The sequence below is a fragment of the Gouania willdenowi genome, chromosome 2 (assembly GCF_900634775.1).
Source record: "Gouania willdenowi chromosome 2, fGouWil2.1, whole genome shotgun sequence".
NCBI lineage: Eukaryota > Metazoa > Chordata > Actinopteri > Blenniiformes > Gobiesocidae > Gouania > Gouania willdenowi.
In genome coordinates, this window is record NC_041045.1 from 2,120,564 (window position 1) to 2,343,063 (window position 222,500).

General features: G+C 37.8%; 10 protein-coding genes and 1 pseudogene across 20 annotated transcripts in view; 4 read left to right on the forward strand and 7 right to left on the reverse strand.

The window, feature by feature from the left end:
- LOC114475013 (midkine-B-like) overlaps positions 1-8,298 on the reverse strand; it is a 9,325-nt gene extending 1,027 nt beyond the window's left edge. The window contains exons 1-4 of one of the 2 annotated variants that reach the window (XM_028465692.1): positions 8,221-8,298; positions 1,725-1,804; positions 716-898; positions 309-470 (exon numbers count right to left, since the gene is read on the reverse strand). In XM_028465692.1, coding sequence (XP_028321493.1) covers positions 309-470; positions 716-898; positions 1,725-1,803 — 424 coding nt within the window. In that variant the 5' untranslated portion in view covers position 1,804; positions 8,221-8,298. Of the gene's footprint in view, positions 1-308; positions 471-715; positions 899-1,724; positions 1,805-3,513; positions 3,570-8,220 lie in introns of those variants that run through there. The other variant, XM_028465683.1, reaches the window with a different exon arrangement.
- Positions 8,299-14,459: 6,161 nt separating this feature from the next.
- dgkza (diacylglycerol kinase, zeta a) lies at positions 14,460-109,132 on the reverse strand. 6 transcript variants are annotated; one of them, XM_028464874.1, is made up of 38 exons: positions 106,951-106,967; positions 85,686-85,781; positions 76,753-77,960; positions 75,576-75,684; positions 75,404-75,499; positions 74,456-74,533; positions 74,203-74,265; positions 73,058-73,114; positions 72,898-72,966; positions 71,868-71,939; positions 71,661-71,777; positions 70,420-70,491; positions 70,260-70,358; positions 70,106-70,188; positions 69,969-70,029; positions 69,770-69,883; positions 68,796-68,933; positions 68,642-68,720; positions 68,510-68,565; positions 67,071-67,133; positions 66,921-66,994; positions 66,041-66,152; positions 65,003-65,089; positions 64,812-64,924; positions 64,623-64,723; positions 58,359-58,438; positions 57,876-57,920; positions 47,266-47,335; positions 44,602-44,642; positions 43,492-43,637; positions 35,698-35,790; positions 33,989-34,039; positions 27,668-27,717; positions 21,218-21,258; positions 20,792-20,912; positions 20,660-20,696; positions 19,721-19,820; positions 14,460-16,404 (listed from the first exon to the last, which is right to left on the reverse strand). In XM_028464874.1, exons 3-38 carry the CDS (start codon positions 77,697-77,699, stop codon positions 16,288-16,290), a joined length of 3,852 nt encoding a protein of 1,283 aa, XP_028320675.1. In that variant the 5' UTR covers positions 77,700-77,960; positions 85,686-85,781; positions 106,951-106,967; the 3' UTR covers positions 14,460-16,287. The 6 variants fall into 6 exon arrangements, with proteins under 6 accessions (XP_028320675.1, XP_028320715.1, XP_028320700.1 ...); XM_028464914.1 differs by lacking the exons at positions 76,753-77,960; positions 85,686-85,781 and adding an exon at positions 108,732-109,132 and having other exon boundaries at positions 16,288-16,404; positions 106,951-107,072; XM_028464899.1 differs by lacking the exon at positions 74,203-74,265 and having other exon boundaries at positions 16,288-16,404.
- Positions 95,780-95,882, reverse strand: LOC114479170 (uncharacterized; annotated as a pseudogene).
- Positions 109,133-112,013: 2,881 nt separating the features above from the next.
- cryaa (crystallin, alpha A) lies at positions 112,014-113,623 on the forward strand. Its single transcript, XM_028465670.1, has 3 exons — positions 112,014-112,264; positions 112,336-112,458; positions 113,414-113,623. The coding sequence occupies exons 1-3, from the start codon at positions 112,067-112,069 to the stop codon at positions 113,621-113,623; spliced, it is 531 nt and encodes a 176-aa protein (XP_028321471.1). The 5' UTR covers positions 112,014-112,066.
- Positions 113,624-114,812: 1,189 nt separating this feature from the next.
- On the reverse strand, positions 114,813-120,788 carry hsf2bp (heat shock transcription factor 2 binding protein). The gene is made up of 9 exons (XM_028465502.1): positions 120,743-120,788; positions 120,555-120,615; positions 118,649-118,784; positions 118,384-118,487; positions 117,254-117,403; positions 117,032-117,176; positions 115,937-116,054; positions 115,746-115,849; positions 114,813-115,669 (listed from the first exon to the last, which is right to left on the reverse strand). Exons 1-9 carry the CDS (start codon positions 120,784-120,786, stop codon positions 115,434-115,436), a joined length of 1,098 nt encoding a protein of 365 aa, XP_028321303.1. The 5' UTR covers positions 120,787-120,788; the 3' UTR covers positions 114,813-115,433.
- A 1,707-nt stretch (positions 120,789-122,495) lies between these two features.
- ankrd10a (ankyrin repeat domain 10a) lies at positions 122,496-127,320 on the forward strand. The gene is made up of 6 exons (XM_028465514.1): positions 122,496-122,784; positions 123,961-124,113; positions 125,524-125,615; positions 125,684-125,898; positions 125,966-126,022; positions 126,650-127,320. Exons 1-6 carry the CDS (start codon positions 122,590-122,592, stop codon positions 127,000-127,002), a joined length of 1,065 nt encoding a protein of 354 aa, XP_028321315.1. The 5' UTR covers positions 122,496-122,589; the 3' UTR covers positions 127,003-127,320.
- Positions 127,321-127,373: 53 nt separating this feature from the next.
- Positions 127,374-133,305, reverse strand: ccdc14 (coiled-coil domain containing 14). Its single transcript, XM_028465371.1, has 10 exons — positions 133,193-133,305; positions 132,511-132,554; positions 132,171-132,246; positions 131,040-131,112; positions 130,866-130,967; positions 129,822-130,158; positions 129,635-129,720; positions 128,611-128,733; positions 128,441-128,543; positions 127,374-127,765 (listed from the first exon to the last, which is right to left on the reverse strand). The coding sequence occupies exons 1-10, from the start codon at positions 133,220-133,222 to the stop codon at positions 127,468-127,470; spliced, it is 1,272 nt and encodes a 423-aa protein (XP_028321172.1). The 5' UTR covers positions 133,223-133,305; the 3' UTR covers positions 127,374-127,467.
- Positions 133,306-135,323: 2,018 nt separating this feature from the next.
- ddx4 (DEAD (Asp-Glu-Ala-Asp) box polypeptide 4) lies at positions 135,324-148,696 on the reverse strand. 3 transcript variants are annotated; one of them, XM_028465101.1, is made up of 22 exons: positions 148,604-148,696; positions 146,033-146,093; positions 145,900-145,948; positions 143,738-143,782; positions 143,607-143,630; positions 143,479-143,541; positions 143,358-143,402; positions 143,262-143,285; positions 142,350-142,397; positions 142,245-142,280; positions 141,685-141,720; positions 141,556-141,606; positions 141,346-141,488; positions 140,492-140,644; positions 140,255-140,409; positions 140,060-140,189; positions 138,499-138,665; positions 138,283-138,428; positions 138,076-138,175; positions 135,834-136,104; positions 135,649-135,759; positions 135,324-135,576 (listed from the first exon to the last, which is right to left on the reverse strand). In XM_028465101.1, the coding sequence occupies exons 2-22, from the start codon at positions 146,051-146,053 to the stop codon at positions 135,496-135,498; spliced, it is 1,899 nt and encodes a 632-aa protein (XP_028320902.1). In that variant the 5' UTR covers positions 146,054-146,093; positions 148,604-148,696; the 3' UTR covers positions 135,324-135,495. The 3 variants fall into 3 exon arrangements, with proteins under 3 accessions (XP_028320902.1, XP_028320908.1, XP_028320916.1); XM_028465107.1 differs by having other exon boundaries at positions 143,370-143,402; positions 148,604-148,695; XM_028465115.1 differs by lacking the exon at positions 143,738-143,782.
- A 2,245-nt stretch (positions 148,697-150,941) lies between these two features.
- On the forward strand, positions 150,942-161,756 carry LOC114474648 (ubiquitin-protein ligase E3A-like). The gene is made up of 11 exons (XM_028465080.1): positions 150,942-151,254; positions 152,056-152,100; positions 153,150-153,439; positions 154,504-155,756; positions 155,844-155,988; positions 157,551-157,756; positions 157,834-157,998; positions 158,728-158,883; positions 158,975-159,048; positions 159,179-159,322; positions 160,990-161,756. The coding sequence occupies exons 1-11, from the start codon at positions 151,178-151,180 to the stop codon at positions 161,108-161,110; spliced, it is 2,676 nt and encodes an 891-aa protein (XP_028320881.1). The 5' UTR covers positions 150,942-151,177; the 3' UTR covers positions 161,111-161,756.
- Positions 161,757-165,658: 3,902 nt separating this feature from the next.
- LOC114474727 (histone-arginine methyltransferase CARM1-like) lies at positions 165,659-174,986 on the reverse strand. 3 transcript variants are annotated; one of them, XM_028465228.1, is made up of 15 exons: positions 174,766-174,986; positions 174,604-174,688; positions 172,037-172,162; positions 171,844-171,962; positions 171,667-171,771; positions 170,691-170,801; positions 169,155-169,332; positions 168,993-169,083; positions 167,753-167,834; positions 167,489-167,574; positions 166,862-166,951; positions 166,643-166,780; positions 166,457-166,546; positions 166,082-166,179; positions 165,659-165,756 (listed from the first exon to the last, which is right to left on the reverse strand). In XM_028465228.1, the coding sequence occupies exons 1-14, from the start codon at positions 174,841-174,843 to the stop codon at positions 166,155-166,157; spliced, it is 1,404 nt and encodes a 467-aa protein (XP_028321029.1). In that variant the 5' UTR covers positions 174,844-174,986; the 3' UTR covers positions 165,659-165,756; positions 166,082-166,154. The 3 variants fall into 3 exon arrangements, with proteins under 3 accessions (XP_028321029.1, XP_028321012.1, XP_028321021.1); XM_028465211.1 differs by having other exon boundaries at positions 166,643-166,951; XM_028465220.1 differs by lacking the exon at positions 165,659-165,756 and having other exon boundaries at positions 166,045-166,179; positions 166,643-166,951.
- An 18,623-nt stretch (positions 174,987-193,609) lies between these two features.
- Positions 193,610-210,958, forward strand: anos1a (anosmin 1a). The gene is made up of 14 exons (XM_028472416.1): positions 193,610-193,795; positions 197,212-197,259; positions 203,551-203,616; positions 204,173-204,395; positions 204,477-204,661; positions 204,760-204,889; positions 205,198-205,403; positions 206,070-206,196; positions 206,395-206,502; positions 208,285-208,373; positions 208,456-208,627; positions 208,898-209,127; positions 210,337-210,478; positions 210,576-210,958. Exons 1-14 carry the CDS (start codon positions 193,610-193,612, stop codon positions 210,626-210,628), a joined length of 1,965 nt encoding a protein of 654 aa, XP_028328217.1. The 3' UTR covers positions 210,629-210,958.
- The last annotated feature ends 11,542 nt before the right edge of the window (positions 210,959-222,500 follow it).

Below are 222,500 nucleotides of genomic sequence, written 5' to 3' on the forward strand. Positions count from 1 at the left end.
TGAGGAAGACTGGCAGTTGACAATCAAAACATGTCGGGAGATAAAAAATGATTTCTGGAAAACCTTGTCTGAATAAACAAAACCTCAACATACTGTTCAAAATATGCAGCTATATGAATACAAGTTAGTAAAATTGTATTTGATCTTAAGTAATTGAGAATGTCATTGTAATTGAGTTTCAGAGGAAAAATAATAGTTGTGTTTTATTTGCAATTGGAAAAAAATACCATAATCATAATTGAATTGTAATTGAACATGGATAATTGTAATTGATATGTGTAATTGACCCTCGTTGTTCTTCTACCCACCTTTGGGTTTCGTCTTAGTTTTTCCAGGGCAGGGCTTGGAAACAGAAATGGTCTGCTGACATTCTGCATCGTACAGGGCTCGCTTCAACGTCCCAGTTCTGATCCGCGATCCAGAGCTTGTGTCGCATTCTCCCCAGCTGCTAAAACGATACTTACAATCCGCTAAAAGGGACAGAAGAATGGAGTCAGGGTTTAAAGCAGCACCAACAAGGACACGTCTCACATTTACAACACACACTCTTACAATCACAAGGTTGACCTGCTTTGTGTACATTCTGTGGTGTTAGATGTTTGGCCACCATTTCACATTCGAGGAGGTCATTTTTGACAAAGTCAAACATGACTCATCATAAAATGTACCATCACGGGCCAGGGTGAGTTCTGAAAGACTTCATTGTGACCCATACCTCCAAACTCTTTTTTCCAGTTGCACGGCACTTTGCATTTCATCTTCTTGGTTTGCTGGTCACATGACCCCTCCCTAAATCCGGCTCCACAGTCCCCATTGCTGGGGACGCAGTTGCCATAGCGCCATTCAGAGCAATCTGAGCCCAGCTCTTCTGAGCCCTGGGCCAATGGTGGACTTTTCTCTGAGAAGGAAAATATGAAACGTTAACTTAAGTCTTTAGATGAAAACATTTGCTTCCAATAGACTTTGTGCTTCAACGCAATAAAAGACCGTAACTCTGCTAATACCTGCGCTATCTAAGAAACTCCACCAGTTTATGAAAGCTACGGCGTTGTTCTTTAAAGCCATTATGGTAATTTTACTCACATGTGACGAAATCATTAAAGATGCCGCTTTGTTTTGACCAAATTGTCACACACAGGAAAAAGAGAACGAGTAGCAAAGTACAAGAGATTAAAAGAGTGCAAATAATGGTGCATATAATTGAAAAGGTTATTTATTGAAGTGTATATTTGATGAATATTTACTGCTTTGTAAGCCTTGAGTTTTTTGTAATAATTTTAATTTCCAGGAGGCAATGTTTGTCATATTGTTTAAATGATGGAGAGATTTTATGAAGGCATATATGAGATTTTTGAAGGACAGATGTTGAAGTGCATAATAAAAGTCCTCACTGATTTCAGGTAGTTTTTAAGTCTTTGTTATGGAAAGAAATGCATTTTTAAACCTTATTGGCAATAACAACCTATTTATTTATGATATTGTATTTTACTGTACATGGTAGATTCTACTTTAAGTATGCCGAGGTCAGCCCAAGCGTCCTCTTTTTTGGAGATCAAAATATGGTCACACTGTGAGCGAACACCAACCGCACGCAATGTGTTTGCGCATGCTAGCCAGATGTAACTACAGCGTTAGCATGCAGCTAACATTCAAATGACAAGAGCGTCTCATAGAAAGAAACTTTTCCCTTTTTCGAACCTCACATCTTTGTCCAAATTTCTCACCTTTTTTGTTTTTTCCTCCAGCCACACTTTCAATGGCGACAAGGGTGACGACCACCAGCAGTAGCAGCACAGCCCTCATCCTATAATAACACAGAGATATACATTAGCCATGTCCATATACAGTATGGAAATATCACATATGGTGAACCATTAAGAATTGAATTGTAGCCCTCAGGGTTAATTCATGTCATTCACTTCTCAGTGTGACCCGCTCATAACAACCCAACCCTTGAGAAACAAACCATCCTAAAGTGTGTGGTTGTGTTGTTTTTTTTAAATCTATAGAAGTGAGGAAGTGCACGCACTGTAAAAATGACAGTTAAACAACTGATTACACTTTCAAATGTTGTTACATAACATGATCAAAGCCCTACCCCGTCACAATAAAATGAACTTGAGACGATAAAAATGACAGTAGTAAAGTTTACTCTCTCGATCAGACAGAAAATTGATTAAATGTCGCAATTAGTCAATTTTCTAACAATAATTTGTGTGTAGTTTCTTATGTTTTGTTTGGTAGCATGCCCCGACACTTCAAAAGGATAATCTTGTCACAGTTATTACAAAAAACCCGTCATTCACGACAGAGAGTAGAAATTTTAGCTACGCATATGGTAACCGTTAAACTACAGAGCTAAATGCTAATTGCTAATGATTAACAGTTTTTTTTTGGAGGGTGTTGTTTTTGTAGGAATATCTTGCAACACTTCAAAGTGGATACACTTGTTAAATAATAATAATAACTAATCAATAAATCAGTAGAAGACCCGCCCCTTACCAGAATACATCTGATTCTTCTAGCCACATGCTAACCGCTAAACAAGTGGATTTAATGCTAATTGCTGATGATAAATTGCTTTTTTGTACGGGAACACCGTTCAACACTGCTCAGAGGTTCATCTTGTCACAATTATTAAAATAATTATTGAATTAATTTTGACAGGAAGCTGACCACTGAAGTGATAATGCTAAATGTTAATAATGAACTGTGTTTTGGCAGGTTTTTTTTTTTTTTTAACGTCATGCCACACTTCAAATGGGGAACTTTTGTGCAAATTATCACATTAATGAATAATTTGATAGAATACCCGCCATTCTTAGAGTTTTGCTGGACCAGCTAGCCAAGTGCTAACCGTTAAACTTTTGGATTAAACGTTAATAGCTAACAATTCATTGTTTTTTGCTTTTTTTTTTTTTTATTTGTGTGAACATCCGTCAACACTTCTGAAGGGATAATATTCTCACAATATCACAATAATTATTCAACGATTTGCTAAGAAGACCCGTCATTCACGTCAGAGTTTAGCTAGTTTAGCCAAATGCTAATTGCTAAACTTGAGTATTAAATGCTGATTAGTAATGATGAATTGTTTCTTGTTTTTGTTTTTTTGTGGCATCAAACATCCTCCCATACTCAAAGAGAGATATTCAAGAGTCACAATAGTTAGGTTTATATAATTAGAGTTTACCCACATTAGCTTAGCCACATGCTAAGAGCAAATGGTTTTCCATCAAAACAGGAACAGGAATTGTGCTTCTCTTCAATATGCTGAAATAAATATATATTTGTGTGAATATACACATGCAAAAGATCAAGATAATATTGTTACAGTATGATGTCATCCCATTTGGATATGTATAAACAAACACGCTCTCAGATTTCACAGGCTGTTTCACAGTTTTTCCTTCTCTGTTCCGTGACAGTGATACACAGCGAGAGTGAAGCCAGTGAAGCGGAGGTTTCACACGCACCAAACACACAGCGATTATGCACGGCTGCTCTAATAACCTGTCCAGGGACTCCACAGCTGAGAAGCCCAGTAGTAGCATCCCACAAGGAAATCCTTCCAGCTTTGCCAGGATCAACAGACGTAGCAGGAGAGGGAATAGAGTTATTTTCACTTTAATAAACCTCGAATCCACATCAACTTTGTGATGATGTAATTCCTCATAGGGAAGTTTTGATTTAACTGGGTTTAATCCAAGACTACTCTTTTTTGTGTCAATCAGTCAAAATAAGGACTTCGTATTCCCATCAACCCTAAACTGGATTTGGATTGTTTCAACTTGTTTTTTTATTATTACTTATGAAATATCTAACATTTCCACTTTAAAAATTGTATTTAATCCTCTGAATTTTTAACATGTTTACATAATTCTTATGCTTCGGATATGTTCGCCACCAGTCCAGCAGGTGGCAGTATATAAAATGTTAGCTTTTTTTCCCTTCTTCTTCTTTTTACACAAAGCGGCGTTGTCTTTTTTTCGTCATCAAATCTACAAAAACATCACATTTTGCGCAACAAGTTTTGCCTCAGACTTTAAATTATTGCTTTCATAAGAAATTGTTGCTTTTGCACATTCCGATTTTTAAAATTTGTTTACAATTAATCCAGTTGAGCCTAAACCGCGTGATGCTTATTACATGTTTTAGGACAATATCATGCAGTTCCACCATATTTTCCCTGGTAAATGTCTAGCAAGTGTCACAAACGGACAAATGTGTCAAATCTCGCGACACAAAATCTTGCGTGATTTAGCACAACATCCCATTCATATATCTGAAACATAGCAAAAGTTTGATAGCCAGTACTGAAGTCGAATTAGAAAAAGATGTGAAAAGTAAACTAAGTGGAAATAATAAACTATTAAATGGAAATGGGTAGTACATTTAGTACATTTTATAAATGGCCAAATGAGCAGAAAATATATTTTAATAATATTTTTCACTCAGGCAAATTTAAGGTCAACACAAATAGTGGCTAAGTATGACTAAAGTGTAGTAAAAAAAGTATTAAAGTAATCAATGGGATGATGCAATTCAACTTTGTACCACAAGAGGGCTTTTACGTCCCTTTAACTCGTGATAAGAGCAACACATTCAACAGGTTCTCTTTAAAACATGTCCGTTTGAAAGGTTTTAGATTCTGAAAGCTAAAATGTTGCATTTCACGAGAAAAATCCCAACATTTTGGTCCTTTCCCTTCCTCTAAATGAGAACTTTGAGCATTTTCGTCAGCTCTTCAAAACTATGATTTACAGCTAACCTTTACATTTGTCTTCACCCGAGCTGGCATTTGGTGGAAAGTTTTCTTATCTGTGCGAAGCAGCAGTCACGGTTACTCAGTGAACTGACGCCCACACAGACACACAAATATATGCACAAACTCTTAGACAAATGATCCAAAGTGAGCCGGCTCAGCGATAAGGAGAATAAAACTGCTCAATTTGAATTCTGTGTCCATGTTTGAAGCAATTAAAAGATCCTGAAAGGCAACCGAGTGGAAAGGACTTTGTGCGGTTTCACTGTGACCTATAGTGACGAGACAGACAGGGCAGAGAGACCGAGGTGGGAGGTCATCTTTGTGCCATCTGGGGGTGTCACACTGTGTACACAATGTTTCAGATTTTCATGCTTCAATTACAAAGTAATTACAAAGAAGAAAGTACTTGAGTTTGGCTTTTCAATTATGTATGAAAATGTGTATAAAGAATGTTTTTTTTGGCAAAGATTATCAGAACACATGATATATACTGCTAATATTCCTCTTTAAGGTGAAATACAATGTGAATATCAGTGAGAACAGGAGCAAAACACAGAGCGCTGCGTTGCCAGGTTGGGTTTAGAGGGTCTAAAGATGGAAGTTTCTACAATATTTTGGTATTTTTTTGAATTTGAATTATCTTGTAAAATTCAAACACCAATATTAGCGCTTGTTTGTTTAAAATGTTGCTATGCTAAAAGATAGCTTTGTTTTTATAGCTGTATTAGCACAGGCTACATCACGAAGCTTCATTAAAACTATAATATTAATTAATGCTGACGAGCCAATGTGTGAAGATGACATGGTGGTATGTTATTATTCACGCTATCAAAACAATGTGCGCCGTTTCGCATTTCTAGCGTTAGCTTAAGAGGTTAGCATTGGCCCTAATCCTAACCACAGCACTGCTAGCCAACCTGTGCCACAAAGACATCGACCACTAATTATCGACGACGCTTTATCTTTTATTTCTCGTAGAATTGAAGTATGTAAGGAGTAAATATTAAAGTGATAAATGCAGAATAAACCTGCTTGCAAACATAAGCCACATTTCCAACTTGTACAGTGGCTAATTTAACCTTAAAAGTGATTTATTTTGTTAATATTTTCCAATTTTTTAAAGTTAAATATCCTTTAACGACAGCGTGATAAAAGCAGCACTTGTACTGTATTTGCTGAGAGACATCATAAACATACAGGAGAAGATCAACCTCGTGTAGAAAACATTTCTGAAAAAGAAAAGCAGCTTCTTTACCGGAACCGGAAGACCTCATTAGCATGTCGCTAACGTGCTACTTGGGAGCAGATGGTTCCAGACGACCAGGAGTCGCTCATATTTCCTCTGAAGTCGTGAACCTCAGATTGGTTCCAACACCCAAAGAACCGGGTGAGATATATTTGATCTTTTTCAATTCTCACGTGAAAACGTAACATTCCAACTATCAAACCCATGTTTTTAAATAAATGCTAGTGACAAATGACTTTTCAGGTGATACATTTTAAACAAATACAATCATTTCATTGAATGAATTTGTCTATAAATAGAAAAGGGAGTTCAATATTATGCCCTCCTAATGTACCTGAAACATCACATTCTATTTTAAATCTCACAAACACTATTAAAGAACTGTTACTGAACACTCGTACTGGTTCTGTTGACACTGACAGACTAACTTTTAGAAGCAGAGAAAAGCCTGAAAAATGAGCCATTACATAAAAACTGAGGAAAGCCTGGAGGACGATGATAAGCTCCGACTGAAGACGTAGCAATCAGTGGAGTTTCAAACACGGAGCACATGGTGGCTTTAAAATCACTTTTTATCGTTTACAGCAACTTTTCATTTGACTGTAAATCACTGTTGAACTCAAATGTAGATTCTATTCTATTTCCTGCTCCTTGCTAAGAAGCGTTTAGCTAGTTAGCAGTAGCATTTAATTTTTTTTTACATTACACAACTTTGCACGTAACTAAGCATAGAACTATTCCGATTTTTTTTTTTTTTTTTTTTAATGTGCGTCTCTTCAGGGCTTTGTAGAATTTTGACATGTTTATAATTTTCTTCTACATTTAGTTTAAAATATCATCTACAAAAATGTCGAAATTCTGACTTAAGACTTTGTTCAAAATATTCTTACATTATAAAGTTTCCATTCATTGTAAGCTGGGGTAGAACTTTTATTCATGTCCCTTCAGGGGCTCCGTAGATTGTTAGGATGCTTCAACATGATGAACTGGAAACTATGAACGCATTTACCAAAAAAATAAACTTGAGTTATTTGTTTGAGGCCCTTAGAAAACTACGTTAATCCCCACGAAACTCAAATTTATTAAAAAAAATAAACTATCATATTAGAATTGGGGAAAAAATGGCAAACTCTACATTCCAACCTCAAACTAATAAAATAATTATCTTACAAATATTGTTATTGATCATCTTCTAGGACAGGGATGCAAAAGTTAAGCCCACGTGCCAAAACTTTAGGAACGTTACGTACTTACATGGAAATTAAGACAAAAATTGTTTCAATTCAACACTTTTTTTCTTTGAAATGACTTCAATTGTTGTGGTCCGGCCCATATCTGTACCCTGAACTAGAATGAGTCCGACACCACCGATCGGGCTAACGACAAGAGCGTAGACACTAGGGGGCGCCAAACAATGAACACGCTTTTAAAAAAAATTAATATTAAAGTCGTTTTTGGTGAACAAGTGACGCAAACTAAACTAAACTAGACGCAGTACCAGTTATTCCATTTAAATTGTGTTTTCCAAACCCTTTCCAACGTGTTAACGTGATGTCATGACTTTTTTGTTCTTTTTGAATCGAGTTTAAAACACTTACAACGTAACAACGCTTGTTAAAAGTCCAATTTCAAAGATGTTTACGTCAAACTAGCGTCTATTCATTGGTGGTTTTGATGGAACAGATTAAGTTTGAGACTAGGATTAAATGGAGACCCTAATCTCTCCACGAGCACAAAGAGGAGCTGATGTGTGTGTGTGTGTGTACTTTGTTGAGCCATTTGCTCACAAACCGCATGGATCAGAAAAAGTTCAACAGAAAATCAGTGAACTGTGAAATATCATCCGGCGACATAGCAACGCCGGGTAAAAAAAGAGAATCTGGGAGTTTATTAAGGTTTAAAAAAATAAATAAATAAAAACTAAGTAGCCTGTGTGTTGTCTAGATAAATCCAAGAGCAGCTAAAATCTATTTTTGAACAGTTAACTGTTGGAAAATGTCTACTTTGTTGTACGCTCCAACAACTCTACTAAGGAAGTGTCTCTTTACAGCTCCATTATTTGTAGTCAGCTAAACTGATTCAACAGTTAAACCCATGAATCTATACTGAACATGAATCATCTGTGTTACAGGTTTTACAGTATACGTAGAACACATCGTATCAAAGTTACACACAAGGCAGGAGGTGAAGAGTAGAGAGCACTTACTTGTTTACTGCTCAGTTGTTGGGTGAGTACAAAAGTTGTGCGTCCCTTGTTCCTTGTGTGTCCCCTCACACAACTCCCCTAAACACCCCCACCCTCCCCAACCAAAGCTTTTGTCTCCCAAACCAGTTCATTCTGGTTGCATTAGTCCCACTCTCACCATCGACCCGGGCAACACAATAAGGCCGACATTTGCTCCACAAAAACACACACACGTTATAAAAAAAACAAACAAACAAACAAACAAACTTGGTGAAAAGTCAGAACGTTGTGTTTGGATCATATCTAACAACTTCAAAGGACTTCTCTGACGACACATTAAAGCTCTATTTGTTAACGAAAGGCATAAGAAACTATTACGTATTTTTCATTCATTTATGGCAGAAGTTTTGTAAGGATGGCGGAGAATTTGCGTAACGCGCAGAAAGGCACGTGGGTCAAACTTTGTAAAGACATTTCCAAAAGTCTCTGTATTTTCTGTGATCGTTAAAGATACAAAGTTCTCTTCCTGAAATGGAAATGACATAGAATATACCAATGAAACGGAAAAACTAATTTAATCCTGTAAAACGGAAATAGATGGACTAAGGTATAACAGGAGTGTCTCGCTACTATACAATATAAAAACTGACATACGTTAAATCTCCGAAATGTCGCCTTATTTCAGCCATTTTCCACTTGGCTGAAGCAGAAAAATATTGATTAATAACAATAGTTAAAAGTGCTTCACACCATCAGCCACATTCACACCATTCATCTACCATTGTCAGAAGACGACTCCCTCTACCACCTGAGCCGCGCTCACCACGTCCCATTCAGTTCAACACAGTCATAACCAAGGACTTGTTACGACAAAGCGTATTTGTAATGGAAATGTATAAAATATAAAATGTGTAACGTATTGGTAATAAACAAAATAACTCCACATTTGAAGTATTTATTTTTCTAGGAGGAGAATCCAGTGGAGTGTTTACATTAGGTTTATTCTTCTTTAATATGGTTTTATTTAATGCAGCCACAAGACGTGACGGAGATCACACTGCAACAGCCCGACGTCACTACAAGTGGCTGTTTTTTCCTTCTCTTGGCCACTTGAACATGTAAACGACGTAATCTGACTAAACCTTTACTATTATATATTATCTTTTGATAAGAGCCTGCAATCAAAATTCCCCACAGGTAACCTTTAAAGAAAAACACCCAAAATGTTGGTGGTAAATAATTTTGCGTTATTGTTTCGGCAATATTTCACAGTGCGATTATCGTATCAATCGATTTTAATCATGTGTTTTTTTATAAAGAAAAAAATATTTAATTGCGTTAACATATGCATAGCACGTAAACGCCTCGTCACTAGGTGTCAGTGAAGCACAGTAGACCTTGTTAAACATACTGGGCACTTGTATAGATGTGTGTGGTTTATGTAAATTTAAGAACTTAATATAATCAGAATCTGTTGATGAAGCAAAAGTTTAACTTTTTTGAAAAGTGTAATTTGACAGATTGATAAACATACCACTTGTTTTTGATACTTTGTACTTGAGTTACAGTTGTTACCATTCACAAGTTTAAAAAAATAAAAATAAAATAAATTGTATTTCATACTATTTTGTACTTGTAAAGGTGATATTTGTAATTATTGATCTATATCGTATTGTATCGTGACATGCAAATCGTGTATCGTCAGATTCATGACAATGCACAGCCCTAATTTTGCGAATGCGAAGGTAAACTCAACCAATTTTCTGTTCCATTGACGTCCGATGCGTCTTTTTTCCTTTCAGCTGATTCTTTGCATTAACGTTCCATGGATGAACCGGAGCGTGAAACTCGCCCACTTTCATTCCTCTTCAAGTATTTTGCAGGTGGGAGGTTCGGCTCGTCGTTTAGTTTAACAAGACAAACTAATCAATTTATTGATGAATGGAGCAGCTTTTATTTAGCTTCAGCTGCGTTGATGCAGAGAATAAAAGCGCCTTCGGAGGAGAACGTCTTTATTTTTTGCTTTTGTTACATCTCCTTGATCCTTCAGAATCCCGCCCTATCAGAAACAGACTGAATCGATGTGTGTGTTGGCTTTCATCTTACACTCATAATTCACTGATGTACTTCAAGGCGGGGTGGGAGTAGACGCAGCAAGACGGCAAGAAAAAAGGACATTTTCAGAAAGATCAGACGAGCTTCACACCAACAAAAACATCTGTAGTAATCTTATGCCTCCTAATCATTACACGCCATCTAAAAAACAAAGCAAAATCAGTGAAGAATACACATTTAATCACGTTAACCTCTGAACCAGCATTTGTTGTTTGTCAGAAATCACATTAGTTGTTATTCCTGCTCCTCAATGCAGCACAAGAGATAATACAGTTTGATTAAGCTTTGTAAACGAGCATGAGATCAGTTGGCAGAGTGTCACGCTCCTGATCAAAGCTACTAAAATAACCCCGGAACTAATGCTTCAATTATTCATGAGAAATTAGCCTGAACTTGTCAATGAGCGAAAAGACTTCACAGCAATGAATGGAGCCGCAGCGTATCTCGCTCGCTGCTTTAAAAGTACGCCGCGTTCCTTCTCGCAACCCACGGAGAACACTGAGCAGCTGCTGCTGGTTTAAGAAAGTTCAGAGGTCGGATGAAAAGTGTTCAATCAAAGGCTCAACATCACGAGTCAGGCCAAATCTGGGCCTTTAGACCAGTGGTTCTCAACCTTTTAAGCTCACGACCTCCAAAATAAAGGTGCCAGAGAAAGAGGACCCCCCACTGTACCTGAAGGTGGTTGAACACAAACAATGAAGAACATCTATATGGGTCTTGAAAGTGGAAAAAATGTGCAGAAAAGGCATTGAAATTTGATGGATAAGTGGCAGAAATGGGAGTAATATAGCAAAAGTGCATTAAAAGGAGCAAAAATGTGGCTAGAAAAGAAGTGATAAATAGTTTAAAATATGGCAAGTTTGGTGTAGTTGCAGAAAAAGGGTAAAAAAATAACCAAAAATGGGCTAAAATGTCAGAAAATGAGCTGACCAGGAATCAAACTCACAACCTTGGACATGCAAACTAAACATAGTAAAATAGATGGTTATGTCCGCCCTTGTTTCTGTTGTATGGCCCCAACTGGTTTTTTGGGTTTGAGTCCCTTAATATCTTTAGTAATCCTAATGCCTTACAATATACTATCCTGAAGACCCATAGCTTAATTTGACCTTATTGTAAAGGGCTTTAATAAGGAATTAGCATTTTATAATATAGAACACAGAAAGGAGCCGCTGAGGTGGCTCAGGCATCTGTTTCAGACGCCTCCTGGAAGGACCAGGACACGATGGAGGGACTATGTCTCTGAGCCGGCCCGGTGGAGGTGTGCGTGGATCGGGAGGTCTGGGCATCTCTGCTAAGACTGCTGCCTCCGCGACCCGGCCCCGGATAAAAGCAGAAGAAGATGGATGGATGGAATATAGTCAAAGTGGAAAAAGGTTGTAAATGTCAATTATATTTTTGGTGTTTTCTTCTTTGACACAGGCTAAAATATGAATATAAAACAAAGTATTTTATGGATGCCATTGTCAATTGAAAGCAAAAGTTCTTCAGATTACGGAGTATACAGCATCTCTGTGGGAGTATGTGGAGGTCGGACCTCTCTGATGTTTTATCGTTCTGTCGATATGGGAAACTGTGTCCGAGTCTATGTGGTGGAGACAAATGGGTGAAGGTTTCTAGAACATAGTGAGTAAAAGTGTCAGACATGTTGGTCTCAATCCTACATTTTAGTCTGAGTTTAAGCCTGGAGACAAATATATGTTATTTGTTTGATGGAAGCAGCTTTTAACTCCACTCCTATGTTGAAAGAGAAGGAAACATCTGTCCACAGAAAGGTCCAACACAACATCTGCATTGATAGACGTGAGCTAATTTTCTGTTTTTTTTTTTTTTTCAGTCACACCTGAGTGGCTCCGCCTGTCCTGGGGAGGAGAGGGGCGGAGCTACAGACACACCACACAGGAAGGAGGAGGGTGAGAGACACATTTTAAACATTCTGATTTTAATAAATACTACTAGCAGTCTCATATAAAGTCTAAAACTAATATAGTAGTATTTTTGTTTTTACAGATAATTTAGTCATATTTAGCCACTTGGGAGCCGTAATCTGCCAAAGAAAGCTGTGATGATGATGATTACATACTGTAGAATAACAAACTGTTCAGTGCTTTAGTAGCTGTCATTATATCTGGTTTTTGTCATTTTAGTTTTCAGTAATTTCATCTTAAAACGTCACATTCTGTGAGGCAACCCGAAAACTTTTATTTTGAAACATTTGCAGACAAACGAGTTGAGAATAAAATAGAATCGAATGCTTTTATTGTCTTTGCACAAGGTACAAAAAAAATGAGACAACGTTCAAGTACAATTCAAAGATTGAAACCAAACAGACAGTTCTCATAAAAACAACATAAGGTACTTCAGGTAATTGCTTTAAAAGTTCCTCCTTTATGACGTTGAGATCAAAAATACAATTTGCAAAAGCGTGAACAAGCATTTTAACGCTCACTGTTTTTCGTGATCTCGCGAACCAGGAATGCCCTGCTATATAAAAATACATTATTGGTAAAATGGCGGCCGAAGTGGAGCCGTTCTGGCGAGGGTCATGACCGTTATCTTGTTTATTTCTACGAGAAGGTCCCCCGACTATTTGGAACCAACCGGATCTAAATCAATGCACTTTGTTAATAGTTTTACAAAAGTCATAATTTCCAGTTTTTTAACCCCAATTTAGGAAATGACAGCCGTGAATCTCACATCAAACCATCAGGAAGACTTGACCTCCATTATTTACGCATCAATGCATTTGCAACCTCCCTCACGGTCGGTGCAGTCAACAGCACGTTGTTCCTGTCTTTGATATTATTAACAAATCTATCATCCATGCTTCCAAGACGTGTTAATATTTTACTGGTAAACACACTCAAGACTAGTTTGGAACGTCTTCTAGAAAACCAGGAGCCAAAACCAAAGCCGTACTCACCCGCTGCGATCCAGAGGGAACAGGGACACCTTTGAATGGCAGCCAGGATTTCTCCTGTGCTGCTGGACAAATCGGTTCTCACAAAAGAAACTTTATGCTAAGATCAAACTCCAGACTGGGTTTCAGGTCTTTATTGAAAAAAAATGAAGGTGCAGTGAGATAAAAAAAACCAGCAGGTGTTTAGAAAAAGTTAAAACAAGTATTGAAACGGAAAAGGAGGAGAAATAAATGGTAAATGGACTTGATTTATATAGAGCTTTATCACCACTGAAACAGTCTCAAAGCGCTTTACATATTAGCTCATTCACCCAATCACTCTCACATTCACACACCAGTGGGACAGGACTGACATGCAAGGCGCTAGTCGACCACTGGGAGCAACTTAGGGTTCAGTGTCTTGCCCAAGGACACTTCGACACATAGTCAGGTACTGGGATCGAACCCCCAACCTCTCGATCAGAAGACGACCCACTACCACCTGAGCACGGTCGCCCGTAAGAGCAATGATGATGATGATGAACATGTTGCCAGAACACAGAGGTCAGACAAGGTGAAGACGAAATAACAGAAAGTTACAAAGTGAACGCCCAAAAATTTCTGGTGTTTTCACAAAGTGAAAGTTGAGGCAAAACAATGGTGGACGTTTATTTTGAGGCTTTTACGGAAAGAAGCTACTGGAATTGTAATTTTCCTGACAACGTCTTCCCAAGGGATCAATAAAGTCAATCACGAGGAATACCTGGAACAAACTAGAACAAAAATGGAGTCACGTGAATCACTTCATCCATTTACGGGACTCCACATCCCACGATGCATCTGTGCAGCTTTAACTAAACTTTAAAAATTATTTTACTTTTTGATTCTTCAGAAGTTGAAATAGTTCACTTTAATGTCACGGGATCGTGTGATTGAGCGCGAGATTTTGTATTGAAGTTAGTTCTTTTTAATGTTCTGTTACATTTAACCTCCTGTTTGATTCTGGGTGAGAAAACAATTTCCTTTCATGTTTTCCATAATTACAGAAAATGGCAGGCCCTACTTACAGTATATAACAACTCCACAATATGTATTATATTTTACGTTAAAATGTATTCAAACAAAACGTGGAGGTTGCTTGTACTAGCCATAAACAATCACACAAGCTAGTAACTGTGGTGTTATTAAGGTAGCGTAACGCTTCCACTGTGAATGTAGTAGGAAATAAAAATCCCATGAGCCACAATCAAACTGCCTCCTTTTATTATCTTCATGTTGATTTCAAAAACAAATTATACAAAGAGCTTTGACGAAATTAACAAATATCAAGAAACGGACAGAAAAAATAGAAAATATCTATTTCACGCCACCAAGAAAAAAAAAAAAATAATAAACACAAATAGAGACTATAACAGCCAAACATGTATGCAAAACTACGACATCACTGTGATGCAGCACGTGCAAGAATTAACTGTCGACGCAAAGCTTAACCTGAAGACATACAAAAAACGTCCAATGCTGAAATTCACAAGCGAAACTAAACAAAACATAGTCTCCGATGTAAGCGTTGGACTTCTGTTTACTCACGTTCCAAAGTCTTTGAATATAACAATAAATTACAACGTCAGGACCAAAGTAAGTGTGAGATTAAAGGAGGTTGGCGTGGAAACAGTGTGAAGATCATCCTCCGTTGGCATCGTACGCACTGGTGTATGAAAGAACGCTAACAAGTGGCTATACGTTAGCATTCGGATCCATTGCGTTCAAAGTACTTTGGTTTGATCTCGTGAGTTTGACTCCGCCTCTTTACTTCCTTTAACAACAACGACACAACAAAACCTGTTTTTTGTTCAAATAAATATTCATACACAGAATATAAAGCCAGGCTTTGGATTTCTGATATGACTCATGATTGTCTCCACACATGCTAACTTGTTTAGCCTAAAGACTTCATCTGTGTTGGTTTGGACCAGGGTTTGATTTCAGTGCGAGAACAAAAGCTGTGATTTTTGTATCTATTGGTGGTGAATGCGTAAACGCACGGGTTGGAAAAGTCAAGAACTTTTTGTCAGTTGTTGATCATTTTGGTGGAGACGATGTAGAAAGTGCTCGGACAGAGCGGGTCTAGCTTAAGAGCAGTCAAGCCACAGTTTATACCATTAAATGTCTATGTTAGAATGGAAAATATGCCCTTATTTACATAAAAGAATTGAAAACCAAAGGAAATGAAGATGAAAATAAGAAATACATCCATTGGTGAAGATCTGGTGAACACAAGGGTTGGAAAAGTAACGAACCTTTCATCAGCTGTAGATTGTTTTGGTGAAAACAGTCAAGCCACTGTTTCTACCATTTAAATGTCTATTTTAGAGTAGAAAATGCGACCATATGCACATGAAATAAACTGTTGCAGTGGGAAAACACGAGAAATTATTCAATGTGTTGATAAACGCTTCAGAAAATGTAAAAAAATAATAAAAAGGAAAAGAAGGAAAAAGTGGGTGCAAGAGCTGACATTTTTATTTTATGGCTATAATAATCTGAAGTTTCGGAAAATATTTATTGTCCAAAAAAATTTGGGGAAAAATGTGCAATTTTTTGGCGAAAACTTGGGTAAATGGAATCATTTCATTTTTTTCTAAAATGGAATGAACTAAGTCTACATGTGTTGTGCTGTTGGTGTAATAGTAAGAGTAGGACTAAAAGTAGTTTTAGATGTAAAGGCACTAGAGACACTGTGGGTGAAACCAACCCTGATCCAACCTCACCTGATACATGATTATAAACAAGCTGCTTGCACTACTACGTTATTAACTTATTGAAAATGAAAAGATGAAAAGGAATGACTCATAAATGAACACCTCACCCTCCTCCTCCTCCTCCTCCTCCTCATCATCATCAGTCCTGGTTTTTCAAATGCAGTTCAGACTTTGGCACGACGTGGCTTTCTTCCAGCCGGCAGCTCTTCCTCCGCTTCCTCACAGGCATCAGTAAGCTAGGTCAGAGGTGGGCGACATCACTGCGCCTTCATCATCCGCCCCCCGTTCTAGAGGCCCGGGTAGACTGACTCAGACTCAGACCGCCGTTTCCTGGTCTTCTCTCTGGATCATCTGATAATGCTGTCGGTTGCCCAGGTAAGCGGCCAGCTCTGCGTCATTGGCCTTCTCAGCCCTGTTCTTTGGAGTATCGCCCTGTTTGGGTCGGGAACGACAAAGACCGCGTCACTTCAACGTCTCTGTCCAACGACAGACATCTACAGTTTGAAAGCTTTGAAGGAATAAATATTGTAAAAGTCGCCCTTTGGGACAAAGAGAGGGAGGAGCAGAGGTAGTAGAAGAAGAAGTGATGAACAACAGCTTGTTTTGATGGGAAGGAAATATATACAGTATTTCCTCCTGAGGATGAAATAAATAACACCCCAAAAATCTACATGTACATCCAGAGCTGAGAACAGATGGTAAAAGTACTTCATTATTGTACTTTCTACTATTTAAAAAAAAAAATATATATATATATAAGAAAGATGTTATGAGTTTGTCTTATGCAAAGTGGCTTTGACTTCCCCAAAAAGCCCTATATAAAATTAATCATCATTATTTTTAAAAGTAAGTTATGTTGCCAGGTTTGGTTAATTGCGCTCCCCAAAAAAGCAACTGGCTACAAATCTGGCAACTTCAAAAAAAAAAAAATCTACAGCTATCACTTTCTCTAAGTATCTATGACTGAAGATAGTTACAAAAATATACTGTATGTATTGGAAGTAAAGGAATAAATGAATGTAAATACAGCAGAATCACGTTCTAATAAAATAATAATAAATATATATCACTAATGTGAAACTCAAGGTCCGTTACAGCAGAAACAGACCCTTTTTGTAAATGTAAGTTGCAGATAAAATATGAAGGGGGTTGCATTATTATTATGCATTATTTACAGTGATATTAAATCACAAATATTTTTAAAAAACTGGAAAATTCTAGCAAATTATCCCACAGAATTCTGGCAAATGACATTGGAAAATTAAAGAAAACTAGTTGCTTTTTTTTTGTGGTTTTTTCCTTCACAAAAACATGGATTTTTCTGGTCCGGCCCCCTTCAGGTCAAACTGGGTCGTATGTGGCCTTTGAACTAAAATGAGTTTGACACGCCTTTTATATATGATTATAATATTTATAATAAAATATTAAACAGTTCGCTCCTTTAAAATATTGCATTGTGGAAATTCTGTTTCCCACTTTCCTTTTACACATTAAGCGTGTACACGACACACCCAACCCCCCACTATCACTATCCTTTGTCCAAAACAAGCCCCCATTTTCAGTCCCACCCCCTCTTCAGTTGTCATTCTTCGCTCTATAAATTAGCTGCAAACAAGCCAACACGTAGTTCCTGTAATTTGACACCAGTGTTAATGTCTTACGGTTTAAATCTAAACTTTGACATTGATTTTAAACCATTTGGTTTCATTCCACCATCTCCACTCGTCTCGCTCTCTTGTTGCCGTTCAATGCTTGTCTCTGTATGTAGGTCAGCGCTAAGTCCAGCCTGTTTTTTCCCCCCTACACAGTTGAAACCTTCATGGGAAACTAAAGATGCATATTTGAAACTGGCATCCACAAACGTATACGCAAACGTGCCAAGAGACGGCCACAATGGCAGCGTTATTATCCCGGTAGTGACGCTGCCAAGCAGCAATCAGCCTGGACAGGCTGAGTTTACATTGGACACCACAATGGAGTGATGGGACCACAGAAGACACAAAGGCTTCAGTTTAGTGCACAACCATTCATAATTCAGTACATTTAAACGTTCTGTAAGATGTGGGCCATGTTTTGAATTCATAAACACTCGTGATTGGTTGTTTTTCATTCGTACAAAAGTTGTGCATTTGTTGTTTTCATTGATATTTTTCTATTTGTATGAAGTATTTGAAGACTTGTTTCTATAGGTTTAGGATTTCATTTTGGCATCTTTTTAAACACAGGTTGGTAACACTGGCATATGATGTCATCATATTAGTCAAGTTATTACACAGTGGCTAACGTAGCAGTTAGCAATTGGCTAATCAATGACAGCAGGAGTTCGTTTAACTAAAAATATTATTAAAAGCAATTTCCTATATTGTTAATGCAAAAGAAACTATAATGCTACTTGTATTATTGATGTTAAGATCAAGAAAAACCATATAGTTGCTATGGTAGTAGTTAGCAAGTGTTTATTCTTAATGAAAGTCATTTTATATTAGTTAAGCTACTGGTTGTATTAAGAGCTATTTACAGTTAATTAAGTTATCTAAGGTAGCAACAGCACGTGACTAAAACAGTTAGCAAAGGGGTGAAGTTTTCTCGTAATATCTAAGGTAGCAGTTAGCAAGTGGCTAATCAATGAGAGCAGGGTTTCATTTAACAGCAATTTAGCTATTTACGATAATTTCCTTTAGTGAAAGTAGCATTAACAATGTTATAAAACCAAGGAAATCCATGTAGCTGCAAAGGTAGTAGATAGCAGGAGGCTAAAAAGTTAGCATGTGCTTAATGGAAGACACCACAGGTTCTTTTCACAATAGTTAGGCCATTGATTGTATTAAGAGCTATTTAAATAACTGTAATTAACATCTTGTTGCCCTTACTGGTAATGGTTAGAAAAACTCAGCGGAAATGCATTTACGTAGTTGCTAAAGTAGTAGTTAGCGAGATGCAAAAAAACAGCTGGCAAACAGCTAATTGATGACGTCGGAGCTTCTTTTTACAATAGTTAAGCTATTGACTGTATTAAGAATTATTTATCTAAATAACTGAATTATTTTTGCTGTTAAGGGCAGGAGAGACTCCAGCTGTTACTGATGACCCCGGTTAGAGAAACGTGTCCGTTGGTGCCACATTTTCCATGAAATGAGCGCTTTTTTTGCATCGCGATCGTGTGTGTGCGCAGATCTGACTCTTCCTGGGAGAGATGCACATATTCGGACTCGGGCGGAGCAGACCTTTCCGAGCACTTTTGGAAAACAAATAGGAGAAGCACTATCCCTATCCTTCCCGGCGCCCTTGCCGCGCATGCTTCCAGTGCCTCTAACTGACACGCCCCCAGTGTTTGAGAGCAGAGTGAAGTACTTGTTTTTCCATGATTTTATATACTTAGTGATTTTTTTCATGTTTCTGTGGGGTGACAAACTATTAATGATGGTACCAGAGGTGGTAGTTATCAAGTAGCTAATCAATGACGACGGAGGTTCTTTTGTGCTATAATTTAGCTTTTTAACTGCAATAGGCAAACAGTCTTGTTATTAAAAAAAGGGAAAGAACTGGCACTACTCGTGTTAAAGATGTCTAGATAATGGTGTGTAATTAACTTTTCTCCATTAAGGGCTCCAACTACCAGTCTTGCTCTGTGGGGTGTTAAATATTTAACAATGAAACATTTGTATTAAAATTTGACTTTATACCAGAGCTTTCTAACAGTGTTTAAGGGTGGATAGATGAGACCCGTGTTGGGGGACAGCAGACCCACCTGTAGGTCGGTTTTCATGAGCGAGGCTCCTGCTTCCACCAGAAAAGAACAGATTGTCCTCTGACACAGAGATGCAGCTCGATGGAGAACCGTTTCCCCGCTGGTGATCGACAGCACAAGAGAAGGAGAAGAAGAGAGCAATAATCAGCCGGAGAGGTTTCCCATGTCTTCAGGGAGTCAAGCATAATTTATGATCAGACACCCCTGCTATCGCTGTGATTTCTAATGTTCTACTCAGAATATCTAGCACATATAGGCAGCCGGGGCTCATTGGAACAAGATCAAAGCTGCTATACTGTCCCACAGCCAATGTCGCATACTTTCCCAGCCACACTTTATATACAGTACCACATTAGGACCACAGAATGAATCCTACCCAGGGTTTAAAAACTGGAGTCCAAATAGAACAAGGAATAAAGTCAGTATTCATTTAGAATGAACTAAGTGAAAACATGGTACTTATGATGAAAATTTAAACACATTTCTGACGGCATTATTCGAAATGTGAGAGTTTTGGAGAATAGACACGGAAAAAAAAGTCAAATCTAATGACGCGATTGTAGAAACTGCTTTGGTGCCGACTGTGCAGCGATAAAAGTCATCACTGATTAAGGAAAAGGCTGCAGAAACATCTTAAAAGCTACACCAAATATTTAATGTGAAAGTAACAGGAAATGTTAACTTTTACAGCAGGGGCGGGCAACTCCAGTCCTCGAGGGCACATCCTTTAGACGTGTCCCTGCTCCAACACACCTGAATCAAATGACTCGTTATCATGCTTCTGCAGCGCTTGATGACAACACATTGGTTTCAACCAGGTGTGTTGTAGCAGGGAGACATCTAAAAGTCTCAGGAATCCAGCCCTCGAGGACTGGAGTTCGCCACCCCTGTTCTACAGGAAAATATCAGGAAGAAATAACGGTAACCATGACAACCTACTGTAGTTTCTCTGTGACATCAAGCAGTTCACTTGGAGCTGGAGGACAACAAAAGAGACAGGGATACGTTGTGCTACGTCATTAGATTGCAGTCGCAACGTGTACACAAACCACAAATTAAACAAGCTCTTACCATTGTCAAGAATGTATCGCACCATCTCTTTACTTCCTGTACTGACGGCGTGGTGTAACAAACTGCATCCTGATTGGTCTAGCAGTGCAAGGTCCGCCCCCTTCTCATGAAGTTCCTGCAGCTAAATGTGAAAAAAACCCAAAACTGTCTTGAAAAAAAAAAAAAAAAAAAAGGACAAATCGTAACAAAAAATACTAATTTATTAATACCGAGCCACTGAAGGGACATTATTTTAATCAATTCACTTTTACATGTTCCCTGCATGTAGGAATCTGAGGAGAACAAAGGCCCTGGAATGGAATCCCCCCCCAATGCTGGTGGTTTATTAAAAGACCAGCAATTGGTGAAGAATCGGCGGGGGAAAGCACTAGTAGCAGATAAACTTGATTGAGTTTGTGGCTTCAACGCTGTTACAATGTCACTTACCTTTTTGAGGTCTTTGTTCTTCACACAGTTGATCAACAATTCTGGCAAGAAAAACATAATGTACGACTGAAATCAAAAGAAAACCTTTCAGCCACTTAAAAGAAATGTTTTCTGAACAATGAAGAAATCTCTGTATCACAAGTACCGGTAGCTTGTTGTTCTCTAAGCAATGGAAGTTATAAAGACACTTTAAAAGGCTGGTTTAGATTACTTGGCCTTTTTGAAGAATGAGCAGATCTGTTTGTTTCAAAGCTGAAGTTGTGTTGGATGTTGTCACATGGTGTGGGAATCTCATCGTTAGTGTCAGTAGCATTTGTTGTTGCGGGCTAAGAATAAATATGCCTGACCTGCAGCCAGAGGTTGACGGTGTTATTGAAACACAAACAGGATGTGTCAGAAGTGGCAAAGAACTTTTTGATGGATTCAATGGATGACATTTATCTGTTGGCAATGTTTGCTTGGTTGACGTTAGTTTTTGTTTAATAAGAAAATTTGGTTTAGATTTGCTTGTTGTTCTACTAAGCTAACAGTAGCATCTATTTATATCTATGCAAGCTGTGATTGAAGTCCTTATTGATGTTGATCTATTAATATTTATTACACATTTTAAAGTAGACATCATGTCCACTGTTGCATTAAAAAAATAGTCACCACGTGTTCATGAGTGCCTTAAAATATATACCGTTATCCTTTTTTAGATGGTTTGCTGGCCCGAGTGTCATGCTTACTTGTGTATTTATATTTTCTATACCTTTGGGAATCATGAGTTACAGTATGTGATAGACCCTTAGGCTTTGAACTCATTTGGAATCCATTAATGTTTATTTGCACTGTTTTAACATTTTAATGGGTTTTAAATGTCAAAGAAGAATAGTTTTTTTTTTTTTTCAGAATATTTACCATTTGCAACTGAAAGACCCAGGATTGGCTCTTATAGCGGCTTGTTTCTAAAGAGCAAATCATTGCACAGAGCACTGGGGAGTGCACAGGTGGGGGCAAAACAGAGCCTCTGCGATGGATTTTGTAGGTGAAACTTTCCAAGTTTTCTTGCACTTTAGATTTATTTTAGCAACTTGCATTGATGTAAAACAGTGGTTCTCAAACCACCTTTTACTGTTGCACCCCCCGAAGGATTAAACATTTCAACCACCATCACAACAAAATGGAAACAAAATGGATAAAAGAAAGTGTCCTTTATTGAAAAAGGAAAAACATGCAACTACTTTTCTTCAACTTTCTCGACAAAGAAAAGGCGAGGTCGACGTTGTGCCCCACTCCCTGGTGGCACAACCCACAGTTTAAAAACACTATTGTAAATTCATCCATTTTGTGATCAATTATTGCTAATTGTAAATGTATTGTTGTTGACTAAACAAAGCATGGCCACTACCACCAACAACACAGACCTGATGCTGGTGAGATGAATGTTTATGAGGTTGACCTCAATACTCGCGCTTACTTTCTCTCTATATCTAATAGCAGAGTACTAATCTAGTTACGTTAGGTTCAGTAGTGTGTGTGTGTGTGTGTGTGTGCGTGTGTGTGTGCGCGTGTGTGTGTGCGTGTGTGTGTGTGTGAGGAGGAACAGGAAAAGCCATGAGAGTAGACTTCAGGAACCTTTAGGAGCTTTTAGGGCTCCGAGACAAACCAAAAACAAAGCGCTCACCACTGAGTCCTACACACATCTCCACATGTAGAAATCAAACACATTCAGCCCCAAGAAGGAATTAAGTAAACAAGAAAAAAAAAGAAACATGAGAGGGAGGATGAAGAAGTACACACTAGAACACACACACACACACACCCGTCACCTGCTCCACTGAACCTTTGAGTTTGATGCAGTCAACCTGTCTAACCCTTATGGGAACGTCCAAGACTACAGATGTTTGTGCGCTGGACGCCAAGTAAAGCTCGCTGTTGCTATTTTACATATTTTATGAGTGAAAAGTCTGGGCCAATTCTCTTCTATCACCCGTCAAACAGCATTCACAAGCCTCTCTCAGCTGAAGTCTTAAAGTCGATTACACACAAAAGGACAGTAGACTCGTCTGCCCATTTAGCATAATTACTCACTCCAGTGCCAGAGAGGAGATGATTGTAACTACCCAGTCTGCTTCAGCCTCACAACTGCGTAATAATACACAAGAAGAAAGAAAGCCGTTCCTCAAACCCGGGGCACAACATCACCATAAACAATTGATACGTTGTAAACATCAAGGAGGAGGATAAACCACAATTTGTTAGCACTTTAGCTTCTTTTTCAATGGAGCAGTCATCATGTTCCCTATCATTCGGGGATAATGGTGTGTAATTTTGTTCCATGAAATCCCTTATCACACCAGAGAAGAACACAGGATTGGCTCTTAAAGCTGCTCTTAAATCTGGGTGCTTTCAATGGTTGAACAGATCAATGACTGATACCCAACAACTAAAATACAAATTCTATGGATCTATATGTACGTGTACATTACATCAGTTGTACTCAAAGGCACATATTTTGTTAATTTTTAATACATTAAACATATTTTATGTTATACACAAGACTAGAGGAGGTAGTTTATAATTTCATTTCCACCACAAATATCTTAATTAATCAAGTTTAACCATTCAAAGAATAAATCATTCCTGTGGCATTTAAGGCTACACATGGCAGCAAATTGTGTGTAATTGACGGAAAGACTATAAATTTAATATTCTGTAAGCATAAGTGTTCACTGGATCCAAACACTTACCTTTTAAGAAAAAATCTATAGCCAAGGTTGACAAAGCTAACATCTCTAGCCTAGCCTAGCCCACACCAAAGCTAACATCTCTAGCCTAGCCTAGTCCACACCAAAGCTAACATCTCTAGCCTAGCCCACACCAAAGCTAACATCTCTAGCCTAGCCTAGCCCACACCAAAGCTAACATCTCTAGCCTAGCCCACACCAAAGCTAACAAACAATTATCACAATAAAACTGATACAACTTTAGACTGATAATATGAGTCAAAGTGAAAAAAGTGCTTCACTGATTACTAGTAAACAGCATTTTAGAAAAGATCGCATTTAATACTGTAAACATAGTTTTCACCAAACATGCTAGTATAATCAAATAGCTTTTAATAAGGTTAACGTCTAGCCCAGCAGGAGCAGAAGAGGCTAATGTTAAGTGAAGTGTTACAACTTCTTTAGATGTGTGAATACTGAAATATTTCTGTCACAGCAGAGCAAGAAGTAATAAAGATCCAGAACCTTGGTTCAGCCAACGCTAAACAAATGACAACGTTAGCAAACATGAACTACAGTATTGTCAACCTCAAAGTAAAGTCTTAATAACACCCTGTGGTCCAGTTTTACCATCAAATATAGCAAAGGGAAGAAAAGTCCATCTTCCATCTGCGACTAACAAGTGTGCGGATCTTCCAAAAGCTTTTAACAGCTTTATTCAACAGTCAATGCAGCTCGAAAATGAGATGGAATAATGACAACAAACAAAATGTGAACATCAGTGTGCTCAATAGGAAAAATAAATGGTATAAAGAAATCACTGCAGTGGTTGAAATTGGAGTTTTGTAGCATAAGGACAACGTGCTTTATTCCTGGTGTTTATTACTTTCTTTTTTTCATGAACTTCTGAAAGTGTGATGTTTTTAATATTGACGCTTTCTACCAACGGAATGAGTTTGACACTGATTTTAAGTCAATAGAAGTAAGAAACCGTTAACCATGTCCCATATTGGACTTGAATCTGTTTTGATGGTGAGAAAAGCAGCTCATTTCGCCCCTCTTTAAATAGAAACTATGATTAGTCCTCGGTGATGCTATCCAGTAATAACTCAACTGTACACCCATTGCTGACGATTACATCATTTTTAAAAACCGTACGGAAAAACATTTGCCTTGAGAGCCAAATCTGTGACACTCATTAGGACGAGAAAGGTAACGTACGCCAAGTGGTTCTCTCGATACATTTCAATTTACAATCAATAGTTAAACTTCAAAATGGAGCAATACGTAATATACATAACGCCAGATATTTAGATCATACAAACCCATTGCTCCACACGTCAAAGTTACTGAAATATGCAGATTTAGTTTTTTCAAACTAATCAAGTTGTATTTAAGGCCAAGAATACATTATGACCTGAAAACATTCAAAAGCTCTTTTTTGAGAGGCTTACAAACTGTAAAGTAAAATAAATTTTAGGTCTGTGAGTGTGCGGACAATAAGGAAAAGCGTGGAATAAGATTCTGGAACAGTTTGTCAATGGAAACTAAAGAGTCTACAGCAAGTGTGCAATATGCTTTTTTGTGTATTTAATCAAAATCAAATAAAGATATGACAATTTATTAACAGCAGCAATGGCTGGAAAAGAGGACGCTGAAAACTAATTATTTGTTACTGCAATGTAGGAGAAGGGGCGGGAATAATACGTTTATACTTTCACCCACTAACTTTTGAACACCAAGTACTGTATGTGTATGGGGTAATATAGGTAATTATTGTTTTGGGGTTTTTTTCTGAAGGGAAGCCATCTGCATCAAATCTTTTGTTTATTGTAATATTGTTTTTTGCATTATTGCATTTGTTTGAAATAAAACAGTATATCATCATAGACAGCAGATCAGCTGTCATATTTAGTAGGAATGTAATGATTAATCGTAAGGCAGTTAAAAATCGATTCATAGGTATCACGATTCACATTGACACTTTGAAAATTGAATCGCACTACTTTTATTAAACATATATATATATATATTTATCCCTTCCCTTGTCTAGCAGTGTACGTGGCAGGCGGAATCTGCTACTACTTTCTTTCTGGCCGTCTTCTACTCTTAAACATGTTAATAAATTGTTCCTTACCCCTTTAGCACCAAAAGAATATCTGTAATATTACGTGAATATCTGTAAAAGTCACGTTTTTCTATTAGCTCTGTCTGCTAGCATAGCATCTCTTCTTCACTGCAAGATATTTGCATGCCAACCGACCACTGGGTTACCAGCGCCCTCTGCTGGTCCAAACAAATATCTGACGTAAATACAGTGAAATGTCCAATTGTTAAGGCACAAAATACATTTTCAATTGCACTTTTAAAAAGAAAAAGAACTATTATGCAGTTTTGCATTGTTTACTATAGAACCAGAATTGAAATCTTCATTTGTATTATTCCTTTATTTATTTCATTCAAGATCTATTTTTAGTTAAATTGCATTGTTTTGAATAGTTTATCAAGGGATTCTTTTGACAATGAAAAATAAAAGGAAAATAATACAGTATTTTCTAGTTTTTTTCCCAAAAAAATAAAGGGATATTGTTCAGTCATTTGTCTACAGTCCCATTTTGTAAAATAAATCGTGAGCGAATCGTATCGTGAATCTAATCGTATCGGGAGTTGAGTGAATCGTTACATCCCTAATATTTAGTATTTATTATTGCTCACATCTGTTGTTGTAACGTTTCCATGTCAAACACAATGGATAAAACTAGAAGGGCAAAGAAGAAGGCTGCTGACAGAAGGACTTCCTCTGAAGCTGCTGACTATCAGCCATTACTTCAGTTTCTGTTGTTGCAGGATGCGATTAATTTCCAAAAGTGAGGTTAATCACTGACGGCGAAAACTGGGTGGCATTCAGCTCAGAACGAAACGCAGCGGAAAAACAACAACACTCAAATCAAACTACCTAGCAGAGTCATCACTAATGGAGAAAGACGCCACAGTAGAACTCATTGCACAGCATGCACTTTCCCAAAGAAACCACAGGAAGACTGACTTAAGGGCCACACACACACACGCACGCACGCACGCAGACGATGCAGTGTGCAGAGGTTGAGATGACACGTGTCGGAGAAGAAATGAATGTCTAGAGACAAAGAAGCTGTCTCATGTCTCGCTAAGGTGCACACACACGTGCACATGCCAGCTACAAGTTCTCCTCTGTGTGTAAAGAGGAATCAAAGGAATAAATCAAATGTCAACATGAAGCGTGTAACGCCTCCCTCAGCTTTTATCCAATGTTTAAGTTTTGGGTGTAAAAACAAGTCGGGATATACAGTACACTCTATTCTGATGATTTACATTTTTCCATGAACGTTTTACCATTCATTACTATTGAGGATTGATGCAGATTCCACATCAAAGCCAACCTGCTCATATCAAAGGACACTTAATTTTCCCTTATATATTCTCGGAAAATCCAATACGTCTCATTTTAATCACACTAAATTTTAGATGTTATTTTTTTCTACTTTTAGTTGAACTTTCCATTTGAACCTTTGGATGTTTTTTTATTTATGTTTCATTTATCTCTATTTATTAGATTTACACTTTTTATTTTCTATCGCTGACTTTTACAGACGCTGATATGTTTCTTGGACCATTTTCTGATTTGATTAAAGAAGTACAACTGTCGTCAATTTCATCTGATTAGGACACACTTAAATGTGATAATGTGTGTAGTTTTTGTTACCTTTTTCTTTCTCTTTTTCTGCTTCACTTGTCTTTTGGTTCTTGTCCTGCCTGTACAGAGTAAAAAAATCGAACATTGTTAAATCAGATAACAACAGCACAAACAGTACAACATTATAGTCCTTAATAATTAGAAATAAAAATGTATTTGAAGTTTGGATTAAAGTGGATTTACCTTGTGCAACAACAAGAGCCAGAATGTTTTCTGAAGTTCGTCAGCTTCTACTTTCCTCAGCATTTAACAAGAATTACAAGCATTGTTTTAATATTGTCGTACCTCTATATCTCTAACTTTGTCTCACTTTGGATCATGTTTCTGAGACAACTGTAAACTAATGAAAGCCGTTTTAGCATTAATTTAATATTAGTGAAAGCATAGTTAAGCTTTACTAGTAGGAATGTAACGATTAATCGTAAGGCAGTTAAAAATCGATTCATAGGTATCACGGTTGATATCGATTTTCTGAAAATTGAATTGCAGTACTTTTTTTAACCAGCAGAGGGCAAGTGTACAAGTGTAGGCGGCGGGCGGAATCTGCTAATACTTTCTTTCTGGCCTCCTTCTACTCTTAAATTTGTTAATAAATGATTCATTACCCCTTTAGCACCGAAAGAATATCTGCAATATTACTTGAATATCTGTAAAAGTCACATTTTTCTATTAGCTCTGTCTGCTAGCATAGCTTCTCTTCTTCACTGCAAGAATTTCTGCATGCCAACCGACCACTGGGTTACCAGCGCCCTCTGCTGGTCCAAACAAATATGACGTAAATCAATGTAATCACGGTTTTTTTTTTTTTAAAGTCCAATTGTTAAGGCACAAAATACATTTTCAGTTGCACTTTTAAAAAGAAAAATAACTATTATGCAGTTTTGCATTGTTTATTATAGAACCAGAATTTAAATTAATAGGCTTCATTTTTATTTCTATTATTCCTTTATTTATTTCATTCAAGATTTATTTTTAGTTAAATTGCATTGTTTTGAATAGTTTATCAAGGAATTCTTTTGACAATGAAATATAAAAGGAAAATAATACAGTATTTTCTAGTTTTTTTCCCAAAAAAAAAAAATTTGTCTACAGTCCCATTTTGTAAAATAAATCGTGAGAGAATCGTATCGTGAACCCAGTATCGTGAATCGAATCGTATCGGGAGTTGAATGAATCGTTACATCCCTATTTACTAGTAAAGCAAAAAGTGTCACTCGTAAATCCTTTGGCCTTACTAGTACTACTTGTGTGACTAAGTGTACTAGTAGTACAAGTAAACAAACATTTATTCTTACTCGTAAAGTTTTTTGGTTTATAAGTAGACCTTAATCGTATATCATCTACTAGTTGACAATTTTGTGTTACTAGTTACATTTTAGTCACGCACTAGTAGTACTCGTAGACCTAATGCAAATGAAGTAAGAGGGATTATAAGCAAATCCAGCACCCTGATTGGTTGTAATATTTTTGATGGTGAGCAGGAATTTGCTTTCCCCCGCCCCCTTGTTAGCATATAAGGCTTACTCATAGTACTAGTGTACTCGTGCACTAGTGAACCTAAATTGAGTACATGTCCAACACATTTGAGCATGAACTAACTAACTAGGGCTCTTGCATTGGGGGCGGTCTCCCGTCCCCTTGTGTTGAGCCAACCAGTTTCTTCCAAAGCTGGCGGTCCTGTGCCAGTAGATCTGCGTCCTACACGGCAACTCCGTGTTGTCTGAGGTCGCCCGCAATAACGTCGGGTTTGCTAGCAGAGCTTAACTATGGTTGAACAGCATCCCATAGTGTGGCTAATTTGAAGTCTTTTTTGTTAAAATGCCACACCAATGACCCTATTTGAGCCGTGCGCGTGAATCACGTATGCTACATCAGTATCGATCAAGCTGGATGTTTTATGGATCGTGATTGATTAAGATCGATTCTTGACAGATTGGAGCATGCTCTGAAAACACAAGTCTAATACTTTATGAATATTTTCTGATGATATTCTCATTCTTGCCCCTTCTACCCACAAATCTCCAATTGTTGCTTAATAATACCAGTTAAAGAAAAGACATTTTTACTTTGTTGGCTTAGCAGGTTGGGGCGGCTATACAGCAGATGAGGAGTCTCTTCGTACAGGCTGCTGTAGTCTGTGTCCAACTCTCAGAGGAACTGCCCACTTCTGTGTTTTCTCAGTTTCTAATTTGCAGTCCCCAGCCTCATGTCTCACCCCAAGTTTCTTTTCCTAACTTTTTCCTGCACTTTTCTCTCCGAAAACATTTTCTCCTCCCAGCTGCCACCAAACAGGTTTCTCACATGGGAGATGTACGATTATTGGTTTCCGTCTTTGCTCTGCTGTTAGAACACTTGAAGTTACATGCCCCGCTACCAAAGCCTGTACTGTTATTCGCAACCTGCACTGTTCAACTGGAATGGCAGTTCGTAAGAAGAATTGGTTACTTTTACACATTTGATAAAAGTTGGGAGAAGTTAGAGAAAGTCCTTCCTGTAGCTTGGAAAGTAAGGCCATAAATAACTGGATACTAGACTCGACCTAGACCACTTAGTCTTTTCAATCCTACAGTAAAGACAGTAAAAACTCAAAAAAGCCTCTATTTATACTTCAATTTATACGTTTGGTTCTGAAGATGCCATTACAACTTCTTTTAAGCGCAGGAAAAAAATGGAGGCTGTGTGCACATCTGCAGTAGACAGAAGTACCAACATTTCCAGAGTATATTGTCTTTTTTAATGCAAATTTGAGGGTGCAACTTGTACAAGTTTTTGGACAGCAGAACCATCTTGGTAGTAAAATGTGAATACGTTTTTTAGGTGATATGTAAGACGTCATTTGTAAGAAACATCCACAAGACGTAGCCAGACCGTGTAGTTGAGTATAGCAGCTATATTCATGATAATGTGTATTTACTATGTCCATAACATTGCATATTGACATATTTACATTCATGAAAACAAATGGAGAAGAAATATTGGAAAATAAGAGGGAGCCTCTTACGCATCTAAATAGAAACCAAATAAGTTTAAATTTTAAAATGTCGGAGTGTCGTAATATTGACCTAAATCCTGAAACGGAACTAGAGAATACTTGAATTGAGTTCCAACAAGAGCGCACAAAAACGGATCAGTGTGGGAATACTAGTAGTGGCTAGTGAGGCTCTCAAAGAGTGAGTTTATTGTACTGGAGGAATAAAAGCTGCTATTTTGGTGCTTCCAACACTGAGGGAGTTGACCCAGAGAAGCACCAGCTTCAGTTAAAGCTCTCTCCGTGTCTCCGACTACGGTCCAGAGGCTGACACATGCAGGAAGAGCCAATACTTTTCAGATCAGAAAACATGAAATTAATGACTGGCATTAAGTATACAAATAACCACATTCACAAACTGACATGTGACTTATAACCGGGTGCGACTTTGATGTTTCTTCTGCCAAAAAAACCCCAAAAACATACACTTTGTGGAAAGTGACTTCTACTCTAGCAGCTTTGAAGTTCTGTATGAGATGCTCTAATCCACTATTGGTTATTTAGATGGATTGTGTACCCAGTTTGTTAATAATAAATGCACTGATGTTATTGAATGACCTACACTTTCTCCAGAACCAAATCTATACCAGCTCCTCTGAGACGTTTATATATCATGATGTCGACCCACTCTCTAACCCTCCACTACAGTATGTGGCCTCTTTATTTCTCCTTTGATCTTAAATGGGTATCCATACACAACCATTCAATCATCACCATGGAAACAAAACATATAATCATGTAACTGATGATTAAAAGCAAGTGTGTCATTCTTTGAGAACAAATAAGCTTTGATTTCTTAAATATCAATAACTGGAAATACTCATTCGTATTGACCAATAAAGTTAGAATTATTGCCACTTTGTGGTTTCACCCTAAAGCCTAAGAATGTATTCATTTGAAATGAAAAACACAAAAAGAACACTACTTTATATTCATTTTCCAAACAGAAATGATGTGTTTGTAAAAAGGGAACAAACCCCTTGTGCGACTGCTGAAATTTATGTGATAAAATTTATGTAAAATATAAAATGTACATTTTTTTTTTTTTTATTACCCAGGCCAGATCGCGGTTCACCTTTCTCGTTCACCTTGAGGTGAAACCTCACAACCTTCCCCTCGGGTCAAAGCTGGTGCTGCTTTGGGTCGACCCCCTCTGTGATTGAGTCATAGGAGCAGAGACCAGTGTTTTTATTCCTTATATCCAACAGTAAACTCACTAAGGCCTCCCATTCTTCATGATAATGGAGAAACAGACAGAAATCATACCTCCCACATGTGTTTTGGGACAATGTCATATATTTACATGCTTTTTCTCCTCATAAACAGGTGGCTGAATGCATGGCAAAGTGAAGGAAATGTCAAATCTTGGGCCATAACTGTTGCTACGAATTCTCGCAATATTTTGCAGAATGATGGACATAATTATAGATGGCTATACGACACGGACTAAACCTTGACACACATCACACGTTTTTATTAAACGGGTGTAGCGAACACATGGACATGTTAAATCTTGTGCAAAGTCTTGCGGTATGCAATCTTGCGTGATTTTAGCGCCATGTTCCCCTCTACGCATCTGATGCATAGAAAAATTCAATGAATAGCAATAGTTAACTCAATCATCAAATGTTTTTATGAAGTTTTTTTTAGCCATTATCGGATGATGTGGAAACTAAACAGCAATGGGGAAGATATAAAACAAAATTGGTGGCTCTATTTACTGCTATTCGGTTTTTAAAATCCCAGTGTCTTTTTCAGTCATTTAAGACAATTTAATCAATTCATTGAATGAGTATTGAATCCCCATTTGCAAAACTCCCACTCAAATTTCACACTGAAAAGAAAGCAGCTTTACTAGCCCCAAAAAAAAAAAAAAAACCCCTCCCGCTGATCAGTGGACAGAAAAGTTCCAGAGCGCCACTGATCGACATTTAAAAAGCGTATTGTGACTCCCCAAAAGCTGTTGAGCTCCGTGTCTGGCCTGTTAATGGGAAGGAAAGAAAACCGCATGTCGTCGTTTGTCAGCGTCAAAGCGTTTTAATGAGCAAAGGAGAGTTCTGCTTTAATGACACTGCTATATTTTAATGAGCAGACAGATGAGAAAAGGACTAAAACTGACAATATTAGTTTGTTACAAAGAGGATGTGACTAATGGAGGGGAATGCCAGCACAGTGAACCAATGATTAAGATAGATTGATGGATGAAAGAATTGTACTGTACATGTAATATTGCAATTTTAACAAAGAAAACAAAGAATAAAACTGAAAAGGTAAAGTCTTTAAAAGCTATTTCTAGCTGCTTAGTTAAGGCAACTGGACTTAGCCTTGAGTAGTCTGCAGTGTGGCTAATAATAATTAGCATAAGAAATGGTAGATTGGTATTAAGAGTGAACGGTGGAATCTAAGACAGGCTGTGTTCAAAATCACATACCAACATACTACTTATACTCAGTCTGACGTCAAAATAAGTATGTACTGCGTTCACATTACATACCCGGATGTATACTATATCTGGACATTTTTTTAAGTATGCACACTTGTTATACTCAACAGCACCATGAAGCATTGCGAGCAGAATGTAAAATCACCTTGGGACCAGCTTCAAGCTAAAAATCAAACATCCCCTTTTCAAAACAAAAGCATCTCTTCTTGTCTTTCATTAGTTTTTAACGCTTTTTTTAAATAGGGCTCTTGTTTTGAAGTTAACCAGAGGTTTTGTCATGAGCACAATGGCGGGTCTCCAAAAATCTCTGAAATGTGTATATGCGAATTTTATGGATCAAATGAGCACATGTTGATATTCTACTTGGTCACTTTCTCGCTTAAAGTTTTTTCAGAACTTTCAAAGGTGGAAAATCTATAGATATTTAGCCTCAGTGCGCGTCAGGTTTGAAATGCATCTTGGGAAACTTGGAAGTATATTTCAGGGGCAACAGTCATCATTCTAATCCTCCTAACCATACTTGTACTACATAATAGACAGTATAATTATGGGGAGATTTATGATCTGAACTGAATCAGTCTCTTGGATGAGAGTTGAACCATTTTCAAGCAGAACTTTAAGTCTAGTGGCTTCCACTAAGAAATCCTCTAGTGGCAAAATGCTACTTTACAAGATTTAGGTCAATGGGATCCTGAACTCTATTTATAAAGGTGGCCAACCAACCAATGATCTAAGAATTACAATCTCCTCAGGAGCGATTACGATCTGATTCGACCACAAGCAGTGAATCTTTTCATCCATAAATCTAACACGTGATCATATCCTAAAACTAATGCTGGTGGTTTTAAATGGTACTTACTTCTGTTTCTGGTCCGCAGCCGTGTGGTTGTAACGATGGATGCATCCGGCCCTGTGGGACAGAGCCCAGAAACCACACTGTGATACAAACACAAGCAGACTAGACCAGACGTAGAAGAAGGCTGGAGGATGTTTCATTACGATGCTTTTCATCTTTAACCCTCTTATTATCCTCAAATATTACTAAAACATTTTACCCTTGGGGTCAATCTGACCCTAGGGATATTTGCCTCCAGTGAGTGATTTTCAGAAAATTGTTGACCAAGTTTGTATTTAATAAAGAAACCTTGACCTGTTCTCTAGCGCCACCATCAGGCTTAAAATTAATTTATCTTGAATAGTTTTCATCCAAATCTTCTCTAATTTGAGGTGCACATTCATGACTCTCACAGAATGAACCATATTGATTGATGTTGGTGACGACCTCCCCCCCAATAAACATATATATTGACTTATTTTTAACACAATATCAGTTCTACTTGGTCATGTATCAACTCAAAAGTATAAACTCTGCACCTGCAGGTGTAGGGATGTAAGAAACACGTTTTACACAGCTAAAATAACTAAAGAAAGAGGAACACCAATGCGTGAAATAAAATCTTCATAATAATATGCTTTACCAATTGTTCCTTTCAAATCAGGAAGTCATGGAAAAAAAGCCAATATAATTTTTTGAATGGGGTCAAATTGACGCCAAGAATAACAGGAGGGTTAACTGCGTTTCTGATTGATTAATGGCTTTTGTGTGGCAATTTGGCAACTTTTCATCAGGTTTGTAACTCATACATGGCACCATTCTAGAATGGATTCTATCTTTATTCATCAACGTAGCATTTCCTGCTCTTGTACCATTAATATATTGGGAATTGTTGATGATAGGGATGTAACGATTAATCGTAAGGCAGTTAAAAATCGATTCATAGGTACCACGGTTCACATCGACGCTCTGAAAATTGAATCGCAGTACTTTTTTTAAACAGCAGAGGGCGCTATTTATTAATCCTTCCAGAAGCGGACGTGACGGGCGAAATCTGCTACTATTTTCTTTCTGGCCGCCATTTACTGTTAAACATGCTCATAAATGATTCTTTACCCCTATAGCACCGAAAGAATATCTGTAATATTACGTAAATATCTGTAAAAGTCACGTTTTTCTATTAGCTCTGTCTGCTAGCATAGCTTCTCTTCTTCACTGGTGGAATAACTGCATGCCAACCGACCACTGGGTTACCAGCGCCCTCTGCTGGTCTAAACAAATATCTGACATAAATACAGTAAAATTACTGTTTTTTTTTTGTTTTGTTTTTTTAAAGTCCAATTGTTAAGGCACAAAACGCATTTTCAGTTGCACTTTTAAAAAGAAAAAGAACTATTATGCAGTTTTGAATTGTTTACTATAGAACCAGAATTTAAATTAATAGGCTTCTTCATTTGTATTATTTCTTTATTTATTTCATTCAAGATTTATTTTGAGTTAAATTGCATCATTTTGAATAGTTTATCAAGGGATTCTTTTGACAATGAAAAATAAAAGGAAAATAGTATAGTATTTTCCCCCAAAAAATAAAGGAATATTTTTCAGTCATTTGTCAACATTCCCATTTTGTAAAATAAATCGTGAGAAAATCGTATCGTGAACCCAGTATCGTGAATCGTTACATCCCTAGTTGATGATATTCTGCTTTCGTGTCTGTGTGTCAGTCTACTAACCGGGTGAGCTTGCTGGTCACCACAGGCGGCGTCTCCTGTGTCATGGCCTCGTCCGCGGAGCTGTCGCTGTTACCTTGTTGCCTCTGTGAGACACTGCAGCAGGACACAAGAGAACAATGGGTACACTGAGCTATTCCTGTCCAATTATTCCGATCATGCTTTTGTTTTATAGCCTTTATTCCTTAGTGAACCTTCACCGCCCACTGAAACACTGCACTCAGTTCTATAACCATATCTGTGAGAGACTAAATAAGGCAATTGTAGCTTTACTCGTTAATCAAGTCATTGTCTCCTAATGTCAAAACTGAGAACTCCAGGTATTTTTCCGCACTGATTTTTTTTATTTTGGGTTTCTGTTGGATTTGAGCGCTGCAGTAATGAGCATGAAGAAGATAAAGGGACTTGTGGAAGGAAGGAGGAGGAGAAGTAAAGCAAAGCAGTTTGAAGGGTGATAAAGTAGGACAGGCTGTGGGCAAAAGCAAGAACAGAAGGTACGTGAAATTCTTTGAAATGTCTAAACACGAGACGGCAGCAGCCGCCTCGGGACGCTCGCACCGATTCCTAAAATCTGTGGCACACTGAAGGCTTCTGTGGGACCCCAAGTCTCACAGGAGGATTAGGTAAAAGCCTCCCGTCATTGATGCTCTTGCAACACCTTCTATTACATTTTCTGGAAAACACCACAAAGTTTCCAAACACGTTCCAGGGATACTTTACTGTCACTTTCATGAAAAAAGTCAGTTTTGGCTTGACAATCTGTACCTGTTCATAGTGGCTTATCATGCAATTTAGGTGGTTTACCTCATTTCAAAGTTTGCTGGGACCTTTATAAAACCAACATTTCTTGCTTGCAAAGGTCCTTCGAGACTCGCCTCCCCCCCCAGTCAGCTAAGTCCACTCTCTTTCCTTTTCTCTTGTGTTGCACATTTTGATCTCTGTTGCGTCTCATATGTAAATAGTGCAGATAACGCCAAAGTTCTTTCTAAAAATTGGACCGCCACTAATTTCTTCCACCAGCAACTGAAGATACAATACACTACGATACGAAAAGTGTGTTTAACTGCAGCTGCAGCCCAGACTGTAATGTCCGTCCAGGCCCTTGCCCAGAAACGAGCCAAGCCGCAGAACTCACTCACACGTGCTGTCCCTCAGAGAAACACATACTAAACTCGCTCACTTGTTAATTTTGTGCAGCTTGTGTGGATTTTTTCAACAGCTTGACCTGGATATTCAATATGCTTTGAGAAAATGTTTGAAGTTATGACTGGAAAAAGGTAGAATTACCGCTTCAAGGCGTCACAAAGACGCTGTATTTTAATCAAAGGTGAAAGTAACTAATTACAGATACTCATGTTACTGTAATTGAGTTGCCTCTATGGGTACTTGTACTTTTTTGAGTATATTTCTACTTTTACTTAAGCACATTTTAAATAAAAAAGTAATTTGTTACATTTTTACACCCAACTATTACTGAGTAAATTATTATTTTTTGTTCAACGGACAATGTGAAAGTACCAACAATGAAATGCATCACATCATAATCGACCAATCAGATTAAACGTAATTCATGGCACCAAGACAGCATTGAATGGAGGTTATTTTCTAAGTTTTAGAGTTTATAAGTGTATCTATACTTAGAGCCTGAGAATTTTGTGTCATTTTATTTTAAAAAGAATTGTACATTTTGCCAAACTTGTATTTTATAATACAATATATTGTGCAAAATTTAGTCTCTTCCTTTTTAAGTTCATACACGAGATGTTTCCTGTATAAAATAAACAAACATTGAGGGGAGTACTATGTAATTGAGCTACTTTTTACTTGTACACGAGTATTTTATGTATGACTTCAATGTACTTGAGTACAATTTCAATCAAGTAACAGTACTTCTACTTGAGTAGGATATATCAGTACTCTTTATACCTCTGATTTTATTGATCCAACTGTGCAGTGGCGTCCTGGATCATTCTCACTGAAATCGACTGGCTAAACAGGAAACTGATGGTGAGCAAAGGGATCGGGTCAAATTTTATCTAAAAAAAATACATTTAAAAACAAAATATTTGGTGAGTGGGCGGCGTTCGTTGTGTTTGTCAGAGACACAGAGAGAAAGTGAAGAGAGACGAGTAATTATGGTGGGAGGAATAACGCTCACCTTTAGCCTCGACGTGGGCAAACTGCTCCACTGTGTGTGTGTGTGTGTGTGCTACAGTCGAGTGCTCCGGCATGCATTACGCTGCTCTCTCCATCCTCTGTTTTCTGACTATCTACCCCCCCCCCCCCCCCGCCTCTTGCTCTCCTCCTCATCCGCCCACTCAGTGCTCTCAGCATCGCAAATCAGCCCGCCAACATACACACTCACACACACATGCACACTAAGCGCACAGCCAAAGGGAAGTGTTGTTAGGATCAGCAGGTTGTGCTGGTTTTTCTGTTACTTTCTTTATTCTTCTTTCTCTGCTCTATATGGTAATCCTCACACATTCACATCGTGTTTTACAGCCTCGAGGAAAACGTCTTTCTTTAAGATATTTTTCCAACCAAGTTTTGAAAACACAAAAATTATAAACATTGGTAAAGCATAAAATCAATGGGACAAGAAGGTTGGAATTTAGTATTTAGACATGGGTAATATTTTTAGTGTTGTGGTGGTCAAGACCGGTCTTGGTCTCGAGACCAAATTTTAAAGGTCTTGGTCTTGTCTCGGACTCGGGATTTTCCGTCAAGACCGTTCGAGACCAGCACTAATTCCTGCTATTTTTAAACTTTTTTATAATGTGATAATAACACGGAGAAGAACGGGATGAAACAGTCCTTTATTCATTATTTAATCCACCCCGTATAATGACCACAACCTTCCTTAATGTGACTGAGTGACGTGTGTGACACATTCATACGTGTGTGGCTACGGTGTCAGTTTGGACAATGGAGCGCAAAGGAGAAATGAACTAATCACCGGTAAAAATCCCAGTAAAACTCCAGAAAACAATCACCATGAATAAATATCATCTCCCTGGTAAAGACAGTAGCTCTAATAACAGGTAAAATAATAAACTGATGATATTACAGCCTGTGAAGGCTGGATAGGGGACGCACTTACTCTGCTTCTGGGTCCTAGTGCCAGCCGACCGGTGACGCCTGTTCCGTTTACCGTGTTTACAGAGGTCCGTGTGTGTTTAATAAGTCCGTGTGTGTTTAATAAGTCCGTGTGTGTCCGTTTGAAAGTCTGCATATTTATACATCTGTCCATCCACTCTTTTCATTATATCTATGTCTTTTAAGGCTTTATTACATAATGTCGGCTGTAGTCCGGGCCGCCGCCATCTTGGATTATGTCGTCACCAGCGCGTCATCGCCGCAGAGTTGCAAGAGCATAGAATGAGTCAAATAAGTGTAAAGAGGTCTTATATTAGTCTATTTTCTTTTTAAAGTGGTGTTTTTTGTGTCTTTAGACTCCAATTACATTTATGTATATAATATGTTCCCCACAATATAAACAGGTTCACAATATAATTATTTTTTATAGTTTCTGTTTCTACTGTATCCAGAATAATAATAATAATTCTCAACAAGAACAATTGGTTGATTTGTCACATGACTTTTCCAGGGTTTGAGTTTGTTTTATTTAGTTTCACATCTACCTGTAGATCTATGTTTTTTACACTGATGACAACTAGTTTGTAGTTTTATTTCAGAAAGTTTCACTTTTACAGTTACAGTTGGAAACCTTTGTTAACTGAATATCCTAGTTACATTACAGCAACCAAATTAAACTATATCAACTAAGTGAATTAATAAAATAACCTGTGTAAAGGCTTTTTCAAACTAAAAAAATATCTTGTGAATTCTGTGACCTGTTGACCTGAACAACTCAAAGAAACACTTGCTGTACATTCAGCTGACATAAAAATCTTGTTTTCAAATATGTAGAATAATTGTGAATTTATCAGTAGCAGTAGTAGTTTTAATATTTTAGTTAATTTTTTTCCAGGCACCTTTTTTGTCCGTCAAATGTATTTAAAATAAACTAAAATTAAAGAGAGATGTTATTTAACTGTTGAACCTTGCCATAATTTTTTTTTTTTATAGATTTTTTTAAATTGAAAAAAATAATGTTTATGGTCTTGGTCTTGGTCTCGGCTTGTCTCGGTCTTGGTCTTGACTCGGTCTTGGCTCCCGAAAGTCTTGGTCTTGTCTTGGTCTCGGTGCATTCTGGTCTCGGGCAAGTCTTGGTCTCGGATAGTGCGGTCTTGAACACAACACTAAATATTTTCTTTCAAGTCAACAAATTATATTTAAAAGAAAGTCATTTATATCATATATATATATATATATATATTATAAAAAAATATGAGATCAAGTAAAGGTTCTACGCGAATGCATCATCAAACAAAAAGACAAAATTTCTTTTATCAGATCAAAACATACCGTCGGCCTCATTGATCAATAAATTGTAGATCAGTTTCATTTGTTTGCCCTCAAAAACTCTACCAAAGTTACTTCCCAACACATCTTTTTTACTGATTAAAAGTTGGGGAATGCAGGGTTCAAACTAGAACAAAAACACCTCTTTGCATCTGTCTATGGGACTCCACATCCCACAATGCAATGTGCAATACGTCAATAAACAGAGCGTTTACGGTGGAGGTAATAATTTCAACCATTTGCATCGTTCTTCAGGAAATAATTTTCTATTTATTGATCGATGAGGCCTATGTCTATGGATTTATTGGATAAAAACATTTTGTGATAGTTTTTTTTAAGTCCATTACAAACTTTCCAAAATGTTCCATAGCCATCAAAAGCACCAATGACAATGGCTTTAACAAAGCTTGCCTAAGGAAAAAGAACAGTTCATTACAGTTACAACCCTCAAAAATCACCACTTAGATCCAGCGTGTGTGCCTCCTAGACATCCGCTCAATAATACCCTCCCCATAGATGAACACAGCAGGAGGAACCATTAAGAAGACAAGACACCAGCACAAGAAAAAACCGAGACATCGAACCTTGAAGCAACAGAGTCTGGTTCCTGCTTTAACACAACTAGTCTAATAAACCGTCTCACTAATTGGTTCTCACAATCCAATTCTAATGAAAAGCCAATTAGCTTTTACCCCTTGAACAACTCAAACAATCCTTTACCTACTTCCCTCTCTTTTTTTACCACCAGAGTACTTTGTCAAGGCATTTGGATCCCAACTTGTTAAAGCTACTTTAATTAATAGAAGTGAAATGTCTCAAAGTCTCATTTGGCCAAAACTCAACCTGCAAGTGGTGAAACTCTTTCAAAATACCGTCAAAAGTTTAGTGCATTAAAGTTTCAAAAGGTAAAGAAGATTGCACTCCAACTCGTACATTTGATATGAATAAATGGGATCAAGCATTTAGTGCTCGTCTATCTATTCACCTTTGCTATAAGTGTTTTAAATAATAAAAAAAACCAAATACTATTGATACTGCAATGCCTGGTCGGACTAGATTTGGCTGGATAGCTATGGTACATTATTGAAAACAAAAATCATGCTGCGTTTCTTGATGTTTCTCCATGCAGTCCTATTCATCGCTGTTTGTTGCCAACTCTATGGCCAAGTCTATTCCTTGTGATTTCATATTTGTTTTTACCACATCCTTGCACTTAAGATTGGTCTCCCTTGGTTGCATTTTTCTTCACAACGTGAAAAATACAAAAGTTGTTCTGGAAGTCTTTAATTTTTCATTCTGTGTACATGGCCTAGCTACAGTAGCCATCTGAGGCCATTCTCAATCAAGACGTCTTCCATAGATGGTAGTCCAGCACCATGCAGGATTGCTAGATTTGTAACCTCAACTGTCTCATCATGTAGGCATGGAGCTTCTTGATCGGATAGCAGTAGATAGTCCAGGTTTATACATCATATTAGGGCTGATAGTACAACAGCTCTATAAACACATTAAAAGGAAGCCACGTATTCATTTACCATAACAAGAAAACACAATGAGGTTTGAAGGATAAGATCAAAATACCTGACCATAATAACTGTCATGAAGTGTCCAAATGACAACATTCAGTTTGTTCAGGTCTGATTGTGCAACTAAAAAGCCAAGATTGTGGTTTCTCTCCAGTAAAGTAGAACTGGCGGATAGTCTATATGGCCACATGTAAACAATTATTACATGTATTAAAAGGTTATAAGTTGATTTCTTTCACAAATCGCACCAAAAACTCCTAGAAAACTAGTTTAGAAAAGTAGCGTCTGCATGCTCCACAACACATAAAGCTGTAGTAATATAATTTAAATCTTTAACTTTTCCGACAAGCCCAGAACCCCATCGACTTGTTCCCAAGTTTTAAAAAAAGTAATTCTCCATCTTCTTCTTCTTCCGAGGAGCTTGTTTTCTCTCATTCAGAGATTTACTGAGCCTCATCAGAGAGCAGCTCTAACAGGTTCCTGTTGGTGAGAATTTAATCTGTGCGAGTGTGTCTGTGTAAATATGGTTAAAGGGATTTCATGTGGCAGGAGGGCAGGCAGAAAATCTGTTATACACAGACACACAAACAGTAGAAACACACCCACAGCCGTAAATGTTGTTATAGTAGGGCTGCTACAAAGCATATCCCCTGCAAATTACACACCTACACACGGACAGGCTGATGACAATCTCCAGCATGGCTTCACACAAGCATTGGTCCTGTCAAGTTGGAAAAGGTGCCACAACTAAAAAGGAAGGAAAAGGTGGATCCAATAGAAGGTGGCAATAATTGCCATTTGAACATTGGCTGGAATTACATATATCACTGCTCCCCAACCTCCGGGTCATAGACTCATACCGGTCCCCAAAGAAAGGCGTGTAAAGGCATACCAGGAGTCTCCAGCTAAGCTAACATAGGAGAAGCAAGCTGCATGTTTTGTGTTGGGCAATAAAAGCAAGAAAAGTACAACCTGTATTTGTGCCTATGTCTAGAACCTTTACTGGTCAGCAGTCAACTAGTAACAATAACTTTTTTTCCGCACAACAGTCCCCCAATTTGTCTGTGAACACGAGCCGTAGACGAGAACTATCTCTCTGCTGAAGATCGCGGTCTATGTCCAATACAACAGCTCAATCTGAGACGTCTCAGGTTACTATCCTTCAAATTATTGTGTTTTACAGGAACTTGCACAATGTGATAGTAATGGAGTTCCTAACTCTCCTCTAGTCAATGATGTATAGGTAATTTCTAGGTATGATTAAATATATGATTATGATTATGCCATGACGTTTTAAAATGGAAAGACTGTGGTTGCTGTGCTGGAATTGGTGAGACCATAAGTTAAGAAAAATGCTGGTGACATGGAACGTTTCTGCCTTTTTCAAGAAAATTAAAAACTAATAATTCTATTTAAGGCTGCAACTTCCCACCAATTCCAGTCCCAGAAACGTCAAGCAGAAAAGCCCAATGAATTCCTGAACGGTGGCTTTTTCAGTGCTATGACTTATATTTGTTTGCAGGGTTTGTTTTTATCCTACTCAACTAAAAGTCAGTTTTGTCGCCCAAACTTTCTGTATTGACCTCATTTTTGTTATAATTTAGATATCTGTCAAAGCCTTTACTGACTGTGGAAGACAGTGATTTCCTATCTGTTCGGAAGATTATGCTTTCTTGTAGAAAAGTATTGGATCAAGTCTGGAAAACTGGATTGTCTCTGTAAAGTTATAGCCATACTTGATGTCAGTCAGAAAAATGGCTATTGCTTTGGCAGCCGAGGGTTCACAAGGACAGCGCAGACTAATCGTTGACCGTGACAGAATTAAGGTGTTAACTGATCTCACCTGCTGTTCTCCACCTCCGACGATGAAAGGTCGACCAGGTCAGGCATTGCTGATGGCGACGTTCCGACCGTCATCATAACTACCAGTTCAGGGTCTAGAATGAAGATCTCCTCCAGGGAAATTTCCGATACATAGTGAAGGTGCTCCTGAAAGGTGAACAAAAGTAGGAGAAATAACCTACTGACATCAACAGTAAATGGCCTACAAATAGCTACTGTATATGGCATTTTTCTATCGTTATTAGCCTCACTTCTACTAGCTGTAACCAAGAGACTGTGTGCAACTTCTTGTTTTTATAGCATGTCATTTTAATCAAATGTACCAGCTTTTGGTACACACATGAAATTTGTGCACTGTATATGGCGGCTTGTCCAGGACATGTGGATGTTGAAAGTGATTGCCAGAAAAAGACTGTTAATGTTAGCCGTTACCATGGTAACAGGATGAAATGGAGTGAATAAAGTGGATGGTATTAATACAATCAGTAACTGATGGAAGTCAGAAGTAAACGAGTAGAAAACATAAAATAGGGTCTTCTGAGGAGAATCACTCATCCATAGTTGTTCAATTCCAACAAGCATAAGCATGGTCTATGGTTAAATGAAGTTCAGGTGAGGAAAAGCAAAGGAATCCATTGTTTGAGACAAAAGAAGAAGGAAGAACTCAGGAAGAAAGTTCATCATAAAAGAAAACCAGTGTTTCTTTCTATAAGATGACAAATTTGCTGGCACTTTTCTGGTGAGTTGTTTCGTTCTCAGTATCTGCTCAAGTTTCTCTTTTTCCCTAAATTTTTCATACATACAATTGAAGCAGTGAAATAGCTATTGGATTAGCCACTATGACTTATCTGCAATATACTGTTTGTTATTTGGTCAACTCTTAAAGACGATACCTGGAAATATTTTGGTTCATTTTGTCCAGTTTCCCCACCGTTTCCTCAAGAAAATCTAACCATTACCCTCACATACATGTCCACGTTTCTCTTTGCACGTTAATTATTAATAGACTGAATACATTTACACTGGCAAAGATCAATTCCCGACTGCCCAGGTGTACTAATGTGTTATTTCAAGGTTGCTGTGAAGATGAAATGAACTGATAGAGGCTCACCTGTGCTCTGTCAATGCGGTAGAATCGGTCTGCTGTTGTCGCTGAGGAAGCAAATACAACGGCATCATTTTCTGCTGTGGTTAAAAACAAGTATTACAGCATCAGACCAAGAAAATTCCCTGCATATTAAATTCCTGATGTGCTCCAGCGGTCGTCATTTTCAGCTTGAAGACAGTGGGTTCAATTCTTTAGCTTGTTGAAGATGGCTAGCATATCATACCAAAGAAAATGTTCTTTTAAATGTCGAACTGTGCATACTAATGAGATTATTGTGGGACGTGCAGCCGTTTGGAACGAACCTCGATATCATCTCCATAACAAGCACGATGTCAGGCAGTTTCCAAAGAAACTTTCATTCATGTGGAACCACTCCCAACTTCATGACTTTATACAATTACTACATGCCAAACATGCCTGGTATAGGGAAAGCAAGGCCCATTCAAGGTTATAATAGTACATTATAGTACACAAAGCAACGCAATGACTATAACATTTAGACAGAGATTGTAAAATCGAGAAGTGCAAGATTGAAATAAACTAAAGCTCAGCTGTAACGGTCCAAAACTATAGTTTAATTTAGCCTTTGTTATTTATATGTTTATAACGCCCTCTAGTGTTTTAAATAAAGGTGGAACTTATGTTCTAAATATAGTTCCGCCCGACCTCGGTGCGTACAAAGCCCAAACAGCGCCAACGGCAGCCACGATTTTCCTGACTTCAGGTAAAATAATAAGTGTTTAATAAAATGTGAAATAATAATAAAGCCCAGATATTTATTTCTATTCTTTGTTTAAACAGCCACTGAGAAAAAGCAGTGCAATTTTCGAGTCTTAGATGAGCATTTTAGCCCCTCGTTGGACGACAGCTCACGAGGTTTGTTTCTTTTTATTGTGTCTGTAATTTTTTTTTCTTGTAAATGAAACATGTTAATATATTTTTGTATCTGTTTTTGTGAGCAGTTCTCACGGGTTGTCAAGAGCTAATAAACCCCGTTTTCTCTACCTCGTGCCTATGCCATTCCTTGATGGTGCTACATCAGCCATTACATTTTGTTTAAAATCGAGGTTTATTCTCTTTATTCATTTTCTTTTTCAGTTTTTGACTGCGGATGCTTAGCCCGAGGTCATTGACATGTGAGAGTCTCTGTATGGGATCTTGTACAGAGTCTTTATTGATTAATTTGATCCATTTTCTTAATTCCCTACATTTTGTTATTTCTATTTTTACATGAACTTTATGTAACTCATTTAAAGTGAAAGCATGCTAACGCTGGGTTGGAGTATTAGGTCATCTCCTGTGGGATTACCAATATAAAGGCATGTATAGCTACGGTGGGGAGATTAGGATTTATTTACCCATAGCACCCTCATTGCTGTTCTACCCGCACGCTTTCAGCTCAACGGTTTCTGTTTCTACTGTGCCTCGTTACTAAATTCCACCAGGACTCTGTGATATTTTTGGTTCGCTGCAGTGTGAGATTAATATTCATGACAGCCAACAATAAACACAAATTTGACACCTGTCCCTGAAACCTGGGATTCATTATTAGAGACGCACGATAATTATTGTTCGGATAACTTTTTGGTCGATAATAGCAATTCCTATTAACCCGATATATTGACCCAATTACAAAATTATGCAAACGCTACTACGTGCCAAGGTTGGGGTCAATTATAATTGTAATAGCATAATCGATAGTTAATTAAAATTACGACATAATTATAATTGGAAAAAAAGATTCTCGCTGTTGTAATTATAGTTGTAATTGAATTCAGATAAGTGACTTTAATTGCAATTGGCATAGAATTTCTATAAAAACTGGGTAAGATGCTTTCACTGAAAATAATAATACCAATATTTTAATGGATAAGGTAACAAGGTAACCAAAAGAAATGAGAAAATACTGTTTTTTAGTGTATTTTACAGCTAATTTAAGTCATGGGTCAAAACTGACCCATTATCATAAGAGATACTAAGAGAAAGGTTATGCTTTATGGGGTTATTCATTAAAAGACTGTGATTGAACTTTAGTAATTGTGAAAATAATTGTAATTGATTTTCAGGGGAAAAATTATAATTTAAATTTTAAATGTAATTGGAAAACATGCTGGTCATCGTAATTGCAGTTGAGTTGTAATTGAACAATAAACATGGATAAAATTGTAAAATATAATTGATCCCAACCCTGCTACCTTTTTTGGACATTTGTAGTTTTTTTTACCACTGCAGACGTCGCGAGCCTTCACGGCAGTCAGATTATTACATCACCTAGTTGAAGTGCATCTGATTGTCAAAACAAACATGATGGCCTCTTCCTAACTCCTTTCCTTAACCCCATAACGTCATCCATGGGGTTATGGAAAAGTGGATAGGAAAGGAGATAGGAGGGACTGTTGGGACGCAGCCACTGTCACTGTGACAGAGTTCCTTCAAAGTGTCAAAGAAGAAAGCACAGGAAGTGCTCACAGACTGAATTTATAGCTTTACTTAGACCTGCTGCCGCCTGTCACTTTAAAAACCCAGTTGTTCCCCATGAGGCAAAACCTTTATCAATCAAAGCTGTACCTTGTATATGATAAGACAGGCCAAAAAGTAAAAGGTGAATCTACGCAGCCTTCGTTAGACCCTATTGTGCTGAACGTATTCTCATTGTGATGTACTTACAGTCAAGGAAACACCACTTTGGAGACAATCGCTGCGAAGAAAGCATCTTTGGCTCGTTGGTTGCCTCCTCCTGAAAGACACACACAAAGGGAGATTACAGAGCAGGAGATAACGGTGACAGCGAAGGAGCTCAGACCAACGGCACCTTTTCTCATCAGTGATCCATTAATCCATAGAACAGAAGGGCTGACGGAGAAGCTGGGAGGGAGAAGAAGTGGCTGGGTGGGGAAGAACATCTGTCTCACTGGGGTTTCTAAAACTGAACATTGATCTTTCATACATTAATCCTAATGAGACTGGAATCAGAGATCAAGTTTGTCTTAATGTGGGATTACAAAACTTTGTTCACCCATAGTTTTCACAAAACTGACCAACGAGGTTTGCGTACACGTGTTGTTGTTGTTGATCAACTAACTTGGAACACAGAGGATCACATCCGTGTTTAATGCGTTTGACTCCAATGAGTATTTAATCTGGGAATCACTGCCGAAGACGAGATGTAAATAAACCAGTTTAACACCTTTGACAGCCTGACACAGCTCTACCCACAGATGGCTGCAGTTACTGATGAAGGCAGGGAGTAAATAGAACAAAATAAAAGACATGGCGAGATCAGATATTTTCTACTGAGTCAGCATTTTAGGAAATAATATAATTTTAAACCCTTTCATATCAGCTACAGGTTAACTAACAATGTATGCATTTATCTATTTGCGTGTGCACATAGTTTAACGCTCTTTAATTGGGATTTTTAAAAAACAAAATAATTTTTAAACACCAAAATCACAATCACAGCAAACACCTTCGATTTTTAAAAAAGCTGCTTAGGGGAAACTCCAGCACCCAAAGGGTTAATAACTATCTTAAAGAAGTGCATATGTCATTAAAGTGACAGTAATGAGATGAGGTGGTATGAAGGCTTTTCTTTTCTTGGGTCCAGCTTCGACTTCAGCAGAAAATTCTAAACTTTTTTTTCCAGTGACTTTAAAAAAAAAAAAAATCCAGTTCCCAATTAGCTCTGAAAGCAGTGGCTGGACTTTTACCAAGATGAAAAACAGAGCGAGCATTACTGAGCCTCATGGCTCCATGCGTGGCTTTCACATTTTTGTTTACCAAGCTCTTCATGGTCCTGCCTTCGACCACACTGTCTGACATCTTAGAAGTGCAGACTGTCCCCGGATCAAAGACTGAATGTCGTGACAGAGCCGATGTCCGAAGCTGTGAAGTTTTCTACCTCTTTTGATTTGTTTTGCTCATTTATTCTTCAGTTTAACTATTTGCAACAAAAGTGCTTCCAACATTATCCGTTTGACACAAACACTGTAGTTAAAACAGCTATTGCTAAAAACCACACATTTCCTTATCTACTTTATAGGTTTATAAAGAAAAATAATACAGTATTTTCTAGTTTTTTTCCCCCCAAAAAAATAAAGGAATATTTTTCAATCATCATTTGACTACAGTCCCATTTTGTAAAATAAATCGTGAGAGAATCATATCGTGAACCCAGTATCGTGAATCGAATCGTATCAGGAGTTGAGTTGAGTGAAACCCCCACCTGCATGTTTTGGGACAATATCATGCATTTCCAAAATATTTTTCCCTGTAAAACAGATAGTTTAACATCTAGCAAGTGACGTAACAAATATTAAGTGACTTAACCTTGCATAAAAAAATGGTTTCTAGAACCATCATTACGGTAAATAATTACCTAGAATTTATTGACCTTATAATTGGAGACCCTACCTCTAAGATTTAAACATGTCAATATTTTTCTGCCAACTTTAAAGAGAAAACAACCAGTATTGACTAAAGCGGACTAAACTAAATGTTTGACTAAACTGGGCTGTCAGTTTATTCCTTTATGGAAATGCATTTCACTCTCCAAACACTGCAGTTTCTCTTCATTCCAATGATACACCTTGCAAGAGGCTAAACTACTGGGCATTGCAATGAATGGACTGAAAGCAAAAGAAATGGTCTTTTAGAGACGCGACAGGAAGAAATGCAAACTGCTCATGCCAACGGTGACAGAACGCCTGGCTGAAGTAAACTCCTCTCCTACTTGCCTCCATCCCATCGTTTGTCTCCGCTTATCTAATCCCACTGTCAACTTTTCGCAGCCGAGTTGAGCTGAGCAAAATGCCTGCAGGCTTTCACGGGAAGACACCTGAACACACTTGGCAAAATGCGAGTCATGTGACTGACTCCGGTCCACAATTATTCTCCTCACCTCGACTCCATTCACTACCTTAACCTTCATTAAGTTGGAGCTCAAAGAATCCAAACAAAGACAGAGCACACAACAACGAGGCCTGGGATATCGTACAAATAAACAGGAATGAATGAGAGGCAGAATGTGCTGGAATATGACCAGGTTAAACGATTTCAGCACGATGTCTCACTATCCAGGTTTGACAACAAAAAGAGAATGTCTACCAACAGAAAATCAGCTCAATTTTCACTCTATTCACAACATAATTATTGAACTGGTGCTATCATACTCTTCACAAAGCAAGGTAAACAGCACTTCCTATAGCCTAAGCTATGCTTATCTGGATGACGAAGTCTTCACGGTGCTACAGTGACTCACTGCATCATGAAAACAAACCGGAGGCCATAGTTTAGGCTTGTTTAGGTGTTGGCTGTGAATAGATGCTTTAGAAACACGACTTCAGCGACTCTGGTGACTAGACTCTGCTGTTGTTCAGTGCTCTCAGGGTTATGTATGTTGACAATTGGTGTAGTCATAACATAGCAGATCTATCCTCAGGCAGAGGCCTTGGTGAATGCTATCAGTGTACAATGGTATCTGGCCTGCTTAGGGAGGCCAGATACCAGAGAGTTCTGTAATTACATATCACCTTGTGTATTTGATAGGGATGTAACGATTAATCGTAAGGCAGTTAAAAATCGATTCATAGGTATCACGATTGATATCGATCTTCTGAAAATTGAATCGCAGTACTTTTTTTTAACGCTATCCAGAAGTGTAGGCGGCGGGCGGAGTCTGCTAATACTTTCTTTCTGGCCGCCTTCTACTCTTAAATATGTTAATAAATGATTCATTACCCCTTTAGCACCGAAAGAATATCTGTAATATTACATGAATATCTGTAAAAGTCACGTTATTCTATTAGCTCTGTCTGCTAGCATAGCATCTCTTCTTCACTGCTAGATTAGCTGCATGCCAACCGACCACGGGGTTACCAGCGCCCTCTGCTGGTCCAAACAAATATCTGACGTAAATACAGGGCAATGACGTTTTTTTTTTTTTTTTTTAAGTCCAATTGTTAAGACACAAAATACATTTTCAGTTGCACTTTTAAAAAGAAAAATAACTATTATGCCGTTTTGCATTGTTTATTATAGAACCAGAATTTAAATTAATAAGCTTCTTCTTCATTTGTATTATTCCTTTATATTTTTAGTTAAATTGCATTATTTTGAACAGTTTATCAAGGGATTCTTTTGACAATGAAAAATAAAAGCAAAATAGTACAGTATTTTCTAGTATTTCCCCCCAAAAAAATAAAGGAATATTTTTCAATCATCATTTGTCTACAGTCTCATTTTGTAAAATAAATCGTGAGAGAATCGTATCGTGAACCCAATATCGTGAATCGAATCGTATCGGGAGTTGAGTGAATCGTTACATCCCTAGTATTTGAGTATTCCTGCTATAGTATAAACATTGTTGGTGAGGACAAAAAAAACTTTGCAAAAGTTGTGTCGGCAGAATGACAAAAAGTGACTATTGTACAACAGCATGAGTCTGGGTTTATTTTTCCATTAGACAGGCCAACCTACACAATATTCATCAAGCTGTTTTATAATGGTATGGCTGATTATGTTAATTTATTGTGGCGTGTTAGGATGTGCACAGTTTATCTGTACACAATACGTTTAAAAAGCCGCAATTCTGCCAGTCACAACCTTTTCAAAGAGCTAGAATATAAAGGCATATCTTTATACTCTGTTGTTTGCAGATCAAAGAGCTCAGACCCTATGCATGGAATACATTTTACCATATGAGAGTTAATCGTGCAGGCCATTATCTGAAAGGGTTTAACCCTCTGTTTGGTCACAAACAGTCCCAGCGAGCATCGCAGAAGACGTCAAAACAAGCAATCATCGTTTCTGTTGCTATGCAACGCAGCATCAGACAAGTCACAAGCAGTGATGTAACCTATATACTGTAAAATTAGGATAGTGTTGTCAAATTAGACAGTTGGGCTTGGACTGCTTGCCCATGAGGAGGAAGATGAAACGCTCACTCTGAGATGAAGAAAGAGGGGAAGTGACATCCCTGCGGGCTGCTCACGCACACACACACGCACACACTCACTCACTATTACATATACATTCCTCTGACAAAGGGGATTACCTACTGCTACTTTTTGGATTCACGCTGAGCAACAAGGAAACGTGTTACCGACGCTCTGTTGGAATTAGCTTGATTAGATGGCCTCACATCCCCTCACAAAGCTTGTCAACACAAAGGCGAGAAGAAGTTTCTCGAAGTATCGACTGAGGACGGCTACACAATACACACACCAATTTAGTCAAGCTTCACTTTTTAAACTCCTAAATAGGACACATCTGATGAAATAGCGAAATCAAGCTTTGCTAATTCGAATATGTCGTTTTCACATACTAAGCAAACAACTACTAAGTTGTTGTTCTTTACCTTTTTTGTAAAGAACAACAACTTTACCCTCACCCTTTTTGTCCACAAAGGCTCAGAAACTTAATAGGAAATCATTAAAAACGCCTTAGTCACACTGAAACCCCCATAACTTAGCTGGACTTTTTACTTTGATGTGCAGGACTCAAATTGTCAAGCACACTGTTTTAAGAACTGAAAGGAGTGAGGAATTTACTGAATTTATTTCACCATCAACAATAAAATTAACCAAAAATATTTACTTTTTAGCTAAGCATTTTTTTCAACTTTCTAGGACTACCTAGGCAAAAAAAAAACCTACTTACATAGCATTTGTTTGCTTACACAGGGAACTTTTTAACCCGTCTAAGACCAAAAGAGCTAACTCTCACTTTAGTGTTTAAAAATAGATACTATTGATTAACTGCAATGATGACCAACGAGGCTTCAAAGAACTTACAAGACATGGACCCCCTTCATTATAGTGGGTGGCAGTACTAGCACTGTAAGTCTATACTTAGAATCTTGCTACTTACACCAGTGGTCCCCGAACACTGGGACGCAGACGGATACATGCAGCACCATATAACCCAGTGTCACTACACTGTCTCTTGGGCTCCAACAGGCTAGTAACCAAAGCTTGTCACCTCAAAAGTAAAAGCACTTCCAATTCTTTCAAAGCAATTTGTATCCCAATTCCCTCTGGTCCAGCTCACCTTGAATGGCACATATTTTGTTCCTGGTTCTCACAGACCAGTTGACAAGATAGTTTTGACATTTTGCTAAAAGGACTCTTGAGTATTTTACTCGAGATGGCAGATGTTATCAGCCAATATTTGTGATAAAATATAATAAGAGCAGATGGTACCTTTTTGCTAGCTCTCATTAACAAACCAGACAATGCCAAGCTACGTGGTTTAAATATAAAAACACAAAATCATTTTTATCAGAGTTTTCGTGTCCTTGCCTTCTAATATTAGTTCTGACCACATTTAGAGATTTAAATCAAATCTTCATTTGTTGAGGTGGGATGTTAACAAATTGTTGTGTTTGCTTCTCAGCAAGCATTTGAAGAGTTAACATCCTCAGAAACATTAGAATTATACTTACATGATGTTGAATATTCTTCTATTTCTGGCACAGAAATAGTTTGTTGTGTCTAATATCCCTTGATATGTGGGAATCGATATTTTGAAGATTTCAGCCAATCAGCATCAAGTTCTTGGCACAATTTATTTACAATCCACATGTTACTCTATGATGAAATAGCATTTCAATCCATTGTTTTAGCGCTTTGTTTCGCATTACCCAGTGTCTTGGACGTTAAAGGTGCAGTCCGCGACTCTCAGATCCCTCTCTCCCCGCTGCTCTCTTGCCCTGCCTCCAAACTATCCAAAGTCCCTCGCTCAGAGGAGCTAACAAGCTAACGTTAGTCTGACAGCAACATCACAGTAATATAACGTGCTCTGTTAAAAGCACATTACTGCAGCGCTTCGCTCTCTCTATGTGCACACACCTCAGCAGCAGCAGCAGCAACACGGTGTCACTTACAGCAGCCCACACGGAGGCTGCTGCGCGCACATGAACAACACATGCACCACAGAGTTCTAGTGTAACAATAACAAAACAAACATAATGTAAATCAAGCAGCAGTAACTGCAGTCACCAATTCCATCTTCCACTCCTCCAGACCATATACTGTAAAAAAAGACAGCGCTCTAACTCCGGGAAAGGACTGTGAGCAACAGCTGACAGACAGCCCATCAAACACAATCCTGGTTCTGATTGGTTCTTTTTGCTCGGTCGCAATGCATTCTGGCAATCTGCCAAAGGCTGCAGGAAAAGCAGGGGGCGGGGCTCAATTAGTCTGTTTTTTCACACAAACTACTAGTTTGATGTAAAGCTGTCCTTACATTGTGACAGCTTTAGCAAATATGACAAAAAGTCACTTTTATAAGAGTTGCAGACTGCACCTTTAAGACGATTGTTATTTGTTGTTGTTGTGGAGCCGTTTTTGTTGAAGGGAAACTCAACCAAAATGAAAATTCTTTTCACTCACTACCTGCAACTAAACTTCCTGTGATTTGTTCTTTAAATTGGATAAAAAACTAAAATAAAAATAAAAAAACTAGGACAATCTGAATTCAAGCATTCTGTTCTCTGCATTCATTAGCAAGGCTTTTCTAAGGAACCTAGTATTCCTCCTCTCTCTCCCACAAATTATTGAATTATGTGGATACGTGTGAACCTGCCATTGTGGAGCTCCACATTCTGACTGCACCGATCAAAAGAAACCGTTGACACTGTAGCGCTCAGCAAATCGAGAGCACTATGTGATTACCTTAAAATGCTTGAAAAGACCATTTCATTCCCTGCCAAGGCACATTTTACAGACAATATCACAAATCCTTTGAAAGGCATTGCTAAATATATACACAAATATATTTTTAGGCTTTTTGATCGTACGGAATTCCATTTCATGGCAAGGACAAACAGAGCAAAACGTATATTTTCATGATACACTTTATTTTATTTTATTTAATTATCCAAACTGAGCAATTTTGAGCTTCATTTAGAGTTGTTTTATTTCAATCCTTAAAATTGCATTGATTTTATTTCTCTTTTTTTTGAAAAACTCTTTAAAATCACATCCCTTTCCTCATTAGCCAATAAAGAATATGTTGTGGGCATCTAAGAAATGTTTTTTTCTCTCCAAAACAGTGCCATGGCGTTCATTTTTAGACGGTTTTAAACACTTTAATAAAGGTAAATAAGAGGACTATATTGATGTCTTGATCTGGAAAAAATAATTTAAGCAATGTTTGTAACAATGTGTAGCTAGGCCTCCTGAACATGGCTTAGCTAGAGGCTACATGTCAAAAACAAACATGTATACATGTGTACGACCACTTCAAATATTGAAGTTGTTGCCTTCTCCCTCAGTCGATGTTTGTTCTTCACGTGCTTCATTTGAAGGAAGCGTCGCCTCAGAAAGACACACAATAGCTGCAGTGAAAAATACATACATAACGCGTGTCTAACGTCAGTTGTGTCAATAAAAAGAAAAATCTGGTTCATATGACAACTGAGTCTTTCGGCGCACAATCCGTCAGACACGTCAACACACTGAGCCGAGGTCACTCACACATGCAGGGAAAACACAGGATAGAACATGCATCGTGCAACAACACAGAGACACATATGGGGAAACTAAGCTTGGATACGTTGGACAACATTCTTAGGAATGAAGGGCTGAGAAAATGTTGGTTTTTTTAAACATTCTTTTGGTTTAAGGGTTAAAAAAACCGCTTGCATTAGCTCGTACGTTCCTTTGATCTTCCCAGGTTGAACACATCGGTGAGGTGAGGTTTATTAGCTATGTCCCTTTCTTTTCACAACTACCTTACATTGCTAGCTCCCCCTGCTAATGCATACTGTACTGAACTACAGTAATGCAGGAGACTTGCTGGGAAGGTTGGGAAATTCATAAAAGGAAAGTAAAAGTACAGCCTTAGTCCTGGAAAATGTATTAATTAAGGACGTACAGGCTCTTCTATTTTGTTTAAGATTAATGCATTCATATTATGGACAATGTAAACAAAGAAAAACAGTGTTGAAGCATCCTTTGACATGCTACGTCTCTCTGAGGCTACTGTAATACTATATTTCTGAATTAGAGGACAAAACCAAAACTATTTAATACTTTAAAGCTTTCATAATATGCATCACAAAATAAATACAACTGTAATTTTGTGGGGTTTTTTTTGTTTCTGTTTTTACAAAATCTTAATATAAACTGAAAATTGTTGGTAAAAAAAATAATTAAGAAATTTGATTAAGAAACACTTTAAATTTGATTAAAAGAAGAATTATCATTATTTTAAATGTTAGAATTAAATAATATGTCAAGAAATATATTCTAATCAAACTCTAATGCTAACCATTTTAATCTAAATTAAATAATAAAAAAATAGGCTCGAGCCACCTTTCTCTTTATTATGGCTTATAACTTAATTATTTGTTTACCTATTTATCAGTCTAACATGATATTTTTACTAGCCTTAGCGTTAGCATCTTTAATTCTTAATAGGTTAAATTGACATTTAAAAAGCTGCGCTATGTAAAGAGTTTGCAGCAACGGTTTTGGAATGTTCCCCGCATGAATTTCTTTGATCGTTTTTTCGAAAAACTGCAACCAACTGGCTTGGACTATCATGCCCGGTCACCATGAGAACACATTGTTTAAGTCACTACCTTATTAAGGTAGAACCCATGCTTTAGGCTGTGTAGAAAGATACCGACGCTTCATCGCTGCATGTGTGCACTGTGTGTTTTCATTAGTCAGGCTCCCCTCCTCTGTTTAACCCAATATAGCTTTGTTCTGACATGACAGAGTCACTGCTGGCTTCATTTATCTGCTGAAAGACATCCTCTCTATTGTGGTTCTGACACAGTCGGCCATTAGGGAGATGGTCCAGCACGACATAACCGTAATGAATGGAACTACAATTCTCAATGTGATAGTTAGCACATTAACGATCTTTGGAGAAAAATGTCTGCTTCCCTTCGAGGGGACAGCTGTATGTTCCCTGGATGACTTTGAATACTTGCAACATCTGGCTAAACTTTCACCATTTTAAATCTAAAAAAATTGACAAGGATTTCTGTCACCAGTGTTGGGGAAAGACTGGACCATATACGCAACCAATCACTTGAATGCACTTTAGATGATATGGTCTAAACCACAATAATAAAGCTTTTAGATTGAAAACTTCTACAATGATTACCTTAACTTAAAATTTACGGAATACCATTTGTATTCTTCATTTTAACTTTGGTACAAAATCTTGCGATGTCACGGATATACCGCCTGAATTTCCTATGACCAAATTCATGGTTAAATTGGAATAGCTATGTGACAGACTAAACCCTCAGCAACATGTTTTGGGTCAATGTCACATATCCACAATATTCTTCACTGTAAAACTGGTAGCCTAATGTCTAGAAAGTAAAAAAAGAACAAATCTTGCGCAAAATCTTGCGATATAACAAACTTTACCTCCTAAAGTAAAAATCACTTCATGACACAGACTAAACCATCACCCACATGTTTTGGGAAATGTCAAACATGTCCACAGTATTCTTCATCGTAAAACTGGTGACCATGTTTATCAAATTAAAAAATCAAAGAGATGTAAAATCTTGCACAAAATCTTACTGCGAAACCTCAAAATCAAGTGTAGTCATGTCAAAACTGGCGTGATTTCAGCGGATGCATTTTGGCACATTTCTGCTCTATAAAAAAAACAAAATTCAAAATAATAGTGACTCAGATCTCATCTATTGATAACCAGTAATGACATTTAATTGGGGAAAGATGATCAAAGAAATGACACTGAAACGGGTAAACGCTGAAATTGAATTGGGGCAATTTTTAAACCAGATTAACCAATCCTAATACGTCATCTGTTTCAAGTACTGGAGAAAAATGAACCCATTTCAAAGTTAAAAAAATGCAGGATGTGGCATACAGAAGGAGATAGGCTTGGGAATGGGGGTCAGATGAAAAGCCAGATACCACCAACAATGTTTTTTTTTTTTTTTTTTTTTAAAAAGAGCTTTCTGTGCATGGTTGTATAACACACACCAGTAACCTTGCGAACCTTGTCACCCCAAAGACTACAAAAAGCCCTGTGTTTACCTGTGTGGGCGCTTGTTTACTTGAATGAAGCAGTGTGTGTGAATTTATAGCCCTGAGGAGATCAAATGTTACTTTTCCACCAAAACATTTACTCACGATGTATTCTTCACTAAAACTGACGAGACCTGATATTTAACTACACGTTTTTAGGTGAAACAGAACAGGTGGACGGCAGCGGTTAGTTTCCCTCGTGCCTCTCAGGCTAAACCACAAGCACATGACAAACGACGTCGAACTACCAACCTGCGGTCCCAAACATCGGGAAGGAAGATGGACATGACAGAAGTCCTGAAGATAAAGATCAGAGCGTAGGAAAGCAAAGAGAGAGCTTTAACAAACAGGAACAGTTTAGACGTTTAGCCAAGAAAATGGCTTTAATTGCATAATTTGAGAAGATAACGGTAAATATTAAATAAGTGCCACAAATCTAATGGGATTTGATTGAACCAGGGGTGACTCTTCGTCTTATTATGACCAAATGAGCATAAACACATGGAAAGAACAAAGGGTTTGTGTGTTTTTCTTGTTCAGTTTGTTTTTCTGTTATTTTTGTGTATGTTACATGTACCACTAACTTGATCATGGCTTGATTTTTTTCTTTGAACTGAAGCGCATCACATTCCTACAGCTTGGTTGCAGTAAGTTTCTCGTGCTTTCCGTGGACCTGTGACGTTTTGAGACACAGTACTGTGACCCCCCCCCGCCCTTACCCACACCTGTCCTTACCTCCTGCAAACGCTGGATGTGCTCTCTGCAGGTTTCCAAGTCGCTGTCACCAGGAACCACGATCAGCCCCAGGGGAATGGCTGGAGATACAGAGGAAGCAGATAATTACCCAACGGAACTCTGACATCCACTTTCACAGCTACGCCTGGCTGCAGCCCTCTGGACCTCCAGTGCACCACTTCATTTGTGGTTTGCCTTTGCAGAACTGCTGCACAACTGTAATTATATCTGAAGCAGATTGAATGAGTGGCAGCAGCGTGACCAATGTGTGCACAAACAGAAAGAACGAATGGAATCTGGGGGCTTTTCCAGGACTATTTCTACAATTTGACGTATTTCTCCTTTTGTACATGTTTCAGTAATGATTCACTACGGTTAATGAATGGACTTTTGTACTAAAGCAAAAACCAAATCTCCTCATTTTCTTCCAGCAGCCTTTCTTTTTGCTGTCGAATTTTTTGCCACAGCAGAACATTCTCCTGCGGGGACTGCTGTGTGAATCACACAGTGTGATTGGTCAGAAATATGAAGGCCAGCCTTGGGTCACTCGACATGCTGCGTGGGTGCAAGCACACATGGTCATTAAAAAGCCTGGCTGACATCCTGAAGCAGTTCAACTGTACCCCTGCTTTCCTGTTGGAGAACACTGCACTATTGGTTTTAAGGACAAACCAGTGATCATGTTATCATGACTAGCTGCTGACATCACCATTTATTACAATTAAATTATGACAGAAGTATTAAAAACGGTGAAAAAACTGCATACCTGCATCATCTAGAAAGTATTTTTTTTTCATACATTAAATTAAAAACGTGGCTTATACAGTATCTGGTGTTCTCAACTATTGGACCACGGACTGGTACTGGTACAGAGACCATTTGGTGCTGGGGATTTCTGGAAAACTTGCCACTTGCTTTTGCACTTACTGCCACCTTGGCGGCGGAGAACCATGAGATTAAAAACCTCTTCTCTCTCCAACAACTTGTCCTTAAAACTCTACAACATCCATAAGAAAAGCAAAGACTCTGGGCTGCACCTAGCCCTGTTCCATTGGTCTTGGAGTAACAACACAGAAAAACATGGACCATAAAAGTAGAGCCCTTTGAGCTTTGTTTGGACTCTGGCATTGTGTTTCCCAGCCCTTCGGCTTCTGAAAACAAGTATTTCTTGTGATCTCTTCGTAAAGATCAAAGCAAACAAAAACCCAACCTTGCAGATATGTTAATGGGTTCCTCAGGGTTCTCCAGCCCTTGCTTTGGACACAGAGGTATGTTGTGTAGTCCATAATCAGTGGTTCCTGGGCCTTTGTATGCAGTGGTGTGGCCAGGGCGGGGGCAGGGTGTAATTGATCAAGTCTATCAACAGGGAGTGCAGTAGATACACGAGCAAAGCACAAATCCCCATCCGCCCCAATGAAAATGTAAATACTGTACATCCAAAAAGAAAGTGGTCCTTGGCCACCCCTCACTCACTCTTCGGCCACCCCAGTAAAACTGCCCTGGTAGCGCCACTGCTGTAAATAAATTAAGAATAATAGCGATGCTTGAGGCAGCTGAGTGAATATTTGTCTTTCGACGAAGACGAATTAAAGAGTAACTAAACCCTGAGGTTTTTGTTGAAGTGCGTCTACGCCAGAAAATATGGGCGGAGTTCCTGGAGCACCTTAAAGCACTGTGCTGATCAGCTGTCTCCAGTGTTCACAGACATTTTTAACACCTCACTGGAGACATGCACCGTACCAGCCTGTTTTAAGGCCTCCACCATCGTTCCTGTCCCTAAAAAGCTGAGGATCACAGGACTTAATGACTACAGACCCATCGCTCTGACATCTGTGGTCATGAAGTCCTTTGAACGCCTCATGCTCTCCCACATCAAGGACATCACCGACCCCCACCTGGACCCCCTGCAGTTTGCCTATAGATCCAACAGGTCAGTAGACGATGCTGTAAACCTGGCTCTCCACTTCATCCTCCAGCACCTGGACTCCCCAGGCTCCTACGCCAGGATCCTGTTTGTGGACTTCAGCTCTGCTTTTAATACAATAATCCCAGCTCTCCTTCAGGACAAGCTTTCCCAGCTGAACGTGCCAGACTCCACCTGCAGGTGGATCACAGACTTCCTGTCTGACAGGAAGCAGCACGTGAAGCTGGGAAAAACCATCTCTGCTCCCCGGACCATCAGCACTGGATCTCCTCAGGGCTGTGTTCTTTCTCCTCTGCTCTTCTCCCTGTACACCAACAGCTGCACCTCCTCTCACCAGTCGGTCAAACTCCTGAAGTTTGCAGACGACACGACCATCATCGGTCTCATCGCTGATGGAGACGAGTCCGACTACAGGTGGGAGACAGACCGGCTGGTGTCCTGGTGCAGCCAGAACAACCTGGAGCTCAATGGTTTAAAGACAGTGGAGATGATAGCAGACTTCAGGAAGAACCCAGCCCCCCTCACCCCCCCTCACCCCCCTCACCCTGGGAGACTCTACAGTGAGCTCTGTGGAGTACTTCTGCTTCCTGGGGACCATCATCACTCAGGACCTCAAGTGGGAGCTGAACATCAGCTCCCTTATCAAAAAAGCTCAGCAGAGGATGTACTTTTTGCGGCAGCTGAAGAAGTTCAGTCTGCCAACAAAGATGATGGTGAACTTCTACAGCTCCATCATCCAGTCCATCCTCTGCTCCTCCATCACCATCTGGTACGCTGCAGCTACGGCCAAGGACAAGGCCAGACTGCAGCGTATCATCCACTCTGCAGAGAAGGTCATCGGCTGCAATCTGCCCTCCCTCCAGGACCTGTACGCCTCCAGGATTTTGAGGCGTGCAGGAAAGATTGTGGCCGACCCCTCCCACCCCGGTCATAAACTGTTTCAATCTCTCCCTTCTGGTAGGAGGTTTCGGTCCATCAGGACCAGAACCTCCAGACACAAAAACAGCTTCTTTCCCTCTGCCACCATCCACATGAACACACCCCAAGTCACCCACTGAACCCCCCCCCCCTCCCCCCCCAACCCGATCACCACCTCCACCAGCTTGATACCTGCTGCACTGTATATATATATTTATATTTATATTTATCCTATTTATCCTTTATTCTCTATCTATCCTTTATTTATCCCTCATCCTTTATATTTATCATTATTATTATTATTATTGTTGCTGGGTTGTTCTTTGTTGTTTTGTTTTTATTTCTTTTATTTCTTTTTGTTGCTTGTTTTGTGCACCAACCACCAAGTCAAATTCCTTGTACTGTCCTCAAAACTGTACATGGCAAATAAAACATTTCTGATTCTGATTCTGATTTAGGACACACTCTGTACTCTAAAATCTCCAAAGAAAAATCTATGCTATGCTAACTAGCTACTCAATACTCATTATACCTATCTATTCACAATTCTCTCAATCTAACCTACTCATCACAGTCCACAGGTCCCAGTTTTTATAAAAGGGGAGGGGCTAACAGATGGAGTTCTTGTTGAAAGAAGCCACCAAAACATCACAAAATGCCATTTTTAGCCAATCGCAAAATTTAAGTGTAATAGCCAGGTTTCAACCCATTGAGGGCAGCGTTTTACAGCAAAATATGCCAAATTTAAATACTTTGACTAAAATTTTAAGACTTTTTTTGTTAAGAAAAGGTGATTTAGGAGTTTAGTTACTCTTTAATGAGAAATGACGACTAAATTCCTACGTATTTATATCACTATGATTGACTGACTTCATTTGATATGCAGTATTTTTGTACTAAAGAAACAAAGACTGAGTTTTTTAATATTAACAATGAGCCGATGAGTCTGACGATATAGTGCGAGTGTGTTTTGGCACCGACGTCTTTATTCTAATAAACAGCATGACCGAGCTGGCTCGCCATCAGTGAGCCCACAGACACTGCAACATGAAAAAGGGGGCTCCCTGAGGCAGAGCAGGCCGAGCCCCCGATGCACCGGCACACCACAACTGGCTGAACATCAGACAGCTCCGTGTGCACCCGAGCTACCACGCTGGGTGAGGAGCCTCTGAACCCACAAGCACCACTCATCCACGTTGGTACTTAAGAAGGCAACAGCACGCTGAGACCTCGTAAAACTCAGACAGATTCTGAAAAAAAAACAGAGTCCGAGGTTATTTTTTCGACCCTATTCATAGCTCTCAGTGTCATCCTAATATGCAGAGAGAGACCTACAGTTCCTTCGCCAAGCTCGTCTTCAAACGTTCCGACACAGTAGTGCTTTCAAAATGCCACTTCTGTATTCAGAGGCTTCACAAGGTGACCTTTTCAGGTCGCAAACAACCACGAGACAACACGGCGCAGGAAACGAGTTGATTTTCAAAAACAAGTGAAACAAAGACAAAGAACAATGCCCATCATATTCCTTTGGTGGTCTTCAACCATAAATAGATATCCATGGTATAAAGTCTGAAACAATGAATTTTTACGGCCTCTAATTAACTTCCTGATTTTTTATTTTTTTTCCCTTGTCTGCACATGGTGTCAAAGGCCAACACTACAAGAAGTGCAGTCATTATGAGACAGCAATGCATGTTTTGTTATTGCAATAAAATAAATTGATTTATTTATTATAGGCCACCTAAAATTTCCAAAAAATGGGCAAAAAAAAAAAAAAAAAATCACATATTTTAGAACAGTAATAAAGCTCTTTATTAATAAAATGCGAGGCCACTGCAGCTCAAAAAGTGTGGGTGCCCCCACCTAGAGTCTGGGATCATTTGGCACCCTGCTGTGTTACCACAGGTGTGGGTGTTTGTGTTGATTACGTCTCACGACAAAATGATTATTTCAGTAATTTCACAGTGTTGCGTGCATGAGCTGGGAGAGCATTCGTTACTCTGCCATGAACACACACACACACACACGCACACGCACACGCACACACACACACACAGAGTATCAGATAAGCACCTTTGAGTGTTGACAGCGTAACATGGAGATAATGACATGGAGACAATGCTCAGTAAATTACTGGAGAGTGGAACAGATATTTTCACACATTTCTCGCTGCAGCAGACACATCCACAGTGTTACACAGAAATTGCTTTTGCAAAGTGAGAAAATGTGAAATTCCCTAAAATCAAAAACAAAATGGTGGTTGTATACGAGACGTAAAATAATTATTCAAATTTTAATCCACTGTATTATTTAAATGATGAATTCATACATTTAAATTATTTACTTGTTTTAAATTGTTATTTTAAGTTGAAAAAACACGTAAATATGAATTTAGTTATAAAATAAGGAATAAAAAGCGTATTTACACTAAATAGTTTCACCAATTTCAAAACAAAAGCCTAGACTTGAGAAAGGCAACACCGCCCTCTTGTGTCCAGCACACATACTGCAACAAGAAACACCATTAAACTCTAAAATAAAACAAACATGTTGCAGTTTAAAGCCAAAGTAATAAATTATCTTAATTAAAGTCTCAAAAAGAGCAAAATTATATTTCATGATTAATATAAAACACTAACAATTGTTAAAGGTGTGATTTAATGACACTATATGTACGACTCTATACGTTACTATATGAAATAAATCATTTTTTCCCCATTTTCATGATCATTTAATCGCCTACAAACTTCTGAAAACAGGTGTGCGACCCACTTTTGGGCCCCGACCCCTGAGTTGAGAATCACGGGCCTATTCCATACTCTTGATTTATATGCTACTTCTCGTTGAAGTAAAAATGTTTTTTTTCATTGAAAATAACTTTTTAAAGAAACACGTTCGAGTAATTTCAACATTATTGTGCCATAGATTACACTTCTACGTATACATAAAATACATCATATGTAAGAAACTGATCACATCCAAGCATTAAGTGACAGATATCAGTCCCAACAGGATCTTTACTTTAAATTTCCTAAATTTGGTGACGCATTTCTATTTAATTAAGGGAAATATGTCATAATTTGAGGAAAACTGAAGGATTTTGGAAGAATTTTGAGTTTTTTCCAACAGTTTAACGTAAAACAAAATGACTGCAATTATGTGATTTAAGCCTCTGCAAATATTGTTGAGTTTCATTTACACAATGATACATGTTTTCTCTGTCATTTTTACTTTCACCTGCGGGCCAAACTGGATGCTCCAAAGGGCCGGATTTGGCCCCCAGGCCATGAGTTTGACACGTGTGCCTTAAAACAATCATGAAAATTAGGCTAAACCTTGCTTTTAAAATGTGATAATATTGTTGGACAAGCTTGGTAAATAAAATGTGTTTTTATACATTTTTTTTAAGCGTGTTTCCTTACATGCTTGGCGCAGTTTGTCCTTGTCGTAGTGCAACGCCTCGTAGTCCGTCATGCTGACTCGGCTCACTTTGATCCGCAGCTTCTCGGGGATGGTCTGCTGACTGGGACACCAAAAACAGGACAGTGTTATAACACACACACACACACACACACAGATCAGAGAGTGCACCACAGGGAGGCGTGACTCACTCGTTGAGGAGTGGCAGTGACGTCCGCCGCTTGGTTTTCTGGACCATGTTGGCCTGGTTCCTGAGGCTGATGTGGATAACGGAGGGCGCCAGTCTGCACGGTTCACCGTCCACCTGTGGCGTGACCATAAACGTTGGACATTGTAAAGAAAACACCAACAGCGTACAGAGGGTGGCGCTAATTCTGTGTACCTGCACTGGGAGGGGCTTGGTGGTGGTGAGGGTGACTTCGCTGCACTGGTTCAACCTTTCGCCGTGACCTCCGACCTGGAGGGTGGCCTGCACACATGCACGAGCACAAATAAAAGGTTTTTTAAGAAAAAAAAAAAAAAAAACATCCTCATATTGCAAAACTAAAATATCTAAAGTATGTTGGTCATTTTTCAAAATAAAAGGACCTAAACATACATGAAAATACAGTACATTTCCTTCTTGTGGAACGTTATTCTTCCTCTTTGGCCCAACACCAAATGGTCTACCAGGTCGTAAACTGTTAGCTTGCTAATGCTAATACACGCTAATAGCTTTATTTTCTGTCGTACTTCTAAAAGAATAAAATGTGTAAAACTGGTAGGTGCCTGCTTTATTAATTAACCCTTTATAAGCAGAGGAGGTTTGAAGCAGAAGTGGCAATTCTTCAAAATAAAATGACCTAACCATACATGAAAATACAGTACATTTCTTTCTTTCAAAGCTTTATTCTTCCTCAGCTCATGGGTGTATTTTCTGTCGTACTTCTAAAGGGATAAAAGGTTTGATTAATCATTTATAAGCCGAGAAAACCAAGGAAAAAGTGGTGCGTGTGCCTTTAAATCAAAGGCTCTCAACTGTTTCCGTTTGTAATATATTGTTAGGAGTCGTACTAAAGTGCATTTTTAAACAAATTGTTTTAACTACATTTGTAATTGAGGAAGTGAAAGTATAGCGTACAGTTGTTTGAGGTGTTAAAATAAATTACTAGACATTTCAGGTGACCCCATTTGAATTCCAGGCCCCGAGGTTGAAAAACACTGCTTTAAATGTTAAAGTTTTCAAAGATCAAATCATAAGCACAGCTGCGAGTTAATCACTGATTTACCTAATTCATTCAACCTGACAGTCATCTTACATTCATGAGGTCATTCACATTCAATCAGGAGAAGAAAGAAAGAGAAAGAAAAAAAAAAAAAAAAAAAAAAAAAAAAACGCCACCTGGCAACGCTGGCTCGTTGCTATAGTTACGGCGCTTACCAGGGAGGTCATTGTGAATCCGATGACCTCGATGCAGCCGTCGTCGTGACGTTGAGGCTCGAACTCGTGATGCTCGCCAGGGTTACCCCAAGGCGTCGTGCCTGCACAGTATCTGCACAAAAATACACACAATTACTACACACACACACACGCACACACACACACACAGTAGAACAAAAACCACTACACAGAGCAACTTAAAAACTATACACATCACATAAACGCACTTTAGATGATTTGTCAACAAGTTCCATCCATAATTCCAATCGTATCATGAGGTACCCCCCACGCGTTTTATTTTGGAGAAATTCAGCTAAGCAGCTACAACATTTTATTTGTCATTGTTTTTATTTATGACGCATTATTAATTTCCAACTTCCAATTAAATATGTAAAAATATATTGACAAGGAAACAGATGTCAACCAATATCACATTTTATGGCAAATATCGATCAATAACATCGCCGACCTCTCATTTTAAATTGATATTATGAGCATTTTTCAAATGAAAAGTCAGATTCAGCAACACTGGAAACAAATAAATGTGGTAAATAAATAATGTTGTCACCCATTACTAAGTGATCCATGGTTTTATTTAGAAAAATTAACGTTTTATTTATCATGTTTTATTTTTGATGTGTTGTCTGCAATGTCAGAGTTCAGCCACAAGAGGGAGTTGTTACTCCCATAGCTCATTTTAAAAGCAAAAGGTGCTAATTTACAGTTAGCATGGTAAGCATCAACACGTAGCATTGAGCTAATAATGCAGTAGAGCCATTATTTTACAGTGTTTGGACTCAAATCATCATAGATATAATAAAAACAACGAATCCACGCTACAAGGCTAGCGTCAGCATTCCCAGTAGCGGTACGGACTCACCTTGGGATGTTGAGGAAGACTAAACACTGAAGCTTCAAGTCTTGAACTTTTGACGTTAAATCAGTCCCGTCGCACTAAAAACAGACATAAAAACAGGAAGTTGGAGCGATTTGACCAAAGTGAGAATAACTGACCTTTTATTATACTGACCACCAATTTGACGTGCTTGGACAGATCCTTGGAGCTTCCCATCAGAAAATCAGAGAACGCCGTCTGTACGCCACACACAGACACACAATGTAAACTCCTGCTTGTTCATTGTTTACTCATCACAACAAAGTAGTGAACATAAAAAACAGACTCGATGCTAAAGTGACACACAACACGGTATTCTGTGTTCTTAATACAGAAGCGCAGAATGTAAGGGAGTGCAACAATCAGTGTAAACTGTTAAAATATTACAGTTTTAAATACATTGTCTTTGAATTTAGTATGTTTGTAAGAAAATAAGAACAAGCTCGATCAGACAAGGGCCACAGGCAGCTCGAGGAGCACAAGGCCCCCAAAAGAAATGCACAAAATGACCCCAAAATACACAAAATAAATATATTTATATATATATATATATATATATATATATATATATATATATATATATATATATATATACACAAGGACAAAATAATACACAAAATGAAAGAAAAATGTGCAAAACAAAAAAGGAAAAAAAACAAAACATAAAATTAGAGAATATATTAAATGATAACAAACCCCAAAACAAAAGAAAAATAAATAAAATGACATCAGAAACACACAATGAGAAATACGCAAAATGACAACACGCAAATTGAAGAGAATAAAAAATTGAAATGACATAAAAAATCTAAGGAAAAAAATGCAAAATGCCAACAAAAACAAGTCAAAGAAAAATACGTTATAACAAAAATCTCAAAAGAACTATTTAAAAAAAAAAATCTACAAAATGAGAGAAAATATACTGAATAAAAAAACAACTAAGGACAACAAAAACATACAAAATGAGAAATATACAAAATTACAACACACAAAATAAAAACATTAAATTAAATCAAAAACACACAAAAATCTGAGAAAAATATATTATAACAAACGTTTTACAAGAACTACAAAAACTGACAAAATGTGACAGATACACAAATAAAAATATGAGAGAAAAATATACAAAACAAACTGAAAAATGCACAAAATGAGAGAAAAATGGCATAAATGTTCAAAAGGAAAACAAAAACACACAAAATGAAAGACAAATACAAAAAGATGAAAACAAAAACCCACTGAATGAGAGAAAAACACACAAAATGACAACAGAAACACACAAAATGACAACAGAAACACCCAAAATGACAACAAAAACGGACAAAACACTTTGTCCTTTCCTGTATTAATGCTCATATTGCTCATTATTCTTAATGCTGACACAAATGTTGATAACGTGGCCATCATAACAGTTGCTTACCTCTGAGATATATGATAAAGCAGCATTACCAGTGAACTCAGCATGATACAAAGTCTTGTAATGTTGCCTTCTGCTCAAACACTGTATGTTGGGAGTTTTTCCCACACAATGGAAACAAACAGAACATGTTGTGTGAGGTTTGTGTGCGACTCACCCCTGCATAGAACATCTTATTCCTGAAGCGACTGGTGAACTTCTCAGGGTTTGCCTCTGAAAGGAACAAGAATGACATTAAAGGTCAACAGAAAGTGAGTAATCAATGCCAGGAAATGTTGATCCAATGTACCTCTGGACTCATGGAACTCTAGAGTCACATGGGCGTCGAATCCGAGGCTGAAGTAGTTGTTAAAGACGTCCAGAGCGAGCTGAGTGGAAACACATGAAACCGTTTATCGATAGATTCTAACTAATTCTCTACAGCCCAGCTCTGACGCACCAACCTTGTCGCTTTGTTGTTCGTCTGGTTCCGACCCGGCGCTGGCGTTGGGCTCCACGCGTAGGTTCCACCTGTCCAGCTGAACCACGGCCCCGTCCTCCACGTGGGAGAGGATCTTACACAGCGGCTCATCCGTGTAGCCCTGGAACACATGCAGCCGTCCTTACAAAAAGGCCTGAAAACACAGATTTCACCTGCAAAAATACACTCGTGACCTACTCCGCCAATCAGAAGCTTAGAGCTTCCATGGAGAACGGGATATTTTAACGGAGATGCACGATAATTATCAGCCATTTCACAAAGTTCCTATGGGTTTAGGGCCTCCGATTTTCCGTGAATACAGAAAACAAATGGAATTATCGAATTCACCTCCTAAAAAATAATAATATTATGAATGTGAAAATCTTGACCATTTTTCTGTTAAAGCATTTTAAGAATTTGTTTTATTTTTTATTTATTTTTTAAATAAAAACAATATATTATTGAATTTTATTTGTTTTTAGATTATACAGGTTCACTTTCACAAAACGTTACGCAAAAAAGCTGTGTACAAACATTTCTAGGATTTTTTAAATTTTTTTAAAATATATTTTTTTGTTTATCTGCTTGTTTTAATTATTTACCTCTGTTTCATTTATTCATCAGGTTGTTTTTTTTAATTTTTATTTATCTATGTATTTATTTATTATTGTGTATTTGTTAGTTTTACTTACCTATTCATTAATGTTATAATGTATTTGTTTATTTCATCGTTTTACTTATTTTTCCAACTATTTTAATTTTCACTATCACTATTATTATTACATATAATATAAAAATATATATTTATACATATTATTATGTATTTAAGTTATTATAAAGCTATCGTCAGCCATAGTGGTTTAAAATAATTGGTTTTTGAAGAGGTTTGAGAAGAATCCATATGTGAACATAACTGGTTATAAAATAAATAAATAATAATGAACGTTGTGGCCTCACCCCTCCCCAGTTTAGAGTCCTGGCGAGGTCGTTCCCAGTCCCCAGTGGTAACACAGCAACTGGAGGCTGTGGGTTAAGACCCAGTTCATCGAGACAAGACAGGATCCATCCCACCTGGGGAGTAACCACACACAAACATAATGTAGACATGTTTATCTAAAATATATAACTCTCAGTATACATGTGGGTTTTTTCTTACAGTGCCGTCTCCTCCGCAGGCCAAGATCCTTAGGTTGGGAACCTTACGATACAGCTCCAGACTGGAGAATTCACCAACATTAATTGTGATTTATTTCTCGGTGACGTCAGTGAACATGTCTGTGTGTTAGGACTGACCCTTCGTTTGGTCCACCATGGCTGAGGTCAAACACCTGCCTAGGGTTCAGGTACCACATGAAGGACTGGAGGATCTTATTACCCTGTCGCATAAAAGAAACACGCATCGATTAGATACAAAAAACGTCCATGGAGATTAAACTTCTATTAATACCTGGTTTCCTCCACTTTTAGGGTTGACAAACACAAGCAGAGGTTTCATCAGCGGTGACGGAATGGGTCGGATTATAAAAGGCTTCCATTGCCGTCCTTCCTGTCGGAGGAAAAGGGAAGGTTACGCTTGTTAAGCCAAAAGCGTAGAAACAAACACCAACCTCGGCTCCTTTCTTGCTGCTTTTTCTCTTGAACGATGTTCTCTTTTTCTTCTTACTGGACTTCATGGAGGACTGACGGAGACAGACAGTGGCTTTGTTAGCATTACTAAACCAAAATACAGCTGCAAATTTAACAGCATTACCATAAGTACCTGCTTTGTATGAACCAGGTTTGGGGTCAATTCAAATTGTAGTCGTGTAATTGATAATTAATTACAATTATGGCATAAAAATAATTATTCATTTTATTTAGAAAGCACTTTTCAGGCCACCGAATGACACTTTACAATAAAAACAGAATAATAAAAACAGTGCAAAACATTAAAAATAGTATAATAAAGAAATGTTATAAATGTAATTTTAAAAATGTGATAACGTCATAATCGAAATTCAATTGAAATTGAATTGTAATCACCATGAAAAATTCTAAAAAAAAATTGTCAACTAAATTTAACGCACAACTGGGGAACCATGTTACAGTTCTATGTACAGTTCTACACATATGTAGTTAATTATTAAAAAATGTTTCATATCAAGATTTACCACATTTTAATATTTTAAAACTATTGAAATTGAGTTATACTGAATAAAAAAAAGGCTCAAACACCCACAACAAAAATGTTATAACCTATATTTTCATTGATTAAGAAGCCTAACAACGTAACCAATAGATAAGAAAGAAATTACATCATAGATATTTGTTTTTAGTGTATTTTACAGCTGATTTAAGACCCGTTATCATAAGAGATGCTAACAGAAAGCTAACACATGAGGATGGTTAACTTTTATTAGGTTATTTATTTCAGGCTCAGTAATTGTGATTAAATTTACTTTAGTAATTGAGAACATGATTGTAATTGACTTTCTGAGGATAAAAAAATATTGCGATTTATTTTGTAATTGGGGAAAAATGCTGGTCATCGTAATTGAATTGTAACTGAGCATGGGTAATTGGAAACGTAATTGTAACTGAAAAATGTAATTGACCCCACGTGGACGCTTGACTCGAAATAGGTCAACATCAGACTGTATAGTTATCATTTTCACCATATTGTGTTTGTTTATTATTGTGGGGTGTGGGGAGCCTTCTGATAGGTGATTAGTCACAGCTGTAGCAAGGTGGCTAATGAGCTTTCTTGTACTTTTTGGTTCGTGGACAGATTTGAGGCGAGGAGACTGTGCTTCCCATGGCCGCGAGTCGACCCATTCTTACTGGTCGCGACACCTGAGAGCGGTCTAACCTGATAACGTTTGACACGGATGATCCATGTTGGAGGAACGATGAGAGCGGCGTGAGCTCCGATTGGACACGCCTCCTCTATTTGCTGTAGCATGAAGCAGGAGACCTTGTTGTGGTACTAAGGGGAGAGAAAAAAACACAAATTTAAAAAAAAAAAAAGCATCACTTCCAATTAATCCAAACTCGACTTTTTCCTGTTCCCACTCACAGCTTGTTTGCACCACGAGCAGCTGATGGCAACAATCTCTTTACTATGGAAAGAAAACTTCTGCTGAAAGCCCTGCGAGAGAAGGCAACACAAGCACGAGTTGGAATGAGTTTTACTGCATCTGTAAAATATGACTTTTGCAAAATCAGGCTTTTCGTGTGTTCATTTAAATTCAAGTTGAGAAACATCGACGCAAAAATTCTACATGTAAAACTTAAACGACACTACTGTAATTTCCAGGGTGTAAATGTCGACTCTTTTTTCCATTTAAAATAAAGGAAGCAAACTTACACAACGGTGCGACCTGTATGTACGTGTTCTTTCTTAAATGTTCTTTTATTTTGCAACAATTAAGACAAAGACTGTGACAATAATACGGTACAATAAACAGTATGTTTGAGTGCATCATATGTCCATTTTTAAGGCCGGTGGACCTAGCAAGATAAAAAGTGAGATGGGAGTTTTCTAATTAGATACATGTATTCCCTCCCAAAAAATAGCAAACCCTGTACCTCTTATACCTTAACTCAAGACTTTTGTGAACAAAAGCTTGTTTTATTACCCAACCAGTAAACCCGCAATCTCCCATTCATTGAAAAAGTGTGTATATGTATATATTCTGTGTATATATTCTGTTTTTCATTGGGCAATACCCTTTCTTCCTATTTCTATAAATGAGGTGCAGAGGTGAGACACTGGTAATACTTGTAGAAATCAGCGAGACCTGAACCACCACATTTAAAAATACGACTAATTGCCTATTGAGAATTATTTGTGTGTTTTTTTTCGCATTATAAATCATAAAATCATAAATATCATTATAAATTTCTTGTAAACCAACGTATATTTTGGTGCGACATGTATTCTGTATGTTATAGTACTTGTTATCATCACTTGTCACCCAGGCATCGTATTTTAAGCAACTTTTGTAACTTTCTAAATGGGCTGAACTAACAGCACCACCTTCTGTTATCAAATGGAATTGCCAGACTTTAGACCAACGATGGAAGCAAACAGTACGATCACATACCTTCCCACATTGTTTACATTTGCCCTCTTGTCGCCTACGATGGACCCAGTGATGGCGCACAACAGTGGGCTGGACAAAACCACACAGTTTTATTTAGGCCATGCATTTAGATAAGAAACAACTATTTTTTAGGTTTTTGGAACTCTAAAACTCTACTCACCTCTCGAATGTTCCTTGAGCCCGACTCTCTAAATGAAGGTTTACATCTAAAATTAATCTAAAGAGCAGAGCAGAGAAGAGATGGATAGGTAACAGAGTAATAATGGCTGTGCTAAAGGTCTGCAGAGAGCTTTAACATTCTTCACAAGAAACATGACGTCAGTCCTTGTCAAATCAGCAAATCTTACCCAGAAAAATATTTTAAAACTGAAGTAAATATTACCAAATGCACCCAGGGAACAGTAAGTGAAAAGTCAACCAAATGAACGATTTAATAATTGAGATATAAAGGCTTTAAAAAAAAAGTGGGTGTGGCATCTATAAGGGGTGTAGCCCACTTTTAAAGACACAGTGCCAAAACCAATAAATACTTTTTAAGTTGCAGTATTGACACTGCCAAGCACGAGTTTCACAAATGTGACCATTTCTTCAGTACGTCCACACTACGAGCTTTGAGTAGATGGTAAAAAATGGCTCATTTTTTCAAGGACTGACAGATCAGAGACTCGGCGCTTTGTTTTCCACCAAAATTAATCATAGAGACAGATCAGAAAACGTTTAGAGAAAGCATTAAACACCTGTGCTTTCTAGGCTAAACAGCAGCCCCGCCTTTATTTTCCCACAGGTGTCACGTTTCACAGTTTCAGTCTGCATTGTGAACCACTTCCTTTCCACCGCAGCCTCCCTTTACCGCTTGATACAATGTTAAGGTTTCTGAGAAGCAGTGCGTTAAAGGAGAGGAAATAGCAGCCTATTAATAAATGATGGAAGCTTAAAAATCCCCAACTTTAGTCTTCATGGAACATGACTTTAAAAAAAAAAAAAAACATGCTAGATTAGTGTTTCCATTGGTAAACAGCTGAGGAACAGTTCAGTGCGTCACCACAGCTGATAATGACAGAGAATGGAAAAGACCAATTAAAAAAGAATGAAAAGAAACACTGGACGTTGGGTTTATACTCCCGGCCTACAACAACCATGTGCTGTTGGAAACATCCATCTGGATTTTGTAGTATGTTTCCAACATGTTAAAAACTGTTATCGACTGATTAAAGTGCAGACACCAGCCCTTATTAGTGTTTTCCTCCACGATCGAGGACCACAGATCAAAAGAGAGGAGGAGAAAAGCAGGTTTGTGTGTCTCACTCTAAAGTTGGGGTCATTCAGGGGCAGGGTGGACTCCAACAGAATGGCTTTAGAGGTAGGAAACTGCAGGTTACATGGGAAGGATCGTCACACACAAGCTAATGCTCCTTTCTAAGCAACGGTAATTACAAAACAACCTTTCTTTGGTTAAATGGTTGAATGAGAGTTTAAAAATAACCCACTAATTCTTTCTTTACATGATCTTATTCTATCAAGACACTTGCAAAGACCAAATGTAAAGGAGAGATCTTACCTTCTCCAGTTGTTCTATACAGATGGTGTGGACAACTATTTTACAGGCAGCACACTTCCTCCGACTGACAGACTTTTGCTGGATGGACAAGAGAAGTGGACGTATTAGTTCAACAATTCTTTACAGTTGTTTGTTTTGCCATCTTGAGTCTTGAGAAGATTTTCCTACAGAGGCGTGTTAAAAGAGGCTCCAACCACCAGGGGCCAGCGCCAGTGCTCCAGAAGAAATATTGAGGACAAAAACTTAGGACGGATACACAGAAGTGAAACGACACCGTCGAATTAAAACACTGGATAGTGTGACAATTGTGTCGTGTGACCTTCACGCAAATGTCAGCTAAGTCCAAAAACAAAGCCTGAGAGGGATAAAAAAAAAAAAAAAAAACACAAGGCAGGAGCTTTAGTCGACATCTCAGGAAATAACTGGCTGTTCTCCAAATACTGGACGAAATGTTAGTAACTTCATAAACCCAATGGTTGAGTAAAATTATTTACCAAATGTAATAGCTTAGATTTTGGGTTTGATCATCGAGAAAAAAGGCTTTCAATAAAACTTAACATAACATTGGATCCTTTATCAAGGCATGAACTCTGAGACTTCTAAAGGTGTGTGTGGAGGTCAATTGGTGACAGATAGGGAAGGGCGGTTTAGGGAATGGTTCTGTCAGGTATTAGTCACAGCTGAGCGAGGGGGCTAATTGTCCTCCCTTCTCCTATTGCAGTGAGTGGCTGGGAATGAGGCGGGGTTATCTTTAGTTTGACTTAATTTACATTGTACCGTTCAGTCAGGATAGTTTTTCTAGCTAACAGCTAGCATTATTTACATTAATTGAGAGTCAATAACACTGAACGCGTTTTGTATCAACAATAAAAAAAAAAGCTACAAACCGAAAGGTGTCAAAATAAATCATTCAAAATGAATACGAAAAACAAATTCATAAACACTGACCAGTGCTCGTGCTATACAGTGTTGTTCTCCCACATAGCAGTAGTCTCCAGAAACGTTCGTCTCAAACCAAATGTGATCACCGTACTGAGCGGCATCCTAACCAGAGAAACAGGGAGGAAAAATAAAAACCAGTAGATTTTTATACAAAATGAGGTGCAACAAGTCAACCCACCGTCCAGTCTACAGTGCTGCGAATGCTGGCTTCGGGGTCACTCCTGGTCAGAGATGAAGTACTGGGCTCACAGGGCAGTTGCTGAAGCCCGGACTTGGCTATTGCTTTCCTGAAAAAACACATAAACAATATGTGCATTTGTAGTTTCGAAATTTGAATTCCCTAAGAAAATGCACAACAAACAGTAATTTACTATATATTTTATTTAAATATATCATTGGATTTACGTCAAGATTATACTTGACAAAGTCAAGTCGATAGAAGAGTGGATTTTACCGATTCCATAAATACAACGGGAGTCTTCATCAAAAACATTAAACCACTGGTTGGGCTTCTTAGGTTTTGAATAAAACAGCAACAGGTCAGACCAGTATCAGATCAGATGACAAGTAAGAAAGTTTAAATACATGAAACTACAGGAAAGGAATTTTCCAACTGATAAATTCCCATAAAGTTATTGAAAACAACTCATCTGTATGTTAATGTTTTTGTTTGTAATCATAGATGTCACAATACCAGTATTAGTATAAGGATTCAACACCAAGGTGTTGATGATAAATGCAATACAACAATGTAATTCTAACCCTGGTCAAATGGATTTAATCAATAAATCAGACAGTTTGGTGGTAAAAAAAAAAAAAAAGGAAGCGATGCCATTAGTTTTGTTATTAAACCTGTTTGTGGCCTGATGTATCGGTACTCAATTGTTTTTGAAAAATTGCGATGAAATGCACAATCCAGATTTGATTTCAGATTTGAGGAACCAACCCAATATAACTGAGTCAAATTTCGCAAAGATCAGTCCATTACGAATCGAGATATTTTGCCAATGATGAAAGATTGTTTGATTTTGGAAACTGATCCAGAATCAGTATATCGATACTTAGCATTTAATCCTGCTAACAAACAAACAAACAAACTAATAAATGAACTCTGGTAGTGGTGGAGGTCATAGCTATTCATTTGGTTTGGACTAGATAATAAAACGTCAACGGTTGATGAAGCACTTTTGGTTATAACAACCATAACTGTTGCCATTTAATCCACAGCAGGTAATCAGGAATGTATCTAACCTTAAAACCACCACAGAATAGCTGAGAAAGTTTAAACTGAAAAACAGGAGGACTTTGAGGACATTATATAAACAGTGCTGTGTGTGTTTGCATGTGTTACATACAGCAAGAAGTTCTCCCATGTATCCACATAGGGGTCATAGTATATAGTGTCATCGGATCGATCCAGTGGTGTGGAATAGCTCTTATGGAAAGCCAAGTTATCTCCAAGATTAGAGCTCTGGCCTGCTGAAGCATGCTGGACTAGACTAGGACTAGTCATGGAAGTCCGGATAGGTCTATTCACTGGAAGAAGAGCCTGGTTAGACCCTTGGTGGTTATATCGACCATAAACCCCAGAGCCAGTCCTGCTGCTTTGAAACACACACTCCGCTGGAAGAAGATTGGAGGAGTTTCGTCTCAGACAGCGAGGTGGACGAAGCAGAGGGCGGGCCTTGAGATTTTCTACAACAATAGCCTGAGCCAGATGAGACTCAGCTGAACTTTGATATGATGTTTCTCTCCCTCGTCCTTTGGTTTCTTCATCGTTCCTTCCTTCCTCGTCAGACTCAGAACAGGAAGACTGGGGAACATTCAGATTATCCTCGTCCTCTTCTTTCATTCCCCTGCACATCTGAACCACACTTGCCAGCAGCATGGACGGACCTAGTAAATGAGATTCAATGGATTTGATCTTGGACCGGTCTCTACGTTGCATCCTCGGACCTCGATTGACAGTGAAGACCCCAGGGCCACTCCGACTGTGACGCCGACACCTCCTCATGTTTTTCAACTGCTCGCTTGTTAATCCCAGCTCTATGATGGACTGTCGTTTCTGTCCACTGGCGACCAACAAGCCAACGCTGGGACGTCGACGCTGTTGTTCCACACAAGGTGCCAACCCCACAGAGGAGCGTCGGGATTGTAGAAGCGTTACGGACGGCAGACCGACACTAGAGCGCCTCCTGGCTTTGCTGGCCTGAACAGGAGGGATGGGTTGTCGCACTGCGGCAGCTAAATGTTTGTGCTTTTTGGGGCGTCGACTAAAATGCCGTTGGAAGAATAAATCCATGATGTCAACAAAGCCAAAATATAATTAATTATACTAAAAACTTTACTTTCCAAACGACAAAGTAAACTTGTTTAAAGTGCATGAAAGTCGGGGGGATTGAAGTGTTTCTCTGGCGTTAAAGCTGATGATCATCTTTACACAATCACTTGTTTGATTGATGCTGCCGCCGATAAAGTTCTTCCACCTACAATTGGTGGAAGACAATGGTCTCGCTATTGCTGGAGACCTCATTTGATCCTCGTCAGTGCTCCTTTAGAAAGCCTGAAGAGGCAAATACAGTAGACTGTATTGTTAATCAAATCAAATCTCATACAGCTTTTTTAAAAATATCTCATGGAGTGCTGCTTACGTCAAAGTCCCTTCATGAATAAAATGTGACCTCACAAAAATGCCACGAGGTCTATGGTAATTTAATCTTTCCAGTTTGTTTGAATAAATGCTATTATTATCATTATTATTATTATTATTGCTGTTACGTCGCTTCTGATCTTTGACAAACTTGAGTTATTCTCTTCCATTTGAAGTAATCTTGTCTGGTATTTCAGATGAATGTCTTCACTGTTGGATATTAATAGAATAGGAGTTTTACCCACTGATCTAATGTTCAACTTTATTGATAGTGCTACGTAACCCTGAAGGGACACAAATAGTGTCTTTATTATTTTTACGTACTTGCGTAGAAGAGCTACGAAAGCATGTGAAACTTCTACTGTACTTGTCTTCTCCACAGTACGTAAAAAACAAAAACAAACTTGTAATTATATAACGCTACTAAAAATGATTTGTGCTAGCGTCTGGTGGCTATACTTGGTAGTATGATTAGGAAGATGATGACTGAGGTATACTTGCAAGTTTCCCAAGAACTTGAACCTACAACGACTAAAATCTGAAGCGCGCTGAGGCTAAAAGTCTTTGTTGATTCGCCACCTTTGAAAGTTCTGAAAGCATTTTAAGCAAGAAAGTGACAAAGAAGAATATCAACATGTGGTCATTTTGATCCATGAAACATATACATATACTGTACACATTTCTTTCCGACATTTGGGAGACGCCAATACTGTCCGCCATTTGATATTGATGAAACTTCCGGGTAACTTCAAAACAAGAGCCCTATTTACCAAAGCGTTACAAAAACTAATGGAAGACGAGAAGAGATGCTTTTGTTTTGAAAGGGGGATGTTTGACTTTTAGGACGATTTTACGTTCCACTCGCAATGTGGGTTGAGTATGACTAGTGTGCCCACCGTGCATACTTAAAAAAATGTCCCGATATAGTGTACATCCTGGTATTTCTCACATACTCCATTTTTCCATATTATTTAACGTGAATGCAATACATTATTACTAATATTGACGTCAGACTTAGTATGAGTAGTACGTTAGTATGACATTCTGAACATGGCAAGGGATTTTCTTCCTTACTTTAATCTAAAATAACAGTATTTTTACACCTGCTGTTTATTCTATGAATATCTAGGGTGAATTATGTTATTGAGGCATAGCCGATGGTCATTACTATATTGGTAGTTTCCTAATGACTTATGAGCATGACGCTCAGGAACTTTCATACGTCAAGGCCTCTGAGTTTCGGTGTTTACAAATATCTAGGAATTAACATTTTGTTACAAAAATAGGATTGTATTAGTGATGACGCACAATTGTTGAGTCTCACCTGTTGGTGACCCTTTAGTAGCATCATACGACATAACCAGGACTACTTTTATTTTTCTCATGTATTTAAACTCCTTTAATCTGATAGTGCTGCTAGTCCGGATCCTGTTATTATCCTGATCTCTACATATGTGGGTTACAGGTTTGCATGATCATCTTATGCTGTAATATCATCCCTTGAATGTAAAGGTCCGCCCCCCATCCCCCCCACCCCAAAAAAAGGAAAATCTGTCATATATTCGGTTACAAATGCCAAACACGCGCCAGTTTCCAGAAGGACTCAAAACAAAACAAAAAAGCAGATGATGTTCTTTGCTTCCGTGCACTTTGTCAGGACTTTTTTTTTCCCTACTGTGTGTGCACGGCTGTTATGTATAAGCTGCCTTCTACAGTGATAATCCCCAGCAATGATGGGAGAAAGTCGATGGAAGATGAGATGAAAGCACTCAGTAATAAAACGTTACCCCTCTGATTGCATATTTGCACAATGGGACGGATTAATGACCTGTGTCAGGCCGAGGCGACACACTAACACTATGAGAGTCTGCGGCGCGCATGGAGGAAGCATCGCTTCCTTCTTTTTTTTAACAAAAAGGAAGGGAAATAACAACTCTGATATTGCACATGGAAAATGGACAGCCCATATGTGTCATCATTAAACAAAGAGAGTGAGCAATGGATTCTGGGATGGAGAGAGCTTCCAATAACAGATCCTCTCTGTCCTCTAAATGTACCAGAAATAGGAAATGTTTGTGAGCTGGACAGGGAGGAGAAATATGAGCCCCACACACACACACACACACACACACAAAACAGGAAAAATCATAACTTGAAGACCAATAAATGTAAATATGGGGACACAGAACAAAAAGGAATTGTCACATTAAAACAGTAAAACAACAACAACCACCTAAAAAACTAAAGAAAAAATGCTGTTTTTACTCTAAATTCCATATAAATGAATCCAAAAAGTGTTCTTTAAAAATAAAAAACATAAAATGTGTATAAAAGCTTCTGCTTTTAGAAGTTGCATTTTCCCTGCGACCGAAAATGTGGGTGTGACCCAATTTTGTGCCCCGACCCACTGGTTGATAACCTCTGTTGTAATAAAAATGAACAGTATAGTAGGTAACTAAGCAGCTATGTTCTGTAAGGTTTGAATTTTTTTTTTTTTACAGTGCATTGCTCTCTTTTCTTCACCCCGAGTATGTTTTTCAAGGCTCCCCCCACACGTGTGAGTAAGATTACAATAATGACACCATGTAGGTTGTGAAGTACAACATCTTAGCTTTCAGAAACTGTTAGAGTTTATCAAATAGGGCACATTTTGATGAAGATATAATCATTTACAGCAGAAATGGTGAGTGGGTGGGCTCTGTTTTTAGGATGTATCTTTTTTTTTTTAACACTATAGAATTCTGAACATACAGTGTAAAGTGCTTTGTGTTTAAGTATCCACTCTATTAAAAGCGCTTCACATATAAATAGAGATTGAAACGCAATTTGATGATTTTCCTACATACAAAATACAAAAACATACAACAAAATGACAGCAAAAAAACTAAAAACTAAATGACACTAAGGGCCTGTCCTACAAAGCTGGAGAAGTATGTCTGTCATCTCTCTCTAATAGTGTGCATCACTTTACCAAACAGAGCAGCTGGACTATGAAGCAGGACATCAACACTTAAGCCAGGTGTTCTCAACCTTGCTTCAAACAAATATGTGGAGATTGCAGCGTCAGATCAATCAAAAACACGTATTAAAACCCATAAATCATAAAAAAGCAGGAATGAAACAATGCAGATAATTAATGATTGTTAATGCTTACATTTGAGAGATGATACAATATTAATTCACTCTGATCAGTTTCATTGTATTACAGAACAGATGTGTTTCTATTCATGTATCCGCATCATTTTGGGTGCAGTCTGTGGCTCTGATGCTGTGTTCATATACAGCTCAGTCTACATCATAAGGTGGACATTACTTGCATTTTACACAGCCTGTATTATCTTACAGGACTGAGGCTCCTGTGCTTCGCCACAGAATACATGAACGAATGAGTGTGATAAAAGGAAATCCAGCTTCGTTATAAAGGCCCTAAATGACAAAAAATATATATGTACATAAAGACACAAATGACTAACAAAAATACACAAAAAGACTCTAAAAACACAGGAATTGACCCTAAAAATACAGAAATTTAGAACAAAAGTACACTAAAAGCAACAAAAATGCACAAAATGACTAATAATACAGAAATTGACAACTACAATACACTAAAAACAATAAAAAATACACCAAATGACGCCAAAAAAATACAGAAATTAACATAAGTACAAGAAAAACACAAAAAGACAATAATAAAAATCACAAAATACCAAGGAAAATAGACAAAATTACCAAAAACACACAATCTGATGAGAGAAATAACAAAACACACTAAACAAAGGGGGAAAAAAAGACAAAACTCTATTTGTTCCTGTAATAATGGTCAGATTATAAATGCTGCATGTTAATAATGTGGCCCTTGGATGAGGGACCCCCGCTCTGAGAATTGTTCCCCATGTTTCATATACCATTTGTTTCCATCTGTTTACCATGCTAACAATGGCAAGTGAGTGCTAGCCACGAGCACTCAGGCGTACAAAGGAAGCCGTCAGCTCGCTCAGGTACACAGCCCGGCTACATTTCACTGAAACTCTTTGTCAAAGAACAATCGTGTGACGCTCTCCAGAGCTCCGTGCTCTCAGCTTAAATATTTACAAGAAAAATAGCGGAACGCTATGCATGCGCACAGGGCTATACCAATGTGGTTTTCCTCTGATGACTAATACAGAGCCTTGAAGTGGTTTTAAACGGCAACACTAACCATGTTCAGGTCTATGGGGAGAGCACGTTGATGTTTCCTGTCATTGTGTGGAATACATGACTGATCTACTGTCAATGGCTGTGACTCAGACTGTATGAAAAGTTCAACTTTGATCTAATCGCAAAAAAGCATAAGTGAAGTCTAGTCGAAAAAAATTCAACTTTCTAAAAAAAAAAATCTTTCAAATAATAATTAAATGTCAGTTTGTATTGATCGTAATGTTGCCAGTTTGGGTATTTTTCTGCCTTTTGAGTGGTTTTAAACTTTATTTTGCATTACAAAAGTCCTCATGGTCAATATACAGCAGTTATTGTTCACTATGAACCTGTTTTTTTGTATTTTTTTTACCTGCTCTGCTAAGCATCTGACTTCGTATCAAATTGTGCTCCACTTGAATATTATACGTTTTTAAATTATTTATGTATTTGTTCAAAACACGTCTCAATAGCAATACCTGTATGAGGATTAAAATTAAAATAAAGTCATTGTAAACCATTTACTATTGCATATCTCTTATCGTGTTGATATTTCAACTGCACTGCAAACTTAATTTTATATTTGCTCTTTAATTTTGTGGTAATATCGACCTCGTCCTCTGTCCACGGAGCATCATGGATGCTTTCGAACATTAGTTTGAAATCAACGTCCTTCTTAACAGCAAGGTTGCCAGACTCCGCTTTGTAGCTGCGAGGCTGTGGCTACAGCGGGCTGTACGTCGACCCACAGGACATCTGAGATCTAACAGAGAAAGTAATCTGTCCTCACTGAGGCTGGATTTGACAAATACTTTCACTTTTCAATATTTACACATATGTACATACATAAAATATATGTAAATAGAGGGACAAAGATAGATGTAGTGCAGACGTGGGCAACTGGCTGTACAAGATGACAACAAATGTGAACGTAAATCACTAAAAAAAAAAGATACAAACGAGCAAAAAACAAGAAGTAAAAAAAAAAAAAAACACACAAAACTGGAGAAAAATATACAAAATAACTCCCAAAACACACAAAATGACAACAAAAAACCTAAAAAAATTACAGAAAAATACACAAAACGACAACAAAAACACAAGAAAATACAGACAGACAGATTGATATACAGTAATATGAAATGAAAGTAGTAGTACCTCCCTGTTTCTTTATGTATAGATCTAAATGGCTATCCTTGTAAAGAGAGAATTCACTTCAGTAGGTTTTGTGGAGGCTGCTGGGACTAACCCCAAACCTGCTTCTGGCACTTTACTGTCAGATTAACAAGAAACTCCCTCGAGTTTTGCACCCCTACCAAACTCTGTTAGCTATAAATACTCCTTAGCATAACATGCTGTGATGTTTTGTTCCTGCGAGTGTTTTTTATGATCTGCTTTCAGTTTTTTGTGTATCCATCAGGCTGATGGAACTCTCACAAAGAAGAAGAGGTCTCACACACAAAGAAGGAGCCAACCCCCATCTTCCCCTACCCACTCGTTCTTTCTGTTTAAAGTCTAAATAAAGACATGTTTTGTGTCTGAACAAGCACCTTTGTGCATGCCTAATTATCACCTTTATGCAAACTCATGCTTCTTAAACACTGCTTGGATTCATTTCCATGTGCATTAATTTCCATGTATTTTCAAACGATAACAGATGCTGTCTGAAGGGTTCTCGTCTTGGTCACAGCTCCAAAAGATAACGCTGTGCATAAGAAATGGCCTTTACACATTTCAAGTCCCAAGGCCTGAGAAAAACGGCGAGGTCAGCCACGCAACTTTCACCCTTGGCAGTTTATTTGCTTGACAGGATGTGCCTGGGAGGGCCTGCAGCTGTAAGAGCAAGGAAATGCCTAAAAACTCTAAGAACTTTCTTAAGTTCTCTAAAAATTGTAGGAAATTTAAGATGGATGAAATATTTTCCAGAAAAATTAAACTCACATATTGCATTCGCAAAAATGTAGGAGACGATATAGTTGGGAAGTACGGGGAATCGGGCCAATGTCTTGTCTGCCTTGACATTACATTATAAGTGGAATCAAACGCACCAACCAACCAATGCACAAAACTTGACATGTGATCATGGCGCTCTGACGATATACTGGACAAGACCAAAGTGCCAAAAACCAAACACAAACCATTCTAGCTAAAACCAATATGAAATCACTCAACTGTTGAGTAATAATCACTAAACTATTGTTCGTAAATGTTGAAACAAACACTAAAATTCTGCTTAAGTTTCGCAAAACCGAAGAAGCAGTCTTCACATTTTCTAGCACAGCAGTCCAAGTCCATGTGTTTATCTTTTCCAAAATCTTGGCACACATTTAACCATCAGGTAATGGGGAAAAAAATGGTGAAACTTCCTTAAAAGACATTTATGTGAAGGCAAAATTCCGTCTCATATAAGTATTTCCATTTAAGGAAGTTAATTCTGTAACTTTTGTCCGTTTACCAACAACAGAAAACCAATGGGGCTTATGTTAGACATTACATTTCTTTCTTAATTCAATGGCATGATGGCAATGCTAATGCTGCTTGTTAGCAAGAGAAAGCATTAATCAGCAATGCTCCATCAGAAACCAGGCTTTGACGACTTAAATTAGATTTGAACAAGCAGTAGCACTTGAAGAGTATTTAGGCAGTTCCAGCCACTGTTCAGATAAAGTAAGTTTTACGATTGTCTGTGTTGGTCGGAATTCAAAAAATTAACTTCTTGAAACAGAAATAGCTACGACACAGAAGAAGATACCATGACCTGCATGTTTAAGGACAATATCCTGCATTTTCACTATATTCTTCCCCAATAAACACGTGGGTAAATGTGTCATACATTTTAAAGGAGATAAACACATGGATATTAAACTGAATTGAACCGAAGACTCTAGAACTTGAAACACTATAGTAAAATCCTGCTAATGCATCAAAAAAATACATTTAACTACAAAATGTAACTTAATCAATCTCTAGTTGGCATTTTTTCTGTCAGTAATTTACGTCACATTATGGAAAGAAATAAAGCGTAAACAAGTATACCCTGAAACTATTCTGACTGGGAGTCAAAACTTAGGTTTGGACAAATAGCAAGTAGCACTTTAGGAGTATTTAGTCAGTTTAAAACAGAGTTTAGATTATACTGGAGGTTAAAATAGAATACACGTGTGTATTTACCAGCCTCCAAAAAGCCAGTAATACTAGTATACACACATTGAACATTTTCCTATACAAACACAAAAGAAGGTCAAGCAGAAGTAGATGGTGTTTCCTGCAAATGTGACACTAAAGTTTTGAATAGAGACTCTGATGTAAGCAGCACTGCATCGATAAGCATCACACTCTAAACATCACAAAATTCTGTTACATTCATTGGAAAATAATTCAGTATTTCACACACACGAGTTTCAAAAGTATCCACAACAATCTATGCAATGTAAAATGTTTGAGTAAAAGAAGTTAAAGGCCGACCTGCCAGTTGAAATGAGGAAACTATCCAGCCATGTTTAGCCCATCTGTTTCATCTATCTGCTGAGTGCAGCATATAAACCCTCTGGTACAGCGTCGCTAATAGGCGGGAGAGGGAGAGAGAGCAAAGAAGAGGTGTGGCCAATAGACAGACAGCCTGGGAGAAGACTAAAATAACCAAATGTACTTCCTCGTCAAGACTAGAGCAACACGGTCTGATAAATGATGTCACACACACTCAAAAAAACCAGCAGACGCTTCGGAAAGAAGAGGAAACAGACATTCAGACAAACTGAACACCTAGAAGAACAACCGCTCCATTCCATCAGTCCATCAGTAATGCTAACACATTTAACACAGTTATTAATTATGTAAGGCAAGATTATACTTATACTCAGATATCATAGAAAAGTAGCTACAACGCGCCAATTTGAGCTACGTGCCAGAGTTTTATTGTTTTAGACGGCACGCAAGCTAACAACTCAGGGTTGGGGTCAATTATAATTGCATGATTAATAATTAATTACAATTATGGCATAATTATAATTGTAATAGGAAAAATCTGTTGCCATCTTAATTATAATTTCATTGTAATTGAGTTTAGATAATTTACTTTGCCATTGCAATTGCCATGAACATTCAATAAATATTGTCAAATATAATTTAACACAAAACAGGGGAACCATGTTACACGTGGTTAACAATTACTAAAATATGTTTCATATCAACATTTCCCACTTTTTATCATTTAAAAAAAGGGTCATACTGACACAAAAAAGGCTCAGATGCAGCAATTGTGATTAATTGCAATTAAGTGAGAACGTAATTGTAATTGACTTTCTGAGGTAAAAAAAAAAATAATTGTAATTAAATTGGAAAAAATGCTGGCAATTGTAATCATAATCGAACTGTAATTGAACATGGGTAATTGAAAACGTAATTGTAACTGAAAAATGTAATTGACCGCAACCCTGCTAACAGCTCAAGGATGCCTGTACTTTGTGCTGCATATGGTTATACAGTAGAGTTGAAACAAGGAAACTGAGAATAATCTTTTCTAACCTTCCATGTTATTTCAATAGAATTTTCTGTATTAATAGCACATGTTTTGACTTTGACAATAAAGTAAACCGCGTGAAAATCGGTTGAGAAATGAGTAAGTTATGATTTATTTTCAATGTACACCTATTGCCTTTAATGGGAACGTTGCCCTGACCAAGATGGCCGCCACGTAGGCACGTCACGCTGACGTATCTCGCCTTCAATGGGATATCTATTCGTATACCTGTTTTATGTAATTCTACAGAATGTGCTATGCTATAGCATTCTTCAAGTTAGCGTCATCGTAGAGCTGAAAACCATTAGCTAACATGAACGTTAAGTTACATGTTTTGGAAGATAAACTCAAATAACTTCACCTATTTTTTGACAATCTTCTCAATAACAATCCAGTTATTTTGTGTATAAAGCACAGTTGTCAATAAAAGTCAGGAAAATAATGTTGTAATACTATTGAATTTTAAAACATTAAAGGATTCTCATATTAAACAATAATAAAATAAATAAAAGAAGTTGAATAGGGAATTAACTTTGCCACATTTACTGCAGTGGAACATAAACTGTTCAAACCTTTTTATGTAGAAAACAACCTTTTCCACTACTTCGATGTAGCTTGTAACGGATTACTAGCTTAGTAGAAGCTACAAGCTAAGCTACCTCATTAGAAGAGGCTAAGTAGACAAAGTGTCCACCCTGCAGCCATCATTTCCACTCAGATCGAAAACGAGCATCCAGTCGGGGGCCAAAGGCACAGCTGTCACAGCTTTTTTTCCATTGCCATGACAACCGCAGCCCTCTGTTGCCATGAGAATCATGTCCACGTTACAACCACTGACCCACTGGCAAGGTTACACACACACACACACACACATAAACATAGTGGCTCACTAGGAACAGCAGCACAGGAAAAACCTGTAATTCTATTTAATTACAAAAAAATACCCATCATTTAGCATCAGGGGGATGTTTAGTGTCTTTTGTTTACACAAAAACCAATGAATGTTTTCACAGTAGAGACGTTAATCTGTTTAGTAACAGATAAATAAAGCACTGATGGTTATGTTATCCTCCCATGAGGTCAGAAAAGCACAACTCTGTGTGTGTGTGTGTGTGTGTGTGTGTGTGTGTAGATAAGTCAGGATTGTGGTCCAGGTTCAACTGAGATCTGCCTCAGATCCCACACATCTGCTCACCTTCTATCCAGGCAATGGCACCATCTGTTGGCTATGACTCGGCAGCGCAACCATGTTGTGTTTTTGTTTTTTTTGAAGGAGAATGAATCTGCTGGTTCGTTTGAAGAAAAACGATAAGGCCTCATTTACTCAGGGCCTCTTATTTTCCATATATATTTTCAATATTGTCCCTAATATTTCCATTCTATCAGCTTTCTCTACAACACAGACACACTAAACCTACCAAAATCAAGGCAAAAACATCTACATCTCGTGGTATACTCAAATCACGCGGGACCGAGTAATCTCGATTTTGCGCTACACGTGATATATTAGGTTTATTTATGTCTTGTAACACTTGCTAAACATTTGCATAATTTTCTTGAACCAAATCCACATTGAACAGGGAAAAAAAAAAACAGCATTTAAATAGAATTTCAACGTCTTTCAACGATTCCAGTTTCATTTTTATTTTAGTTGTAATTAGTCTAGTTTCAGTCAACGCAATAAATTTGAGTCCATTTCATCTGTTCAGGATTTACCTGGCATCACCATCAAATGCAATGGGTAAATTCCCCCCAAAAAGATAATTGGTGTTTTATTTTATTCTATTGTCAAAACATGTGAATTTAAAACTTAAAGTTGACCTCAGTGTAAAAAAAAAAAAAAAACAACCTAATACAATTTGAACAAATTAAATGATACTCTCATGCCTTATCAATAAATAAATACAGCACTTAAAAAAAGAAAAGTAGGTAGTGGAAACCACCATCTGCTCTTGATAAGAAACTGTGTCCCAAAGTGTAGGAAAACATTAAAAGTTGAATTTTTTTTTAAATTATGTATTATTTTCAATGTTTTGTTAAAACCTAAGAATAATGAAAAGGAAAGAAACGACACAAAAAATAAACAAAATGAACCTGTCTTCTGATGACTTTATCAGTATGTAAATATCGATCTTTGGAAAAGTAAATAATCAAAATGTTGCCGACTTTAAAATGGGACAGGATAAGGACGAAGGTCTGCTGTTTCTATGTTCAGGCAAAAACAAGTCAATGAAATTAACAACAACTCAAGACTAAGTCCATGTAGACAGGGGTGTAGATGGGGGTTAAAAAAAGCCTGTCGTACAGCTGGGGATTTTCTTTATAATCACTGAAAACAGACGGAAAACACAGAAATAACTTCCTGAAACTGAAATAGCAATATGACGAGGACATTGGGGAGAATGACTCATTTTCATCGCATTTTCCAATATTCATGTGGCTCAATGTGTAGCAAATGTTTGGAGAACATAAACAAAGGGACTTTTTATATATGTAGCCAAAAATCATGTATTTTTAAACTATGTTTTAGATATACCAACAAACAAAATATGTGCACAATTTGATGCACTTTTTTGATCGTATCTAATGGACAACAAGGCTTTTTCTCTTCCCGGCAGTAAATAACCTGACTAAACCTTTATAGTATTATTTATGAACTTAACTAATCCCAATTAAGCATTTTGGCATGATTTTGGGACGTTCAGTTTGTCAGTAATTATGTCGGAAATAAAACGTAAATTTGGGAAAAGTCAAAATGGAAAATCAACATCAAACTCAAAATAATAATAGCCTACGTAAATGAAAAATCATCTGACTGTTGAAATGTGAAATAGTGTCATATTTGTGTGATAAATAGCTAAATTTGTCACACGATGTATTTCTAAGCAGCCTGACACAAGAAAAATGTGAATATTTGGGCTTGAGTACAACACTCCATCACATGTTTAAGTGCTACATAGCCTAGCATTCCATAGCCAGAGATTATCGTAAACCACTTCTCCACGTGCAGTCCAATGGTTGTTAGCCTAACGCTAACCATGAAAGCACTCAGAATGACGACAAATACTCAAGTAAGTCTACGTTTGACCCACATTTCACTATGTGACTAACTGAATTTTAGAAGAGTCGCAGTGAACTGTGACGTCCAAGCAGACCCTTTAGCTCCGCCTCTGACCACAAGGAATCCTCAACTCAATGAGAAGATAAACGACCTCAAGGGAAAATCTCAGCAACTAACCAACCCTAACATGTGCAACGTCAGAATACAGTGTCTTGTGGGGCAGCTCAAAGTGTATAAATAGACGTTAGCAACAATAGCCTCATTATTACTAGGAGAACTATTGTAAATATGGTTTTATGAGGGCAACATAGTGTGTGATAGCTAATGGCAAATCAATAACAATAGCTTCATATTTTAGCGAGTGATTATTACTTATTCTAACGTTACTACATCAAACAGGAGGAGTAAGTCTGAACGTAAGCCTAGCTCTTATTTTGAAAGGTAAGGGCGGCTTTAGGTCAATTGCTGCCCTAGGCAAGAGTGGATTTTGTTGCCACCAGCCCAAGTCTATACACAGTGTGTACGAATTATCATTTAATAAAAAAACAAAAAAAAAAACGCAGACAAAAATACAATTCTGCGACACAACAAACCATTTTACAAATTTGAAAAAATACAATATAATAAAATATAACACCTACAGGTGCAACAACAATGGTGCAAAATCCAAAAGCAATGCAAAACGGTGCAATCACAAGTTAAAATCAGTAACAAAACTCTTAAAACCAAGGAACACAATGTGCTAACAACACAATTATATAAAATAGAACAAGAATTACTACATATGCAAAAAGGCAACGCAATGTTGTGGCTGCAAATAACTTCTTATTGCATGTGGATAATTGCAAATTGCATACATTAATGTATTAGTATAATAGTTAACATCAAGCAACAGCTTTGCTAACAATAAACTTATATTTTAAGTTATAAGTTAGGGTTTTGAACTCTAACACCTCCCATGCATTCTCAGTGTTTCTGTTTTATATAATCTCTTAATTTTATGCCACTCTCACCTTTAGGAATTTAATTATTATTAATTATCTATTTATTTGGGTGGTGCAAGTTGGCACCCCTCCAGCAGATGGCGCCCTGGGCGGGCGCCTGGGTTGCCTAGCGCAAAGGGCGGCCCTGCTGAAAAGCCAAAAGTGTCGACTGTGTTTAACAATTAAAATTGTGAAGCCTCTGTCTGACCTAAAAAAGCAGTTTTACAAGTCTTTTTTCCCCAGTTGTGCTACATGTATTTATCCGGCAGGAAGTTGCACCCATAAACAGGAAGTAACAGCCTTAGAAGAAAGCTGGACATGTTTTTTTTCTTTAAAGTGTTTTTTTTGGTGTAATACTTAGTCTGAATGACTGGTTTGATGTCATATCTTGGTTTTCCCTACCTCCTGGTGAAGAGCTTGAATCCGGTGAAGGACCTGGAACAGCCGGTAAACCTTTCCTCTTCGTCTGTCACGCAGCCAGTCGGGCACAAGGACAATGTCGGCGTGAACGTGGGAGAGGAAGGCAGGGAGGAGCTAGGCGAAGAGGACGGCGAGCTAAATTCTTCGTTGTCGTCGCCTTCCCTTAGTAGCACGATCTCCACGTCGGTGTCCACATTGTCCACGATCTCCCCACTAGCCCCTCTGAGGGCCTCCAGTTTGGCTACATCCGCGTCCATAATCAAACGAGTGTTCTGACTTCCTGTGCTCGCATCCCCTGTCACATTTTGTCAGGACGAACTTATCGAACTTATCGACGAAACCTTGTACACATAAATTTGGCATGTAGTGTGTAGCACAAAGACAATGCTAATATTTTGCTAATTCTTGCTCGTTTATAGCTCTGAAATGTCTGCAGCTTTTGGTAGAGTACATTAATATGATCTCGATTTTCAGTACAATCAAGAGAAATTTACAAGTTCATTTCTGGACAATCTTAGCTAGCTCTTTAGCTCGCAAAGACACAAGTTAAACAAACGACTTAATACTGAGGATAAAATAGTTAATGTCTTCATAATGATGTCAGTGTCTCAGATTGAAGACGAGCTTGCATTTTTAAAGTTAGCTTTAAAGCGAGAGAAATGACGAGTAATTGTGATTAAGCGTGTTTGAGGTAAAGGTTTTTTTTTCTTTTTTGGATTCTTCTTTTGGTTGCTTTTAGCCAAACAAGTTTAAAGCTATTATTAAAGTCCATTATACAGTGTTCAACTGGAGCAATTAAGGCTGTAATAGTAGTCCACAGTCAAAGCGGGGATGATTCCTTCAAGGACTCTTACTCTGAAAAGGCTACAAAGTCAATAATCCACATGCCAAAGGTCTTTTACGAGACATACAAGGTGTGTGTGTGTGTGTGTGTGTGTGTAAAGACAGAGCTTAGTGTAGAGTCCTGAGCGAGAGATAATCCTTCCCAGCATTCCTCTCCATGTCTGCACTCAGCCGTCCTGCAGCAACAGTAGCAGTAGTACTAGCAGTAGCAGTGGTAGTAGTGGTAGTGGTGCAACTATAAGTGCAGTCTAATAGTCCAATGATCCAGGAGAATGATCTTCTCTCCTCTTTTCCTCCCCCTCTTCTTCTCTTACTTCTTTAGTTTCCTGTTGACTTTGATTACACTCCCAGTGAGGTGACGCACGCCCACACACACACACACACAGCCCCGGTCACACACACACCACTCCTCTACTTCAGCCTCCACCACTACCCGCCCGGCTAAAAACCAGGAAGTGGATATGACAATCAGGGCCAGGCTAGGGGCTGCCCCATCACATGCCTGACTCAAAGTCTGACATCTGACTCAGAGGTTAGATCAAGTTTCTACTCCTTCAATACTTTGTAAAGTAATCTCCCAAGTTGATTTTAAAGATAAGGGTGGGAAATTTAGCAGTTTGATTGAGTGTTTCCCAAATTGCAGTTAAGGGACAATAGAGGGTCTGAGTCACAAGTTACACCCAAATAACCACCACTGCAAAAGTTTAAATATATACAGCTTGTAGCCAATTTATATAATTTCATTTACATTATGCATCCCTCTGTAAATGGATGGGCGTGATCAGAGACATTGATTACATTTAATGACAGTTGTGGCTGACTTTATCACGGCACGGCTAACCGTCGAAATGTCAACAGCAGCTAAAACGTTCTCACTTTGCCACAAGTTCAATTTCAGACACAATGAAAGGAATGAACACAAACCCTGATCAACTATAACTGATTGACTGTTATGTCTGTAAATATTTGCTACCAAAACAACAACAGAAAGCTATGGTATCTTAGACCTATAAATGTTAGCAACGTGGGAAATGGCCTTGATTAAATAGCGCTCTAAATACTGAAGCAAGTGCATAAAAACACAAACTTGACAAATAAAGCACAACACTAAATCTTGCAGGAAGCATTTCTCGGAGACACAAATAATTATTGGAAACGCTCAGAACTCAAACAATCAAGGGCTTAAATATAAAATGCAATAAATAAATATAACATTTAGAAACATTACAAATAATAATGATATAATAATAACATTAATATATATGTGCCAAATCACTCAGATTATTTCTAAACCATTAAACCAATCGAATTTGCCAGCATGCTTTTTGTGTGTGCTGTTACAAATCAACCACAGTGAGGCGCTGTGTACCTAAAAACAAGGTTCCCAGTCAGAGAGAGGAAAGGGTGAGTCCTCTTTGACTTGGTTTTAACTTCATCACAAGTGTCACTTTTTAAAATATATATATTTTCAAAAAGTGAAAAAAAAAATAAATAAATAAAAATAAATCTCTGTATACAAACAAATAAATAAATAAATATAAATGATTGAATTTAAAACAACTTATTTTGGACGTTTCTACATTAAAGTTCATGGCAATCAAACACTTCCAACAAATATTTTCCACGTTTTATCAACACATTCGGGGGCTCAAATTTTCCATGATTAAGGAAAAAACAAACAGAAATCATGAAACAGAAATACGGACAATAGCGGAATAAATGTTTCAGTAGAATATCACACTTTTTCACTGTATATCACAATCTTTGTCTGGTGATTTTTCTCACTAATTATGATACTGCGGAAGTAAGTTTTAGGATATTCTTCATAATGAAACGTGTTAAAGCTGTAGCTGTATTTTTCCCCTATAGATTATTTATTGAAATATTTGAATCTTAAAGGCTGACGGAGGTTTTTCTGTCATTTTGGACGCAGATCACTAATGTGCATCATTCATTCACTATATAAATATATTGATTACATGACTGATTATGTGTATATAGAACACCTGTGGTTAATATACTGCACTACTGGGAGATACATCAGTCCCTTCACAGTGTGTGTGTTTTATAATTATCATCATTAATTTATTAATAGGGATTGATTGGTTGCTCTCGGCTCAAATTCACTGCTTTATCACAACGCCTCGCTCAGGAATCTAAATAAGGACCATTTTTTTTTAGGCGAGAGAACCTGAAAGCAGCATATGTTAACCCTTTCCTGGCTGTTATCGATCGCTCTCATTATATAACACCAAATACATGTGTGAGTGTGTGTGTGGGCAATAAAAGCAGAGCAGGACATACAGAAAGCTCTCGTCGTTATGGTGTGGAGAGAATACGGTATCACCACCTTACACACACACACACACACACCTGCTCCTTTCCTTTCTGTTCTGCCGCCCACTCTGCAAATAAAACGGCCCTCGACAGCAAATACACAAATCAGAGAACCTATTGACTTCCCAACACCCACCGCTGACCTACTTTCACAATGTTTGGCTCTAAAAGACGACTCTTATTATATCATAAATTGAAAATGTAATCCTAAACACAACGCACTGAGGAAGCCATTTTCCTAATGAGTTCCAAAAAAAGCCCCATATTAGGCACTAATGAGGGCCTGCTTAATTATTCATAATCCATTACTCCAATCTTACCTTGACATTTTTGAAGAATTTACCGTTATTTTTGTGGTAGTTGACTCATTAACATTACCTGCATGTTACCACTGGACACCACTAGGTGGCAGCACTGCCCAAGTCCAGTCAAACCTTTGTTTTAGAACGGTTTAAAACTAAAACTAACAATTCAAAATGGACTAAGTTTGAAGAAATTTAAAGATATTTTAGATTTGTGGTTGTCACAGGTATCACTACTGCTTGTGCGCACAATACTCCTGCACTTGACTCAGTGCGGAAATGAAAACAGATGCCTATTTCCGCCTAGCGCCCCCGTGTGGTTAATGGCGCATAAGTGTAAAAACAAAATTATTGCCACTTGTAAATTCCCAACAAAACAAAAGCATATCTTGTTTGCCCAGCTAATTGCCTGAGGCCCACTGCAAACACAGGACTGCGATATTTGTATTCATGGAAAACGGACGATAAACGTGGAATTCGCGCTCTTAAATGGAAAATGTATTGAAACGGTATTTGGGTTTTTTTTTCCTTTCTTTATTTAAAATTCGGTCACAAAAAGACACAGAAATACCCCCACATGCAAGTTTTCGGACAATATCATACATTTATAAGCTATTTTCCCCTGAAAGAACATGTGGCTGAATGTTTAGCAAGAAGTGTAAATGTAGGTTCAGAAAGTCGCACAACGTAATCACACGGCAGCTCAGGATTTTGTGCAAAACTTGAGGGTGATTTGCCAGTTGGCTGTATTTCGCACAAAACGCAAAGGAAATAGCTTTATGACACAGACTAAACACACGTTTTGTTGTAGTTGACTCAATTAATCCTGTTTAGCATGTTTGGTACAATTTAGGGAAGTTTATTAGCATGGAAAGCAATCGAAACATGGAAAGACAATGAAGGGGAAACAAAACAACAAAAGATAAACTGTCTGGGAAATGTTTATATACTTGGAATTGAGGACATTTTGAAAGGGAAAATTGGAGTCTCTAAAAGCAGGTCTTTGACCCACTTTTGGGTCTAAACCAATGAGTTGTCAACCAGTGATTCAGAGCAACCTGACCATTAAACATCACATATAGTAATGTCTTGTTATGGGTTTTTTCTTCTTTTTTATTTATCTATTATTATTATTATTATTAAACTGATAAAAACAAATACTACACTTGATCGTAGCCAAAATGCCCGAGAAGCGATTTGTTTGCCATGTTCATCTAAATAAGTAGATACAAACAAGTTTATAGATATTCGTTTATCTGAACCATAAGTAGATTAGGATCTAATCTACTCATGGTTCAGTATGACTCAGCAGTTCACCTGCGTCTGAAGGAAACAGGACAGCAATGCACAAGAACTCATAAGGACACGTCAAAGCGATCAGCAGATGCCTCTGAGGAAGGCTGATAGTCGACAGTCAAAACGTGTCAGGAGAACTGAAAAAAGTTCTCTGAATAAATTGAACCTTAACATACAGACACAACCTCTCTAATATCTATAATCTCATCGTCTCATTACTCTTTAGAAAACTCGACAACTACCTACCAGAGTAAACCAAAGCCAGGAACCCTTTGCTATTTTAATAAGCGACACATTTGGCTAATAATCAAGGCTAATCACCCCAACAGCATCAATCTGAGACTCCCTACTAGTCTGTTTCTAACTCGAGAAACCTTGCGGATTAGAGGCAATGAAGCAAAACTTTAAATCCAGTTCCTTCAATCAGAATCAACACGACCTTAACGACTAACAACCTTCACAGACAATAAAATTACACGTCATCTAAATGTTGCAGCCTACCTATTAGATAATAAAGGCTTCTTAATGACCTCTGGTCCCCAAGTCCCATATAAGGAAAGCCCTGTACCAGATGGTGGAGGTAATGGCAGTTCTTTTTATACCTTCGGCTGAAGAGGCTGCTCTATTTCAAATGCTGAAAAACATGTCCTTGGAGATTGTTCCTGCTTCTAGCTCAGCTCTGATGGCTTTACTGCCATAAATGTAGGCAAAAGCAGAGGAGCAAAGCCTTTTAGAGAACAATGGGTTGCAAGTTTAAAACTCTGCCTTAGATGAACAGATGACAGTGAAAGGATCAAGGACTGTTCGCTGTGATTATTGTATCAAACACTGAGTGATGAATCGCCAGCACAGATCAGTACCATCTGCCTGATGACAGCTCCATCTATGCGGCACATGTGTAGAAATATATTACACAGTTGTCGCACAGCATGACTAATGCTGGAGGGCTAAGCGATATGAGTCACAAATCAATTACGTATCAAACTGTGCACAATGTTGTTTTGACTATATGTTTTGCAGAAATAGCTTTAACGGTTTTTCGTTGAATCCTGAGCAGTTGTTGCATATTCATAAATGTGCTGTACTAACATGCAGTTTGATGTAGCAGTGACTACGTTATGTGTCCCTCTGTAAATGGATGGGAGTAATCAGAGACATTGATTAACCTACTTGCTGCATTGAACCCCTGCGGACTCATTTAATGACAGTTGTGGCTGACTTTATCACGGCACGGCTAACCGTCGAAATGTCAACAGCAGCTTAAACGTTCTCACTTTGCCACAAGTTCAATTTCAGACACATTGAAAGGAATGTACACAAACCCTGCAGTGGTACCCTGATCAACTATAACTGGAAGACAAGCGGCTTGACTGTTATGTCTGTAAATATTTGCTACCAAAACAGCAACAGAAAGCTATGGCATCTTAGACCTATAAACGTTAGGAACATGGGAAATGAACATGATTAAATAGTACTCCTAATACTGAAGTATGAGCGTAACAACACAAACATGTCAAATAAAATACAACACACAATCTTGCGGTACAAACTCTTACAAGAAGCATTTCTCGCAAGATGTCTGAAGCATAAAAATACAATTATTTAGTAGCTTTAGCTTAATTAACCCCTATTATCCTATATTTAAAATCTATTGTCATGATTTTGGGATATTTAGTTTGGCAGTAGATTCATCAAATAAAGGAATGCTAATTAAAAGGCAAAACAATGCAGAGCAAAGTTTAATGCGCCAAACTTCCAGTGGTAAAAATCTCAGAGCGAGTTTTTTTAGTGTCCGAATATGTCACGTAAGTTTTTCTTGTTGTTTTACTTAGTTTATTGTTGTTTTTATCTATTGTTTATGACACTTCATGCAAGCTGTGGCTGCCTGAAAGGGCGATATAAATAAAGTTAAGTTTTCACTTCTATATCACATGGAAATAGAAGTGAAAACTTCTATATCCATGTGATATAGAAAAATTCAATAACTGAATTATTGAATTATAGCTTCAATAATTCAGTTATTGAAGCTGTAACGTTATATTTTGTTGCCTGGTGATGCGAGACAAAATATTTTTGATTTAGTGAGGTTCATTAACTGGCAAAAACTTTATTTTTTAAATTAATTTGTTTCAAGAAAAAAATGTTATTCATTAAATTAAAGTATTTCAAATAAAACTTCAATTTTTAAATTTCATCTAATTGTTTGGAGTGATAGTTTTACTAAAAAAGCAAATCCTCACTGCCATATTCAAGAAAACACTTAGAACATTGAACCTCTGTGTTGGTTTAAACTCAATTTGAAAATTAACTCGTTTAAACTCAATTTACACACAAAACGTTGCCTCTATTTAAAACAATTTTGTGTACTATGTTAGATATTTCCATTTGGGTCAGCAATCAGTGGCAAAAACATCAATTTGTGGCAAAGATGTAACACAAATGTAGCTAACTTAAGTTAGCAAAAGTAAATAGCATGGCATACTAAGTAGTATATTATAGTATTAGTTAGGGATGCAACGATTCACTCAACTCCTGATACGATTCGATTCACGATACTGGGTTCACAATACGATTCTCTCACGATTTATTTCACAAAATTTGGGCTGTAGAAAGATGATGACTGAAAAACATTCCTTTATTTTTTTTGGGGAAAAAAACTATAAAAAACTATACTGTTTTCCTTTTTTTTTCATTGTCAAAATAATCCCTTGATAAACTATTCAAAACAATGCAATTTAACTAAAAATAAATCTTGAATGAAATAAATAAAGGAATAATACAAATGAAGAAGAAGCCTATCAATTCAAATTCTGGTTCTATAGTAAACAATGCAAAACTGCATAATAGTTCTTTTTCTTTTTAAAAGTGCAACTAAAAATGTTTTTTGTGCCTTAACAATTGGGCTTAAAAAAAAAAAAAAGAACAGTCATTTCACTGTATTTGTCAGATATTTGTTTGGACCAGCAGAGGGCGCTTGTAACCCAGTGGTCGGTTGGCATGCAGATATCTTGCAGTGAAGAAGAGATGCTATGCAGACAGAGCTAATAGAAAATCGTGACTTTTACAGATATTCACGTAATATTACAGATATTCTTTAGGTGCTAAAGGGGTAAGGAATTATTTATGAGCATGTTTAAAAGTAGAAGGCGGCCAGAAAGAAAGTATTAGCAGATTCCGCCCGCCGCCAACACTTCTGGTTAAAAAAAGTACTGCAATTCAATTTTCACAGTATTGATGTGAATCGTGATACCTATGAATCGATTTTTAACTGCCTTGCGATTAATCGTTACATCCCTAGTAAGAGTAGAGTACCGTATAGCATAGTATTTGCATTTGCAGTAATTTACATTTTACTCTCTTATCAAAGTTGGAAAATAAGCTAACACCAAGATTTAAAAACGTATGCTAAAGCTAGTTTACTATTGCTAGCTCAAGCTATTGTCAAAGTGATTTAAGTGTTTACCAATATAAACCCTCAAAGGACCGTTAAATTTAGATTGGTGGTAAATGAAACATCCTAATATTTCTTGTTGTGTTTATTACATTGTGAATTATCTTTTTTTAAACAACATGGTCAGTGTTGTTAATTTCTTAATGACAGAAAGTCACTCTTGGATGTTTGGAAAAGGACGACATCATCTGGTAGTAGATCAAGGTAGAGCTTTCAGAGCTGTCACATCTCCTCCTGTGGTTGAGCCAGTAAATTTGATCTGATCCCCCACTAATGTCCAACAAAGGGATGTCATCTTTCACTGTGAAAATAAATTAACCAGTCACATACTGCTCTGCTCTGTCGGTGATAATTAGTGTCATCACAGCGAAAGCACGGGCTCCTCGCTGTAATCTCCACAACAGTTTGATATTAACGAACGGGCTGTTTATCTTTGCCATCTGGGTTTTCGTCCATCTGGTGTGCTGTTGTGTGATGTTATGCAACTTTCTTTTTTCTTTTTGGCTTGATACAAGAGTGTATTGTTCTTTCCATCCCACACGTAGCCAGACAAGCAAACCCATCAATCACTAGATACTGAACCACAGACAAAGACTGAAAGATGGCATTTGGACACAGTCGTGATAAACGTGTAAACTCAGTACAGTATTTTACAAAGAGGAGCTTAATTTATATATTGTTCTTTAGCTAGCATTTTATCTAGCTCACATTAGCATCACTTTTTGCTTTAGCTAGCATAACTCCTGAGCAAAATATTAAAAAAATACAAAACACATTATCTCTTAATTTCTATGACGACTTAACACCAATAACACCTAAGTCAATGAAAAGAAGAGACTTTTTATTATGCTAATAAGCTAAACTTTAGGCTAATCAACTCCACAGTATGAATCCCGGACTGCCAAATCATCAGTTTCAGAATTGAAGGTGAAATGGCTTAAGCTAAAGTGCAGTAGCCTTAGCTAAGCTAGCAGAATTAACATTAGCTAGGTTGACACACTAAACTAATGGTTCCCAAAATCAAAGGCTCACCATATTTTATTATGTAGATTTATCAGCTTTGGAAAACCACAGGTTAGGCTTCAGTCTATTTGTTAAAACTAATGAATGCTAGACCAGTTCTTCCCAACTTTTTCTGTCTAGTTAGCCTTTAAGTTTTTCCTGAAATGATACACGTAGCGCCACGTTACATCAGAAGTACACTCTCCATGTTTGTTATATAGTTTCTTTGTCTCGCCTTGCTCTACATTGTTGGTTCTTTAAAGAGTTTTGCTTCAAGACCCCAAATTTCTCCATAGAAACTACCGTAACACAAATCAATTAAATGTTTGCAATCTTAAAATTTATTCCATGCAAAGATTTATCCATTAAAACTTGTGATGTTAAGGGTTTTGCTTTCAGAAAGATACTTCAGCAGTACAAAGTAGGTTTGAATCTCCAAAGTTAATGTAAGGCCTATCAACAAGAAAATCTACCAATGTTGCCTTATCCTTATTTTAAAAGTAAATACTGTAAAATGTCTTCTGTTCTTTTGCTCAAACAAATTACCTACTTTTGAGTCACAATCCATGAGGAGAGAACCTCTGTGTCTAGAAACTGTAGCTGGAAATTTGAGTTCTTTATTTTGTGTATATCTGAGATTTAAACATTTGGGTTTTGTCTTTTGATGCGTCTGCAGAGAATCAGACAATAATTTAATGTCAGCTTTTCCACAAATACCTTGTTGGATGTTGGCCTTAGAAAAAAACTGAGAGGTTTCCACATACCCTTGTGATGTACACTAAGAGTCCCATGTACCCCCAGATGGGAGTCTCTCATCTAGATACTTGCACAGAGATCTGCTTTGAAGAAGAAAGGTCTGTACCATGTCTACAGCCCTTTGAACAGAACAACAAAAAACACATCTACGTCAATGGCTGCCAGTTTGTTTGTGTCAGCCTTAATTCATGTCGTAAACAGAAAGTATATCTAATTAAAGCGAGCAAATAGAATCTATTATAATTAGCCTCATAAAGGCCAGGAAGAGAGTGTTTGAACCCTGCCTCTTATCAGCCTCTGTCATCTCCAACAGGACATTTCATGTAATTCAATTTCCTCCAGTTCTCTGAAGACTGAAGGTCTGCGCTGCCTCCCCAGCCCTCACACTCTTTGAACCGCCATGGTCAATGTGTGCATACAAACAGCAGACATTGCAGGGAACTTGATTGTGTTTTGGGCAAACAGCTTGTAAACTCTGTCAGCTTCTCCGTGACGTAGATTCAGTTTACCTCGTAGATATCAATAAGATAGAAAACTCATCATCGGACTGAGATATGGACATATCATAATCCGTCACTCTAGAAGACACAAATTTCTGGTACGGTTCAGGAGTATTTTGTCAGTCTTTAGGCTGATCTGATCGGCTAAATCGGATTGGCCGATATTTTGTATTTCACGCAATCAGGGCACGGATTCCCTAAAATTTGAAATCAAGGGTGGTAAACCAGATGCGTCCCTAAATCCTTTGGTGGCGCTGTTCGCTCACCTGCTATGGGGAATTCACTAACATTGTGTCACCAGTAGGTGCACGTATAGACGTGGTTGAGACCGCCCTATTTAAATGAACATTTTGCTCGTTCAATGTGGAGAAGTGAGTGCATAGAAGCACAAAATGGCATTTGAAGAAGTTCAATTGGAGGCTGATGGACTTCTCCGTCTGCTGCACAAACATTTAATAATATATAAAACAAAATAAACAAATAAAAATGTAGCAGGTCTGAGTTCCTGAGTAGTCACGCACACTCATTTGTGAATATTGTGCCATCGCTGCGTAAATAACGCATGCTGCTCAGCTGATTCTGGACTGACGCAGCTCATCTCTGCGTGCGTGTTAGCCTCTGCTTGTAAGTCATTCTATTTTCCGGTGCTGAAACAATCAACGCAAACAGTTCCAGATTTCATGAATTGCATTGCGCCCACTGCATCACTTCATTTGCATTTCCTCCTCCCATTTTTTGCTCCCCTAGTGAGATCCGCCTACTTTAGATATTCATTAGAGGGAAACAATGAATTGAGGGCACATTTTGACACGCAGCAGCCTCGCACACCTGATTCCCTGGGGTTTGTACCCTTTTTTAGCGCATGAAGTGACGTTTGCACAAGTATTAATACCCCTAAACCTTTAGTGATTTCACCCCTCAGTGTCTTAATTTGGTGATCCGATCAATGACATTATTGTTGTGTTGATGCTCCCTTTGCATTGTTTTACCCGTCTCTCTTTTTATCACACTCTTCCACTCCCTCGCAGTCACAAAGATCTGTTTGGGTCCCAATATATGGCACGGTTTAATTCTACCTCAGTTGGTACCAGGTAGTACCGAAAAAATTTGGTACCCATCACTACTCATATGATCGGATGGGTTGCTACATCTCTAGAATAGTCCGCTTAAGCCTTAATTGACAATTTTTTTGATTTTAGCTTAATTTTAAGATCTTTGTCGTATCATTATATGGGTTTTTACTCAAAGAAAACTCATTTTAAAACTCCTGTTCTTGTTGTATGGGGTTTTTTTTCCAAAAAAAAAGGACAATCTTGAGCATGAAATTCACCAAACCACTGCTGAAAACTGAGTGGTTTGGAGCAGCTGTGGCCTTTTGTTCAAGCGATACGCAACACATCACATGAACTTTAGATCTGTTAAAGCTTAGTAATAAAGCTTTGTTACTAATTCATGAAAGAAAGTTTGTTGGAATAATTTATATGTCAACTTTCAGCCTCAGAGAAACGTAATATCCCTTTTTTATGTGGACGTCGCCACTTTGGAGATTTCCTCACCAATAAACTAGCGTTTGAATCCATTGTTTTAGCGCTTAGTTATGGGTCATTAGTTCCTTGGACGTTATGACGTTGAGCAAGACTTTTAACCGTTACCCACATACCTGTCAAGTTTTGGATTTGAAAATAAGGGAAATTTTCTGGCGCCCACTACGAGCCGTCCCACCCGACCAACCAAGCTCCAGTATCCCTTATATTTTAAGATAGGTGTACAAGAAATCTAAAATAGCCACTTGTCAACCACTAAATACAATTATGTGATTATAATATGGTAGGTCGACCTTTATTAACATTAAAATGCTGTGAACATTCCTACTAGGGCTGGTGATATGGACCAAAACTCATATCTCAATAAATTTTCTCAAAATGGTGATATACAATATAAATCTTAGATAATTTTATCAAATAAAGTCTGACCAGAAAAACAATTCTGGGTTAAATTCACTGATGCAAAATGTCACACAGGGACATTTATTAACAAACAGCTGATCAATATGTGACACTCATTAATCATCTAACTGAGCTTTACATGTTGTTCTGAGAAGTAAAAACAGCGACTCCGAAAACTAGTATTTTGATACATAATACGCTATTACATAAATATATATATGAATTATAATTTTCTAAATTATAAAACAGCCTAAATAAAAACATAAATGGTTATATGAAGCACATGTGTTTATTTAATATACTTACAGTTTATATGCAAGTCAACAAGTTGCATATTAACTGTTAATTTCACATTGCTTGTCTTTAAGTTAGACATAAACATTTTATTTTATTACATATTTTCTTTTAATTTTTCGTGCTCACTCATGTAGTTCTCTGGTATTCACTAATGACTTATTAGACACATTTATTACAGACTTTACATTCTTTAACACTACATAAAGCAGTGTATATTTGTGGAGCTTGTGATTGGTGGATTTTTCATGGTGACTTACGTGGTTCCTTCTGCTGTGGTAGACGTTAAAATCTCAGTTATTAATCTAACAGAACGTGTAACTGTGTCATATCTTGATGCTCTTTAGGAAGATAAACTCTCTGTTCCAGTTTCCAATGTATTTACACCAGTTCTTTGTTTTTTTTCACCGAAACGTCTTCATTCATCATCTCTGTTCTGAGTTGTTTCCGGGTTTGTTGCCGCTGTCGACACTAACATCGCGAGAACTGCCACTCAGGCCATTTCAGGTGGAAGTTCTCATGAGGCTAGTGACAGCGTTCAGTTTAGTAAGGCATTTTTTAATAATTACTACATTAAAGTACGGGATATTTACAGGAAAATACTAATAAGGGAAGATGGCGGGAAAGAGGGGTAAAATACGGGAGTTTCCCGGCCAAAACAGGATACTTGACAGGTATGTAACCACCCAAAAACAATCCCGGGGCTCTATTTCTGATTGAAAGTGGTGTATTTCACTGGAAATAAAGCCCACACGATGTAGCAGTGCCGCAGTTACAGCTGCTTCTTACATAACCCATCTGAGTCAGGAGAACTGACAGCAGTGCCAGTGCCCTGCCCCCACAACACCACACACACAAAGATGCCCTGTCCCATCTGGATTACTGACTACACTAAACTGTGTCCAGATTACACCTCATGCTAGCACTGACATAAGAAGGTGGCTGATCGCTCTCGCTGCTATCCGATCGTCCGACATGTGACGCAGGGCATTTGTTGTTCTCTGAAAATGCACAAAGATTACTTTGAAAAGACTTTGTAATTAAGTCAAAATGACAGCACAGTGGGAAGATGACAGGGAATATATTATCGATTTCTAGGAGGTTCACTGTGAATTAGTAAAACAGGGTTCCCGTGGATCCTTAAAACGTCTTAAAAGGCATTAAATGAATGAAACTAAAAATAAGGCCTCAATTGTCATTAAAATGTCTTAAATCAATGTTTCAAAAGTCTTAAATTCAAATTCTTATATTCAAAATAAATGGTAACATTCGTTTTGTTTTTTTTATATAATTTACCTTAACATTGCGCAATGTAACTACACTACACTACAAAACAGTGAAATGGTTGCAGCGGGATTGCTTTTTATTTATAACATTTTTTAAAGAAACATTTACAGTATTAAGCATATTGTCAGTATCAACATAGAATAAAAAAAATAAATAAACTAAATTAAATTACATTAAAAAAATAAAAAGCTTGTAGCAACTTTCAACAACATGGGGAAATGTTGTTCTTAATGGCTTTTCTTAATGATTTTTATTTTTTGTATTAGATTTCTGGCTATTTTTGTAGTCATTTTACCGCCATTTTGTGAATTTTGGTGTGTCGAATTTGGGGGTCACCAGTTGCACATCTGCCCTAGACACTGACCCAAACCCTATGTAATTGATGTGGCGCTTTTTTCCCCTCGATTGTGTTTACTGGGAAGTTAGTCTTAAATTTTATTTCAAATGGAAATAAAAAGTCTTGAATTTAATTTGACTGAAGCTTTAGGAACCCTGTAAAAGATCTCCAGTTTGACCACAAGCTGCTAAAGGAGATACATGAATGCGAGCAGAGGTCAAAATCTGATTACAGATTAACACGCGCCAGTGGTTGCTATGACGACGGACAAAACAATTTGTCATTCATGAGAAGGCATTAATGCACTTGACCACCCGCACGGGCGTCGACATGTGAAGAGCCCTTGAAGCACTACGCTGATTGAAGCCATTTCCCACCGCTCTGTCACAACGTGAGCTCACATGATTCACACTGATGAGAAGGAAAGTGACTGAGGGAGTTGGAGGGATCAAACCAGCTAAAAAGAGCTTTAGCATTTTGTAAAAATGACAAAGTGCAAATTATAATGCGTCTGAGAAAAACAGAATCTGAAAAAGTCACTTATTATTGTGGTGGGTTAACACTTTGATCTTGTAGCACTTTGTTGTTTCAGGCATTGTCTTTGCTTTTGCTCATGATGGCAAAAAAAGAGACTTTGAAGTAGCCTTACATTACCAAAGGCAATGTAGCATATTAAAGAACCGTAGGCAGAAAGGAAGTCTCCACTTCATTCAGGGAAAGCCGAGTAGCCTTAACAACGACTATCAAAATATGCAAATTATGCAAAGGGGCCTTATTTTTCCTGGCCATTCTAAAGCTGTGTTTCCACTGAAATTAACTGGAAATAAAATGTTACCGGAAGTCAAAAAAGTTCTGGGAAGTTTTGCACCGTCATTAAGCTCGCAAAATGAAAATGTTGAGGGAACTAAAATGTTGCCACACCTAAAAGGTTCACAAAACTCAAGGGTTCACAGAACTAAAAAAATTCCCATTTTAAAAGGTTCCTGGAACTAAAAAGTTCCCACAACTTTTTAGCTCACACAACTAAAAGGTTCCTGCAACTGAAAGGTTGACAGGACTAAAAAGTTACCGGATCAAAAAAAGGTTTGGAACAAAAAAGTTCCTGTAACTTAAAAGGTCACAAAAGTGAAATGTTCATGGAACTAAAGGGTTCCTGCAACTACAAGGTTCACAGAACTAAAAAATACCAGGATCTGAAAGGTTCCTGGAGCTAAAAAGTTCAGAGATTGGATAACATTTTCCAGTGTTTGTGTAATCACAGACAAGCCTTCATGTTACTTAATTTATCAGCCAGACATGAATAAACTCCCACGTCACTGGTAGAACAGGTTGACAGCCACTCATTTCGCTACACTTTAACTTCTTTCGTAGAACTAATCTAACCATCACTTCCCACCTGTAGGACACCTGCTTCCTCAGGTTCAGCTCAGCAAACTCTGCCTCCCTCGCGTCCACCTGGTCCTCCTTTGACCCCTTTCTGTTCTCCACGGCGCCCTCTCCAGGGGTCTTCAATGATATCTGAAATAAACAAAAACCATACTTTTCAAATAAAATAAACGGGGAGCTGAACAAAGAGAAATCAAACACCAGCGTGAACCTAAAATAAAACACACATTTATGATAAAAATCAAAATGTGTGCGATAACGATGAATTAGGCGATTGTTATATTCTCTTTTTACTGTCAAAGAACATCTTTAGTCAGAAACTCAAACTAATCGTAGAAAAACTAGGTAGATGTATCTTGGACATAATTATTCTCATTACTTGATCTAATTTCTACTATCTTGTGATGAAATAGTACATAATGAACAGATCTGTGCTTTGGATAAACTGTACTTATTTTAAACTGCAAACCCGGCGCATATGTCCCCTTCAAAATAAAAGCAGAATCTGTGTGACCCACTTTTGATTAACATCCACATGCGAGGCAAAAAAACGCTTGCCCGTTTGCAACGAGCTAGTTATTAAGATGGTTTCTCTTTATTGTATTTGCAGTTACAATATTTCAGACAATCCCATCAAGTTCTTACGTTTTTGTACGCTTAATTACTATGATCGCTATAGCGCCCACTGGTGGGAAGGAGGTTAAGGGCTGCAAATGTCCAGCTAAAGTTATAGTGTGCCAAGATTTTACGATCCACAACTTGTCGAACGAATGTTTTACGGGGGATGGAAGTCCCTGATAGAGGGTTTTTGCACCAAGGAGTCAGCGGCTGCTGTTAGCCGTTAGCTCGGAGGTTAGCCGCTGGTTTTTAGCATCACGTTGCTCTGTCCTGGAGCGTCAGACCCTCGTCCCTTGATAGGTTTCTGCATATTAAATAATGGACAGCAAATTAGGGCCATTAAAATGAAAACTACAGTTATTCACAAAATACGAGGACTTTAATCTCACAAAATTACAACTTCATTCGCAAAATATTACAACTCTAATCTGTGCTCAGATTTTTTCAAATTCTAATGTGTCCCTAATACACCGTTGTAATTCAGTATTTATGTTTATGGTTAAAATGTATTTAACCCATTTATTAATCATAAATTGGTCTGTTTTTCTCATACTAACTGTTGCTGTTATTGTTCCCATTCCTCACTACAAAATAAGTAATAAAACTAAGTAATTTTTCATACCAATATCGTATCAGATTGATATCGGCCAATAATCAAATCTGCAAAATCGGTTTTGTTTTCGTAAATGAAAAGGTTATATTAGGACAGCCCTATAATAAGATAAACACTGATATAAAGAAGTGATTTGCTTGAATATATGTATTAATCTTTACTATACAGTTAATTACAGTATATAGAGTAGAAATACATTTTATTTGCATAATAAGCCAAAACGTGAGGAAAACACCAATGAATTGATGATATTATTGGGTCAATTAGCTCTATTATCAATTACTTTCTGGTTTATTAGACAGCTTTCCTTTTTTTCAAATGCCCATGGGGCCAAATGTAGAGACTTTGATACTTTTACAAATCAGTAAACTATTATTCCTAATTAAAGTGTATCATTGTGGTCTTGGTCACATGCATTAGGTTCAACATCGCAGCCACGGTTAGTTTGTTTGCTTTTTTTAAACAATGAGTGAATAATTATGTAAGAACGAATTAACTGTAACTTGGTTAATTACTGAGCAACTGTGTGGACAAGAGACAAGGAAGTAAAACGTGCTCACCTCCACCTGAGAACCGCTCAGCTCCCCCGGGCTTTCGGAGCTCATTTCCGCGGCGAGTCCATCCTCCTCCTCGGCCACGTCCTCCAGCGCGGGTCGCTCCACCACCGGAGGGTCTCTCATCATCCTTAAAGCTCTGTCTCCGTGTTTGTTTGTTGTTTTTAAAGGATTAACGGCAGCCTCTTCCTGCTCTGCTCTGCTCCGCGCGGCGACAGCTCGTTATTTAGTCACGGACAACTCTCGCCTCCGTGCGAACCTCGTCCTCCCCCATCGTCCTAGACTGTGGTCCGCGGGCCCAGCTGGGGACACCAACGCGGACAGGGTTGTGACAGCACAACGCGCCTCTATTACATGTTGCAATCAGCTGCGCGCGTGTCTGACAAGTAGTGAGAGTGTGACATCACAGCGCTGGGCAGTCAAACCCCGCCCACTCACATTACACTGCGATGACATCACTGTCTTCGTGCACAAATAATAAAAAAAACAGCTCCGATTGGTTTCCGTCAGTGTGCTTTCTGCCCCCTGGTGTTCTTTACAGGTACTGCAGGTAGTCGATGAAAATATTCAGTGTTTACCAAAAAGATGACAAATATCAGTGCTACAATATTACAATATCCTCTCAGCATTTAGAAAAAATATGACCTGTCTGAGCATTAATACATGGAATAATAAAGGATACAGTCCTTGTTGTGTGTGTGTTTAGATTCCCAGGTGTTTTGTTTGGTGTTGTCGTGTGTGTTTCTCTCATTTTGTGTGTTTTTGCTGTTATTTTTGTATATTTTTATTTCATTTCATTTGTTTCTGTACTTGCTTTTTATGTTATTGGATTCATTACTCAGGGTAATTTTGTGTATTGTTGCTCTTTGTATTATAAAAGCGATAACAACAATACACAAATATGTATATATATATATATATATATATAATCATTCTGTGTACACAAACAATATGCTTAGATTTCTTGATTTATCAAAAATTTAGCCAACAGTACATTGAAATGTTTGACTGTAAAACAATTACTTGCAAATTCTTGATAAATACCAAAAATTATTTGAGGTCATATATAACATATTTAGTGTTTAAAAAACAATTAAAGCTGAACATTTATTGGAAATAATAACATTATATATTTTACTATTGTTATTTTTTTATTCTAGAAATAATGCTGAAATTATACTCCAGAATGTCTTCAAATGTTAAAATTTACTTTTATGCATAAAGCAGCAAATTTACCTTTTAAATAAAATACTATGTTGAAGATAGAATTTATCAGTATTTCTCAATGTGCAGATCGGGGCCCAAAAAATGGGTCGCGGCCCCGTTTTCAGGGCCTCAGGATTTATGTTGTGCTTTTATTTTGAAGGGGACTTATTGACGCTGCATTATTGGCTATGCATATGTTTAAAAAAAAGACTTAATTCATCCTCATTCCTCATTATTAACATGTAGATAATCAGATTTGAAGATGTTTATGGTTTACCTAAAGCTATTTCATAATAAAAGCAAATATTGGAACATTCTTTCTTGACCAGTGTGTAGAAACAGTTACGAAACACTGCTTTATATTTCTCTTTCTCTCAGGTAGGAGTCATTATGAGTCCAGTCCACCAGGGGGAAGCAGAGCTCTACCTGTTGACACTTATTTGACAGGGCAAAAAATTCTACCATTAGGATTGAATTATTTTTGTCAACACAATCTAAAGTTTAGCTTCTCTTGGGAAATTAACTTAGTTCAGTTTTATTTTTGTTGCCATTAGATGAGGCAACACTCGCTTCCTTAGCAATTAGCATTGTATGTAAATATAAGCACTGTGTTGCAGTTTAGACTGTGGAGTCACGGGTACATTTGTCAATCCTGATATATTACTTATATACCTAAAGCTACAACTACCTACGACACCCTCTTGTGGTACAAAATAGTACTGACGATGACACAACGGGAAGCATTTCTTCGCTACAATTCCAACCTCTATCGTGTGCCGATGGTGAAACTTGATGTGACAGAAATACCTTTCTGCTACTCACTACTCACCAAGCAGTGTAACATTTTTTACTTAAAAGTGTCCCTTACATTGATCAAAATTAAAAGGTTGAAAAAAACTGTAATATAGTGAAAAGTTTCTGGCCAGATGAGTTAAACATGATTTTTTTGTGTGAGCGTCTTTTTCTATTGTGTATTGTTAAGGAATGGGTGTGAGCATGCCCACTTCATCAAAGTTGCCAGGTGGGTCGAGACATCAACTATGCAGGGTTTGGGAAAGCGAGTATTCATCCTTTGTCTTTTCCATTGATAAAACCACAGAGTGCTGACTCGGCTAAACCGAAGCTGTGTCTACCTCCGGTCTAGAGCTGCTAGATATCCCGAGCTGCCACAACCTGCCATGGCTGCCACTAAAGCATCCCAACGCTTGGCTGCCCGGACCAGTTGCTCTTGGCCAGTGGGTGCATAGAGAGACTAAGCCCCCGTGGTGTTAGCCAAAGCCCTCTGGGATTAGATTAATTCAGGAGGCGGAGAGCTATTGGTGATAAAACAACAAGCATGGGAAATGGCCCTTGGCTTCACATTGGATTCCACTCTCATATTAACTGGCATTTTAAGCCACATGGACATTTCTATTAGCAATGTGCTAAACTGCTAGCTTTGAAAAATGCAAAGCAAAATCGGCCTACTGCATTACGAGAAACAGTGTCACACAGCTTTTGACAGAACGTAAACCCAAGGAAGGTTAACATGATCTATGTCATATGTTGGCCGAGCCTTGCTAACCCCAAAGTTTTAAGATACTTTGCTCACTTTTTTATCATCAAACCTGCGGCTTCTGGCACCGTTGTTATAACACTTGTCCTCTATCCAACCATATATGTAGGACAACACCACAGCTTTGTCTCAGGCACTGACTGAGTCTTCAGTGGATACGTCTGCATCTGTCTGATGCTTTCCCACTCAGGCAATACCCCTCTGTGTCTTTAGTTTATTTCCGGCTGTGTTGATTTTGGCAACCCAGGGTGTCTGTCTGGGGTGAAGGTGGCACTGGGTTGCACCGGGGTCTGGACCAAGCTGTGCCCCCACCATCCTCATCCCTGATTCTGCTGACTGGGCCCAGCCCACCATGAGATAATGTCATTCCAGTGGGATCGCGGCTAAAGCCCCTCTTTCTGGCTCTCAGGTATATAAAGAGCAGACAGGCGTGAAGCAGGGGACATCGTAATACCAAAGAAATCTTCCCGGAGTGCGTTTCATCATTGCTTCATTCTAACCTTATTGTTTCTCACCTGACGGACTCTGTGCTGAGTATCTACAACCCGGAAACTAATCAAGCCAATCTTGACCAAGCATTATGGATATTGCCATCCAGTACCCCTGGTTTAGACGTACCCTTGGCTTCAACTACCCTGCTCGACTGTTTGACCAGTTCTTTGGAGAAGGTGTGTTCGACTATGACCTTCTTCCCTACACCATCTCAACCATCAGCCCATATTACAGACAGTCGCTGTTCCGCAGCTTTGTGGATTCGTTCAGCACTGGCATCTCCGAGGTAATCAACCCATCTATTATGAGTTTATCTATGTGGCAGTGGGTAATCCGATGTCTCTGTATGTGTCTTAGGTGAGGTCTGACAGAGACAAGTTCACAGTCTACCTGGACGTCAAGCACTTTTCTCCTGACGAGCTGAGTGTGAAGGTTGCCGACGACTATGTGGAAATTCAGGGCAAGCACGGAGAAAGACAGGTGCACATAACTTACCCACACAAAACCTAACAGCTTATCGACGACGTTAGGGAGCATTTATGCTTTGATTATGGGTATAGTTGAGCCTAAAACTGTAGTTGCCATCTCCCAGCCAAAACTATTGGCCTGGTCTCTGGCATCAGTCAGGAGACTCTGGGGTACTTGAGAGCATTTTTCTCAGTCACATTCTACTGATTGTTCTGGAAGACTTGTTGCACCCCGAGGTTCACAACGGTTTTGGCTTACAGATTTAGTTGTGTTTCGCTTTCCAAAACCAGGCAGTGAATATATCATAACACACTGAAATACAGATGTATTCATGCCAAATAAAAACTTGAGACTATTGACAATTTTAGGTTGGTGTTACACTTACTATACTGCCTGATATACCCTTCTCCTACCCGTTTGTGTTACTCCTTAGCTTCAATCATTGTTGTGATTTTTTCAGTAATCTATTGACCAAACGTACCCCAGGGGCATAATTGTTAGCATTGCTGTGTTTGAGTATACAGATAATCGGTTCAACTCCCACTGGTGATCCCCAACTTGTCCTCCTCTTTGTTTGTTAGACGTGTAATTGTCTTGCATTCTGTCCAGGGAGTATCCTGCCTTTGTGCTCTTAGTCAAGTGGGACAGAATCTAACATGTCATCCCCAAACACCGGGCCAGGGACCGGTCCCTAGACCACTGGGGACCAGTACACACTAAAGTTAACATTGATCATTCCTTAAGCAGTTAACCATCAGAAGCCAACCCAGTAATTTTGAATAAGACATAGATCCTAATCCTACCAATCAAAACAACACTGACTATTGTGTGTATCTAGATTTAAAACCTACGAATATTGAAACTCACGTCATGCGCTAATGTAATAATAATCTAACAATTGACGATGTTTCCGCACAGACATCCATTTTTGTATCACTTATGACATATATCTCCTCTGCTTTTACAGGATGACCACGGTTACATCTCCCGTGAGTTCCACCGCCGCTACCGCATCCCTTCCAGCGTCGACCAATCGGCAATCACTTGCACCCTGTCAGCTGATGGCCTTCTCATTGTGACCGGGCCAAAGGTTGGCGGTGGAGGTGAATCTGGCCGCAGTGAGCGCAAAATCCCCGTCACACGCGATGACAAACCCAACGTTGCTGCCTCCTCCTAGAGGCGTACCCAAAGCTCGTGAGGTGGCCGACCTTCTGATGGAGGTCCATGAAACTCTTCCCTTCCTTTAGAGAGTAATCATGTCCCGCTTGCTTTAATTTCTGTAGTTCCTTCTGAGCACATTCATAATAGTATCTCGATAATGGGTAGAAGAAATCTGCTCATGGCCATTGGTAGGTGAGGGTCTTCCAGGAAAGTCTTGCTCCTAATGTATTTCCAAGTGAGCAAAATGATGAAAATCTTGGTTGGGCTCTAGTTTGGAGGTAAACGTCTCACATGTTGTGCTAACTTTTATGCTAACAGATCCCTCAGCTCTATGTTTGACATATACCCCGTACTGTAGCCGTTGCCTTGTTTAACAGATGCCTGCTCATTACTGAGATGTCCAGACTAAAGAAATATATAATAAAGCTGTACAATTAACACTAAAGCACTTCTTTGTTCCTTTTTTCATCAGCATTTATTAATCAACAAAACTGTAAAAACACTATGGAGCAACCTGTCTGTCTCAGTCATTCTTTCTTATCTCATTCTAGAAGTTTACTTTATCGTAATACAAATCTGAGAGAAAAGAGAGTTGAGTCCCATTGTATATTAAGATAGAATACACAACACATTTTGTCTTCATATGTTTTAGTTTTAGTATAGGGTTTCACTTACAGTCTGCCTTCAAAAATATTATCTTTTCTTTTTTTTTTTTTAAACTATTTTCTACTTTTCACATTCAAGACAGTTTCTTACAGATAATTCTGAAAAGAAAGTTCTTCATACATTAGCACATGTTAATAATAAATTAGTTTTGAACTTACTCAACCCAACCTGGCAACAGCTTATGTAGCGATTTATTCTCCTTTACATAATACACACAAAAAAAACCACAGAATGACAAGAGAAACATAACAAAAATGATTAAAAGACATACAAAATGACAACAGATATAAATAAAATAACAAAAAAAAAAATTCAAAATAATTACAAAAACCTACAAAAGGACAACCAAAATCCAAAATAAAAAAATATACAAAATGACAATAAATACACATAAAATGATTTCAAAAGCACAAAATGATGCAGAAATAAAAACATCATAATAACAAAAATACAAAAAAGACATATACACACAAAACAGAAAAATACACGGAATGAGAACAAGAGTACACTAAATAACAACACACAAACATAACACACCAATAAATATGACAGAAAAACACTAAATAGCGTCAAAATACACTAAATAACAAAAATCTATTTTTCTCTTTACAGCAGTATAAATCTCAGCAGTCTGCCGTCACATACTGTACGTGTACGGGTTGCTTTTTTCTCCTGAGAATCACTAGAATGTGAGAATACATTTCCTCACAAGCAATATTCCTCATTACCTCCAACAGATGATTAAGCACTCGCACTCATATAATCGCAATCATAGCCATATTTCTTCTTCTAAAACACTGTTGACGTACAGACACTGTGTTTATCGCAGATAAGACACAAGTTCAAACGGTTCCAATCAGACGAAACAGAACTTACTGACCTTTCATGTTTCCACATAAAACTAAAGCCGTGCACACTTTTTGTTCACATCTTGGAGCAGGTTGGGTTAGTGATGTAGAAAAGGACAGAGGGACAAACATCCTCTTTAATGCATGTGTTTTGTACATCAGAGCAGGAACAACTTCAATCAGAAACAACTCAGATGTAAAAGACTTTCCGCAACACCGTCAACAAACTGGAAAGGCGACACACACACACACACACACACACACGTCCTCAGACGCTGCCCTAGAAACACACGCCATCTTTAGAGCTGCAGATTAACTAATGACATCACAGCTGAGGGCTGATGGTACCTGTTGGAGGGCCTTCAGGTCTTCCAGGATCTGTTGGGCGGTAACTTTCAAACTGGGCTGAGTACTGGAGGTCAAGCTCCCCACTCGTATCCCGAGGTCTGGGCTCAGCAGGGACGAGCTCAGCGAGCGCACGGCGTCTTCGTCCAGCAGCACCGACTGCAGCAGGCGCAGAGAGTGGAGGCTCACCTCCCAGTGTCCATCTGAGCAAACAGGCAGAAGCAATCAAACCAAACCAAACTCATCCCATTGCAGAATCACAGCTGCTGTTGCTCTCACCGTCCAGCAGGCTCCAGATCACAGGAACCAGTCCTTGGTTCTCACTTATGTACTTCAGGCCTTTAATGCTAATGCTAACGTTGTACAGAGCCATCAGCATCAACCTGCAGCCAGAGGACAAAGCAGGAGGTTTCACCCTCGGCCCACAGACGGGATGAGACTCGTTTTGGGCTCGCCCTTGCGGTACGTACCCTTTGAGTTTGGGGAAAACTCCAGGCTTCATCTGCTCCAGAAGCTTCAGCAGAGTGTCCAGTAGGACGTGCGCCGAACATGCCATGAAGTCCCGCCCACATGTGACAGCTGCTATGTCTGATTGGAGGAGAGACGCATAACCATTTGTCTCTCACTGTGTCAAAGAACCAAATGAAGTCTCTTTAAGCCCAAAACTGTTCCAACCCAACACTATGATCCGAGGCGAGTCAGCATCCATTTATACGTCTTTCTCACGCTAATCAAAACATATCACCCGATTTAACGCTCAACGTCCGAACCTGGTCCGAGACCATGGTTTAACGAGCGAGATGAAGCCTTAACCGTCCGCGACACATGACACACACACAACTTTAACACAAAGTTCATTCCTAGCCAGGAACGTAAGCAAACTTTTTTTAAAACTGGGATTCAAATGAAGTCGTTGGCTGAGTGTATCCTTACACACCTAAATGAGACCCTACAATTTTCTGTTAATACATTTACTGGATTCTGAATCAGATTTTATCCATTTCCTTTTTATTTCCATTTTATCATCTTTGAATAATCACGTCATCAAACTTCCCAAAATCGTGCATAGGAGTGAGTTAACCACTGTCATCATTAAAGATATATTTCTTCACTATAGAAGCGCGTCGAGAGTACACGCTGAAATTATTATCACGTGAGATTATGTAGCACGAGACTTGACATGTCCACCTGTTTATGCTACACCTGCTAGATATTCAGCGTCTGTTTTACGACAAAAAAATATCATAGGAATGCGTGATTTTGTCCCAAAACATGTAGGTGACAATTTTGTGTCATACTGCAATTTCGGCTTGATTTTGTTGACTTTTTTTTTTTTAAATCAAAACATTTCTATTTCAGAAAGTGAATTCTATGAATTCCAAATGTTTTCTGCGATCACAGAAAAACAGATCCCCACAATTGCTCATCTATAGCTACACTAACAATTCAATTCAATTAATTACTTATGTTTATAAACATAAAGTAATCTTATATGTTTGTTTTTTTTACTTGTTGCGCTTCTCACCAAGCTTGTTTCCCTTCTGACAAAGTCAATATAAACGTACTGGTGATGGTGCCAGCCAGCGCTAACACAAACTGGTGCTCCTGGGAGTTGTGGTCCTCGGTTTGAGTTTTGGTCTCTTCGTCCAGGGACGTGACGAAGCTCTCCAGGGTCTGAGCAGCGACTGTCAGGAAGGACGGCAGCTTGCCCTGCACACACGTCGAACACTCTGTTGGCGATATGTCATGCTTTGTGTCGTCATAGTAACTGCAGATGTTTGACTCACGTCAGTCAGCCACAGCGTGACCGTGTCCTCATTGGACGAGCAGCTCCACAGCAGGCTGCACACGGCAGAGCCCAGACCGGAGCAGAAGTCGGCCTGCAGCTGGAGCTCTGCTGCGCTCTGCCAGAGCTGCTCCCGTAACAGAAGCTTCTCCTGCACACACACACACACACACACACACACAGAAGATCAGAGGTAGGCAACTTGTGTCACAGCAGGGCCACAAAAATGTGTTTGTTTGATCAGATGGTCACATGATCAACAGCATTTAGAATAATGAGTGATCTGAGCATTAATACAGGAAAAAAAACAGAGTTTTAATAGTAATTTTGGGTGTTTTTCTGTCATTCTGTGTATGCTTGTTGTTGTCTTACTCGTTGTGAGGCATTTTGTGCATTTCTGTAGTCCTTTTGTGTATTTTTCCTGTAAAATATGTGTTTTTTGAAGTCATGTTATGTATTTGTGATTATATTATGCATTTTTTTGAAGTAATTTTTGTGTATTCCTGTTGTCATTTTGCTTTTTTGTAAGTGCTGTGGGTTTGCAGAGTTATTTTTCCTGACTTTTGGTGTACTTTTCTGTAAAGTTGTATATTTTTCAGAGAAATGTATGCATTACTGTTGTCGTTTTGTTCATTTTTGTAGTAGTTTTGTGTGTTTTTGGAGTGTTTTCTGTTTTTATCTTGTCTTTCCTATAATGTTGTAATTCTGTGCGTTTTTATTTTTTTTTTTTTTTTTTTTTTTATGTATTCTTGCTCTTGTTTTGTGTGTTTTTCTATCATTTTGTACATTTACTTTGGGGGGGCCACATAAAATTATACCGAGGGCCGAATGTGTTCTGTTTTGTGTTGTTAAACGTTACAAGTGTTCATTTTCAAAACATTTTTTTTTAGGTGAAATTGAACAATTTCGTACTGGTTTAAGATATTAATCTAATGAAAAATAAAAAAAAATCAAGACGTTATAAAATATATCAATTTATTCAAAGTATTAAGAACTCAACACTTTTTTTTTTTTTAACTCTACAGTACATTTGAATCCCTTTGATAAGTTGTTTTGTGTGGGTAACTAGGGAACCGCCTAGCAACAAGGTTTTTCCAAGGTGTGTTTTTCAAAATAAAAGCTCGCCCTCACCTCTCGCTCTTTCTGACATTCCGTCTGCACTGCAACCAGGCGGGACTGGAGGTGGACACACTCCTGACGCATCTGCTCTTGCTCTTGCCCGAGCTGATCCATCACTGAACACGCACACACACACAAATATAAACATATTTCCCTGACGTGCTTTGAAATCCTATATCTTCTAATAGGTACATTTTAAACTCTAAACTTGTACAAACAAGAGGAGGATCCCTTTAATGCCTCTGTTACACAAATGTGACAGTTAATGGTTCTCTACCCGTCTGAGCCTTTTGAGCTCCGTGCAGGGTTTCCATCAGGTCGCTGTTTAAAACTCTGGGCAGGAACTCCCGCAGCTGCATGACTTCTGTGGTTAGCTTCTCCAGCTCCCGTTTCCTCACCCTGACCACCCCATCCTGCCCAGCACAAACAGACAAGGGGAGAATTTTTAATAATTAAGAAAAATTAAAAAAAAAAATTTAATCTACATGATCTGTGACTACATCAACAAATTAACCCCGAACACACCACTAGAAAACGACATGAGGAATTTATAAACAGCTACAAACATAAATGTAGCTACTGATTACAACATGATTAGAAATTAAATAAAAAATACAATAAAATAAGAAAAAAAAACTAAATCTGTTTCAAAAAGATTAGATTTGACCAGTGTTGCCAAGTCGCTAACGGTTATAAGATGATATCATCGCCCAATATGAATATTTGATCATTACAGAAGCGGATTAGGGCCGATTTTGTTGGAGAAAATAAAGAAATAAAAGTTGAAGGTTTGCTAATAAAGTCAAATCTACAAATATCACAAAATGATAACAAAACATCAGATTGTGGATTCGCAGATTTGACTTAATTAGCAATCCTTCTACTTTTATCACAATATTGTATTTTGAGCTGGTTTTTGAAAATTTGACTTTAGTCTTGTCTTTTCGACTTTAATCTTGACATTATTTCAACTTTATTCTCAAAATGTCAACTTTATTCTCAAAATTTCAACTTTAATCTTGACATTTCGACTTTATTAGCGAACCTCCGAATTTTATTTATTTATTTATTTTCTCCACCAAAATCGGCCCTAATCAGCTTTCGTAAGTAATTGATAATATCCAGAGCAGGGGTGTCAAACTCATTTTAGTTCAGGGAGCCAAATACGGAGCAGTTTGATCTCAAGTGGGCCACAGATTTTAAGCGGGAAAACGTGTGGGTTTAAGCTTCCACGTATACATAAAATACTAAATATGCATGAAACAGATCATATCCAAGCAATAAGTAACAGATATCAGTCCGAACAGGGTCTCCACTTTAAATTTCCTAGATTTTCTGACCAATTTCTATTTAATTAAAATAAATCTTATGTAATAATTTGTGGAAAATTAAAGGATTCTGTAAGAATTTTTGAGTTTTTTCAACAGTTTAACACTAAAAATGACTGCCATTATGCGATATAAGCTTTCAGCCCCTGCAAATGTTTGAGTTTAATTTAAACAATAATTCATGTTGAATCTGTCATTTCTACTTTCTCCTGCGGGCCGAATTGGATGCTCCAAAGGGCCGGATTTGGTCCCCGGGCCATGAATTTGATCTAGAGACTTTTTCTTAATAATAAAAAAAAAAAAAAACTGCAGATACAACAAAAAAAAGTTGCTTGTCGCTTAAAAGAAAAGTCGCTAAACTATAACGAAGCGACCAAATTCATAAATTTGCATCACTGGATTAAACTATATTGACAGTGTTTGAACAATTAAGCGTTTGTGCAAAAATATTGCAGTTTAAAAAAAAAATTACAAATCATAATTATAGAAATTTCAGACAATTTCAAATGGAGATTCCTCACATGATACACATGTAAAATGAAAATAACTTCCTGTGCAGAATGATAACATCAATCTTAAACTCAATTAGCTGAATTTTAATTTTATATACATTTAAAAAAATAAAAAAAAATAGTAAAAATAAAAATAGTAGTAATCGTAAATACAAATTGTTTTAATTTGGTTTTAATTTTACAGATTTTTCCATACTCCTGTCTGCTTTAACATACATAAATAAAGGAAATACATCAAATAAGGGGGGAAACGTACTAAAACCTCAATGTTTCGGGTTCAAAATTGAGTAGGAAGTAGTTTAAACTTTAAATGAAAGAGAATCTTCATCTGTAAGATTCCTACCTTGGACTCGTGTCGATATTTGGCTGCCATGTTTCTTTCACCTTTGCGCCCTCCTGTGGATCTATCAGGAAAAATAGTCAAATAAAGTGTGTCAGTGGAAATAAAACACGTCACCAGTCTACCTTAGAGAGCACGTAACTCGTATTTTGTCGTTAAATAACTTAAATAAAGTCATAAATGTTACGTACAAAGTGGCGGCTACAGACGGAGCTGACATGCTAATAGCTAACATTAGCTAGCTAACCTTCCCTAAACTCTTCAAAATAAAAGCTCTCAACACAAAGGCGCCAAAACCTGATTTTCCCACTAAACTGATTGTTAATTATTTATCATTTGTTTGTTTATTAAAAAAATAATTTCCAAACATATTGGTAATTGCAGTGTGGTCATTCAGCCTCTAAACATTTTAATTTGCTTTTTTTTTTTTCTTTTTACATTGTTTTACACCAGTGGCAAAACATTATATGCTAAATAGAATGGGGAAAAACTAAATACAGTTTTAGTTAAACTGTAAAAAAAACCTAAATACAGTTTTTTTTTGTTTTTTTTTAATGTAGATGTATCCTAAACGTAATATTTATGCACAATAATTTCATTTATACATTATCATGACGGGAATTGCTTAGGATTTATCTATATGATGTAGATTACTTGTGATTACATAATATTAAAATAAAAATATTAATTATTTCAAGGCTTGCTGTTCTGTTCATGATTGTATGATTGCGTTGTGTCTGATTTATTTTTGTTTTAATCCCAAAAGAAACTAGATTAACATTTTGACAATTGGATATTGGACAGATTTTGCTTAAAGAGTACTGGTAGTGAATTTTAATGCAAACTCTATTGGAAAAATCATTTAATAATACTTTTTATATAATGCTTTTGAATACATCTTGTATATTTTTTTGTCATTCTGTGAATTTTTGTAAACCGTTTGTATGTCTTTTGAGCTATTCTGTAACGTGTTGTTGTTTTGTGTGTTTTTGGAGTCATTATGTGTGTGTGTGTGTGTGTTTTGTTTTGTTTTTTTGTGTTCTTAGTGTAATTCTGTGTATTTTTCTGTCATTTTCTGTATTTTTGTTGTCGATTTGTATGTTTTTTGGGGGTCACTTTCTGTATCGATAGTGTTGTTTTCAGAATCAGAATCAGAATCAGAATCAGAATCAACTTTATTGACCAAGAGTGTATGAATACACACGAGGAATTTGTCTTGGTGACCTGTGCTCTCTCAGATAGTGTAACATTAAATAATAACAATCAACTAGAATAAAGAAAAATAAATAAAAAAAGAAGTATAAACGTAAATATAAGAGTAGTTAGACTAATATGTGCAAACTAAATAAAATAACAAGATAATAATAATAATAATAATAATAATAATAATAACGAAATAAAATAAAAATACAAAATACAATAATAATAATAAGATAATAGTGCATGAACTGTATTTTACTGTCATTTTGTGTAATTTTGTGCACACTGTGTGTTTTTAGCTTTTCTGTAATGTGTTGTTGTTTTGTGTGTGTGTTTTTTTTTTAGTCATTTCGTTTGTTTAGGTGGTTGTTGTGTCTGTCTTTATTGTCGTTTTATGTGTCATTTTGTGTATTTTTGGAAATTCTGCGTACGTTTTTGTGTATTATGTTGGGAAACATATTCCTTCTAACTTCTTGAGTTAAATGCCTGAATAATATTATTTTTTAAATGCTTAAAAATATAAAAATATACATTTTAATGATATTTGTTATTATATTTAATTTAATTTAATTTAATTTAATTTAATTTAATTTAATTTAATTTAATTTAATTTAATTTAATTTAATTTAATTTAATTTAAATTCCCTCCTTCAACCTATAGAGGGCGCAGCGCCAAATTGATTTTCCACAGCTTCCTAACTACATCAACACACCGTCACTAAGCGGGAATCCAGTCCGGGTTTTGCGCTGCTCCAGGTGAAGTTGATCCGCTCTTCCTTTGTGTTTCAAACCGACCGTCGCCGGTATTCGGTGAAACCGGGAAACTCTGCTGTCACTCATGTCTGTGAGTTTAGACGAAGACGAAGGCAGCAGTGACGAAGGTTTCCTCCGCTGTTTCCCTCTTCACCGAGCCTGCAGGGATGGAGACGTCCGAGCTCTGTTGAGTCTGTCCCGTCAGTCCGTCAGTCCACTGACCGCTGAGGACTCCTGCTACGGATGGACGCCCATACACTGGGCTGCCCACTACGGACAGGTAGAGATTACAGCAGATTACCGCACATATGACGGTCTGTTCCACACTTCGAACCAAAATCTCACTCTTTACTTTTGCTACTCGTTTTTTTTTTTTTTTTTAAACATAAATAAATCCTTATTTGCTCAGTTGTGTATTTTAGCTAAAGCAGGGCATCAAACGTTAAAGCATATGTAAGTAAAAAAATAACAGATTATTGATATTTACACAGGTTTTAGCAACTGTTGTTAGGTTGAAGCTTTTAAATAAAGCTTTATTGACAAAAAAAAAAAAAAAAAAAACACCAACAAAAAAAAAAGTTAAACAAACGGAATCGTTTCTATTGGCTGACGTGCATGTAACCATAACCGTGGCGCCAAAATCACAGCCAGTAATAATACAGTAAATATAATATGATTAAAATAGTAATAATTATTTCATTTTATTATTTAATTTAAATTAATAAGCATAAACATAAATACGCCAGTTAAAAAAAAAAATAAAAATCACACCAGGTGAATTTACATTTTTCAATCAAACTTTATTTATAAAGTTCTTGCACAGAATTAATCAACACTAATGTAAAAAAAAAAAAAAGCTAAATTAATAAATAGTTAAGAAAGCTAAAAACCTATGTACTTTGATTTGAATGGATGTGAAACGGACCAGAATAAAATATAGCTACATCAACTGGCTATTTTTTAATTATTTTTTTGTAATAATAATAAATACAAATATATTTATATTTTCATCGACCAATAAAAAGTGAAATATACATGTTCATGTGGGACCATTCAGAAAAAAACGTTTCTTAGTTTCGTTAGTATCCAAGAAATTGCATTGACTTACGTTAATATAATTTCTTAGTTTTCTGTTTTTGATAAATTTGCACATTTTAATATTGTCATTTTGGGGTATTTTGTGTAGAATTTTGAGGAAAGAGATGAATAAAACTGTAATTTTCACATGGGACGAAAACCAATCAGAACAAAGTAGTTTACTTACGTTAATGTAATTTCTTAGTTTTCTAAAAAAATAAAAAAAAATAAAAAGTTTTAATATTGTCATTATGCCATGTTTTCCGTGGAAGAGATGAATTTAATACAATTTAAAATTAGGCTGCAACATAAGAAAAAGTGAAGCGCTGTGAATCTATATTTGTATAATAATGTTAGCATTTTGTATGAAATCCTGCAGCTGGAGTGCCTGGTCCAGCTGGTGCAGATGGGCTGTCGAGTGAACACGGCCACCAGTCGGTTCAACCAGACTCCGACGCACACGTCTGCATTCGCTGGACATCCGCACTGTGTGGTGTGGCTGACTCAGGCTGGGGCTGACGTCAACCAACAGGTCAGCACCCACTCGTCCTTTGTCCTTATTGATGACCGTCACAGAATGTTTCCATATTTTCCAACATACTTAAGTGTCTGATGTTCCATTTCTAATATGTATCTGTTCCATTGTCCTTCACTAATTATACATCACTACTGGCTATTAACTCATTCAGTTTTATCTCACCATCGTCACATTATCCATGAGTTCCACACAAGCTCTGGTCGAGTGTTCGCTGCTGGGAATGTCAACTCTCGTACATAGCGCCATTTTCTGTCTCATAAACGCCTTTCCTCTCTCCCACTGAGCTCTGCTGAGCACGGATAATCTCTCATCCAAAGGTGCGCTGCTACCTCCTACGTGTCGCCTATTATTTTGCTATCTGGCTCACAGGCTGGGGGTATTTTGTTCCCAAATTTCACCTTTACAAGTACAAAATGGGATGAAATATAATTCATTTAATTTTTTTTAAAACTTGACAGAACAAGTAAATCGCAACTAACTCTAATTCAATATAAAAAAACAAGTGGTATTTTTATTTCATCAAACTGTCCAATTACATGTTTCAAAAAAGTTAAACTTTTGCTTCTACAACAGATTTTGATAAGTTCTTAAATTCTTTAAAAAAAAAAAAAAAAGTAACCACATACATCTATAAAAGTGTCCAGTATGTTTTATGAAAATAAAGTGCAATCAACTTTTAAGCTAAAATACATTGAGGAGTGAGGTATACGTTAGCGCAATTAAATGTTTGTTTTTGTTAAAATACACAATAAAAACAATCAATTTGGACATTTTTTTTGATCGATACAATAATCACGTGGTGAAATATGTGCGTATCTTTATCCACTGGCTTACTGGGAAAAATTGTGTGTAAATGCCTGATATTGTCCCCAAAATATTCATCTGATAATGTATTCTATAACTTATTGCAAATGAGAATTATTTCATTATTACTAAATTATTTATTAGCAGAAGTAGATACAGGAAGTGTACAAACCCAATATTTATACAGCAAAAATTGTAAAAAAAAAAAAAAAAAAAAGGTGCATTTCAGTTCAGGGGGCCAGACTATAGAACAGTTTAATTATTATGATCACTTAATATGTTCAAAAAGAATGTGAAATGTATTGTGTTGAAGAAATATGAGACAAAAGCGTAACTGAATTGTTGTTTCAATTGTTCTGTCAATGAAAGGGGAAAATGTTATACGTTCCTTTTCATTCATCTTTTCTTCTTTATTAATTGTGGAGGAGGAATACATTTGTTTTAATGTCTTGAATGAAATAAACAAACAAACAAACAAACCAGTTCAAACCAGTTAATTTGTTGAAAAAAATCCAAAATAACAACTTATCAGCATTTTCACTTTCAGGAAGTGAATTCCGTACTTTCATCCATTTTCCCACGGTGCGTTTGTGTTTGCAGGACTGCGTTGGTGAAGCCCCCATCCATAAAGCAGCTCGCTCTGGCAGCTTGGAGTGTATCCAGGTCCTGCTGATGGCGGGGGCCAAACCACTGTGAGTCCCTCAGTGCCAGGGCTCCACTGTCGTCCCCAGCTCTCACTCACACTCCTGTCCCTCGTCAGGTTAACGAACGCCAGCGGTCAGACTGCAGCCGACCTGGCCCGCGCTCACGGTTTCCACGACTGCTTCTGCTTCATCAGCGACGCGGAGAGACGCCTCCATCAGCTCAACGGGAACGCCTACGGGACGCCCTGTGGTCAGGACCCCCCCAGCAGGAAAAGGCAGCAGCTGATGGCCCTGGACAGTAATCACCAGAAGAGAGCGCGCAGAGCTGAGGGTAAGACGTGCTTTAGCTTTCCTCCACAGTGACCGTGTGACCATGTGACCATGTGACGTGTGTGCAGCTGCAGAGGAGCAGGTGCAGAGCATGAACGTAGAACCTGAGCCGGAGCTGAACTCAGGTCAGTTTGAACTTTACTCACGTGTGCGCTGACATTTTAAGACGACCTCAGGTCCCAGAGAGAGGTTTCACTGTGGACTGATGACTCAGCAAAACCTGATCAGATGAAAAGGCCATAAAACACAACATGGTATCTTATTTTGAAGGAGTTTTCATGGAATGGTGTGCAAGAAATTGTAAGTTTTGTGGAAAAATGAAGAGTTATTTACTTATTTTGCAATTAAAAATGTTTGCATTCATGTGATATGAACAAAGGAAAACAAGCTGAATTGAATGCTCTAAAGCACAGATTCTCAACTGGTGGGTCGGGACCCATAAGTGGGTCAAAATAAAAACTAAATACTTAATGTCTCATGTGGGAGTTATCTTTTATTTTGGAATTAACTTTTGTTTTGACAGGCAATGTTGTCAATTGATATCATATGCGTTTTCAACGGCTGTTTTTTACTAAAATTGGTTGGTTGAATTCTAAAAAAAAAAGGTGGGTCGCAATTTAATGACCGTTGCCAAGTGTGGGTCCCAGTTGAGAACCTCTGCTCTAAAGGGCCAAATTTGGGCCCCTGACCTTGACACGTGTCCTAAAATGTACAAAGAATAAAGATCATGACTCATGTTGTTTCACCTTCAGGTCACACCAACATTCCATCCAACGGACTTTCTAACTGCCATCCATCCACCAAATCTACCCACCACGTCTCGCCTCCATCCAACCGACCAACAACAGCCTCATCCAACCGCAGGTCCTCAGACATGTGTGGCTCACTGCACCTGACGGGCAGCCCCAGCAGCTGCGTGTCCCACCGACCCACCTGGTGGGGGCTGATGGCCGACTCGGGGGACTTCCTGCACTACGGACACTACCACGGCTTCGGGGACACGGCGGAGGAGCTGAGCGAGGGCGGTCGCTCGGAGCAGAACGGCAGATACAAGCAGCAGGCGGCTGCTGGGGGCGGGGCTACGCTTCTCTACCATGGCTCTTAGTGGCACTTCCTGAAAGGTTACAATAGTGTTTAAAAAACGCTCTGGGTATTTATGATCAGCAGCTATTGGGGTATTTGTCTCCGTTGCCATAGAGACGATGAGGTTGCTATCAATGACATGTTAGTTTTTAAAAGGGAAACATTTGTGCGTCCAGTCGACTAGTGGAAACAACTGGTAGTACTGGTGTGATGTGTTTAAGGGCTTTACCAAAGAAAACCTGTGTACTGTATTTTTTAAACTGCTCCTTGGGAATTTTTATACATGTACCAACAACTTTTTACGCAGTGCACTGCTCGCCAAACGCTGCCTCTCACCAACCTGACGCTTGTTACTACCAATAAACCTGTTTTACATTTTCATAAAAAGTTGACTCGTGTTTGAATATACTTTATTGAAATATAATTATACTACGATCAATGCATTCACGTGTTACTGATTAAAAAACAAGCAGGACTGTGACCAGCGTCATTGTTTCAGGTCCAGCTTGATGGTTCTCTGCAGACTGGCTATACTGGCATCTAACGCCGCCAGGCCGTCCCTGAACGCCACCTCGTCCTTGGTGTTGAAGGTGGACCCTGAAGCGACGCTGCAGTTGGTTAGAGTTTCACTCAGAGACAGTCTGGAATGGTCACATGGTCCACTCAGTGGTTTTTCTGTTAGCTGGGATGTGCGAGCTGCTTTTGGTAGAGATAAAAGGTAGTGGGTGATGCGGTCAGTAGGGGGCGCTGGTGTCACTCCATCGGTAGGCCAACCCTGAGGAAACCTAAAGAAACGGCGCAAATATTGATTATTAGAGAGTTTGTATCGTTATCCCTATATTTTTAAGTTAAGTAAGTCTTAACTTTTTTTTGAGATTGAACATTTTTAGGACTTTTGAATAAAAAATGTATATTACAATACTTTAAGTGGGGCAGGTGAGACACAATAACGGTGTTTTGCTGCCACCTGCTGTTCATTTCTGTCCTTTGGTTTTGTCTCATGTCTTTTCAACTCTTTCCAGAAAAAGTTAAGTTTTTTACTTTATATTTCATGACTTCCTAATTAAAGCATAAAATTATGATATTTTTTTTTTATCAATTAATATACATTGTTATTCATCTGGGGTCAATTTGTCACACAGACAGATAATAAATGAAAAAAAAAAGTTTACTTGAATCAAAAATAAATATTTTTAATCAAAGAAAAAACGTGTTTGAATGCAAAACAATATTTGAGACGCAAATAATTGCATTTGAACACTTTCATTGATTGAAGATATTTATTTTTAATTGAAGTAAACGTTTTCTTTTGAATGAATATATATATTTATATATTTTTTTTTATTGGAATTTTTTTTTTTTTAATTCAAGTGATTTTTTTTCTTTGATTGAATACTAAAGACACAAATCTACCTCCATACTGGTCCCAGTGAAATGATCCCACCCACACACACACAGACCTGTTAGTGGTGTCCATCTCCTCCAGTGTACACTGGGGAGCTGAGGTCAGCCGTTCTCTCTCCTTCTCACTCTCGTGTAGTTTCCGTCTCACAGCCTCTAATTCTGCAAAAAAAAAAAACTTTTGATTTCAAACCTGAGGGACCAAAACGTGCACAACGAGTCCTCACACCTGACTTGATCAGCGCGTTCTCCGCCTCCCGCTCCCTCAGCGTGGCCTGTGTTTCCTGCAGGGTTCTCCGTAGCTCCACCAGGTCGGCCTGAGCCGTGAGAAGCTCATTCTGCACGCTGAGGGCTGAGGACACACACACACGCGCACACACACACGCACACTTTAGACAGAGTTGGGGTCAATTATATTTTTCAATTACAATTCCATCTTCAATTATCCATGTTCACTTGCAACGCAATTATGATTACAGTGATCAGCATTTTTTCCAATTAAAATGATCATTTTCCCCTAAAATTCAATTACGTTCCCAAATATTCAAGTTTAATCAATTAATCACAATTACTGAGCCTGAAATAAATAAACCCATAAAACATTTTTATGCCTTACTATAGCCTTATCGCTAAAAAATATTTTTTACTTATTCTTATGTTTTATCTCAGAAAAGAAGTGCAGATTTTTTTTTCCATTTCGATGCCTTAATACAGCCTCAAACTCATTTAAAAAAAATCCCATTTTTTGCTATTTTATGCCTTATGATAAACTTATCTCAGAAGAAAATTCCAAAGTTTTTTCCATTTTTATTCTTTATGATAGCCTTATCTCAGGAAAAAAAAAATATGCTAATTATTTTTCCATTGTTATGCCTTACGATAGCTTTATCTCAGAAAAAGAAATCTAAATGTTTTCCATTTTTATGCCTTACTATAGCCTTAACTCCGACGTGTGGGTTTTTCCACAGTTTTCATGCCGTAATGCGTGTGATTATCATATTTCATCTAGTTATTAGGGTCTTATTGTCTTGTCTTTTTCCGTTTTTATGCCTTGGCAATGACAGTTTTTATAGAATCTTCATGCCCATTTCAATTACAAAATCAATTATCTCAACTCAGTTACAACTAAATTATGATTACAACAACATAGAGATTTTTTCAAATACAATTACATCATAATTGTAATTAAAAACCAATTATACAATTATAATTGACGCCGTGTAGCAGTCGGATTTAGAAGGACTGGCACTAACCTTCAGAATGGAACACAGTGAGCGCGCCCTGCTCTTTCTCCGCTCGCTCTCGCTCCTGTAGCTGCTGGTTGAGGACCCTCACCCGTCTACACACACACACACACACACACACACACACACATATATACACGCACACACACACACACACAGTTAGCTCATGTTTCCAGGAGGAGAATGTGGGCGTTACCTGCGGAGCTGAGTGTTCTGGATCTGCAGGGACAGCATATCCTGGTTTTCCTCTGGTTGTTGCTTCATGTTGGAGGTGGTCCCAGTGTCTCTGACTGGGACCAGGTCCTCCTCAGGTGTGTGTTCCACCCCAGCAGGGGGGTGTGGCCTACAGGGAGAGGTTCCAGGTGGGTCGGGCGCCGGGTGTCGTCGTCTCTGAGGCGGAGGAAGCTTCACTCCCGTGTGTCGTAAGGAAACTGGGTGGTGAGTGGTGGGAGTTCTGGGAGTGGTGGGAATTCTGGGAGTTCTGGGAGTGGTGGTGAGTCGTCCAGTTTGAGCCGTGCTGGAGCCTCTTTGCCCTTAAGATACAGACGTTACACAGACGACGGAAGAAAAACACAAACTGGAAAGAAACACTGAGGAGATGTGTTTGTTCTGGGAGATGAGGTCGGTTGAAAAGTAAATAAATACTTTTTTTTTTTAAATAATCAATTTTTTAAGGGAAATCTCTGCAATCCAGCAATTTTTTGTGATAATTAAGATTTAATTAATTTTGTTCTTAAAAAAAATAATTATATATATATATATATTGACTAGTATAAAACAGTTTGGTGTGTGTATTTTGTTTTGTTGGAGAAACAAGAATGACATTTGGAATTTCTTTTTAAAAAATTATGCCATTGGAATTTTTTTTTTTTTTTTTTTAACAATTTTTTTAAAAATGCAAAAATAGTAAAAAAAATAAATAATACAAATTACAAAATGAAACAACAAAATCAAATTTCTAAAAATTCTACGAATGCTTTCTTCTGTCATGAGTTTCCTCTCACACATGGCTAATCAAAATCATTAAAGTCTTTAACGCCCTCAGCATAAGAACGAGTTATTATGAAGAAAATTTAGTTTTACAAGCAAAAATAAATGTGTAATAAAGTCAGAACATGAAACTATATTGTAAACTGTATAGTATACTATATATTCATATATTAAAATGGATCAAATGTTAAAAACAAAATATGAAATAAGATGAAGTCTATCAGTTAAACAGATTGTAAACATAAAATACCAGAGTTTGGTGATGGTTTGTGTTTGATCTTCTTCCCACGTGAGGCGGAAAGTCTGGATTTGGCAGCTGCACCCTTTACTGTTCTGGGAGGTCTGGGTGAGGCTGACACACACAAACAGAAGGTATTTATACTGGTAAAGAAGGCGTGACAATGATATGTGGAAGTGTTCTGACCTGCTCCATCTGCATTGAGCATGTCACTCAGCAGAGCGGCACAGCGGTCCAGGTCTCTGTGCAGTGCAGGGACCTGAGGAGGGGGGGGGGGGGGGGGGGGGAGGGGCTTGGTAAAGTAAAGGCTACAACAACAACAACAACAAACACCTTCTGTTTCTTTCTGGATTTTAGGCCAGGTTTTTCCTTCCAGTACAAACCTTGTAGTTCCGGCAATAGAAACACGCAATGTAATTGGTTATTCTTGGCTTTGAAAATGAACCTTTGGTTCTGAGGGAGAGAAGTACTGTACCTCCAGAAAAAAGGTTATGGGTAATACTTCAGTTTATTTAGACAAGGTTTTTAAAAAAAAAAAAAAAATCCCCCGACATGTTGCGATTGTCAACTGCCAGTCTTCATCAGAGGGGTTTTGCTGATCGCCTTTGAGGCTTCCTTTGAAGTTTCACTTGACGTTAATGTAATAGTTCCAGCGAGATTGATTTTGTCTTCTTTTTGAATAGTATGTTAAGTTTAGGTTTTGTTTATTCAGAAAAATGTTTTATCTCCAGACATGTTTCAACTGTCAACTGCTCGTCTTAATCAGAGGAGTTCTGCTGATTGTCTTTGATAGTTTCTTTGAAGTTTCACTTGATTTCCATGCAATAATTCCAGCGAGATTAAATTTGAATAGTATGTTACGTTGAGGTTTCATTTACCTAGACAAGGTTTTTCAGGAATTGTTTATCCCCTGACATGTTGCGATTGTCAACTGCCAGTCGTTGTCAGAGGAGTTCTGCTGATTGCCTTTGATGGTTCCTTTGAAGTTTCACTTGACTTCCATGCAATAATTCCAGCAAGATTAATTTTGTCTTCTTTTTGAACAGTGTGTTAAGTTGAGGTTTTCTTTAGTCAACTTATTTCAGGATTTTTTTAATCTCCCGCCATGTTTCGACTGGCAGTCGACAGTCGTAACATAGTAAAGTGAAACTTCAAAGGAATCATCAAAGGCAATCGGCAGTTGACAGTCGAAACATGTCATTAGATAAAACGTTTCCTGAAAAACCTGAATAAACGAAACCTCAATTTAACAAACTATTCAAAAAGAAGACTAAATTAATCTCGCTGGAACTATGTTCTGGGTAATAATTTGCTCACCTGGTCCTCAGAGTCTGTGGAGTACAGAGAGTAGGCCGCCTCAGGGCGCAATGCTGGTCCTGGATGTCGCATCACTCTATGAAACCAAGACACAGGGAAACATTTTCAATTAAATGCTGCTGTGTTTGAACACAAGGTAATAATATGTGTTTTTTTCTTCCATTATCAATTGTCACAATCAGAAATACTTTAACAATCCCAAGTGGAAATCATTTTTGTTTACTATTGATACAGTGGCTCCAAGGTGAAAAGAAACACTTAAATATTGATTAAAATACATGATTAAAAAGTAAAACAATAATAATATAATAATCAGGATTAAATGCCTGTTTCGGCTTACCTGTTCATTTTGACAGTTCCTGTCAGCCTCCCTGATGTCACCACCTGTAACACAACCAACAAGTCAAACTGATGGCCCGGGGGCCAAATCTGGCCCTCTGGAGCATCCAATTCGGCCCGCAGGAGAAAAAAAAAAAAACCCAAGAATCATTGGGTAAATTAAACTTAACAATATTTGCAGGCGCTCCATTTTCTCAGTGCTTAAATCGCATGATTGCAGATTTAAAAAAAAAAAAAAAATCCTTAAATTTTCCTCAAATGACATAATATTTCAATAATATTCTTAAATAAATAGAAATTGGTCACAAAATCTAGGAAATTTAAAGTGAAGACTCTGTTGGGACTGATATTTATTATATATTTATTTTATGAATACTTAGCAGTGCAAACTAGGGCTCAATAATGTTGGAAAAAACTCGTTTTCCTGCATAAAATCTTAATAACTACATGTTTTGTAGAAAAAAAGTTTTAAAAACCCTTTCAGGGTTTGAGATGTTACAGAAAGTAATTTTAAGTATTTATTGAGTTATTTATCGGCTGTATTTAAAAAAAGAAGAAGAAAAAAAAAGACAAGCGGAAACGCTACGGAGTGAACGATAAACATGGCCGAGCCGTTGAACTATAAACACACAGTTAATGTCAGTCACTTTAAACGCTAGTGTGTCTGTAGCTGTCCGTCTCACCGAGCGTGGAACAGCTATTTTCCCCTTCATTGTTCACCGTCTGTCAGTCCGTCAGTGAAAGCAAACCGTGTTCGTCTGTCTCACAACTTCCGGGTTGTAGTAAGTTTGAAAATAAAAACAAGGCAGAGGCTGACCAATCAGAGCGCAGTGTTGGGAATGACGCAGGCCGTTATGGATTTTTTTTTTTTTTTTACGCACACGTAAACTTTATGACCCTAATTTGATCCCGTAAGACGTCGATTGAGTACAGTACATTATTATTATCACATAAGAAATGTAAACACAAATAATAGAAATAGAATAATGCAATGAAAGGTGCTGTATATCTCCAATAACTCAAATTAATAAGAAAATACATTTATCTTGTTTTATTAACGCGTAAAAACACGTTTTGGGGTGTTTATAATTTTTACTTATTCTTTTCCTGATGGATTGAAAAATATTCCCATTATAGACAATGATTTATGATTATAAAGCCTTGAATGATGATTGAACCAGTACACAAATAGGGTTAAAAAGTTGCATAAAACATCTGGTAAATTTAATGGGAGCTTGAGGAAAATTAAAAAAAAAAAAAAAAAAATACATAAACATTTCATGGGAATTAATTGGAAATTGGGAGGAATTTTAAAACAAACCTTTAATGACGACCATCTTATCTTGAAGCATTTTATTTTATTTTTCTGAGACACACCTGTAGAAAACATCCTGATCTATTTAAATTGAACTGAAATAGGCCCATTCTCTGCTCGAAATCATTTAATTTGTAAACTAACCAATTCCATCCCTTTGTATGCAAGTATTCTGAATGACTGAATTATAATCTAATAAATACCTGACTACATAAACAGAAATCTGTCTGATTACTCAAGGAAGTGCTTCATTCATGCAACTCCAATTGGTTTAATAAGGGCAAATGATGGTTTCCATGGTAACGAACACGCAACTTAATGTAGAAACATTTCTCTGACCTCGGCTGGTTTTATTGAAGCATTACAAAGTTTAATCAGTCTATGTTTAAAAAAAATATATTATAAAAATTATTGGACCAGAGTGGGCGTGTTACACAAGGTAATGAATATTAATGGCACAAAATTCAGTAAATATTGAGTTTTTTAAGTAATCAAAAAGGTTTTAAATACATTTCAGATTGTTTAAGTGAATTATTCTGCTCATAATTTGTTAAATGCATTCATCTTTAGACTTTTCCATAAACCAGCTGACCCGCATGGACCATCGTCACCAATGATCGACATCTAAAATCTGGTTTACTCTAGTCTACAGTATTTAAACTTACAAATATGAACACAGATGTACTTAGTATTTAGTAGAGTCAAATACTGCTGCACTTGATAAAGTTTCAGTATTAAATTAACCATCTTTAAATGTTTATTTACACTGAAACATTGTGACAAATGTTTTTAACTGTTGCAGAATTGGTGTATGGGTTGTGATAGATTATATACAGTATATAAAATACATTTTTTAAAACACAAGGTGGATTTTCATCAAATTTGACAATTACGTTACAGTTCAATTTTTTGTTGGCAGCAAAAAAGGAAGGTGATAATTTTCTATTAAATTGTAAGAATTGCATAAATAAGAAGTGTTGCATGTTGAAACTTAAACATTGCCTTCTTTATTAATGTATTCTCATGAAAATGTAGTATTTAAGAAGCTCTCCACACTGGTAGGAAATTCAGTTTCAGAAAGATTAATAACCCACATGTTAGACAAAGACCTTTCAGTTATTGTTTGTGGACCATTTAAAGCTTTTATTTTACAAAAAGAATTAAACTTGAACATCCAATATCAGACTATAAGGAATATTATATTTTATCCACCTTCAAAACCATCATTTAATGAGTAACTAGTAATTTCTGCTGAATACATACATATTTGGGTATTAAGTAGAATTAATTAATCTTTGTCCCACTCTTCACATTTCAATAAAAATATTATAATTCATATTTATATACCGAGTTTTTTTAAACAAACAAAAAAGGGTTTAAATACATTTTAAAGTTTAATCATCTATCATGCTTTTTAATAGTTAAATGCTTTCCTCTGCCTTGATCAAATAAACAAGTTGCTTCATTTTGACCATAAACGCAGGCCAGACACAACGATGCATTATTTTAGCCAAGTTTTATTTCACAAAAAAAAACTAAACTTGAACAGCAAATGTTAAACTATATGAATGAATGTTATCTCCGCCCTCAGAACTGTCCTTTATTTCTAACATTAAAAAAAGACGAGGACGACAAATGAATACTGGTGATGACGTGTTGTTCTTCCTCTCCTTAACCCCAGTCCTCCTCCTCAGCGGGGGGGGCGGCGGCAGCAGCACCTACAGCAGCAAATGGCATGGAGCTGTTGTTCTCCTGTGAAGAAGTGACTTGTGAAGCTCAACAAAAAAACAAACCACGAGTCACTAAACACAAAAAGCGTCGTACCTTCCTGGAGTCTGTGGAGGCAAAGGTTTTCCTGCCCGTAGAGAAGCTGCTGCTGGTTCCATGAGCGCCGTACGCCACCTCCTCCAGCCATGACGGCACCACCTGCTGCGCCTGTTACCCAGCATGCATCACATCAGTACACACGCCACTAGTGCGCTCCCATTGGCTGAGTACAACTCTCCTACCGTAGCCAGGATGGTGACCAGTGAGCGAGCCAGCTGCGCATCCACATTGGGGTCGAAGAAGGACACGGCCTTCCCAGTGTTCCCACAGCGACCAGTTCTCCCGATGCGGTGGACGTATTCGTCCACGTTGTTGGGGAGATCAAAGTTTATCACGTGCTGAACATCCGGAATGTCCAGCCCACGAGCAGCTACAGATGTGGCCACCAGGACGGGACATTTGCCTGAGCGGAAGTCTGCCAGAGCCAGCTCTCTCTCCCTCTGCTCCCGGTCCCTGAAAACAACAAAACTTTCAGCAAAACAAACTAAACATTTCAATCACTGAGCTTTGATTTAAGATTAGTTTTATCACCTTAAAACAGAGAGCAATAATTACTAAAAGAATTATGTTATTTTATAAACATTTAAAAGAAGTTGTGTGTGGTAGTTATTTTCTGACTCATTTTAGTTCAGGGGGCCACATTCAGAGCAGTTTGATCCCAAGTGAACCACAAATTTTAAGCTGGAAAACGTGTATTTTCAACATTATTGTGCGTAAATTTTACGCTTCCACATATATATATAAAATACTAAATATGTAAGAAACAGATCATATCCAAGCAATAAGTGAGATATCAGTTCCAACAGGATTTTCTGACCAATTTCTATTCAATTAAGAGAAATATTATGTAATAATTTGTGGAAAATGTAAGTATTTTGAGTTTTTTTTTTCAACAGTTACCCCACAAAAAATGCAATTATGCAATATCCTAGAGCACTAGGAGTGTGGAAAGATGAGAAACTGACTTGGAAAAAGCACATACAAGTAGTTAAAAACATCCAATGGAAATTACAACAAATACTACATACCAAATCACAGCAGACAATCTATACTTCCCTTATTGGGTCACATTTAAATTACTGCTCTGAAATCTGGGGAAACACCTACAAAACGTATCTTGAACCTTTACTTAAACTAAAAAAAAAAAAAAAATCAATTACAATTCTATATAAAGCACTACACAACGCACACACAAACAAACTATTTGAAAAGGCCAAATACCTAAAACTGCAAGAAATAATACACTACAACACAAATTCTCGCATTTAAAACACTCCCATATCAAATACAAAAACGTTTCACATACAAACGGCTTATGAACTAAGACATAGTAATGTGTTTACACAAGAAAGGGTTAAATCGAACATTGGAAAATACAGCATTGTCAATAGAGCTATTACCAGCTGGAATAACCTTGATTAGAGACAAAACAAGCTGCAAACTTGACTAGATTTAAAGAAAAAACTGGGAACACATTCTTACACGAATACGAGATCAACACAGCAACGAGATGAAACTTATCAACTGGCCATTGAACACAATCGACTCAATCTTCACGAACAGAAGATCACTACAACACGAACCAGCGTGTCCAAAAGAGACATTCCCAAAGAAGATGAACTTTTCTTTTAAACTGGAGGAACGCAAACAACGTCTGGGAATGCAGTGAACAAAGCCGACACAAACAACGATAGAGAGGAGGAGGAATAAAAAAAGACAACACTGACTACAGATGAGAATAAATCCTACACAAAAAAGTACAAAAAAGAAAAAAAAAAGAAAAAAAAGAAGATGAAATTGTGTTCAGAACAACCTAAGAATGTTTGACCAGAGAGACAAGCTTTGATGTAAATTTTCTGTGTTCAAAACAGGGGACGGGACTTAGATAAGCAAACTGCTTCTCTCGTCTCCTTTTTCGACATGTACAAAAAAAAAAAAAAGAAAAAAGAAAGAAAGTGAGTGTAACCATGTCGGAAATAAACTAAATAAAATATAAAAATACACCGGGAAAACTTTGAGCCCCTGCATATGGTTGAGTTGAATTTAAACAATGATTCATGTTCAATGTTATTTCTAGATTCTCCTGGGGGCCGAAGTGAATACGCCAAAGGGCCGAATCTGGTCCCCGGGCCATAAGTTTATGGATTATATCAAAGCTACAAACATAGCACAATATCACAGCTAATTTTTTTTTTGAGTTTAATTTATTAAGTTTATGACATATTGCGTTCATTTAACTTGATTACTTTGAGCTTAATATGAATGTAAATACACATGTGTTTATTTGAGCTATGTTGGTTAAATGTTATTAGACTGATGTATTTTTTTAATGTTTCACGTGAGTCTGTTATGGAATGGATGAAAACAGCCATTTCTATGATCTAATTAAATGTATATAAATCAGTGAAGGATATATGTTAATACCCATGAATGCTGGTGGTAGGAAGCTTCTCCTGGCACAAGAAGATGGCGATGAAATCAGCCATTCTCTTAGTGCCAACAAACACCATGGTGCGCTCCGACCCTGTGACGGACACAACAGCTGTTATTGGTTTGAGACAGGTGTCACATTACAGGCCACTCTTGTGCCGTGACACTGTTGTCTTTTCAAAAAAGAAAAGAAACTCAAACCTATGGTCTTCAGGAAGTCCAGGAGCTGCTCTCTCTTTGAGAACTTGGTCACTTCCAAAAAGGTCTGCTCAACATCACTGCAGGCTCCGCCCACAACTCCCACAGCCAGGAAAAGATAATCCACCTTGAGGAACTCAGCAGCCAACCTGCACAAGCACAGCCAGTGAGGCTCAGCTGTTCCACACCATGGAGTCAGAGTGAGGATGAGGAACTAACCTCTGGATGTCCTCAGGGTAGGTGGCGCTGAACATCAGCGTCTGACGATGCTCTTTATCCGGCATACCAGGTGAGGCCACCAGGCGGCGCATGTCAGGCTCAAAGCCCATGTCCAACATACGGTCAGCCTCATCCAGGACCAGGTACTGCACCTTGGAGAGTTCAACCTGCGGCACAGACGCCACCCGGGTGTGTGGGTCAAGGTCAATTACGTCTTTAATTACATCCACTTTTTTCCTTAATCACAATTATTTTCACCTGAAAATCAATTACGTTCTCAATAAAGTTAAATCACAATTACTGAGCCTTTAATAAATAAGCCCATAAAACCTAACCTTCTGTTAGCATCTCTAATGATAACGGGTCAGTTTTGACCCATGTTTTAAATCAACTGTAAAATATGCAAAAAAAAAAATGTATCCATCATCAATCTTGGTCAACTTTTTAGGCTTCCTTATCCATAAAAATATTGCTATTATTGTTTTTAGTGTGGGCGTCTGGGCATTTTCTCTGTCAGTATACCCCTAGATTTAGGTGATTTTTAAGTGGTAAAAAGATTAAAAGAATTGACAAGTATATGAAACATTTTATTGATCTTTAATTCCACATGTGTGCGCTTTAAAACTGTAACATGGTTCCACAGTTTAGAGTTTAATTAAATTAACAATCTATATAATTTCAATGACAATTACATTTACCAAGTCCATTATCAATTACACAATTATAATTAGGGATGTAACGATTAATCGTAAGGCAGTTAAAAAAAAATTGATTCATAGGTATCACGATTCACATTGATACTGTAAAAATTGAATCGCAGTACTTTTTTTAACCAGAAGTGTTGGCGGCGGGCGGAATCTGATAATACTTTCTTTCTGGCCGCCTTCTACTTATAAACATGTTCATAAATGATTCCTTACCACTTTAGCACCAAAAAATATCTAATATTACGTGAACATCTGTAAAAGTTATGTTTTTCTATTAGCTCTGTCTGCTAGCATAGCATCTCCTTCACTGCAAGATATTTGCACGCCAACTGACCACTGGGTTACCACCGATCTCTGCTGGTCCAAACAAATATCTGATGTGAATACAGGGCAATGACTGTTTTTATTTTTTCCAAGTCCAATTGTTAAGGCACAAAATACATTTTTAGTTGCACTTTTAAAAATAAGTAATATGCAGTTTTGCTTTGTTTATTATAGAACCAGAATTTAAATTAATAGGCTTCTTCTTCATTTGTATTATTTATTTATTTATTTCATTCAAGATTTATTTTTAGTTAAATTGCATTGTTTTGAATAGTTTATCAAGGGATTCTTTTGTCAAAGAAAAACAGTATAGTATTTTCTAGTTTTCCCCCACAAAAAATAAAGAAATTTTTTTTCAGTCATCATTTTTCTACCGTCCCATTTTGTAAAATAAATCGTGAGAGAATCGTATCGTGAACCCAGTGTCGTGAATCGAATTGGGAGTTGAGTGAATCTATACATCCCTAATTATAATTGATGTGGGTCATCAAGGCCATCCGCCTGTAACCATAGAAACACTTAGTGCTTACCTTTCCTCTGTTAATCACATCCATCAGACGTCCTGGAGTTCCACACAGAATGTTGCAGCCCTTCAGGAGGTCACGGATCTGAAATCCAGTTTGAACGCCACCGTAAACCACGACAGGACGTACGCACGTGCTGTACAAAAGACACAAAACCAGGTGAGGAAGTGTTTATTCTCCCAAAGCTGCACGTGGACGCACCCATGGGCGAACTTCCTGGCCTCCAGATAAATCTGGTTGATGAGCTCTCTGGTGGGGGCTACGATGATGACCTCAGGCGCCTGAACTTCACTGAAGCAACTGGCAGCAGCACCGTCTGCCATCAGCTTCTGCAGTATGGGGAGCAGAAAGGCAGCCTGGACGAGAAAACACCACAAACCAATGAAGATCAGCACAAACTCACCATAAGATCAGCTGCTGACTCCAGATGTCACTCACCGTTTTCCCAGAGCCCGTCTGAGCGCACGCCATCAGATCCCTGCCTGCAGAGATTATGGGGATCCCGTGTTTCTGCACCGGAGTCGGCTTCACATATCCAGACTTGGCAACATTGTTCTTCAGGGACTCACACAGAGCTGCCTCTTCAAAAGTCTGAGGATTAGATTTATAAGATTGTGTAACTGGGATTGAGTGTGTGGGGAAGGGTTGGGATAAATGATATTTGTAATTGTGTGATTTATGGCATAAATGTAATTTTTAAAATATGTTACTGTCGTAATCCTAATAAAACTGTAATTGAGTTTTGATAATTGACTTTGTAATTGTCAATAATTTACCGGTAATGGAAAACTGAAAACCCATGTTAGTTGTACACATATAGTTAATTATTAAAATATGTTTCACATCAGGTTTTCCCACATTTTACCATTTAAAAAAAACATAAAACCAAGGAGTATACAGACACAAAAAAGGCTCAGACACACACCAAAAATATTAAAACCTATATTTTCATTGATTAGGAAGTTTAACAAGCTAACTAATAGATAGGAAAGAAATTTGATGATATATATATATTTTTAGTGTATTTTACAGCTGATTTAGGACTCTATCATAAGAGATGCTAACAGAAAGCTAACACAAGAGAAAGGTTATCAATTTCAGGCTCAGTAATAGTGATCAACTTTAGTAATTGAGAACATAATTGTCTTTCTGAGGATAAATTGTAATTGGAAAAAATGCTGGTCACTGCAATGGTAATTAAAAATATATTTTTTAACTGAAAAATGTCATTGACCCCAACCCTGGTGTGTGGCCTCAGTAACGCTACAACTGGAATGTGTTAATGGACTGACCATGATGGCTTGCGGGGGGTTGGGCCCACTAACATCCACCAAGATCTGGTCATACTTGTCAAAGTTGATCCCAGACTGGTAATGAGAGAAGATGGAGTCCTCGTCTTCAGGTAGGGTGGGGGGGATGTAGGTGACCCTCGGCTCTGGAGGACAAAACACAGGATGAGTATGTGAATGACTCCACCCTTCAACAGGATGAGTTTCACTTACTTTCTTCTTCCGTAGTGTTCTGCTCTGAGCTCTCGTTGTCTCCATTTTTACCTAAACAACAAACTTTGATCAGTGAACACTTTCAGTTCCACCGTGGATCTAAAATCTGATCATTACGATTTTAAACACCTGAGGAGAAGATCTCCTCGTCTTTGCCGCGGTATCCTGTAATCACACCACCAGATTAGTCCTTCATATATATACATATATATCTATAGGGTTTCCACTTTTTTCACAATGATTTCCATGACTTGGTTCCTAAGTGTTAAAATCTAGTCTACCAAAAATAGTGTCTTTCCACTGTACTAGTCTAACAGAGGTCTGAGAGTGAGCCACAGGGAAATGCAAGCTGTGTCCACCACCTACAGTATCTATCATATAGCATCGTTCAATGGCACAGTTGCCTTTGACACCCGTTTTGCATTATTATTTTTACTTGCAATGCATCAGTTATTGAATGTAACATTAAACCCATGTCTAATTATAAGATTACAGTTTCCATTGGTAGACACTTTTATACAAAGTGATGTGCAACACAACATGAACCTGCTTAACGTCCTATAATAATAGCAAAGGTTGGATTTAAAACATTAAAATAAATTTGGCTATATACAATCCAAAACAGTTAATTTATTCCATGACATACATATATACATTCTATGGCCTCCTCAGACTCAGTGCATACTCACCGCCTCCAAAGCCCCCCCGGCCTTCACCATTGCTTCCTTTAACACAAACAAACATTAGTGAGGCCATTATATTATATAAAGCTCATGAACATAGCTTATTCCCACCTCGTCTGAAGCCTCCACCACGGCCCCCCCGGCGGCTGCCTCTGAACCCTGGAGCAACAAATAAATGCAAAAAAACATGCTTAAAAGAAGGACACGAGTCTTTTCTTCCTGCACCATTTTCCACTTGAAACACTTATTTTGAAAGGTCAGCAGCAGACACTTGGAGAGCATTCATTAGTTACATCACATACACCTGTTCAATGCTGTTCAGGGTCAGTTTATTTACGTCTGAGTTGTTGGGTAAAAATACGGTGGTTATTTCTCACATCTTTCTCTTTGAAGATAGTTGGAATTTTTGAGAAAGCAATAATGCAACATAGAACTGAAATAAGCTACACTATATAACACACTCACACATGCCGTCTATTATGAGAGCAAAGCACTAAATAGTGATATTGTTCAGCTCATTGATATCTTTATATATAATATTTAGCAGCAGGGACCCAGGGGGAAAAATAGAAAGATTTATATTTTTGTCACCATTTTGAAGTCTTTTATATACAGGAAAAAAAGATGATGATTTTGGTTTACATTGCCCAGCCTTATTTATGTTATATGTAGCATTCAAGAGTTGGCTTTTGGTGTACTCTTAAGTTAATTATCAGGCATTAATAGATGAATATGAAATAAATAAAAGGTCCAATCATGATCAAACTGCTCTGTATTTAGCCCCTAAAATTAAAGTTCATTTAATCTGATATATTTCTTAAAAAATTGTATTTAGAGTCAGAGCGGTCTACCATCTTGTCGTCACGTGATCTAAAACCACTTTGCTGATTGGCTTAAATGGCAAAATCTGCTTCTTCTTGAACCCCCCCCCCCAAAAAATGGCATTCGTTGTTTTGCAAATTAACTGTTCATGTAAAAAAGGTGTTTCTGTTTCAAATAAGTGTCACTGTGAGGCAGACCTACCATTTTCCTGCTCGCCATCATTTCCTGTGAAACAGAATCATGTATAAGCTCAAACAGTCCGTGACGTGTTCAGTGAGAATGACGTTTAAACATTACCACTGAAGTTACCGCGGTCGCCGTTGTAGAAGCCTCTGCCTCGTCCTGAGGGAACACGTGAGTCGTCACACACTCGGCTACAAACACCTGGATCAGACAAGGTTTGAGTTTTCGGTCTCACCTCGGCCTCCTCGTCCTCTGAAGCCTCCTCGTTCTCCTCCAGAGCTGTTCCACTTGTCTCCATCTACCAACAACAGTAGTTTAAAATCACAGGAACCGGCTCAGGTCGACCTGATTAAACACGCTTACCTTTGTTAGTGTCATTATCGTCACCTGCAACAAGTGAACAAAGGAGGTTTGTGATATATTTAGGCATTTTATGATCATTAAACCATTGATGGTTTTAAAATATTCTACTCAGAGAAACATGATGTGAGCACCTGAGTTAAACGAGTTTCGGAAACCGCCTCCTCGTCCTCCACGACCTAAAGGTCAACAGAAAGAGAACCTGCAATCTGCTTACTGTTGGTGCTATATTTGTTTAATAACCCCCTTTTTCCCCTTTGATGAGCTAAAGGCACATCTTTGGTCAAAAATATTAAATGTAGATAAGTTCACAAGACTAAAATCTGGGTTTATTAAAAATAAGTCATTGGTTAGATGAGAGGATGTGTGCAGATAAACAAACAGGTGATTAAACCTTAAACTATTTAGACAACCACACACACCCAACAAGAGTGGGGAGATTAGGTCAGAATAAGTGGGAACGAAGACTAAGGGCTGCACAATTAATCACATTTTAGGTCTGATCGTGATTTTGGTTGCCATGATTAAATAACCCTGATCGTCAGCAATATTTACGTTTATAATACAAGCACTGCACTCCCTTTGTTTTTTTTTATATCAATTATTATTTAAAGCTTCATTTTCCACTGTACACATTGTTTAAAAGTAGTATAACAAAACTGTTTCGTTTTTATTCGCAATTTATAACATACGAACAACTTTCAAATGTATCAAAACATATTTTAACAAATGGTAAACATTCCCCCCCCCCCCCCCCCCGTGAATATGATAGATAATCGTGATTATAATTTTGGCCATAATTGTGCAGCCCGACACTACGCATATCTATAGAACCATTTGGTACAGAAGTGCATTAACGTTAGCTTAACGGCTAGCCTCATCTATTGAGCATCATGACCAATACAAAAGGTTAAAGTTCAAATCATTATCATTAAAGTTGCATCATTAATGTGTTTAGGAATACTGTGACATAGGGATCAACAAGTAAAAATTAAGGCATCGTGCTGACAGGCCACATTGTTATGGAAACACATGCTATAGTAAATGTGAAAAAAACAATCATGTTTATTATTAGCACCAAAGTTGCTGCAGTTTTTGTCCATAGATAGTTTAATTATGCTTTATTAGCCTTCCCTTTAGAGAATTGGCTTCATATTTGATGTAAAGTTTAGAACCTGATTTATCATCACGTGGTATCATATATTTCCAAAATTTCACATCATCTGTAACCACTAAGGGTTCTACTTCAATTTGAACAGAAATTAGCCATGTAGGAGCTCAGAAAAATGTCATTTGTTATGAGTATGTAATTTCCAGAGAAAAGTGGGCGGGGCTTAAAAAGTTAAACGAATGTATTACTATGATTGTTTTGAATGCCATTTATCTTTCCTTAATTTGAGAATACTTTATTGATTCAAAGTTATTAAGTGTTTGGTTTAATAAATACTTTATTAACCTTCTGAGGGCTTGAGGCATTTTTGCTGTTTTTTCATTGTTTGATTTTACCTTTATATTTCATATCAGGAAATCCTTAAACCTTGCACATTTGTTATAATTTTTTTAGGAGAACCTCCCAAATACGACTGAAGTATTTTCTTTAATATGGCATACTGTAATAACACAGTGGATCTAAAAGTTTGAATCACAAAAACAGGGAAAGGCAAATTATTTGTGCCTCATTGTGTTGATATAAAACAATAAATATACTAGACAACATCACACACTACACACCAACTAAACAGTCATATCACAGTAATAATCATTATCTCAAATCTCTCAACTCACCCTCTTTCTTTATCTCTGCTTACCTGTCGCTTGAAAACCAAAATACCGCTATATGTGAACAGTATGATTGGACAATGGCATTCTTCTTCTCAACCAATAGGAAACAGCTATAATGTGACATTTCAATTCTGCACAACAATTTCGTTTTAGACGCGCTCTGCAGCGTCTTCCTGCACTGACAGCTCAAGAAAATGTCTCAGAAAAACACACGCACATTTCCCCTCATAACTCCACTTCTATTTGGCCTATCAACATGATTTAAAAAAATGGTTTGTACGCTGCATTTATCTGCTATTGGCTCTTTAAAACAATCATGTGACGGACCGGCGCGTCCGTCGGCCCCAGAGGGTTAAGTAAGAAAATCAAACTTGGACTAAAATGAATATCATCCAGCTGCTTTACATTGACATTTACTATTGATATGAAGGGACTTCATTCATGTGCCTGAACTTAAAACAAGGATTTCCACCACTTCAGAGTGTGTGAGGACATATATAATCACACTTCTTACCCATGTTTGGACTCGGGCTGCTTAGGGCTGCTGTGTTGTTGGTGGTTTCCTAAAAACACAAGAATGAGCGCGATCAATTGAAAGCACGGCGCAAAAGACACTGAAGGTGTTTTGGGTAAAACATTTTATTTACCTCCTCAAGCCAATCGTCCATGTCTGCAATAGCTGATTACTACTACAAAAACAAACAAAATCTACAAAAAACAACAAAAATTTCATTAAGTGACAAAACATAAAAGCGGACCAAGAATATACAAACTGTATTCAAAACGACAAAAAAATACAAATTTCTTTGTGTAGAACATTTTTCCTTGAAATGCACACCTGGGTGTTAATCACATTTTAAAATTATTTAGAGCATGATAAAGGCAGTACATTGGCTTAGAATGAACTATTTATCTAAGGGCGGTGAATATTTTTATTGTAGAATTTAATTTGACAGATTATTTATCATTTCACTGCTGCCTGTTTCAGTGTCTGACTAAGCGCTGCTGCTGCAACCCACTCTCCCCCCACCCAGGGCAGAGAAGAGGAGACAGGCATAATGTAACGAGGCCTGATGGAAGCGCGGCGCAGGTGTCTGCTTGCCCCTCCCTTAAAACATGCAAAACATAGCTCCTCCTTTCTCAAAGGGCCCACAAAACAGTATTGTTTTCTTATAAACTTGATCAATTTCTCAGTAACGTGTTTGTCGTTGACCGCCATTTTGAGGAAAAATATTGAATGGATATGAAATATGAATTTTGGTCCATATCGTCAAGCACTAGTGATATAAAAAAACTGATTCACTTGAATTATATTGACAATTATGAGGCTATTTTTTAAAGGGCCCATGTTAAGCTAAATGGACTTTTCTGTGCTTTCAACATCATAAAGTGCTATTTGGGTTTCGTACACATTCCCAAAGTGTTTTTTTTTTTTTTATTAATTCCCTCAATCGTTAGGAAGAGGGTGATTTGCTCCTTTCTTACTGCAGGGTGAGCCCAAAAACCTCGCTACAATTTGATGGTGAGTTCCCACTTTGATGACGAAATTTACGCGGCACTGAGCTGTAGAAGCCGCACCTCCAGGAAGCTCTCTGCCGTGATTGACATGTAAACAGACACGGCCATGAAGGTGAACATTTCAGCGTCCTTCATGCAGTGCTATGCATGTTTTTTTTAACAGTCTATGTATGTACAGGTGAACGCCCCGCCCCCACGCTCTGTCTTGTGTTCATAAAGCAGCATGAGCTCCGCTATGGAGTGGGAGGAGGGCAGGCCGTCCTGTGGCCCTCCGTTACTGTGCGGGGAGGAGGAAGTCAGTGTCCGTCTATAGACACGCCCACTCATGAATATGCATAAGTCGGCCACAAATCACCCGGTTTGTGTAAAGTTGATCAGAAAGTGACTTTTCAGAGGCTAAAACTCTGGAAAACAGGCGAGTTTGGGAAAATAAACCTCAAATACTGTTTTTAAAGTTCTTAGAACAAATGGAGATGGGTAAAATAACAGCATGACATGGGACCTTTAAACTTCTAAGATGGATTTACATTTATCAATCTAATGCAGAGTAGCAACTATGAATTAAATATCTATAATAAAAAATTCTTAACACAATATGTAATATTCAAAGTGCTGCAAGGTGTTTCTTAAAACAGAACTCAATTCAGCAGCAGAACGATGTTAAATAGAAAATTTAAAAAAAAATAAATCAGTTGTCATATAAACTTTAATAATTGAAATTAAATGGGGAAATTGAGCTGCTTAGCCACAATTATTTTACTGTCAAGAGTAGTAATAATTGTTAAAATATCAATACCCAAACCAAGACAGTTAATCGACTTTTTTTTTTCAAAATGAGAATGATAAAGGACCGAATCGTAAAAAAATTGTAAATTACAGTCCCGATACAAAACAAGAATAATGCAATGAATATATGATGATCTGAATTAGCTAAATGACGTATCCTATACAACATGAACTTTAAATGTGAAATGCAGGCCTTGAGACGCCATTACACAATTGCGCCATGACGCAGTACAAATGGCGGCGGACCACATGGTGCTTCTACCGCTTTAAAGAGTGGTTAAGTTCTTAAATTGTCAAATACTGGAAAAAAACGATTTAGTTAGTGTTTAAATATAATAATAGATAGATGTTAATAGTTAATTCGCCGATAAATCCGTCTTTCCGTTCAAACCACCGCGTGAACCCCTGTCGATCACCAGGTAGCTAGGTAACCACCAGAAGCGCTACACCTCGCACGGCTTCTCAACACCGTGTTAATTGCACAATATTCATTTAATGAAACTCCAAATGTGGATTAAGCAAGAATTATGAGTTAGTTAATTGGAAAATAAGACCGATTATAATGTAAAGTGCGCAAGACTGTCTTGACTTATAGCACGAAGTTACCACGTGGCCTGTGCAAACTACATACATCCAGGAAATAAGCTAATAAAGCTAATTTTAACACAGAATGGACGAAGCTCAACTAGAAACGACAAAATCGAAATTAGTGGAAATTTGACCGTGTCTTAACGATAATTGCGCCTTTACAGGCCGCAACAAAGTAACTACGCTCTTGCTGAAGAACAAACTTGATAATAAAGTTCACATTTAAAACATTTTATGTCTATTACATATTTCACCAACGTTTCTGTAAGGTAAGGATTATAACATATATACCTAAAGGCTGATAGTGTGTAGTAATATAGACCTACCTGAGCGCTTCTTGAATTACAGACTAGCTCGTGTGGCGTGACTCAGGAGTCGTCAATTACCGAAATGCACCATGGGTAAATGTTGCCAGGTTCACGGGCTTCCCGCCTTATCTCTCTACAGGTTAATTCAACGTTTTTTGATACCACAGAATGGCAACCTTGACAAATCCTGCCGACACATAAAAAAACTAAATGTTTAATAAATTACGTAAGAGTTATTAAAATATATTGATACCAATCAATAATTCAGAAAGTAAAAATTTAAAGGTTTCATCTTTACGGTCCAGGGGAATGTTTCTGAGATAGAATGAAAGATACATTATTAATGTAAACAGTAAAATAGGAACAGTCAGAAACACAATTTAATTTAATTTTTATATATAAAACTGAGTAAATTCCTACTTTTATTTGTATTTTAGTAGTTTCTGATAAGGAGTATCTGTGCTTTCACTCAATAAAAAAGTAACTAAACCCCAAAACCACTTTTTCTGCTAAAAAAAATGTATGTATTTGGTTATGAAGTAGTGTTGCTGGTTGATTATTGTCCAACTCTTGACATTTCAGTCAAACTTCAGTCAATTTGGCATATTTTGTTGTTTAAAAAAAATTAACAGCGACTGCCATTTTGGGTTGAAACCCAGCTATTGAAGACACATTTTGTTATTGGCTGAAAACGGTAGTTTGTGATCCTTTGGTGGTTTCTTACATCACAAACCACCACTGTTGGTCCCGCCCATCTTATAAAGACAAGCATCTTTTAAACTCTGTATCACTTTGAGATTTTTAAATTTAAAAGTGCTCTACAAACACAATTTATTATTATTATTATTATTATTATTATTATTATTATTATTATTATAATATTTCATTATTCAAACAGTCAGTTGGTCTCATTCAAGCAACAATAGATAGAGTAGCAAAACAAAAATAATAATAACAACAAAGATGATTAAAAGATACACAGCACAAACTAAATACAAATTATAATAACAATATTACATAAATAATATTAGACCATACATTTTTAACATTGAGGTACTTTATTGAGTAATTTTCATATGGAAAGTCTTTCCATTACAGAGAAAAATTTTACGTTTACGTAACTGTTTCATTAAATTTTGCGTGGCTCCAACGTAAACACACAGAATTAAAAAATTAAACAAATTGACAACAAAAATATGAAAATGGCTCCAAAAAACCTTACAAATAGTAAAATTGCAAAAAAAAAAAAAAAAAAACCTAAAAAGAATTACTAAAACAAACAAAAATACATCAAATGACCAGAATACACGTAAATAGACAAATAGCCTCCAACAATGCACAACAGTACAACATAAACACTCATCCACAAAGGTTTATACAAATACATTCAAAGCAGTACAGTTTTCAATGGCTTTGAGTGTTTTTTTTTCTTCTTCAGAGTATTTTGTTAAAATAACACATTGTTTAAACTCATTATAGAAAACAGTAAAGCACAATTTTAATCTCAATATCCATCTTAAATTTATTTTTATGTCAAGTTTTAGCTGGATTTAATTCATTATTGAATTTATAAGATGTTTTTAAACTTTTTTGGTCATCAGATATCTGTTAGGTAGGAACCACAACATTTTTCATGGCATACTTCATATTTAAACAAAAGTCCTTCATTATTACACAACAAATGCTGTTTTGAAACCAACATTCCATAATAAGAGATTTACAATTACACAGAATGTCCTTGTTATTCCAAATTAAGTAGTTCTGAGGTGAGATATGAGAGAAAGCAGACATCTTTGCAAGGATTTTATCAATGTTGTTATTGCAAACAAGAAAAAAATGTAAATGCCAACTTATTTGGACTATGCGGTATACGGAACAAAGGAATATATGTTTTTTGAAGAGTTTTTTTTCACCAAATAATCTTAAAGCATGGAAATCCAGGAAGTTAATTCCACCATTTTTATGAAAATGTATAACAATCGTCTTTTTTAACTTATGAATCCTATTTTCCATACAAAGTTAAAGATCATTTGTTTTGGTCATATATCTTCTGCCTTAGTGAGCAAGATTTATTCATTTATTTTTTGATAAATCTTCTAAAATCACATCACAGAGGAGGTTGCACCCATATTTTTAAAGTAGCGACACCAGGGATAAGGTGTATATTGTAATATTTTGAATTTAAATGGGTCATCATTGGACATATGCTAATATCTGTGTGCACAGAGTGAATTGGTGATATGTGTGTTGCATCGCCTGTCATATATTGAACACCATTCCGACAAAATGTGTGTTATTCGTGTAATAAAACTCCGGCTCCTTTCTCCTTAACAATCCATTACGGGTACTAGCGATTACGCATTGCATTGTGGGACGCGGTGCTGACGGCGAAGTCAAGATGGCAACGAACGTCAGGCAGGAAGAGCCTGCAGTGAGAAGGCCGTGAAACCTGTTTGTAACCGAAAGTCAGTGCTTTTCTCACGGTCGGACCATAAAGATCGTCCCGACGAAGTGACAGCCAGCGCTCAGAAGACTCCGAAGCGTTTGCGATCAGCTAACACACTGTCAAAACTACTGAGGAGACAGTCTCGTATGAATTCCGACGAGAAGGAGGACTGTGAGTGTGCGCCACCACAGGCCCAGGCTAATCCCGCGAGAGGACCTGAGAGGTGGGGACAACGGCAGGAAACATCCGGGGATGCTAGCAAAGCAGCGAGCGCAGATAGCTAGCTGGCTAACAGTGGCGGCTAAATGTTAAATTTTGCTGCAGCGTGAATAAAATTGGGCTGTGATTTATGCAATCATAGCAGGGGCCAGCCATTGTTTGAACGAAGAGTGCATCATGTTTACTATGCTTCTCCAAATAGGATTCATGCTGAAATAAATACTATTTTTGAGGTCAGAAGGCTAGTTAGCAAGGCTATTTAGCGTGCTAAGTCAGCGTCAGAATACCTGCTCCTGTCATTTCTGCCCAGTTCAACAGAAGTGGGCTCACAGTATGTATTCCAGATGCATCGAATACTATATAAATAATGCAACACACACCCTAAACCCGTGTGTCATTTACATCTGAAAACATTCTGAATTGTTTGCATCCCTTATATCTCCTGACAGTTATACATACAGTCTGAAGCAAAGCCACCACCAAAGTCCATGTGCCCCAAGAGTTCCTCCTTCCTTAGAAAACGGCATTAAATGTGTGCTTATTTTGCATATTTAATACAAGTTAAATTTATTTGTTGTTGAGTGATATATTTGAATGATAATGCGATCTGTCAACCCATCAGATTGTGTGTTGAGAGGGCTTGGTGTTAAAAGTCCCAACTATGCATTTTCATTCCTGCCTTGCAGCTTTAAAAGTTAACAGAACATTAATAAATCATAATAATGGCAATATCATCTCCGGGGAGCCTATTAGAACTTTTACAGCACAGTGCAATTGAAGTTTTATTGTTATTTTGCTCCTTCAGAGATATCGAGGAGCCTGATATAGAAAACCCAGAAGCAAGCCGAATGTAAGTCCTACTGTTTGTCTCTCGATTCAGATTTTATATTGTTGTATTTATTTTTGTTGTTATTTTCTGCACATACTGTATACTGTGTGGCTGCAAATGTGAATTTCCTCTCTGGGTAATAGTAAAGGTGTATTCTATTCTATTCTATTCTAGATTGTGTGTTATCAGTCGATATTGTGTTGTTAGACAACAACCAAACAGAATTATTTACAGTTATATCTGGTAGCAGAAACCCACAGCTCTCTGCAGCTTTATATTAAACCACAAAATACCGACTTTTTATTTGTAAATTTTCCTGTTGCACTTTGTAATTCCAAGGTGGCAATTGAAGTAAAATGATGGCAAAGCTTTATGACCCAAAAAAGCCTCAATTAGTGTCTGTTGTTCAATATAAGCATTCATTTCTGGTTTTCATTGACATTTTATTGTTGCATTCTTTTCTACATGAATGTTCATGATGTTCACCAGTGTAGCTTTTTCTGCTAAACCCTTAAAGAAATCAAATTCAGGCAGTTAAATAAATTCCTGGTCTGCTCACATGGCTATTATTTCCTCACTTGACTTTTAATTGAGTTCTTTTAACCTTTTTTCATATACAAGAAGGAAAACGAAGAGTTATCTACCATTAAAATATGTTATTTTTTTTAAAAAATGACCCCCACCCACCAACATTTTCACAAAGTGAAGGGAAGCATCAGCCATGACGGAGAGGAAATACTTCTTTTGAAATGGAAGAAACCTGTGGGAAAACCAGTCTTGGAGGTGGCAGCCATCTGCAGGACTGGTTTGGGTTTGTGGGAAGGAACAGAACAAGATAGAGGGAATGAAAGAACATTAGAGTATTACAAGCTGGTTAAATCTGAGTTCTTTTTCCAAGGCCAGGTTTTTATCTCTGATTCTTTGTGGTTGATGCTACTGAAGAAAAACCCACAAGGCAATTAGCTTCCCTTCATTGCCCCTCCCCCCCTTTTCACTTTTGTGTAGACATCTGTGCAACTGTTACTATATCGAGTATTGACGCCTTGCTGCACTCCCACCTCTAACTACAGGAAGCGAGCAGCTGCCAAACATCTGATAGAGCGCTACTACCACCAGTTAACCGAGGGCTGTGGGAACGAGTTGTGCTCCAACTCATGGTGCGCCTCGTCGGCGGGCTTCCGCCGCATGGACAACAATGCGGCGGCGGTCAAAGCCCTGGAGCTGTACAAGGTCAACGCCAAGCTGTGCGACCCGCACCCTTCCAAGAAGGTCACGGCGTCCACCTACCTGGAGAGCAGCACGCACAGCAACAGGAAGATCAACCACCAGGACATCAACTCAGTACGGGACAACTTCAAAGGTCAGCTCACGAGCATCCATGAGACATATTTTACAACACAGCAATCAGATACACGTGTAGTTATTGTTTTCACCCTTTGATGGCAGTGGTGTATATACAGTAGGGCTGGGAAATATGGACCCTATAAAGCAATGCTTCTCAAATTGGGGTGTGCAATGGCACGATAGGGGGTACTTGAGAGGGATAGTGGAAAAATAAAAAAATCATATTAGTGATGATGGAAATGATCTTGAATAGAACATGAAGGGTCAGTTGTCGTTCCACACAATTCATTCCACTCTCATTAATTCTATCCTTATGCTCAATAGATGTTTTTTCATAGAATTATGAGCAAAATGTTGTAGTCGGACATAAGGGGGTACTTGGATTCAGAAATGAGAGAAAGCGGGTACTTGAGCCAAAAAGAGTTTGAGAACCACTGCTGTAAACGTGTGAGTGAGTTGTGTTGTGTGGCTTGTTTAAGACACACTCAGAAATCCATCAAACTGCTTTTCATGCTGTTCTAAGAAGTAGCAAAAGCAGCGACTCCTAAAACAAATATTTTAAAATAAAATAAGCTATTAAAAAAAAAAAACTTGATATATCGCCCAGCCCTAATATACAGCCTCCGTTTCCCAAACTCCGTTTCAGGTTTTACACATTTCTGTGCCATGTTACACTTTTTCTTTTGGTTTCGGTTTCATCATTTCTCCGTGTTTTGATGGCTGTGCTTGAAATCTCAATAACTATACACTGGCTACTATATACTATAAGTATGATTAGGATGTTGAGCATTCCCACTGAAGTGTACTTCCAAGTTTACCGAGATGCATTTCAAACCTACAATGACAAATACCTGAAGCACACCGAGACTAACTTTTGATCCATAAAACTCACGGGAAACACGACTGCTGACATTTCAGAGATTGAAGTTCCTGTTTTTGTCTCCAGTTTTATTGCCAATCATATTTCACCCTATAAAACATGTTTTCAAATGTTTAAAATTACAGAAGGTTTGTGTGATTCTACTCTTCTGAGCGTCACTTTATTATTTATTTACTGTTACTCTAACTTTTTATGTGTAGATGTGAGTTACTTGACAGAGGAAAAGGTCTTTGAGATCCTGGACATCTGTGGGGAGAACGAGGACTACTCTCCACTCATCCGGGTCATAGGTCGGGTTTTTTCCAGCGCCGATGGGTTGGTCCAGAGTTTCCGGAGGTCCAAACCTCACACCAAGGAGGAGCTTAAGTCTCTCCAAGGTAAGGACGAGGATAAGGACGAGGACGAGAAGGAGGCGGCGTCCTGCTCCGCCACAGCGATGGAAGATGACTCCCCCACCTCGTCCTCGTCGTCAAGGCTCGGGGAGGGGTCCTCAGGGGAAAACGACGTCCAGAAGTTGGCACCTGATGAGGTGTCAGTGGACATTGAGGCCGTGCGGCGAGTCTATGAGCGACTACTGTCCAATGAGAAGATAGAAGCTGCCTTCTTGAATGCACTGGTCTACCTCTCGCCAAACGTGGAGTGCGACCTGACGTACCACAACGTGTATTCCCGAGACCCGAACTACCTTAACTTGTTTGTTATAGTGATGGAGAACAGCAACCTCCATAGTCCAGAGTACTTGGAAATTGCTCTTCCTCAGTTCTGCAAGGCCATGAGCAAACTGCCGTTGGCCGCGCAGGCTAAGCTAGCTCGCTTGTGGTCGCATTATAGCGCCGAACAGATGCGGCGTATGGTGGAGACCTTCCAGCAGCTCATCACCTACAAGGTGATCAGCAACGAGTTCAACAGCCGCAACCTGGTCAATGATGACGACGCTGTGGTGGCGGCCACCAAGTGCTTGAAGATCGTCTACTATGCTAACGTGCTAGGTGGCGACCTCGACATGGAGCACAACGAGGAAGAGGATGAGGAGCCCATTCCCGAATCCAGCGAGCTCACCTTGCAGGAGTTGTTGGGGGAGGAGCGACGGAACAAGAAAGGTCCACGCGTGGACCCGCTGGAAACAGAGCTGGGGATTCGTACCAACGACTGCCGGCGGCCACTCATACCTTTCGAGGAATTTGTCAATGAGCCCTTGAACGAAGTGCTGGAGATGGACAAGGACTACACTTTCTTCAAGGTCGAAACGGAAAACAAGTTTTCTTTCATGACGTGCCCGTTTAGCCTCAACGCTGTCACCAAGAACCTCGGCCTGTACTACGACAACCGCATCCGCATGTACAGCGAGCGACGCATCACGGTGCTCTACAGCCTGGTGCAGGGTCAGCAGCTCAACCCCTACTTGAGGCTCAAAGTGCGCCGAGACCACATCATCGATGACGCTCTGGTCAGGGTACGTGGAGCAAAGATGGCCTCCTCCTCCTCCTCTTCTTCTGTTGTGACTCCCTTTTGAGATCAGTGTCCTGCTTTGTCCCTCCAGCTGGAAATGATAGCGATGGAGAATCCTGCAGACTTGAAGAAGCAGCTCTACGTGGAGTTTGAAGGAGAGCAAGGTGTTGATGAAGGAGGCGTTTCCAAAGAGTTCTTTCAATTAGTGGTGGAGGAGATCTTCAACCCGGACATTGGTAAGAAATCAGTGCTAGTGAAGCAGCAAGCGGGGATGAGTAACTAACACCTTTTTTCTGCTGAAAACAAATTTATTTGGTATAAAGTAGTGATGGCACCGAAATGAAAATTCGCGGCCAAAAGCGAAAAACTAAAACGCGGAAAAAAATTGTTTTGCACATTCGGCCCTCGACCTAATTTAATGCGCCCCCCAAAGTAAATGTACAAAATGACAGAAAAATACACAAAACAAGAGCAAGAGTACGTTAAAAAACACAAAGAAATACAACATTGCAGGAAAATACAGTAAAAGACAAGAGAAAAACGCATGAAACTACTACAAAATGAACAAAACGACAGTAATACACAAAATTACTCAGAAAAATATAGACGATTACAACAAAAAGACAAGAAAAACACGAAAAATGACTCTGCAAACCCACAACACTAACAAACAAGCAAAACAACAACAGGAATACAAAAAAGTACTCCAAAGAACGCAAAATGACAACACAAATACACAATATGTCTGCAAAAAACATCTATTTTACAGGAAAATTACACAAAAGGACAACAGGAATGCACAAAATGCCTCAGTGACCAAGACAACAACAAACATACACAGAATGAGAGAAAAACACACAATCACTATTAAACTCTTTGTTCTTTCCTGTATTAATGCTCAGATTGCTCATTATTCTAAATGCTCAGATCAAACAAACACATTTTTGTGGCCTCGCTGTGATAAAAGTTGCCTACCTCTGCTTTAAACAATAAATCAAGTAAAAATATGAAAATATTTTGTTCCCATTATCACAACTTCCTGTTTCGGCCAAAAACCGAACATTTTCGGTTGCCAGAATTTTCGGTGTGGTTGATTGATTCTTCTCCCAAATCTTGACATTTTAGTCAAAGCATTGCGATTCGACGTTTTTGTAAAAATGTTAGTGGCTGTCTTCTATTGGTTAAAACTATATTTAAAAACCAAACCAATTTTAAATGTATCCATGCGACGAGGTTTGAATGGCTTTTTTTTTTAAATTCAGTTTTCTACATGTTTTTTTTTTTTTTTTTTTCTTCTTAACATTTGTGTCTTTATTCATTCAGGAATTTTTCTACAGATCTATCAACTTGCAAACAGTTTTTTTTAATTTGAAATAGAAAAAAGGGTTGAAAATGTATATAATAATAATAGAGTATATTAGTAATTGTAGTTAAATAGTAACTCATGGAACAAATGGAGGTTTTTAACATCTTTTATCGCTAACCAGGAAACAGTCGTAAGTCTGTCACCAGTAAAATGGACACCCGTGTCACCATTAAGTGATAACGGAGTAGGAGTGTTTGTTTGTTTGTTTGTTCTCATTTCATTTCACTGGAAGTAAAGCAAGTAAAGTTTTATTCTAAAATGAAGGTTTTTCAAAATAAAAGTTGGCAAAAAACAAAGGGAATTTCCCCCAAATTGATTTCAGCTGCACATTAGCACGAGCCTCATCGTTTAGTGCCTGATGCAAGTATTTATGGCGTCATCTTAATGTGAAATCTTAGCGTGATGCTAACGACGCTGCGTTTCCTCCCGCAGGCATGTTCACATACGACGAGCGGACCAAGCTGTTTTGGTTTAACGCATCGTCGTTTGAGAATGAAGGCCAGTATACGCTGATCGGCATCGTTTTGGGTTTAGCCATCTACAACAACTGCATCCTAGACGTCCACTTCCCCATGGTGGTCTACAGGAAGCTCATGGGCAAGAAAGGGACATTCAGGGACTTGGCCGACGCAAATCCGGTAAAAATTCCCCTTTAAATAGAATCTGAACCCTAAGAAAGAGGTCAACACTAACCGAGATCTGACTGTGTTGCCAGGTTCTTTATCAGAGTTTGAAGGAACTACTGGAGTACGAGGGCAGCGTGGAGGAGGACATGATGATCACCTTCCAGATTTCCCAGACAGACCTGTTTGGGAATCCACTCATGTACGATTTAAGGGAAAACGGGGACAAGATCCCAGTGACAAACGAGAACAGGAAGGTAAACCAGTCTCGTCTCGTATCTGCTTATTATCGTTAACAGTTGAAGGATTGACTTTTTGACCTATTGCAGTATCACATAATTTACAATAAATAATTTGCAATTATTGCAATATTTAATAATTACAATAAATAAATAATGTGCAGTTATTGCAGCATTACATAATTTACAATTCTTGCAATGTCACATAATTACAATATAAAAAATAATGTCCAGTTATTGCAATATTACTTCATTTACAATTATTTAACTAATATTTGTATAATATTGCAATACAATAATAATATTAAAACAGTGACACTTAAAAACTGAGTTAGATTGAAAATATATTTTATAATTAAGTCAATATGTTTAAAAAAAAAAGTAAATATCAAGAAGAATATTTAAAAAATAATATCTATTTTGAATGACGCCAAACTACACAAAAATACTGAAAGCTCATAAAAATTCATTCAGATTCAGCAATTTGATAATGCATCGAGCTAAAGAAATAAAAAGTATTAATGTCGGATATAATGGTTTTGTATTTACAAGTTTAGCTTGTAGTCATTTGTTTGTTTCTTGGTGACGTATTTAAAATTTGAATATATTGAATAATATTTTCCTCTTATGATCCTGCGCGTTTCTGTTTTCTATGAAGAGAAATGTTAGGAATGCAAACCCAGTCACGTGTGTGCACGTGTGTGTCATAAATGACGCTGTATCGCTGTGCGTCTCTTCTGTTCGCAGGAGTTTGTTGCACAGTATTCTGAGTACATGCTGAACAAAAGCATAGAGAAGCAGTTCAAAGCCTTCAGGAGAGGCTTCCACATGGTCACCAACGAGTCGCCGCTAAAGTACCTGTTCAGACCCGAGGAGATCGAGCTCCTGATCTGTGGCAGCAGGGTGAGAGGCAGCATGTATCATCTATCATAGATCAGTGCTTTGTGCTGCTGGGAGGCACGCGTTAGTCGCTCACTTTACTTTCACTCTGCAGAACTTGGATTTCCTCGCACTTGAAGAGACGACGGAGTACGACGGCGGCTATAATAGAGATTCTCGAATAATCAAGTAAGATTTAAAAAAAATCTGCTTTAGGTTTGATTTAACTGAAGAGTTGCCAGATTTAGTTTCAATCATCCGTTAGTGGGAAACACTCGTATTTGCCACACCAGTGAATGACCTTTTTCTCGTGTTGCAGGGAGTTCTGGGAGACTTTGCACTCGTTCGGTGAGGAGCAGAAGCGCCTCTTCCTGCAGTTCACCACTGGCACTGACAGAGCACCCGTGGGTGGCCTCGGCAAGCTGAAGATGATCATCGCGAAGAACGGCCCCGATACGGACAGGTGAGCTCATCAGGCCTGAAAAAACCCGAAAATGAGTTGACGCAAATGATCTAAGACGGGGGGGGGGGCAACCCTGGTCCTCAAGAGCCACTATCCAGCATGTTTTAGATGTTTCCCTCTTCCAACACACCTCATCATCAAGCTCTGCAGAAGCCTGATAACGATCCTGGTCATTTCAATCATTTGTGTTGGAAGAGGGAAACATCTAAAACTTGCTGGATAGTGGCCCTTGAGGGCCAGGGTTGGACACCCCTGATGTAAGACAATGTTTTTGGTCTAATTTCTGCTTGATTTCAATGAAACACAGTTGCCCTCACTATTGACCTGTTGCCATGGTTGCCCGAGGAAGTGTGGAACAGTCAGCTGAGCACTAGCTTACTAGCACTGAAAGCTTACCAAAATGAAAAAGATTTGTGTGATTGTCTAAGGCAGGGGTTCTCAACCTTGGGGTTCGGACCCTATTTGGGGTAGCGAGACAAACTAAGAATATATTTGGAACCATTTGAGGCTATTTTGGCTTATTTTTACCCTTTTTCTGCAACGACACCAAACTTTCTATATTTTAACTTATTTCCATCACTTTTGATTCATTTTTGCGACATTACTCCCATTTCTGCCTCTTCTCCATCAAACTGCAATGCCTTTCCTGCACAGTTATTTCACTTTTAAGACATTTTCGGCACTTGTTCTCTACCCTTTCCGCCACTTTTCCCAACTAACGTTGCATTTTTTGACCCATTATTGTCATTTTTAACCACTTTTCATCATATATTATGCTTACTTTTACCCTTTTTTTTGCGACTACACCAAACTTACCATATTATAAGCTATTTTCATCACTTATTCTTGCCATATTTTTTGCTCCTTTTAATGCATTTTTGCTACATTACTCCCATTTCTGCCACTTTTCCATCAAATTTCAATGTTTTTTCTGCACTTACATATAAAGCCTTTCCACCACTTCTCCCACCTAACGTTGTGTTTGTTGACCCATTATTGTCACTTTTAACCTCTTTTCACTATATAATATGCTTATTTTTGCCAATTTAACCACATTCTGGTGTATTTCTGGGAACTTTTATTACATGAATTTTGACGAAACACCAAGAAATCGATAGCAATATTTACTTAAAAATAAAGTACTGTTTTGTTGCATGTATTTGTTATTCAATTATTTTGGGGTTGGACACCCCAGCACCCCAACAGATATTGGTAATAAAACTTAGCAACAAGCTTTGCACATAATCACAGCCAGAAAAAAAATGTATTTAAGTTTCCATGTTTTATTTTTTAAGTTAATTGTCGTATTTTATTGTTGAACTTGGGGTGAAACTTTAATTTAGCACCGTGGTTGTATTTATTTAGGCACAATAGCAGAAAGAAGGAAAAAAATAATTACATTTAAAAATGAATATATATATTTAGGCAAAATTGGCCTTCATAAAGTTGAATAAGTTGAATTATTTAGCTTTAGACCAATCATTTAAATCCATTGATGGGTTTGGTTTCATGTTTTTAAGCTTTTTTTTGCAGTAAGGGTTTAATAATTGCTAAATAATTTGCTTTAAAACTTCAAACGTCAACCACGTTGAACGTCAACCATTGTAAGAAAATCCTTGACTTTGTGTGTGTGTGTGTGTGTTTTTTTTTTTTTTTAATCTCACCAGATTACCCACATCTCACACATGCTTTAATGTGCTGCTGCTGCCTGAGTACGGCAGCAAGGAGAAGCTGAGGGAGAGACTGCTAAAAGCCATCACCTATGCCAAAGGGTTTGGTATGCTCTGAGCCCCCCACCCACACTTTACCCCCCCCCCCACCCCCCCGGCGACCCCTTCCCTGTACCAGACACCATCTGAAAGGCGAGAAAAGGACACAGCCCGGTATGTTTCGAGGAAGTCAAACATGACAGAGGACTAACGGTTGTACTGCAGCGTCCCACCCACCACAGTCAGTGTAAGCACAGAGAACCTCCAAGTCCCCCCCCCCATTCCCACACCCACGCCATCGGGAATGTGCCGCAGCCTCCTCCGCTTCATTTTGTTCTCTCTTTGTACAGAAAGGATTGTTCTCCTCATTATTTATTTGAAGTTTAAAATGGCTTCTGTTGGGAACGGGTGTGGGGGGGGGGAAAATCAATGTGATCGAAGTAAATTTTGAATATCGCAGAAAAAAATATGGTTAACAAAGCTCTCTTCCAAACAATTAATCAATTTCCCTCCAAGCATTCCACTTCCATCCATCCATCCATCAAAAAAAAAAAGTTTTTCGCATTTGTCGGGGCTTTTCCTGCAGGTTAGACTGCAATCACATCCGAGCTGTGTAAAGTGCACTTAGACTTTTTCAGAATGTTTGTTTTTTGGCCTCACGTTGCCATTGATTGTCAAAAAGCATCTTCTTGCATTGTCTTCCTGTGTTGACGTTTCTAAATAAATAAACAAAGAACAAATAGTATTTACACACCAGTGCCGTTGGGACTGTGATGCCTGTGGACGTGCACGTAGAGACGTAGAGAGAGTTGCACACGGGAGTCGTGTCTTGCCAACAGATACAGTCGGTGTGTAACCAGGTGAAAACCGTACACCAGAGGGCGCTGTTGCTCCATCTCTATTTATTGGGCCTCAGGCTGTGGTTATACCTGTCACTCCTTACAGACTTGCGTTGAAATATTTTCCAAAATAAAGTTCACTTTTTTTTTTTAATCTTCACATTTTACAGGTAAATTAAGCGTTTTAACTTTATCTCATAGCTCATAGAAATGATTTTTTTTTTTTTAGGTGTATTCCATCATTCTATTCACACATATGATTCAATGAGGATTTTCCCTGTTTGATATTTTATAAAATGGGCATCATCGGATAAAGTTTGTATGTGTATTATACAAGAAAATAGAAATACTTTGACAAATTGACACAGTATTTATTGAAACATGTTTTCCAAACTGCTGTTAGTAGATAATAGATGATTAAAAGTGAGTGCATGTATACTAAGGTAAAGTATCCTTTTTATGCATTTAAATATTTCGATTTTAACTGAAAGAAATGCAGTTAGACAAAAAAAAAAATTCACAGATTTTTGCGTTTTTTGTTTTTTATGTTTCTGTGATGTATTTTTTATTTAATTTTTCTCCTAATATGTAAGTATTTCTTATTCAGGTTTGAATCTCCTGTCAGAATATTGCCATTATTTTTCATTTTTTTACTAATAAAAAAGATAATTTCTACCTTATTGCAGGGGCTGCTACTGTCTAAGATCTCAGAACAAGAGCTTGTCCTTTTTTTCTGTTGTAGCTTTATTTATTTTTTTTTTTAAACAATCCAAATATTTGACACCAAAATCTTTTTTTTCATCTCTAAAATATTTTTTGATTTAAAAAAAAAAAAAAAAAAAAAGAATTATTGATTGTTTTTTCTGACACGTTTTACACAAATAATCACGATTTTATTTTTTTTTTTTTTGCCTTTTTTTCGAAACTTAAAACCAAATTTTTAAAACTTTTGGGCTCAACTTTCATTTATTTATTTTAACTTGTTTTTATTTCTTCTTTTTTTGCTTCTGAAACACTCAAACTTCGACCTTCAAGCAATCTCTTACATTATTTGTGAGGGTTTTAGTCTTAAAATTATAATTCTTCAACTCTGACAAGACCATTATTTTCTGTTGGTGTTTTAAAGTAAAGTAAGGGCAGGTATAACTACAGCTTTCAGACAATTATGTAAGATATAACAATCTTTCGTCCGTAGTTTCTCTTAAAAATCTGTTAAATGCCATTCAGCTGTGTAGGGATGAAACTCATACGTTAAACTCAGTGTTAAAGTTTTCCCGTGTGAAAATGAGCCCACGTTTCTTGAAATCCACATACAAATTTGCTGGTTTGACAGCATTTTTTGACCAAGGGGGATTGGCACATGCCCGTTGTGGTGTGACTTCTTGTTAGCATTGCTAGCATTGAAGACGCATACTCAAGTTAGTTAAAATGTGTCGGTAGCACATGGAGGCGTCTTTGCCAAGTCTAGTCGTCAGGTACTTAGTAGGATTGCTACGTGCCAGGTCTACATTGACCAATTGTATTGCGGTCATATACCACTACAGTCGATGAAACAAATGTACGGTAGATTTGCAGATGGTTGTTCGGAGTGGTTTGCGCCGTAGCATGTGTTAGCATTTTTACCGATTGTACACACATTGCAAGAAAGGCTTTATGCTCGTATCCAGATGACCTGTGTCAAAGTTATATGCCACTCTACTTGGGTTAGCGGATGCCGACTAGCAAACAGAAATATCTTGAGATAACATAGCTGTACACGATGTAGCGTATATGTGTGTTTTTGTTGATTCTTGAGTCAAGCATTTGCCTTTTCTACGTTTGACTGTTTTCAGTGGCGTAAAAGCCAAATATGCTAACCAGTTTCTCTAGAAGAGGCTTAAGCTAACAAGGAAGAATCAACACTGTAGCATCAGTGGGTACTTTTGCTTATTCGACTGTGGCTCAGGTGGTAGAGGGATTGTCTTCTGATCGAGACGCTGGGGGTTTGATCCCAGTCTATACCTGTCTATGTGTCGAAGTGTCCTTGGGCAAGACACTGAACCCTAAGTTGCTCCCAGTGGTCTACTAGCACCTTGCATGGCAGCTCAGTCCAATTGGTGTGTGAATGGGTGAATGACCTGACATTGTAGCGCTTTGACACTAATTCAGAAAGCGCTATATAAATCAAGTCCATGTACCATAGTCTACAGCAACCAGTTCTTCATGTGTCAGGTTAACATTGACCAGTCGCTTTGTCCCAGGCATGTCCCATCTTTGAGGTCCAGACATTAGCCACTAAAGTCTACGGCATCAGAGTTCTTGGTCAATCCTACAGTTTTCAGAGCAATGTGGAACTGTCCTTTGTTTAAAAATAAGTCTCTGAATAAATCTGGTAAAGGTGTCATGTGACCTCTGTATGGTACTACAGTTGCATGGTAATATCCTTGTGTTCTTTTCATCTCTGTTTTTCTTCCCTTTGGGTTTAATAGATACATTTATCAGATTCTTTCAAGATCATCTACAGTTCCACTCTTTGCTGCACCACTAAAGCCTGTAATTTGACACCAGCAGCTGATCTCAACCTAGATATGCTGTCGACTTTTATGTGACAAAGACATGATTACGAGAAAGGATGACACTGGAATGAGATATCAGAAAACAACATTGGGCATCAATGTTTGACAGCAGTTATTGAAGCTGGTCGAGGCCAACTAGGCAAGTGTAGCGTTTTCTTCTGGTTGGAAGTGAAATCTACTTCCTTTTGCCCCATTGGCAAAAGGAACTAGATATGAAACGAGACTTTGATATCCTTAAGGCAAACTTGAGCTCAGTCTGCTGCTGTTCACGCTAATTCTGAGCCATTTTCTTTTCTTTTGCTTCCCAAACACGCTTGGGTGACGTTAAGGACCATCTGTGTTTTAAACTTAGCCTTTGGACAATATGGAGGAGTGCCTGGAATTGTGGTTTTAGCACTAGACTGTGTTGGAGTCACTTTTGGCTGTCTAACCCAACCCCAGACCTTGGTTTTTGTAATGCGGAAAGTGCTGGATGACCTGGTAAAGGTGACGGGTCAAAGGGGAATGGATTTCCTCTAAAGGTTTAGTGCAACTGTTCAACTCTCGAGTGTTTTTGGAAACATTCTGAATAAAGATGACTGCGTTTTTCCAATGAGTATCGTCTGAATGTTCTTATTCAAGATCAACCTTTGAAGCCTTACAATAATGCCATCAACAGCTAAGCTGTGTTACTCCTGCAAGCATTTCACTAATGTAACCCTTGATTGCTAATTGAACATTAATCATAATCTTGTCTTTATTTTGATGAGTAGGCCTGGTTGTGTTTTTCTTGAGCAGCGATAAAACCTCCATGAAGGGAATGGAGAAACCTTTTTCTCTATTTAAAACTGGCATTAGTGACATGAAAAATTGCAAGTTTGGATGGAAACACAAACTCTTTTAACAAGGACTTGGCTAGACTCTAGAACGAATGGAAATGTCATGTTTTAATAACACATATTGGCAGGGACAGAATTGAGCGAGCACACTTGCACACGTGGGAAGCTTTGAAAACAGACCCTTTGTTTTAGCATCAGTGACGGTGATGGGGTAGAGAAAAATGTACACCAGAGTGAAGACAAGAGAGCAAATAATTCTAACCATAAAACCACCCTGGCCAAGCAGTTAACCAGCAGAAGAACCATGGGGGGAGGAACTTCTGGGGAAGAAAGTTAAGGTAAGACAAGTTTAATTTCTGGATGAATAATCAAAACATTTTATTACTGGATATTTAATTCCATTAAAACAAGTGTATGAAGTTCAAGCACAGAGAAAGTCATTTGTGGGGGGGGGGGAAGTGGTGTTTTTTTGCTATCAAAGTCTGGCTCTTGATTTTGGGACCTTCAGGTGATCTGCAATTAAGAAAAGAAATGTTTTAAACATGTATTCTATTGCATATGACAACAATAACATCACTTTAAACATTTATTTACAATGTTTAAATATTTTTGAGAAGTCCAGATTTTGCCAGATGTATTTTTTGTAAATAATTAACAAGTTTTCCTTTCGATTGTTCCAGCCCGGTGTGATAAATGCCATAATGTTTTGCTGCCCCTGCTTAACTCTTTTGGAATAGCATCCTATCACTCATCTGTGTTTGGGTTAAAAACGGGAGATTTTAGACACCTGTATTATCTTTGAAGCTTGGGTATGTAACATATAAAAGATACATGATACCTGTGATGTCTTTTCTTGGTAAAGAAGTGTAAAACCAGTAGCCGGTCCCAGTATCGGATTGATAAAGAGTTCATTACCAGAGGAACCAGAACGGCATCCTGCATTGTGACAACAGAAATCAACTTTTAATGCAAACTTTATTTGTCTCTTAAGAAGAAATTGGTATTGAAAGCCTTGATTAGCAATGACAAGTTGCTTGGTTGAGGAAAACTTATAGAATTTTGTTTTTCCCACACACATCCAACACACTACCGACATTTACTTTATGCTAATATCAGGCAAATATTATCAGTGGGCCTATAGAACTGGACATTCAGGCTTTTTATCTTTTAATAAATCTCCTTGCGAGGCAAGATGACACTATTTGGTCTTTACCTGAAGAACAGGTTCTTGAGGTCCAGGATGTTTCCAGATCGGCAGCCGGATTGGTCAACTGTGGCTGTGATGTTGATGTCATAGCTCTGTCTGGAGGAAAAAACACAACAAATACCAGTGATGGGTTGAAATCAAGCTTTCTCCAAAGGTTACCCAGTTCATCCCGTGCGAAGGATCCAAGAGTACCTGTTGTTTGCAACGAGCAGGATCGTCCCTGACAGGGTCTGTCCACTTTTGGCAAATAGTGGTGTTTGAAGCAAACACCGGACCTGGGACCAGCGTGAGGGTGGCTCTGTGGGAGCTGTGGAAAGCCACACAGTGGTTCTGGAAAAGAGAGCGGTAACTGTTTTCTCACTGCACAGGAAATCAAGATTAGGAGTAAAGAAGCTATTGTTGGTGTAGTACTTGGAACCCTGATAGGCCACATCAAACCAAAAGGCGAGACCATGGATCAGACCAGACTGCAGCAGCGGAAACACAAAAGGGATCTCAATCCTGAAAGAGAAATAACTTGTTACTTAGGGCTGCTTATGGGTTTCACTTCCCGTGTAAAAAATTACGCAAAACTCAAAGAATGAAAAAGGCTTTGTTTGGTTACAGATGAGGCCTGAAGGTTCTTGTCACACAAAAACATAGATTTCTGCTTCTAGACTTTTTCACAAAAAGTATAAATGCTCAAATATTACATTATTTTAATTATATATATTACATAATGGGGTGCCCAAAAAGAATTAATCCAGTGTGCACATAGTAACACACACTCATTGGTTGTCCGCAACCTAACACAAAGTCAACAGTGGTCGATTGCGATGACCAGTCAATTGGAAAAATATCTTGCGAGGTTAAAGAAGTGTGGCTACCCCTGACCTATATCCTTGCAAACTGTTATCTTCTTTTGCATTTTTAATAGAGTATGTTTGTTTTAAAGTTCTTCCATAACCAAGAACTTAAAGACCTTCTTGAGTAAAGTTTAAATCAACATTAAGAGCATGGTGAAACGAGTTTGCTTGCCATGTTTTTTTTTTGTATTACCTGTGTATATCTTCTTCTTTAGAGTCCATGAAGTTGATGCAGTGTTTTATGGACCTGGACAACAAGATCTGTTCATCAAAAGTATCCTAAGAAGATTGAAAGTTAAACCAGTTATTGTCGGTAAGTCTTGCACATTTCTTTGGAGACATTTTACATTTTTGGTAAGTGGATTTAATAAATACCACAATTCTTACTGGTACAATCTACCATCAGAAGAGGACCTCTCTACAACCTAAACTAAAATGTATCTTTGGTCCACTTTACCACTATTGGCTGCTTGAAGAACTCGTCCACTGCCGCACTGTGAAGAGCACTTAGATTAACTCCGTAGAAGCTTCTCTGCTGCCTGAAAAGACAAGGTACACATGAGGTACCAGCTCATTCAACAAACACAGAGAGAACCTTAAAATGTAAAGACACATTTGTTCAATAATTTAAGTTTAATTCTATGCAGATGATGCAACCCTATGTGTAACTTATTGGTCGATGTCTTCTTGGTTGTCCGTAGTGTTATTATTGTAGAATGACTATATCTGTTCTGTCAACAGGGCGCTGATGGTCTGTTTCAGCCAGTATGGGGGCTTGTTGAGACAACTTCCTAAAGGTCTTTGACTCCCGTCCAAAATTCCTACATTTTTTTAATTGTTTAAAGAAAAACATTTGTTCCATATATTTATACATAGTCTCCACCAGCTTCTTCCAATCAGGGTCTACCTGCCAAGTCACAGTGTTTGGCATCACAACAGGGGGCCAGTCCATCCAAACATACAATTACTCCTACGGTCAGTTTAGAGACCCAATGCAACCTAATGTGAATGATTTTGGACTGTGTGGAGATCCCGGAGGAGACCCATGAATGTTCCAGGAGAACATGCAAAGTACGGTAAAACTAGAGGCACACACTAATGAACGGAAAGCCATCAAAACCAGATTTAAATAATCAAAAAAGTCTTTATTTTTAATATAATTGTCTTTCTAATAATCTTGAAACTGTTTCACTTTAAGTGTTATCTAATAAATGTTTGTGTTTTTTTAACAATACTAGTTTATGTCTTTCTCCTGTTGTCCTAAATATTACAAATTATAATTTTTTCCAGCAATTTCATGTTATTTGGGTTTCATATGGTGTGGTTTGTAATATATATATTTTTTTCAATTATGTAATTTGAAACTTTTTCATTTTGATTTGTCAAACAACATTCTCGATGTACAAATATTGCCTAATATTATTTTCCCCTTGACATTAAGTTCACATACTTAAAAGCTTAAAAAAGAATTTTAATACATTATTCAAATAGACGGTGCAGAAACTTAAGAGTAAAAGAACATTATCATAAATGGGTCGAATTGCCAAAATATTACATTTAATTACAACACCACATACTGTACAATGTGGAAAACTCATAAATGTTCTTTTCTGTATGAAAATTAGATATATTTGAGGTTAAAGAGTAAAAGGAAGCTCTGTGTCCATCGTGAATGTGTTTTTGAACGTGTGTCAGACCAGAAGTTGGCGCGAGCGTAGTGTTCCAGGTACAGTTGATCGTCAGTGAAAGGAGCTACATGAAGATCAGCGAAGGACGGGAACATCAGGCCTGTTTATGGTCACACAAGTAAGTATTAAAAAGGAGGAATTCAAACGTTAGCTACCCGTGTGAGTGCTTACCGTTAGGCTTGAGCCACTTTTTTGCATGTATGAAATTCCCCATTAGCGTGCGATTGAAGAGCATGTAGCTAAACGGCTCTGAGACGATCACGTCCACCATGTCTGGACAGTTGACTTTCTTCACCTCTCCCTGTAGGACCCTGATCTGCTCCGAGAGGTGGTTGTTCTGGACCAGGATCTGGAACAAAGCCCAGAAAGATGCATTTACAACATTGAGTCGTTTCATTGGATCGCAGGTTCTCAGGTAAAATCAAACATAACGTTCAATTCTATATATAGAAAGCATCTAAGATGGAAGGACATTGGAAGGTTTCTTTTTAAGGGCCCTAAGGACGTTGGCTCCCTGGGTATGATTTTAAGTGGCGTTCCCTTGCATAACAGTAAATATGACAGCAGTTTTTTTTTTTTTTTTTGATATTTAGGACCTGAATATCTTTATTTGACCATTTTTTAAAATTTTCAGGAAACAACAACCTAAAAATAATACACATCAAATTGACACTAAACCAAATATCTCTGCGTTGATTCTCCACCTGTGAAAGTTCTGAAACCATTTTAAGCGAGAAAGTGAAAGTGGAATATCAACATGTGGTCAGTGGATCTGTAAAACTCACGTATACAGATTTCATTCCAACATTTCGGAGATTTTCGGAGACCCGCCATTGTGCTACTTACGAAACTTCTGGTTAATTTCAAAACAAGAGCCCTATTTACATATTAAACTAATGGAAGTATGACTAGTGTGCCCACCGTACATACTTCAGAAATGTCCCGATATAGTTTACTGTACATCCAAGTATTTCTTGCATACTCAATGTTTTCATACTATCAAATGTGAACGCACTACTTAATCATTTTGATGTCAGACTCAGTATGAGTAGTACGTTAGTATGACATTTTGAACTCGGCCATAGCGTATGGGGTGCCTCATGTTAAAACTCAGTCAGTACATTCGGCACCCCATAATAGCGTTCCATCATAGCTGTAGCGCTATGCAAATATTGTTTCTCTATTTTTCCAGGGTTTGACATGTTTGACTGAAATGTCTTCACTAACCACAAAGCAGTAGATGCAGAAAGGGAGGTGAAGCCTGTTTGTTTAGGAACAGGATTGAAGCCCAGTAGAGCTCAAACACTGCATGTCTTGAATGAGATCCACTTGGGGACTTTCGACAAATAAATCATCATCTGCGTGAAGACATTATAAAACGTATGTCAGACTCCCTCTCAGATAAATGACGAAGCCCGGTCCTGTGCGGCCGCACTCCCCTTCACCCCTGGCCAGATGTTGATGCAAGCCATTACCTCCGCAGAATGCCACGCTCTGCATGTGATGTATATGTTCTATGTGTGTGTGATCCAGAGCATGGCTGCAGTTCCTTTCCAAAACCAAAGCACACAAACATATTTTCCCAACTCTGCGTGTTATCACCGAGTCGTACTCGTAGCTCAGCCAGGAAAACTATAAGAAAGACCAAATGTGTTTGATTTGATCAGCTTGTAAAGAAGAGGGATGAGGTTCACTGTGCGCTTTAACCTGTGTGTACTTGGACATTGGGCTGGACTCGGTCGCATAGACCATGGATGCTCCAGCTTGGACTGCAAAGAAGGACAGAATTCCTGAACCACAGCAAACATCCAGGACCACCTACAGGGCAGAGGGACATTGGGTCATCGATAGAGACCGTCATTCCTACGGGAGGGATATTTTCCTGGTTAAGAAAGTATAAATCTCTCAGATTCACATATTCTGTTCACCCCAAAGTGTTACTTTCCTGTCATTTTTTTTTAAATATAAATTTTACAAAAAGGGAACTCCCGGAAAAAGTGTAGAAAATGCAGAAAAAGGCACAAAGAAAGACGACGAGAATAATCCAAATGACTCCAAAAACAAACGACTATAAAAATGTATTTAAAAAAGTAGCAGTAAAATATACAAAACTACAAAAATTCACAAAATGACAAATGTCAATAGATGATGCAAAAGGCAACTAAACTGGACAAAATGACTTAAAAAATCACAACAAACACACACAAAATGATAAATAATGTACTGTACAAAACAACAGCAAAAATAAACAATAAAAACACAAAAAAAAAACTTTATTTCCTGTATTAATGCTCAAATCGGTCATTTTTCTAAAAAACTGACTATTGATAATGTTTTGTGACCCCTGTTTGTAGTCTTTTTGTGTAGTTTTTAGTCATTTATTGTGTTTTAGGATTCCTGTTGTGTTTTGTTATCATTTTTTGTGCATTTTTTGAGTAATTTTCAGTGTTTTTGTGTAATTTCGTTCCATTTTGTTAATGTGTTGTTCTGTAGTCATTTTGTGTGTACATTCTAGTGTCTTTTCGTGTTATTTTCCAGTCTAGTGACCAAAGATGAACTATTTTCAACAACATTAATGACGTTGAACGATTCACCTCAGCAAACTGAAACAAAGACATTAATCCAAATGTTATTTAAAAAAGACTGAAGAGATAATCAGGGACATCCGTACCCATGGCCCCACCTTGTTTCTAAAGTCTGCCTCATTGGCTAAGATCGCTCGCTGATAGGTGGCCGTCCTCGGGTAGTCCTGGAGCAGATTCTGCTGCTGGCTCAGACAACCGTGAAACTAATAACAAGTAACCATTTACATTTCTTTGCGCTGTTACTCTTTATTTATCCAACTTTGTGAATAACCAACCTTGTGGAAAGGAGAGTTTCCAGTTGGGCGTATGCTTAAAGCTGACGATCCGTTATCTGTGTCTGTGCGACGTTCCTCTTCACGTCCTCTGCCCAGTAACCTCTGGAGCTTTTTCATATCTGAAGAACGAACGGAAAGATGAGTCCACTGGGGAGTGAGTCGATAAGAAGATGGTAGCAATGCACATATGAACCTGTTGAAGATCTGAACCGAAGCAGGAGAGTGTTCTTGTCAGTGGTGAGGAGGAAGGACTGGCATCCCACCTGACAACAGCTCATTTCTTTGGTTACGCTCAACTGGAACAATGACGCTCTGTTTGCTGGGAGATGATGACATTTCAACATTTCTACTGATATTCAGTTTTTTGAATTAACTGATTATGATCATCAGTCTGACTCTGCCTCCATATCCTTTACAACAGTGTTTCTCAAATGGGGGTATGCAATGGCACTATAGGGGGTACTTGAGAAAGTGGAAAACCAACAAAGGAATGCATTAAAAATACAGAGTTTTATGTTTATTTTTAGTTAAAAATTATGATCTATTTGACTCTTTTATCCAATTTTTGTCCTTTCTTTAATTTTTTTGGTCACTTTTAATTCAAATAAGCTAACTTCTACCCAATAAATACCACTTGTTTCCCCCTTTTCCCTACATTTTGTTCCACATTTTTGTCCTTTTTCACGATTGATTGCCACATTTTGCCCATTTAAGCTACACTTTGCATTAAATACCACCTAGTTCCATTTTTGACCACTTTTGACTGCTTTTGACCATTTTTGGCCACAATGTCTGCATCCACTCGCTCTGCAAAAAACAAAAAAAACAGAAACGTAGCGGACCGTAACGGCCCACTATGGGTCAACAGCCCGACAGATTTAGCTTATGGTGTATTAGCTTAACGCACCATAAGGTTTGCCATGAAAATGGTTTTCTCGCTTGTCAAAAATTGCGTCTTCTGGTTCTCGTTTGCCATAAAACTCGTTTTTCTTCTCGGGAACGGTCGCAGCGGTACAAAAAGTGGTGCATGCGCTCAACGCAAAGTCTGATTCCTATCACGCTAACGTAGCTACATACAGTATTAGCTTGATTACCAATACCATTATCTGGGTATGTTCACTGAGCTACTATAAGTCCAGTTCCAGTGGAGCCAACCTCTTTACGTGCATTAAAATGTCCAATTTCTATCAGACAAAGCCATTTGTTTGGTTTTCTTAAAACTCCTCAGAACAATAATATATTATTTGATCAGATAAAGACAGTGTAGGCCTCAGAACCAATACATTTAAGATCATTTGCTTGAAAAAAAAGATGTAAACGTTTGAAATTGCCTCTCAAAAGTTTGTTTTGATCTCCACGGTAAACATTGCACTCTCTAATTGACATTGACGGAAACGTTTCACCCATTGCATTATGGGATATGGAGTCCCGTAGGCGGATGCATAGAAGTGTTTTTACTTCACCGTGATTTTTTGCATTTGCAGTCAAAAACTCTGCGGTAAGAATGAATTAAAAACACTTCTATGCATCCATCTACGGGACTTCACATCCCACAATGCAATGCATGAAACTTTTCTGACAACGTTAATAAGAGTGTTTACAATGAAGATTGAAAAACAAACTTTCGAGTTAAAAAACTTTCAACTGACTGATTTATGAGGCTTTGGAGATAGCTGGAGACCATTTTTAACCATTATTTAAAAAACGAAGAAGAAGGAAAAAGCACAGATATTTATTTTGTAGGATTAAAAATAAGTGTGTAAGAAAAAATTGATTTGGCGATATATACAGTGCAATTATCGTATTGATCCAAAAATTGTCCAAATCAATTTTTTGAAGTCATATTTTTTAATGAAAAAAAAAAAAAAACCTTTTATAGATGTATGTGGTTACTTTAAAAAAAAAAAAAAAAAAAAAAAAAAAAAAGAATTTAAGAACTTAAAATAATCATAATCTTTCGTATAAGCAAAAGTTAAAATGTAATTTGACAGTTTAATAAACATACTGCTTGTTTTTGATATTGGTACTTGAATTACTGTTAGTTACCATTTACTTCGGGGCCAAAACTGGCTCACAAGCAATTAGTTTTGGCCCGCTGCCCATATTTAAAATTATTACATTTTTTGATATCTTTTAAAATGCAAAAAATAATGTAATACAGTACTGTGTTTTATAAGAAAAAAATTCTAAAGCTGATGTCCAATTACATTATTTTTCTCGAGTTTTAAAGGATTGTGTTTTAGAGTGGAAAATGTTGTGTTTTGATCGTCTAGGTGGGGTATGTTGTGTCCCATTTATATAAGTGTTCTTCAAATTCAAACTACTTTAATTGTTTACTATTGCACAGTTAAGTTATTGGCATATTTAATTTCATGTGCTGCAACTTGAACTATATACATTTTTGGCTCTTCGATGAAAAGAATTTGGGCACGCCTGATTTTACTTGTTCTCGCAAGTTTAGAAGGAAAATTAAATAAATTGTATTACGTATCATTTTGCACTTGTAAAGATGAATCGCGATATATCGCAATGTATATGGCATTGTTTAGTATCGGCATGTATATCGCATCGTGGCATGCAAATCGTGAATTATATTGTGTAGTCAGATTCATGGCAATGCACACACCTAAAAATAAGTAATCGATAATGCACATAATAATAATAATAATAATGATAATAATAATAACAGTTTTGTTACCAGCTCTGCATTCATTACTTCTTATTGACTTACTCTTTTATCTGATTTCTGCCAGTACATACCATCCAGCACCGTGATCTGCTGGTTCTCTGCTCCGGTCGTGCACAGCAGGGTCAGCTCCTGCTCGGCCGACTCACTGATGCTCATCTTTGAATCACATCACAGTAAAACATCAAAGCAGTGGCCATATAGGTCAGTCTCAGTGTCAGAGTCTCCTGTTTTACCTCCTCAGGCCTCCCCGTCTCCTGCAGGGTGAAGACCCTGACGCAGAACGCCGAAGACGCCTCACTCTTCTCCTCCATTCCTCAGAATGACAGAAAGGAGGAACTGAGGATGAGGATGGGTGGGGAGGGATGAAGAGGAGGGGGGGAGGAGCTGACACCGGTGGAGGTCAGGCATCATAAAGTAACACAAGAGACAAAATTAAAGCAAAAAACTTTCTGCCCAGACGTCGTGTGTGTGCAAAAAGGGAGGAAACTGGCCAACCTGGCAACCTCAACCAACCTCTGATGTCCTTGAGCATTGTTGGAATATAATCTATTCTTATTCCAGCGTGTTGGTTAAATACCTTTTATTTTACCTGTTGTGCAGGAAGCAGTTCAATACGTGATCTCGGGCTCAACCACACCCTTCTAAGAAAAATGCCTAGAACAGAGTCTTGAGCAAAATCAAAGAGGAAGAGCCTCAAACTTCATGTGCAGGGCTAATCTATGCTTTCCTCTCACGTCATCTGTTTATCAGTTATTGTGCTCGTGTATAACCTGACTCCAATAACTAATACAGACATAAAGTGTGGTTGAGCCGTTATTATCTTTTCAACAACATCACAATGTTACAAGACATCTCAAATAATTCAGAAAGTGAGTTTTTAACTGTTTACACAAATATTTCAATAATACCATATATGGCATTGACCTTGACCATTACAAGAAAAAAAATGAGTGGCTGCAGTAGCCCAGAGTGGAAAATTACAACAAAATGTTGAAACAGGACATGTTTACCTGCTGCACGTGTCTTTGCTTTAAGCAATGGTTTTAGCAATGATTATATGGTTAGATCAACACCCAATTGATTATATAAAACCTTCAGCATGGAAATATAAAAAATAAAATCCACTGAATTAAAGGAAAGGTTGACATTTATCAATTTGTCTCTAATTTTCTATTAATTTCATTATAGAACTTCAGAACAATCATGATATGTATAGGACTATAAATACACACAGGCTTTTGGAATACTCAGTGACTAACACTGTAGAAGGGAGACTTTTGACTAATTAGTAAAGGTGAGATGATACATCGTGAGACAAGTTATTGCGATATTGAAACGTCACAAGATGAGGTTTGAGCATTAATACAGTCTTTGTTTGTTGTCTTTTTTGTGTAGTTTTGACAGTTTTTAGTCATTGTTTCTATTTGTCTGTCATTTTCATTGTCGTGTTGTGTGTCCTTTGAGTCACGTGTGTTTCTGTTAACATTTTGTGCATTTTTTATAATCATTTTCTGTATTTTTGTTGTTTTGTGTACTTTCCTGTCATTTTTACATTTGTTGGCATTTTGTGTCTTTAGCAGCATTTTGTATACGTGTTGCTGTTCTTTTTTGTGTGTGATTTTGTGCTAATTTTGTTTATTTTTCTGTCATCTTCATTGTCATTTTGTGTGTCCTTTGAGTCATGTGTGTTTCTGTTAATATTTTGTGTATTTATTTTTGAGTCATTTTTGGAGTCGATTTGTGCATTGTGTGTATTTTCATTGCATCGTGTACTTTTGTGTCATTTTGTGTAAATTTGTTGGCATTTTCTGTGTCTTTAGCATCATTTTGTATATGTGTTGTTGTTTTTTGTGTTTTTTGTAATGATTTTGTGCCTTTGGTGCAACAAGATATTGCGATATTAAACACCACAAGATTTACTGTCTGTGGTGTGGTATCACTATAACAGTACCTGTGTTATACATCCTAAAGGAAATGGTTCTTCCTTCACTGTAAAAAAAAAGTCCGTAAAATATATATATATATAAAATATATAATAAATATACAGCAAAAGACTGTCAAAATCCAACAGTATAGGAGCGTAAAACGAAAAAACTTCCTTTTACTGTATTAAATACATCGAACAACAGTTAATTGTGAGACTGGACAAAACTAATTTTTACTGTAATAAAATGTTGAAATGATAAAGATTTTCTGTAAAAACAAATAAATATACATACATTTTAAAATTAAATATTGTAATAGAAAAAATGTCTGAAAACCTTTGATTTTACGGCATTATTTGGGCAAAACTACATCTTATGGGGTTGTGCACATTGGAATTTACAGTATAAATTGATTGCTAAGCAAACAAAAACCTTCATTTTTACAGAAGCAAAATGTTAAAAATAGGATCCACTGTAAAGATACAACCAGTAAATACTACTAAAAAAAAAGGCAAATAGCAGCAAAAGACAATAACATGTATTTTTTTTTTGCCAGGAATTTACCGTAAAATGTATCTGGTCAAAATAAAATATTGTAATTTGTTATGCAATTTCACTGTGTTTCTTTACTGTCAAAGGTTTTATTAAAGCTTATCCTATTTCTGTTATTTTTACAGTTATTTACCATAATAGCGTCTATCCTATGACTGTTAAATTAACAACAAATTACTGTAAAAATGATTATATTATAACTGTTGTTTTAACAGCCACTAACTGTAAAAAGCTGTGGGAAGTTGCATTTTTTTTTTTTTACAGCAAATTACAGTATAATAAACTAAAAAATGTGTTTTTTTCCTACCATGATTTCAGTAAAAAAACATGTTCTCTACTGTAAAATTTAGGGTTGCAAAACCAGTATACCGTTTTGTTTTTTACAGATTCCCCATATTTTTCACGGTACATTCCTGGCAACCACTGCTGCCGGTATTTTGCCGTAAATTCACAGTGTTGATTGTTGGTAAACCTTGGACCCTGCACTGGGACAGATAAACACTGTTACGCAGACTTTACTTATGAAATGAGACCATGAACCTCTAAACTTTAATGCAATCTGATTTCATAACAGAACAAGTTTGTTTATCCATCATAGCATTGCATTACCAAGCTCTGAAATGTAGCTCCTCCCTCACTGTTTGTGTTTTTGCAAAATCGAGACCTTTTCCCGTAACCAATGTTTGATAAGCTGTGTAAACAGTTAAAAATGACTAAATCTGGGAAATTCCATCTGAGGATTGCGTAATGGTATAAAGTATAAATAGTGTTGGCTTTCACTTCCTGCTCACACGCAGCCTGAAGGAAACACATTTAGGTGAGTTTGGAAATGTTCTGGAATGGTTACATGTGTTTGTTGATATTCATGGTGTTTATGTCCCTAAGTTTTCAGAGTTCAGTGACTCAGTGACGTAAGAGAGAACAATGAGAGCGTGTCAGCTTGTGGCCGTTCTCCTGGTCGTCTGCCTTAGCAGTGGTAAGTCCTTAACCATTGGCTTTCAGAGAACTCCTAACTTAGCCTAAAAACTCCTAGCAAGGAATCTTATCTTAAAAGTGATTGAGGAACTTTCTGTGAGTAACTGTGAGTAAGGAGGGACAGAAACTTGAGGAGGTGTGGTTGTGGTTGCTAGGTAAGATGTAGTCTTTGAAAAGTTGTGATTGGTTGTTAAAGAAAGGAATAGAGATTCAAAAAGGGGTAAAAATCAGCTGATCGTACTCGGACTGCATCAAGTACGGAAGCGGATTAGGGCCAAAACTTGATGGGGAGAAATATTTTTGGCAAATCTAGAATGAAATCAAAACATCGAAAATAAAGTTGAAATATTGTTTCGAGGTTAAAGTAAAAAAGACAAGATTAAAGTCAAAATTTTGAAAATAAACTCAAAATACAATGTTGTGACAAAAGTCAAAGGTTTGCTAATTTGCCAATTCCCCATACACGACAACAGTCTCCATCAATCTGTTTCCATAGCGAGTTGGCCCTCGTCAGCTTCTGTAGGTATGACTTTTAACAAATGTTATCACAATATTGTATTTTGAGTTCATTTTCAAAATTTCAACTTTAATCTTGATTTGTGAGGGAAAAATTGAACAAAAAAAATCTTATAATTTGAGGAATTCTAAGACTTTTCCAAGAATGACGTCACTATAAGAGTATATTTTAGCCTTAGGATGCTTTGGCACTGATTGCTTGAGTTTTCAGTCTGTGAGCACCCCCTGGTGGTCAGCGATGGGATGCATACCTGCTAACCCCAGATTGTGTTCACCTGCACTCTTATTCTGCTCTCATTTCCAAAGATTCATAGAAAATATTCACTGATATACGTTCAGATTGCGAAAAAAAACTTGCATCTCACATCAAAGGACGCAACTGTTGCCTGATTGGCTGCTGAGGAGAGCCTGTGAAGAATAAATGTTAGATTAGTGTTTTTTATCAGATTGAGGCAGAATTATACCAAGATTTGCATAAATAGAAGCAGATCATCTGCATATAGATACACATTGTGTTTTCACGGTGATAATCAAGACGTCAATGGTAAAAAAGTCGTGTCCCTCTTTGTGTTTTGCAGCATCGGCTCTGAGGTGTAACCGCTGCGTTCCAGTGTCAGCGGGTACCACATGCACCAACACAGTGGAAACCTGCAGTCGAATAGATGAAGTCTGTGCCTCGGTTATCTTCACTGGCCCCAGTGAGTTATTGTAGATTTTTATCCATTTTTTCCTATATATTGTTTATCATTTAAATTTGTCCCATGAATACTAAATCAATACTAGACTTAATCTAATGGTTCAGGACTGGGATTAGATGCATATTTGTTAAATCACAGGCTTTTGAAACAGTTTGCAGGTTTACAGATTGCACAATCACATGGTCCAGATATTGGGAATTTGTCACAGGAGGCAGTTAACGTGCTTAACACTCGTAACAATATGTTTAAATGTGTTGGAAAAAAAACACAACAAACAAAAAACGTGTTGATACAAGTGAACCAGGGCTGAGGTCAATGACATTTTTCAGTTACAAATACATTTTCAATTACACATGATCAATTAATTTAATTACAATTATAGTGACCAGCAATTACAATTAAATTACAATTATTTTGTATCCCCAGAAATTCAATTGCAATTACGTTCTCTATGACTAAAGTTCAATTACAATTACTGAGCCTGAAATAAATAACCTAATAAAAGTTAACCTTCCTCTTGTGTTAGCTTTCTGTTAGCATCTCTTATGATAACGGGTCCTAAATCAGCTGTAAAATACACTAAAAACAAATATCTATCATCTAATTTATTTCCTATGTATCGATTACCTTGTTAGGTTTCCTAATCGATGATAATATAGGTTTTAATATATTTTATGTGGGCGTCTGAGCCTTTTTAGTTTCTGTATAGCCCTCGATTTCAATTTTTTTAAAATGGTGAAATGTGGGAAAGCTTGATATGAGAACTGTATTTCATGGCAACTGCAATTACAAAGTAAAATAAAGCCGCAAGTGGCGTCGTAGGGTCCGAAGAAGTGGCTGGGATCGGACTCCCAATGTTGGGGATCAGGGTTCGGTTTGAGCGAATTTGGTGCAAATTGGTGGAGAAACAGCTGAGGTATTGCATTTAAAATGTTTTTGCATTAACCTAGCATTAGCCTAGCAATAGCATTAATGTAGCTTTAGCAGTAGCCTAACAATAGCATTAATCTAGCATTAGCATTAGCCTAGCAATAGCATTAATGTAGCTTTAACATTAACCTAGCATTAGCTAGCAATAGCTTAGCATTAGAATAAACCTAGCATTAACATTAGCCTAGCAATAGCATTAACCTAGCATTAACATTAGCCTAGCAATAGCATTAACCTAGCATTAACATTAGCAGGGCAAATAGCATTAACCTAGCATTAACATTCGCCTAGCAATAGCATTAACCTAGCATTAGCATTGGAGTAACATTAGCGTCAGCCTACCATTAACAATAACCTGGCATTAGCCTAGCAATAGCATAATCCTAGCATTAGCTTTAACCTAGCAATAAAATGTACTTAGCCGAAGCTAGCAATAGCTTAGCATTAGCATAAACCTAGTGTGTAGAACTGTACATAGAACTGTAACATGTTTCCCCAGTTTTGCGTACATTTTTTTTTAAATAGGATTTTCATGACAACTGCAATTACAAAATAAATAATCTGAACTCAATTACAATTTAGTTATGATTACGACAGCAATAGATTTTTTAAATTACAATTATGTCATAATTGTGAATAATTATCAACTACGCAATTACAATTATAATTGACACCAACCCTGAAGTGAGCGTCGCTCTATATAAATCATCAAGGCTGAGACATAAAGACAAACAGTAATTGTTGTGATTTATTTCAGTCACATTTATTAATCATTCTAACCACTTTCTTGTATTTTTATCTTTTTTGTGTTGATTTGATCTCACTCTGCTCTTCCTCTCACTGCAGGATACTCTTATTTCAAACGGTGCATGAAGGCATCGGATGCTTTTATTTTGAAAGCAAATCCGTCCATCCAAGTCTTCACATGCTCAACCGACCGGTGCAATTAAACTGCAGCACCATTAACTTCTTACCATGTGTGAATCTGCCTGTAATTTTACAAGACAAATAAATGTGTAATTTGTATGTTGTTTTACGTGAGTGTTTTCATTTATTTATTAATTAAAAATATAGAAAATATAGGAATAGTCCAATTTTTTTATTTCTTTTACTTTGCACATGCTGTCAAAGGTCAAAACTATATGTAGTGCAAACGTTTTATTATGACAGCAACGCATGATTTATTATTGCAGTGAAAAGAATAATTTATTTAATTTGCACCCTCCCTATGGAACAGGGGAGAGGAAGTTAGGGTGAGTCACACTATTATAACAATCAAAAAGATATAAACATCTTAATTTTTCGCCGATTTCAGTTGTTTTTTGGAGAGAAACCCCAAGAAATCGCGGCAAGAATGAAGTAAAAACACTTTTTTGGGTTGTTCTATTTTTTGTATTTTTTTACATTCCATTTAATTTTTTCTTTCTCCCATTTGAAATTCAGAGTGAAATGCAAAACTTTTTGAAAAAGCTAAAGTTCCGATAGCGCTAACAAAAAGTGGAATAATTTAAGTCAGTAAAATGTTACAAAAACACACATTTTTATACCTTAATTGTTCAAACCAGTTTAAAAATGTTAAAGGACAAAGTAAGATGGCTCTACATGTAGTGTTAAAACCAAACATTGGTCAATAAAAGCTCCTCATTAGGAAATTCCCATCTTGTGCTAGCAGATGGGTCAAGAGTGAACGCGCCCTTTGCATTGGTTGCACAACATAAACAAATAAAAGCAGTTTGAAGTAAGAACACCGACTTACCTTTGAACACATCTGAACACAAGGTAGGCACGTTTTATTCTCTGCTTTGACTGTGTTTTAATGTAGAGATATTATCTTATCCATAGTTTTACACTGGAAAGCCACTGTTGACTCCAGTAAATGTATTTTATTCTGAAAAAGTTTCCATTTGAAATTCACAGCGGGGGCCACACAAATGTGACTGTATCCCACATGATCACTATTTATTTCAGCATTTAGAATAATGACTAATCTGAGCATTAATACACGAAAGAAAAAAGGATTTTTCCTGTTTTTGTTTGCATTTTGTGCACTTTTACTGTAATTTTGTTTATATTTACTGTTTAATTGTTGACCATGTGTTTTTTTTTTCATTTTTGTGTTTCTTGGTGTCATTTTGTTTATGTTTGTTGTCTGTTCTTGCCTTATTGTGTGTATTTTAATTTTGTGCATTGAAGTTATTTTGTGCATGTTTATAGTGTATTTATGTTGTCGTTTTGTGCCTTTGTTGTAATTTTGTGGCTTTATGATTATATTTGGTCATTTACTTTGAGCTGTAGTTAGTTTTAAATGTATAATAATCAGAATTGTAACATGGAAATGGTCCATATGTATCTTATTTGAATAATTTCTGACAAAACGAGTAGGAAAGTTATCTTATGAGACTGATATTTCTATGTACCTCCACCATTTTCATACTTCTGGTTTGGCATTTCAAATTGTTTTTCAAATTTAGTAAAGTATTAAGTATAAATGGGCTTGTCAAATACCTATATTTAATTTTTTTTTTCTTCTTTTCTTGAATTTCAGCCTAAACATGAAAACTGCATTCTGTACCATTCTTCTTCTGATGTTCTATCAAGGTAACACACGAACACTTGTACGTGCACACACACAAATGTTCATGTGCGCACACAAACACTCATGGTGCGCACACACAAACACTCTGCGCACACATACAAACACTCATGGTGTACGCGCACACAAACACTCTGCGCACACACAAACACTCTGCACACACATACAAACACTCGTGGTGCGCGCGCGCACACAAACACTGCGCACACACAAACACTCATGGTGCACGCGCACACAAACACTCTGCGCACACACAAACACTCTGCACACACATACAAACACTCGTGGTGCACGCGCACACAAACACTCTACGCGCACACAAACACTGCGCACACATACAAACAGTCATGGTGCACGCGTACACAAACACTGCGCATACACAAACACTCATGGTGCACGCGCACACAAACACTCTGCACACACACAGACACTCTGCACACACATACAAACACTCGTGGTGCGCGCGCGCACACAAACACTGCGCACACACAAACACTCATGGTGCACGCGCACACAAACACTCTGCGCACACACAAACACTCTGCACACACATACAAACACTCGTGGTGCACGCGCACACAAACACTCTGCGCGCACACAAACACTGCGCACACATACAAACACTCATGGTGCACGCGCACACAAACACTGCGCATACACAAACACTCATGGTGCACGCGCACACAAACACTCTGCACACACGCACAAACACTCATGGTGCGCGCACACACAAACACTCGTGGTGCCAACACACAACACTCATGGTGCACGCCCACACAAGCACTGCGCACACACAAACACTCTACGCACACATACAAACACTCACGGTGCGCGCGCACATAAACACTCATGCGCACACACAAACACTCGTGCACACTCACACAAATCTCTGCAGGTGAATCGAACGGCTCTGCGTCACGGTCAGTGACACATAAATCGCACGACGCAACAAATCCATAATAAATTTTGTTGCTAACACTTTTAATAGTTGTTTTTTATTGATTTTATCAATTTGTTGTTGCAGCCTTAAGTGTTACCAAACATTACTTTAAAACTGATCAAAAGGGAAGAACATTTGTGTACCACAACACATGAACATGCACAGTGGTGAGAAGCTATGGCTGGTAGCATCTTTTAGCTAGCACACAGGTTTATTGAAATTAGCTGGGTTTTTGTTTTTGTTTTGTATTGTTTTGTATTTGTGCCTTTTTTAGGACAGGCCCTAAAGTGTAACTACTGTTACTCAAAGGGGAGCAACCCTTGCACCCCAACCAGCGTCCAAACATGTTCGGGACAAGCTAACGCCTGCGCTGCGGTCGTTCTGCCCTTTCCTCTGAGTAAGTTCATGTTTGTGTTTTAATAGATAACTGATTTTCTACTTGCCTGATACTTTTAATGGCCTCGTATGAAACAAGTCAAAGATGTTCATGATTTCCCAACGAAAAACAAACATTGTAATGTCGTGAACTGTTTGACTTGTGTTATTTTGATTTTGCTGCAGTGATTTTCTTCAATAAAGTCACGTTTTTAGAAGTAAATTCTGTGTAGGAAGTGGAGACTTCCCCATAGCAGTTAAATGATATATAGATCAGCCCATGGACAGCTTTGATCACAGCGGGGGCCCCAAAAATGTGGTGGACTGCTCCGAGGGCCACGTTATTAATAATCATGTTAGTATTTAGAATAATGACCAATCTGAGCATTAAGAAAGCCATTTTGTGTGTTTTTTTTTGTGTGTGTTTAGTAATTGTGTGTATTTATATAGTCATTTGTATACTTTTGATCTCATTTTATGTATTTGTGTTGAAATGAATGACTGGACTAAAACAATTACATTAACTTTGGTTTAAAAACGTAACAATGCGTCTCGCCTGCCCAATCCCATACGTTGTATTTAATGTGTTGAATTTAATTTGTCCTTTTAAATAGTCATAGTTTTAATGTTACAATAAGAGAATAAGGTGGATTTTTACTTTATTTCTTTATTATTATCTTTATTTCAGATTCTTCCTTCCGCCAGTGCATGAACATGGCGGTGTGTCAAGGATACATAACCACTCCTGGTGTCTTCGCTCAATGCTGCAGTACTGACCTCTGCAACTGAACACAGGAAACACAATCCCTGCCTAAACTCACATTAACGCCACATGATCAGTACTAGAGGATGACACTAGAGGGAAGTGGAGTGCCTTCATTCTTTGTATGTGCGTTTATCTTTTTCTAAAAGTCTTGATCAAAAGGAAACCATTAAAAAAAAAAAAAAAGGGTGACATTTCGACACCTCTGTCTGGTTTCTTCATCGGTTGTATTTAAATGATGACTTCCAAGGATTTTCATTTATTCAAGCCCGTTTATTCCACCTAACGTGTGATAATGGATAATCTCCTATAGTCTGCAGATGCCACTCATTTTTCACTCATGGCTCAATGCATATTTCAGCACTTTAGTTAGTGTTTCAAGGCCAATGTACAAAAATGTGGTAAAGGAATAGTTGATATCAAAGGTCTACATTAGCTCTGCCATGTACTTTAATCTTTATTTACTCAAATTTGTCCAACGTTCAACAAAGACTGCAAATACAAAACATTTCAAAGTAGTACCTTTACCATAAAGGGCTTTAATAATAGTGTGTTTAGCACAACACAACGCTCTACATCAAGTTAAATTACAAGTGTTGTGTTGTGTAGCAAAGGTACAGCTGGCCACATCATGTGTGCTACATTACTTCCATTTCTGCCACTTCTCCGTCATATTTCAATGTCACATTTTATCCACTTTCAAAACATGTTCAGCACTTAGAAACACTTTCCACCACTTTTCCCACCTAATGTCACATATATTGACCCATTATTGTCACTTTGAACCTCTTTTCGCTATATTTAATGCTTATTTTTGCTAATCTAACCATATTCACGACTTGTCATGCACATTATTGGCCAGTTTAAACTAAATGTTCCTAATAACTGTTCCAGTATTGACACTTTAAACCCTTTTTACCACTTTTTTCTGGCCATATTTGCCATATTTTAACCCTTCCATCACTTTTTCTTGCCACATTTTTGCTCCTTTTAATGCCATTTTTGCTACATTACTCCCATTTCTGCCACTTCATCAAATTTCAATGCCCTTTCTGCACACTTTTCCACCACTTTTCTCACCTAATGTCGCATATGTTCACCCATTATTGTCACTTTTAACCTCTTTTCGCCATACTTTTCATGCTTATTTTTGCTAATTTAACCACGTTAAGTTTGTCACTCGTTGGAGTCATTCTAGTGTTTCAAGGCCAATGTACAGTAATGTGGTAAAGGAGTAGTTGAATATGCATTGGCTCGACTACAAACTTTATTCTTTATTCAGTAAAATGTGTCCAATGTTCAACAAAGACTGCAAATACAGAATATTTCAAAGTAGCATCTTTACCAGAAAGGGCTTCAGTAGTGTGTTTAGCACAACAGAGGAGTTGCTTTTCACTGTTTGGGGGAAAAAATAGTTGGTAATGGGGCTCTGAAAAGTGTCTAATGATTACGATAAAATTTGCTAAGTTGGCAACACTGCCCAACAAATGGGGCCGAGCTGCCATGAAAGACGCTAATCTACCATTGGAGGCAACTTTAGGGTTCAGTGTCACGCTAAGGGCACTTTCACATATGGACAAGTGCAGCCTTGCAATCAAACCACCAACCTCTTGATCAGAAGACGCACATCTGCCACCAGCATTCAAGCTGATTATAAATCACAGTAGATTTTCCGTAATACAAGATTTATAACAACTCATGAATCTATTCTTTTCATCTTCTGGTCCGACTTTATCCTCTAAATGTTCTTAGAGTGAACATTCAGTGTGATTGTTGGAGGATACAGCCCCACTTTCCTTTCCCGCTGTAGGAAATCTGTGATAAAATGACTAACTGCTGCATTTATGAGGTGTATCCCATTACGCTGGGCTTCCCTTCAGTAACAAGTGCCCCGTAGCCATTTGTAGGCTCCCACGGTTGTCTATGTAGTGCCTGAAGGACCCCACATTGAAAGCTAGGATTCCACCAAAACTCATGCAGCGAGGACAACACACCCACGCACACCAAGACAATGGAAAACACATGGTGGTAAATCCACCTTTCAATCTCGTGCTAAGTCACTGTATTATGTTTGCAGCTCATTAAACCGACACAAGGAAGGTGCCAAAGAGCTCAGCCGCACGCTTTACAGAAGATTTAAGCAAGAAAAGAATAGAAAGCAAACTCACAGTCTGACAAGAAAAGGTCAACACACAAGTGAGCACGAGTGCGAAAAGGGCAAGTTGGCATGAATCAAAAATCTACAATGGTTTGATTTTTTTTTTTTTTCAGGTGATTGAATGTCTAGCAAGTGCACAAAAAGGAGAATATGTCAAATAAAACCATGCTATGGATTCCAAATGACTAAAGGGGAGAGTCGGTTACACTGAGCCAAATAAGCTACTTGAAATCCATCCATCCATCCATCTTCTCCCGCTTAGCCGTTTCCGGGTCGCGGGGGCAGCATCCTCAGTAGGGAGGCCCAGACTTCCCTCTCCCCGGCCACTTCCTCCAGCTCTTCCGGGGTGACCCCGAGACGTTCCCAGGCCAGCCGAGAGACATAGTCTCTCCAGCGTGTCCTGGGTCTTCCCCGGGGCCTCCTTCCGGAGGGACGTGCCCTGATCACCTCACTAGGGAGGCGTTCAGGGGGCATCCTAATTAGGTGCCCGAGCCACCTCATCTGGCTCTTCTCGATGCAGAGGAGCAGCGACTCTACTTTGAGCCCCTCCCGAATGACTGAGCTTCTCACCCTATCTCTAAGGGAGAGCCCAGCCACCCTACGGAGGAAACTCATTTCTGCCGCTTGTACCCGTGATCTTGTTCTTTCGGTCATGACCCAAAGTTCATGACCATAGGTGAGGGTTGGAACGTAGACCGACCTGTAAATCGAGAGCTTCGCTTTTTGGCTCAGCTCTCTTTTTACAATGACGGACCGGTGCAGACTCCGCATCACTGCAGACGCCGCTGCGTCTGCTACTTGAAATGTAAAAGCAAATTAAAGAAGAGAACGATAGCTAAAAATGAGCCCTAAATTTAAAGCTGAAAAATGCCAATATGCAAAATGATCACAATGGTATTGTCAATGAGGAAAAATAATAATAATTGACAGAAAGATGAACAAAACAGTTCTTGGTCATCTTTTTAATAATTGTCCACACAAGTCGACAATAACATCTGTACAATAAGGGACAAGGAGAGAAAAAAGAAAGTCAAAGGGGAAAAGCGTGTTCGATTAACCCTTACCGTAAAGAAGGATACCTAAAGTACATTATACTAAGTATACTTAAGTATATTTTGCTCAGTACTTACCCAATATACAAGTAGGATACTTCAAAATGTACTATTTCAATACTTCTTGGGACTAAATTTGCCCAATTTTAATTTACCAGAAGCTTTATTTCATACCACAAGTACACTTATAGGTATACTAATACTAATCTAACCCACTTTCATTTAAATGAACACTTTTTGTTATAATATACACTCCGATATACTTGTAACTTTATTTCACATAGACTTGATGACTTAACTATCCTACCAATAGACCTGTGTTTTGTCTTTTTTTTTTTTTTTTTTTAATAAAAAGGTAAGAGTTCATTAAAAAAAAAAAAAAAAGTGTTGCATTTTATGGCTATTAAGCTATTATGGATGTGGGGAGAAAGTTGTTTATTTATTTATTTGGCTGCAATCACTAAAATCTGCACATTCACAAGCTTAGTATACTTAAAGGTAATTTAATTACTTTCACTTTAATGTATGTATTTCAGTGTACTGGAAGTATACTGAAGTGATGCGCTTTTAAGTGCATCCCTGATAAGTACATAAAATGTAAACTGAAAGTACGTTTTTTAGTTTAAAATAAGTATACTCTAAACACACTTAAATAAACGTATTTTACGTAAGGGTACAAGAACTGAAGAATGACATTATATGAGTCGTAATGCATCAACAGTGTTGACGTCATACTCTGCGATTGGTGTCTGGGACATGTGGCGTATGAAAGACCCACTTGCCTCCCTCTGGGCTTCTATACTGAGGATTTTTCCCCAATTATGTGGACCCGTATAGGCAGAAGACATGTTACCCTGGCGTCAGAGTCCATGTTTCTCCCCAATGTTGGATTATTCTTGTTGTTTTCTGATATTGTAGGGAAAGCGAAGTCTTGTGTGTTTATATGACTTAACGTCCTCGTACACTGACAGGATTCATACTGTTATGGTTTAATGGTTCTCACACCAATAAAGGTAAACACGTTGCAAATGTAGTTCTTCAGTAGAGACAATTTCGTGTGCTTAGGCTTGAGCTCATCTCTGTGATGGCTGGTTCTCCGATGACGTAACACTTTCATTGTGGATTTCTGACACCTGCGATAAAGGCTGCGTGCTCGCAACTGGAAAAGAGTAATCCAAGAGCTTAGTGAAATCACTGCAAAGAGCTTTCGTTCGCACACATGTCAGAGAGGAGCTGCCGTCACCTACTAATGGCCGATCATTCTCACGCTATCCCACAGAAGTCCCGTAAACCCCAAGTTATTGCTAATCATGAGGAAATTAGTGAATGGTCTCGTGTAAGACTGAGTTCATGCTTTCAAGAACATCTGTGAGTCTTTTTGAATGAGAAGCAAAGTGTACGCAGTGAAAAAATACCTGCTATGTAGCAATAACTCTCTGGACAATGGGTGGAACCGTGTGGAACCTTTCTTTCTCTTTAGAACGACTTTCATTCTTGATGGCATAGTTTTTAAAAAGTGCTTAAACTCAACATTGTGTTCACGATGCAGTTTGAGTTGATTTGAGCTTTCTGACATGGCGTGAAAGTATTTAAAGGTGCAGTCTGCAACTCTTAGAAAAGTAACTTTTTGTCACATCTGCTAAAGCTGTCACTATGTAAGTACAGCTTTACATCACAGTTTGTGTGAAAAAAACAGACTCATTGAGCCCCGCCCCCTGCTGCTCCTGCAGCCTTTGGCAGATTGCCAGAATGCACCACGACCGAGCAAAAAGAACCAATCAGAGCCAGGATTGTGTTTGATGGACTGTCTGACAGCTGTTGCTCACAGGGCCCGCCCTTTTCCCGCGGCTGTAGCACCGCCTTTTTTACAGTGTATGGTCTGGAGGAGTAGAAGATGGAATTAGAACGCTGTGGTGCATGTGTTTGTTCATGGCTGCTGTAAGTGACACTGTGTTGTTGCTGCTGCTGCTGAGGTGTGTGCACATTTAGAGAGAGAAACGCTGCAGTAATATGCTTTCAACAGAGTATGTTATATTACTGTGATGTTGCTGTTGGACTAACGTTAGCTTGTTAGCTCCTCTGAGGGAGGGACTTTGGATAGTTTGGAGGCAGGGCAAGAGAGCAGCGGGGAGGGAGGGATCTGAAAGTTGCGGACTGCACCTTTAAAGTGGACTCATAAGTGTATTACATCCAAATTGTTTGTTATAGATTCAGGAACTCTTGCGACAGCCATTGCTTTGCCATTTAGCTACATTTAGCTGAAGGTATGTCTCTCGATGAATGGTTTAAATCTGCTTTTAGATACCTTTAAATACATCATCTCATTAAGAAGGTCATCTATTTACTAAAATAAGTACTTTCAAGAAAAAAATCATGACTACAACAAGTGTAGGGAACTGCTATTAAAGGAGAAGCTAATGCTAAATGGTTAGCGCCTTAGAATGAATACGTACTTGCTTTTCTTTCTACGTACAACACTTTTGTTTGAACTTTTCACCTCAACATTAATGTCATATTTGGAACTGGTCAATTGTGTGTTGGGGCTGAATTGTTTTTCACGTCAGGTTCCGACCAGCTGACTCTCTCTACCCTCCATTGTTGTTGCCCTTCATTCCCTTTATTCGTTTTCCATTATAAAACCAAGCCGTGGAGCCACAAAGGCACTAAGACGTCATATCCAGTGTTTGTCTCTGAGTTATTGAAGCCGTCAGTGACTGTTTGATGGTAGGATGGGCGTCTCCGTCTACAACAGGCAGAAAAAGCTAGTTGACATTGGAGTCGCTAGCTTTGGATGACAAGCTGTATTTATTTTTTTTTAACTGTATCATTCAAAAGTTGTTCTCATCCACCACTGGTGCCAATCTCTCCATTTTTGATCTTTTCGCGGACTGAAAGTTATTGACAAATCAATATTTGGATCTTGATATTTTGGCTTTCCACAAAAACGCCCAAATACGGCCAAAATTGGAGTAACAGCATATCACGAGGAACGCAGAAGAAATAGTGGTGCACGAAACGTGACCGTTTGTCAACAAACTAATGGCTTATGATGGGTTCAATTGTTAACTTTATCTTCAAACTTTGTAGGTAAATACTCTCGTGTTACCAAGGCAATACCGTCGATTTATTGATCTATGAGGCCTTCACAACTAGTGTTCCAAACAAAAACTGAACAAAAAGACCAGCTCTGCAAAAGGACCTTTAACAAGCTGTAAATATTCCTGATAGGGAGTCCTGCTTCACTCACCTTTGTCTTGCTCTACTGATATTTTTCCATTGAGCTTTATTTGAACATGGACATTTGCTCTTATTACACCTGAACTGTGTTTGACATTTTCCAAGAAACGAAAAAAGTGTGGCTCGACCTCCGCTCACATCTGTAACTGCACACACGTTGACTCTATTAGCCTGTCAGTGTGTTGTTTTGTTTTATTTGTACAGCACTAAGTACAACGCTGGGCTCAGGAGCTCAGAGGGATTTCTTTCTTCCTGTTGCGGGTGGACCACCAGAGCATCAACCTCCCGCTGATCGGGAGACTCGCACTTTATTAACGTCTTATTTTGGGAATATTCCAAACAGATGTCCAGCTCAAAACCCCGGAGGTTTCAAGAGGGCCTCAAACCTCTGTCTCCATGGGGGGTTAGTGGAAAGTAGGCAAGGACTTCTGATGTCTCGTGGCCTTTTAGTGCGAACACAGTGGTGTCAGGAACCTGCTGTATCCGAGTCAGAGTGGCCTAAACTCAGAGCTGCCGTAAACCAAACCAAAGACAATCCCATAAAACTAAAGAGTGCGTTGAAGTGTGTTTGGAAACGCAACACGGCTAGGAAACACAGGCACCTCATTAACGCCGCTGGATGCTCCGGGGCTTCTTCCAGCAAGCGTGCAGAACTACCAACACCACGAAAATCTCTTCAGAGTTTCCGAAACGTCATATTTTCTCCTTTCCCGAGGCAAAACGAGCTCGGCATAACAGATAAAGTATGTTTGTGGTTACTTTAACAGGGTAACCCATAAAAATGCTGTTGTTTGGTAGCTACCCACAATACACTGCACCTGGGATTCCCTGGAAAATACATCCCCTGAAAGTTGGTTACACATAGTAGCAAATATTCTATAACTCAAGAAAAATATTACCACCTGTGCGTAAGCTCAGCACAACTGTTTCCACTCGAACAACCGCGAAGAATGTGAGAAGCTTGTTCAAGCTGCTACTGCAATCGTCTGAATGTGACATGACGTTCCTACAAATCTAATACAAGAAGAAATAATCATACAAAAGGTGAAAGGTTGTATGATGAGGATATGAGTGCAAACTCCCGGTCCGCAGGCCTAATCTGGCCTGAAAAAGCATCCAACTCGGCCAACGCTTAAAAACACCAGTCTGGATGTAAATCATCATATAAATGAGTTCTAGATATCTTAGTCTTTATAAATGTACAAGGTCAACGATGGTTTCCGATACTTGCGGAGGCTGCCCAAGTTTCTGTGCTCATAATACACGATTTCAGTATTTTTGTTGTCGAAAATTGTCACAAGAACACTTTAATATTTCGTAAGATCCTGCAAACCTGTCACAAATATTGAGACCAAATTCCCGCAAATTTTGAAATTAGACTACAAATTGAAGGAATTTTGAGGTCATTCATACTTATATCTATGATAAATCAACTTGGATGAAATAAATTCATTAGATTGAAAATCATGTCTTCAAAATACTTAGGATTCATCGTCTTAGTATTTTTAATACTCTCATAAAATGTTTCCATTAGTTTTTAAATATCTATTCGTTACCACATAACAAATATACTGTATGGCATCTTCAGACTTATGCCTAAAAATCACATATTTTATGTTTTATTCTGGAAAAGACATGAATAGAATACTGAGAAATTGTACTTTAATTGTACACATTTGGGTCATAATGACCCTTAGATTGTGCACAGCTGAAGGCAGTAGTTCTCAAAATAGGGCTGCACGATTATGGCCAAAATGATAAGCTCGATTATTGTTTTTAACAATATTGTAATCACCATTATAATCACAATTATCTTTATGTTTGGAAACAAATCTGTGATTTTATTACACTACTTTTAAACAAACGATGTGTGTGTACAGTTCACAGTGCAAAATAAAGCTTTAAATAACAATTATTCTAAACAAATTAATAAAAAAATAAACCCAAAAATTAAAAATGGACCAAAGGCTAACTGAATAAATACATTACTGAGTGCAGACCCCAAACTTTATCATGATTAAAATTCAATTAATCGTGCAGCCCCATCTCAAAAGTGGCATTTTTGTGGATTTATTATTATTATTAGTGTTATTGCTATTTTAAAATATGAGAATACACATTTTATGTTGTTTCTTAATAAGTTTTGAAGAATAATTGTCATAATTTTGACCCATTTTGTTGAATTTCTGTTGGGATGGGGGCTGGATGGACACTGACATTGCTTCCCATCCCTCTCTGACTCTGCTCACTCAGCATGTCCACACCTCACTCATGCTATAGCTCCTCCCTTGGTGATATAGTCAGTGCTTTCCATCACTTACTCCTGTTCCCTAAGCCTGACTCTTAGACACAGAGGGAGGAGGATGCTGTCCCATGCACGCAGCCTGACTCTGTGGATTATTCTGCTGTCCAGCTCTGCTGTGTGGTCCAGGAGGCCCCAGGCTGCTGCTGATGATGAAGACTCCTGGCCTGAGAGCGTGTCCAGGGCACGTTGTGCTTCCCGGTGCCTCAGTTTGCACAGCTTGGCGTCACTCCCAAATAATCAGCAGGTAAGGACGACGTCATATTATATCTTTGCAATGAAAAAAAGTGAAAATTCAAACTTCAGAATTATTTTTTAAAAAAAATGCATTTATAAACTTGTCGTAATACAATTTTACAAATTTAAGCACAACAGTCTGGTATCTGACTATGATCGATGTGTCGAGGTCAAATCTGGTTGATCAGAGTCTCTAATTGGGCCTCAGAATTTTGAACACAAATTGTAAAAAAAATAAATAAAAATATGACACCTTTGGAGCTATGTTGGCATGTTTTTGGGTTAAGTGGAGGGATTTAGTGGCGTAAGGTAGGGTTAGGGTTAGGGTAACCAACGACACTTAATGACAGCCTTATTCATGAAACCTAATGTCCTAATATCAGTCTTTATGTATAAAACTACAAATAAAGTGTGAGCATAATTTTGTATTGAAACGCGTGCATTATGATGTTGAAATTCATCTTTTTTCAACACAAAAAATGTAAAGCATTTTCATGTTTCGCCAACAAAAAGGTCAAATTTTCAAATCGCAGAAATTAAATACACATAATTTCTTTACAGATTACAAATTTACAGTTTACAAATAGACAGTTATGTTGATTTTCTTTCCTCTGTGATCATTTCACGTGTTATGTAACAGTAACATCACGACCAACAGGTGCTTAAACAGGTGCAGACGAGTCGTCTTTTTTTGCCGAGTTTGCAAAAATAGAAAGTAAACAAGTAATGGAGTATAAAATGTTGAGTAGAACTCAAATTGCTGAGTTTCACAATCACACGGGGTCAGGGCGTTGACAGATTTCTGCATTAACTGTTGGCTCTGCAAGTCAAAATTCCAACAAAAATGTTATAAAATCAAGCAGTTTCTATTTACCAAAGATGTCTGTGCTGATTTCTGTCCACATGGAGACGTGTGGGTCTGAAATGAATCTAAATTGGTTTGATTGAACCCTGTTGAAAATGCATCCGAAGCTTAGGGATAGACTTTTAACTCTGCGGTAGCCAGTAAGTCATCCTCTCTGCATGTGACGGCACTTTAGGAGATTTACCGCCGTCTCCCACTGCAACTCCACTCAAGCCTAAATGATGCGCCTCAGTTTGCCCAGAAAATGTGAAGAAAATGTCCCCAGGGGGGACAGTGGGACCCAGCTCTTCATCAACCGCGCTCTATTTAACTATCGACGGAGCAAATGCCACCGTGTTTGAAAGGCCACGTGCCGCTCAACTCTTCCCGGAAACCAACTAAGGCAATAATATGTGATGCTGCTCCCCATGGATGGTATTTAAATGTTTAAAAGCATGCGAAAAATGTACTTTTCTTTAAACAAATGTGCACATAATTAGTTTCTTGGTAATACACTAAACATATTTTATGTCAAATGCTCTACATGATGAGTTCAGCTACTCTTTTTTTTTTTTTTTTGTCATTGTCTGAGGAAAATAGGACATTTTTATATTCCACACTGTTTTTGGGGATGGGAAGGGATGATGGATTAAAAACTACTGTTGGTTAAAGTCAGATATTGATTTAGCTAGCAACACTTGGTGCATGATATTTCATATTTTGTTTTGTATGATTTATTATCTGAGTGCTGTTTATCCTGTAAGTGGTTACAAGTAGAGTCTAAGTATAGTTCTTCAACCATTTTTAATGGGAAATAAAGCGTTTTATTCTAAACCGAGGTGCTACGTGGTGTTAGCCTAATTTAAAGCTAAAATGACGAGGTAAGATGATGGCTGCGTTCGAAATGCCACACACCGTACTATATACTAAACTCAATGAGTATATACTGTCTACTATATGCTATAAGTATGATTAGGGTGATGACTGTTCCCATATAATTCAAAGTTTCCCAAGATGCATTTTGAACCTACAACGACACAAACCTAAAGCACACTGAGGCTAAATATCACCGTTGATTCTCCACTTTTGAAAGTTCTGAAAAACATTTTAAGTAGAATATCAGCATGTGCTCATTTGATCCAAAAAAGTCTCGGAAAATCCTCTCATGCCGACATTTCGGAGATCTCGGAGACAAAACTTCCTGTTAACTTAAAAAGAAGAGCCCTGTTTACAAAAGCTTAAAAAAACTAATGGAAGACAAGGAGAGGTGCTTTTATTTTGAAAAGTGGATGTTTGTTTTTTAGCTTGAAGCGGGTCTCAGGACGAATTTTCGCTCCACTTGCAATGCATCATGGGGCGGTTGAGTAGGATTACTAGTGTGCCAAACGTGCATACTTAAAAATGCCCCGATATAGTATAAATCCGGGTATTTCTTGCATACTACATCTATGGTGTTAGCTATTATTTGAACTACTACTAGCATACAGGTGGTGTTTCTTTTGAAAATGTCCCAATGTTATTTCTTTTGTAGTGTGCATGTCCACATTTGAATTTCATGAGGCTTTGCCATGCTATGCGTTACCTCTAGCTCAGCAACGAACACGAGTAAGGGGACATGTCAGCTTTTGTTTTTGAACATGCCCAATGATTTTTTGGCAATGCACTAGCCACTGCTGTTAGCTGGCCTCTTACAGGACACAGCAGCATTATCAGTGATGCAGAACATTCATGCGTTGCTATTAGTTACCCAAGAAACTCGCTTATTGAGCAGGCACTTGTCATCTCTTCAAAAAGGCAGTGGGGATGTGAAAACACGCAACAAATCAAGCATAACCTTGGGACACAAGCTGCTTTCCGCTATCGCAATTTGCTAAATTGCTTGCCTGTATTTTGCTTATTGGTTTTCAAACTACAATGAACAGACAGCCAGGCCATAATGTGAACCAACATTCTGCAATTTTGACCATTTGCAGTTCAATTTTCAGAATAAAATACCTTCACATTTTGGGAGATCAAAAAAAAAAACTCTGTTTTAGAATTAGCAGACATCATATTATTCCCAGAAACCATATTACAGCTTCATATTTCAAAGATTTAATTCAATGATTAATACCCAAGGACGATATATAGGGTGAATGTACAAAAAAATAATGTACGATTAAATGTGACCAGCCTTGACTAAAGACCAGAGAGTTTACAACACCTCCCACTAATGTTTATTTAATAATCACCATGAAAAACGAATAGACCAGAAGGGCTTGACCAGCGATCCTGGGAACAGGCTCATTATTTCTCTGCAAACAGCCGCCAGCTCTGCGCAGAAATCCATGAGGACAGTCCCATACAGAGCACAGAAAAACAGTCATTTGTCTTTACACAGAAAATCACAGCTGTGCTAGAGAAAATGTGTGAACTCCAGAGTCTGCAAAGCTCCCACGAACCATAATTATACAGCTTGTCTTTGTGCTGTGACAGGACGAAGCCATAAATTAGGCATTAAGTTGTATTCCCTTGCACTTAAAATAATGAGACTAAACCCATTCATTTGTCTCTTTGGTTGAATTATCTTTTCTCCCCAACAGGAGATTGGATCCTTGGGCTGGTGTCAACGTCACAAACAGTGTGCAAAGGTAAGAAATCACTTTCTAGAGCAAAAGCTTGTAACTTAATACGTTCATTGTTTCCTAAAATCTCTAGAAACAGACTTTGGACTAACACTGAGGTCATTTCATTAAAATGATGCCTCACAACAATAAAAATAAGGTCCCTTTGGCTAATTAATTATTATTATTATTATTGATTTACATGGGACAAAGGAAGCTGCTGCTGCTGCTACTAATATTTCAATACTGTAATATTACAACATAATCTCACGGGAAAATGTGACACTTTCACGATGAGAAGGAATTTCTATTTCTGTGCTTGTCAACACAATTTCCACATCTATTTCGTGCCGTGGGTCTCAACTTTCAAACTCATCTATTTCATTTGGAATATATTTTGTGCAACTAAATCTGATTAGATCATTTAATTCAGGGTTAAGGTAAGGGTTAGAGTATGGCTTATGGTTAAAGTGATGATACTGTACTAGTATTTAATTAAGTGCAATTTCTTTATCTTTCCTATGTTTTAGTGTTTTCAGAATCAAAATATTCTGGAGCATTTGTAGATAAAAAAAACAAAGCAATTTCCCCCTGAGATAAACAAAGTATATCTGATTCTAATTCTGATTAAATGAACATGAACAAGCATGAAAAATGTAAATAAATACATTAGAGTATAAAGTGTGGATAAGTGAAGTCCATTTATCCAGACTCAAAACTTTGGAGAACTTTGGAGAACTTATATACATCATGTATATTGCTTTTTAAATGATATATCCAGCAATCAATAATGCACGGTGTAGGGAACATCATATTTGAGGGCTGCGTTTCACTTTTAGGTCCCGCTAAAGCATTTACCTGCTAACAAAAGCTTCTAACTGAACTGTGTGAAATCACATTATGTACATGTGACAAATAAAAACACCACCCAGTCCAACAATATTATATCATATGGTGTTGCAGGCGATTTCTGCTGCTATAAATCACTGTGTGCAGACAGGTCTTGTTTGTCGCTTTGTGTGAACATGTGGCAATAAATCAGACAGCGTGCACCGTATGTACAGTACTGATGGAGGCTGAGCTACTGTGTTCATCACCGAACTTCTCACATGTCGTACATCATTGTAGGCATCCGCCCAATACATCAAGGATTCAAAGATGAAGCACATGTGGGCCGAGCTTCCCTGTGATATATTCAAATGTTCCCATGATTAAAGACCCACCTACCCAGAAGAATGATGGTTTTCCTCTTGGACAGTGGAGATACAACCATGCTATCAAATGACAGATAGAAGAGCTAGCAAGGGAATGTTACAGGACTCAACTCGAATGGGCACATTTGATGCAAAATTACCCAAATCCGGCACTTTTCAGGTTGGAAAAACCCACAAAGAACATCAGATCTTGCCGAATGCTGGCTAAGCGTGTTCACAACAATCCATAATCAAGAGTGCGTAGGCGGAGTTCGGGATTCTTGCCAGAGAAGGCAAAACAAAAACTATAATCAAATATATAAACCGTCTCAAGATTTGCACCAACCACAATGTGTGTAATGTCTACAATAATGCAAAGATTATTAGTAACATAATTGATAATGTTGACTACAAAATCAGGCAGTCGGCTGCTTTCTAGTTCCTTTTTGCTGCAGTACCATACATGACCTGCTGGGTGCAGTGTCGCTTCCCCATTTAGAAGAATTGCACATCAGAAGACGAGCACCCAAATAATAACATGTACTTTTAAAAGAACAACAAATAAATTCATATGCTGTACATTTTGTAGAGTCACTGTGTTTTATAGCACTAAAAATATTTGTATATAATGTATATTATGAGTAGGGAGGGGTGCAATGCTCCCCCTGCCCCCCGCAAACTCCCCCTATGCAATAGTATGTTCTTGTAGTTTTGATTTCTCTCGTTTAACGTTGTTAAATGTGTGATTTCTTCATGCAGAAAAAAGAGGTAGAATAATATGTACAGAAGGGACAGACTTGGCAGTGACAGACATTGTTTTTATTATCCTGAGATGACCAGAATCATGGCTTCAATAACAGCTATTCTGTAAATACTGCTACACACCGTCGTATGATGATGTCCCTCATTTAGCCACCGAGTTACACACATTGACGTTTATGTGACTCCGTCAACCAGAACGAATCATGGTACAGTTAATGCAAAGTAATTTGAAGTTTAAATGTTATTTTTTGGAGGTTTATTTCAAAGCTCAAGAGTAAGTCATGAACAGGCCTGGAACCACTGCAATATGAATGCATCAAAATTCAAGATTTATCACGTTGCTGTACGTCAGGGGACTCTGACTTTGCCTTGCCATCATTTGGCCGCGGTGTCGTCCTCCTGGACCGCGGTGGTAATGAGTGCTTGTTAATCCTGCTGTCACTGTTTCCTCCAGGCAGATAGCCATTTGCAAGTGCCAGAGTTGATTAGCCAGACAGTCTCACACAGCTTCGATCCAGCACAGGAAGACACGGTGGAAGCATGGAGTGCGTGTGCACCGACACTGGTGTCTGAACCCGCAACATAGACAATTGGCATCGAGCGCCGTCTAATGACCTTTCAGTAGCACTTGGCAGTCATTAGCACGCTTCAACACTCCCTGCAGTGCAGCCTTGTTGTGATGTTTGAATTAGAACCCGACCGCCTCTTCTTCCTTCACCTTCCCGCCTCAAAGTCACCATTTCAAGCTAATAAAAGACACAAGCTTTAAATAAATTGCTTCCAGTTCTTTTTTTTAGGAATAAAAATGGCGTGGTTTTAATTCACTGGGCTACTTTCACAAAGGAGGCCGGACACAAACAGTCTGTTTTTCTCTCTGTGGAGTTTTCCTGGGCACTGAATCAAACAACACTAAGCACTGAAGAAAAAAGCAGCAGCGATGCCTGTTCTATTATCCTTGGTTGGTCATGGAGGACTGGAGGAACATCCAACATCAAAACACACACACGCACACGCACACACGCACACGCGCACACACACACACACACACACACACACACACCTTGGTATTTCATATTTACTGGAAACCATATTGATTGTTTTAGGCTCCTTGAGAAAACTCGCTAACGCTAAAAAGTTAATATTAACTGCTTTAATTAGGGATGTAACGATTAATCGCAAGGCAGATAAAAATCGATTCATAGGTATCACGATACTTTGAAAATTACATTTTCAGTTGCACTTTTAAAAAGAAAAGGAACTATTACGCAGTTTTGCATTGTTTACTATAGAACCAGAATTTAAATTAATAGGCTTCTTCTTCATTTGTCTTATTCCTTTATTTATTTTATTCAAGATTTATTTTTAGTTAAATTGCATTGTTCTGAATAGTTTATCAAGGGATTATTTTGACAATGAAAAATAAAAGGAAAATAGTACAGTATTTTAAAGGAATTTTTCAGTCATCATTTGCCTACAGTCCCACTTTGTAAAATAAATCGTGAGAGAATCGTATCGTGAACCCAGTAGCGTAAATCGAATCGTATCAGGAGTTGAGTGAATCGTTACATCCCTAGCTTTAATATTTCTTGATTCTAAAGATGTGAATTTAGTTCAGAACGGGGAATAACTGATTAAAACAGAACAAATTAAACATCATTAAAAGACACCCAATAATGAAACAATGAGGGCATGAAGAGCTAAAATACTTCACAAACAACCAAGTTATCAATCAAATAATAAGTTTGCAAGACTTTCATTAACGTCATGGTGTTTCTCATACGTGTTGCATTAACAATAGGCCAAAAAACGAACTAGCATGTTTAGTTTCGCATAGAAATGAAAAATACATCACATAAGCAGCTAGTTTAGCAATAACTCTTGCTTGCACAATGGCTGTAACTTCTCACAAGCAATTTACTGTTAATAGTTATTAGTTTAGATATGTTAAAGATTCTCATTCAAACATAGAAAAATACAATTGATAGCTGACCCCCGACCTCTTATGAATTAGCAACATGCTAATGCTCAGATGTAGGGTGTTGCTCGGTTGCTAACACTGGGTGTAATCAGTTGTTGCTATATTTAGTGACTTTTCAGACCCAACAAACATGCAACTAGCAACAAATCTAGTGACTTTTTCCGCAGTGCAGTTATCTTTCTGTGCACTCATGTCCATTTCCATGCTGCGTAACTTGTTTTTTTTTAGAATAAAAAAAGAAAGTGAACTTTAACTTATCATCATCAGAGCCATCAGTACTTCTATAATTTGTCTTTTTTTAAAATGTCTGTCCTGCGTATTTCTATCGTCCCCTTTATATATACACAACGTCATCAATCTATCACATATGGCAACTTCCTTGCTAGTCAACTCTGACTTTTCACGCAATCTGTTTAGTTCCCAGATTAAACTGCAATTGTTGAAAGTGTGAAATAAACTTTCCATTGAGAAAATTTGTGGAAGAAGATGAAAAACTTGTTTCTGATTTGAAGACATGTTGAGCTCGCCCCTACACACTCAGATGCCCGTTTGTTATCTTTGCTAGCTGTAGAAGCGCTTTGATGTTTCAAAACGCTGTGCTCCCAATCAGCTTTATTCCTATTGCTCTGGGAAGGAATGCTTGACTTAAGCTTGAAATGGGGCAGAAAACGAACTGCCGTCGAGGTTCAGAGAGAGAGGAAAGGGAGTTGGAACGTCAGTCTGGATTAGCGTGAGTGAGTGTCTGCTGGAGACCAGGGAGGGAAGATGGGAGATGGCAGTGCTGGAACAGAGCTATCAGACATGCTTCAAAACATTCTGGATGGGACAGAAGTGAAGCTGTCCTCAATTGGTAGTAACACTGTTATCCTCCTTTTGACTTTTGCTTTTAAATTCTACACACCTTCTCCTTCCTGGGGAATGTTGCATTGCCAACAGCATCTGCAACAAGAAGGTTGTCAATAATATACTGCAGTAGCTCTTCTTGATGAAGTCTACAACACAAGCTATATATGCATGACATAAAGATTAGATAAGATGTACAAACAATATTCTCATTATAACTAAAATAAAACACAATAACCAAAGCATCCATAATACATAACAACATTAACCAAAAACATTTAACAATAATTGAATATAATTATTATAATAATTCTTATTCTCGACATTTCCCACAGCAGTAAATGATTGTGGCCTTGCCACAAACTAGGTGGGTTTCCATTACAGATTTTTGCAAATTAAATGTGATATTTCTGAATGTCGATAAAGTGTAATTGTGTTTTCAACGTGTTTCCATTGAAGGTTTGTTTCGTAACTCCTGTGAAATCTCATCCCACGAGACTTCGCTGCAGGAAGACGGATGCTCCAAACCTCCTCATAACGCGCCGCATTCCTGTATCGTTTGCTGTCTCATGTGGCAGTAATAATGCTAAGAAATGTCCCTTTCTCGTCGTCTGTTTACATGTACTGCGCCATGGTTTCTCGGAGAGAAGTGGTCACGTGACCAAGTACGTCACGTTCTGTGACGTGTGATTGCAGACAAAGTGTTGCCATGGCGCTTTTGCGTCACATTTCAACATTGAAACGTCTGAAATTCCTCCTCGTGAGTCTTTTGCGAAATTTGAGTGTTTTTTTGAAACGCAGGTGTTTCTATTACCAGTTTTTATTGCACTACTTAGATTTTGCGCAATTCCAAGGGTAATGGAAATACAGATACTGACAATGTGCAGATAAGCACCTTAGGTGTTTATAGCTATAGGCAGACTGTGTGGCTCCCACAGACCTCCGTAACCTTGAGTGCAAGATGAGGCAGGTTAATAAAAATGGATGAAGAGTTGATGTATATGTCTGTTTCTGGTGGCTAAAAGAGTCGAACTAGGGAACGACTTGGGATTTCGCCAGATAATCTAAAAGAAGTTGGAAGTCTGAGATTGAACAAATCAAACACTCTCTCTGTACAGTTCTCCACCTTCAAGCAAGCATGCACTGTCCCTATGGCAACTTTCACATGACTTATTATGCCCTTGTGTTAGTGGTGTACGTTGCCCTACTGTTTCTCACTACAGCATGAAATTACAATGGAAAAAGCCTCACTCCTCCAGGCTAGCTCAGCTTACTGATGCAGGGTCTAATACAGAAGGCCACACAGTTAGGTCCTGGCACGCTCTAGTAACAAACACACAATGTAACGTCAAGCCCTCAATATTAAAATTTACGTTTTTTTTTAGCGTTGATTTCTCACATTTAAGCCCTCCAATGTCTCCTATACCTGAAATATTTACATGGAAGACACTTAAGCCTCAATCTACAGGGGTCAGCTGTTTAATATTCTGTCTTCATTTTCTCTGCTAGCACAGTTAACGCTAACGGTGTAAACTTCCATAGTGCCTGGAGCCCTGCAAAGAATCCTGGGAAATTAAGAGAAAGAGCAGTTGCAGAGAGATGTGTGAGGTACACACACACACACACACACACACACACACACACACACACACACCTAAATCAGTGTTTCTCGAATTGGGGTACGTGATGGCACTCTTGAGAGATAGAGTTGAAAATGAACAAAACAAAACCATTAAAAACATTGGGTTTTATGTTCATTATAATAATGATGATAGAATATAACTTGATTAGAACATGAACTGAACAGTCTTGGTCCCACACCAGGCGGGAGATGACCGGAAATGATTGAAAGTATAGAAATAAATCTATTCAGGAGGCACTAAATACTGGTTTATTCCAATTATTTACAAAATTAGATTCTTTAAAATTTGTTTTAACATTCATTCATCTCATTATTATGTACTACAGTTGTTTTTTCATTGTATTCTGAGTAAAATGTTATAATCGGACAAAAGGAAGTACTTGAATTCAAAAGTAAGATAACGGGGGTACTTGGGCCAAAAAAGTTTGAGAACCACTGATTTAAATCACCAACATAACATTAAGTAATAATGAAAATAAAATCGTCATTTATTGCTACTTGGTTTTTCTTGGACGTGTCCAGCGAGTGTTTCCCAAGAAGCACTGGGAATGTGTGACCAGCTGTGAGTTCCTGTGGTCCGTGGTGGTGGTGAAGCAGGGGGTGTGTCCACCTGCCAACAGAGCCAGCGGCTTCGAGGCCGCCTGCGTGGAGAGCTGTGATCAGGACAGAGATTGTCCTGCTCAGAAGAAATGCTGCTCCAACGACTGTGGCCACACGTGTCAAAACCCTAAGAACCTTTACAAAGGTAAGCCTACCATTTTACTGCGAGACCAACGCAAAACCCTCCAAAGGGTCTTGTGGGTCTGACTACTTTTTGCACCCTCAGGTGTTCCTTTGAAGCCAAGGAAGGAAATAGCCTTTGAAGAACTTCCCTCTGGTCAGCTGGAGGTGCGTTGGTCTTCTCGCTTCAACATCTCAGCCGAACCCGTGATCTACGTTCTGCAGAGAAGGTGGAACTTTGGCATTCAGCCCAGCGAGGATACCGCTACCTCCTGGGAGGTGGTTGCGCAGGTTAGCTTGGGCAAATAGCATCACGTGTAGAACACAATTTCTTCTGTCAAACATGGACTTTCTTGATAACTCTCTGTCATTTCCTTGGGGAATCCCAGACCACGGTGCAGGGGGTGAGGTTGTCCGACATCCGGCCTGGTCGCTGGTACCAGTTCAAAGTGGCAGCTGTTAACACCCACGGGACCAGAGGTTTCACCACACCGAGTAAACACATCCACTCCAGGAAAGGTGAGAGGAAAAAAAACATGGTTAGACAACTTAGCGCGACTGGGTGGTCGTGATCTAAAAATGACCTTTTTTTTGGTGGATTTTGAGTTTTATTTCTGAAAGGGTCGTCCAACTGCTCATTTCTTTTCTCATTACATTAGATAAAGTGGTGAAGTGCATTATTTTCTTTAATTTAGATAGAAACCTGTTGATTCTTGAGGCTAAACCAGTTGCAGCCTCTGATTGTATCATTGATGTCCTGTTGACACTACAGCAAAGATCCATTACCACTGGTTACTGATATTTTTGTCCACACATCTCTTCCTCAGACCCCTCCCTCCCTCCAGCCCCCTCTGATATCAGAGTGGCCAACATGACCTTTAGCCCTGGCAGGGAGGTCTCGGCAAAGATCCTGTGGAGCATGCCAATGGACTTGGACGTCCCCGTCCACCACTACATGGTCAGCTGGAGTTGGACAGCAGCTGGACATCCCACTGCCTCATCTGTGAGCAAGAGGAGGAAGACAGTAAGACAGGTGTGAACAGATGGAAACACTTATTTCTTATTGAGATGACTTTCCTCACTGCGAAACTTCCCAAAATCATACCAAATGAGCTAAATAGGGTTAATAGGGTCCACTACTGTTAATAATTTTATATTTCAATGTTCAAGCTGACTTATGGAAGCTGCTAGGGTTACATTGAAATCATGCAAGATTATGCTGCAAGAATATCGTTTTCAGTGGTAATGCCTTACATTTTCCCAAAACACGTATTGTAAGTGAAGTTACAGTCTGTCATTTCGCTACATTTCATTTAATTTAGCACAAAATCCATGTTATTACACAGCGCAAGATTTTAGAACGTGAATTCCGCATTTAACTTTCATTTTTTGCCATCAAGGAAAGTCCATGCGACTAAAGTTTTGGTTCAACACTTTAACAAGTCCTGGAGAACAATTCTTTCATTTGTCAGGGGTGTTCGGGCCAAAAGCAGGAGACCTACAAGATGCCACATGACATCCAAGTTGTCATAACAACTGAATTGACACCGTCCAATACTTTGGGAAAACTTTCAAACTATTGCTTTAATCTTTGTGTCCGTAAGACTTTTTAGTAACTTCTGAAAGTTAGATGATTATACAATGCATGTCTGCACAAATAAAGCTTATGTGTGTGTGTGTGTGTGTGTGTGTATTGTAGAGCCGTGTGGAGCTGGGCAGCATGAGGTCCAACAGGAGCTACAGTGTGGAGGTCCAGGCCGTGTCCTACTGGGGACAGACACAGCTCAAAGGACCACGAGGTGTTCTCCATTTCACCACGCAACGCAGTAGGTCTTTGTTTATGCCTCCTTAGATATTAAGGAAGACATGCCATTCATTCATCTTCAAACACATTTTTTAAAATAAATAAAAGTTTTAGTTTTTTTTTTAGTAACCTAAATGTATTTAAATTAACTCTACAAGCTAAAGGTATGGGAGCAGATATAACCAACCGTCAAGTTCTCCACCTTTTTTCTGTTTTAAAGCTACCACCAAAGCTTCCCAAAAGCCTAAAAGAGATGTCCTGGATGTCGGCACGCCTTTCTATCAGGATGGACGGCTACGGGTTCATGTTTACTGGCAGACCAGCATGGGTGTGTTACAAATGATGTGTATTTTATATAAAAAACAGACAGTGCAAACACTATTTTAATGAGGGCTTTTTTAAAAGCGTGTTTTTTTTTTTTAAACCTGACCACCACATCTGACTTTAGTCTCATTAGCACTATGGTGACAAATGTGTGGTGACATTTTATTAGGAAATCCAGGCCGACATTGCACAACATTAGAAATGACCCCATGAATTGTTATTCAGCTCATTTAAAAAGTCTGAAGGTTTCCATTACTGGCTTTCGATGGTGATTCTTGCCATTAAAACGAAAAGTCATGTGGAAGAACGCTCAAAATGGAATTGCCACGATCATAATCGAGTTTGTGTTGTTGTTGTTGTTGTGAGCAATGCTACGTCAAAATAAACACTGGCATCACTTTAAAAAAGGGGGAAGGGAAAGAAAAGGGCTTTTTTTTTTTTTAGAAAGAAAGAAATCACTACTCAACCACCTACTCACCACAGATTGCGGAGTCAACAGGTTTTTATAGGTGGGGCGGGGCTACCAGTGACGATTTGTGATGAAAGTAGCCACCACAACATCACAAACCACCATCCTCAGCCAATAGCAAAGTTTGATTGTAATAACCAGGTTTCGACCCATAGAGGGCAGTCACTCTTACGTTCTTACAACAAAATCTGCCAAACTGAAATACTTTAGTTAAATTGTCAAGACTTGGACGAGAATCATTAAATAAAAAACTATTTCATAGAAAGAAAGTCAATCACCAGTTAAAATGGTAGCTACTTAAAGCACTACACCGGTACCCAGCGTTACGTTATGGAAACATTGATTTAACCTATAGATCAGTTTTATCAAGATAGATAAGGATTAAAAGTGTGTTCGGAGTCCGAACGCGACTTCAGCAACTATAGTTTCTTAAGTCGCCTGTGATGAGTCGCTTTTTCTCGTTTCATCGCTTCATCTACCCCAGTGACGTGGGGAGAAACTCATTGCCGATTAGACGTCGTGACCCAGAGTCACTCGAAGTCGCTTGAAAAGTTTAACATTTTCAACTTCGAGCGACTTCCAGCGACTCAGGTCGTGCAATTGAGTCGCTGGAATCGTGGGAGTCACGTCGTTTGAAGGTGCAGTAGGTCGCTACACGTTGCGTCATTTACATTAATTTTTATTTTCATTTAGACGCCAGAGACGCTGAAGTCGTGCTTGATGTGAACCCATGACAAACGATACGAGTAATGGCTCACTCCACTCTCCCCTAAACAGCACTCCCCCTGGTGGTCAAATAAGACATTTTAGTTCATTTATTACTTTCTCATATCTGGTAAATTCATCTGGCAGACCGGTCATATGAATATTTAGGGAAAATTCTGTCATCATCATTGATTAGTTGCATTATGTAACGGGGAGTTGAGCCAAACACCATATTCACAATAGTGCCTCCAGGAATAAAGTGGACCATTTTCCTTTAATGAAGACAGAAAAGTTGTTTATTGTGTTGTTGTTTTTTGGATGCAGAACGCAGAAAATGTGTTGCCATTCCTTTAAACCAGGGGTGTCCAATTCCGGTCCTCGAGGGCCACTATCCAGCATGTTTTAGATGTTTCCCTCTTCCAACACACCTGATTCAAATGATCAACTCCTCATCCAGCTCTGCAGAAGCCTGATAACGATCCTAATCATTTGAATCAGGTGTGTTGGAAGAGGGAAACATCTAAAACATGCTGGATAGTGGCCCTCGAGGACCGGAATTGGACACCCCTGCTTTAAACTAATAACGTTGCATTATCTTGTCCTTTTGTTTAGATCCTTCAGTTGAGTTCTACAAAGTCCAATGGGGACCAGAGTATTGTGCGGACAACCAGACCAGACCCATGGAGAAAATCAGCACAAAAGTAACATTAATAATGCAAACATAAGGCAAAAATATGAGCTTCCTGTGCATCCTAATAACCGTCCTATGCCTTTGTGTTGTAGGATAGCTTCATCAGTCTGGAGGACCTGCTGTTCTCCTGTAAATACAAAGTCCTAGTGCAACCCATCAGCAAAAGTAGTCGCCCTCTGGTGGAAGGCACCAGCTTCTACACGCCTTCCTGTGCCAATATCCAGTCCAAGAGCAGCAAACCTATCAGCTGTCAGAGACACACAGGTGAGCTAGAAGAGAGAATGGATTATTGTGACTATGCTTGGATAGGAATCATTTCAAGTTTTGAATTTTGAGAATGTTGTAATCATTGGTGGCCCTAAGGACATGCTCACATCCTCTATTTATACACTTAACTGCTGCCATGGCAACGTACAAACAAAACAGAGACAGAGAAGTAGTTTTATTTCCATGTTGTAACTTTGTTATGAATTACAAACTAAAACTTTTTAGAGAGGATGTGTTTCTATATGAATTACTATACTTGTGTTCCAGATGGAACTCTTCCGAAGGCGCCGGTGAAAGCAGCAAACCTAACCGCGTCCTTCGAGTACCGCAAAGGGACGAACGTGACGGCCATTTTCAGCTGGGATGTGTCCGAGGTTCCGCCCGACCAGGAGCTCTTTGGTTTCCAGGTCACATGGGCCGAGGTCATCTCCACCAACCGCCTCAACAGCAACAAGCTGCCGCACAGTCTCATATCTCAGTCCCAGATCCTACCCCCGGTTAGTGTACACGAGACTGAAGTTTAATACAGATTATGGTAATACTGTTTACCTCTGCCAGCATTTAGTATTAAAACATGAACGTCTAACTAGCTAGAGCAGATGTAGGCAACTGCCGGCCTGCCTAATTTTGTGTGGCCACCAAAATAAAGGTACAAAATGACAGAAAGCGACAGAAAAACCAGTAAAAACACACAATACAACAGCTAAAATACACAAAATTACTCCAATTACACATCAATTTACTGAAAAATGCACAAAAGGACATTAGGAATACACAAAAACAACCGAAAATGTACAAAATGACAACAAACACAAAATAACAGAAAATCAACACTAACCAACAGCAGCGTCACAAAACAACAGCAAAAATACACAAAACCACTGCAAAAATACACAAAACAACAGCAAAAAATACACAAAACCACTGCAAAAATACACAAAACAACAGCAAAAATAGACAAAATTACTCCAAATGCACACATTTACTGAAAAATGCACGAAGGGGTTAAAAAACACACAAGAACGACAGACAAATGTGCAAAATGACAACAAAAACGCATAAAATGATAGAAAGCCAGCAAAATTGAACAGCAGGAACAAAACAACAGCAAAAATACATACATTTACTTTAAATACACACAAATGTACTAAGGGGCAATGAAAATGCACAAAAAGGCCAGAAATATTCACAAAATGACAGCAAAAACACAAAAAATGTCAGAAAACCAAAACAACGGCAGGAGCACCTGACTAAACAACAGCAAAAAATACACAAAATTACTCCAAAAATGATTGAACAATGCACAAAATGATAATAATAACACACAAAAATAAAGTAAATATTTACAAAATGTCAACAAAATTACATAAAATGAAAGGAAAACTTAAAAAATCACACCGAAAATTAACAAAATGAATTAAAAAATACACAGAATTAGAGAAAAATATACAAAATGAAAAGAAAAATACACCAAATGAGGGAAGAATAAACAATTTAGAGTTAGTCAAGTTGGTCAATATTCTAAGTGTTGACATGAATGTTAATAATGTTGCCCTTAGATCAAACAATCACATTTTAGTGGTTGCCGCTGTGATCAAAGTTGCCTGTTTCTGAGTTCGAGGATCAAAGGGGTTGATTTGAGTTTAGCAGACGTAGAAGATAAAGATATATTGTGAAGAATACAGAAGTTTATTGTCTTCTCACAGGATGGTCATGTTTTGGTGGTGTCGGGCCTACAACATGACAGTTTGTACCGGTTGGCGGTCCAGGCCATCACACAAGAGGGTGAAGGTCCCGTAACCAGCAGAAACTTCCAGACTCCAGGTTACCAAAGTATCCCCAGGCACAGTAAGACATTGTTTTATGAACTCACTTTTCATTTTATGGCTAGAAATATTCTGGGATTAAGAGCAAGTTTTAACCTTTTTTTGTGCTCTTCAACCAGGATCCAGGTTGAGAACGCAGCATTACAAGCAACTCAAATCTGTAAAGCACTGAAACAATCACAAATACACAAAGAACGTGTTGGAAGTTGATGGATCGATGACAACAAAACAACAAAAAAGACCAAGTATAAGATTTTTCAGACGTTGATAAAGATTCTATATAATATTAGCAGTGATATCATATCATCACAGGTCCCCGTGGGAATGTTTCACTGCAGACATGGGCAGATAGCAGCCCTTTGTGTGACTCGTGAATAGGAAACTCCAAGAATACACAACATGACAAAAAAATACACAACATGACAAAAAAATACACAAGATGACAAAAAATACACAAGATGACTACGAAAATATCAGAAAAATAAACAAAACGATAACATAGGCACACAAAATGAACTCAAGAAATGTTAAAAAATAATACCAAAAACTCACAAAATGACAACAAAAACACACAAAATGAGAGCGAATTACACTATATGATGCCAAGAACACACAAACTACAACAAAAAGAAACAAAATGAGAGAAAATCATTCAAATTACTACCAAAAACTCACAAAATCACAACAAAAACATGCAGAACGAGAGAAAAATGTATTGCATGATACTAAGAACACACAAACTACAACAAAAATACACAAAATGACAGAAAAATACACAAGATGACTATGAAAATTTACAAAAAATAAACAAAACAAGAGGAAAGTATACTAATTGACATTAAAAACTCACAAAATTAGATTTTTTAAATACAAAATAACAAAACGAAACTTGCAAAATTACAAAAAAATATACTAAACAACAGAGAACACGCACTATTAAATTAGAGAATTATTTAAAACACACACAACGACAAAGACTCAAAAAATGAGAGAAAAATAATCAAAATAAAACAAGAAATTCACAAATCAGCAACAAAAGCATACACAATTTGAGAAAAATATACTAAACGACACACAAAAACACGCAATCTGAGGGAAAAATGTAATAAATAATACCAAAGTCACACAAAACAACAACAAAAACATGCTAAAGAGAGAACATAATACTATATGACACTAAGAACACAGAAAACCCCAACAAAAATGTACAAAAATGACAATAGCAATGTTCAGATATGTAAGATTCTCACATTGTGGCCCTTTTGTGGCCCACATTGAGATCAAAGCCACCCAAATGATTTGAAAGAAAAGCAAAAAAACACAATATACATCATATATTAAACGACTTTAAGCCCATTTAGACACGATACAAATAGTTTTGGCTCCGCCCACACACATTCCAAGATGTTCTATTCAATACAAATGAAAAATATAAGGACCCTTAGGTTCCTTAGCTTAGCCGCTAACAGGGTTTAAGCTTGACTTTACGTTTAAGAAAATATTTACAGAATTACTTACGAAATCAAGCCTTTAGCTTAATGTGAATATAAGCATGTATTTACATTATAAACAAGCATGCATAAAACTGTGAGTACAACCTTATATTTCCAATTTTGTAAAGAACATAAAACTATATTTTTAGCTCGCAAAGGCATTAGGATGTCATTTTTGTTGCAAAGAGGGTTTATCAGTGTTTATCCAGTACTGATGCAGGTCTGTGGTTGTCATTGTTACCCACCCACCCACTCATCCATTACTCAAATTAAACCTTTTGGTCATTTGTACTATTTGATTCAAGTGTGTATCAAAAGAAAAGTAGAAAGCCGTGGCTTACTTCCCTTTGATGAACAATGCTCGTCATATAAACCTTTTAATATTAACAAGATCATTCAGATCATTTCTTTTTTTTTTTTTTTTGCTTGTACCATTGTTTGCATCCACTATGATCATTGCATGCAAAGAGACTCTGTAAATGCTGTATATAGTGTCTGTATTTATTATTTGAGTCCAAGTTCGGAACATGATGTATATTCACTATGTATGTATGTGTGTGTGTGTGTGTGTGTGTGTGTGTGTGTACCTTTTGTAAAGCCCTGCACAAAGACGTATTGTAAACAAAGGATAAATCGCCTGGTCAAATATGTATACTGTACCTTGCCTCTGCCTTCTGTTCATTTTTTAATTTTTTTTTTAACTTTGTGCTACCTCATCATATTCTGATTATTTCTAATATCCCGCTGTGACCTCGGACCAGTGAGATCTGTAACTGATTGTTTAACCAGAGATTTATCTCTGCATGGAGAAGCAAAAGCAGTGAGAAAACAAAGATCTGATCTTTGCAGCTGTTGTGTTTACATACATAAAGGTTTTGGAGTCACAAGCCCTAAAGTCAAAGCATTTCATATGCAGGGAATAAACCTGTTTACCTCAGATTTATGACTATGCCGAGATACAACATGCTAGCCAAAACGAAAAAACCCCAAAAATGTAAGAAATTCTTGCACATATATTCATATTAGTGAAAAAAAAAAGCATATAACTAACTTGTAAAAATGTTAAAAAAAAAAAAAAAACACCCAATAATTCTGTGAATAACATAAACAGATGAACAAATAAAGAACGCTGAATCTGGTGCACACGCGCTGTGTGTTCGTCCGTCGCGTGCGATTTACTATGATTGCCGACGCAGTTGTTAGCGGGTGCAAAAGTGGTGAAGACCGCCCCTCGCACGCAAACATATGCACACAAAATGAGAGGAAAGTTATACTACATGACATAGAAAACAGACAAAACGACAACAAAAACTGACAAAACAAGAGAAAAATATACTAACTGACACAGAAAACACACGAAAACAACAACAAAAACACGCAAAATGAAATGAGAGAATTATTTAAAACACACAAAACACAAGAGACTCAAAAATGAGAGAAAAATGAACAAAATAACACTAGAAATTCATAAAATGACAACAAAAGCCTACAAAATTAGTAACTAATTACTATGATTGCTGACGCAGTTGTTAACGGGTGCAAAAGTGGTGAAGACCGCCCCTCGCACGCAAACTGTGGCGGGGTTCGATTTTCATTCAAAAAGAAGAACCACGACCATCCATATGGCAAGTCGACTTTCATTTATTTTTCCAAAAATGGTGCCGGTGCTCAATATTTACAGTGGAACACAAATATTTACATCAAGAGAAAAAAAAAACCACAACCTGGTCCCAGCTCTACTTCCAGCAGAGAGGCTTTCAGAAATGTTCAGGTACATTGCTCCCACATGCACCTCCAGAGAAAGACTGCCCTCTATGCAGCTTCCTACACTGCTTTTAACAGGTTAGCCCCTCCCATGGGTGTGGTTTAAATTAAACCAGAAACAAGTATTAAGGAATACAAACAAAAACAATATTCACATCCTTTTCAAATGATAACTGATTTTCTAATAAACAAATGCATTTTTCAAATAACATCCTAAATTAATCGCCATATAAATGTAAAAACAATTAAGACAAAATAACCCCTGATCACATGATCTCCCACCCTGCGCTACTGCCTTACATAATCCCTGAGTTAACTCCGCCCCGTTTTGTCCGTCAGCTGCTCAGAGACGTCATGTGACCGGTAAGAGTTTCCGTGTGTGAGAATGTGTGAATGTTTGTGCAGCAGTTGAAGCCTAGAACAACAAGTGTTCACCCCTGGATGACTCTAGCAACAGTTGGGGAAGAAGGAGATTAGTGTGAGGAGAAATACGGAGGGGAGCAAGAGAGTGTGTGTGACGTGTTTGTGTGTGTGTGTGTGTGTGTGCGCTGCTGCTGCTCCGTCACCGTGACATAGAAAACAGACAAAACGACAACAAAAACTGACACAATTAGAGAAAAATATACTAACTGACACAGAAAACACACGAAAACGACAACAAAAACACGCAAAATGAAATGAGAGAATTATTTAAAACACACAAAACACAAGAGACTCAAAAATGAGAGAAAAATGAACAAAATAACACTAGAAATTCATAAAATGACAACAAAAGCCTACAAAATTAGTAACTAATTACTATGATTCCTGACGCATTTGTTAACGGGTGCAAAAGTGGTGAAGACCGCCCCTCGCACGCAAACATAAGCACACAAAATGAGAGGAAAGTTATACTAAATGACACAAAATGACACTAGAAATTCATAAAATGACAACAAAAGCCTACAAAATGAGTAACTAATTACTAAGATTGCTGATGCACTTGTTAACGGGTGCAAAAGTGGTGAAGACCGCCCTGTTCATTGGTTTGCACTTGCAAACAAACATAAGCGCAAAAAATGAGAGAAAAATATACTAAATCACACAGAAAACACACAAAAACAACAACACAAACATACAAAATGAAATGAGAAAATTATTTAAAACACACAAAACAACAAAGACTCAAACTTGAGAGAAAAATGAACAAAATGACAACAAAAATTCAGTACAAAATCAGTAACTAATTAAGATTGCTGATGCAGTTGTTAACAGGTGCAAAAGTGACAAAGACCACCCTGTTCTTTGCTCACAAACTGGTGGAGGTCTTAGTGGAAGAGATTCATTGACATATTGTTAAATTAAAGCAAATTCTGAAACCTGGAGATATTTCACATCGTTTCAATAGTTAAAATTTTGGATTTTATGTACCTTAAATTCTCTTGGGAAAATATGTCTGCTTTTTTTGTATTTTGGTAAAAGTCATTATTTCAATTTGGATTTAGACGAAGGTGCATTTGGCCAGAGCGAGGAACGGTCTGTGTGATTGTGTTCACCGGAAATTAAAGTACCTCCAGCTAAAATTGGGAAAAACAAAAGTTAGCAAACAGAACATTAAGCACTTATGTGAGGCTGTCATTAGGAAAGTGAATGCGTGGAACAGAAAAAGCAGAGAAAGTCAAGAAAAGAGTGCAAGAAAAAACATTAGTACGAAAGAAATGTTCTGTTTCTTTCATTCATTAATGTTCGTTTGGCAGAAAAAATCTCACCTTTTCCCTCGTTTTTAAAATCTCTTTTCATTCGTGCTACAGCCTTTGTGCAGGAAGCTGACAGTTAACTTGCTAAACGTGCTGAATAATGCAGAAAACGGTCTCTGCCAATGGGTTTCTTTTTAGTTAATCACATTACATGTGCTAATTTGATCTTTTTTTTGTAGTCTCTCGCAAGAAGATAATTTGCAATGTTTCTCAGCACGCTCAGTGACATTCACCCATGTTTTTATGCACATAAAGCATTAATAAATCAGACCTTTAGAATCTAAATGATCAACCCCAGAACGCCTAAAAACTCTTAAAGTTATGGCACAACCAAGATTAAATCCTTCAGTTCATGTCTGAGAGTCTATAGGATTATATTAAGTATAAATACCAAACTGAAAGTCCAATGCCTTGGATTCACTTATTCTGGTTAACAATGTAGCTGTTTATTAACCCGGGGAGTTGTCACCCTAGAATTAAATAAATAATAAGCAAATATGACCTTATTATTGAGTCTATACTGTGGATATCAAAGTCATAAATGCAATTAACTTACTGCAACATCAACTTAATTGTACCACCATGTGACCAACTGCGACTAGTTTAGGAAATTAGCTTTAGCATGGGTAGTTAGCAACCACTGCAAACTGTTTTGAAGCCAACCGTCTTAAAAAATAGAGCTTTTTAAAAATGCTGTATATATATTTGACTTAAATCCGTCCCACCCTATACATGTGCTCAGTGAATCTGCATATCCTGCACAACAGGCCTCTTGGTTGCTTTGGTTTGTGATGGGGTGACGTACTGGGAAATGTGCCATTTCATTAGTGCGCTGCAGCAACTGAGCACTAAACGAGGAACAAATAGCAGGGGGTTTTGTTGCCTCCTCACCCAAAACACAAAAGTTGGCCTTGCGGGGGGGGGGGTTACTGAAAAAGAAAAGAATTGGATTGTTGATGCATTAAACATCAAAGGAATTGTGTTATTTCCATCTACAAATGAACCGTATGAAACAAGCACTTCAAGGAGTGAGAATAGGACGACAACCCCGTTGTGCGGCGACTGCAAAGGATTTGTTTGAAATACAACTTTTCCATTTTGATTCGGAAATTTTAATCTGTCCCTGCACATCCACATTGAAAGCCAAAAAATAGAGAAGCAATATCCTATAAACACCTATATAATGATTTGACCTTGCTGTTGTGTTCCTATAGGCCAGTGGTTCTCAACCAGCAACCACCAAAATAAAGGTGCCAGAGACTGGGCACCGCCCCCATTTCGTACCTGAAAGTGGTTGAAAACAGAGGGAAGTTTATTATTATTTTCGCCATAGTATAGATAGTCATCTTTAAGATGTAAATCCTTGTTTTAATCAGAAATAAAATGGGTTAAAAGTGACCAAAAATGGTGGAAAAGGTGGAAATTGATTAAAAGTTTCAAAATAGAGGTGGCAAAAATCGACAGAAAAGTGTTAAAAAAGTGTCAATATTGAAACAATTAGTTTAAACTGCCATTTAATGGGCATGACATGTTGTTAATCTGGTTAAATTGGCAAAAAAAAGCATGAAATATGGTGAAAAGAGGTTTAAAGTGACCACAATGGGTCAGTATATGCAACATTAGGTGGGAAAAGTGGTGGAAAGGGTTCATAAGTCATTCCTAAAATGTCTTGACAGTGAAAAAAATGTGCAGAAAAGGCATTGAAATGTGATGGAGAAGTTTCAGAAATGGCAGCAATGAAAAGTGATGAAAATATGTTTAAATATGGCAAGTATGGACTCAAATTGTTCGTTTCTTGAAGGCATCTGGCGACCTCTTCCCAGTGTCTCGCGACCCCTAATGGGAGTCCTGAGCCCAAGGTTGAGAACCCCAGTCACCACCAGTGCTCCTAGCTAATATGCTAAAGTACGCCTCAGAAATCAGAAATGTTTTTATTTGCCAAGTACAGTTTATAAACACTACAAGGAAAAAACCAGAAACAATAATAATAATAAATATAACATGCAATATAATATGTAATATGTAATATGTAATATGCAAACCTTTGTCATTTCTTCTAGGTATTTGTTAGAATAAGTTTTCTCCTTAAAAACAAGGTATTTTAAATCAGCAAAACGTGGCAAAAAAGTTAAAAAAAGTTATGGAACAAAAAGAGGCAAAATGTAGGGAAAACGTAAACAAGTGTTATCTTCTCAGGCAAAAGGAAGCTTATTTGGATGAAAAGTAGCCAAAAAATGGTTAGAGAATTAACAAAAAATGGATAAAAATGTCAAAAAGAACTTGCAAAAATTGGAAAAAAGGATTTTTACTGGAAAAGGGAAGCTAAAATCTGAAAAAAACAAAAACAAGTGACAATCTTTTGGGAAAAAGGGCAAAAATGTGTCAAAGGAAGTTGCAAAATGGCTAAAAAAAAAAAACGTTTCCCCTTTTTAAGGTTTTCCATGGGAATAATACTTCAAAATAAGCCATAAAGACACACATGTTGAGTATCACTGACTTATTAACAGCTTTATCATGGTTTTAGTAAATATTTGAATAAACTAAATTGGGAGTGGACTATTGTCCTATACCCTTAGAACACCCTCACATTTAAAATTGCTGTCAGAGACCATTACTAACCTCACTAAAAGGGATGACAATCAGTTATAAGCAGGAATGACTCACCTTCGTTAGTCGGCGTTTTCCTGGTTTTAATTAGAAACCAGAAGTTCTGGCAGCAACAGCAGTGTTTGACACAAGGTGTGGATGAATGTCAGCCTCTGTCAGCTTGCATTTACCTGCTATCAATATATCAGCAGAGGGAGAAACAGCCATAAAAAAGCTCTCCTCGTGATTTACACGTCCTCCTGGGACGCAGCTTTTGTTCAGAACTGGACAAAGAACACAAAGAAATGTATGAGCTTGTAAGTATGTGTGGCAGCTATAGTTTGACTCCATTGACGGTGCATGCAGACAGCCCCAAATTGCAATCTGGAATTCATCAATATATGCATTTTATCATATGCCACTGGGTTATTTCTGAAACCAGAGCCAAAGTTTTTACACTGTAGAAAAACATTGCTAGCCTGCTTTGTTTTATAGTTAACAATACAAAAAGGAAAACTTTGAAACTAAATTAAGCACAACCCACTTTGTTTATTTTTGATTTAGAGCAAAAGTGCATTTTTTCATATGAAGATAAAATACTTATTTAATTTTTCATTGAAGCTTTATTTTTTTTTTTTTTGCACCTCGCCACCAAATGGTCCACGCACCGAAGGTTGGGGACTGGATTTTGATGCTTTTGATCAGTAGCCTACCTAGCTTAGATAGCAATATTTTGCTTGTTGAATTCAGCTATGACAAGCTAATTGTTAGCATGAACGATAGGTGTCTTATTCCTTTTGAAACAAGTTTATGGATATTTTGTGAAGTTTGCCTGTGTGCTAGCCATACGTGGGGTTTGCAGTTTTTCCCCCAAAATTAATTCAGAAAAATACAATTCTTAATATAATGTACATAATATCAAAATATTTTAGGTGATATATATATATATATATATATATATAGATATAAGAGTGAAAATATATATGAATTAATTTGTTGTAGTATAAGTTTTCAGTGAAATACTCAAAACTTTTGAGAGTTTAGGTTGGTTCTTCTTTTGTTGCGCAATTCTTCTTCACAATGTAAATGGTGAAGCGACACTGCGCCCACTAGTTTATGTATGGTACTGCAGCAAAACATTATCAATTATATTATTAATAATTTTTGCATTATTGTATACGTTACACGCATTGTGGTTGGCGCGAATCTTGAAATGGTCTATATATTTAATTCTGTTTTTTTTTTTTCTTTTGCCCCTTCTTGGCAAGAATCTCAAACTCTGCCTATGGTGCTAGCATAAAAAAAGCGAACCATGCCAGAAACGATTAGCAGTTTTGATCTACATTTGTATAAAAGTGTTGCTGTTCCAAGCTAACCTGAATGAAATAGTGAAGGTTGCACATACTGTAGGTATTAATCAGAGAATAACAACATGCAGTAAGCCATAGAACATCCTGGCTGATAAAAGTCAGCCTTATTTTGCTTTATCCACACTGTCAGGAGACAGCTGCCCCAGCTTCTGTCTAGTAAAATGCTAATGCTGTGCTCTCCGCTAAGACCAAGGCTTACAAACTGTGGGCTTCCCTCAGCATCACTGCAGGCATTTGGGTGGGATTACAGTGCTACAGATGGTGAATGTCATACCAGCACTGACTTCATCAACGTCTGCTATTTTTGAAAACCATTTCAGCGGAAAAACAGAACCATGCGAACATGTTATTGTTTCTGAATAAATGTTTGCTTTCCTCTTTGCTTTAAGAAGCTGAACTTTAGCTGTTGATTTTACGTACGACATACATTTGCTGTTTGCCAAGAGTTGTTTATAGTGACTGAAGGAAAAGATTTGTTCAGTATTTTACTTGATGTTTTTAAGACACTTGACACTTGTACGGACAGTATCTATGGGGCGCCCATTGTAAAGTTGCACATGCTAAAATAAAAAAAACTTTTTGCAACATTTAACAACAAACCACTGTTTAAAAAATGTATGTGCATTTTTTCCTTACTTACTTTTGACCAGATTTACAGCAATATTTGTGAAATTTGTGATTTTTTTTCCCGATAAAAATATGATGTCAATGTTTAATCTAAATCTTAAATATTAAATCTGAATCTAAATGTTCCATCCATCCATTTTCAGACCTGCTTATTCCTATTTCAGAGTCGCGGGGTAAATCTAAATGTTACATTTAAATATATATGTTAAATATAAATCTAAATGTTACATTTTAAATGTAAAATCTAAATCTAAATGCTAAATCTTGAATTTAAATGTAAATGTAAATGTTAAATGAAAATCTTAATGAGAGATGTTAATTGTAAATGTTAAAACAAAATCTTAATGTTAAATGTTAAATCTAAATGTTAAATGCAAATGTTAAACCTAAACCTGAATGTTAAATGCAAATGTTAAACCTAAATCTAAATGTTAAATATAAATGTTAAATCTAAATCTAAATGTTAAATGCAAATGTTAAACCTAAATCTAAATGTTACATGTTAAATCTAAATCTAAACGTTAAATGCAAATGTTAAACCTAAATCTAAATGTTAAATGTTAAATCTAAATCTAAATGTCAAATCTAAATGGTGAATTTGCATATTAGCTAATTACTCAATTTAGTTTCACCCGTGACCTTTAGATATAACATTCAGATTTAGATTTAACATTTACATTTAGATTTAATATTGAGATCTAACATTATATTTTTAAGAGAAAAAAAATCACAAATTTCACAAATATTGCTGTAAATCTGGTCAAAGGTAACCTTAAAAAAAGTGTTTTTCAAAGTGGATTGTTGCTAAATGTTGCAAAAAGTTGCCGTTTATTACAGTACAGTACAATCGGTGCCCCAAACGTATCCCATCATCAAAAGTGTCAAAACCATGTTTATATATGCATTAAAAAATATCTGTAGTTGGAGGAAGACGAAGAAACCCGATCTGTGTGGATTGGAAGCTGCCGGCCCGTCACTTCACACCTTTACTTCTTTGGTGCAGAAATGACGCGTATTCCATTAGGTGTTAATGTGTTCTGATCTCCTCTTCATGCTGTGTCATACCCACACAAATGATTTACAAACCTTCCTCCATCTTTGCTTCTCTACGAGTACACTGAGAAGTCTCACTGACAATTTCAAGCTTCAGTCTCTGAACACGTGAGCACAAAGGGGCAGGAGGCAAGTGGTCGTTCTTCACGATATTCAAAGACTTCACAGAAATGTGTCACAATTGTGCAAAATATTGGCCGTTGCTTTGACAGTGGGTTGAGTGTTATAAAGATTCCAAGCACACCAACAGGAAACTATCAAGACTTATAATACTGTAAATACCTTTATTTATTGCTTGTTTTAACGATAAGTGGTTTTAATTCATATTCTGTACTGTTTCTTGTCACTAAATTATCAAATATTATCATATCGTGCTGAGCTAACACAGCTAAGCTAACGCAGCTAAGCTAACACACCTAAAATAACATAGCTAATCGTAAGCTGTGTTTCCATTACAATGTTTCGCAACATAAAACAGATCATTCTAAAGTTTTGAGAAAGTATAATTGCGCTTTGTTTTGGGCAGGAGCCTCGTAACTCCCGCGAGATCTCATCCTGAGAGACTTAGCTACAAGAAGTACCGCGCCATGTGGTCATGTGACCAGGAACGTCACATCATGTGACATCTGTTTGCAGAAAAAGTGTGTTTTTACGATACATTTCAGTATCAAAACTTCTGAAAAGCCTCCTCATGAAAGCGTGAATTTCTTTTTTGCAATATTTGAGTGTTTTTTTTTTTAAATACAGGCGTTTCCATAACCAGTTTTTATTGCACTATTTAGATTTTTCCAAGGGTATTAGAAACGCAGCTTTTTCTTTGACTTTTACTTTTTCATGTCGTCTAATTTGCCATTTGTGTTATTAAAAGAGTAGAATAAGTTTATAGTGGCATTTTCATCCCCACTATTTATTTGAACGCTGTTGTGCATAAGTATTGATACCCGTATAGTTTAATGCATTCTTTCTACAGTCACATGCAGGTATGAGGTGACAAATGTAAAAACTCCGTCACTCTTCATAGCTGACATATTTTGCACATTTAGCTCACTTTTCTCACATTTAGTGCATTTTTCTTTAATTTGAGACAGAAATTCATGTAAAACATTTTCTATATCATTGTACACATTAAATCTAAAAATTAAATCTAAAAATTAAATCTAAAAATTAAATCTAAAAATTAAATCTAAAAATTAAATGTAAATGTAAATTTAAATCTAAATGTTAAATATAAATATAATTATTGAATCCAACTGTTAAATGTAAATCTGAATGTTAAATATAAATCTAAATGTTATATATAAATGTAAATGTTACATCTAAATGTAAATGTTAAATGTAAATCTAAATGTTAAAAGTAAATATTAAATCTAAATCTAAATGTTAAATGTAAATATAATTATTGAATCTAACTGTTA

Excerpts from the sequence above, each read along its gene's own strand:
- ccdc14 (XM_028465371.1), bottom strand. The coding sequence starts at position 133,222 with ATGAAGGGGAAAATAGCTGTTCCACGCTCG. Across the intron at positions 132,555-133,192 it reads AAATAGCTGTTCCACGCTCG|GTGGTGACATCAGGGAGGCT; the intron begins GTGAGACGGACA and ends GTTGTGTTACAG. Across the intron at positions 128,734-129,634 it reads CACTGTGTTCCATTCTGAAG|CCCTCAGCGTGCAGAATGAG; the intron begins GTTAGTGCCAGT and ends GTGTGTCCTCAG.
- cryaa (XM_028465670.1), top strand. The coding sequence starts at position 112,067 with ATGGATATTGCCATCCAGTACCCCTGGTTTAGACGTACCCTTGGCTTC. Across the intron at positions 112,265-112,335 it reads TCAGCACTGGCATCTCCGAG|GTGAGGTCTGACAGAGACAA; the intron begins GTAATCAACCCA and ends TATGTGTCTTAG. Across the intron at positions 112,459-113,413 it reads GCAAGCACGGAGAAAGACAG|GATGACCACGGTTACATCTC; the intron begins GTGCACATAACT and ends CTGCTTTTACAG.
- ddx4 (XM_028465101.1), bottom strand. The coding sequence starts at position 146,053 with ATGGACGATTGGCTTGAGGAG. Across the intron at positions 143,403-143,478 it reads CAGAGGACGAGGAGGCCGAG|GACGAGGCAGAGGCTTCTAC; the intron begins GTGAGACCGAAA and ends GTGTTCCCTCAG. Across the intron at positions 141,489-141,555 it reads GAACACTACGGAAGAAGAAA|AGCCGAGGGTCACCTACATC; the intron begins GTAAGTGAAACT and ends TTTGTCCTCCAG.
- dgkza (XM_028464874.1), bottom strand. The coding sequence starts at position 77,699 with ATGGATTTATTCTTCCAACGGCATTTTAGTCGACGCCCCAAAAAGCAC. Across the intron at positions 68,934-69,769 it reads GGACTCTAAACTGGGGAGGG|GGCTACACGGATGAGCCGCT; the intron begins GTGAGGCCACAA and ends CATGTGTTCCAG. Across the intron at positions 66,153-66,920 it reads GTCTTCCTCAACATCCCAAG|ATACTGTGCAGGCACGACGC; the intron begins GTGAGTCCGTAC and ends ATTTTTGTGCAG.
- ankrd10a (XM_028465514.1), top strand. The coding sequence starts at position 122,590 with ATGTCTGTGAGTTTAGACGAAGACGAAGGCAGCAGTGACGAAGGTTTC. Across the intron at positions 124,114-125,523 it reads GGGCTGACGTCAACCAACAG|GACTGCGTTGGTGAAGCCCC; the intron begins GTCAGCACCCAC and ends TTGTGTTTGCAG. Across the intron at positions 125,616-125,683 it reads ATGGCGGGGGCCAAACCACT|GTTAACGAACGCCAGCGGTC; the intron begins GTGAGTCCCTCA and ends GTCCCTCGTCAG.
- anos1a (XM_028472416.1), top strand. The coding sequence starts at position 193,610 with ATGCTGTCCCATGCACGCAGCCTGACTCTGTGGATTATTCTGCTGTCC. Across the intron at positions 193,796-197,211 it reads CACTCCCAAATAATCAGCAG|GAGATTGGATCCTTGGGCTG; the intron begins GTAAGGACGACG and ends TCTCCCCAACAG. Across the intron at positions 203,617-204,172 it reads GTTGCAGAGAGATGTGTGAG|CGAGTGTTTCCCAAGAAGCA; the intron begins GTACACACACAC and ends GGACGTGTCCAG.
- LOC114474648 (XM_028465080.1), top strand. The coding sequence starts at position 151,178 with ATGAATTCCGACGAGAAGGAGGACTGTGAGTGTGCGCCACCACAGGCC. Across the intron at positions 158,884-158,974 it reads TCCTGATCTGTGGCAGCAGG|AACTTGGATTTCCTCGCACT; the intron begins GTGAGAGGCAGC and ends TTCACTCTGCAG. Across the intron at positions 159,323-160,989 it reads AACGGCCCCGATACGGACAG|ATTACCCACATCTCACACAT; the intron begins GTGAGCTCATCA and ends TAATCTCACCAG.
- hsf2bp (XM_028465502.1), bottom strand. The coding sequence starts at position 120,786 with ATGTTAGCTATTAGCATGTCAGCTCCGTCTGTAGCCGCCACTTT. Across the intron at positions 120,616-120,742 it reads CCGTCTGTAGCCGCCACTTT|ATCCACAGGAGGGCGCAAAG; the intron begins GTACGTAACATT and ends TTTTCCTGATAG. Across the intron at positions 118,785-120,554 it reads AATATCGACACGAGTCCAAG|GATGGGGTGGTCAGGGTGAG; the intron begins GTAGGAATCTTA and ends TGTGCTGGGCAG.
- LOC114474727 (XM_028465211.1), bottom strand. The coding sequence starts at position 174,843 with ATGGAGGAGAAGAGTGAGGCGTCTTCGGCGTTCTGCGTCAGGGTCTTC. Across the intron at positions 167,575-167,752 it reads TCTTCAAGCAGCCAATAGTG|GATACTTTTGATGAACAGAT; the intron begins GTAAAGTGGACC and ends CAATCTTCTTAG. Across the intron at positions 166,180-166,456 it reads CTCAAGAACCTGTTCTTCAG|GATGCCGTTCTGGTTCCTCT; the intron begins GTAAAGACCAAA and ends GTCACAATGCAG.